Raw genomic sequence first — 281,468 nt, forward strand, 5'->3', positions numbered from 1 at the left:
AATTTCAGGAAAAAAAATTTAAAAAATTCTGCCTGCCTGCCTTAGTTTCTGGTTGTTTGGGAGCAGCTTCGGCTGAGAATAATAACTATTCGCCTCTTTTACTCAGCCGAAGCTGTTCCGATTCAACCATTAACGAAGGCAGGCAGGCAGGCAGAACGGAGCACTGCGGGCGGGCGGACGGGGTGGGGGTGGGGGAGAGGCGACAGGAAAAGCCCCCCGCTTCTTTGAAGCAGTTTCTTCCTGTGCTGGTGGAGGAGCGAGAGAGCGACTGAGAGAGCTGACCCAGAGAGAAGGACAGGCTTCGGTTGCTTCCTCCCTCCCCTTCTTTCATTTGTGTCCTTGATCCCCGATCCCAGCAGCATTCACCGAAGGCTTCTTAACATTGTATCAGCGTATAACACGCATACATCATTTGCCCCCTATTTTCAGGGGGGAAAAAGTGCGTGTTATACGCCGATAAATACGGTACATTTGGTTTTCCTGTTGCTAAATTGTCAAGAGCTGCTCTGACTTGGCAATACATAAACAGCTGAGCAGAGGACATACTCAGGATGTGAACTGCCAGTGGGGCATCAGAGTAAAAGTGCACAAGCCTTGAACTGTGTTTAGCCCCCAAAAGGCCTGTTACAAGTCTTAAGGAGCTCCAAATTATCAAATTGTAATTTTGAATATATCAGCAGGACATTTTTAAACACACTTAAGATGTATTATTGTATTTTATGTTTAATTTAAAAATAATGGAAAACAGATCCGTGAATTTGCCTTGGCTTTCCCACCCTTTTTGGGAGTGGGTAAATACATAAAGTAGAAATACAACAAGCAGCACTGAATGAAGATCTGATACGTTTAATCAACACAGAAGATAATATGTTTTGGATACAGATATCTTTGTAATCTTTGAATCCTTTTTTTCCCCTGCAGAGAAGAGATTAATATTTTGTTAAGAATTCTAGGATATTCTGATGTAAGAATTTGCAAACCCCTTCTTCTAACGTTGACGTTACCGGGTTGGGTAATGCAACGTCAACCCGGAGCTACAAATATTCTTTTTTTTTTAATTGACCGAAGAAAAGGTGCATTTCTTCTGACTTTCAACTAAAAACACTGTACTTCAGACATTTTGCAAAGGGGCGGCAAGTGCTGATGAAAGTGAGAAAGCCATAAAGTGTGACAATCCAAAATGCGTTTGCAAATGATGATTGGCATAATTTGTTTTCTGAGGCTGCACACTACACTGAACCCTAAATGTAACGGGCTTCATGTGCAAAGCCACAAAAACTAAAAAGCTAGCCGAGCTTTGCCTGCTGCATGTACACATCTTGCCTGACCTTTTAGCAGGTGTGAATGCGGCCAACCCTCCATCCTATTATTAAAACTCTCCTTCCATTGGTGAATGCCCCACCAGCGGGAACTTTAAGCAAGATTTTCCCTATTACAGATGGAACTGCAGCTGCCTGCTCTTCCAATAGTATCATAGATGATTAGCCATTATAATTCCAAATTGTATGTGTGTGTTGTGTGTGCAGGCAAAATCTTTATTAATTTATTAATCTTTATTGTTTATTGCTTTTAATTTTTGCCTTCTTTTCACATTAACATATTCCCTTAATTTAAGTCTGCTTGGGCTCTTGGGATCCTTGATCTGTCAGAAATGGTGTAGGATCTCCTGCTTTGGGGGGGGAGGGGTTGGACTAGATGACCTACAAGGTCCCTTCCAACTCTAAATTTGTAAACTCTGGCCATGGGACCAGCCAAGATGGCTCCTATGCATCCTTCCTGCTGGTTTGTTCCCCAGTTTGCAGATGATGGAAAGGTGCCCTTGGCAAGATCAAAGCCTTCTCTTCCCCTCTGGCTCCGCCCCTTGTTGGTTTAGCCACGCCCCCTCGATCTTGCGGACACCTTACCAGAGAAGGGGGGGGCAGGCACTTCTTGCCTCGGCGAGACTTCTGCTCTACCATTGGCTGCTTTTAGCCCCAGCCCACCAGCTCGTCCAATCGCAAGGCTCGAGATTCTTCTCCGCATTTCTCCCAGGCCGCTGAGAGCGAACCCTTTTTTTTTTCTTCCCCGCCCTCCTTTGTAATACTTTTGGCCTTTGCCGGCTGCCGTCCGGACCAAGCGCGAATCCTCTCCGGCGGGCGAAAGAAACGAGGGAGCGCGGCTTGGCGATCGGGAAGAACGAAGCTGCAAGGGGGGAGGGGGCCCGCCGGCTCTCTTCCTCCGCCGCCGCGATGTCCGTCCTCAGCTGGAAGCCGTTCGTCTACGGGGGATTGGCCTCGCTGGTGGCCGAATTCGGTGGGTGAGAGAGATGGAGAAGAAGGTCTGGGCCGCGCACGCATGCGCGGTTTCTCGGACGCCTCCCCTTTCGAGTTTCTGGGCTGTAGGCCACGCCCTTTCCCCCCGGCGCCTAGCAACGCCGCAACCCTGCTCCGCTGCGGCCTAGTTGTTCCGCCTCGGTCTGCGGAGACTGGGCGAAGCAAGGCAGGAAAATCGGTTGGGCGGGCAGGTTTTGGCCCAGCTCTTTTCCCCCACCCCAAGTCACTGTCTAACAGTTGACCTTAACTGTCCAGTCTTTATTTTGGAGAAAGCATCACAATGCCACAGTTGTTGCTGTGTAAACAAGTGTGACACCGCAAAGGTGCTGTTTTTTTCAAAGAGGCAACTGGACTTTCTGGTTTTTTTTCTTTGAAGACGTTTCGCTTCTCATCCGAGAAGCTTCTTCAGCTCTGGCTGGATGGTGGGGAATGGAAGGAGTCGCCACCCAATCAGAGCTGAAGAAGCTTCTCAGGTGAGAAGCGAAACGTCTTCAAAAAAACAAAGAAAAAAACCAGAAAGTCCAGTTGCCTCTTGAAAAAGCACCTTTGGGACCACCCTCACCTGGATGACTGAGACATCCAAATTTTCATCTGACAAGATTGAGTACAGGTGGTCCTCAACTTATGACCATAATTGAGCCCCCAATTTTTGTTGCTAGGCAAGCCCCACAAGAAACAACCTTGAACTATGGTAACTCATGGGTTAGTCTTTCATAATGATCCCAACAATATTGCTGTACAGGTAATCCTTGACTTAACAACCACAATGGACCCCAAAATTTAGGTTGCTAAGTCAGAAATTGGCTACGTGAGTTTTGCTCCATTTCTTGCTAGCGTTGTTAAGTGAATCGCCATAATTGTTAAGCTAGCGACACGGGCTGAGTGACTCTGTCTTCCCTGTTGACTTGGCTTGTCAGAAGATTGGAAAAGGGGCATCATGTGATCCTGGGACTCTGCAACCATCATAAATATGAATCAGTTGCCAAGTATCTGAATTTTGACCACCTAGGAAGGCTGCCATGGTCGTAAGTGTAAAAAATGGTCATAAGTCACTTTTTTCAGTGGTGGTATAATTTTGAACCGTCGCTAAATGAAGTGTTGTAAGCCGAGGACTACCTGTAGTCAGTGGAAAGACTTCCCACCAGAAATTGTGGGTGCTCCAACTTGGCTGGAGGTTTTTAAGAAGAGATTGGACAACCATTTGTCTGAGCAGGGGGTTGGACTAGAAGACCTCCAAGGTCCCTTCCAACTCTTTGTCATTTTGTTAAAATGTTAACTTACCTTTGCTAAGTAGAAACAGGAAAGCAAGGTATGTTACAGGTCTTCCCCCATGAAGGAGGTCCATCTAGTGGGATCAAGAAGAAAGGCCTGCTCTGTGATGGCTCCCTTTCTTTGCTACATCATCCCTGGAAAAATAAGATTTTTCCCACCTTGGTACTGTTTTAAAAGGCAATCCAGGAAGACATGTTTCTGCCAATGGACCTGGAGACCAGGGAAATACGGAGCCCATCAAGCGATTGATTTGATTGTTGTCTGGGGGCTGAGATTTATTAGGTTTTGTATTTGGGGATTTTATTTCTGTAAACTTCGGGGTCACTGAATTGGGCATCCATAGACATTTTCTTAATAAATTTTAATAAGAATTATACCCACTAGAGTTGTACTTCTGAGAATCAGTCAGTCTGCACAAAGCGTAAGATGGAAGACTCAAAGACCAAAATCAAGAAAGACGTGCAAAGAGACTTTGAAGCAGATTCCTTTATTGTTCTTCACCTCTAGACAGAATCTTGCCAAAGTAAAGCAATTACTTGCATCATTAAATATATACTCTGAGAAGGTCTAGGAAGAGTCTTGTCTCTCTTCTTCCCAACCAAAAACTACTTACTGTCTCTTATTCTTTTGCAATGCATTCCCTCCCTGCTGGGAATCTGGACTACATTTCACCACAAAGACCATTGCAGAATCCCCCTGTTAATTCTTTACAGCTCTTGGGGCGCTTGTACTATGAAGAATTTTATTAGATCAAGATTAATAGTTCGGCTAGCTTCAAACCCCCTTTGGCTCTAGGAAAAAAAGGCAGATCTGTGACTGTGCTTTAGTCAATTCTACAAATTGTGAAACAGGTAACATGTTTGAGCAGTTATTAGATCATTTCTGTTATGTGAGTCAGTGACTTCTTCTATCCTAGGGACCTTCCCTGTGGATCTCACCAAAACACGGCTTCAAGTCCAAGGACAAAGCATTGATTCCCGTTTCCGAGAGATCAAGTATCGGGGCATGTTCCATGCCTTGTTCCGCATCTCCAGAGAAGAAGGCATTCTAGCATTGTACTCTGGGTAAGTACAGCTTCCATTTCCTCTATGCGCAGCTTCTTTCCTACCACACAAAGGTAGTCCTCGACTTACCACAGTTCATTTAGTGACCGAATTTACAACAGCACTGAAAAAAGGGACTTATGGCCATTTTTCATGCAGAATCCCCAGGGTCACATGATTTATGTTGGGATGCTTACCAATTAATTCCCTTTTGCAACCTTCTGACAAGCAAAGTCGATGGGGAAACCAGATTGAGTTGCGGTGGCGCAGTGGTTAGATTGCAGTACTGCAGGCTACTTCTGCCGACTGCTGGCTGCCTGCAATTTGGCAGATCGAATCTCACCAGGCTCAAGGTTGACTCTCAGCCTTCTTCCCTTCCGAGGTGGATAAAATGGGGACCCAAATTGTTGGGTGCAAGAGACTGACTCTGTAAACCGCTTAGAGAGGGCTGTAAAAGCACTGTCAAGCGGTATATAAGTCTAAGTGCTATTGATATTGCTATTCGTGTAACAGTCGTGGTACTAACTTAACAACTGCAGTGATTCAGTTAACAAATGTGACAAGAAAAGTCATAAAATGGGGCAAAACTCACTTAACCAATTTCTGAACTTAGCAACCTAAATTTTGGGGTCAGTTGTGGTTGTATGTGGAGGACTTGTACTACCTGTACAGCCATATTGTTGGGTTCATGCGAAAGACTAACCCATGAGTTAGACAGTTCAGGGTTGCTAGTTTTGGGGCTCGGCAAAATGAAGTGTGGGAGTGCTGCTGTTTTCCTAGCTGGATCATTGTTGTTCTTTGTGTGTTGCAGCATCGCACCGGCATTATTAAGACAAGCATCTTACGGCACCATAAAGATTGGTATATACCAGAGTTTGAAACGACTCTTTGTGAACCGTTTAGAAGGTTAGTATGCTAAGGAAACCTTGTGGGTCCTTCTCCCCCCGCCTTCACAAAGCTATAAAATGTCAGATCTATTAATTGATAATCATTCTGGCTGTGGCTCATCTGAGCTGCTGGACTTTCAAATTCCCAAGATGGGCAAAGCGAGTGCTGGAAATTCAAACATAAAAGTAGAAAATCACCTATGTTCCATATCTTTACGTGCTTTCATTCGTTGTTTTTTTTTTTACCCTTGAAGACTGAATTAGGCTTTTCTCTCCTCAATCTATACTTCTGATTCTTCTTCCTACATCATTTTTGGGATGATTTTCTCTTGTTGCATTGAATTCAGACCCCAAATGGTGTTCATTATCAATCATAAGAGCTGCGGTGGCACAGTGGTTAGAGTGCAGTACTGCAGGCTACTTCTGCTGCCTGCCAGCTGCCTGCAGTTCGGTAGTTCGAATCTCACCAGAGTTAACAACGTTAACTCAGCCTTCCATCCTTCTAAGGTGGGTAAAATGAGGACCCAGATTGTTGGGGGTGATAGGCTGATTCTGTAAACCAGTTAGAGAGGGCTGTAAAGCACTGTAAAGTGGTATATAAGTCTGTGTGCTATTGCTATTCATCAATAGCTGTATTGAAGCAAAAGCTGTGGGGAGCACACCAGGATATGCCTGTACAGATGTTTTTATCCGAGACAACCTGGTCTCTTTTCTAGATGAAACAGAGGGGACGAAGGGGAAATGCTTGGTCATGGAGGCAGGAAGGTTGCTGCAGCAAGCAAAGTCCAGGCCTTCATTCCCCTCACTTGTTTCTACAGGTTGTCCTCGACTTACAACACTTCATTTAGTGACCATTTGAGGTTACAAAGCTGCTGAAAAGAGTGACTTGTGACCATTTTTCACCCTTACTACTGTTGCAGTATCCCCGTGGTCACTTGATCAAAATTCAACTGCTTGGCAAGTGATTCACATTTATGACGGGTGCCATGTCCCAGGATCATCCAATTGCCTTTTGTGACCCAGAGTCAACAGAGTGGCCAGATTTCACTTAAAAACCATGTTACTAACTAAACAGCCACAGTGGTTCACTTAACAAGTGTGGCAAGAAAGGTCGTAAAACGTAGGAAAAAAATCACTTAACAACGGTCTCACGTGGCAACATAAATTTTGGACATAAGTCGAGGATTACCTATACTTGATTTCCCCCCCCCCCCCTTTTTTTTTGACATTTTCATAAATCAGGATCAAGTCCCTGGATGCACAGTTCTGTTTTCCTTGATGAAGACTAGAATCCAGTCCCAAAGGTGCTTTTTTTTTCAAGAGGCACCTGGAACATCCTGCTTTTTTTCTTTGAAGACGTTTCGCTTCTCATCCCAAGAAGCTTCTAGAAGAACTGAAGAAGCTTCTTGGAAGAGAAGCAAAACATCTTCAAAGGAAAAAAAACAACAGAAAGTTCCAGGAGCCTCTTGAAAAAAAAGCACCTTTGGGACCACCATAACCTGGATGATGAGGAATCTCCATAGACCTTAGAATCCAGGGCTTTTCTTCTTAAAAAACCACACCTCTGAATGTTGTCATTTTGACACTCGTTCCAAAATTCAAAACGGGAACGTCATACTGATAAAAATCCAAGTGTTTTGCTGCCCTGCCTGCCTTTTCATCACCCACCGAATTGCCTCTGCCTTACACTTATCACGTGTGCTGTGTTGTGGTCTCTGCTTATGGGAACTATGTCTTAAATGTTTGTTTTCCTGCAGGCCCTGGGCAAAGAGTGACCCGGTCTCTTTGGAGAGTGCTGCGGTCAGTACCTGCCCTCCCCAGCCTAACTCTGCTCTAACTCTTGGCTCTTCCTTTCTGAACTAATTCTCTAATCATGTTGGCTGGGTTTTTTGTGTTTTGTTTTTTTTTTAGTTCTGGTTCTCAGATTCTACTGAATCTCTATGAAATATTGTCCCAAAGGTGCTTTTTTTCAGGAGGCAGCTGGACTTTCTGATTTGTTCTTTGGAAGACATTTTGCTTCTCCTTCAAGAAGCTTCTTCAGCTCTGAACAGGAGAGTGGGGAATGGAAAGATAATCTGTGTCTTCAGGGACAGACTTTTAGCTATACAATTTGGGACGAACACTCTTGTGGAATGGTGTGAGAGTAGGAATGGAGGAAAAATGGCAGACTATAGGAACCAGGAGCGCTACTCAGATGACCCTGAGGACACAGACAAACCTCCAAGTGGCCTCAACGACCTTCTAAAAGGATGCAAATGACCAGCTGTTTGCAAGGAATATACTGGTAAATCCTTCCATTCCCCACCATCCGGTCAGAGCTGAAGAAGCTTCTTGGATGAGAAGTGAAACGTCTTCAAAAGAAAAAACAAGAAAGTCCAATTGCCTCTTGAAAAAAGCATCTTTGGGACAACCAGGACCTGGATGACTGAGAATCTCTACAGGCTTGCTATCAAAAATTCTTTCTGCATATACACCTCCTGGGAATCTTAAAGGATTGGGTGGCATTCCTTTTTTTAGAATCTTAACAATTCTGGAAAAAAGCAAGGAAATTGGTTCATCTACTTCTTGCTTTAGACTTTAACGATCTAGAAAAAGAATGGTTTGAATGGAATCCTGAAGATTTGCAATATCTTTAGGTACAAGAAAAGAGATGGTTAGAAAATCTGAGCACCTGGTCTTTCCCTAAAAATAAATAAATTTGTGTGTGTGTATATTCTTGTTCACCTTTACTTTTCCTTCCTGAAATCTACTTCTGTTGCCTTTTCTTCTTGAGAAGAGTTTTGGGCTATACCATGTTCTTCCTAATTGCAGATGAAACGTTATTAATCAATGTCATATGTGGAGTGATTTCAGGGGTGATCTCCTCTGCTTTGGCTAACCCGACAGATGTATTAAAGGTAAGAGGAGTCTTCCTTGCTGGGTACCGGTTGCTTCTGGGCTCATCCCTGGTCTGTTTATGCTTTTTATTTTTTTACTTCCTGGCAGTTTTCAAAATTCTATAACTATGATTCTAGCAGCCCTGCTCTGTCTTTTTTTTAACAGTTTATTTATACATTTTGATTTAACATACCTAAGTGCTTTGGGAACAGTGTATTGTCTGGGTCAATTTGCTTACATAATAATGCTTTTCCAGCTCCTAATTTCTACCTCTGTTATCCAGCCATTTACAAAACAAGTCCCATGTTCGAAAACATTCTATCTTCTTTTTCTTTTATCTTTAATGTCAGTCTGTCCATTTTGGCACAATCTAATATTTTTTAAATTATATCTTCGTCTCTCGGTATTTCCTCATTTTTCCAGTGCTGTTGCAAATACAATACTTGCTGCTGTCACAACATGTAGTATTAAATACAAATTCCCCTTATCGTACTTTTCTGGCATACCTAGCAAAAATATTTCTGGCTTATAATCTATATGTAGCTTTTACATTTTTTCTAACCACGTATTTTTGTCCAACATTTCTTCGCTTTCACACATGTCCACCACATGTGATAGTATGTACCCAGTGTCTGGTTACATTTAGCAGCCTTGCTCTATCCATACAGGTAGTTCTCGACTTACAACCAGGGGTGGGATTCTACCTGGTTGGACCAGTTCTATAGAACCGGTTGTTACAATTCTGTGCAGTTCGGAGAACCAGCAAATCACATCAGTAGTGGATCCGCCCATCCCACTCACTCACGCCTTACCTGGCATGTGTGCCATCAAACTTGCCTGCGTAAGTTGCTATTTTTTTCCCCCGACCCTCAGCTGTGCTGCTATGCCGGGAGATTTAGATTAGCTAGAAATCAGGAAATAGTTGGGTTTCTTGCTTTCTAGCTAATCTAAAAGCAGCGCTGAACCTTCCTTAGGACTGAAGCTTCTATTTTTCAGTGCAGACTCAGGCAGCAGATTGCAGAAAGGTAGATCTCTGAGTGAATCTGTGATTCTGCAAGCAACTCAATCTGCCTGCCTGCTTTGCCTGCTTTTGGGTGAAAGTTGCTCTTTTTTAATAAAAAAATTCAATATTTACATAAATATTTATAGTATTTACATACAAGCCATGCCCAGCCAGACACATGACCACCAAGCCACACCCACAAATTAGACCGTGGCCACAGAACCGGTTGTTAAGAAATTTGAATTCCACCCCTGCTTACAACAGTTCATTTAGTAACCGTCCAAAGTTACAACATCCCTGAAAGAAGTGACTTATGGCCGTTTTCACACTCAATGGCCATCCCAGCATCCCCGTGGTCACGTGGTCAAAATTCACCTGTTTGGCTACGGACTTACGTATTTATGAAGGTTGCAGTGTCCAGCAGTCCCGTGATTCCCCTACTGCCACCGTCTGACAAGACAAAGTCAATTGGGAAACTGGTTTCACTTAACTCTGCTACTAATTTACTAACTGCAATGATTCACTTAACAACTGGGGCAAGAAAAGTGATAACATCGGGGCAAAATTCACTGAACAAATGTTTCGCTTAGCAATGGGCATTCTGGTGCTCAATTGTGGTCGTACGTGGAGGGCTACCTGTAGATTGCAGATAGTCCTCGACTTATGACTAAAACAGAGGACAGAATTTCCTTCGTCAGTCACGACGTCGTAAATCAAGGCACCTATGTAACTAACCCAATTTTATGACCTTTTATGCAGCAGTTGTTAAGTGAGCCAATGCACTCCTATGGATATTTTTTGCTGGTAGTTTCTGGGCAAAAATGTCATAAATCATATCACGTGACCACGCAATGCTGAAACTGGCTGTAAAAGGTGAGACGACTGCCAGACATCTGAAATGCAGCTATGTCGCCGTGGGGTTTGTGTGCTGCGTGCCATTTTGGGGGGATCTTTTCTAACTTCAAACCGTTGCTAAGTGACTAGCAAGGACTTTTGCTATATCCTGAGGAATCTGCCTAGTAAAACTTTTAGAGCCTGATTTGCAGACTTGATCCAGCTATCGAAGACTAGCAGTGGGCAACTTCACTTCTCTTCACTAGACTAGCAATGGGTATGTCTAACCTAGTGAAGAGAAGGACCAGGGGAGACATGATAGCAGTGTCCCAATATTTAGGGGCCTGCCACAGAGAGGAAGGGGGCATCAAGCTATTTTTTAAAGCACCCAAAAGCCAGAAAAGGAATAATGGATGGGAACTGAACAAGGAGAGATTCAACCGGGAAATAAGGGGAAATTTTCTGACAGTGAAAACAATCAACCAATGGAACAGAAGTTGCCTTCAGAAGTTGTGGTTGCTTCATCACTGGAAGCTTTCAAGAAGAGACTGGACTCCCATCTGTCGGAAATGGTGTAGGGTCTCCTATTTGAGCAAGGGGTTTGTATGACCTACAAATGAACCAGTGGAACAGCTTGCCACCAGAAATCGTGGGCACTGCATAACTGGAGGTTTTTAAGAGTCTAGACAGTCACTTATCTAAGATGGTCATAAGTTCTCTGCTTGAGCAGGGGCTGGACTAGAAGACCTCCAAGGTCCCTTCCAACTCCTATTCTATTCCATCCCATCCCATCCCATTCCATTCCATTCCATTCCATTCCATTCCATTCCATTCCATTCCATTCCATTCTATTCTATTCTATTCTATTCTATTCTATTCTATTCTATTCTATTCTATTCATCTAATATCTTTTCCAGATCCGTTATTTTGTATTCGATATCTGGCCTTTCCCAATCTATGCTAGCATGGGATTCTAGAACCTCTGATCTCTATCTACCTAGAGAGCACCAGATGGAGGAAGGCTGGTGTAAAGTAAATGGTTATAGAGAATGTGGGAAGGAGCTGTAAAAGTTTGAGTTACCCTGCAAGGCTGGGAATGAATATTCATGCTTAATACCTTGGACTCCAAGCAATAAAGTTGGGTCATAGGTGGCTCCCCTATTTCCACCGACTTCCCTGCTCTCTTCATTTTCAGATTCGAATGCAAGCTCAGGGCAGCCTGTTCCAGGGAGGCATGATTGGAAGCTTCATAGACATCTACCAGCAAGAAGGCACACGGGGCCTTTGGAGGGTAAGGGCTTCTTGTATCCCCTCCCACTCTCCATGTCTTTTGTTGTTGCTTCCAACGGAAAATGTGGAGAAGGCTTGTCTTAAGATGGTTTTTTATCATGTTTACATTCTGACTTTGCTCAGGTGTCAATACTCCCTGAATGTGATTGTTTTTTTTTTGCAGGCGTTTCATTACCAAACTAGATAACTCCATCAATGCTAGAAGGGGCTGGGGTTTGTGGAGTGGAGGAGGAGGAGGACTCTGGGGTCTTTGGAGGTTTCTGTGCTTAGTTGTGTTCTTGCATGGGTGTTTCATTATCTAATTAGGTAACATCATCAGTGCTCTGATTTTCCTCTGAGTACATATGACAGTGCTCAAAAGAATCACCCCTCATTTCATTGTCACTTCCATAATGCTGTGAGTTTGGTTGTTCTAAAAAAAAAAAAGTATTACTGGCTCAAAGTTATGAGCCAGGGTGGCACAGTGGTTATAGAGTGCAGCATTGCAGGCTAATTCAACTCACTGCCAGCAGTTCGGTCCTGACTGGCTCAAGGTTGACTTGGCCTCCCATCTTTCCGAGGTGGGTAAAATGAGGACCCAGATTGTTGGGGGCAAGAGGCTGACTCTGTAAACCGCTTAGAGAGGGCTGTAAAGCACTATAAAGCGGTATATAAATCTAAGGGCTATTCAGTAGACTTGAACCTGCTGTCCATCAGCTTAAACATGTTGAATGTAAGATTCGGTCCTTAGGCAGATGTGGCTGATTCTAGAATTTTTAGAATCACAGTTCTCTATGAAAGAAATTTATAAACGTGGTGGTAGCAATCACAAAAATAAAAAAATAAAAAATTGGAAGAGAGATCTCTAATAGTGGAATAATTTTAATACTTTCCCTCAATTGAAGGGTTGTCCTTCTTCATCAGGGTCCCTTATTTTTGATTTTCAGGGACCTGCCAGTAAGAGCCTAATTCTCTAGAGGAACGAGAATGGCAAAGCAAGCAAGCAAGCAAGCAAAATAACGTAACCCAGAATAATGCATAGCAAATAATAGATTTTAATTTTGGATATGAAATCAGGGTTTTGCCAAAAGAGAAGTTGATCCATCAGGTGTACAGATCTGTCTTTTTAAAGGAGTATTGTAAGTGTCTTGAGATCAGATCTAAGAGCCAGTGGACTGTTATTTTCCCTCCGAAAAATGAAGCAACCCACAAATTTTCAAAACAGTTAAGAATGGGATAAAAATGGAAGTTATATGATAGTGGGTTATTGATTGAGATGTCGTGGCTGAAGCCATTCTAACTTCTGGTCTTTTCTTTGGCTAGGGTGTGGTTCCCACTGCTCAGCGAGCTGCTATTGTGGTAGGAGTTGAGTTACCAGTCTATGACATCACTAAGAAACACTTAATACTTTCAGGACTCATGGGAGACACAATTCTGACCCATTTTATGTGAGTACCTGCCACTGTACTGGCAGTTAATCTAAATATATTTTTCTCAAGTTCTGTGGGCTGTGAAACGAAGCATGGATTATGGGCATGGAGTAAGTAGTCAAGAGCTCACATTTTGGCATTGTGGAGTTTTCCCTGTGACTTCTGGAAATCATACATCCTTCCAGTGGGTGGCTACTGGCGTTCCACTAAGCCACATTATGGACTAGTTTAGTTTTGATTCAGTATGACATGTGAACCCAGCTCTATAAACCAAGGTTTATGGTTCAGTATTATGCATAATCTAGAGCTTGTAGCATTTAAATATAGCAAGAACAAATGTGAATGCATGTTAGAAACTGTAAGGAGCAAAGAGATGTAACACCTCTGTCAAAGCCATCTTCTAGGGAAGCACTGGCATTACTGTTCTTAAAAGTTTACGTGAATTGTGGAAAACTCAGAGGACAAATCGGTCATTCTGCCACACGCAATTAAAACTTGTGGTTCCCTTCGCACATTTTCTTCCAAGAATTACCCTGAGCCTGTTCCTGAAATCAGTGCCACATTAGAAGGAAGGAATTCACAGTCTCTAGTTACTCTGTGAGATGCATCAGCTTTTAAACAGGTTTCTTCTATGCTTGTCTGTCCAGTTCCAGTTTTACCTGTGGATTAGCTGGTGCCGTAGCTTCGAATCCGGTGGACGTGGTTCGAACCCGCCTGATGAACCAGCGGGCCATAGTGGGAAGCGTGGAGCTGTATAGGGGAACAGTAGACGGCCTGCTAAAGGTAAGAACTACAGGGTAACCATCTTGAGGGAGTCAGGATTAGCGGAGTGGAGTGATTCAGGGATGCTGGACTAATAGTTGGGGCACCTGCTTCATTCCCACCCTAAGTGATGGAAATGCCTTGGTTGACTTGGTCCCTGTCTCCTTCTCTACAGCCTACTTTTCTTGCTGTGGTGGGAGCAGTATAGAGGGGTGAAATGGGAATCCCCTGATGGGGTGCTCCAAGCTCCTAAATAAAGGCAGGACGTAAAACTAAGAAATGTTGGGGCAACACAGAAGGTGTAAATCAGGATGTATTTTGAATGTGGTTTCTTATCGCCTGTACAGACTTGGAAGAGTGAGGGTTTCTTTGCACTTTACAAAGGCTTCTGGCCAAATTGGTTGAGACTTGGTCCCTGGAATATCATTGTATCCTTTTGTACGCCGGGCAAAGGCCCCATCATGCGGGGAAAGCTGGGGGAGGTTTTTGAAGCAATTATCCATCACAGCCAAGAGTTTTGTAGACGTGGCAAATTTCCTGCAAAGGCTGAAGTTACCCAAAGCTATTCTGACCTAATTCAGCATGTTGTGTGGACCTGTTTGTTATTATATACCAGAACAATGACTCATTTTTTACTGAGCTAGGTGAGCCTTGCATGTTAAACAACATTTGCTCTATGCACTTAATTTGGATTGCTGTATCAACTCACGGGTTTAGACAGCGTTTTGAGTGGTTAATCGATCGTGTTTGATTCACACCACTAGCTGAATCCCAAAAACGAAGAAAGCCGGGGCCAACTTGAGGCACCCTTGAACTCCTGTGCAAAGGGAGTTTCTGAATTTTTAACTGATATGATTAAGGAGCAATTTAGTTTTCCCAAGCGATTTGTTCTGCAGAGACATCTGAACGGTGCATTTTGTTCAAGGTGTGCTGATGTATTTGGGAATTGAATAATTCTACCATACTTCGGGGAGCAGAGAAGAGCTACTGAGTAGATTCTATCCTTATCAAATCTGGTTGCTGGATCATTAAGGCCTGAGAAAGACACCTGTTCAAGTGACAGGAGAACCCTGCCAAATTTGATATTCGTGATGCACTTGGGTTTTTAGCTCATCTTTGGGTAGCTATCCAGAGCTGTTCCTTCTACGGAAGCTATATAAAATATCCCCCCTTTTCTTACCATGGTTCTCCAGCATTAGTATCATAGATGATGATTAGCCATTATAATTCCAAATTGTGTGTGTGGGGGGGAATTTGTTTATTGCTTTTAATTTTTGCCTTCTTTTCACGCTAATGTATTCCCTTGATTTCTGCAGTTCTAACCCTTTAAGTCTGCTTGGGCTCTTAGGATTGCTGAAATGCAAATCTAGGCATGTTACTTAGCTGGAAATGAGACCCGGAGGAGGGAGGGAAAGATTAGAAATTCCTCCTTTGAAAGTTATTTCTTTAACTGAAGGGCAGTTTTTTATCACCTACGAGCAGCTGAAGAGGCTCCCCTTTTAAGATGCCGGTTTGGATTGGTCGTCCAGCTGCCCTTCCCGTTCCCCTCCATTCCTGCATCTTCATGTATTTTTATTTTTATTTTGGTCTACATGGACTTTGTTTCACCCTCCCATGTGCTGAGTGCTCAGTATTGGGAGGGTGGCTTAAGGGGGAAGGGGAGGATGGGTCCACAAATACAGTATTCAGAGCCTGGTGCACGTGCTTTGCCCCCCGCAAGGGAGACGGTGGAACATGGAGGGAGAGCACTTAGGTCTGTGTTTGTATCTTCCATGAAGAGAGCTGTGAGTTAAAAACCCTTTTCACTGCCACGTGGCTTTTGCAGTAGGCAATTCCTCTTCCCCCTTTGGCCCGTGCCAGAGGAAAGGGGGAAAGAAGGGTGCTGCTGCAGGCCTCCTTTCATTGCCATACAACCCCATTAAACTATTTATTGGAACCCAATCCTGTGGTGCGTGTGCCTTTGTATTTCTGCAAATATTAAAAGTTTTCTTCAACGACGGCCTGTTTAAATGGGTCTCTTTTTAAAAGGAGGAAATTAGAATTGCCTGTCCAGCTATGTGATTTATACACCTGCCAGGCTTAAATTAATATCCCAGAATCCTGATCCGGTACTGTTGCAAACCAGTTCAAATCCAGAGAAAGGATCACCTGGGTAACCCTCAAAATTCATCCAGGGAATTGTAAGTTTCTGGTTGACTGCAGGATAACCACGCCTGATAACAAAAAAAACCAGAAAGAGCCTGAATTTTAGCAAGCTCCTAAAAGCTTGTGCCTTTTAATAAAATCAGTTAGTGGATGCTACTGGAACCTAAGCCTGATTTTTGTGTGTGTGTATGTGGCTACAATCAACCAACGTGGCTCCTCTCCTACAAAGAACCTTACATTTCCCATCACCATTTAGCATTGGGCAGATAAAAGTAGCTTTTTAGAATCGTGGCTATGCAAGTCACGGTTACGGAAAGAGATGTCACTAGCAAAAGGCAATGAATCCCTGACCATGCAATTCAGCAACACAGGTGCAGGACAACACAGTGGGCAATAAAAATACCCATGCAGCATGTCCCTGGGGAGGTGGGGGGGATGTTACTATGATGAAAGAAAATAAGGCTTCAGCCTGATGGATTCTTCAGCCCTTCAAGCAAGCAGAAACGTGTGTGACAGTTCCGTGCATAACCCAGGATCTCCACAATACCGGTCACAACAATCTAGCAAATGTAGAGAGTTGGAATGATCCCTCTCGACTTCCTTGGTCCACCGGAAGCGGTTTGCAGAATTGGCACTGGAAGTTTTCCCAGTCACAACAGTCTCCACCCACACTGGAATTGGAGCGACATCTTTGTCACGCTTTTGGGACAACACACCAACTGCTGTCGATAAGATGATTGGCAGCTTTCCCAGATGGCATTTCAGCTCGATTCCCGCCCCCCCCCTCCCGGGCTCCGGCCCTTTCGCTAATATTCCTCCTTCTGTTTTTTTTTTTCAGCCATCGTTCACTCCTCCATAAGCTTGTTTTTGTAAGGGCAAACACAATCAAGGGACAATAAAACAGACTCAGTGGGTAATTACTCGGAGCTTATGTTTGCATACTCCAGACTTTCTTTGACATCATTGGCACAATTAAACACCATGAGTTATTAAAGTTTAGATAAAGGCTCTCCTTCCTTAGCAGCGATATCCCACAACATTTTTCATTAGCCAGTGGCTTGCTAACAGAGAATGGTTGTTTATTACCTGGAAGGAATTTTTTAAAAAGGCATTAATTTCCTCCCCTGCTCTGTGTTCCCCAATGTTATGGTCACCTAGATCTGAGAATTATTTACATGGATAACCAAATGGTAGTACTGCGAGAAAACCCTGTAAAGCAACTTGAAGACACGTGGACTTCAAATCCCAGAATTCCCCAGCCAGCAGAATTCTGGGAGTTGAAGGCCACGAGTCGTAAAGTTAGTCACGTTTTGGAGACCTCTGCTGTAAACCATTGTTGCCTTTCCTTCTAGGCTGCAATCTGCAGGGTAGAATACAACATCCCTAATTCGTGAGATTGTAAGAAAGATTTGAAGAAGATTGACATCAGTCTGTGTTCCATCCTGCGTTTGCATGCTTAATTTTGTTCCGGTTTTCTTCCCAGGGAGTTAGAACGATAATGGACCTAACTGCTTTCTCCATCACAGCAACATTGTGAAGTAGATTAGGTCAACCCAAAGATGCTTTTTCAAGAGGCAACTGGACTTTCTGGTTTTTCTTTAAAGACATTTCGCTTCTCATCCAAGAAGCTTCTTCAACTCTGACAGGATGGTGGGAATGGAATGATTTATATTCCTTGCAGACAGCTGGTCATTAGCATCCTTTTAGAGGGTCGTTGAGGCCACTTGGAGGTTTATCTGTGTCCTCAGGGTCACATGAGTAGTGTAAATAAGTGTGGAAGGACCCATTTATCTGAGGACACAGACAAACCTCCAAGTGGCCTCACTAAAAAGAATGCAAATGACCAGCTATCTGCAAAGAGTCTAAATCCTTCCATTCCCCACCATCCAGTCAGAGCTGAAGAAGCTTCTTGGAGAAGCGAAATATCTTCAAAGAAAAAACCCAGAAAGTCCAGTTGCCTCTTGAAAAAGCACCTTTGGGACAACCATGACCTAGAGGACTGAGAATCTCCATAGACATGTAGATCAGGTTACGGCCACCTGCTCAGGATCGGCCAAGACAAAAGTATAAACTAGGAACTTCTGGAGCAAACTTTAGCCCTCTACTTTGGTTGGGGTCTTGGAGTCTTCACTGACAATTGGCTGCCATGTTGGGGTGCAAATGCATTGACATTATCATGCAAATCTTCTCTAAGAATAAGAGCTTGAAACACAAGGCAACAATTGAATGCTGCCAGAGGGAAGGGAAAAAAACCTCTCAACCTCCTTCCAATATTAAACGTGGCCTTTGAACATCCCTCATCTTAATCTCACTGTCCCAGACATCAGTTTAAACATTTCCCACTTTGGCCTCTATGAATCCGGCTTGTTTGGTCCTGCTGCATCATGTGGCGTATGTTGTCACTGTTAATGCACAAAAACAAGGCTAATTCAGTTTGTGTTCAACAAGGTGCGGTTCCTGTCCTCTGTTTCCATAGAGAAGATACACAAGTGTTATATAATTGGAAGCTTTTGAAACCTTAAGATTCCACTTCTTGCTTTGCCATGGCTCATTTATCTGGATCCAAGCTATTAATGTCGGGGAGTAAATAGGGTCCATCTGCCAATCTAAACGAACAGGAAGTCATCAGGATGCAATCTCTTCGCGAATGGCGGAAAACAAGTGATTTTATCAACTTAATGGAAAGGGTCTCCATTTTGGTTTGGTTGCATTGTAAAAATAAAATGTGTTCCTTTTTCTGTCGTAAAGAAACAGAACTTCATAGTAGTACTGTATTTCCCCCATTTTTTTTATTATGATATATTTATGGGAGCCAAAGAGTAAAAACCTCAAGACTTGACCTCATCTGACCGCAATTGACCTTGTTCTTGTAAAAAGCAGCAGTTAACCCTCTATAGAAAATCAACTGTATGTTATGACTAAGCTGCCATTATTCTTTTGTCAGAACCCATGAGCCAATAAATGCATAGATAACCTCAAGAACTATCCAACATCTCTAGATGATCCAAAATGGGAGCTTCTTTGGGACCAAGGTTCTTGATTCCTTTCCAGCGTTAGGTCTAGAGTTTGAGATTCTCTTGGTCAGGGCTCTTCAAACTTGACCGCTTTAAGACTTGTGGACTTCAACTCCCAGAATTCCTCCTCCAGTCATGTTAGCTCAGTAATTCTGGGAGTTGAAGTCCACAAGTCTTAAACTTGCCAAGTTTGAAGACCCTTACTCTTGGCACTGCCATCACCGCCCTTTACAGCTTAGTGATAATGTACAATTATGAAGAAATAAACAGCTTCGTAAGTTGGAGATACACCCAGTGGTCAGTGGCCCTGAACTTCTTACTGCTATGGGGTGGAAAAAAATCAGGAAACCTGATTTCTGCTCCCATTTACCTTGGAATAATATTGGTTCTGGACAGAAGACTGGGTGAAACATAAGAGAAGAACCTTACCATGAGATAATGTCCCCAGAGTGGCATTTTTTAAAAATCTACACCAGTCCTTCAGCTAAGCTAGTGAGATGATACAGACTGGTTCCCCAGGCTGGGCGGGAGCAGCATCAGACTGACTGTCAAAGTGAAAAAGAGGAAAGATTTTGTTCTTCAGGCCCAGACACATCTGATAGATCTCCAGGCGCACTTCCTTCTGCCAATATCCATAGATGAGGGGATTTGCTAGAGAGTTGCACACGCCCAACACCCAGAGGTAGTGTTCCAGCAGGCGATGGAGGTAGCAGCGTTGGCAGGCAATCTGGACAATGCTCACCACAAAGAAAGGGGACCAGGAGAAGGCAAAACAACCCACCAGGATGGCCACAGTCCGCAATGCTTTGGTATCATTGGAAGGCTGAGAGGTTGGGCAGGCAGCTGGCAGGCCCACGGGTGCCAGTTCTCGGATGTGCTGGATGTGCAGCGAAGCAATCTGGAGCAATCGGCAGTGGAAATAGAGGAAGACGAAGAAAACGGGGAAGAAGCTGACGCAGAAGACCACCAGGGTGTACGTCGGCTGAAACACGCCGAAGAAGGTGCACAGACCTTGGTAGTTCTTCTCTTGGAAGCTGTGGACCATCACAGGGAGGAAACTGATCAGACAAGCCAGCAGCCAAGGACTCCCAAGGCAAATCACGACCACCGGGCCACACATGATTCTGAAGTAGCGGAAAGGATGCGTAATAGCCAGGTACCGGTCAAAGGTGACCAAAATCACCGTGAAGATGGAGGCAGCAGAGGGGCAGGTGATGGAAGCCATCTTCAAGACACAGTACCGCCGAGGGGTCTGGTATTCAGGACCAGAGAGTTCTTCGTTCACCAGGCCCGTGATGGTGAAGCCCACCAAGTAGTCGGAGATAGCCAGGCTTAAAACAAAGCACAGGCCAGGGCAATGGTTCTTCCAGACCAGCCGCACCAGCGCAATAACCGCCACACAATTGACTAGCATAATCAGCGAAGCCAGCAAAGCAAGGATGACGCCAAAGGCAACGCTTCCCATACTGATGATGCCTTTTCCGGAGCAAGGTAGGCGTAGAGTCCCTTAAAAGTCAGTCTAAACGCAGGCCCTTCTTGGAGCGTCTTTCAAGGGGCTTCTCCAGGTTGAGAAGCCAGCTAATAAAAGCTCAGAACTCCTCGGGAGGTGAAAAGCTGGGTGCATCCTTAGCCATCCTAGCCTGCTGCCTTCTGCAGCCTTTTCGCTGATCACACTGGATATCGCTATTGCTTTGCCTAGTCCCACCCCTGGTTTCCAGACAACGAGAAAAGAAGCCGCTTCCTGGATTTGGCTCTTCAAAAATATTTGAAAAATGGTCTTTGGCCTCTAAAGATGACCTCACAGCATGTGTGTGTGTGTGTGTGTGGTTTTTGTGTGTGTGTAGATATCTGAAGTCATAAATGATTTCATTATGTTCCTAGCTCTTTATAATGAATTCTGTGGAATTAACACAACGGACAAACTTCTTCTAAAAGAACATACTACCGTATGTGGTGGACACATATAGAAGCTAAAAGATACGGTTGGAAAAGATGACAAAACAACATATAGATTTAAAACCTGAGATTTTTTACTGGGGATTTTACCCGAAAACTACAGTAAAGAAAAAAAAACACATTTAATTCTACATATATTAACAGCAGCTAGAATTGTATTTGCACAAAACTGGAAAAATTAAAAGATTCCAATAGAGGAAGAGATGACTATGAAAATATTGGAATGTGCAGAAATGAGTAGATTAACACTGGCAATTAAAGAACAAGAAGAAGCGGAATATTATGATATGGGACTTATTTTATAAATGGTTGGATAATAAAGTTAAGAAGTTAAATAATATTGTTATAATAAGATATATAAGGTTGAGTAAGTTGTAACATGAATGTAATTTTAGTAAGAAATGTATACAAAATATAAACATTTGAACAAGATACGTACCCAGCTGACACACTGTATACCTAAAAGATGGATTTGTTTTAAAATAAAATAAAAAATAAAATAAAATAAAATAAAATAATAAAATAAAATAAAATAAATAAAATAAAATAAAATAAAATAATAAAATAAAATACACCGCAATAAAGGCACCTCCATATAAGAACCCCTCTCTCCTCCCCCTCCCCCCTCCTCCTCCTCCCCTGCTCCTCCCTCCTGCTCCTCCCTCCTCTATTCTATTCCATTCTATTCTATTCCTTATTCTATTCTATTCTATTCTCTTCTATTCTTCTATTCCATTCTCTTCTCTTCCTCTTCCTCTTCCTCTTCCTCTTCCTCTTCTATTCTAATGTATCATTTCTCCCTCTCAGAAAAAAACTTCTCTTAAACTACATTACCCAGAATTCCCGAGACAAAGCGTCTTACGGTGGCCTCTCGACTTGGCCAATCAGCGAGTGCGGAGCAGAACCTTCCGTGACGCTTCGAACCTTGGATGTCGCCCTCTCGACCACGCCCCTGGAGACCGGCTCACCAATGGGAGCGGGCGGAGGCTGCTTGGAGGCGGGGCCGAGGGAAGCGGGCGAGGCCTAGCCGGCGGGGCGGGAGCCACAGAGGAGGCGCGGGCGAAGCCCCCGATGTCTCGGGGGAGCTGCGGACGGAAGCCGGTGGGGCCGATCGTCGGAAGCGTGGGAAGGCGAGGTGAGGCGGAAGGCAAGGCCAGGCCCACCTTCCTCAGACGCCCCAGTGGCTCGAAGCAGCCGCCCGACCTTCCAAGGCGTCCATCCCCCGGGAGGGACTACAATTCCCATGGTCCCCAGCCCCTCCCGGCAGATCTGGAGGAAGGGCGTGCGGGCCTTGCCGGCTGGGAATGAAGGGCCTTCCCCTTCCCGGCGCTTCCGGGAGATGCCAGCTGTCCCCAGTTGCCTCCCTCTGCTGGCTGGGAAGCATGGGCTTTAGAGTCCTGGCGCATCCTGAAAGGCGTGTCCGCCTGGGCTTTCTATATTGCAGCCTTACCTGCTTCACTGGGGCTGCATAGTTAGCTTCCAGTGCAATGGGAGGGATGCTGCAGTTTTGGCACTTAAAAAAAAAAGCCAAAAAAAAAAAAAAGAATAATAAGATGAAGAGATCCGAATTCAGATCCTGGGAAAGTCCTTGGCTGACTTGAAACAAGATTTATATTCTCCGTTAGAGCAGCTAGCCTGTTTCCTAAAATGCTGGGAAGGTTTTAATTCAGATGTTCAGAGCGGATTTGGCATTTCTGTCCACCTAGGGAAGCCTTCCCAAAGACCTGGGATGCTTAAGAGAAAGTTGCAGTTCAGCATCCCAGCAGAGATTTTAGGGCGTTAACAGATTAACAGAGTTGGAAGGGACCTTGTAGATCATCTAGTCCTACCCCCGGCCCATGCAGGAGGCCCTACACACCATTTCTGACAGGTGGCAGTCCAGCCTCTTGAAAGCTTCCAGTGATGAAGCTCCCTCAACTTCTAAAGGCAAGTCACTCCATTGAATATAGAATAACAGAGTTGGAAAGGACCTTGGAGATCATCTAGTCCAACCCACAACCCAAGCAGGAGACCCTACACACCATTTCTGACAGAGGACAGTCCAGTCTCTTATTGAAAGTCTCAAGTAATGAAGCTCCCACAACCTCTGAAGGCAACTTCTGTTCCACAGGTTGATTGCTCTCACTGTCAGAAAGTTTCTCCTTATTTCCAGGTTGAATCTCTCCTTGTTCAATGTCCATCCATTATTCCTTGTCTGGTCTTCGGGTGCTTTGGAAAATAGCTTGACCCCTTTCCTCTCTGTGGCAGCCCCTCAAATACTGGAAGACCGCTATCCTGTCTCCCCTGGTCCTTCTCTTCCCTAGACTAGCCAAGCCCAGTTCCTGCAACCGTTCATCGTATGTTGTTTGATGTCTATGGAGATTCTCACTCATCCAGGTCATGGTTGTCCCAAAGGTGCTTTTTCAAGAGGCAACTGGACTTTCTGTTTTTTCTTTGAATACATTTCGCTTCTCATCCAAGAAGCTTCTTCAGTTTCTGGGATGAGAGAGCTAAAGAAACTTCTTGGATGAGAAGCAAAACGTCTTCAAAGAAAAACCAGAAAGTCTAGTTGCCTCTTGAAAAAGCACCTTTGGGACAGATGTGGTTTGATGATGATAAAGGTATTGTTGCAGGATGTAAGCTATTTTTGTAAAGCTGCCTTTTTGCAATTGACTGGTGGTGATTTTGTCAATAGCGATGTGTTCAAGTGATGTATCATCTTCATCTGCGAATATATTTTATCATCATCATCATCATTTGTGGATAGATCCATGGCCAGTTTGTGAAGTTCCTGCCGGAGTATTTTATTAATCTTATACAAGGATTAGGATGAAGATTATGTTGCTAAAGTCCTTTCTGTATATAGACATCCATTTCTCACTCTGGTGCCTTCAGAAGGATTTTATTTCATGTGGCAAACTACTGGTTGACTTGGTAGGATGGTGGGATCCAGAACCCAGTACACACAGAGAACATTAAATTGGGTGCTGCAATGGTAAAATTCCCAAATGGCTAGGCAAGCATGCCTAAATTTTAGTACTCAAAAAAAGCACATATATGCTGTTGTTCTCATCCTGTGCTCAAAAGTACTTGCGATATATCTCAGTTTTTAAAGATTTCTGTTGATTCAGTTCTGAATTCAGTATCACAGTTGGCAACCCTAATTTTCAAGCTGTACAATATTGTATTGGGATATCAAAACAGTATAAAATATTTTGGTATGCATCTGGTCCCAACTGAAAGGTTTTTGCTATAAGAAAGGGTGCCAATTATGCCATCCAGGGCTAAGGGTCCAAAAGTTAGACTTTATGATACTTTGATGCTTATCATACTTAAGATATTTAGATTTTAAGAATGATGAAAAGGCCTTGTCAATCAACCTGGGAACAATATTGTCAAGCAGTGCAGACCTCATATAATGCCACCCAGCGCAAGATCTAGGAATTATTCTAGTGCTACATTCTGAGCAAGTGCAATTTCCAAAAAACCCTTCATATGGAGCATGTATGTTGTGGTAATTTTATGTAGATATAATCTGATCAGAATGTCTAGTTTGATATCTTGACCCTTTTTTTATGAAGTTTAACAATGCAGGATTAAACTCTTCTAAACAGTATATCGTGTGAATGCTGAAACTTTGGCATTCTTGGCATGAGAATTGGATAGTTACATCTGTTCCTATTTTAATCTACGAAGAATGCATGACATCTCTCTGAAATCAGACTCCGAGGATGAGGAAGACTTTAAATGTGCTGGGATTAATCTTTCAACTCATTATCAGTATTAGGATATACAAACATTTATATGTAAGCCCAGAGTTACCCTATGGTATTAAATTTTACAATAAATTAAGTCTGGACAGTTGAAGAGAGTATCTTTTCCTTCCTTCCTTCCTTCCTTCCTTCCTTCCTTCCTTCCTTCCTTCCTTCCTTCCTTCCTTCCTTCCTTCCTTCCTTCCTTCCTTCCTTCCTTTTCTCTCTCTTACCCTTCCTTTCTTCCTTTTTTCTCTCTTCCCTTCCTTCCTTTTCTCTCCCTCCCTCCCTCCCTATTGATACTGTTCAACACAATGTAGTAAATGCTTCCTGTGCTTTTAATAAGCCACCTCAAATTCCCATAGATGATAGCTGCACAATGAGCAGGGTACCCAGTTTTGTACTTTGCATTGTGGACGCTAGTAGAAAAGAGAAAATAAATAGCTGCGCAGTGGGTATGTTCTGTAGCACCCAAATCCCATTTTCTAATTGATACTAAACCTTGGACACCCGTTGATCCGTGGAGTTTGATTTCTGGTGCCCGTGTATTCCACTCCCAGGGGGAGTCCATCGGGGGTGCGTGTGTGTATGTGCAGAACCCCGGTTTCGAATGCTGAATTGCGAATTTAAATTCGGCAAATTGAATATTGAATTTCACCCTGAGAAGCCGTGGGGTCCTTCAGGCTGTCAAGTTGGGGCTTAGCTTGTCTGTTAAAAATGACTGCTTTGCCAGATCATGGAGCGAGATCAGGGCTGGCCAGCTGCCGTTCCATTTTTTCAGCAATTGGAGGCCCGAAATCAAATCCTTTCCAGATTCACAGATAAGCATGCTGTTAATTGCTTCGCCACCTGCTCTCTCGACTCCCTTCTCCACAGTAGACCAGGACTCGCTCTGCGAAGTATCACGGATTGGTAACTGACAAGGACAGGTGGAGAACTGGGGGTGGTGGTCAGCTTTTTTTAAAAAAAAAACCTCTCCTCTTTAGCATCCTGGTGTTTCCAGTTGGCTGCAATCACTGTGGCTTTATTGACGTTAAGCTCTCCTCTTGTTACTCTTATTCCTGGCACTTGAATGGTTTTTTTTTTTGGAATACCTGATTTGTCACTTGAAGTGTGGTTCTCCTGGGTGATGTTTGTGAGCAGTTGAACATATTGCAAAATATTTGCTGGGACTGAAGGTTTCGCTTGGGCCCCATGTTTGTGGTGCAGTTCACAGGTAAGGGTGTGAATTGTGGAAGAGGCGAGGTTAATTCAGAAGGCCTTTTTCTCTAAAAGGTTGCTTTTCAACAATATTGATCAAGGCCTGGCGATGTTAAAGCCAGGTGAAAAAAAAAAAATAAGTATTCCATACAAGGAGCCTGTCTGCCCTGGAGTGTAATGCTTACTCTTTGATCCCCGATCCTTATTCTCAGATTACATGAATTTAAGTGGTATTTGCAAGAATGCCACTTAAAAGGTGAGATTATTAAATTAAATCTGCCCTCGATTAAATTGGTAATTACGCCATCCCGAAGGCAAAGCTCCCGTCTTTTTAACTTTCCAAATCAGTTCTGGATTTACAGAGAAGGTTTTATCTTCAAAAGAACCATTCAGTAAGAATGTTCTTAACTTCTTTTTTTTGTCATTGCCTTTTACATTTCTTGATTCTTTGTGCCTTGAGAAGTTTGTCAGCGAGGGATTTAAAAACTCTTTTTAACCTGTTTCTCAGCACGGATTGATGTTAAGGGGAAGATATTTCAAGATCGTGGCTTGAAGTGGGATATTCAAAGAAATGAGTGGTATAATGAAATTTGGAGTTTGGTAACAAATGATAAATTAACATAATTAAAACTTACAAAGGGATGATTAAAGCAAACAATTATAATGAAATATGGGGGGATTTTATAAAAACAGTGTTGGTGGAAAGCAAACATACTCAAGAATATATGTTTTTTTTTAAGGAGGTAAGGGCACAATTGGAATATATTGTATATCTTTTAATTGTTGCAGAAGAAGAAATATAAGGGGAAAAATGGTCCCCGGGGGTGGAGTTGCACTGTAATATTTGTATTTTGTCTTTTTCTCCTTTTTCTGTATTTAGATGTATATGTACTATGTTTGTATTATTTGTATTTAAAATAAAAAATATTTTAAAAAAAGATGTGGCTTGAAGTGCAGGGAACTGAAGGAAGGAAGTAATATAGGGATTTTAAAATTTGAATTTTAAACTATTGAGAAATAAATACTATAAAGAGCTTGGCTTTCTTTAAATCAATCCTGTTGAAAACTAAGCTCTATATTTTATGCAAATATAGGCCAGGGAAATGCTCTATGACAAGAGATATATCTTCTGCAAGATATATCTCTAGAAGATATAAAGTTATTTTAAAGGGATCCGTAATTTGGAAACTGATTCCATTCTCTACAAACTTGCTTTATAAATATGATTGGATTTTTTTTCTCTGTGAAAATCTTTGCTGAATGTTTTGATGGCAGGTGATAAACCCTGCAGATTTACAGATTCTGAAGTATGTAGTTAGATCTCCTAAGGGTGTGTGTGTGTGTTTTTTTTTTTTTAGTCAGCTTCTACAGATTCAATCTAAGTCATTGCTATATGTACTTCGATTAATTTAGAATGAGCATGATTTGCGATACTAGTTTTTGTGGCTGGTAAATCATGGCTTCTGGCTTAATTATGGGCTGCATCTAGTTACCATTGTTTGTTCAACAAACTATATTTTAAACTAAAAAGCGGAAGGCTGTGTTAACTGCACCTTAGTCTGTAGATTATTCATGTTCATTAAAAGATCTTCAGGCTGAAAAAATGTAGAAATCAGCAAAGTGATAATAGAAATCCAAAGAGCAGCATGAGCATAATTTTTGTTGTTAAGAACCTTTTGAAAATGGTGGAAAGTCTTGTTCTGATTCACACAATGTCTGGGGGGGGGGAAAGGAATTTTGATAAATACTAAAAGAGTAAGGTTTTTCAAATTGCAATAAGTAACGGTCTTAAAGTTCTACTTCAGAAGGTTCTGCCTGGTAAAATACAAATCTCCCTAAATTTACTGGCTTTACGCCCACTTATCACAAGTAGGTGATATCAGTCTTAGTTGTTGGCCAAGGAAGGAATATAAGAAAGCCATTTCGTAGCTGAAAATATTTTTAGAAGCACCAGTTATTCCGACTTGCCATCTATCACTGATGATATTTTTCCCTCAGGGAAAATCAAATTTAGCTGTCAAAAAATTACTGAATTAGAGGCAGATGCCCTGTTGCATTACAGTGCTGTGATTTAATGTATATTCTTGCCTGCTAATTTGTGCTAAGAATGCAATTCTTAGATGCCCGGAGAGCACAGCCACCAGCTGATCCAAGATAGGTTTCTTTTCCAGTTGGCTTTTACAGGGGGGAAAAAAATGCAATTTAGGAGAAAGAATTCTATGTTGTTTACTGACCTGGTAAATATTGTGTGAGTTTTTACTCGTTCTAAAACAGTTGCGTGACTAACAATTCAATTCAAACGTTGATATCCGCATTTAGGTAAAATGGTAGTTTCCCCAAGTATGAATTGTCTATAGCAAAATGAGGTGGCTTTTTAAGACCTTAAGACATATCTGAGGCAGAGGTGATATTCAGCCGGTTTGGACCGGTTCTACCGAACTGGTAGTAATGATTCTGCGCAGTTCGGAGAACCGGCAAATTGTACCACCGGCTGACCCCGCTCTATATATCTTGCCTTCGCCACGCGGCCCAGCTAATATCCACACCTTGCCCGCTCTGCTCACCAAAGGATAAAGTATGCTGCCTGCTCAGCCTTCGCCTCGGCCCGGACGCACGCTTACATTTTCGGCGAACTGGTGGTGGAATTATTTGAAAGCCACCACTTATCTGAAGGGTCGGTTCGATGTGATGGGTCACAGCTCCAGTTGTAGGCGACGTTGATTAGAAGTTGGTCATTCATTGTAACTGCCTCGGTTCTTCGCGAGAGAAAGGATATTTGCTTCCTCCGTTCTGAAGAGGCTCGATTATATAAATATATTTATCATTCTGAAGTGCCTAAGTCCCTCCAACCATTCCAGGAATGGCTGAGGTTCGTTGCTTGCTTCTCTCTTGTGGGCCTTCAAGGGATTAGCATGGTGTGACCTGACACCATCCTTTAAAAATTCTGTCAGCAAGAGGCAAGTTTGGTCGAGATGGGATTTGACAGCAGCATTTTCCCCACACCACAGGAGTTCATTTCCGTAGATCCCCAGGAACTGGTCAAGAATGTCCATTTATCCAGACACCTCCTCTGGCATTGGTAGGTCTGTGAGGTATGGGCTTCAGTCAAGGAAGCATTCCTGTAACTTTCAAAGCTTTGCAGGGTTGGCCAGTTCATGGCCCTTATGTTGTGCATTGGATAAAATAGAGGTGTTGAAGATACCCCAAGGTTCACGTGCAATGAAATTTCCAAAGGGTGTCATTTCAGGTGACACAGGCAAGGCTGCAAGACAAAGGTGAATTTTTTTGCCCCATTCATGGGCAAGTGCTTAAAACAAAGGTCTCCAAACTTGGCAACGTTAAGACTTGTGGACTTCAACTCCCAGAATTCCTCAGCCAGCATAGCTGGGAGTTGAAGTCCACAAGTCTTAACGTTGCCAAGTTTGCCCCCCCCCCCCAGTTTAAAACATCCAAGCCCTGGACAACAGGAACGAATCAAAGAGAATAACAGATTAATAAAGTTGGAAGGAATCTTGTAGGTCATCTAGTTCAACCACCCCGCCCAAGCAGAAGATCCTACACCATTTCTGACAGATGGCAGTCCAGTCTCTTCTTGAAAGCTTCCAGTAATAAAGCTCCCACAACTTCCAAAGGCAACTTCTGTTCCATGGGTTGATTGTTCTCACTGTCAGAAAAGTTCTCCTTATTTCCAGGTTGAATCTCTCCTTGGTCAGTTTCCATCCATTATTCCTTGTCTGGCCTTCAGGTGCCTTGGAAAATAGCTTGACTTCCCCTCCTCTCTGTGGCAGCCCCTGAAATATTGGAAGACTGCTATCCTGTCTCCCCTGGTCCTTCTCTTCCCTAGACTAGCCATGCCCAGTTCCTGTAACCGTTCTTCATATGTTTTAGTCTCCAATCCCCTAATCATCCTGGTTGCTCTTCTCTGTACTTTTTCTAGAGTCTCAACATCTTTTTTATAATGTGGTGACCAAAACTGGACGCAGTACTCTAGGTGTGGTCTTACTAAGGCTTTATAGAGTGGCATTAGTACCTCCCTTGATCTTGACTGTATCCCTCTGTTAGTGCAATTTAGGATTGCATTATCTGCAACCATGGTTGAGCTGTGGAATCCTTAGTGCTCTCTGAGCTTGGTCGCTTTTTTGCAGATGTTTCATTACCCAAGCAGGTAAACGTCCTCATCGCTAAAGAGCCCACACATCTGGAACCAGCTGGGTTGCCTGTTTCCATATTTGGGGAATGTCAGAGATGTTTCTATAGCTGCTTCTGAAAACCTGAGATCTGATGGGTATCTAATGAAGGAAGTTTGTCTCCTCAGGGACAGCAACCAGATACTTGAATGCACGTTTCCAGAGTCGGGACAGGCAACGTTTTAGAGCAGAAGGCACTCTTGAAATTCAGAGTGGGTGTGGTGGGTATGTCCAGTCACAAGATTTGCACCTTGGAGTGAGACTGATGAGGGAGCGTAGGAAATAGCTATATGGTTAAGCTGGTATTTTGCTTACAATATTTTACTCTGTGGCTTTTTATTGACTTTTTTATCCTTTTAAGAAAGGCAGGTGGACAGTGAACCTGGGGGACACCAAGAGAGAGGTGAGGGGGTAAATTACTCTCATAAAGCAACTCATGCTAAAGGTACTGACTCTGAATTCTTTGGGGCACCAAGTGAAACCTTGATGCTCCCAGATTTTTAAGCTGCCCCTCTTTTAGGAGTCGGACATTTTCTGCTTCTCAAATTATACAACCTGCTTTGATTGTATTGTTTTTATCTCAGCTGCCCTGGGTAGAATTCTTCAGATGCTTTTGCATATTTTAATGGTTCTGTGTAGGGCTACGTTGCTAAGCCCATTTTCCATCTCCCTCTTAGGGCTAAACCAGCTGCCCTCTGACCTTGGTAGCATCCAACCCCTGCCACCAAACAGCAGGGCAGGATTTGCTGAAAATGGAGGGAAGGCAAACCCGAAGCGAAAGAGAATTCATCTGCTGCCAGGTAAGCTGATCAATTGGGCTGCCTGTTCGGGGAATATAGAAAATGAACTGAACTTGTTCCTTGGAGACATTTGATAGTGAAGTGGGGATATCATCTAAGGAACCCAACCAACACCCTTCTCAGAATTGGGGGCAGGGGGAAATTTTGGTATTTCTAGTTCATTCACTGCCTGAATTCTGATATTTCTATAGCTGGTCATCCATTAGCTAGAAGTCAATAAAGTAAAACTTTGACCATGCTTGAGTCTGTATACCTGGGTTTATTTGGCTTAACCAGTTTGATCAGCTGAGTAAAATAGAAGATTATGTAAACCCAACCCTCATTTGGAAGGAGCCCCAAAGTGCCACAGAGAGTGGGTACCAGACACAGCACTTGCCTGTGGGTGCCATGAAGTAGGAAAGGAGAAATAGAAGAAGCGGTATTGTCTAATAAATTATCCTAAGCCGATATCAAGTTGGCTTATATATAGCATGTGTGTGCATATAGATGGATGATTGAGAGAGAGAGAGAGAGAGAGAGAGAGAGAGAGAGAGAGAGAGAGAGAGAGAGAGAGAGAGATAATATAGATATAGATACAGAAGAGTTGATTGGAGAAGACAGTTCCTTGGTGGTTCAGAATGGATTTGTGCAGTTCTCCAAGGAGATGTGTTCTTATGGTTGGATGTGAGCAGGAGTCCAAAAATAATCAGAAGACCACTTGACCTTCCTTTCGTACTAGCCCTTTCGGCTGTTAAACATATGGACCAGAGATCTAGAGCAAGGGTCTTCAAACTTGGCAAGTTGAAGACTTGTGGATTTCAACTCCCAGAATTCTTGAGTTAACATGACTGGAGGAGGAATTCTGAGAGTTGAAGTCCACAAGTCTTAAAGCGGTCAAGTTTGAAGACCCCTGATCTAGACGGAAAACTCTGACCTGACCAGTTTCAGGTCCCCAATTTTTTTCCCCTTCACTGTTAAACAAGATGAGAACTGTCCTAAGAATAAGGGGAAGAAACAGAAAAAATATTTTCCTGATGAAGGCAAGAAAAAGAAACTGTTGTCTTACAGTTCGAAGTCACCCCAGCAATTTTCTCTCCTATCGCATCCCTCGATGGGTTTCAATTTCTGTCACTGTGGTATGGACCGAGATGATCTTAACTCTGTTCTTAATCTGGGTTTGTTTTTCAGATCAAGAATTTGGCAGCAAGAACCCTTCTTTAAGGGCATTTTGCCAGATGGCTTCTTGGGTGCAAATAACACATGTCCGCCACTCTGGCCTGCATTTTAGGGGGTTGTGCAACTGCCAATCAGGGGATTATTAGCAGTTATGAGAGGTGCCCGTAAAGTTCTATTTTGCAAACATCTATTTTGAGCTTGAACTTTGACACCTCGAGTTCTGGTGTCTCAAGACCACGTCCTTATTCGAGGCGGGGGGTGTATATTTTCCACGGCGTAAAGGCCTTTGAATCTCTTGTTACATCCTGTTCTGTAATTGGAGTTATCTGTAAGAATGTTTTCTCTCTGGCTCCATCGCACATCCTTCCCCCAAAGAAAGATATCAGTTTTTTTTAAAAAAAAATCTCCCTTCATGATGAGTAGGTTCAAAAGCACGTGGGATCCTTTTGCAAATTATGACTTTCTCTGCAGATAATATCCAAACTGTGAGTCTTGATTCTTCCTCGATGGACTTGGGTATGTCTGACCCAACAGCCTGGACCACAGCGATGAATAATTTAGGGATGGCTCCAATGGGAATGACAGCAGATCCCCCTTTACCTAGTAAGTAGAAATCCAAAAGAGCACAAATTGGTCAAATATCATTTTTAGATAATTAATACACCCCCCCCCCCAAGTGCCTGAGATTTCTGCCCTGAAAGGTTTAACCTTCCCTTCTTCTATGAAAAATAAATACCTTTTATAATACCAGAAAAATATGACAAAAGGAACATATATTTAATTCTACATCTTAATGTAGACATGGGCATTCTACTGGAAAAATATGATAGAGGGAAAATATACTTTATGTGTATTAACTGCAGCTAGAATGCTTTTTAACACGGGATTCGTTTTATCAATGGTTAGACAATAGAGGTAGAAATTAGAAGTTAGAAGATTATTAATAAGTGAATAATATTATTATTGGTATTATTATGTAAAAGTAAATTGACCCAGACAATACACTGTTTACTAAGCACTTAAAGAAAAATATATAAATAATTTAAAAATAAAAAATAAATACCTCTGTGCTGGCATGCTACAGCATTGCTGGTGATACTCCCCATCTCCTATTAATAAAGAAAACAAGTATAAACTGAGTTATTTAGCCACGTACAAATTGTTCTCTGTTTTTTTTTTCTTACTTCATTTCACTGCAACACGTCACTTGGCTCAGTGGCTCAAGTTATGACAGGGGCTATTTATATGCCTGGGCTGTTTTTTTGTGCTTGGTTTCTTGGTGGCAGAACTATCAACATGGTCGATGGCCCATATCCCAGGGATTCTTCTTATCGTAACCCATGTTTGTAATACAGATTCTAATCGGAAGGTATTGAAAACGGTGATTTGGGCAGTGTTTTGATGTGCCAAAGGCTATTTTACTCCGCCCAGTTCGAGCCCAAGTTGGCTTTCCTCTCTTCTTTCAATTGGACTGGGGTTCTCGGTGCCTGGAAATCATCTTTTCTAAGTGTTTCTTTTTTTAAACAGCAAAAAGAGCTACCCACCCAAAAGTGAAAAAAGTAGATGGGAGAGTAACTAAGCAAGTGTACAAAAGGGTGTTAGGACAACTCACCACAGCCAACTCTCTGCAGGACAAGAGTTACACTCATATCGAAGAAACATTGGAATAGAATGATTCAATCAAGGATGCCAAAGGAGGGACAAAATGGAACGTGAATGACAAAAAAGTAAAATATTTTTTAAATTATTTCAAATAATTAAATTGCATTGTTGAGAGTGGTGCAGTGGCCTAGAGGGGGAGCTCTCGCCTGCCAATCAGGAGGCTGTGAGTTCGATCCTAGGTAGAGGCAGATATTTCTCCCTCTGGGCACACTGAGAATATATCTGCTGAACAAAAACTCTGCATTGGCGACAGGAAGGGCATCCAGCCAGTAAACTCCATTTGGTTGCCCAGGCATCCGGCCAGCTCCATTTGGTTGTCCAGACTCCACCCTGCAAGGGATTATGGGATTGTTAAAAAGATGATGATGATGATGAATTAAAACGTATTGTTGAATTGTCCCACGGCGAGTTGGCTATGGCGAATGGTCTCGTTCTGGCGTTCAGCATGTTGGCATCCTCAACCCTTCATTTTAGCCACACAGAAGGAAGAAAGGATGGCGGGCAACTTGAGAAGTGACTAGACCAGCTGGGGATGCTTCCTCTTCCAGATCTCCTACTCTTCCCAAACCAGGAGAGCCAGTTTCGGGAGATGGATTCCACGCCGATAAACGAGCTCGGCTTTTTCCAAGCTCATCGTCTTAGGAATCTCTCACAATCTGAATCTCTCACAATCTTGATTCTTAACGGGTGCGTAATCCGCTTGGAATCTTCATGGGGATTTTTGTGCACTTGCGTCTTGAAATCCTTGTGTCTTTCAGACTTCGACCCCGCCCTTGGAATGATGACTGGCATCCCGCCGCTTAATCCACTGATGCCCGGCTTGGGAATCGTGCCACCGCCCATCCTGTCCGATATGCCAATGGCCAAGGAGATTGTTCACTGCAAAAGCTGCACCCTCTTCCCACCTAATCCGAGTGAGTTAATGCTTGCGACCGCCCTGGAGGGCTGCGGGAAATGCTTGGAATTAGAAAGTCACCCACAGCTATTGCCTGGTTCTAGCGGTAGATCAAGGGAAGGTTTGCGGCGTTGCAGGGATCTGGTTTCAGAGACCTTTGAAGGAGGTGGGAGGTGACAAGGCCTGCTAGAATCAAGTTGACAGCTGCAGATACGGCTACAGATCCATTGTGTAAGGGGGAAAAATAATAATGTATACCTTTGTTTTTTAATAAAGGCCGATTTACCTGCGCTGCCATGTGTATTAAGAGCTCTAAGGGCCTGAAATAAAATCTATATATATATAAAAGTGAAATACCACTGACGCATCATCACAAAATCTCCAGAACCGTAAAGCCTACAAATTTGAAATTTGGCACTTATGTTCCTCCTGGCTTCTAGGTCCTCACTAAGAAAGGATTTTTCGAAATGACCATCAGAGCATGAGTATTTCCTATATTATTATTATTATCATGCTCTGATGCTACTCCCTCTCCCCACCTGAAAATAAATCTGTTCCAAATGCAAAACACAAGCAGAGCAGAGGAGTTTCAGTTTCACAGCACCAAGCAGCTTTAGCACAGAACAGTTGAGCTTAGCCATGCCCAGGCTCCTTGCTGTCTCCTTTTTGCTCACACAGCAAATACTGTTTCAGTTTCCAAACAGCCCTCAACTCTCTCACACACTGACAGGACGCTAGCCAGATAAATACCGATGGATGCTGGTAGGCAGAGGCAGAATTTGGTTTTCCTTATTTTCCTTCCCAAAAACTAAGCCCAACCACATAAGTTTCGTAGCGAAGCACAGGTATCGAGCTAGTCAATGTTAATCTGGGTGCTGAAATTGTGACCTTTAAGTTATGTCAAAATGGTGCTTTGCCACACTGACAGTTGTTTAGCTTGCCAAATGTTGTGGACAATAGAGGAGGTGCGCAGTTAAAGTACATGTATAAAAATAGCCATGTTGTAAGATTTAGGTTGGAGGAATGGACCTCTGACCCTGTCGCTCTGCTCAATGGCAGAATCCTGAAAGTCTAGTGGTTTTTTGTTTTTTTTAGAAAAACTTTATTAATTTTACCATTAAAAACAACACATCTACAAATTATATACAGAAGAGAAAGCAAACAGGCCTTGGCAGAGGCCAAGAGGGAAAGAGAGAAGGGCAAATGAGGGAGGAGAGGGAAGGGTAAGGGAAAGGGGGGATAGAATGGGAAAAACAGTTAAAATAAAACCATAATCACCTTCTATCCCCACTGAACAAATGATCATTCAGAAAATTTTAGAATGCGCCGAAAGTCTAGCGGTTTTAAGGTAGATAATGAAATGTTGAATAATGGGAGGTGGCCAATCGGCCTCAAGCTGTCCCTTTGGACGGCTTGTCCAATTGACCCTCAATGCGTTGGGATGTAAGTGCCTACAACAAAGCGTGTCAAACTCAATTTGAGGACCACATCAGGGTTGTGTTTGATCTGGGGGGCTGGGGGGCTGGCCATGGTGGGCATGGCCAGCCTGGCGTCACTCATCGAGGCTCCGTTTTTGGCCGCAACGGCCTCCTGCAGCCCTCTATCAGTGAAAATGGAGCCCAGGGAGGCTGCATGTCAGGATTCTAGCAATCACCCTAATTAAATCATGATTCTTGAGCCAAATTTCAAAAAACTGCAAATTAGGGATTCATTAGAGGCGACATACTGGCACTGCCCTGTATGAAGCCAACTCTGGCACATGTAATTTACAGTCCCTTGTGACCCTATTTCCCCCCCCCCGCTCCCCCCCCTGGGTGTCTTATAATCCAGATTCTCCACTTGGACCACATTCACAGGGCTGGGTGTCATCATTCACGGTCTCCAATTCAATATATTCATGGGCAAAAGCTCTGGTAGTTTAGTTATAATCTTTTAAAGATAAGAGTAGGAATGTACTTCCACTTTCAAACTGCTGCACTTCCTCTTCCAGATTTCCTTCCTCCCCCACCCCCTTCTTTTTCTATGGCGACTACTAAAACTGGCATAGGAAGGTTTTATGAGTTGACGCTGCCCATGGCCCACCAGGGCTCCGTTTTCAGCCGTGACGGCCTCCTGCAGCCCTCTGCCAACAAAAACAAAATTCGGGGAGCTCTGTTTTTGCGGCCAGGGGCACCACAAGTTAGCGCTGTTTCCAGGGTGGCCCTGCAGGCCAGATCTTGAGTTTGACACCCCTGGCCTACAGGATTGCTTGCTTTGCTTTAAATCCTAATCAATCTCTGGATTCTAAGTGAGGTGCTTTTATGGCACGTGCTGTCTGTTCAATTGTCATTTAGTGCAGCTATGCTCAATAATTAGGGTGTTGTTGTTTTTTTAACCCTCCCCCAGATGGTTGTTCATCTGTTTATAAATGACTGCCTGATTGCCTTTTTGCTCATGGAAATTTTTCCTCTCCTACTTTGAGATCTTCCTCCTCCCACGACCAGGGAAAGGCCTCCTGGGTGCAAGACGGTGTTCGTTGGGGGGCTGCCAGAAAACGGGACAGAAGAGACCATCGTGGAGATTTTCGAGAAGTGCGGAGAGATCGTAGCTCTTCGGAAGAGCAAGAAGCATTTCTGCCATATCCGTTTCGCTGAGGAATATATGGTGGATAAAGCAGTTTACCTGTCAGGTGGGTGTGGATTGTCTGCTCTTTAGGCTGTTCAGAGGAGGGACTTTCAGAGACTTTCTTTATAATTTAGGTCAGGGGCCTGCAACCTTAAACACTCAAAAAGCCCATTTGGACCCGTTTCCCACAGAATGAAAACACCGGGAGCCAATAATTTAACCACCAGTGTGACTGGGTGGGCGTGGCCAGCTCCAAGTCACTCAGTCCCACCCAGTCACATGACCTCCCAGCCATGTCGTGTCTGGGTCGGGCTGGTGTCTCGGGGTGGAGGACAGGTTGGGCATCTCCACGAGAGACCAAGGCATGCCCAGCACCAACAAGGCCGGAAGAAGCACCCGCAAGATACAGCAAGAGACGAGGCATCGGAGAGAGAATCAGCCCTGGCCGCTTCTTTCTGCAGCAGAGGGTTGAAAGGAGGGAGCCGCAGCAGAGGGATTAAAAGAGCCACATGCAGCTCCGGAGCCTGTTCTCTCATCCCAACTGTATAATTCAGATGTAGTTTCATAGTAACATTCTTTTCTAATCTGTGATGTTCGTGCAGCTAGTCCATCTTTCCTTCCCTAATATCTTGGAGGGAGGAGAGAAAGGGAGTGGGAGAGAGAGGGAGGGAGAGAATGGGAAGGGGGAGAGAGAGGGAGGGGGTGGGAGGAACGAGGGAGGAAGAGAGAGGGAAGGGGGAGAGAGGTAGCGCGCGTGGGAGGAAGGGAGGGAGAGAAATGGAAGGGGAAAGGGGAGGGAGAGAAAGGGAAGGAGGGGGAGGGAGGGAGAGAGAGAAAGGGAAGGGGGAGAGAGGGAAGAGAAGGGGAGGGGAGGGAGGAAGGAGGGGAGGGGGGAGGAGTGGGGGAGAGGGAGATGTGGCCCTTGTCTTGCCTGTATTGTGTTGTTTTTTACTCTTTATAATTTATAAGCATTTTTAGTTTAAACGGCATTTCCTCCTCCTTGTAACTGCTCGTGTGGGAGTTTTTTTTGTCTCCAGTCAAGGATATTTGGAGCTTGGAAGCAAAGTGAAGGAATAAAAGGGGCTTTACCTGTTTGTTGTGACCGTTTATTTTAAGCTGTTTGCATTTCTTCAGCTCTGCTTAGCTGGCAGCGATAACCAACTGTTGTAAGCATAGGGAGGCCGAGAGGAATCGAGCTGCGTCGCCCCGCCAGAGGCTTCATGAATTTGTCCCCACCAGGTTATCGCATCCGGCTGGGTTCCAGCACCGACAAAAAGGATACGGGACGCCTCCACGTGGATTTTGCTGAAGCCCGGGACGATCTCTACGAGTGGGAATGCAAGCAGCGGATGTTGGCCAGAGAAGAGCGCCATCGCAAGCGAAAGACGGAAGAGCGGTTCCTCCCGCCCTCCCCGCCTCCCGTGGTGAACTATTCCGATTACGAGTGCAGCCTGGTGGTTGAGAAGCTAAAAGGTATTTGGGAATATTTTTCACTCTTCGTTGCTTGTGCTTTTGAAAATATCTCCTCGCCAAGGGATGAATTGCTTTAATCCACATGCCCAGCCAACAAGGGGCGTGCTTGTAACCCAACTGGGATATTTTCCTCCCCTCTTCCCTCCAGTGGATGCCAAGTTCTTGGAAGCCATCCAGACATTGCTGGCCTGGTTGGAGAGAGGGGAAGTGAACCGGCGGACAGCCAACAGCTTCTACACTATGGTCCAATCGGTCAACAGCCACATCCGCCGGCTGATGAATGAAAAAGCGGCCCAGGATAAGGAAATGGAGGAAGCGAAGGAGAAATTCAAACTGGCTTTGTCGGGGATTCTTGCTCAGTGTAAGTGACAGAGGCTCTTTGCAACCCGGGGGGGCTTTGCTTAGCATGCAAAACGTGGGACGTTTCCCTGTTCCACGTCCTCCCGAAGGGGAGACAGAACCAGAGGGAGATGTAGATCCAAAAATATGTCGTTTATCTGCTTAGAGAAAGTGTGTGCTGACCCAGGGCGTGGCACGAAAACAACGCAGCCAGAGAACAGGTTGAACTCCCCTTTATTGCTCCAACGTTGCCCCCCGTTGTCCCCGTGTTTACTACAAGTCCTGGAGCAAAGCTCTCACACGCACCTTCAAGCAAAGTAGTCCAGTAAGCCAGGTTAGCCAAACAGTAACCAGAGCAAGGAGTTCAGCGAAGCAGGCAAACTGGGGCAAGTTCCCACAAGACAGAGCACAGTAATCTCCCAGGGTCGGCAAGTGCACACGAGGCTCCGCGGATTCAACACTTGTTCTTGACAAATGCCCCTTCCCACCGGCATCTCAGTCCCCAGGTGAGCCTTGGGAAAGGTGGGGGCACTCTTCTCCCTCATAGCCGGCTCAGTCTGCGTTGGTCTCGCCTTCTCTCTTCTGTGTTCTTGGATCAGGAGGGCATAGTCCTTGCTCTTCTGAGCTCTGTCTCTCCTGCTCCTCCCTGTCTTCAGGCCTTACTAATTCTGTAAAGCCTTGCCCGGACTGACTTCCCAGTTTCCTCCAAGGACAACAGAGACGCCCTCTCGCTCTCTCCGTTGGCTCTTGTTCCAGCTCATCTTCCCCCGCAGATTCAGACTCCAATGGGGTCATGACAAAGTGTTTAGATCCACCTGTTGCGCATGTCTTAAGAGAGTCCGCCATTCTAGGAAAGAGATAGATACAAGGAGTATGTGTTCTAACCAAGGCTTCCTGAGACCGTTATTAAGCACACACTTAGTACAAACAATTCTTATTTTATTTCAACGCTGGGAATTATGTTCATTCCCAGCCCATAATGAGTCCCAAACAGTCCCTCGAGATAAGCACCCACCTTTCTCTCCTTTGAATTGCTGCCAACAACTAAAGTGCCAAATTAACTGTAAAAAACCAACTGAGGTACAAAGTCCACACAGAGCTTCAAGGTTTAATCCGAACAGAGTGAACAACGTTGCTTCCTGCAAAGGTTCCTGTGCCTTTGCTCCTCCTTTAGATCTTACGTGAGGGGCAGTCACCTCCAAGCCTTACTCCTGAGTCTTCCCTTTTGTCTTAACTGCTCTTGCCTTCTGGCAGCTCTGCGCAAGCGCGCACTGGGAACAAGCTCCTCTTGTTCCTCTGCCTCGCTGCTGCCAGATTCTGGAGGCTCCGAAGTCAGCACATAACTCCCAGATGGCCCTGGCCCCATCTCTGTATCAGACACAGAACCCTCGTCCGAGTCCTCCCCAGACTCCTGGACTGGCCCATGTTCCTCCCCACTGTCCGATTCTGCTGCTGTCTCTGCAGGCTGACGGCGGATCACAACAGTATGTTCTTGATGCCAGTCTTTCTCCCTCCTCCCCCCCAGTCTCTGATGGGTAAGAAAAAAGAACCTCAAAGCCCAAATCCTCCAGCTTAGGCCTTTCTGAGTAGCAAATATGTAGGGTGCAGAATCTGGGCCCTTCCTTCCTTCTGGTAATGATAAGGTGACCTCACTCCTTTTCCACTGAGGCCGGAAGCGATGGCTGGTTCCAGAACTAAGGTAGGTGAAGGCCGCGTCCTGCAGGCAATCATTGGCTTTCGAAGGCCAGGTACCAAGGGTCAGCAAATGTCAAATGGACTTCACCCCATCGGAAGGCCAGCTGCAGAGAGTCCTTGACAGTACGACTCCCACCTGAGCCCAACATTTCTGTAGCTAAGCGAGGCATTCCTTAAGTGAATCTCGCCCCGTCGTACCACCTTTCTTGCCGCCGTCGTGAAGCGAATTCGCTGCGGTTGTCGAGTTAGTCGACAAATTAAGTGGAACTGGCTTCCCCATTGACTTGGCTTGTCAGAAGGCTGCAAAAGGGGATGACATGATCCATCCCCTTCCCCCCACCCCACTCCAGTGTGTCAGGCCTCCAACAAATCCACCCCCATTCAAATCGTAAGTCTCTAGCCGCATCTCTCAAGAGTAAAAAAAATGTTTTATTAGGAATGGCCATGTTGGCGTTAGCTGGGTGCAGCCGACACTAAAATACACCATTCATTTCCCCTTTGACCCTGGTCTTCCCCCCACCCCTTGGATGTATATTCTCCAATGGGAGACATCCATAGCCAAGAGTCATCAATCATGCTCTCCAGTAATATTTTTGCACGCTGACAACTTTGGGCTGCCAGGGCGATTATTTAGGCACTTGAGGAATGCACTGTTTCAGCCCACTGCCTTTCTGCTGGCAAGTAAAAAGACCAAAGGAGTATTATTATTATTATTATTATTATTTTAGTTGACACAGTGGTGGGTTTCCAATTTTTTTCCCTACTGGTTCTGAGAGTATGCCTTCCATAAAATTTTTGCTACCAGTACGTCCGAACCGGTCCAAACCGGCTGAATTATCACCTCTGGCTACAACTGTCGTAAATACGGGTCCGTCGCCGAGGCTCTGAATTTCGATCATGTGACCCTGGGAACGCCGCAGCTGTTGTAAGTGCGAAAAACGGTCCTAAGCCCCTTTTTTCCGGTGCCGTTGCAACTTTGAACAGTCACTTAAGCGAACGGTTGTATGTTGAGGACTCTCTGTGCTGTTTTCTGCAGCAGGCCATGCTTCTAGAAGGCAGCTGTTTTTCCCAGATGAACTTCTGGGTAATTCAAGGAAGAGAGTTAAGGTGAATCAGGCCTTCCACACCCCAGTCTGTCTCAGCTGTTTTCTGCCTTAGTGATGGAGCTTTCTACAAAGTTTCATAATATTTTGCTGGTTGGAAAGGGTCTTAGATAACCAAGGTAGGTGGATAGCCCAGTCCTTCTCCCCATCCAGTTTTCACTCGGAAGATCTGCAGGTCATTTTTCTATTTGGCAGGTTTGAGGCTTCCAGGTAATGTAATTCTGCTGTATCCCCCCCCCCAAATTCTCCTTTTCCATGTTCTGAACCTTATTCTGGTCCTTTAATGCTATCTCCCCTTGGCGATGCTATGCGGTTTTTCACTCCTGTTTTCCCCCGGAATACAAAGAGTGGCTACAGCCCTCCATTCAGCCGTGATGGGGCAGTGGGTAGAATGCAGTATTGCAGGATAATTCTGCCCAAGGCCAGCAGTTCGATCCTGACTGGCTGAAGGTTGACTCAGCCTTCCATCTTTCCGAGGTGGGTAAAATGAGGACCCAGATTGTTTGGGGGCATATAACTTTTCCTACCTCTTCTGTTTTCAGAGACACCCTGCCTTCCTTTTCCCATACGTTATTTTCCTTACCTTTTGCTGCCATCCTCCTCCTCTTCCCTTCTTTCTCTTCCTCCTCCTCCTCCCCATCCATTCCTTCTTCATCTCCATCTCTTCCTCCTCCTCCTCCTCCTCCTCCACCACTCCTTCTTTCATTCCTTCTTCTCTTCCTTCTCCTCCCATTCCTTCTCCATCTCTTTCTCTTCCTCCTCATCCACCTTCTCCCCCTTCCTTCTCCTTCTCTTTCTGCTCCTCCTCCTCTACCTCCTCCTTTACTCCTTCTTCCATTCCTTCTCCTTCTCTTCCTTCTTCTCCCCCTCCCCCTCGCCTTCCATTCCTTCTTCATCTCCATCTCTTCCTGCTCCTCCTTCTCCTCCTCTACCTCCTCCCTTCACCCCTTCTATTCCTTCTCTTTCTCCTCCTCCTCCTCTCCTCTTCCATTCCTCTTCCGTAATCCCTTTTTGCCATCTCCTGGATTGGACCGAATCCCCTCAAATCAAAACCCTACAGGTGCTTTTGCTGCTGCTGGCAACGCTGCTACCCCTGCAACACCGGATATATATATTTTTTCCTCTCCCGGGGACTCCACCTTCTCTAACAACGTCCTTTAAAAAAAAAAAAATTTTGCGCTTTCTTACTCCTTTACTCCTTTTTCTTGCCCCCTTCCACCCATCCCCCTTTGGATGATATTGTGGCCCGGTTTTGCCTGCTGATTTTGAAACCTGCAGTCGAGCAGATTGTGGCCGTGTACCATTCTGCCTGCAAACAAAAGGCCTGGGACCATTTCACGAAAGCGCAGCGTAAGAACATCGGCGTGTGGTGCAAGCAAGCTGAGGTGGGTACCTCCCGGGGTGTTTCTCCTTAGCTGTCCTAGCGCCTCTCGTTTGGCTTGTAAAAGAGGGACGCGCTCAACCCTACGCCTGCAAGGTAAGTGGCAGCACACAGAACCAGTAGCGCTTAGGCTTATATACCACTTTGTCATGCTTTAAAGGCCTCTCTAAGTGGGTTCCAGAGTCAGCGTATTGCCCAAGCTCTGCCATTCCTTCCCCTGTAGTTGGGGATTTTACACAATTCCGTAAGCTAATCAATACAGCTAGGGTACAAGCATCAAGCTAAGCCAGTGGTGGCTCCTATGCCAAAAATTGTGCATGCGTGCTCATGTGCCAACACCCAGAAGGCAATGCACGCCCCCTCCATGCCCCCTGTGTATGCACGCACAATTCACCCCGCCGCCGCCCCCTTACCTGCACTGCACTTCCCAGCTGATTTTTGGTTCGTTTGAGGCCTTTTTTGGCCTCCCAGAGGCTTGATGAAAGCCTCTGCAGTCTGAAAAATGGGCCCGTTTTGTCACTTCTGGTATTTCCGGAAATACAGGAAGTGTTGAAATGGGCCTATTTTTTGGCCTGCAAGGGCTTTCCTCAAGCCCCCAAGAGGCCGAAAAAGGCCTCAAACAAGCTGAAAATCAGCTGTGAGGCGCATGCATGTGCAGTGAGGTAAGTTTGCCTGAGGCTCACGTGCTAGCGCAAATGGGTCTACGTGCCATCTGCGGCATGCGTGCCATAGGTTCGCCATCACGGAGCTAAGCCATTCAACCAGGGGTGGGTGTAACAACCGGTTCGGTAAGCAAGCACACACACAGCATTTGCAGCTCACCTCCCTGTGTGTAAAATAGCTGACATGCAGTGTGTCGCGTGAAGAGCTGAGCTAGAAAACCTGGAAATAAAACAACAGCTGATCATCGGAGCAAACCGGTTGACTCCCAGCTGATCTTCGGAGCTAGTAGTTCGCCTGAACCGGTAGAATCCGACCCCTGCATTGAACAGACAGATGCCAAGCTGGACATGCCGTCATCTGAATGCAGCCCCTAGGGTTGTAAGCGACCTGGTTAAGTGGGTTGTGCAAACCCTTATTCAGTCAGTTTTGCCAAAGGAAGCATCTCTGACGGCCGGGTCGCAGTGACAGCTGTCCATCCAGCCTCAGAAGGATCCATACCTGTAGAGCTGATCGCTGGGAGGGGAAAAGATCCAAACCACTCAAATGATCACATAATAGAACAAAGACGTTGATTGCAGTCAACAGAAAGTTCAGGTAAGTTGTCCGACAGGTAACCTGTCTTCAGGGCGAGGCTTCATCCAGTAAGAATTCACTGTTTTTATTTCAGTAAAAGTTCAGTGGGAATTGAAACTAAGTGAAATATGGATCCACTCTAGAAGGGAATTTATATTCTGATACCTGAACTTTTTCATATCTCTCTTTTTTTTTCACAAAAATATTTGGGACTTACCTGTTGTTCTTCAAAACAAGTGAAACAACCAACTTTCCTTCCCCCGATCGATATTTTAATGCCATTTAAAACAAAATAAAAATGAAAAGCACAATGGAACATGGGCTGTAAGGTCCAAATCAGTGACAGTAGAGGATTAGCTGAATGTTTTGAAAAAGAGATACCTTTGGAGTGAAAAGTAGGGTGGAAAAACAGCAGATCAGAAGGTTCCTCTTGGGATAGCAGTTCCCCAGAAACGGTGCTGTTATTTATTTATTTTTAAATCAATCCTGTATGCCAAGCAACATTCTAAGGGTTTCCAGCCCCAATTTAGAATATCTGGCACCTTTTTTTGCATGAGGAATTTAAAAACAACAATAGCATTTCCCCCTCTTCCCCAATTATTTGATTCTGTGCTGAAAGAAAAGTTTTGAGTTGTGCATGGCTGTGTTTGTGTGCGTGCGTGCGTGCTGCCTTATGAAAGCTAGGAGCAAAAAAAAAAATACTTGCCTGAAACTTTGGGAAGCTGCTGCTGATCAGAAATAATTAAGCAGAGATGTTTTGGCCTACTCTCTTATAATCCTTGCGTCCTCCATCTCGCCGTTCTCCATCTCGCCATCTTCCCTGAGTAGACCGGTTGAGCAGCAGGATTCAGGACCCTGGAGAGGGGCTCCAGTTGGAGCGGAGTGAGTCAGTTTATATTGTCAGGGTTCCAAGTAATACACCCATAGCAAACAGAACTCTGAGGCAGGTAGATTCCTTAAAGAACAGTTTTATTGGAGTTATCGTATTGGCACAGACTGGTGAAAACCGACTCTAAAGGTTCCCACAGTTTTCACCTGATTCAAAGTAAAAGTTTTCCCCCCTTTTCCCAAACAATCAGTCACATGGTCCAGTCAGGGTGCTTTCCGGTTGCTTGGTGACATCGCTCCTCCTCTCTTCGGTCACCTGTGGGAATGTTCTTGGTTCCTAGAGGAAACTATTTTGTTTTGGCTACCAAAGGGCAGCTGTCTCTTATTCCCCCTCCCTAACCCACAATCTCCATTGTGGCAACACTGAAGCCTCAAAGATTCAGAGTTGATACTTTGGTTTGATTTTAAAAAACCCCGCTGTAATCCAAACCTTCTGGAGGTCTCGGGAGAGCTAAGCCTAGTAAACAAGACGGAGCCTCCGTATCTAAGCTGGATATTTATAGAATAACAGCCGTAGTGGGATTCAATTTTTTTTACTACCAGTTCTCTGGGCGTGGCTCGGGGAGATGTGCTGTGGCTTGGGGACGTGGCAGGGGAAGGATACTGCAAAATCTCCATTCCCTCCCCATTCCTGGGGGAGGATTACTGCAAAATCCCCATTCCCTCCGCACCTCACTAACCTGCTTTCCAGCTCCATTCTCCTGTGCAGGGCAACCAAAGAAGACCCAGCCGATCAGCTGGGATTCGGGAGGCAGAGGATAGACAGGGGTAGGGCTAGTCAGAGGTGGGATTTGCCAGTTCTCTGAGCCACTCAAAATTTCTGCTACCGGTTCTCCAGAACTGGCTGAATTCCATCTCTGAATCGGAGCCTATATTCCCCAAAGCCTCTGTTGATTATGGTATCTGATGCTTGTTCGAATGCAGAATAAAAAGGAACCTAGAACACCTTCCTATTGTTTTGTTGTAAGGCTGTCTGTAAAAATCTAAACAGGGTATTCACATACTGGAGTAAATATATCTTGTTCTGCAGTAATGTTTGTGAAGATACCTCTTCGTGCTACCTTCTTTAACCTGGGGCTTTCCATATGTATGGAACCACATCTTCCATCATTCCCAGCCAGCGTGGGAAGGCATTAGATTCCCAACATGTGAAAAGCCCAGTTGTGACGAGGGAGGCCTATCAAACGAAAATCAGTTTTCACCAAGGCCAGACTGCTCTGTAGCATAAACAGACAAAGCAAAGCATTCCAGTTGTTGCCGAAGTGACTTTAATTTTGGAAGATCCGGACTAAGATAGGTTTTTATTGGAATGTATGAGGAATACCTGGAATGAGTCAAACTGGTTCAGTTTATATGCTCTTTTTCATGATGGGCTAGACCCAAAGTGGCTCATAAGAAGCATTTTTTTAAAATCTTAGGAACTCCGTAACCTTCACAACGATGAATTGATGGACATTCGCCGAGAGGAGGCAATGGAGATGTCTGATGATGATGATGAAGAAGCAGAATTACCCGAGAACAAAGAAACTGATGAGTCAGGTATCCATGGAACGCTTACAGTGTAAAAAAAAAAAAAAGAGAAGATGGCCTAATTCTATTAAGCAAAATCCAGCTATGCATGTGTGATAAGTAGAATTATTCCTGTAAAAGACAAAGTTACCTTACAGAGCTAAGGTAACACCGTTTTTGGTTATTTAGCCTCCAAGTAACCTTTACTGGAATATTAGATAAGATATTGGGTTAATTGGGTTAATTTCACAGCATGTTTTCCCAAAGGTGTTTTTCAAAAGGCAACTTTTTCACCTTTCCTTTCGGAGGTTCCAAAAAGGTTCCACGTCCATTTGCACTATTCAGGTGCAAAGGGCACAGATGAACCTCCACGTGGCTTCAACGACTCTCAGGGAGAACACTGAGGACCAGAGGACTGCAAGGAATATAAATCCTTCCGTTCTCCACCGTTCAGTCAGAACCGAAGAAGCTTCTTGGATGAGGAGCAAATTGTCTTCAAGGAAAAAGAGAGAAAGTCCAGTTGCCTTTTTAAAAAAAAAGCACCTTGCGGACAACCATGAATTGGATGAATCTTCATAAACATCTGTGTGTGTTCTATAATTATTCACGATGGGCCCATCACACACACACATTACAGGGGATCTACCTGAGCAATGTATCTGAATTTTACAGATTTATACATTTTACAAATCAGGTTTAAAGTATGGAATGTTGAAATGCAGCTGGAGAATTGCACTAACGGTCATTGTGGAACGTCAAGGATGGGCCGTAGAAAAATGCTTTGTTTCTTAATGATAATGCTGTTGTTTCCAAATCTTCTTTGAGATAAATATGATAAGCTGATTTGTGCTGGCATATTAAAACAGCTCAGGCATGTATATAAAATAGGTGTAAGCCTTTGGTCACACAATCCTGTCTGCCATCTTGACTTTTATTGCCCCCTACTCCTTTCAACATTATAGCTGTCTCTGATTCAGCTGTAATGTCACAAATGCAAAGGAAAGGGAAAAAAACATTGCTTGTGGTGAGTTGGGTGGCAAACATATTTAATAAATAAAATAAATCTAAGAGAACTAATCCTACAAAGTCCAATTGGGTCAGCTACATTAACATCGCACATGCAACAAACGATAATAGAATGAAGTCTCTTACAACAGCCACACTTTATATGATGGTGTCCAGACTTTTAGCTCCCAGAATTCCCCTGCCAATAGGGCTACTGAGCATTCTGGGAATTGGTTCTCCCATTTGAAGGACCGCCCCCCTGCTTGGGATAGACTGGTTTAGCAATGTTGTGGCCTGCCAGCGGCCAGGGGAGCTGGCGGCAGACTCGAACAGTGAGGAGGTTGGGAGGAACATGGGCCAGTCCTGGAATCTGGGGAAGGCTCTGATGAGTGCTCTGCGTCGGAAGCAGAGATGGGGCCAGGGCCATCCGACAGATATCTGCTGCCTTCGGAGTCTGAGATCAGCGGGACAGAAGAACAGCTGGAGCCTGTTCCCAGTGTGCACATGCGCAGAGCTGCCAGGGGAAGGGAACAGTTAAGGAACAAGGGTCAACTCAGGAGTAAAGGCACAGGTAGACGGTGAATGGCCCTCCCATAGGGAATAAAGAGCCAAAGGGGAGTGGTGTTTGCAGGAGACAATTAGTTCATTTAATTAGTGTGAAGATTAGTTGTGACTCTCAGAGACTCCTTGCCAGGTATTTCCTTGTACAGTATTGCGCTTGGAAGCTATCAACCTGGCAGCTCTCCAAACCTGATAAGGTCTGTGGTTGTAATTCACACTCGAAAGACTGTTTGCTGGGACTTTGCTGGATGATAGGAATTCACATGAGTCAAATAAAAAGGGGTTTTGTCAGAACAAGGAGTCTGCTTTAGCAATAGCAATAGCACTTAGACTTATATACCACTTTACAGTGTTTTGCAGCCCTCTCTAAGCAGTTTACAAAGTTAGCCTATTGCCCCCAACAATCTGGGTCCTCATTTCACCGACCTCGGAAGGATGCAAAGCTGAGCCAACCTTGAGCCTGGTGAGATTTGAACTGCCAAATTGCAGGCAGACGGCAGGCAGCAGAAGTAGCCTGCAGTACTGCATTCTAACCACTGCGCCACCGTGGCTTAGAAGAAGACCACCTAAAAGATATTTGCACCGGGTGGAATTCTGAGCTGAGCTGTGTGAGAAGCCAAACTAGCTCATCTCGGATTTCTCTCTTCCTCCATCCCAGTTTTAGTTTCACAAACAGATGCGCTGAAGGAAGAAAACAACAGCTTACGGTGCCAGCTGGATGCCTACCGAAACGAAGTCGAGCTCTTGAAGCAGGAGCAGGGCAGAGCGGGGCGAGAAGATGAGTCCAGCAAGGACCAGCAGCTGAAAATCCTCCAGCAGACTTTACAAGGAATGCAGCAGGTGGGGAAGGGGAGTGGGGGTGGGGGCTCTCTTGTCATGCTTGAATGGTTCCTCTCTGTCCTGTCCTTGGAGCCCAAGCTTATCTCCTTGGGAGACATGTCCAGGTAGTCCTTGACTTACAATGATTCATTTAGTAACCGTACAAAGTTACAACGGCACTGAAAAAAAACGACATGACAATTTTTCACACAAGCATTGCAGCATCCTCACAGTCACGTGTGTCAAAGCGTTTGCCTCATGATTACTATTGTGAGACAACCTAGGAGCAAAACACAGCACACAGAAACTTAGACATTTAACAGTGGTTTATATACAAGACATATACAGAAATATACGTGGTAGGCAAATACCTGACAAGCAATCAGTCTTCTTATCTCTACACGGAGAACTCTGCAATGGATACAGGACACAAGGAGAGAAAAACATGCCCTCTAATGACTGCCTTTATATATACACCTCTTAAAAAGGTAAAGACTTCTGTGGATCCACTCTGTCTTAAAAGGGCAATGCCCACACTATGCTGATTCATCCTCATTGCATCAGCCTTACATCAACTGGTCAGCTCTTAAATTTCAATACCTTAACAACATGATCAAAATTCAGACACTTGACAACTGACTCCTATTTATGACAGTTGCAGCATCCCCGGGGGTCATTTGATCACGTTTTGTGATCTTCTGATAAGCAAAGTCAATGGGGGAGCCAGATTCACTTAGCAACTGTAGCAAGAAAGGTCATAAAATGGGAAAAAATTCATTTAACAGCTGCCTTGCTTAGCAACAGAAATGTTGGGCTCGGTTGTGATTGTAAGTCAAGGAGTTACCTGTAACCTTTCCCAAATAAAAGGCCAGAATCGGAAAATAACATTTAACACAGCACAGTACTTAAGCAAAATGGTTTGGTTGAAACCGGCATATGTGGACTGATTGAGGTAGATTGTAGGGGTGACACCGAAATATAATTTTATCGTATTTTATTTATTTATCTCTATATTAAATTATTGTATTTTATTCCAATTTCATTTTAAATCGTATTTTATTCCAATTTCATTTTAAATCACATTTTATTCCAATCCCATTTCAAATTGTTTTTATCAGATTTTAATAATAATTTGTCTCTGGAACTCTCCACTTTGATATGGCCCAAGGGTTGATCAATAAAGTAAATTGAACTGAACCAAATAAAAGGTACAGTTGGCCTGTCCCTTTTTAAAGGACCAAATCAGATGACACACTGCAGTAGGCAAACGCTTGACTTCTCCCCAAGTCTTCATCAAAAAAGAAGATAATTTAAAATAAAAGCAAGCACAGGAAAGAGGAAAAGAAGGTTGAGTCTTCCCAAGATTGAGATGTAATCACCTCTAGAGCCAAGCTTGGCCTTTGTTCTGTTTATTTGTGCATTATTTAACTTTTGCATTGCCTGGGTCGGGACTGTCTTAAATTACTACATGGAGTAGTAGTAATATAAGTAGCACATTGCTAAAGTGCATTTCCTTCCTTCCTTTCAGCATCTTCAGAAACTGCAGGAAGACTCTGAAAGGAGAGAAGCTGAACTGGAAAAAGCGAAAGAAGAAAAAATTCAGCTTGACAAATTGCTTGAGAGACTGAAGGAAAAGGTACAAATTGCTCTTAGCTATTGATGCTCTTACGGCGCTGTTTCTTGACCATGGCAATTTTAAAATATGTGGACGTCAACTGCCAGAATTCCCCAGCCAGCCATTACAATCGTACAGGCTACATTGCTTTGGACAGTGGGCTTCTCTGATTTTTTTGAAAGAGGAGGCTGTTATAGATAGGTAGTAGTGTCTGATGATGGAGGTTTAAAATAGTCCATTATACAGTTTTGCTCAAAACAAATAATTTTGCAATGTTCACTTCTGTTTCCCTGAGATTTCAAAGAGTATGGTTTTAAATATATGAGGAGTAATCAAGCATGTGGAAATTGGCAACGTATTCTGAAAAGTAGTTGTCAGAAAGAAAAGAGGAGAGAGAGAGAGAGAAGGAAGGAAGGAAGGAAGGAAGGAAGGAAGGAAAGAAAGAAAGAAAGAAAGAAAGAAAGAAAGAAAGAAAGAAAGAAAGAAAGAAGAGAGATAAAAAGAAAAAGAAAGAAAAGAAAGAGAAAGAAGAAAGAAAGAAAGAAAGAAAGAAAGAAAGAAAGAAAGAAAGAAAGAAAGAAAGAAAGAAAGAAAGAAAGAAAGAAAGAAAGAAAGAAAGAAAGAAAGAAAGAAAAAGAATTTAAAAACTGCATACCAATAGTCTAAATTCTGTGCCAAGGAAATTTTCAGTTTGGATAAATGCAGACATTCCATATGCCTGATTATTTGAGTACAGCAACACTTAGGTGCCTGTCAGTTACAATAGTTTAATTGACTTTTTGAATTTCCATTGGAGAATTTGGATGTTTTCCATATAAATAAATCTTAGTTTTGTCTCAGAGCAAGATTGCTTTTTATACCAGCTTGCCTTTTTATACAGTGCTTCTCAGCTGCCTATCTCAACAAGGAATTCTGGGTGGCAAACAGAATTCAAATAAAATGAAAACAATTACAAACATTACAAAAATGAAAATCTAAAGCAACCAAGTCATTAGCACAATTAAGAAGGTCCCTGCACACATGTACATCGAAAAAGATTAGCTGCTATGCCAGCTTTGTTTCCTTAAATTAGCAAGTTAACTTACTGGTAAACTCCTTATTAAACTTGGCAGCAAAGCTCAGGATATTAGAATCATCAAGAAGGCAGAAGGATCTTGCATGAAGAATTATACACTCCAGAGATTATAACTTTTCCTTTTTCCAATGCAGCAAGACCTGGCAGCTGGATCTGACAGAGAGAAAGACTCAATGGAAGCTAAAGATCAAGTAGGTTGCCTCCTGAACATTATGCATGATAGTACTTACCATACTCTTTGCATTGCGGTTCCATTGCACCAGATATATTTTTTGTTATTCTGTGTGAGAAAGAATGAGAATTTCAACTGGGAGTGAAATATGAAGTTGCTTCTTCCTCCAGCCTGCTTGTTAAGGGATGTCCTTTAAGTTAATTGCCTATGGCAGTATAGCTATTCCAATGTCTGCAGAGCACAATTAAAAAACCAACGTGTTGTTAAGAGACAAGTCTTGGTCAACATATTGATTACTCTTAATTCTGTGTGGTTCTTGTTGCTCTCTTGAGTTTGATGGTTTGCTTGCAGACATTTCATTACCCAACTAAGTAACATCATCAGTGCTATTGAGAATGGAGTTTGCTCCCTTTTTATATACAGTAGTTTGGCCTGCTTGTATTGCAGAATGTGTGGTTTTCTGCTTAGTAGTTCCTTCATTGGGATACTGTTTGATTGTTTGTCTGGTGTTAATCCCTGCTTATCTGGATGTTGACTGTTGATGGACTCTTTTATTGGTCCCCTTAATTTCTTTTAGGACAGTGGCTTGTCAAACATTTGCTTCAAGAGTCCAGAGAAGGAAAGACTACTTGAGAAAGGACTTCACTGCCACCCTTTAAGATTGGAGAGGGACGCTTTACTAGTGGGTAAGGACTCCTGAGCTGCTGGACACTTGGAAGTTTAGATTTAAATCAGGACCATCGGAAGATGCCTTGCTTAAGGCACTATTTAGTTAGCTCTGAGAGGTCCACACACTGATTAAGAGAAACCACCAGGGATCTGAATCCGACTGAACATATCCTGAAGGCAAAGCCTGTGGAACCACACTTAGAATAATGCATCCAGTTTTGGTTAAAAGGTAAGGGTAAAGGTTTCCCTCACACATATGTGCTAGCCGTTTCTGGCTCTAGGGGGCAGTGCTCATCTCCATTATGAAGCCGAAGAGCCAGCGCTGTCCGAAGACGTCTCTGTGGTCATGTGGCCAGCATGACTAAACGCACAAAGGCACATGAAATGCTGTTACCTTCCCATCAAAGTGGTCCCTATTTTTCTACTTGCATTTTTTTACATGCTTTCTAGGTTGGCAGAAGCTATAAAAAGATGTTGCGGCTCTAGAAAGAGTGCAGAGAAGAGCAACCAGGATGATTAGGAGACTGGAGGCTAAAACATATGATGAACAGTTGCAGGAACTGGGCCTGGCTAGTCCAGGGAAGAGAAGGACCAGGGGAGACAGGATAGCAGCCTTCCAATATTTGAGGGGCTGCCACAGAGAGGAGGAGGCGGTCAAGCTATTTTCCAAGGCACCCAAAGGCCAGACAAGGAATAATAGATGGAAATTGAACAAGGAGAGATTCAACCTGGAAATAAGGAGAAATTTTCTGACAGTGAGAACAATCAACCTATGGAACAGAAGTTGTGGGAGCTTCATCACTGGAGGCTTTCAAGAAGAGACTGGACTGCCATTTGTCAAAAATGGTGTAGGGTCTTCCGCTTGGGCAGGGGGTTGGACTAGATGACCTGGTACAAGGTCCCTTCCAACCAGATTAACAACCTGAATCCATTTTATTCCATCTATAGAGCAAGACAGGTTGAGCATGTTTCAGCCCTGGCCCAGATCATCTAAAAGCAGCTGTTCCGTGCACAGAATGGCTTGTGACCACAACCTTTCCTTCTTTTCAAAATACGGCCAGGCTCTTGTAAGAAATTAAGGTGTGTTCTGCGCTGCCATCTCCATCTCTTGGGAGTAACACCCTCCCCAATTTTTTTTTAGGGATCATCTCAACTTTTCTGCATGTTCATCCTTTTGGGGCAAGCATTGAATACATCTGTTCTTACCTCCAGCGCCTGGACAGTAAGGTAGGTACATTAAAATGTAAACCTCTAGGTGTTCTTGGCTACCTTTAGATGCATTCCAAAGAGTCTTTTTCTGCTTTTGGACTGCTTCTTTTCCATTGAGTGGGTTCATCTTGAGCCAAGGACAAGTAGTCCTCAGCTTACGACCACAGTTGACCCCAAAATCGATGTTGCTAAGCAAGACACTTGTGAAGTGAGTGTTGCCCCATTTTTACGACCTTTCTTGCCACCGTTGTTAAGCGAATCACTGCAGGGGTTGAGTTAGTAACACGGTTGTTGAGTGAATCTGGCTTCCCCATTGATTTTGCTTGTCAGAAAGTCTCAAAAGGGAATCACGTGACCTTGGGACGTCATAAATATGAAGCACTTGCCAAGCTTCTGAATTTTGATCACGTGACCTGGGGGTACTGCAACAGTCGTATGAAAATCAATTGTAAGTTACTGTTTTCAGTAACAATCACTAAACAAATTGTTGGAAATTGAGGACTACCTGTAATGCAAACTGTGTGCCTGAATCCCTATGGACTGAGTTTGCACCTCATCCTAAGATATTACTTTTAAAGAAGAAAAAATTGTGAAATCTGAACCTCTGGGATTGATAAAACCATGGTTTATCACTTCCTGTAATGTCTGGTTTCTTCAGTAGGCCCTGCTCAAAAACATAACTTGGTATGACATGCAAACCTAATCATGGTGCTCTATAAAAGCATGTGTCAGGATTCCAGCATTTACTCCAATTAAACCATGTGACGGCATTGGGCGTAGCCAACTCTGAGATACGTAATTCACTGTCATCCTTGATCCTGCTTCCCCACTCCCACCCCTCTGGGTGTATCATCCAACACAAAACGTCCATAGCTAAGAGTCATCAATCATGCTCTCCAATTAGATTTTTTTTCACAGCAGAAGCTTCAGTCATCTGATCAGTCTTTGAAGAAAATATGAATGGAATGTACTTTCGATTCCACACTGCTGCCTGCTCTTTGAAACTCCCCCCCCCCCCCATTCTTTCTGTTGTCAACTATAAAACGTGTATACAAAATGTTTTATGAATTGACAGCATGGTTTTTGGCTTAGCATAATGTGAATGCCTCTGACTGAAGTTTGTTCAGCAGTATGGTAAGACAATATGTTGTGAATTCAGACCCTGAGTAATTGAGGATGCCATGGGCCTGTTACAGAGGCCTGCATCCATCTTCCTAAGCATACAATGACAGGGGTGCCCAACCTTGGTAACTTTTTAAGACTTGTGGACTTCAGCTCCCAGAATGCTGGGTGCCTGAGGAATTCTGGGAGTTGAAGTCCAAAAGTCTTAAAAGTTACCAAGGTTGGGGATCGGTTAAACCAGGGGTCCCCAACCACCGGTCCGCGGACGTGCGGTCCGCGGAACAAGTCCTACCGGGCCGCTGGTTGCTGGGCGCCGCCATCTTTTTGATGAAAAGTGCTTCCGGTGAGCTTTTCCGGGTAGAAAGCTCACGGAAGCACTTTTCATCAAAAGATGGCGGCGCTAGCGCCGGTGAGCTTTTCCGGGTAGAAAGCTCACCGAAGCACTTTTTCATCAAAAAAGATGGTGGCCCCAGCGCTTCCAGTGAGCTTTCCGGGTAGAAAGCTCACCGGAAGCACTTTTTCATCAAAAAGATGGCGGCGCCCAGCTGATGCCGGTACCGGGTCGCGGTGCCCAGCTGATGCGGTACCAGGCCGCGGCGCCCAGCTGATGCCGGTACCGGGCCGCGGCAGCAAAAAGGTTGGGGATCGGTTAAACAATAGAGAGGGACTACTTTTCATCACCTAGTACCATTCTGTAAAGAAGATCTGAAAAAGAAATTTCGTGACAGAACAATTTATCAGCGGAACAACTTGTCTCCAGAAGTGGTAAATGCTCCAACACTGGAAGTTTTTAAAAAAGATGTTGGATAACCATTTGTCTGAAGTGGTGTAGGGTTTCCTGCCTAAGCAGGGGGTTGGACTAGAAGACCTCCAAGGTCCCATCCAACTCTGTTATTCTATATTCTAAGATGTTCTTCAAAAGACAGAAGGAAAAGTAATATATTGAGATGTCTAGCATGGCAATCAACTTAACCAGAGGATTTTGATGGCAGTTTTACCACCTCAAATTTAAGGGCTTTTATCCCAGTTTGTTAGTTTTAATGACATGCCGCTTCTCTTTTTTTTGTAGATTTGCGCCACTGAAGTGGAAAACCTCATGACAGGACTCCAGCATACTTTCAAACAAGAGATGAACGGGGTTGGCGCCAGCCTTGAGAAAAGATGGAAATTTTGTGGTTTTGAAGGATTGAAGACGATCACCTGAACTCGAAGCCAGAAATCCTTTGAACTCTTTAACACAATATGCAATATTTGCAGTACACATAGATACAATTTCCAGTCCTTGAACTGCATCAAGAAAATTGTGGGGGGGAGTTTTTAAGGACTGTAAGCTTGTGGACGTTGTTTTGTTTCTTTGTTCATTACTCAAACGAGCCTTTTTTTCCCCCAAAGGACTGTCATGCACACTCTTGGGTTGATACTGACCCTATCTTTTGGATCTTTGATACTTTTTACAACTCCCGTTGGCTAGAAACGTTTTAATAGTTTCTTTGAACATGACACACTCAGGCCTCTGTTTAATGTTTTTACCATTGAGAGCAGCTCAAAGAAAATCAATACAATAAAATATTCAATTTTATTGGAGATTTGGAGATGCTTCTGGCCTCTCACATAATGTAGAGATGCTCAATATTTAGAAGCAGAAATTTCTGCAGCATTGCGACGAAAATGTGTTTATTTTTATTTTATTTATTTTGATTTGTCAATCGCTTACAAGATAAAAAAAAAGTGTCAAAAAAGTGAAGGTTTCAAACTTGTTCAAATTTGGAGTTGAGGGTGGACGGGGAACATTTTGGGGTAATCGGAGCAAAAAAACAAAAAGCCCAAAAAGCCAAATATATATACACACACAAAAAGCAGATTTTCCATCTCAGATGCTGGGATCATTTACTTAAAAGTCTGCCTGCAGGCATCACCCAGGGCGACTGTGCCGGGGGGGAGGGGGGGGCTTGCTTGTCTCAGTCGCGTGCGATGACGTCACAGGGAAGCGACCCCCCCCGGTGCTGCAGAAAGGCAGGAAGAAGCCCGTAAAAGATGCCTCCGAAAGGGAAAGGCGGCGGCAAAGCGGCCAAAGGTGAGAGATGGGAGCGGGGCCTGCGATTTTTTCTCTTTCCCAGTTTCTGCTTCCCACTCCTACTGGGAGAGGAGGAGCCGCCGGCCCTGTTCTGCTCGGCCAGCATGATGCGGTCTCGCCTTAAGGTGGCCGGGCAAGGAATTATGGGAGCTGTAGTTCTTGCAGATGCCTGCCAAAGGGGCTCGCCCTGTTTAGAATAGAATAGATATTGGAATGAAAGAATAGAATAGAGTAATAGGAAAAGAATAGAATAAGCATAGAAATAGAATAAATAGAATAAGAGAAGATTAGATTAGAGAAGAGAATAGCTTCATTGGCCAAGTGTGATTGGACACAAGGAATTTGTCTTTTTTGCATATGCTCTCAGGGTATATAAAAAAATACATTCCTCAAGAATCATAAGATACAACACTTAGTAATAGTCATAGGTTACTAATAAGCAATCAAATCATACTAGGAAACAATAAAATCGTAAAGATAACAAGCAACAAGGTTATAGTCACAAGTGGGAGGGGATGGGTGATAAGGAGTGATGAGCAGATTAACAATAATAGTAGTGCAGACTTTGTAAGTAGTTGAACAGTGTTGAGGGAATTATTTGTTTAGTAGAGTGATGGCGTTCGGGGAAAAAACTGTCCTTGTGTCTAGTTGTTCTGGTGTGCAGGGGTCTATAGCGTCGTTTTGAGGGTAGGAGTTGAAACAATGCATGTGGTGGAAGCCCCAAAAGATGGCAAGCATGTGTATTGTGGGAAGGCCCCCCCCCCAAAGAATGAAATATTTGGAGAAATATTAAAAAGGCAGGATAAAATATTTCCCCTAAAGGAGAAATACAAAAAATTTTAAGGGAGGCAGAAACCAATCCCAGTTTCCCTCCTCCAAGCAGAAACTGAGGAGGCCGGCTTTTAGAAATGCAGATTTGGTAATCCATTCAGAAAGGCTGGGTCAAGACAGAAACTCAGATAAGCAACAAACAAAAGGTTGACAAAATGAGCTCAGACAAACACCTAGGATTTGCATTTCCCCTTTTGCCTATAGAGCCAGCCATGACCCCTACATGACCCCAAAGGAATCCAGAAGTTATAAAACCCACCCACTCTCTACTGCATTTTGTCAGCTCTCCCAGAATCACATGTGGTGGGTGGTTCTGCTTCATCAATAAACGGACCTTCTTTCCAATCGGCCTCCAGCCTCCATTTTATTTCCAGTGCCTTCCTCCCGGCTTGGAACTGAACCAGATGGATTTTCCTTCCAACACATGATTCTTCTAACATTTTCCTGCTTGAAATGTCTTTGAATGTTAGTAGCTCAGGTTGGTAGTTTAAGTTTTACGATCCAAAGCGCACTGAAGATGTTCCTCAAATGGGGATGAAATGTTTGCAACCAAGCTCGGAGCTCAAAGCAACATTTTCATGCTTGCTGTCTGATTCCACCAGGAGGTGAGGTATGATAGCCTGGAGCTCAGATGCGCCCAAAACATCCAGTCCAGCCCTGCCCATCCGATTCAGCGAATGGAGGTGCAATCAGGTGAATTCTCCAACCAGATTCACTGTTGCTTTCCCCTCTTGTGTCTTGAAAGGAGGAGCATCTTCTGGCAGTGACACAGCCGACAAGAAAGCTCAGGGGCCAAAAGGAGGAGGCAGTTCCGTGAAGGTAGGTCTTCTGGTCACCCAGTTTGAGGTGGCAGCCAAGGATGCCATGCCAGTCACGAACAGGGTGTGAGAGTAGAATGAGGTGTCATTCTCTCAACGCCAGAAATATTTCAGAGTGGGAAAAAGTTCAGAAAGAAAGTGGCAGAGATCTGGATTTGCCCCCCCCCACCCCAAATGCCCGATATCCTAAATGTGTTGATATGTTTACGTTCAGTAAATAAAATTAGAGATATTCGACTTGAGTTCTTCAAATCAGTTTTGACTCCTGGCAGTAATATGGACAACTCCCTACATGTTTTGTGGGCAGCACATTTATATGAAAATATAAGCAACAACTGAACAATGCTTTGGGATAAGAGAAAAATCACTAAATTTAAATGCTACTGCCAAATAAAGCTCTGCTAATGCAAATCTCTGGCTGTTTGCTACTCAATCTCTTTTTCTGAAGATGAAAATGTGAATCTTGGACTATCTGCCTTCAAAGGCACTCTTTGGCAATTAGAAATCAATTAGCCTGGATTAAAGTGGCTTGCTTTTTAGCCTCTCACCATCCTTAGTCAACTAGCCATAATTTGGGAACATGCATTAGAAACTGTATCAATAATTAGCCAGCAAGAGGTGAATGGAACTGTGGCTTGGCTTACCAAGAAGAAGGTAACTGTAGGAGTAAAGGTAAAGGTAAAATTCCCCTGTCAGTTGTGTCTAACTTTGGGCACAGTGCTAGAGTCGGGTCATTGGCCAGCATGGCTATAAGCCAAAGGCACATGGAACTCACCTTCCCACCGAAGTGGTACCTATTTATCTACTCACATTTGCATGCTTTTGAACTGCTAGGTGGGCAAGAGCTGAGGCAAGAAACAAAAGCTCACCCCATTGCTCAGAACTCGAGTCTCAAACCCAGGCTGTCAGTTCTCCAGTACTCTTAAACTAAATGTGGAAAGACCACCCTATATATATCTAATCTCTGTTTTGGGTTGGTTTTTATTTTTATTTTTAGGTGAGGCATATTCTGTGTGAGAAACACAGCAGAGCTCTGGAAGCCTTGGAGAAGGTCAAAGCTGGAGTGCGCTTCAGTGAGGTCGCTGCACAATATAGCGAAGACAAAGCCAGACAAGGGGTAAGTTCTTTCGTTTCTCCAAACTAGAGCAAGAACGTTTGCAGAATTCTCAAGACAAATAAAGTGTTTTCTCCAGTGGCATGACTAATCTCTTGCTTTTGTCCCAAATTAGGTTTCTAAAGTTCCTTAACTATAAGAACTGAAATGCTGAATTAATGAATATATATAGAGAGAATATTCTCTAGCAAATGGGTTTATATAGGGTGGAATAGGTCATTTTCACCATCCTTTCCATCCTTCCCTTGTGCTTGTTTTCCAGGGAGATCTGGGCTGGATGAGCAGAGGCTCCATGGTGGGGCCTTTTCAGGAAGCAGCATTTGCTTTGCCCGTCAGCAGCATGGACAAACCAGTGTACACGGATCCCCCCGTTAAAACCAAGTTTGGATATCACATAATCATGGTGGAAGGGCGGAAATAATAAATGTTAGACACTACGCCAGGAGTTTTTGACTCTTTATTTTTCTCTCCGCTTGTCAAGCGTTGCGGAAAAAAAGAAAGATCTGGCTTTTCTTTCAGTGTGTGTTGTAGCTGAAAGGTTTACTGGCTCCAATCTTCCCAGTTTTTCCTGACTCTTTTATTTGGTTACCTGCTTGTGATACAAAAATGGACATCAAGTCTGAATGATTATCTACTTTGGCTATCCAAACAAAGCAAAAGCTCAAATGTGCACATGCATTCATGTGCTTATGTATGTTTGAATTTAATAAAGGGGAATATTTGTAGCTCAAGCTTGACATGAGTCCTTGGTGCTCTCTGAGCTTGGTTGTTTTCTTGCAGACGTTTCATGACCCAACTAGGGAACATCATCAGATAGCTTTGAGTCATGAAACCTTTGCAAGAAAGCAACCAAGCTCAGAGAGCACGAGGACTCCTCATGGATGAATTTATCCTGCATTTTCCTTGTTGCAAAGTCTTGCTTGGGGATTATTTTTATCGGAGCAACAGTAATAATTGTGTTATATCGGTCAAAAATGAAGTTTATTTTACGCTAAAGGTTAATCTATAGAGATTCTCAATCATCCAGGTCATGGTTGTTCCAAAGGTGCATTTTTAAAGAAGCAACTGGACTTTCTGGTTTTTCTTCAAAGACGTTTCACTTCACATCCAAGAAACTTCAACTAACTGGATGGTGGGGAATGGAAGGTTTTATATTCTTTGCAGACAGCTGGTCATTTGCATCCTTTTTTTATCATTAAAGCACTTGGAGGTTTATCTGTGTCCTCAGAATCACCTGGCTCATGTAGTCTGCAATTTTTTTTGAAGTCAATTCCTACTCCCACACCATTCAAAGAGTGTTCATCCCAAATTGTCTTAATTGAAAAAGGCTCTGCCACTGTAGCATGTTTGGGGGGGAAGGAAAGTCCTATGACATACAAGTTAGTATGGTGCTTTGCTATAACGGTTTAAACACAGGTAGGTCTCGACTTACAACCACAATTGAGCTCAGAATTGATGTGGCTAAAGGGTGTTTCATCCCAAATTGCATAGCTAAAAAAAAAGTCTATAGAGATTCTTAGTCTTCCAGGTCACAGATAAATCTCCAGGTGGCCTCAACCACTCTCTAAAAAGGTTGCAAATAGAATAACTTTACTGTCACTTTGAATGCACGCTAATTGGCATACACTAAAAATGAAATTTCGTTGTAAATGACCAGCTCTAGTCTGCAAGGACTACAAATCCTTCCATTTCCCACCATCCAGTCAGAGCTGAAGAAGCTTCTTTGGATGAGAAGCGAAACGTCTTCAAGGGAAAAAAAAAACAAGGAAGTCCAGCTGCCTCTTGGGAAAAGAAAAAAAAGCCCCTTTGGGACTAAAAGGGAGAATCGGACTGCAGGTTCGGAAAGGGTTAACAGCTGCCATGCGTCATCACGTGATCCGAGCGTCATGTGACCTGGCTTCCATCACAAGGGGGGGGAAGTCCACAAGTTTTTTTTTTAATTTTCTCTTGCGGGGAGACGATTGGCTGAGCCCGCGGAGAGTTCCGATTGGCCGAGAGCGGGGGAGGCTGCGATCCGATTGGCTGCCGAGGAAGGAACGGAGAGCTGCGATTGGCCGTTTCGGAAAAACTCCGGCCGTGAATCGTTCGGGAGGAAAGGGAGAAGCCGGGATGATGGCCGGAGGGCGAAGCGAGCGGGGCGCAGGGCTGGCGGTGCCGCTGCTGCTGCTGGCGGCCGTGGGCTTGGCCTCCGCCTTGGACAACGGCCTGGCTCGGACGCCGCCCATGGGCTGGCTGCACTGGGAGCGCTTCCTCTGCCAGACGGACTGCGAGCGGGAGCCCCGCGACTGCATCAGGTAGCAGGCGGAGGGGAGGCTGGAGGCGGTCTGGGGAGGTCTGCCCCAGGGGGAATATGGGAGTTGACCAGAAGGTGCTGGGGCCCCTCCTCTTCCTCGTGGAAAGGAATATGGGAGTTGTAGTCCAGAAGGTGCTGCTCCCCCTTCTCTCTCCCCCCAGGGGAAGGAATATGGGAGTTGTAGTCCAGAAGATGCTGGGGCTCCCCCTCCTCTCTCTCCCCTCGTGGGAAAGGAATATGGGAGTTGTAGTCCAGAAGGTGCTGGGGCTCCCCTCCTCTCTCTCCCCCCCTCGTGGGAAAGGAATATGGGAGTTGTAGTCCAGAAGGTGCTGGGGCTCCTCCTCCTCCAGGGCTGGAATTTGGGTTTTTTTTTCCTCTTTGGAAAATCACATTGGACTCCCTGGAGGTTGCCTTGAGAAGGAGCTTTGACACCCCCAGCTCCTCTTTAAAAGCTTCCTATCTGCAAATGAACTAATAGCAATAGCAGCATTTAGACTTATTACCATTTTACGGTGCTTTACAGAGCCAGCCTCTTGACCCCCAACAATCTGGGTCCTCATTTGACCCACCTTGGAAGGATGGGAGGCTGAGTCAACCTTGAGACGGTCAGCATCGAACTGCTGGCAGTGAGCAGAGTCAGCCTGCAATGCTGCATTTAACCATGGCTCCTAATACAACATCCGATCAGCTACACTCCAGCAATCGCACTTACATACCATTTCAGTGCTTTACCACCCTCTCTTAAGCAGTTTATATAATCAGCCTATGGCCCTCACAATCTGGGTCCTCATTTTACCTCATTTGAAAGGACAGAAGGCTGATCAAACTGCCAATAGAGGTAGCCTACTAATAGCTAATAAATACTGGCAGTCTTCTTAGAGAGGAGTCTCACTTCTGCCTGCTGTTCTCTTCCAAAAGGCCCAAAACCAGACTACTAAACTCTAGTCCAGTAGTAGCTAACCTTTTTGGGCTCCTGTGCCAAAAATTGTGCATGCACTTGCACTCACACTCCAGCACCCAGAAGGCACCCCCCCTGCCCCCTACGCATGTAACACACAATCCCCACCCACCCCTGCTGTCCTGCACTGCACCTCACAGATGATTTTTTTCAGCTGGTTTGAGGCCTTTTTCGGCCTCCCAGAGGCTTGAAGAAAGCTTCTGCAGGCTTTACAGGCCAAAAACTAGGCCCGTTTCATCACTTCCAGTATTTTCAGAAAAACAGGAAGTGACAAAACAGGCCTAGTTTTTGGCCTGCAGAAGTCTTCCTCAAGCCTCTGGGAGGCCAAAAATCAGCTGTGAAGCACACATGCACAGTGAGGTAAATCCTGGCTCTCATGCCAACACAAATGGCATGCCACCTGTGGCACATGTGCCATAGGTTCACCATCACGGCCCTAGTGTCTCCCTCAGATACACCACTCTCACTCACACATCCCTTAACTGGGATGTAGTTAAATCAGATGAGGAGTCACACAAGGAAGAGTCAAGAGCAAACTTTATTTCTTCAAGTTTAGCAGGATTTGTGACATCAGCCATGCCAGGATGGGGTGAGGCATCTTGGCTGCCTCAGATCTTCTTCAGAGAAGGGTCCCAGCATGCTGTTCCCTCAGGACACTGGTCCAACTGGTTTGCAGGGTGGCTTCTCCATTAGCTCCTATGTACGTTCCTTTCCTGGGAACTTCAGTGCTTCAGCTCTTTTTTTTCCTCATAGGATCTCTCTCTTGTGCCTCAGTTGGTCCATCACCAGCCTTGTCTTCTCTCCAGCCTCTTCTCTCTTCCCCAGGCAGCCTGACCCACTCTGTCAGCGGTGGGCCCCATTTATACCATTTCCCCTCCATTCCAGCTCTCATCTGATTGGTGGTCCAGTTTCGGACTCAACCCTTTTATTGGTCCTAAGCGTGACCATTTCATTGGCCCCAAAGTCCAGAAACGGACCAATCCCCATGCAGTTCTGTTTTGGTTTTTTTTTTAAAAAACACCCTTTTCCCATTGGCTTGAAAAGGACAGGTTTTCAAGCCTCAGAATTAATGGGTAGTCTCAATATAACCCTCTCTTAGTTGATTCACACTGGAATAAAGCACTGGTTGAATTCACATTGCGCTAAGATATAAGGGGCTGGTTTGGGCCTGGCCTTTGGTTTTGTGTGAAGAGACAGCCAAGTATGACATCATAGTTTCATAAACTATGATTAAACAAACCATATTTTAATCCAGTGTATGGGGATTTATCAGAAATAGTGGTTTTACAAAAAATGCTAAGCCATAAAACGTGGTTTAGAAATCGCAAAGACTGGTTCATACATAAAACTAAGTTCCAAATAAGCAAACTTGGTCATTACCCATTATATCCTTTCTTGCCATTGTATTTGGCCTTCTTTGTAGAGCAAGAAGAAGAAAAAGTTCTTAGCACAAAACAATTATTACATACAGTACAAGAAAACTAAATAGAAACAAATTGACAACCAACCAACAAGAACCAGCATGTCCCTTTGGTGGTAACTATCAAGTTTTTCCTCTAAAGGTTGCAGAACCTGCCAGTAAGCAATTCATAAACTAGCAATATCTGTGACTCCTTTGCTATACTTTCAGTGGCTTGAGATGAGTGTCTCATGATATGTGTTTATATCGGGCTATCAATACATAGGGCCAATTACAGAATAATTTGAGTCCTTTCCTCAAACAGCATAGACTATGAATGTCTCTAGGGTTCATTGGGAGAGAAAATGTTCTGGTCCTTTTTTAGCAAAAAGAACTATGATAAGGTTTAATAGAAATGTTGGATTTTTAAATGGCTGGAATGTTATCGGTGGAATTCTGGTAGTGTTTTCATCAACAAAACAGCTCAGAGTCATGACATTTTGTCATTTCTAGCCATTTTAATTTAGGCTGTGATTTTTCTTCAGAAGTGTCTACCGTAAATCAGTAATTCCAAAAATATTTGACCCAAATTACAGCTGTCAGGATTCCGGGAGTTACTCCCATTTAAATCATAAGTCTCGAGCGAAACTTCCAAAACTTAAAAAAGGATTTATTGGGAGTTAAACTGTCTGGCACTGCCTGGGTGTAGCCGATTCTGAGACACATCATTCATTGTCACCCTTGACCCTGGTTTTCCCCCACCCCCTGGGTTTATCATAATCCATATTCTCCAATGGGACACATCCATAGACAAGAGTCATCAATCATGCTCTCCAGTTAGAATTTTGCGCGGTAGAAACTTCAGTCACCTAGTTACCACCTTTGAAAACATTTATGGAATGCACTTTCAGTTTGCAAGCTGCCACACTGCTCCCCCCACCCCCTTTTCTATTGGCAACTCTAAAAAGACAATAGAAATATTTTATGAATTGACAACAGCCTGTTGCTACTCAGAATAGAAAATCTGAATCTTTCCAGGGGATGAATGACTGTTCTCTTTTTTTTTTCTTCCCCATTTTCTACTTCCTTACTCATTTCTGGCCTTTTGCACTCCTTCTCTTCTCCCAGTGAAGAGCTCTTCATGCAGATGGCTGACCGGATGGCGTCGGATGGATGGAAAGACGTTGGGTACCGTTTCCTGTCTATCGATGATTGTTGGATGGCTCCCACTCGCGATAAACAGGGACAGCTGCAGCCAGACCCCAAACGCTTTCCCAGCGGGATAAAGAAACTTGCAGACTATGTGAGTGGGCGCTTGGGAATTTTTGCCTTGGGAGCTTCTTCCAACTTGGGGCAGCTGGAAAATTCAGGAATGCCGGATTGATGGAAAGGGCGGGTGCTGTTAATCCAATTTCTCTCTGGAGAAGGTGGAAGAGGTTTCCTATGTAAAATCTATTTATACTTTGCCTTCTGTATTAATTTCTAACTGCAAACCAAAAATTACTGTCCTTAACCCACTTGCTCTACAAATTCTATAAGAATCATTCTGCTGGGTCAAATCAAAAAGATCTGACTTGGGGTGGAAGCTGGTTCTCTGACTCCCATGATTTTCCCCCCCTCACATCTTGGGTCTTTCTCTCTCTCTCTGGGCCCTTTAAAAGCACCATATCCAAACATGGGCCAGATGTTTTAGAGCAAGGGTCTTCAAACTTGACCAGTTTAAGACTGGCAGACTTGCACTCCCAGAATTCCTGAACTAACATGATTGGAGGAGGAATTCTGGGAGTTGGAGTCCACTAGTCTTAAAGCTGTCGAATTTGAAGACCCCTGTTTTAGAGGTACAGCTTTGCATTCTATACTTGCTGGGGAATTTTGAGCGTTGTGGGACCACGCACCTGGAGAATGCCAGGTTAAGAAAGGTTAACCTTAGCATGTTTTAATTTTTTTGGAGGAATGCTTAGGAAATACAACTTGCCTGCCGCTTTCTGATCTTGCCTTTGCTTCTCCTTCTTGGCCTCTGTGATTCAGGTCCACTCCAAAGGGCTGAAGCTGGGCATTTATGCAGACATTGGGAACAGAACCTGTGCTGGCTTTCCCGGAAGCTACGGCCACTACGAACAGGATGCAGACACCTTTGCCAGCTGGGAGGTGGATCTGCTGAAATTCGACGGATGTGACTTTGAGACTCTGGATGAAATGGCTGAAGGTGTGTTTGTTAGGGTCATGCAAGAGGGCAGGATTCCAGCAATCGCTCTAATTAAATCATGATTCTCCAGCCAAACTTCAATAAACTTCAAAGGATTTATTAGGGGTGAAATATTGGCACTGCCCTGTATGAAGCCAACTCTGGCATACATAATTTACAGCCCCTTGTGACCCTGTTTCCCCCTCTCCCCCCTGGGTGTTTCATAAACCATGTTCTCCAATTGAGCACGTTCACAGGCTGGGTGTCATCATTCACGCGCTCCAATTAAATATATTCACAGGCAAAAAGTGGTATTTTAGTTACAATCTTTTAAAGATAAGAGTTGGAACGTACTTCCGCTTTCAAACTGCTGCACTTTCCCCCACTTTTTTATGGTAACTACTAAAACAGGCATAGGAATGTTTTATGAGTTTACACACAAGATGCTAAGCCATGTCTGGTGTTCCTGCAATCTGTTGAATAAGCCACAGCTAGAAGGATTCACACAACCAATATCTCACAAAGCAGGATTATCTTGACGTTGACAGCTTGTTGGCCAGGGAATTCTGGGATTTGAAGTCCACAACTTTTAACGTTGCCAAGGTTGGACACCCGTGATAAAGTAGAGCTGAGAAGCCACTGTGGGCCTCTTTATTTTGTGAATTTATATGGAAATCTATATAAATATATGCCAGTAGCAGCTAGGCTTTGGCTATTGATAATTGTGCTTTCCTGCCAGTTGTCTGGCACTAATGCGGTCTTAAATGTTCTGCCATTTTTCATGAGTGCTTCTACCACTCCTTACTGTTGGTCTGGGAAAGTCTGAGAAGTCCTGCCTTGGGGAAGAGTCTTTTCCCAATCCTATGATTCTATGTCTAAAGATAGTCCTTATCTAGCAGCTGCCTCATTTAGCAGCCATTCACAGTTACAACAATTAAAAGGGAATTTTGCAACAAAATTTCTGCATTTGTGACCTTCGCAAGTCTATAAGCAAAGGAAAGCTGAAGTAAGATTACAGCCAGAGTTGCGGTTTCACTTAGCAACTGATTCACTTAATGACAGAGTTGCCAATCTTAACTGTGGTCACTAAACGAGGACTACCTGTAGTCAAAAGAAGTCAAGCTATCTTCTGTTGAGGATGTTGGAAAAGGCTGGAATACTTTAATGCTTTTTTCCTTCCAGGTTATAAGAAAATGTCTTTAGCGTTGAATAAAACAGGAAGAAGTATTGTATATTCCTGTGAATGGCCACTTTACCAGAGACCCTTTAAAAAGGTAAGGGGGGAGGGGCATTCTTTTGATCTCATTCTAGAAGATGGTCACCAGGTTGTATGTCTGGTAAAGAATATCTGACAAGCAGGGATTTGAATTAAAGCAGGTTCCTACAATGTCTCAGTTTGTTCAATTGCAGTATTTACTTCTGAAGTTTTCCCTCTTGCAACCTGAAAAAAGTCTGTTACTTTTTTTTTTTTTTGATTCTGGAGTCTCTTCAACTTAACGTTTAGGGCTAAAGGTATGAAATTAATGTTTCTTCTTTACCTCTTTCCTGGCAGGTCAACTATACAGAAATTAAGCACTACTGCAATTACTGGAGGAATTATGCTGACATCTCTGATTCCTGGAGCAGCATCAAGAATATCTTAGACTGGACTTCTTATAACCAGGATATTCTGGTCGACATAGCAGGGCCTGGTGGCTGGAATGACCCAGACATGGTAAGAAAACCTGCCCTGAGGCCATTTATCTCAGCCAGTGTAAATGCATCTGTAAATGGCCTGCATATTCATAAAAGAAATGGTAAAATCAGGTAAAATCAAAGTAAAATCAGTAGGCTGATATATAATTATTGCTTTGGATTGTAACAATTGAAGTCTCAAAGGTGGGTTTTTTTCCACCACCAAAAGGGGGTATTTTTTTCCCTTGAGATGTTTCACTTCTCATCCAAGAAGCTTTATCAGTTCTGGCAGAATGGTGGACCTGGCCAGAACTGATGAAGCTTCTTGGATGAGAAGCGAAATGTCTTCTTCCTCCAGCAAAAAACAGTCCAGTTGCCATTTGAGGAAAAAAACAAAACACTTTTGAAATAGCTATGACCTCGACAACAGATTCTCCACAGACATTTAACAATCGGAGTGTTGAAATAATAGTTTTGTCCCATGGGCAGTAACTAATTTCAGGGGTCCACATGTAACATTTGGGGGAGATTCAATGTGTTGCAGAAGTAGGGCAGGGAGGTAAAGTGGGTGAGGCCTTTTTAAAGGTTTATTCATCTTATCAAAATTTCTACACCATTTGTCTCACCTAAGCGACTCTGTTGGGGATTCTACCCGAAAAATACAGTAAGGAAAATACATATTTAGTTATTCATATATTAACTGCTGCTAGAATTGTATTTGCACAAAATTGGAAGAGTGAAGAGATACCTACAGATGAGAATGTGATTAGGGAAATATTAGAATGTGCAGAAATGATAAACGTTGGCAATTAAGGAAAAAGAGCAAACTGAACACTATATGATATGGGATCTATTTGATCGATGGTTAACAAAAAATGGAAGTTGGAAACAGGGAAACAAAATAAAAAAGATGTGTTAAGACAGTTGACAAACAAAAACTTGTTCTACCAGGCTTACAGTCCTATTTCCTACTTCGAATGAAATTTCAGCCGAACATGTTTAGCAATAGTAGCCATCAGAACACAGTAGGCAGCAAAGGAAAAGGTCCTGGCCCATTCAGCAGCTACTGAACTGCAACGGCTGGTTTTGGGGAAGGTGTTAGACAGACCCTCTTATGTCCCCAGTGCATACTAGTTGCAAGTAAGCCTTGTTCCACTCTTCTGTGTCAAATGTAGAGGCTGCAGCTACAGAACAATTTACTATTTTAACCCAGCATCAGATAGATTTTACAGGAAAGGCGTTCCAGACATTGCACTAATCCATAACCTGGTTTCTTTGGGGTTGGGCTTAACCTGGTGTATCAGCTTAGTTTCCAAGAGATCTTCTCATCACCTGCGAATTGATTCTTTGAAGGGGATCTCCCAGGAGTTGAGCCAGGAAATCCTCTGTGATCCTTTATGTGCCCGAGGAAGGAGAGTTTCCTTGCTAGAGTCTCTTCTGTTCCTACCCTCCATGTCAGAATATTCATGAACTGACAGAGACATGGGTAACAAGGTCAGCCAATGGGAGCTGAATTGGGGGGGCTGAGTCTGGAAGGAATCTGGGCGTGGCTTAGCTCCATGCTCAGCTCTGAAGAAACAAAACTTATCTGAGCGGTTTAAAGTGAAACTAAATCTGCTCTGAGCTCTGAAGCTGCTGCTTGTATTTTTTTTTGCTTTACCACATTGGAAGAATCTACTATTAGTACTGTAAACTTTACTTCATATGTTATTGTGTATATAAAGAAGTTAATGAATCCTGCTGAATCAGTCATCTGTGTGTGCTTTCTGGATTTGATTTCTGCAATGAATTCTAGCACTCCGGCTGAATTTTGTAGCACAAAAGGCATCCATTGTGAACTTTTCTTTCCAGCTGGTGATTGGGAATTTTGGCCTGAGCTGGGACCAGCAGATAACACAAATGGCCTTCTGGGCTATTATGGCGGCCCCACTATTGATGTCCAACGACCTGCGTCAGATCAACTCCAAAGCCAAGGCTCTCCTCCAGAACAAGGAAGTGATAGCGATCAACCAGGATCCCTTGGGCAAGCAGGGTTACCGAATTGTCAAGGTAAGAGACGACTTGGCGACTTCAGCTGTAGAAAGTCTTTATCAGCGGTGTGCAAAGACAGGATTACATTACACTATAATTGTGATTTAAGATACCTCCATCCCATTTATCTGATTTTGAGCACAACCAGCATTTTCATCCTTGTCTCTTGCATCCAGTCTCAACAAAGCCCTTAAATGTGTATTCACATTTAGTTAAGTTGCATTTACATTGCTTGCATCATTTTGCCATTTGCATATGCCATTGCACAAGTGATAATCACCATGAATATTTTAGAATTAGATCCATCCATCCTCAAACGCATTCCATTAGCTTTAACATACTTGCAATTTTGTTTTTAGTATACACTGAAATACACTATGCCTATTTACAAGGAATTGATGCTAACTTAAAAAAGCATCCTTGGTGATGGTTAACTTTTAGAAGTAAGAAGGGTATGTTTCAATGCTTATTAATTTTACAGTCAGGCTATTAAATGCCCTCTGCAACAGGATCAGACAGGTAGACTTGATTCATTTATTGCAACTATTCTTGGTCTCTGTGCAGACTGGTGCGGTGGCCTAGAATCCTCATAATCAGGAGGGCTATAAAGCACTATAAAGCGGTATATAACTAAGTGCTATTGTTATATATATATATATTCTAGCTCCATTGGTTGCCCAGACTCCACCCTGCAAGAGATTATGGGGTCGTTACATGAAGATGATTCTTGGTCTCTGTGTAATCTGATTAAAGATGCATTCGTGCTTCTTCTGACTGACGTTATTTATTTTCTCTAGGACAAAACCTTTGAGGTGTGGGAACGGCCACTCTCCGAAGGAGCTTTTGCCGTAGCCATACTAAACCGGCGGGAGATGGGGGGACCACAGGCCTATGTCCTTGCTACCATGATCATTGGCAACGGCTTAGCTTGTAATCCCAGTTGTTTGATTGAGCAAATTCTTCCGACCAGGAGAGACTTGGGGCTACACAACATGGTTTCCTTTTTGAAGCTGGTGGTGAACCCAACTGGTACTGTGCTGCTGAAGATAGTGGTGAACACACACACGCTTTTTATTGACCATGGAAGAGGCTACCCTAAAGACCTCTTATAACATGGCAGCATTCTCCCCTTGCAAATTCTTTCAAGAGGATCTAACGCAAAGCCGCCCAAAGAAATCAAAGGAAAATCGCTGTAGAGTCTTTGCTTCAAGAAGTTGATTGTCAAGAAATGCAGAGATGGTCTTTTCGGGATTCTCAGATTTTAAGCCTCAAGAAGGTGACATTGTCTTGTCTTTTTGGAGGCACCGCTGAAAACAAAATTAGCTCACTTGATCATGTTTATCAAGTGGTTTTATATACAAACACAATTTGTTGTGTAACAATAGTAGCCTACTCTCTTGTGCTGTGGGCTTTGCTGGGACACAAAAAAGATGACCTACTGCAATTGTATATACTTGCAGTTGCTTCTCAACAATCACTGGATCAGAATTAAGAGATATGTAAGGATACAGTAGGTTTATGGGTAAATTGTGCAATAACTGAAGAAATTCTTAAAAGGATTTGGGTGCACTTTGCTACTCCTAAAATCCAACAGATTAAAAAGTACTACACATGTGAAGCAACTTTCAGCTTTTGGAGTTGCAAAAGTCTCTATTGATATTGGAGGCTCTGCAACATTGGAATGGCACTACCTCAGCTTTGATCTTGAGAATTCCAGCCCTTAACATCTGAACCTGAATTTTGCAGTTCATTAAAATGCTTTTTCCCCAATAAATCTTTCCTGCCTGCACTGATGCTAGCTTTGTCCAAGGCAGCCACCGATTGAGGGCCCAGATTATGATCAAGTCAGCCAAACTGTTACATTTATTCCATTTGCTGTTACTATTTCAAAGAGAATGAATATCAAAGGAATCTAATCAATTCTGTTGAGCCAGTTGGCAGAAGGGGAGGAGAAAAAAACCGCCAAAGTTTCGTGAAGGTTTCTTCAATCGGAAGATAGCTTCTATCCCATTCTTTTAATAAACATGTACTTTAAAAATTGCAATTAATGTCTTGAAAAGGAGGGATGTGGAACAGTTTTACTTCTTTGATTTTGGACATAATATATTTTGAGTAGATTTTTTAATATGCTTTCAATAATATGCTTTGGAATATAATGTGCCAAATAATAAACAATAAACGTGTAGAATTAAGAATGTGTAGAATTGGAATTATAGAAACTTACCCAAAAGGCAGGAGAACTGAAAAAGCCTCCCCTCCTACACTTATTTTCCCAAATCAGGAGCCGTTTCTTCAGCTAAATCACATTCCTTTTTTTTGGTTACCAATGTGCGCTTTGTGGTAAGAACAATCTTCACATCAGACGAACTCTTAAGGGCGTCTCCCAACAACGAGCAGCAAAGAAAGTACAACAAACCATTGTGTTCTGACAGAATTTTAATGGGTTCCATACCAAAGAGTATCTAGAACTGGATGACCTGGCCCTGTGAAAAGAAAAATAAAGATGCCGACTAAGCACATGCTACAGTGACAAATGAAAGCACATTTCGTTGGATGGATTTTTCAATTTTGGAAAGCAACCTTGTCTTAGAAAACTGAAAATATGCCTAGACTTTGATTACAAGTTTATGACCTCGGAATCTTGGGACATGGAAGGCCCTAGATCAGGGGTCTCCAAACTTGGCCACTTTAAGGCTTGTAGACTTCAAGTCCCAGAATTCTCCAGCCAGCATAGAGTTGGAAGTCCACAAGACTTAAAGTGGCCAAGTTTGGAGACCCCTGCCCTAGATCAAGAGTTGGCAACCTTAAACACTCAAAGAGCCACGAAAGTCCTAACCGGAACTCCCCCGATCAATTCTGGAGCCGACCGGAAGTCCGGTTCCCCCACCATAGTCTCCTCCTAGCACGGGGTCCTTTTTCCTCTACCTGACCTAACTGAAAGCCCTATCAATTGTGAAGTCAACTGTAAAACCCGCCCCTTGCCAGAGTCTCTCCTGGCACGCCGTGCTTCCCACCCCAACTGGAAGCTCCTCTCAAAATTGTGGCGACAGCCAGAGGGATGAAAGAGCCACATGCGGCTCCAGAGTCACGGGTTGCCGACCCTTGCCCTAGATAACATTCTCGAACTGGTTCTCCCCCATTTTTTCCAAATGTGAAAAAATAGGCTGCAATGCCTACAGATGTACCCAGGTGCTATTTCAAAAAACAAAAGGTGTAACTTCAAACATTTGTCCTAGTAAAAGAAAATCAGCCAATTTATCATTTTTCTATATATTCCTTACTCAAATGCTTTCCATTTATTCTTTGCATTCCACCCAATTCTGTGGCTAATCTGGTGCTCCACATTAAAGCTACTTTCTCCAGAACTGCTAAGCACATATTCATCCAAGTAGACCAGTTTTCGTTTCGTAACACTAAAGCAGGTGTGTCAAATTTGCGTCCTCACGGCGTCATGCAATGTAGCGTGACTTTCCCCCCTTCGCTAAACTGGGTGTGGCCAGCATGTGACACATCTGGCCCATGAGTTTGACAGCCCTGCACGAAAGTAACGGATCCACCACTGCCCAGAATATTGCTCAGACGGTACCTTTCTCTTCTTGTCTCCTCCTAACTCGAAGTGCTTGCACCTCTTAATGGCCAGCATCCTCTTCGACCTACAGTTCGGCTCCACGCACTCCAGTCTCAGCACAATCTTCTTTGTGGTCTTTGCCTGCAAGCAGGAAGGAGGTGGTGTTACACATCTTCGGCGCAGTGGTTAGCGCGCAGTATTGCAAGCTGCTTCTGCAGCCAGCTGCCTGCAATTGGGCAGTTCGAATCTCACCAGGCTCAAGGCTGACTCAGCCTTCCATCCTTTCCGAGGTGGGTAAAATGTGGACCCAGATTGTTGGGGGCAAGAGGCTGACTCTGACCTCTATAAAGCAGTATATAAGTCTTAAGTGCTATTGCTATTTCAGAAACTTTACCCTTCTCAGTTTTCTCCACATTTTCTGCAAGCTTTGAACTTTTAACGATAATAAACTTGGATCTGTGGAAAGGTTTTTTTTAAAAAAACCCTTTTTTGACTTGGGGCCTATTCAGCACTGTCACAGTCCAACAAGGTAGGCCAGATAAGACATCAGTGCCATACAGGTGAGGACTGTGTTTATTGCAATAGCTACAGTAAGAGAATCTTGCAAGTCTGAATGTACTTCTTCATATTCATCTCAACTAAGGAGGGGCTTGTCTGGGACCTGTTTTTCTTGGCCTGGGCTCAAGACCCTTTTGGACTGTTGCCTTGATAGAAACTGAGTGGTACGGTGGCCTAGAGGTGGAGCTCTCGCCTCACAATCAGAAGGCTGTGAGTTCAATCCTAGGTAGCGACAGATATTTCTCTCTGGGCACGATGAGAATATATCTGCTGAACAAAACTCCACATTGGTGATAGGAAGGGCATCCGGCCAGTAAGCACTCGGTTTCATTCAGTTGCCCAGACTCCATCCCTCAAGGGATTATGGGATTGTTAAAAGAGGACGATTGTCTTGATAGCAATTCTATCTGCTGTCCTTAATCCCTCTACAGCCCCTGCTAGCATCCTCACATAGAAAAAAGATCAATTTTTTTTTTATCTCCCATTGCTATAGAAATGGCTAGTTTCTATTATGGAAAAAAAAAAAGTTGAGGGTAGATTTTAATGCCTTATTTTACTGCATCAAAGGAGTCAGAAGTCAATGCCTTTTTTCTTTTTCCCTTGCTTTCCCCCACTATCCCCTTCCCTTTTCCCTTTCCTAATTTCCCTAATATTTGCTTTTGTATGTCATATTATAAATCAATAAAACTATTTTATTTTTTTAAGTCTATCTTCCAGTATTAATGCTTCAAATAAGATTCAACAGACTTCCAAATGAAGCTTACCTTCTTGCGAAAGATGGGCTTTGTCTGACCTCCATAGCCGCTACGCTTACGGTCGTATCTCCGCTTTCCTAAAAGAAAGTTTTCCTCAGATCAAATCACGGTCTGCTTCTTCTCGACTGCAAACCTTACAAGTGGACAAACACGACCAACTACATCAACCCAACCATCTTTATTTACTAGGGTTTTTTTTACATTATGGCTTCCGACAGTTAGAAATTTATATGGCTGCTATTCTTTATGGGGAGTTTCAGTGCTTCCATTCCCTTCTAACCCCGTGCTTTTCAGAATGTCCAATCACAGGTTTCCCCCCATTTATTTATTAAATTAATATTGCCGCCTATTCGCCCATGGCAACTCAAGGCGGCTTACAGAATATAAAATCACATTTAAAACAAACTAATAATAAAAAGAATCAGATAAATATAATAATAAAATCATGAATAAAATCACCCCCCGCCCTGGCGAAAAGCAGATCACACAAGCCATTTCATGGGCTCTATCCCACGCTGGGTTCACCCGAACCGCTCCAAACCGGGAGATTCCCACCCCTACCCCCCCCCCCAACACAACTCACCAGGAAGACAGAAAACCCCTAACCCAGTGAATCCCACTAACAAACACACAATCCTATTGCACCATGTGAAGTTACTGCACGTCGCACTGGCGCCGCAAGTCATCTGTACTATATTCATTGACTGAATTTATATTGCCGCCTATTCGCCCATGGCAATTCGAGGTGGCTCAAAGAATGTAAAACCATATTTAAAATAAATAAAAAAACAATAAAAAGGAACAAAAAGAATCAGATAAATTAATAAAGTATAATAGAAGATCTGGAAAAAAATAACTAAAAACACACACACACACCCCTAACTCCCACTCCACCCGCATCCTGTCCCGATGGCGGCAAATCACACGAGCCATTTGATGGGCTCCATCCCGCTCTGGGTTCCCCAGGCCCGCTGGCAGAACCAGGCCTTCAGCGCCTTCCGGAAAAGTGCTGGGGGGGGGGGGCATTCTAATCTCTGGGGGGATGATGTTCCAGAGAGAGGGAGCCCCCCACCAGGTGTATCTTCCTCAGGGGTGGGATCCGCAGCCTTCCACTCTGAGACTTTTTGTTCTTAACATGCACAAGCAGTTCCAACATTTTTTCTTTACAAAGACCTCTGTATCTCTGGTTCAGATGGAAATGAATTGAGGGGGCTGTCCTTTTCCCCTCTTCTTATAAAGAAGAAACAAAGGCCTTTAAAAAAAAAAAGCATATATATTTAGATATATATTGCGTATATATTTAGAAACCGATACAAACGGCAATTGTACCTAAGAATAAACTGAAGAGTGGAAAGGAAATAATCTTTCATCCTTGAAAGAAATCAGGAAGTGAGAATGCAGTGCTGTAATGCATGGAGGGCTAATTTGAGACAAGAATGCGCCAAACACAACTCACCTTGAGCATACAAAGACTCTTTGCCCTTCTTGTATTGGGTGACTTTGTGGGGCTGATGCTTGCCACATTTCTTGCAATAAGTCCTGCGGGTTTTCGGGACATTCACCTGTCAAAAAAATCAGTTTTACACCAATTAATAGAACTCTACGTTCCCCAGGTAGGGAAAAAAAAAAAACATGCAAATATTCCAGGGAGAATTCTCCAACTCTGCTCTCTTTCCCAATATTGAAATAAAAATAGAATAACGGAGTTGGAAGGGACCTTGGAGGTCTTCTAGTCCAACCCTCTGCTTAGGCAGGAAACCCTACACCACTTCAGACAAATAGGAACTTCAACTCCAGAACTACGGCCTGCTAATACGGCCACTGCTTGGAATTTTGAAGTCCCTAAACTTGGAAAGCACCCAAGCAAGGAAAAGCTTTTGGCTCATCAGAAAACAGGGTTTATTTTATTAAAAAAATTTATTCCACCTGTATTAATTTATAAATAACTCAAGGGTGTGAAGGGCTCACCAACTTACTAAGAGTCTTTCCTGCAGCAAGCAGAATCACAAATTACCAATCTCCATTTTACCCTAGCATGTTGTGCAAACTCTTATCTCTGTACCCAGGGGTGGGATTCAACTGGTGTTACTACCGGTTCGATGACGTTTTGCATGCGTGCGTAAAAAACCTTAAGTTGGGCTGGCTGAGCAGGTGCGCAGCATTTGAAAAGCCACTTTTTTTCCTGCTTTTTCAACCTCAGGCTGTACCGCGCAAAGCAGCTGAGGTTGAAAAAGCAGGAAATAAAGGACAGGTAAGAGCCCAGGTGGGCGGGTGGGCCAAACAGCAGCAAACACAGAACCGGTTTGGTGTCTGCTGCTCTTCAGAGCTATCGGTTTTATAGAGCCAGGCAGAACCAGTAGCATCCCACCCGTCTGTACCAGTTGTATGATTAGCTATTTTGTTAATTTGCAACTGTCAATCTTGATTAGTTTCCAAAGATAATCTTGGATTAGCTTCCATTGCTGCACCATTATTTTACCAGTTCAAAAGAAACAGGCGCACATTTTGCATTTTAGGAACAAGGCCAATCATCTCGGCACCTTGTAAGAATAACATTAGCCATTAAACATTCTGGGCCCAGACTAATGTTTCTGGGTTGTACCCTTCCTGACCATAATAGTTCCTGACAATGACAATAAGTGTCTGAAGGGAGAAGGGAGAAAGCTACTTTTGATCCAGTTTGTTGGCTTCTACTTAAGGAGCTATTCAAATAAGCACATCCAAGGGAATTATTTCAGACTTTCTCCTCCAGAAAGTGGAATATCTGTTTACTGGAGCGGATAGAATAGCAAATAGAATAAAATAGGAATAGGAACAGAATTCTTGATTGGCCAAGTGTGATTGGCCACACAAGGAATTTGTCTTTGGTGCAAATGCTCTCAGTGGACATAAGATAAAATACATGCATGTCTTTTGTCCAAAGCTCCATTTTTAACCCTTGCACTGCACTGCAAAAATGACCCACAACCCAGACTTCATTTCTGGATTGGATCTGGATGGGCAGATTCACTGATCCTTTCAGAAATCCGTGAGGATCTTTCGATTCCCTAACTCATAAAGAAAAGTTGGTCCATGAGAAACATTCAAAAACCCACCTAATGGGATGGTTATCATCCATTATGCATAATCAGGCTTGGGGAATCAACAAGCTAAGATTTAACCATCTAAGATGCCCAATAGAGAAAAAAAAAAAGGGACGGGAGGGAGAAGGAAAACTGAAATTCTGGGATCGGCTCTTTTTTAAGTATCACGGGGTCTTTTCGAGCGATCTGATTGGCCGCTGCACTGGGAATTAGGCCTAAACGAAGGTAGTGAAGGGAACCATGTCTTTTATTCCTTTCATATTTCGCTCCGGCTTTACCGAATATAAAATTCACGTTCCTTTTTCCCCGCGTCCCACGAGAGCCCCACGGCCACGTTATTCGGTCTCGGCCGCCACCCCGGCCCCCACTCCGGGGCCCCAATCCTCCGGCCCGGCGGCGGATGGAACCGGATTCGGTTAACTCACCATCTTGCCGACGTTAGCGGCGCCCAGAGAAAGAGCCTCTCGCCGGAAGCGGAAGTAAAGACCGTAGAGCGGGGGGGGGGAACGAAGGAAGGAAGTTTGGAGGATAGAGCGCCGTATCCAACGCACACAGTTCGGAAGAAATAAGGAGAATGCGGCTGCCCCCTGCCGGAAAAAGGCAGGAAGTGATGGTGTACAAGAGCAAATACTGTCATTATCATCATCATATTTTTTTCGGCGTTTCTTGAAAGCGCCGTCAGGGATTGAGGTTCAAATCACTCAAAGGACCAGAGGAGGAACCGGCCAGAGAAGCAAAAAAGCAGAAGAGTGGTTTCCGACTCCTGTCCTCTTTTTTTTTTGGGGGGGTAGATATTTTTCTTTGGAAGGGGAAAAAACTAAACAGGTCATCACTTCTTTGGAGCGAAATTCGCGAAAAGAGGAAGCCTCGGTGGCTTTGCAACCTTGGGGCTTTTTTCTGTGCAGATTTCATCCGAGTGGAGGCCAAGCTGGCCAGGGCTTGCATCTCTCCACATGCACAGAACAAGCCAGAAGGTCGCTGGTTTATGTTTGGCTTAGTCCAGTGATGCCTAACCTATGACACGCGTGTCACTCGTGACACGCCAAGGCACTTTGACTGACACGCCTGTTGGTGTGGGGAAAACCTGCACATTTAGAGGCTGCCTGTGCTCCGCTCCAATCCCTGCTCCCTGCTTGTTGCGTGGAGGCGTGGTGTCACCGCTGCCGCAAGATCTTTGCAGCAGAGAACCAGTTTTAACCGCCATAAACTGAGGTTTGTCAGTTTCATTACCTCAGGAACGCTACAGGAGGAAAGGAGATCCATGAGGTTCACAGCCCTGTAAGGTGGCCTTCCGATCCCCACATCCTGCACCTGCAGCCCTGAGACCAGGGAGACGAGTTTCACAGCCCTGTGTGATCACCCCAGCCCAGTCCGTCATAAACCAAATTATTGATATTTCTTGAAGTGACACACGACCCGAGGAAGGCTATACTTTTTCCCGATTTTCGACACACCAAGCTGAAAAGGTTAGCCATCACTGGCTTAGTCTGTGGTTGGAAATCAATCAGATGTTGACTTGATTGATTCGGTCGTGATTGAACAAACCGGGGCCAAGCCAGTTGTCGGAATCTAGCCTACCAAAGTCAAGTCAACAATTTCGATAAGAGACCTTGTAGAATTAGACCAGTTGGGGGGGGGGGGGACACCACATTTTAATTTTGATTATTGCAAAAAGACAAACAGGCTGTGGCTAAAATCAGTGCTAACAGATACAGTAAATACAGTAAATACTTGTGTATGTGGTCAGAGACACTTACTATGCAAGACCGTTTGCAACTAACATTAAACCCCCAGTTAAAGCTGCAAAAGGAATCTCCTCTGTGGATTACTTTGTACCACACACCAAGCCATTTATAAAACATAATATAAAGAACGGTTGCTGGAACTGGGTATGTCTAGTTTGATGAAAGGAAGGACGTGATAGCAGTGTTCTAATATTTGAGGGGCTGCCACAAAGAAGAAGGGGGCCAACCTATTCTTCAAAGCACCAAAGGCAGGAGAAGAAGCAATGGATGGAAACTATTAATCAAGGAGAGAAGCAGCCTAGAATTGATAGAATTGATTCTTAACGAATGTATCTTTTCTTTTATGTATACTGAGAGTATTTACACCAAGACAAATTCCTGTGTGTCCAATCACACTTGGCCAATAAAAGAATTCTATTCTGTTCTGTTCTGTTCTGTTCTGTTCTATTCTATTCTATTCCATTCCATTCTATTCTTGGCTTACCCCTGGTTTACTGAATAAGCTTCATTTCCCTGGGTTACAGGAGCCATATATTTTAGGGTATAGAGTGTATGAACTGGAACCACACAGTACACAGCTAAACCCAAACCAATCCCAGGGCTTGATGTGTGTGTGAATGAATCCAGTGTTTACCCAAACTAGGCAACATCATCAGTGCTAGCAGTGATGGTGTTCCCTAGTTGGGTCAGGAAACTTTGCAAGGAAACCACCAAGCTCAGAGTCATCAAGGACCCTGGATTTCAACTCTGAGTTACAAATATCTCCTTTATTAGTGGCTAGCTTGGATTTCCCCCCCTTTTTCAGCTAAACTCTTCGTGTCAACCATAACTATTTATTTGGCTGTCTTTTTGTGCTTTGCTGTGCCATCTGTTCTTCCAAAGGGCCATCAGTAAAGTATTTATTTAGTTTAGTTTGTCAAGCATGTATGAGAAAACAAGTAGAAGTATGAACATAACATATAAACATATAAGTATAAACAGGTATAAGTATATACATAATAAATGAGTATGGATAAATGGGAACGATAGGACAGGGACGGTAGGCACGCTGATGTGCTTATGCATGCCCCCTTACAGACCTCTTAGGAATGGAGTGAGGTCTACAGTACTTTAAGGTTAAAGTTTTGGGGGTTTGAAGATACAACAACAGAGTCAGGTAGTGAGTTCCAGGCGTTGGCCACTCTGTTGCCGAAGTCGTATTTTCTGCAATCGAGTTTGGAGCGGTTTTACTTTGAGTTTGTATCTATGGTTTGCCTGTGTGTTATTGTGGTTGAAGCTGAAGTAGTCATTGACAGGACGTTGTAGCAGACAATTTTGTGTACTAAGCTTAGGTCACACCACAGGCAGTATAGTTCTAAGTTGTCTAGGTCCAAAATTTCAAGTCTAGTGGCATAAGGTATTCTACTGCAAGCGGAGGAGTGGAGTGCTCTTCGTCAAAAGCAAGCTTTTGGATTCCACAGGACATTTCCAATTCAACGGTTGGAAGAAGAATACTGTGTAAAGCCCTTAGTTGGAAAGCTTTTGTGGGTCCCTTTTGGTCTCCATGGTTGGCTTCTACACCAACCAGTTTGTCCAGCTGCCTTTTCTAGTCTTTTCGCACCTGGAGATGATTTCATTGCCTTTGGAGGGGGGGGGGGACTGACAAGAAACTAGAGATCCCTCCCTCCTCCAAAAACTAACAAAAAATAAATCTTGTCTTGCACCCATGTGGCCTCTCGGTGAGAGGAAACAGAGACAGCTTGGTCAGAAACTAAGAAAAGGGGAACTGAAAGGGTGGGGTTAGTTCAGATGAGAGTTGGACTGCATGTTGTTCAATGTGGCTCTTCAAACCCATCTCCTCCGGCAACTGCCATTGCTCCGACCCTCTGCTCAAATATCAGAAAGGCAGTGGGGGTCACATCTCCCAGAATCTGGGGGCCTCTCGCTGAAAGGAAAGCCTGTAATCTACGGAAGAAAAGAAAGAGGAAATAGCCAGTAAGTGACTTCGTTTCTCTATCTCTATTTTTACTTCTACCTCTTCCTCTATCATCTCTATCCTCTCTCTCTCTCTCTCTCTCTCTTCCTCCCTCCCTCCCTCCCTTCTTTTCCCCATCTTCCCTTCCTTTTCTCTCTCCTTTCTCCTTTCTTTCCTTCTTTCTCTTTCCTTTATTTCTTTCTTTCCTTCCTTCCTTCTTTCTTTCCTTCCTTCCTTCTTTCCTTCCTCCCTCCCTCCCTCCCTCCCTCCCTTCTTTTATTCTAGCAAGGAAAGAACTTTGAAGCAATTACAATTGCTCATCTCTATATCTCTATATTCTACCACTATCTCTATTTCTACTTCTACCTCTTCCTCTATCATCTCTATCATCTCTCTCCCTTCCTTCCTTCCTTCCTTCCTTCCTTCCTTCCTTCCTTCCTCCCTCCCTCCCTTTTTTTATTCTAGCAAGGAAAGAACTTTGAAGCAATTACAATTGCTCATCTCTATATCTCTATATTCTGCCACTATCTCTATTTCTACTTCTACCTCTTCCTCTATCATCTCTATCATCTCTCTCCCTTCCTTCCTTTCCTCCGTTCCTTCCTTTTCTCCCTTCCTTCCTCCCTCTCTCCCTTTTCTCCCTTTCTTCTTTCTTTTCTCCCTTCCTTTCCTTCCTTCCTTCCTTCCTTCCTTCCTTCCTTCCTTCCTTCCTTCCTTCCTTCCTTCCTTCCTTCCTTCCTTCCTTCCTTCCTTCCTTCCTTTATTCTAACAAAGCAAGAACTTTTAAGAAATTACAACAATTGCTCTATATCAGCATTTGGTTAATTCCTGGGGAAGAAATAAATTCAGTGCCAATATTTTACATAATATTTACATCTGTCTGTTTTATGCTCCTTTAACGTGGCACTTTTCTGGGAACCTAGCCCTGCGAATCTCTGAGAATGCAGCTGTCCACTATAGGCAGACTGAAAGCTTACAGTTCATGCATTACAAGGTGATTCTTGATTTTTTTAAAAATGTACACAGAAGAGGCAGCTGTGCTATCTAACAGGTGTGTGCATTAGCTCTCTTTCTTCCTACTTTGTGTGGGCATTTTGTAGAGGCCTAGATTTACTCAGAAGCAAGTTCTGTCTAGTTGACTTTTGTAGAATTTCAGCCTTCTACAGAGATGCTCTGGCTGGGTTGACACATGCCACTCATCTGTGTAATTTGTGGTTTGCAAAGCACAATGGCCAAATTCACATGATCTGTGGAGTTAAAGCCCAACACAAATAGATGCAAAGAAGGGCAAACACAATGTCAGTACTGGATATAGTTAGCTTGAAGGAAAGACAGGCAGGGCAAGGATTAGTGGACAATTGGGCCTTTCTAGAACCTAAAGACATCTTGCGTGGACTTTTTCTTAAAAATCCCAGAAGCCAGATTCCAGTGATTATGGAAATCATCCTGTCAGGAGCAGCATTTTGACAATGGGGACAGTTATCAGGGGAGAATGTAAGGTTGGCTCAGTTGACCATCTTCAAGCAGAAGGTGGATAAGGACTATAGGCTTCCTTTCTTGATATTAGGGGTGCACAGCTTTGAATTTTTCATAAAGCACATTGGTGCACAGTAGATGCTGAATCAATGCAAAAAAAAAAAGAGGGGGAGTTGTACAGTACATCAAAAATGGCAACCATTTCCCTGACTAGAGGAAAACGTGGTTCAAGGAAATAGCACTTCCTTTTTCCCCCTTTTTAATTCAAACTGTCTTCCCAGGATATTAGAGCCTAATATTTAATGATAGTCTAACTCAACGGTCTTCAAACTTGGCAAGTTTAAGACTTGTGGACTTCAACTCCCAGAATTCCTCAGCTAACATGACTGGAGGAGGAATTCTGGGAGTTGAAGTCCACAAATCTTAAAGCTGTCAAGTTTGAAGACCCCTGGTCTAACTAAATGCCAAAATAACTAGATACAAAGGCTGTTTTGCCATCACTCGCTGAAGACCTCATTCCCACAGCACCACCTTAGGCTTAAAGATATTTAGCCATGTAGTAGGGCTGTATTGGTATTATCCTTCTCATCTTCTCATTTCTCATCCTTTCTTAACTCCTCATCTTCCTTACTACCTTCTGTTAGTAACATGACTGATCAGTAGTTGTTTCTATCTGATGATTAATGATAGTAACTATGATTTATGATTTATCACCTTGTTGTTTGCATGTACACTGAGAGCTTATGCACCGGAAACTAATTCCTTGTGTGTCCTATCACACTTAATCAATAAAGAATTCTATTCCATATGTACTACTGCCTTCCATCTATATCTGTGTGGCAGAAATGAAAAATAGATTAGCTTTCAAGAGCACTGCTTTTTTCTGGCTATCTGACCATTACTACTGAAGTAAGGTAATTAAAAGTATAGTAGTAAAATGGGCCATGAAGAATATGAATATCATATGTTTGCCCCTTCAAAATAATGTTGTTGAAACATACCCTTTTTTTTGCTGGTTGCATAAATAATGTTGTTTAAAGTTAATACAACAGGAGTGAGCCTGTATTACACAACATCACATATGCAAAGAGTAGATAATGTACATAACAATAACAATACATTATTATTACATTTTTATGCCACCTGACCTGTCAGCAATTCTACAGAATTTAATATTCCTGGCTACATACATTGTTTGTGCAACCAGCTACAATATATTATTATTATTATTATTATTAAAGCATCAGGCTAGAAAGTGGAAGACCATGAGCTCTAGTCCTGCCTTAGCTGGATGACTTTGGGACAATCACCAGGAGACAGTGAGTTCTAGTCCCACCTTAGGCATGAAAGCCAGCTGCATGACTTTGGGCCAGTCACTCTCTCTCAGCCCAACCCACCCCCCATGGTGGTTGTTCTGGGGAAAATAGGAGGAGGAAGGTATGAATGTGTTCACTAAGTTAAACATATGGTGAATAAAGACAGGGTACAAATAAATACATAAAAATGATTAAATCTACATGCCACCCAAATGCCAGCAAATCTATCTATCTATCCATCCATCCATCCATCCATCCATCTATCCATCCATATCTTTATCTATCTACCTACCTACCTACCTATCTGAGTATCTATCCATCCATCTATCCATCCATCTGTATCCACCCATCATCTATCCATCCATCCATCATCTATCTGTTTATCTATCTGTTTATCTATCCATCCATCCATCCATCCATCCATCCATCCATCCACCCACCCACCCACCCACCCACCCACCCACCCATCCATCCATCCATCCATCCATCCATCCATCCATCCATCCATCCATCTATCTATCTATCTATCTATCTATCTATCTATCTATCTATCTATCTATCTATCTATCTATCTATCTATCAATTTGTGTATCCATCCATCTATCTATATATATATATCCATCATCTATCTATGATCTATCTATCTGTCTGTCTATCTGTCTGTTGGTCTATCTATCTATTTATGAATCTGTGTATCCATCCATCTATCTATATCTATCTGTTTATATATCTGTCATCTATCTATCATCTATCTATCCATGCACACACACACATACACACACACATACACATATCTATCTATCTATCTATCTATCTATCTATCTATCTATCTATCTATCTATCTATCATCTATCTGTCTGTCTGTCTGTCTGTCTGTCTGTATGTATGTATCTATGTATCCATCCATCTATATATCTATCTATGATTGGATAGAAATAAATACCATTGTTTAAGAATTTGGTATGTATGTATGTATGTGGATAGAAATAAATGCCACTGTTCAATTTTGCTTAGCGATTTCACGGTTGTTGGCAGCGGCAGTCCAGCAAATTGATCACGGAGGAGGAAGAGGGAGAGGAAGAGGAGAGGAGCCATGTCCAATGTCATCCTAGAGAGCATCTTTCTGAAACGTTCCCAGCAGAAGAAAAAGACTTCTCCGCTGAATTTCAAGAAGCGCCTCTTTATGCTGACAGAGACCAAGCTCTCTTACTATGAGTACGACTTCGAACGTGGGGTGAGTCCTCGGAGACCCTTGAACGACAGAAAACAAGATTTGCAGAAAGTCTTCTTTAACCAGATTTATCGAAAGGGGAAAAGGGATTAGCTCTCAGACACATCAACAACCGGATACTCCCACTTTATCACCCGTTTCATCCCTAAATTTGATAGTACAGGTAGTCCTCAACTTACGACCACAATTGAGCTCCAACATTTCTAAGTGAGACATTTGTCAAGTGATGTTGTGGTTCACCGGAAGCCTCTGCAGATGGCAGCGGAATCGGACAGTGGGGAAGAACGGGGACCAGTCTGGGAGTCTGGAGAGGACTCAGACGAGGGTCCTGCGTCCGATGCAGAGATGGGGCCAGGACCATCTGGGAGGGGGTGCTGCCTCCAAAGCCTGGCAGCAGCGAGGCAGAGGAAGAAGGGGAGCCTGTTCCCAGTGTGTGTATGTGCAGAACTGCTAGAAGGCAAGAGTAGCTGAGACAAAAGGGGTCACTCAGGAGTAAGGCTGGTAGGTGATAGCCCCTCCCATAAGGGATAAAAGTCAGGCCTAAATGATGAAACCTTTGCAGGAAGCCAAGTAGTTCGATCGGTTCCGAGTCCTCCTTGAAGCTCTGTGTACTCTGGTTGGTTTTTCCTTGTACTTCGGTTGGTTTCTTTTATAGTTAATTGGATACTTCTGTTTTTGGCAGCATTCCACAGCACTGAAAGGTGTGTGCTTATCTTGGGGGACTGGTTAAGATTAGTCCTGGCTGGGAATGTTTTGTTTTTTTTAAACCCTCCAAATATTTTCACTGTCTTCCTGCAGCGCAGAGGAAGTAAGAAGGGCTCGGTGGACATTGATAAAATCACCTGTGTCGAGATTGTGGTTCCAGAAAACAACCCTCCTCCGGAACGACGGATATCAGTAAGGAGACATTTCTGCCTCTTCTAAGAATGCTGGTTTAGTCCCAGATACTGTGGCATGTTGGTGGGCCATTCTCACTGCAACTCCTCCTGCTATAGGGAGCTGTCAGTCAAGTGATGAAAAAAGCATTGTTTGCTTTTTGTTTTTTGTTTTTTACTTGCATACCCAAACTAGGATCCTTGGCTAGGAATGAAAGGCCAACCACAAAGAATGATGTCTAGTTGGCTCGGCAACAGGGAAATTTCACAGTTAGATTATGAAAATTTTGCCTATGGGAGCCAGGTGGAACGTTCCCAGCTTTTCAAATTCCCCCGAAGTGTGATGCACAAGCATAGAATTTGCTTTGGTGTACTCATTATATGCACATGTGTATGTTGTGCATGCATGCATGCATGTATCATTTATTTCAACTGTTTTGCATGCAGCGAAAAGAAGATGCAAATGAACACGAGCAGATTTCCATTATAGAAAGGTTTCCTTATCCTTTCCAAGTAAGTTTATTATTTTTTTCCCATCATCTTTTCAATCCTCACTGATGAAACAAACATTAGCCAAGAAGTTTGGGTTTCTATGTCAGGCTGGGCCAACACCCAAAGTAGCTAAGTTTAGGAGGCTGGGAAAATATAATGCCAAGCTCTTCAAATGGCCTGCTGTACATATTGTATGAGTGAAGTTAGAAAAACGTATAACCAAAGGCCTCATGATTGGAGGTGCTTTTGATATTCTGAAGATCAATCAACTTATCCTTTTAATGCAGTGTTCCTCAATATTGGCAACTTGAATGAATGAATGGATGGATGAATGAATGAATGAATGAATTCTTTATTGGCCAAGTATGATTAGATACACAAGGAATTTGTCTTGGTGCATGTGCTGTCAGGGTACATAAAAAGAAAAGATACATTCGTCAAGAATCATAAAGGACAACATAGGATACAAATCATACTAGGAAACAGTCAATATAGACAATAAAGTTACAAGCAACAAAGTTACAGTCATACAGTCAGAAATGGGAGGGGATGGGTGATAAGGAGTGATGAGAAGATTAATAGTAATGCAGACTTTGTAAATAATTGGACAGTGTTGAGGGAATTATTTGTTTAGAAGAGTGATGGCATTTGGGAAAAAACTGTCCTTGTGTCTAGTTGTTCTGGTGTGCAGTGCTCTATAGCAGGGGTCTCCAACGTTGGCAACTTTAAGACTTGTGGACTTCAACGCCCAGAGGTCCTCAGCAATGCTGAGGACCTCTGGGCGTTGAAGTCCACAAGTCTTAAAGTTGCCAACGTTGGAGACCCCTGCTCTATAGCGTGGTTTTGAGAGCAGGAGTTGAAACAGTTTAAGAAGCAGGAGCTTCGATACCCAGGATTTCCCAGCTAGGATAGCAATAGCACTTAGACTTACATATACCGCTTTGCAGTGCTTTACAGCCCACTCTAAGCGGTTTACAGAGTCAGCCTCTTGCCCCCAACAATCTGGGTCCTCATTTTACCCATCTCGAAGGATGAAAAGCTGAGTCAACCTTGAGCCTGGTGGGATTTGAACTGCCAAATTGTAGGCAGCTGGCTGCAGAAGTAGCTTGCAGTACTGCACTCTAACCACTGCGCCATAGAGGATGTTGAAGTCCAGGCATGTTAAAGTTGCCAAAATTGACAAATACTATTCTAAGCAGATAATTTCTTGTAAGACTCCTTCATCCAGATAGATGGTTGAAGTCTCCAACACCTGCTCCCTAAAACAGTCATAAAATATATCCTTCTCTTAAGAAGGTTCAGACCAACTAAACTTAGACATCTCCTGACTATTATGTAATAGTGTATAATTTCTTTCCAAAATTCTTTGTATATGACTATGGTTTGTATATAAAGTTAGAATAAGAGCAAGGCTTATCAAACATGGGGATTCACTTAAGGGAGCCAAGATACATATACATATAAAGATGTATGTATTAGGTTTGTACTAGATATATTAGGTTTGAAAAGTCAGGTTTAAGAGCTGGATTGACCACAATAATTCATTGGATGAGTTAAGACAGTCACTTTCTTCATCCTAACCTGGGTAGCACATTCCTTGGTAACAATTTTCTTGAGAAAAGTGTATAAAGAATACATTTTTAATACCCCATCTTTTCTCAAGAAAATTTACCTAGGAGCGTGCTCCAATATCACCCAGGTAAGGCTGAAGAAAGCAACTGTTTTAAATCATCCAATGAATTCTGCGGTCAATCCAGCTCGTAAACCTGACCTCCCCCCCCCCGCCCCCAGTACAAACCTAATACATCTAGTCCTTTATTTATGATCAGAATCGGAGCCAGAATTTGCTGTTGCTAAGCAAAGCAATTGTTAAGTGAGCCATGCCCAATTTATGATCTTTTTTGGCCTTGTTGTTAAATAATTTACTGCAATTGTTAATAGCAATAGCATTTAGACTTATATACCACTTAGCAGGGCTTTTACAGCCCTCTCTAAGCAGTTTACAGAATCAGCCTATTGCCCCCAACAATCTGGGTCCTCATTTTGCTGATCTCAGAAAGGATGGAAGGCTGAGTCAACCTTGAGCCGGTCAGGATTGAACTCCTGACAGTAGGCAGAATTAGCCTGCAATACTGCCTTCTAACCACTGTGCCACCTTGGCTCTCTTAAACGAATCACATGGTGATTAAGGGAATCTGGCTTCTCCCATTAACTTCACTTGCCAGAAGGTTGCAAATGGCGACCCCATAACACCGCGTTGCCGCAACCGCTATAATCTCATGCCAGTTGCCAAGCAGCCGAATTTTTGATCACGTCACCCATGGGGATGTTGCGACCGTCGGAAGTATGAGGAGCAATCATGACTCACTTTTTTTCAGGGCCACTGTAGCTTTGTACACTCACTAAACCGATGCTTGTAGGTGGAGGGCTATCTATCTTTTAACCACTGTTTATGTCTGCTTTATGTGTCCCCAAGATTGTATATGACGAAGGACCTCTCTATGTCTTCTCTCCCATGGAGGAATTACGGATCCGCTGGATTCATCAACTGAAAAGCAGTCAGTATCCATGTGTTTGAAACCAGGGGTGGAATCCCACCGGTGTAACAACCGGGTCGGTGATGGCACACTTCACACGAGCATGCATGCTTTACGTCTGTGCTGTGCATTTAAGAAAGCTCTAATGCTTACCCTCTACAGCAGTCCCTGTGAATAAAACATCTGAGGCACGGCAAAACGCACTTCTCGTCCAAGAAGCTTCTTCAGCTCTGATAATGAACTCTTGGATGAGAAGCAAAACATCTTCAAAAAACAAAACAACAACCCAGAAAGTCCAGTTGCCTCTTGAAAAAGGTTTATTATGAGATTGATGGTTGCAACCAAGCAAGGGGCCTAGGGATAAGACCAGTATAATGGCTGGGTTTGTACAAGATTTAATTAAAAAGACAATTGTAGGTCATAGACCTTTTCCAAATAGATTATTAGGCCATCAGATTAAGCTGTAATAATATGATAGATTGATTGGTTTGGGCATTGCATGATCAGCAAACATAGTCCTTGTGTTTTGTTGAGCCAGGGTTAAAATGAAGGGAGTGAATGTAGATATAATGTTGAATTGCTAAGTGAATGTTTTAACAAATAAATCATACTGCTACGGTCCGAGTTACTGCTTGGCATTCTCTTCAGAAATCTCCTCTCTTATTCCATATTTGCTGCAGTGACCTATTATAACAGCAACTTGGTGCAGAAGTATCATCCTTGTTTCTGGACAGATGGACAATATCTTTGTTGCCTCCAGACCGCCAAAATGGCCATGGGATGCAAAGTTTTGGCCGGCAGGAGTCAAAGTAAGAAACCACCTCGCCTTCTACTTGTGTCTTCACTCTCATCTCAGCTTCTTCCTTTATTTATGCAGGTAGTCCTCAACTTACAATTGTTCATTTAGTGGTTGTTCAGAGTTAGAACAGCACCGAAAAAAAGTGACTTACAACTGGTCCTTGCACTTAAGACACAGCCACATGATCAAAAATTAGGTGCTTGGTAGCTGGTGTCAGCTTTCCTCCACTCCAAACAATAACTCCGAGACAAGCATCTTCTGAAAAATTCTGTTTTATTTGGATAGTAAACTGGCACATCTGGGAAATCCCGAATCTGAAAGTTCTGGACTTCCTTGCAATAAGCAAAAAATTACAAATCCATCCCCTGCACCCATCATCACATCACATGCCCCAATCACCATCCATCCCAACTTGAGACTTTACCTCACTTATGGGCAGAATAACATGACCTTGACTTAGAGAAAGAATGTTACTGTGTCTAACCACATACACTCCAAGAAATTCCCCCCTCCCATTTTCCCAGGCTCGAGAACGTGGCAGTGTGGAAGCATCTGGTGCTAATATGGCTTCCAAAGCATCGATTTATAATGGTCGTAGCGCCCTGGAGTCATGTGATTTGCAACCTTCCCAATCAAGCAAAGTCAAGGAGGGAAGCTGAATGCACTTAATGCCCAATGATTCCTTTAATGACAAAAACGGTTGTAACGTTGGGCGGGACTCACTGAACAAGCATCTTGATTAGCAGTGGAAATTCTGATTCCAATTTGTGATCCTAAGCCAAGGACTACTGTACCTGTCATGGTTAACCACCTATACACAGAAAGGCAGGATATCAGCTCTATCAATCCATATCATATCAATCAATCAAAAAATAATAATCAATCAATTAATCACACTTGTCCTCTCCTTGAAGGTTTCAAAAGTGGCCGTTTGTTCCAGAAGCCTGAAAAGCCATTGCCTCCAACGCCAGAGGAGAATCAGGTAATTTTATGGGCTGGTGTGGCTACTATGTCTACTACAATCCTAACCCCCTATGGCTACTACATTCATGTCGGAAGCAACTTCTAAGGGGCTTCTGGGTTGAAAGGATTAGCCGGTGGCATCACAGTTGCCCAGGGGACGCCCGAGGGGGCCCTTTTCACACCCCAGTTATTTTTCCAACAAAGTAGTACCTATTTATCTACTTGCATTTGCATGCTTTCGAACTGCTAGGTGGGCGGGAGCTGGGTCAAATTGATGGGAGCTCATTCCATCTTGTGGCTCACTCTTGGGTATCGAACTGCCGAGCTGTTGACCTCTTAATCGACTTTTGACTCAGTGTCCTAACCACGTGAGCCACCAGGCCCCCCCCCTGGTGTGGGTAGATTCGACACCCCTAATGCCTGGGCAGGGTCTGAGTCTTGTGATCAGATCCCTGGAAGGCCTTATATTTTCCACCTTGCTTTCCCAATGCTTCCAAAGTTCATGAAGAAGCCTCTGCCGCCCAAGCCGACACCCAGCATTCCTTCCAAGACGAGGAAGGTGATCGCTCTCTACGATTACACCCCCATGAATGACCAGGATTTGCAGCTGCAGAAAGGGGAAGAATATCTCGTCCTGGAGGAGAGTAGTGAATCCTGGTGGAGAGCCCAAGACCAGAATGGGTATGAGATGGGAGAAAGAAGGGCAATGGCAACGGTCACATTGTCTTGGGGTAGATATCATTGTGGTTTGGCTTATGATCTAGATCAGTGTTTCTCAACTTGGCTGGAATAGAGTAGAGTAGAGTAGAGTAGAGTAGAGTAGAGTAGAGTAGAATAGAATAGAATAGAATAGAATAGAATAGAATAGAATAGAATAGAATAGAATAGAATAGCTGGAAGGGATCTTGGAGGTCTTCTAATCCAACCCCCTGCCTAGGCAGGAAACTCAATACCAATTCAGGCAAAGATCCATGGACGTCAACTCCCAGAATTCCCCAGCCAGCCATACTGGTTCAGATTGATGTTGGTTTAGCATTTCAGGAGTTAGAGTTCCCAAATGTTTATTTTGAAGGGTGTGTGGGTGTGCAAATGTCTTTGTTTACCTGCACGGCGAAAATATCTGACCCATCCCTTCTGACTTTGAGTGCTTTAATCATGGGAAATTCCCACTGGACAGGCAAACAAGGTCAGTTTTGAACAATTGTTTGTGATGTTCAGTAAGGCAATAATGCCTACATTTAACTCAGCTATGTAAGCATCAAGACTCTATAGTTTTAGATTTGCCATTCTCTTAGACTTATTAAAGGAAGCCTGAGACGTTCTGCATGAGAACTCTAGTGGTCTTATCATCCTTCTTCTTCTTCCCCTTCTGCTTCCTTCCACCCAGGAAACAAGGTTACATCCCCTCCAATTACATCACCGAAACAAGAGATTCTCTGGAGATATTTGAGTGAGTGTCCTCTGATTGGCTGGATCCTTTCATGGAGATGACAGATATACTCCAACACATCTAATGGACTCCAGATGGCAGAGGACTGATGGACTGAATTATTCAGTTCAAGTCCGGGCTCTTCTGCCTCATTGTCAGTCGGATTTCTTTCTCCAGATGTTTCATTCCTCCTCCACCATTTGAGATGATAGCTTGTCCATCTGGACTCCAGACGTAGAAGGTCAGCTAGTAATAAGATGGGTGGGACCAGATCAGTGGTGGGATACAAATTCTTTTACGACCGGTTCTGTGGGTGTGGCTTGGTGGGCATGGCAGGGGAAGGATACTGCAAAATCCCCATTCCTTCTCCACCCCACTAACCTGCTTTCCAGCTCCATTCTCCTGTGTGGGGCAACCAAAGAAGACCCAGCCAATCAACTAGGACTCAATGGGAGGCCGAGAATATATGGGGGCGGGGCCAGTCAAAGGTGGGATTTGCCGGTTCTCTGAACTACTCAAAATTTCCACTATTGGTTCTCCAGAACTGGTCAGAACCTGCTGAATACCACCTCTGGACCAGATGCTCAACATTGCTTTGTCCCATATTGGCATCAAACAGGAAGGCAGGTTTGGGAATGAACCCCTAAATCAATTCTTCTGGAGAATTTCATTTTCATTCTTTACTCCAAATAAATTCCTCCCACAAGGCTCTCTATGCTTGACTTTCATCCTAGGTGTTCTTTCTTGACAATTATCTTGTCGTGTTTTAGGTGGTATTTGAAAAACATAACCCGAAGGCAAGCGGAAGAATTGCTGAAGAAAGAGGTATTGTTTTGTGTCTGTCTCGCCCGTCCTTCCTCCTCTTCCTTTCATTGCAAGGAATTTGTGTTTTCTCAACTCTTGCAAATTAAAGTTGTGTGGACTTCAACTCCCAGAATTCCCCAGCCAGCACATGGGAGGGGGGAATTTGTTGGCTTGGGAATTCTGGGAGTTGAAGTCCACACAACTTGCCAAGTTTGAGAAAAACTGCAAGGAATTCTAAATAAAGATTTGGGGGAAATCATCTATGATTGTGAATACACTGTGTCTGTTCTGTGGGACCCCTTTTATTTCTGCTTAGTTTCTGGATCCAATCAGGAGTAGCTAATGACCAGGAACCAGTTTGTATAGCATATCATTTCATTCTAAGATCCTAAATTGTATGCCAAGAATTTGTCTTTGCTTATAATCCTTGTGAAGGATGCAATAGATGTAGACGTAGAGTTTTACTACTACTAACTACTACTTGCTACTAGGGCTAGTAAGCCAGCATTCTAGATCAGTGTACCATTATCAAAGGGTTTAGAAGCAACCTCCCAAGAGGGGCTTCCATCAAGAGATCTAGGTCTTGTCTTACACTGAAAAATTAATCATTCCTCAATCCTCACAACTGAAACATTTAGGCATTTCTATATTTCAGAGCAAAGATGGCGGTTTCATTGTTCGAGATTCTATCAGCAAGACAGGCAAATACACTGTCTCTGTGTTTGCTAAGTCCTCTGGGTGAGTTTGACCTGCTGATAAAAAAATAAATGTGAATTCCACACCAGGTTAGTCCTCAAGAAGGGCTCCACGATCTGTAGATTTTAGCAACGTATTAGGAGAAACGTCCTTATGGTTGACAATGGAAGCTTTAAAGAAGAGACTGGACTGCCATCTGTCAGAAATGGTGTAGGGTCTCCTGCTTGGGCAGGGGGTTGGACTAGATGACCTACAAGGTCCCTTCCAACTCTGTATAAACTGTAATGGGATAGGGTGCTTGAAGGTCCATAGTTTTTATATGGAAAAGTTGACCAAATAATAATAATAAAAAAATTCAACAATATCATAATCACCCGGAAGATGGCCTTTAGTTTACTTGGCTGAAGTTTATTAATTATGCAGGACAAAGGCATAATAATTTATTCTTAATCAGTTTTGGGTTCCTAGATAATGTAATTATAAAAAGTTGTGTGTGTGTGTGTGTGTGTGTGTGTGTTTTCTTAAGTTTTCACGGGTACTTACATGTAATACATATATATATTTGTTTTCTGAGGTTTATATATATATTGTTTCTTATAGATCCTAGTGTTATTAATTGTTAAAAAGTTTTAAATAAAGAGGAGTGGAGATATCCCTGCACTGAACAATGGATTAGATTAGATCAGGGGTCCCCAACCACTGGTCCGCGGACCGGGACCGGTCCATGGAACAAGTCATACTGGGCCGCTGGCTTGCTAGGCGCCGCCATCTTGTTTTGATGAAAAAGTGCTTCCGGTGAGCTTTTCCGGGTGAAAGCTCACCGGAAGCACTTTTTCATCAAAACAAGATGGCGGGCATGCCATGCTCGGTGAGCTTTTCCAGGTAGAAAGCCATTTCTACCCGGAAAAGCTCACCGAGGCATGGCGCCGCCATCTTGTTTTGATGAAAAAGTGCTTCCGCTGAGCTCACCGGAAGCACTTTTTCATCAAAACAAGATGGCGGCGCCCAGCTGATGTCGGTACCGGGCCGCGCCATATAAAAGGTTGGGGATACCGGGCCGTGGTGTAAAAAAGGTTGGGGATCACTGGATTAGATGACCTCAACATCCCATACCAACTTTCTAGCTCTTTCTTTCTAAACGGGGTGGACTTTCTCTCTCTTTTCCTACAGCAGTGGCTCCTTCTTTCTGGAGATCCAATTTCTCAGGTCACCCGTCTTTGTTTCTCTCAGAGTCCCCTTTTTAAACACCTGATTGCTTCCTTAGGGATCCTCAGGGCACCATCCGCCATTATGTGGTGTGCTCAACGCCCCAGAACAAATATTTCCTGGCCGAGAAGCACCACTTCGACACTATCCCAGAGCTCATCAACTATCACCAACACAACTCTGCAGGTGAGGACGAGCAGCTGTGTCAGGATTCCGGCAATTACCCCCATTTAAATCATGAGTCTCGAGCCAAACTTCCAAAACTTAAAAAGGATTTATTGGGAGTTAAACTGTCCGGCACTGCCTGGGTGTAGCCAACTCTAAGACACTTCGTTCATTGTCACCCTTGACCCTGGTTTTCCCTCCAGCTCCTGGGTGTATCGTAATTCATATTCTCCAATGGGACACATCCATAGCCAAGAGTCATCAATCATGCTCTCCAGTTAGAATTTTGCGTGGCTGACCCGAGACCTTAGCAGTAGCCCAGAAGTACCAAACGGTTATGCTAATATGTGCCATGTCTTCTCAGCACCCTTAAATGTTTTTTTTTTAATTTAAAAATACTTAAATGTACTTAAACGGGTGTTCAGCATCTCACCTATCTCTCGCAGGCAGCTCAGTCCTTCTCAGTTAAAGAAAAGCTGGTGTTATTTAATCCCTTATTGCAGAACGTGTTTGTGGTTGATATCTGTGTGCTTAGCAAAAAGGCAAAAGATTATTCTGAAGATAAAAAGCATACTTCGCTGCTTTTGGCATCTGTGCTACTTTTTCATGATGGGTTTGGAGCACAGAAAGGTGCCTTTGGATTGGCCTGGACTCCTGGCAATTATCTGGACAAGTCCCTGCATTCTGTTCCGTTGTAGTCTACTATTTTATTTCATTTCATTTCATTTCAATTTATTATTTATTTAGGGAATTTATATTGCTGCCTATGTGCACATGGCAACTTTTATTTTACTGTATTATTTTATTGTGTTATTGTATTATTTCATATTTTATTTTATTTTACTTTTTTAATTATTTTATTTTACTTTATTTTGTTTTTGTTTTATTTTATTTTTGATATTTTATATTGATATTTTATATTGTTTTTATTTTATTATTGTTATTGTACCTTTATTGCATTATTTATTTTATTTTATTTTTTATATTTTATTTTATTTTACTTTATTTTATTTTACTTTATTTTATTTTACTTTATTTTATTTTATTTTATTTTACTTTATTTTATTTTACTTTATTTTATTGTTTTGTTTTGTTTTATTTTTTATATTTTATTTTATTTTTATTTTATTATTTTTATTGTATTTTATTGCATTATTATTTATTTTATTTTATAAATAATATTTTATTTTATTATTATTTGGCAGCACTTTCAGAAGTCGTTTCCTCTTGCCTCCTTCCTCCTAGGACTGAGAGAGAGGGGGGGAGGGATTGGTCCCAAGGTCACCCAGTTGACTCTATGCCCAAGGCAGAACTAGAACTACCAGTCTCTGGTTTTTAGCCCAGCGCCTTCAGTTACTACACCAAATGGGCTCTTCTTAATGTTGAGTAATCTTCTAATAACATCGTTATTTTTATCCACCAGGACTTATCTCCCGATTGAAGTATCCTGTGTCAACACAACAGAAATCTGCTCCTTCCACTGCAGGGCTTGGATATGGTAATACCTAGATGTCCTTAATTGTGTGGTGCTTTTGGTTGGGTTCACCCACTAGATCCATAAACAACTTAGAAGCTTTCCTTTCTTTCTTTCTTTGGCGTTTCGTGGGCTGCGCTCTCTCAGCAGTTCATGTGGGGAAGATTGTGCAAACCCAGTTAACTCATCTTCTGTCAGATCCATTTTATTAGAGATCATTATTATTATTGGCACATCTGAAGAAAACCTGAATCTGAGATTTCTGAGTTTTCCTTAGCCCAAAGGGAATCCAAAAATCCAACCCTTGCACCCAATAGTTCATTAATCATTACTTTGTTCCAACCGGAGACTATGCCCAGTCACTCCCCTCCAGGTGCAGAGTAACATGTCCTTGACTCTCTGAGAAAGGAATGTTGTTGTGGCTAATTTTCCATCGCTCCTTCAAGTCCTCCTCCCATATTCCCAGGCACTGAATGTGGCACTGTGGTGGGATTCAACAAAATGTATTGCTGGTTCTGTGGGCATGGCTTAGTAGGTGTGCATGGCTTGGTGGGCGTGGCTTGGTGTGGCAGGGGAAGGATACTGTAAAATACCCATTCCCTCCCTCCTCCTGGGAGAAGGTTATTGCAAAATCCCATTCCCTCCTCACCCCACTAACCTGATTTCCAGCTCCATTCTCCTATGCAGGGCAACAAAAGAAGACCTAGCCAATCAGCTGGGACTTGGGAGGCAGAGAATAGATGGGGGTGGGGCCAGTCAGAGGTGGTATTTGCCGGTTCTCCGAACTACTCAAAATTTCTGCTACTGGTTCTCCAGAACTGGTCAGAACCTGCTGAATACCACTTCTGATGTGGCAGCCCAGAAGCCTCAAAGAAAAATGGCTTCCAAGCTGACAATTAAACTAGTTAATTCAATAGCACCTTCAATGAACACAGCCTGTATATTATATTTGATGTGTGGTTGTGACTCAAAGGCCATCCATTTACTTCCTACAGGACCTTCAGTGATGTTATATCAGATGCTTTGCGGGAAATTGTCCGTGGTGGTCTTCTACTCATCCAACTGGATTTTCATCCACCCCTTGCTTTGTGTCCTCCTTAGGGGCCTGGGAGATTGACCTGAAAGAACTGACATTTCTGAAAGAGCTGGGGACAGGCCAGTTTGGAGTGGTGAAGCATGGCAAGTGGCGAGGTCAATACAACGTGGCCATCAAGATGATCAAAGAAGGCTGCATGTCAGAAGATGCCTTTATTGATGAAGCCAAAGTCATGATGTGAGCCAACATCTCCTTTTCTTCTCTTCTCTATCAAGACTTTCCTTTAGATCAGGGTGAGGAACTTGTAACCTTCCAGATGTTGTTCAACTTCTACTCCCAACATCCTTCCCCTCTTGCTATGCTTGGTGGGTATCCATCCCAATTCTGAAAGCATCTCTGGACTTTCAGATTGCCCAGTGTGGTCCACCACAAATGTTGCAGGCTCAGATTTATTTCAGCTCAGTTCCTGTCATTAAAGGAAGTATATTTGGGTAGATGCTTCTCAGGTGTTCACTTGAAGACAACGTTCTTTTTTTTGTAAAAGTTTTTTTATTTTTTAAAGATAGACGCTAACAAACACAAACATAAAACATGAACATAAAACCATCTTCCAAAATACAGCATGTCGGTTGGTACATTTCTTTCGTGCGATGTCATAATATCAACAATCTTCCCCTTCCAAACATATTCACATTACATAAGTCAACTACACATATTATATTATATTACATTGTATTATTATTATATCATTATTAGACTCAACTATAAATTCACATAGTTCTTATCGAGCAAATCTGAGTTTTAACAAATCTGAGAATTCATTGCATTATGTTCAATTATATAATATCATTACATCATATTATCTTGCATATTATACTGTTCCTTTTTATAACATAATTTACTTCTCTATTTTCTTATCTAACCATTGATAAAATAAATCCCAAATTTTATAATATTCTTTATCTTCTTGCTCTCTAATTGCTAGTGTGAAGACAATTTTCTTCTGTCTGTAGTTGTAAGTAAGACCTTTCTTTGCAATAGATTTGAATGTTACTCTTGGACATTTTTCCTTCCTGCCACTTACATAAAAAGCCAGTTTGGAGTGAAGGTCTGGGTTTGCACATCACGCCAACTAAGGTTGGTTTAATCAGGATTTATTCCTTAAATAAGCCACAGTTGGTGATTAACAGAACATAATGGTTGTCTGAATGACCACAGCTGAGTTCCTGAAACATGCTAAGTCCAAGCTGAACAATTTATATGATGGCTTTGATCTGCTCCTTATTTTTGCCATTTGATGGGAAAAAACAGTGATGAAGGTCAAAGGTAAACCAATGAGGTTCTTGCTTTCCTTTTCAGGAATCTTTCTCATGCCAACCTGGTGCAACTGTTTGGGGTTTGCACGAAGGAAAGACCAATCTTGATTATCACCGAGTACTTGTCCAAAGGTTGCCTCTTGACCTACTTGCGGGATACTCGGCGGTCCTTCCAGGCCACCGAGCTTTTAGATATGTGCAAGGATGTCTGTGAAGCCATGGAGTATCTGGAATTCAAACAGTTTCTACACAGAGACCTGGTAAGTGACACACTGCTTAAAGGGAGAAAACTGAAGTCAATGCCTTTGGGTTGTGCTACCACTGGTGACCTTGTCATGGATGAGGCTTGGATGACTTGTGGCCTTCCAGATGTTGGTGAAGGACACATCTCTGTGACCTTAGCCAACATATCTACTGGTACAGGATTCTAGAGGTGTCTGAAAATACTGGAAGACCACAGCTTGCTCCTCCAACAAGGATGAAAATGCTACCAGGAACCCTCAATCTAATGATGGAGATATTGGAACTGGGGTGAAAGTGCTATCAGGTCCTCAAACTGGGAAAACAATGGAGGTTGGAGGTTTTAGAACAGAGGTGAAAGTACCATTGGGAATTGCTCAAACTGGTGTCATGATGGTGATTCTAGAATGGGGGTGAAAGTGCCATCAGGATTGGTCAAACTGGGATAATGATGGAGGTTCTAGAACAGGGGTGAAAGTGCCATCAGGATTGGTCAAACTGGGATAATGATGGAGGTTCTAGAATGGGGGTGAAAGTGCCATCAGGATTGGTCAAACTGGGATAATGATGGAAGTTCTAGAACAGAGGTGAAAGTACCATTGGGAATTGCTCAAACTGGTGTCATGATGGTGATTCTAGAATGGGGGTGAAAGTGCCATCAGGATTGGTCAAACTGGGATAATGATGGAGGTTCTAGAACAGGGGTGAAAGTGCCATCAGGATTGGTCAAACTGGGATAATGATGGAGGTTCTAGAATGGGGGTGAAAGTGCCATCAGGATTGGTCAAACTGGGATAATGATGGAGGTTCTAGAATGGGGGTGAAAGTGCCATCAGGATTGGTCAAACTGGGATAATGATGGAGGTTCTAGAATGGAGGTTGAAAGTGCTATCAGAGCCCCTAAATTCACACCATGCAGGGACAGCATAGTTGATGGTTTCAGGGAGTTTATATCTCTTCCCGGCACTGTATGAACATCTTCCTTCTGGCCAAAGGCAATTTCTTTCTTTAAAGTATTTACAGTCAATGCTCTATCCAGAGAATCTTGAAACAAGCTTTGGGCATCCTGACTCTCAGAAGATGGTTACTTTTAAGTTAATGCTGGTTCATAACTGTAACAAACATTGACATGCTTTATTTCGGTATCACACTTATTTATATTGAAGCTTCCTCTCTTGATCTGTCTACCACAGGCTGCTCGCAACTGCTTGGTCAATGAACAAGGGGTGGTCAAAGTGTCTGATTTCGGCCTTTCCAGGTGAGTTTTGGTGCCAATGGGTCTGCAGGTTGGGAAAGTTGCCCAGGCTGAGAAATCTTCTGTTTTCCTCAATGGACTGGGAGCCACTTGAGTTATTGGCTTGAGGATTACAGCGTCAAGTTGCCCAACCCAACCTTCTCCTTGTAGGTATGTCTTGGATGATGACTACATCAGCTCTGTGGGAACCAAATTTCCTGTCCGGTGGTCTCCTCCAGAAGTTCTTCTCTATAGCAAGTTCAGCAGTAAATCGGACGTCTGGGCTTTTGGTGAGCATAATATATGAATCAGAACAGAGCTGGAAGGGATCTTGGAGGTCTTCTAGTCCAGCCCCCTGCTCAAGCAGGAGATCTTATAGCATTTCAGACAAGTGACCATTCAGTCTCTTCTTTAAAACCTCCAGTGATGAAGCACCTACAACTTCCGGTGGCAAGCTGTTCCACTGATCACTTGTCCTCACTGTTAGGCAGTTTCTTCTTAATTCCAGGTTGCTTCTCTCCTTGATTAGTTTCCACCCATTGTTTCTTGTTCTTCCTTTAGGGGCTTCGGAGAATGACTTGACTTCCTCTTCTTTGTGGTAGCCCCTCAAATACTGATCATGTCACCCCAGTCCTTCTTTTCTTTAGACTAGCCATACCCAGTTTCTACAACTGTTCTTCATATGGTTTTATCTCAAGGCCTTTAATCTTCTCAGTTGATCTTCTTTGCACTTTTTCCAAAGTCTCAACGTCTTTTTTGTAACATTGTGTGACCAAAACTGGATGCAGTATTCCAGGTGTGGTCTTACCAAGGCTTTATAAAGTACTGCTTTATAAACTATGGGCACAGAAGATGATGTGTCAGAGCAGGAAACCATCACGGCTGATGAATGAAATGACAACATATTCTTGGCCACAGAGTGTGCCATTGACAAGGATCCCAGATCCCATAAGGCAGAGGTGTTCCAATGCAATTGTTTGGCACCCACTTCTAAGTGGATGGGAGATTAGAATCCAGGAACTTTGTCCATCCAGTTGTAGCTACATGAGAATAACATCTCTCAATCTCAAGTGAATGTACATAACAGCACTTAGCAGTAGCACTTAGACTTATATACTGCTTCACAGTGATTTACAGCCCACTCTAAGTGGTTTACAGAGTCGGCCTCTTGCCCCCCAACAATCTGGCTCCTCATTTTACCGACCTCGGAAGGATGGAAGGCTGAGTCAACCTTGAGCTGGTCAGGATCAAACTGCTGGCAATGGGCAGAATTATCTGCAATGCTGCATTCTAACCACTGGGAGAGAAGGAAGGGAGGGAGGGAGGGAGGTATAACACTTAAGACTTATATACCGCTTCACAGCCCTCTCTAAGCGGTTTACAGAGTCAGCCTATTGCCCCCAACAATCTGGGTCCTTATATTACTGACCTCAGAAGGACGGAAGGCTGAGTCAACCTTCAGCCTGGTGAGATTTGATCTGCCAAATTGCAAGCAGCCGGCAGTCAGCAGAAGTAGCCTGCAGTACTGCTTTCTAACCACTGCTGCCACCACCAGGCTGGACTTAACAACCACAACTGAGCCCAAAAGTCCCCCCGCTAAGAAAAAGTCAGTTGTTAAGTGAGATTTTTGCCCCATTTTACAACATTCCTCGCCACCGTTGCTTAGTCAATCACTGCAGTTGCTAAGTACGTAACATTAAGTAAATCCAGCTTCCCCGTTGACTTTGCTTGTCAGAAAATTGCAAAAGGGAATCACGTGACCCTGGCACACTGCAACCATCATAAATATGAATCAGTCGCCGAGTGTCTGAATTTTGATCAGGTGACCATGGGGATGTGGCCACGGTTGTAAATGTGAAAAATTGTCATTTTTTTCCAGTGCCGCTCTAACTTTGAAGGGACACTAAATGGGTGGTCGTAAGTTGAGTAATACCTGTATGGTTTTTGTCCCATTCACACAAGCGCCTTGTGCAGAAGGGACCCAAGACCTTGTGGTGCAGAGGCCAGGAATTGAGTGGCATTTCAGAAGAGGTTAAAATTAGCAGTGTTGCCCTGACCCCACGTTCTGTGATGTTTTCGCCATGGACAGGTGTCCTGATGTGGGAAGTCCACACTTTGGGGAAGATGCCCTACGAGAGGTTCACCAACAGTGAGACCACCGACCATGTCCTCAAAGGGCTGCGTCTCTACCGACCCCAGCTGGCCTCTGACAGGGTCTACGCCATCATGTACAGTTGTTGGCATGAGGTAAGCTTCCGTCTCGTTCATCCCAGGGATGAGGAGGAAGTGTGACTAAATATCTCTTTCCTGAAGGGGCGAAGAAGCGTTTTTCAAAGGCTCCAATGTTGGAAATGAATGATCTCTGGATGCTTCAAAAGAAATTGGTGTCAGATGTCACTTTAGGTGTGCTGTTATGTAGTGACAAACCTTTCCAAGGTCTCTTTTTTTTTTAGGCATTCCACGGAGAGGGGCCTTATCTTTTAAGCGCTTAAAAAGAAGATCCCTTGTCCATCTCTTTTAGAAACTGTTTTATATAAGCTATTTCCTCTCTCTTTTTTCTTCCAGAAAGCAGAAGAACGTCCAAGTTTCCAAGTCCTCCTTGGGCAAATTATGGATTTAGCGAATGAAGATGTTTGATCCCCATCGGTCACCCAATGTTCATTTTCCCCTGTGAATTGTTGCCACGTTCTTCAGTTTGCTGAGGAATTGCTGAATGGACACGGTGAAAAACAGAATCAGCAAGAAGGCAATCACAGCCAAAATAGTTCGATCGATTGAGAACTGTCTCCAAAACTGCCTTTTACTCACCTTTGTGTTTGTCTTCGAAGCCAGCCAAAACTAACAAGACTAGCAAGTGCTGTTTAGGTGTTTTCCTATCCAGCAAGATAAGGTGCAGTTTGATCATCCCATTTCCAAGTCAGCCGAAAAGAAAACCAGCATGAAATTGTTTGTCTTCATTTCTGATCTCTGACTCACCTCAGTCTCTGCCTTCCCATCACGATCATGCGTGCCAAACCCTCACAGATTTTGCCCACCTGGAGATTAACCTTGGATTACAAGAAAAATCCTGCTTAGTGTTCAATAGGATGAAAACCCCTGTTGGAATGGAACAGGAAAAAAAAACTATGATTACAGGCAAATGGCAGAGGCTTTTGGTAAAAGAATACCTAGGTCTTCCAAAATCACTTGAAACAAGATAATGGGATTTAATAAACGACGGAGAACACAGCTGTTTCAAAATGTCTTGTGCAGTGATGGATAAAAATGCAAAGAAGCGATAGGAAAAATGAATTGCATTTCATAAAGAGAAAATAAACTCCTTTGCTTCATCACCTTCCTGGATTCTTGTTGACTTGTTCACTGGTGCTTCGTTCAACGTGAAGGTCTCTTTTTAATTTTTGTTTACTGTAAAAGTCATCTGACTAATCTTATCATCCCAAATATTCTCTTCCCCAATAAATCACATTCAACATGCTGAAAAACGGGTAAAAATTGATACAATACAGAACGGATAGAGCAGTGCAATGCGCGAGACTTCACATCAAACTAGTGATACCTGAAGTCTGTTTCGCTCTGAAGCAGTGAGAAAATAGAACAGGGAAGTAGTAACAGGAAGAATTCGCCACAGGATGTGTTGTAGAGCAAACTGCTTTTTTTTTTTTTTTTGCAAGAGATACTAAGCAGATTTTGAAAACAAGCTCACAAAATTTAGACTTCCAGTTATTATTGGTACTTATAAGTTTTTTCCAACTCTCTCATCTATCAATTTGCTCTCTCTCTCACTTGCATGGAAATCCTGCTCATTTAGAGCTGGCCGGTGAGCTATAAAACCAAACGATACAGAGGCATCGTAGGCGTAGAGAATATGTATACAACATGCAAAGTCAAGGCTGCGTTCTTAAAATAGCTTTTGAAAAAATAGCTTTTTTAAAATGCATTTTGTTTGGTTCTGATTTAATACAGGAAATCTTTGTATTCCGGAACACAATGCTTTAGATGTGATGAAGCAAATTTGATTTGATATTAAAATGTCGTTATTATTATTTATTTGCTTGGCTTTGAAAAGAAAAGTATAAAAACAAAGCATTAAAAAAAATCGGTAGGAACCTCTTTTAGATGGGCTCCCTTTATCGGGTTTGTTCTTTTTATATATAGTGTCAAACCAATGTAATTACAGTGGCTCTACTATATTGTAATTTTATATATGTGTGTGTGTGTGTGTGTGTGTGTGTGCTGGGACTATATATGTGTGTGTGTGTGTGTAGTTTACTTCATTGTCATTGCACCTCGTACAGTGAAATTAAATACCACCTTGTTTACATTATAACTATAAAAATAAAACAAAAAATTCTATACAATTGAACTGAAAACCCCTGATATTGCATTAATATTGCACTGTACAATAGAATTCATATTCTACTGTTTAGAGATACATAGATATAGATATAAATATATAGATATATATGATACACACACAGAATACAATAGGGCCACTGTAATTACATTGGGTTGGCCCTCGTCGAGCGAGTACCGCTCCATCCCTAGAGAGGGCACCCCAACGCCTAATTTCCTCTTCCCTCTCCTACACCCCCCCTTTTTTTTCTCTCCTTCCCTGCCCGTCTTGCCGCTTCTCTCTCGGATGCTCCGCCGGAAAACGGAAGCGCGCGCCGGCCGGAAAAAGAAGGAGAGGAAGAAGCGGGGCGCCGGGCGCGCATGCGCGGAGGGGCCGGCCCCGGGGAGGCACGTGAAGGTCGCCCGTCCTGCCCGCTCCATCCATTCAGCCGCCCGCGCTCTCTCTCCTTCCCAGCCGGGCCCGGCATGGACCCGTCGTCCGTCGCGGGGACTTGGGGGCCGCCGTCAACGACCCGCAGCTGCAGCATTTCATCGAGGTGGAGACGCAGAAGCAGCGCTTCCAGCAGCTCGTGCACCAGATGACGGAGCTGTGCTGGGTAGGGAGGCAGGGCCGGCGGAACTCCCTGCCACTGGAGGAGGAGGGAGGGGAAAAAGGGACCCCGCTAGTACGGGGGTGGTGGTGGGAGTTTGGAGCCCCACGCTTACGTTGCTAAGCGAGACATTGAGGCTAAGTGGGGTTTTGTGGGGGGGTTTTGCCCCATTTTTCTTGCCACGGTCGCTAAGTGAATCACGGCGGGGGTTAAACGAGTACCGTGGCTATGAAGTGAATCTGATATTGCCCTCCTTCCCGCCTCCCCCCAATTGGCTTGGCTTGTGAGAAGGTTGCAAAAGGGGATCCGGGATGTTGCAACCGTCGTAAGTCTGAGTCAGCTGCCAGGTGTCTGAATTTGGATCAGGTGATTGTGGAGAGGCTGCAAACGGTTGGAAAAGCGGGCATGAGCCACTCTTTTCCGCGTCTTCCCTAAACTAACTGTTGGAAGTGGAGAATGACCTGTAGCCCAAAAGTGCTTCTTTCCCCTTTTTTTTTCTCAAGGAGGCAAGACTGGATTGTCTTTTTTTTTTTTAAGACATTTTGCTTCTCATCCCAGAAGCTTCTTCAGCTCTGACTGGATGGTGGGGAATGGAAGGATTTATACTCCTTGCAGACAGCTGGTCATTTGCATCCTTTTAGAGGGGCATTGAGGCCACTTGGAGCTTCATCTGTGTCCTCAACAACCCTCTAAAAGGGTGCAAATGACCAGCTGCCTGCAAGGAGTATAAATACCATCCAGTCAGAGCTGAAGAAGCTTCTTGGATGAGAAGCAAAATGTCTTCAAAGAAAAACCAAGAGAGTCCAGTTGCCTCTTGGGAAAAAAACACCTTTGGGACAACGGTGCCCTGGATGACGGAGGATCTCCTTAGTCAGAACTACCTATAGTTCTCCCCCACAAGGGACACTCTCGATTTGTCCTCCTTGGGGTAAAGGGGCGTTGGAGCCATTATTGGGCCAGCCCTTCCCTACCCCCTGAGGCTCGCCGGCGCTTCTGCAGTATCCCCCAAAATGTGGGGCGTACCAGCTTTGAGTAGGCTGGAATAGAGCCTCCAGGGTCAGGAGCAGTCTCCTAGGAGTGGAGTTCTGGCTGCTGCTGGCAATAATAGGGTGATTCTACAGGGAGAGGAGCTCTTAGCTTTGTGCCAGGCAGGCTTCTGGGTGGCATCTAGGAACCAGGAAGCTGCCCTGAGTGGCACTCTTCTACGTGTTATATTGAGAGCTCCTGGCATGCTAATACTTACAGTTTTACCAATTTGGCCTTTTAATGTGCGTTATGGTTCTATCCACGCTTTTCCTTGGAAGGCTCAAAGAGGCTTAGATGGGGGTTTCCCCTAATTGGATTCACGCAACAGCCCTGTTTAAAGACCGCTTATGGTTCAGGGTCATCCAATGAGTTGCGTGATCCAGTGGGTCTCCCCCGGAACTGTTTCTGCCGCCACATCAGACTATTACAAATACCGAGCACCACGTCAGTGTTACCGATCCGACTGTTGAAACCCACTCTTGCTTCTTTGAGCAAAACTAGGGTAACTTTCTTCTAACAATGTCACCCAATCTGCTCATCTGCTGGATTGGCAAGTGGCTGGCTGCCTCCCCCCCCTTTCTATCTATCTATCTATCTATCTATCTATCTATCTATCTATCTATCTATCTATCTATCATCTATCTATCTATCTATCTATCTATCTATCTATCTATCTATCATCTATCAATCATCTATCTGTCATCTATCTGTCATCTATCTATAATCTATAATCTATCATCTACCTACCTATCATATCTATCGTATCTACCTACCTACCGTATCTATCATCTACCTACCTACTGTATCTATATCTTCTATCATCTATCTATCTATCTATCTATCTATCTATCTATCTATCTATCATCTATATCTATTTATCGATCACCTATCATCTATCTGTCATCTATCATCATCTACCTACCATATCTACATACCCACCTATGACTATCTCTATCATCTACCTATCTATCTATCTATCTATCTATCTATCTATATCTAAATACATAAGTGTTACAAATTGTGCTTGTGGGTAGTTTTTCTTTGTGGGTAGAAACAAGTCTGGGTACAGTTGGCAGCAATATGGATAGGGAAAGAAAGAAAGAAAAGAAAAAGAAAGAAAGAAAGAATAGATTTATGTATTTTTGCTAGTCACGGGTCTGAAATGATGCGTTCCCCCTTGCTATTGATTGACTTCTCTTTTGTGACACTAAACAGGAGAAATGCATGGATAAGCCTGGCCCCAAGCTGGACAGCCGAGCCGAGACTTGCTTTGTGAACTGTGTCGAGCGTTTCATTGACACCAGCCAGTTTATTCTTAACCGGTTGGAGCAGACGCAGAAATCTAAGTCGCCGTTCTCCGAAAGCCTCTCTGACTGAGCGGAAAGCCTTTGGTGGCGCTGTTTTCTTCCGTTTGAAAAGGAGGACGCTGTTTTGAAATGGAAGGGGAGGAGAAAGAACCGAAGGAAGGATTTTTTAACAACAATAAGCTGTGAGGGAGCTTGGCCCCACGTTTGCAATGGACTTCAGAGCTCCCTGGTCACCTAGTCTAGTTCTGGTGTTAAAAAATGCCCCCGCTGGGTGAACATGAATAACCATGCAACATCGCACACCAGCTATTTAACCCGGACGTCTGCTATCCTAGATTGTAACATTTTTTTTCTTTTTCTTCACCTGGATAATAGGAGCTTCGTGCCAGAATGGTGGCTTGATTATCTTTACTCAGAAGTAAGAGGGGGGAAAAGCACACCCCTTGAAACTTGAAAAATGTTCTTTTTTGAGATAAGGGGAGAGGCCTGAGATACTAACGCAGCTGTGGGTAAACGTGCCTTTTAAAACGGTACTGTGCATAAGCATGGCTCTTTTAAACAATCCAAATGTCGCTGGCTTGAATTTGCAGCCAAATTAAACCTTTGTAAAAACACAGGTGGATCTTGCGGTTGGACAGAGGGACACGGGGATTAGGTTGCAAAAGGATGCCAGTAGAAACCTGTTGTCTTTCGTGAGGTGTTTTTCAAAACCTACCTCAGCACAGTAGAAAGAAACACCCCCCCCCTCCTCCAGACGTGTGGCTGTTAAGAAGGGTTATCGCTCATGTGGTCATGTATGTCTCTTTTGCCAAGTACAAAAAATAAATCAAATCTTGACTTTCTACATCAAATTCCTTGCCTCCTGATCAGTGGAATAAACATCAATTGGATGCATTTTAAACTCTGGAGTCGGTGGTCGTTCCTTCCAGCTCGCCGAACTTTTGATGTAGAGCAAGGGGGTCTTCAAACTTGACAGCTTAAAACTCACAGAATTCCTCCTCCGGTCATGTTAGCTCAGGAATTCTGGGAGTTGGAAGTGCACAAGTCTTAACCTTGCCAAGTTCGAAGACCCTTGACATAGAGGGAATGCTTTTTAGTAGCAACTACATGTTCCAGCCTAACCTTCCTAAAAGTGTGGCTCTCAAAGCGAGTTAGATTTAAATTCTGGATTCGGCATCAATCTGAGAATGAGTTCCTGGTCCTTTATAGAACTAGAATGTTAAGTGTTCTCATTTTGCATTCAAATCATATCTTGCAATTGACCTATTGCTGGCCAATTCATAAAGCAGGGAGCATGTAGTGTCTTAACTACTGGTTTTAATTGCTCCTTGTCTGCTGACTGGGAATGTATGGCTCCAAGAAAGTTGCAGAGCTTGCTGGCCCTGCTGATTTCATCAAGAGTGGTAAAGTCATTTGATATGTGAGGCGAAGAATTTTTGGAGATATGAATGTAAATATGAGAAGTTTTCATCAGGTTTCTGCTATAAATTAATTCACTAGCTTAGACATGTCTTAACTGTTCCAGATTCCAGAGGGATTGCTGTATTGGGCTGCAGTGACTGATAAAAATACAGGCTAAGAGAAACATTTATCTTGCAACTGAGTCTTGGTATCCTTAAACCCGACACATGCTAAAGGTTTATTCTTTGGTGATCTCTACACTTTCACAAATTACCCCACCAGGCTTGTTAATTATTATGTTTTTCTCTTTTTCACGGTTTTATCGTGCCACCCGAGTGAAAACCAGAAAATTATGGAGGGAAAAAAGTCCCACTTTCCAACAATTCATAAATGCAATCACTAAATTTACTAACCTTCAAAAACGTTTAGAAGGGAGATCTTGGTACGTGGGAACAGGAGTGGATTTATCCCCACTTTGAATGTGGTTAACTCTGGCTGATTGGTACAAAACTCATTTTTGCCTGGCTGCCATATTGTTGTTCCCAAAACTGACATTACAGTATACATGTAAAAGCTGTTTTCTAGGAACAACTAAGAAAACTTTATTTTGGGTAAATGATTGGATGGAACCGAGCTGAATAAAAAGGTAATGAGCTGGAAACTTAAGAGGCAGCCTTTGTTATCACAGATCAGGAATTTAGGACTGGTATCCTGACTTATACTGGTTTGGACTAGTAGTTTCACTTTCTAGCCTGAAGTCTTAAGGCTTGGTTTTCCTAAATCTTCAAAGGAACAACAGTCTACACAATCACTTTTCTACACTTAAATGGCCAATCACCCAGCCTACATTTTGTGCCGCTGCTAGAATGAAAAACAGCAAGGGGATTTAGGAATTCACAGATTGCCAACACAAAAATTAGATGGCGGTATAAGCCCACTCCTGGACATGAAATAAGGGACTGGTTTTTGGTTTTTTTTTGGAAGGAAAAAAAATAACAAGCCAAAGAAACATATTTGAAAAATATTCTTTAATAACGCTTTTAAAAGTCACATTTTACATTTGCAACACACCTTATAGTCATATAAAGAAAATACTTTATTTTAAATAATTCGTAAAGTTTTAAGGCAAAGCCTAGAAGGCTTTGTTACATTCAAAAGGCAGCAGAATACTTTACTGGATTCAGAAAGCAGCAGTAAGAATTTTTTTTTTAAAAATCTTCAGGGTAAAAAAGTTTGCGAACACATTTCAATAGGCCTGTTGCTTATTTTTCCATGTGTGCCTCGTTTAAAGAGCTATACACTCCCTTTATGGTTACTCTGCCTTCCAACATCCGTTCCATTTTCTTTTCCTCTGCATTCTTCCAGTTCATATCTGTCACTCAAGTGAAGGAAGGGGGGGAAAAAATGCCTTTTCCATGTTCCTCTCTGCCCTGATGTCAGTCTCTTGCTCCTATCCCTCTTCTCCGGGGTGCCTCTTCCATTCCCAGGATGGGACAAGATTACTTGCCCATTCTTGAGCTCATGGAGGTATTCGTATTTTTAAAACAATACATCCATAAGCGCATCACCGACCACTTTTTAATATATATATGCTTTCAACATATCCCCAGGTCCCATCCACATACACAAAACTTGCTGTGCTCTGTTCTGGAAGCTGGAAAGAAAGAAGCCAACCCCCAGAGCCACTACTAGCCGTATCAGCTCGAATCTAATAGGACTACCGTCAAGCATGCTCCCAGTAAAAACACTTATTTTTGTAAAGAAACGGTTCCCAAATAGTTCTGCATTGCCGGTGGGGGAAAAAAAATTTCTCCGGGGAGAAGGAAGTTTTAGAAACTTCCGAAAGAGCTTAAATGATTTTTAAGTCAACCTTTTAGCTTTCATAAGCATTGAATGTCTTGCTCCTCAGGTTTGTCTCCTTTCTCCGAGTCCTCTGAATCCAGAAGAGGCTGGTGAAGACATGACCGGTTTTTGTCTCCCTCCCTCCACGAAGCCCCGGGTAGATCTTTCTGCTTAGGTCTCAGGAAAACGGGCAGCAGATCGGCGGAGAACGGGACGTCCCTGAAAGCGTGGAGAAGGAAGATGCCCAGCACGATGGTAAGGAAGCCGCTGATGGTGCCGACAATGTTCATGAGGACCAGGTGCTGCCACTCTTTGAATAGAATGGCGGAGCAGGTCATGACGGCGGTGGTGAAGAGGACGTAGTAGATAGGGGTGACCACGGAGGTGTTGAAGATGTCCAGGGCCTTGTTCAGGTAGTTGATCTGGATGCCGATGCAGACCGCCAAGCTGAGGAAAAGCGCCCAGCCCAACGGTTCTTTCCAGACGGCCTTCCCGGCAAACAGCTCCTTCAGGGCGATGCCCAAGCCTTTGACGCAAGCGACGGAGAGCGAGCCGATGGACGAGCAGATCAGAATGTACACCAGGACGTTCCTCTGCCCGTAGCGAGGCCCGGCCACGAAGATGAGAAGCGCCGAGCTCACCAGCACGCAGGTGGCGAAGACAATGAATCCTGCGAGAGGAAGGAAAATAAGAAGGCGCTTCACGTCTCGGACTCCGCTGCTGCTGTTGTCGGAAGTTTAGAACAGCACTGGGAGAAGTGACTTATGGCCTGTGATGACCCGGAGTATAACACAAATGTAACAAAATCCAAAACATAAATAAATGTCCTTTAATGCCTCCAACTTGGCCCCACTGTTCAAATAATTCTCCGTTGGAGATAAAATGTATTCAAAAATAGTCTTCAAAAGAAAGCAATACAGTCCGAACTTAATGAGCAGATAGAGGTGTAATAAAACAAACTACAGTGAAGGAATTTCCACAACGGACCAGGATAAGTAATTATCAACTTCAAGGAGATAACAAGGCACAGTCTGTTGGAAGGATGCCAGTCAAGGTAACTTCAGCCCAGAATAAAACATGCTTTGCTTCTGGCAATGCTGTGTTTTAACCGTCTCTCTTACATACTATTCTCCCCAACTGCAACCAATGAGGGGGATCATGGCCGCTTCCTCTCTTGCAAGCCAAGTTGTTTCCTTCTCCGTTCCTCCCTGTGTGCCCTAGGATGAAGAGGGGATGGGCCTGGTTCTTCCTGACTGCCCAGCCGGCCTCTGCCCTTCCCCAGCCTCCTCCACAACCTCCGGAGCCACACCTCCACTCCCTGTCGGCTGTTCCTCCTCTCCCTCAGAATCCGACTCTAACAAGGGCATGACACAACCATTCTTCATGCTTATAACCGTTGCAGCATTCCCCCGGTCACGTGATCCAAATCCAGACTTTTGGCTACTGGAATGTATTTATTTGCAGTGTCAAGGGGTCGTGTGAACCATTTTTGCGACCTTCTGACAAGCAAAGTCAATGGGGAAGCCAGATTTACTTAACAACCATGCTACTAACTTCACAGCTGCAGTGTGTCAGGGTTCCGACGGATGCCCTAATTAATTCATGAGCCTCAAGCCAAGCTTCAAAAGAAATCCAATTATTTACTAGGAGCAACATGCCAGGCACTTTTCCCCCCCGCTCTGTCCTACATAATTTACCACCCACCTATGACCCTGTTTCCCCCCTCCTCCCAGGGTGTGTCATAAATCACATTCTCCAACCGAAGCACGCCTCTCTGGCTAGCTCTGGTAACCTGGGACACAACCTGTAGAAAAGTATGCATGGAATGTGCTTCTGGTCATAGCAACCTAACTGCTCCATCAGATCTCCCCTCTTCCTTCTTATGGCAACTCGAGAGCAGACCAGGAATGCTTTGCAAGTTGACACAGTGATTCACTTAAGAACAGTGGCAAGGAAGGTCGTAAAATGGGGCAAATCTCACTTAACAACGGTACTGGCTTTGCAACAGAAATTTTGGGCTCAATTGTGGTCATAATTTGAGGACTGCCTGCATAGGAAACAGGCTTTCCGTACCTGGATCCTTCAGTTTCTCTAACATGGAGTCCAGACTGGCAACCGTTTCCTCTTGCGGAGCATGGATCACCATGACGGTAGATCCCAAAATGCTCAGGAGGCACCCAATCTTTCCATGGATGTTCAGCTGCTCGTTCAGGAAATAGGAGGCTAAAACCGCACTTTAGGACGAAAGAAAGAACAAGATTAGTTTGCGTGAAGAGAAAAAACACCACCACAGAGATGGCCCTGAACGTTAAGGCGTCAGTCATCTCTAAGATATGTCCGACAACATGAATCTGAGCGCTAGCACTGAGGATGTTCCCTAGTTGGGTCATATAACATTTGCAAAAAAACAACCAAGCTCAGGGGGCACCAAGGACCCCACAGTCCTCCTCCTTTCCTCAAATCCCTCTTCCTTCTAAGCACTGATGATGTTCCCAAGTTGGGTTGTGAAACTGCAAGAAAACAACCAAGCTCAGAGAGCACCGACCCCTCCTGTCAACCCCAAGCTAGAAATATTCTCCTTTATGAGATGAACTTACCTGACTAAAACACTAAGGGCTCCTAGAGGAGTAACCAGCGTGGCTGGGGCGAAAGCGTAGGCCGCAAAATTCGCAGCTTCTCCAATCCCCACTGTAAAATTTAAAACAAAAACAACTCATCAGAAGTGCAAAAAACAAACTCCTAAATTATGAAATTCAGTTGTGGCTTGTACTGAGCTTGACCCAAGGTAGAGAGTCACTTACTGACTCCTTAGTTGTGATCGGAAATATTTAGAGAGGTTTTTTTCCCCCCCAGGACACAATGTGGGTTGTTACCACGGCATCCATTGGGTGGGGTAGGGAGCAAATAACCAAACTGACAACCTGAAGCACATCCATGCAGTTCCCTTTGTGTGTTTTTGAGTCTTCTAAGAGGTCGATGATGCCCCTAAAATACGATATTTAAATGGGATGGTAATTTTGTAGATTTACACAATGCACTTAAAAAACGAACAGCGGTAGATGCAAGTATTTTGTATTGATTTGTCAGCACAAAACTTACAATAACACGGTTAAAAGCAACATAGCAAGAGCATTGGTTAAACATGTGATGTATGTGGAAAACCAGCCACTGACAAACCTTATGCCCACGGAAGGCGTAGATTGGCATAAATTTATTTCTTCACACATACAAGAGGCTTCAATCAATTGATGGCAACTGCTTCGGCGAAAATATATATACATATTTGTAGATTTCTTAACAAAGTTTATGGGAAAGGAAGCTCCTTCCTCAAGAATGTCTACATACTGCCACTAGTCTTATAAATTAAAATATTTAAGGGAAGAGAGAGAAATCTCAAGATATACTTACTGGATATTAGTCCTCCCCACCAGAGCCATTCTCTCAGATATGCATGACCTCCCAGGCCTAGCAGGGGGGGAAAAGCGATCAGAAACTGAGAAAGTGGATCACATAAAATGAGAATCGAGGCTAAGAAGAGTCAACAGTTCCAGGAGATTAGGCAGCGGAACCCAGTGGGTTTAAAACAAAACCAAACAGCATGCGACTTTTATCTTAGAAAGTTTTTACTGAAGATATGCACAAAAGAGGGGGGAAAGAAAGCACATAAAAACAATAGAAAAACTGATAAAAAAGAGGAAAGAACTGTATCACAAATCCCTCAAGCAGCAAGCAATACTTAAAAGCTTCCTGATTTAAAATGAAAGAAAATGCCCATTATTACGTAACATTGTAAAAGCTATACCAAAGGAGAACATGCTGTCCCAAAAGTGCTTTTTCCAAAAGGCAACCTCATTTTTCTTGTTTTTTTTTCCTTTGAAAACATTTTATTTTAGAACGTTCCCTCAAAACGACGCTATAGAGCCCTGCACACCAGAACAACTAGACACAAGGACAGTTTTTCCCCAAACACCATCACTCTGCTAAACAAATAACTCCCTCAACCCTGTTCAAGTATTACAAAGTCTGCACTACTATTACTCTTAATCTTCTCATCACTCCTTATCACCTATCCCCTCCCACTGGTGACTGTATGACTGTAACTTTGTCACTTGTATACTTATGATTTATATTGACTGTTTCCTAGTATGATTTTATTGCTTATTATACCCTATGACTATTATTAACTGTTGTCCCTTATGATTCTTGACTCCTGACGAATGTATCTTTTCTTTTATGTATACTGAGAGTATTTACATCAAGACAAATTCCTTGTGTGTCCAATCACACTTGGCCAATAAAGTATTCCTTTCTTTCTTTCTTTCTTTCTTTCTTTCTTTCTTTTCTTTCTTTCTTTCTTTTCTTTCTTTCTTTCTTTCTTTCTTTCTTTCTTTCTTTCTTTCTTTTCTTTCTTTCTTTCTTTCTTTCTCTTTCTTTCTTTCTTTCTTTCTTTCTTTCTCTTCTTTCTTTCTTTCTTTCTTTCTTTCTTTCTTTCTTTCATCTATCTATCTATCTATCATCTATCTATCTATCTATCTATCATCTATCTATCATCTATCCAGCTTCTTCAGACGACACGCTGGATCATTTTTTTGATAAGCAGATATATCCATTTTTTTCAAAACAGATTAATTACACCTTCAATCCTGCCCCTAATGTCACAGATCACACTTTTCCAATTCTTCAGAACAATTCTCTTAGCCCAAGAGGACTACAACTCCCAACAATATTTAAATTCTGCTTTTCTCGTTCTCATGACCAGCTCCAGATCTACCCTTACCTGCTCTGATGGCCCCTCGGTCGTTTAGTCGGAGAAGTCCTTTCTTCTTGAGGATAAAACTACTTCCAATAAACAGGCTGGAGGTGATAGCCAAACCCACACCTACGTAGAATTCGTAATGTCCAGTGAAGGTCCCCATCTGTCTTGTTTGGAAGGAAAATGCCGGAGAGGAATCAGAGCTAGCCAAGAAATGCTGTCTTAGATTTTCTGCACTGGTTTCTGAAAGTGACTCATTAATTAATCATCCCATAATCATCCACCCACGTCCTCCCACATATGTCTACACGAAAGTACGCTGAGGCATGAGAACCTCTCTATTTCCTAAGAGTTCGGGGGCGTGGTAATTTTGTGAAATGTTCTGGTTTAGGTTTAACCGAGTGAAAAGTAGCCACTAGAGCTAGGGGGGGTCTTCAAACTTGACCGCTTTAAAGACTTGTGGACTTCAACTCCCAGAATTCCTCCTCCAGTCACGTTAGCTCAGGGATTCTGGGAGTTGCAAGTCCACAAGTCTTAAACTTGCCAAGTTTGAAGACCCTTGTACATAGAGAAAAAGAGATGAGAGGGAGGGAGATAGACAGAGAGGGAGAAAGAGAGATGAGAGGGAGGGAGATAATTATTTCCCATAGAAAAGAAAACACAGGGAGCTACAAAACCTAGGTAGGCATGACTGGTGTGTGTGTGTGTGTCATGTGACTGGGTGGGAGTGAGTGACGTTGAGTTGGCCACACCCACCCAGGTTTTGTTTTCTGTGGGAAACGGGCCCAAGTGGCTCTTTTGAGGATGCAGACCCTTGTACTAGAGTTTCCACGATGTAATTCAAGGCTCTCTCTCTCTCTCTCTGTGAATTTTTCAAGGCCAAGGATGCTTGGTCCCAAAGCAGCAGAAGGGTTCAGGAAAGAGGAAGTGGGCTCTCCCTTCAATATGCATAAAGATCTTCAAAAATAAATACAGCCCTTGCAAATCAACTCCAATCTCCTCTTTTAATCACCTCTCCTTTCTGTCCCATTTGAAATCAGAATCGGGTAGCAATGGCACATAGGCCTGGTCATCCTGACATTGCGAATACCCAATACAAGAGAATATCTGTCGTTCAGGACCGTGGGGTCCTCCCTGAACTTGGTTGGTTGCTTGCGGACATTTCATTACCCGACTAAGTAACATCATCAGCACTGGGGAGTGTGGGGCTTGCTCCCTATTTATGTACTTGCCGATGCTGGGTGTTTTCCCCTTCGCAGTTGCTTGGTTACGCTCTTGTTTTCTGCCTGTGGTCTGCTGTTTAATCCCCGCTTAATCTGTGTGTGTTAGTTACTGGAGAGGTGTGTCTGCTCTTTTTTTGTTTCCCTTCTTAGCTTTTTCATTCTCTCTTTTGAATAGTGGGCCATTGCGGTTTAGCTCCATGGGCCTGTTGACAGCGGATTTGTCTGAATGCCAGAGGTAGTGGGAGGAGACAGCCCTTTATGCAGACTGATGTAGGGTCTCCAGCTGGAGCAGGGGGCTGGATTAGAAGACCTCCAAGGTCCCTTCCAACCCTACTACTCTATGTTCTACATTCTAAGGACTATATTCTTAGAGTATATAAGAATATATATACATATATACGAGAGAGAGAGACGGAGACGGAGACAGAGACAGAGACAGGAAGAGAAGAGACAGAGACAGAGGAAGGGAGGAGGAAGGAAGGAAGGAAGGAAGGAAGGAAGGAAGGAAGGAAGGAAGGAAGGAAGGAAGGAAGGAAGGAAGGAAGAAAGGAAAGAAAGAAAGAAAGAAAGAAAGAAAGAAAGAAAGAAGGAAAGAAAGAAAGAAAGGAGAGGGAGGGAGGGAGGGAGGGAGGGATAGATAAAAGAATATTAATTCTATATTCTTACGAATACTTTCCCACAAACTATGGTTGAACCAGCAGAGGACATTTTAGGGTCTCAGTCAGAGGGGCTCCCCCTCAACCTGGGCATAGCTCCTTGCCTGGGCACGATGGGTATTGTAGTCCAAAGGAAGGCTCCAGGGGGGAGACCGAGGCTGCTCCGTTTCCCTTCCCAACATTTTCAACCTCGCCCCATTTCCCCCTGTCCCTCCATCACTGGATGTTTTTAAGAAGAGACTAGAAAGCCACTTATCTAAATTGCTATAGGTTCTCCTGAATGAGCAGGGGGCTGGACTAGAGGACCTCCAAGGTCCCTTCCAGCTTCTATTCTCTCAGAGTTGTTTGCCCGCCCCCCCCCCCCCGTCCAACTCCAGGCTCGTTTCCCCCTCCCCCCTCCCCAACTCACCCCAAACCCAGAGGACCCCTCCCCAAAAGAGAGGGGGAAAGCCGAGGAAAGCGAGCGACTCCGGCGATCCCGATCCGGACAGCTGGCAGTGCTGATCTCTCTGCAAGGCAAGCGGCGAGCATGCGCAGAAGATCTCCCCTCCTTTCTCTCCCTCCCTCCTTCCCTCCCCCCTTTCTGGCCGCGGCCCGCCCCTTCCGCTTCCGCATCCGCATCTTGGACAGTCCAGTCTAGGACCCCTGGCCGGCGGCAGGTGAGTCCCTCGGTCTCCTAGGCTCCCCTTCCCCGCATCTTTTTTTGGGAGGGTCCATAACTTTGGAGGGGCGGGGGGGAAGGCCGGTTTTGGGGGCTCAGGGACCCCGCTTCCTCCCCCCTCCATCTGGGGGGGGGGCGTCGAGGCTGCTTTTTTCTTAGTTTTGGCGTCGGGATTGGTTTTTCCTGCTTTTCCACCAGGGTTTCTCTCCCGCTTGGTCACTTTGGACTTCAACTCCCAGAATCCCCTCCGTTCTGAAGTGGCTGAGGATGGGAAAGAGTTCATTCCTGGGGAATTCTGGGAGTGGAAGTCCAAAGTGGCCAAACTGGACAATATTGGTAGCTCGGGGTTGGTTTGAGGGCTCCTTGGTCCCACCAATATTGAGAGGGAAAGGTATAATATAAACTGTGAGCAAATCCCATGCCTTACTAGCCCTGATGATGTTACCTAGCTGGGTAATGAAATGTCTGCAAGAAAACATCCAAGCTCAGAGAGCACCAAGGATCCCACAGTCCTTTTCCTCCTCCTCTTCCTCTCCCTACTGGCACTGATGATGCTGCCTAGTTGGGTAAGGAAAAGTCTGCAAGGTCAGAAAGCATCAAGGACCCCACAGTCTTCCTCCCCGCTTCACTCTACAAACCTTGCTACCTTCTAGCACTGATGATATTACCTAGTTTTGGTCATGAAACGTTTGCAAGAAAGCAACCAAGCTCAGAGAGCACCAAGGACCCCACAGTCCTCCTCCTCCTCTTCCTCCCTCCCTCCTCTCCCTACTAGCACTGATGATGTTACCTAGTTGGGTAATGAAACGTCTGCAAGAAAGCAACCAAGCTCAGAGAGCACCAAGGACCCCACAATCCTTCTCCTCCCCCACCTCTTCTCCTTCCCTCCCTCCTCTCCCTACTAGCACTGATGATGTTACCTAGTTGGGTAATGAAACGTCTGCAAGAAAGCAAACAAGCTCAGAGAGCACCAAGGATCCCTCAAATCCAGCTACCTTAAAACTGCCCTGAATGGGACATACTGGGTTAAATGCTGAGGTGCTTGTGGGGAGGGGGCAAAGGAGCTCTTTCGGACTCAGGAATGCACATGGCCCTGACACTGGTCCTTCTAGTTGGCGTATGTCTGTGTCCAGGCAGTCCTGGCTTACTTCTAAATCATGGTTTAACCAAACCTGGTCGATTTCAAGGTTTGATGCAGGAGAGTCCACGTAACTTCATGTTTTTGCCTCCTTTCCCCAAAGATGTTTAAAGAGTTTTGCCTGCTTTTTGGGTCTGGTTTACAAAACTGCCTTCCTGTCTCAAACTCTGGTTCTTTATAGATTGAAAACAGCATTTGGGATTGTGCTTCTTAAATTTTGCTGCGGATGGACCATATGATGTGTCTAATAAACCCCCCTTACATAGTAATTACTTTGATCGGCAGATAGTCCCTGGTTATTGTTTTTTTTTTTTAACTCTCTTTCTTTGCATTTACGTTTAGTATTTTTGAATGATACAAGTTTTTATAAACCTTTGCGTGGAGCAAGAAGAGGAGGAATGGCGTCTGCAAGTAATGTGTTTGTTTTACGTTTCTCTGGTGGTGGGTCTCTCTCTCTCTCTCCCCCTCCCCTCTCTCCTCTCTCTCTCCCTCTCTCTCTCTGATGTGCTGATTTGGGCACAAAAGCTATTCTGCTTTCCTGAAATGATGCCCAGGAGAACTGCAGTTTCCTGGGGTGTTATGTGTGTGTGATGGCTGTGCTTTACCAGCTTTTACGAACGTGGATCGAATCATTCTTGTTACAGTACTAATTTAACGGGAGCGGATCTTTCCTTCCTTTACGTGCTCCAGCAAGTGGCAGGATCTCCAATGTCTGCATTTTCATGCCTCGAACCATTGAGTTCTGCTGTGTTCTTCTTAATCTGTATTTCTGGCCTCCCGGTGGCACCTTATTTGAAAGAGCTAAGAAGGCGCTTAAGATGGGCAGGGAGAGGAAAAGACAGAAAAGCTGCCCTTTTTTTGCAGCTATGCAAACATTAATGTATTCTGGTTTTTAAGTAGAAGCAACATCATCGTCTTTAGTTAATTAATGGAAATAAGCCGTACGGATGTGATGAGCTAAGGAAAACCATTCTGCTTTCAAATTTAATGGTGTCTGTTGCATCCTTGGCCTCCAAAGCTGAAACTGGGGCTCCAGCACATGTCCCAAAGGAGTTTTTCCAAAAGCAGCTGGCCTTTGTTTTTCCTCGAAGACGTTTTGCTTCTCATCCAGGAAGCTTCTTCAGTTCTGACTTTCAACATTCCCTCTGTGGATTTGACCGTAGAGCCGGGTTTCTCAACCGTAGCAACTGGAGCGCAGGTAGATTTCAGGTGTCAGAATTGAAGAAGCTTCTTGGATGAGAAGTGAAACCTCTTCAAAGGAAAGTCCAGTTGCCTTTTGAAAAAGCATCTTTGGGACAACCGTAACCTCAATGACAGAATCTCCATGAACTCTCAAACTGAAATCTTTCTGATTTCCCCATCCAATATTTTAAGCATCCCATTACACTGATTTAATTCCATGATGATTTTCCAGTGAGAGATCTCTCCCCTTCTCCCTCCTTTTCTTGAAAATGTTTCGCTTCTCGTCCTTCTCAAGGAAAAACAACAACAAGAAAGTCCAGCTGCTTTTTGGAAAAGTCTCTTTGGTATAAAGATGACCTGGATGATCCCCATAGACATTAGCTTCAACTCATGGTGTAATGCCTTGGTTCTCTTCAATAATGTGCTTCCGGATGGAATACATTTGTATGCACCACTGTTGTGTGATTGCTAGCAGCTCAGCAAGTTGCGTAGCAGCGCTCAGGATAAGCGCTTGTTCAATGGTTGGGTAACTCTGCCTTTTTTTTTTTTTTCTTGTTTTCTCAACCTCTAAGAAGTGAAGATGACCAAGAACAAGGATAACATCCCCCATGAGTTAGAGAGCCAGTTTATTTTGCGGCTGCCTTCGGTAAGTGACCCGATGGATAGGATAGGAATAGGAATAGAAGAATAGAATTAGAATTATAATAGAATAAAATAGAAGAATAGAATAGAATAGAACAGAATAGAATAGAATAAGAAGCAGGGAATAGAATAGAATAATGCAGTAGGAATAGAATTAGAATAGAATAGAATAGAATAGAATAAGAAGCAGGGAATAGAATAGAATAGAATAATGCAGTAGGAATAGAATTAGAATAGAATAGAAGAATAGAATAAGAATAGAATAGAGTAGAAGAATAGAATAGAACAGAACAGTAGTAGAGTACAGTGAAGTGGAATGGAATGGAATAAGAATAGAATAGAACCGAATACAAGAATGCAATGGGAATAGAATTGGAATTTAGAATAGAGTAGAATAGAATTTAGAATTTGAAGAATAGAATAGAACAGAACGTTGGAAGGGACCTTGGAGGTCTTCTAGTCCAACCCAAATGGGTAAATGCTAACATCACCTACCAACTTTCCCTTTGACCCTGGTTCTTGCTGCCTCTCTGCTTAGGAATATGCTTCTACGGTGCGGAGGGCTGTTCAGTCTGGGAGCGTCAACTTGAAGGACAGGCTCACAATTGAATTGCATGGTAAAGGGACAACATCAGGTGCTTTTCATTCCTTCCCAGGTCTAAGCACCTCCGTGGGCTGGGTCCAGCCTGTGGGGCCTGGAGGTTTTTTTGACACTCCTAACATAAGCAATTCTCCCGTTTCCCTGTCCCTGCAGCGGATGGCCGTCACGGAATTGTGCGAGTAGATCAGGTCCCCTTAGCTGCTAAGTTGGTGGACTTGCCTTGCACCATGGAAAGCTTGAAAACCATCGACAAGAAGACCTTCTATAAGACGGCTGACATTTGCCAGGTAAGATGCCCCGCACCGATCAGAAAGAGAAGCCAGGATGATTTTGCTTTTCCTTTTCGTAGGCATATCTTCATTTTCAACTCTCCTCTTAAACCTGTATTATTATTATTTTCCCATGCCACAAATAGTTATGGAAAATAGTTGATCTTAACAGTTCTTTGAGGGTGCAGGACTTCTAATAAACTGCCATCCTGGAACTTAAAACCCCATTAGTTCTGGATTGATAGAAGCTTAGAAGCCTTGAAAAGATCAGACCAGTGGTCGCTAACCAGTGGGTCGGGGACCACTGGTGGTCCATGAGAAAATTTTGGTGGTCCACAGAGAAATGTCCCCCCCCCCCAAAGCAATTCATCCATGCTGCGTGGGAACACAAGGCTGCGCCGCCCACATGGCCTGCGGGAACACAAGGCTTGTGTCGCTTGCATTGTGAACAACACAAGGTAGTGAGGGGAGGGGGGAAAGGGTGGAGTGGGGGGAACTTGCCCCACTCACCCCATGCCTGGCCTGTCCACCAGGCTGCTTCTTTCCGCTTCTTTCTTCTTCTGCTTTTGGCTGCACGCAGGAAAGTAGCAAAAGTCTTTCTTTTCTCTCCCCAAACTCCGCCAGAAATGAGTCTTTGGGACCCTGCAAGGCATCCTTGCTCCAAGAGGCTGACCAGCATGACAAGACTCACAAAGACTCATTTCTGGTGGAATTGGGGGGAGAGAAAGAAAGACTTCTGCTGCTTCTGCTGCTTTCCTTGCATGAAGCCAAAAGTCTCCTCTTCTCTTCTCTTCTCTTCTCTTCTCTTTTCTTTTCTTTTCTTTTCTTTTTTTTTTCTTTTCTTTTCTTTTCTTTTCTTCTCTCTCTCTCTCTCTCTCTCTCTCCCCCTTGAGAACTGAGCTGGAGACGGTATCCTGCGATCCCAAATAAAGAATAATCTATCGGTAGGAAAACGGGGTGGAGAATTTTCCTGCAGACTTTTTTTGGGATTTTCCCAGGGTCTCTGGTCCGCGGGATTTAAAATTATGAGTTTGGTGGTCCCTGAGATCCAAAAGGTTGGCGACCCCTGGATTAGACAACTTGATGGATTTTTTTTTTTTTTTTAAAAAGGCAACTAGCTATGAAGATTCAGACTCACTCTGAAGATATTGGAGTCCATCTCCAATACTGAGCAATTTGTGCTCATATTACGAATTTAATAATATAATAATAAACTGAGCTTCATGTTTAATGAATAAAAGTATATAATAATAAGCTTTATTGTCATTGTACATATTTACAATGAAACAGATTTTTTGCTTCTGCTGGTGCTATCCAAAACGAAACTACAATACAACATGAATAATATAGAAAGTGGTCCTTATACAAGTAATTAAGGAGAAACCAGCCATGTTTCCATGTAGACATGGAGTGATTGTAGTATTTAGGAGTCTGACAGCCCATGGATAAAAGCTGTTTTTAAACCTGTTTGTCCAGCTGGCTACACTTCTGTATCTTTTCTGACAGTAAAAGTGAAAAAAGACACTGGGCAGGATGTGAATCGTCCCTAAGTATTTTCCTTCCTCTGCTGAAGCACCAAGACCTGATGATGTTGTCCAGTTGTGTTAGGGGGCAATTTATGACTGATATCTGCTTGATTGACCACTCTGACAAGACTGAACTAAGGAAGCCTCTAGTTTGATCTAACGGTACTTTCCTTGGGCTTTTACTCCTTCTGATGTCTCTCTGAGATAACAGTCAATTATTCTTTTATTCTGTCGCGGAGTTCAGATGCTTGTGTGCACTGTGGATGGAGAACTCTACCCTCCTTTGGAGGAGCCATCCGTGAGTACTGATGCTAGAGCCAACAAGAAGAAGGATAAGGACCGGGAGAAGAAATTCATCTGGAACCATGGCAGTGAGTAGTTCTTGAGTCATTCACCTACACTAGGGAGCCTTAATTTGTGCATTGTCCCCTACCTCCATGCCCTCACCATTTGTTGTGGCCCATCAATGGCCAGCAGAGCTGGCGGCAAACTCAGACAGTGAGGAGGTTGGGGAGGAACATGGGCCAGTCCTGGAGTCTGGGAAAGGCTCCGACAAGGGCTCTGCGTCAGAGGCAGAGATGGGGCCAGGGCCGTCCAACAGTTATCAGCTGCCTTTGGATTCGGAGATCAGTGGGGGCAGAAGAACAGCTGGAGCCTGTCCCCAGTGTGCGCATGCGCAGAGCTGCCAGGAGAAGGGAACAATTAAGGAACAAGGGTCAACTCGGGTGTAAAGGCACAGGTGGATGGTGAATGGCCCCTCCCATAGGGAATTAAGAACGAAATGGGAGTGGTGTTTGCAGGAGACAGTTAGTTCGTTTAATTAGTGTGAAGATTTGTTTGTGACTCTTAGAGACTCCTTGGCAAGTATTTCCTTGTACAGCGTTGCCCTTGGAAGCCATCGGCCTGGCAACTCTCCAAGCCTGATAAGGTCTGTGGTTGCAATTCACCCTCGAAAGACCGTTTGCCGGGACTTTGCTGGATGTGAATGATAGGAATTCACATTAGCCTAATAAAAAGTGGTTTTCTGAGGACGAGGAGTCGGCTTCGTGATTTTGGTGAAGCCTAGGTCAGAACACCATTCCTCACGAAGGATGATGAGACCCTTTAGGGTTCAGAACGCTAGCATCTCTTCTACGTCCCCAAAGACCTGTTGGCTGCACCCTCCTGTTCCATCTCCCCTTTGCCAATTCATTCGTTGTGTTCTTGCAGTTACGCTCCCGTTGAAGAACGTCCGAAAGAGGAGGTTCCGAAAGACAGCTAAGAAGAAGGTGAGTCACCTAGGTGAACCTTCGAGATCTGTTGCTTACGGAGGCTGGAGTCAAAACGTAAAGCACGATTGGCAATTTGAGTTGAGGATAGGCAGTTATCCTGGCTTATTCTTAACACCGTTCTAGGAAGTTTATTTGAAGTGGGACGTTTTAAAACCTCCGCTTTGAGAATGAGGGAAATGCTTGAAAGGGCGGATGGTCGCCCTTCCTTTGAGATACTTTTAAGATGAATGGTTGCTGAGCACAGCCTTCCACATCCTCTCGGGACCCGTGTGCAACTCTAAAAGATAGACAATTAAGTCCCCTGGAGCTATGACCTGAGTAGCTGCTTCTTGGTGGGAACACCTACTTGGTCCCACCTCCAAGCTCTTGAGACTTCATCCCTTCCTCTTGCAGCCAAGGTGTCATTCTGCATTGACACCCTGTTTCCCATCTTCTCCAGTTTTCCTCATCCCCCTTCCTCTCCCCTCCTCTCTCTCCCCCCAGTAAAAGGAACACAGGGTGTAGGGGTAGATCAGCAGCAAGCTATTAAATGTCTATGGAGATTATCTGTCATCCAGGTCATGGTTGTCCCAAAGGTGCTTTTTTTCAAGAGGCAACTGGACTTTCTGTTTTTTTTTTCCTTTGAAGAGGTTTTGCTTCTCATCCCAGAAGCTTCTTCAGCTCTGACTGGATGGTGGGGAATGGAAGGATTTATGCTTCTTGCAGTCAGCTGGTCATTTGCATCCTTTTAGAGGGCCGTTGAGGTTTGTCTGTGTCCTCAGGGTCAACTTGAGTAGTGCAAATGGGTGTGGAGCCTTCTTGGAATTGTTGAAATTGGGGAAATAAAACCAGACCAGCTGTCAGTATCAATCCTTCCTCAAGGATTGATCAATCCTCAAGGAGGATCAATCCTTCCAGTCAGAGCTGAAGAATCTTCTTGGATGAGAAGCGAAACGTCTTCAAAGAAAACAAATCAAGAAAGCCCAGTTGTCTCTTGGAAGAAAAAATAATAATAAAGCACCTTTTGGAGCATGCTGCTCGTTTTTGTGCCCTCTGAACCTGGGAAGGACAGAACGCTAGTATGAATCCCTGCATAATTGTGCAGAAGTGAACGTGAAAGTTGAGGTTGGTGGCTACACGGAGGTGCCCAGAGCAGAAAGTTAGGAGAGAAATAAACTCTAGAGGCAGAAACTCAGCTGGGAGTATACAGTCTCTCTCTCTCTCTTTTTCTTTTCTCTGGCGCAGTATATCGAGTCTCCGGATGTAGAGAAAGAAGTCAAGCGCCTTCTCAGCACAGATGCCGAAGCCGTCAGTGTCCGTATCCTTTCCCTCCCCTGTTAAGATTTGCTTTGAAATGAATACAGGTAGTCCTCGCATTAAGACCCCAATGGAGCCCCCGGATTTCCATTAGTTGTTCAGTGAGTTTGGCCCCACTTCCCAACCGTTTTTTTTTTGCCACCATTGTTAAGCAGATCACGGAAGTTGTTAAGTGAATCATGTGATCGTTAAGTACGGGTGTGTGTGTGTCAAACTCGATTTCGTTGAGGGCCACATCAGGGTTGTGTTTAACCTTGGGGGGGGGGGCTGTCAGCATTCCAGCAAACCTCCATTCCAGCCAATAACTCCGAGACAGACATCCTCTCAAAAGTTCCTTTTTTATTTGGATAGTAACTGGCACAACTGGGGAATCCCGAATCTGAAAGTTCCGGACTTCCTTACAATAAGTAAAAATTACAAAATCCATCCCCTGCGCCCATCATCGCATCACATGCCCCAATCTCCATCCGTCCCAAGTTAAGCTTTTAAAAGAATGATGTTATGTCTTAACTAGATATACTATTAAATGGACTTTTCCTTAATTTGACCGTGCCTGAATTCAGGCTGGGAAGTGATTGCCGAAGATGAAACAAAGGAAGCCGAGAATCATGGGGTACTTACAGGCCTGGATATTTCTTCTCCTGGCATGACCGGGCATAAGCAAGGCCATGGATCTTCAGGTACAGTCACATTTTAGGATTCTATCCCAGGGTTGCCAATTCTTGAAAAGCCACTAGATGGTGACAAAGTGTTAATCTTTCCAGCTCTCTGTCGCTAACTTGTGATCCACTGGAGTTTTGCAGCTTCTCAGGATAGTCCTAACCAAATTGTTCTTAATCTCTTTTATATAGTTGATTTATACATTTTCAATTAACATACATGAGTGTTTTGTGAACAGTATATTGTCCAGGTCAATTGCTTACATAATATTTTCCCAGCTCCTAATTTTTACTTCTATTGTCCAGCCATTTATAACACAAATCCCATATTTGAAAATATTCTGTATCTTCCTTCTCTTTTATCTTCAATGTCAGAATATCCATTTCTGTGCAATCTAATATTTTTTAAATTACATCTTCTTCTCCTGGAGTTTCCTCATTTTTCCAATACTGTGCAAATGCAATTCTTGCTGCTGTCAAGACGTGCAATATTAAATCCAAGTTCCCTTTATTATACCTTTCTGGTACTATCCCTAACAAAACATTGGTATTTCCTGCAGCTCTTTATTGCTACCTTGCTACCCTGGAGTTTTGCAGTTTGCTCAGGATAATCCTAACTAAATGGCTCTGAGTCTAAGGAGAGGGAGCATTGGGGTGTAGAGACCAGACTAGCCACCTCCTTAGCAAGACATGATGGGGTACACTGAGAATGGGGTGGCTCCTTTTTCCTTCTGTGATGACCCAAAGGGGTGTGGCACAAAGGCAACACAGTCGGCTAATCAGTAGGAGTTTCCTTATTAGCTCCAACTTTGCCCCCAATGTCCTGGTTACCTTCAAGTCCAAAACACAGTCAACAAAAACTGTAACTATAAGTCCAATCAAGGCAAGATGAGGTAATTAGTTTGGCAGGGCAGGAGCAAGAATTCCAGATGTGAAGGCACAGCAATAACTCAACACATTGGCAATAACTTGGCGTTGGGAAGACGCCAAGAACGCAGATAAGCAAAATCAACACAAGACAAACTCATGTTTGCTCCCAACAGCGTGCTGCACTCAGCATACATTTCTTTTAAACTTTCATTCCCAGGTGTGGCTAATGAAGGGAATCAGGGCCCTTTCCTCCCCCATAAGCCACGCAACCCACGTTGCTCTCTTCTCCGTTCCTCCCTGTGTGTCCTAGGATGAAGAGGGGGTGGGCCTGGGTCTTCCTCTGAACTCCCTCTCCCTTGTTCTACCTCTTCCCTGCTCTGCCCATCCGGATGTTGCCCTTCCCCAGCCTCCTCCACAACCAACGGAGACACACTCCCACTCCCTGTCAGCTGTTTGTCTTCCTCCTCGGATTCAGACTCCGACAGAGGCGTGACACCTTTTCTGTCCAACCAGCAGAACGTGACGAACTCCGGGAGTTGTTCAATGAAATTAGCAGCAGCAGCAGCGACGAAGACGAGAGGGATCATCACGACGATGAAGATCTGAACGTGATGGATACGGAGGAAGACTTGGAGAGGAGGCTGCAGGGCAAGCTGAACGAATCCAGCTCCCAGCAGCAAGAGAACGAAGGAAGCAGCCAAATCGGTGGGGAAGGAAGCTGCGCTGCGGGGGCTGAGGTGATTTGGGGCGGTCCTTGGGGGGCAGCCCTGGGTTTATTATTTCTCTCTTTGTAGCCATTGGAATCCAAAAGCAAATCGACAACCTGAAGGGCAAGCTGCAGGAGACTCAGGAGCGCAGGAAACGCCAAGAAGACCTCATCATGAAAGTGGAGAACCTGGCACTCAAGGTGACACTGGAATTGATTGATTTTTTTTTTATCCCACCTTTATTCTTGTCTAGAAACTCCAGGTAGCGAACGTCCCTAATACTTCGTCCTCTTCCTGTTTTTCCCAGAACAGCAACCCTTTGAGGGAGTGGGTTGTGCTAGGAGAGGGAGGGCTGACCCAAGACCACCCAGCCATCTTTCATGCCTAAGGCAGACTAGAACTCCCCAGCTCCTGGTGATTGGCACAAAGTTACCCAGCTGGCTTTCGTGCTTAAGACAGGCCTAGAGCTCACCGTCTCCTGGTTTCTAAGCCATCACCTTAACCCCTAGACCCATGATGGCGAACCTATGGCAGAGCCATTTGTGCCGGCATGCGAGCTGCTGGCAAACTTATCTCACTGCACATGTGTGGGCCTCACAGCTGATTTTCGGCGGGTTTGAGGCCTTTTTCAGCCTCCCAGAGTCTTGAGGAAGGCTTCTGCAGGCTTTGCAGGCCGAAAAGTAGCCCGTTTCATCACTTCCTGTTTTTCCAAAAATACCGGAAGTGACGAAACGGGCTAATTTTCGGCCAGCAAAGCCTGCAGAAGCCTTCCTCAAGCCTCTGGGAGGCTGAAAAGGCCTCAAACCCGCTGAAAATCAGCCGTGAGGCGCAGGTAAGGGGGCAGCAGGGAGGAGGATTGCGCGCACATGTGTAGGCGGGCGTGGGGGGTGCACATTGCCTTCTGGGTGCTGGCACGCTAGTGTGCAAGCGCGTGCGCAATTTTTGGCACTGGAGCCCAAAAGGTTAGTTAGCCATCACTGCCCTAGACCAAGACTGGCGTCTGTTTTCACTCTAGATGGATACCGCCTTACTATGGCTGGAATTGGAAAGAATAATTTAGATTCTCCCAGGAATTCAAGGCTGCCTGCCTAGGCCCCTCCTTCCATTTGAAACCCATATCACAGCCTTGTGAGAACAACGGGTCCTAAGTCACCCAGTCCGTTTCAGCGATGCTGGGTTTGAATCTCTACCTCCCAAATTCTAGCGGCAGTAGCTTAAATTCAGCCGCTCATGGGGTCTCTCTGCCAGAAGGCATCTACTTGAGAAAAGAAAGCTTATCTCTCCAGGATATATAATAGCAAAATAGTAAAGCAGATGTTTGAACGAATTTCTTAGGTCCCAATCTTGGCTTTTCCAGGTAAAAGGAAAAAAAATCCTTTGGTTTATCCGGGTAGTTTTTTCCCCCCACTCTGAAATCTTTTCTATGTGAAAGTTCTAAAGTTCCAGTAAGTCTACAGTAGGCCCTACTGGATGGACAAAATAACTTGGTTACAATCCAGTTTCCTCTGTCCAGAAAGTCCACATTAAGTATAAGTTCATTTTCTAGCCAGTGAAGAGGAAAGGAAGGGATTAAGCACTTTGTACGAGGGAAGAAATTGAGCACTGCTCTCTTCCTTTTGTTTTGGGGGGCCATTTAACTCTGCTTTGTAGCACATGGCATCTCTAGAGGGAGTTTGTAGATTCTTCCTCTTAGGGCTGGGGCAGACTGGGGTACACCCTGTATTAAGGTCTTGGGATTTAAGAGCCAACCAGCAGTGAGGCTGATGCAATATTGGCTGATGCAACAAGGATGAATCAGCATAGCATTAGTACTGCCCCTTTAAGACTGGGGATGAGTTCTACCCCTTTAAGACTGGGGATGAGTTCTACCCCTTTAAGTCTGGGGATGAGTTCTACCCCTTTAAGACTGGGGATGAGTTCTACCCCTTTCAACTTCCTTTGAAAGCATTTTAATGTAGAATTCTTGCAGCAATAGCACTTAGCAATAGTACTTAGACTTACATACCACTTCACAGTACTTTTATAGCCCTCTCTTAAGTGGTTTATAGAGTTAGCATCTTACCCCCCAAAAAGCTGGATCCTCATTTTACCCACCTCAGAAGGATGGAAGGCTGAATTAACCTTGAGCCTGGTGGGATTTGAACTGCCAAATTGCAGGCAGCAGAAGTAGCCTGCAGTACTGCACTGTAACCACCGCGCCACCAAGACTCATAGATAACCTATCGGTCTCATTTCTAGACGCGCCTCCAAGCTGTGTTGGATGAGTTCAAACAACAGGAAGATCGAGAGAAGCAGCAGGTAAGATTTTGGCCATTTTGATCAATTCTGAGTAGAAAGAAGGCTTTTAGAATCCACACGGTGCAGCAATTTTACCTGGGATACACGTTCAAAGTACAGAGGTGTAACATTCACCAGTAGGCTAGCCTGGGGAAATATTTGCAGGGCACTAAGCGGTTACCGAGCCTTTGACTTATAAGTTACTAGCTCTGAACTGCTTGAAACTTCCATCCATTTTGCACGTATGAGTGGCGAATCATCAGAGCAACTTTATAGTTACAAGTGAGTGTTGCTTGGCTGAGCTGGCTGGGATTTAGGGGGTCATTTGCTTGCTATATATAACCCTCTTAGAATAGATCCTTTTTAAAAAAAATTAAGATATTGCGGAGACCCTGTTTTGTGAATTAGGCAATTTACAAACGCAATTGCTCCTGAGTTGTTGTTTTTAGCAGTTCAGACTAGCTGTGACGATGGCTGAGAAGTCCATGAGGAGATTTTCCTGTGGAGATTCTCAATCATCCAGGTCATGGTTGTCTCAAAGGTGCTTTTCCAAGAGGCAACTGGACTTACTTATTCTCTGAAGACATTTCGCAAGAAGCTTCTTCAGCTCTGACAGGATGGTGGGAATGGAAGGATTTATATTCCTTGCAGACAGCTGGTCATTTGCATCCTTTTAGCGAGTCATTGAGGCCACTTGGAGGTTTATCTGTGTCCTCAGGGTCACCTGAGTGGTGCAAATGGAGCCTTCTTGGAACTGCTTGAAAGGACTGTGTTGTAGACCGTAGACAGATAATGTCCTATCCCTCCCACTTTGTTGAGGGAAGGCTGTTCAATTTTGACATCGATGCCCTCTTTGACTCCTCTTTCCAACCAGCTACTTTCTCTATATCCAGAATGTGAACTTTGCTGTCTTAAGTGCTGAATCTTGTCCTGATGGTATGTTGTGCCATGCACTGGAGGACAAACCTATCAGGACAAGATTCAGCAACCATGGGATTGTTTGCATTGTCTACACAGCCCTGAGGAAATCAAACAAAGGTCATGACTTTAGGAGAATGCCTTGACATTTCCCTTCTTCATTGCTACGTTCCCCAAATCTCTGCACAGAAAAAAACCTTCCATTCATGTCCTCCCACCCAGGCCCATTTGGGATGAAACTATGAATCTAGTGAGAACACTCTTTGTAAAACGAGAGGAAAGGATTCTCCTACAGGTTGGGAATAATAGGAAAGATTGTCTGCCTAGGGGAAACTGATCCCTGATCTCTCTATCTGTAGGCAGACAATCTTTCCTATTATTCCCAACCTGTAGGATAATCCGTTCCTCTCGTTTTATAAAGATCCTTGGGTCTTTATTTGAAGAAGGATGGGACTGATCATTTAACAATCTTTTGTCCTCCCATTTTCCCTTCTTGCCCTGCAGCTGACATCTCTTCAAGAGCAGCTAGAAGCGCTGATGGAAAAATGAACCGATAAAACTCCTGAGAAACTCAGGTGTCGACAAAGAAGTTCCTTTTTTGGTGCCGCGGCCTGCAGATTCTTCAGGGGAGACTCAACATAACTTCTGAGCCGATGAGCAAATCCCTTGCAGAAATCTGGAGAAACATCTAGCCAGGCCCCAGGAGTTGTGGCTTACAAATACCACAGGTAGAACATTGCAGAAAACGTGAATGTTTTGGAAAGAATAGAATTTCCTGGAAGATAGCCACAAAAACAGTGTTCATTGCTGAGAGCAAAATTCACTTCAGGACAATCTTTGGTTCTTTTCCAGCTCTGCATCTTGTTTGTTTTCTGATGAGCCAGTGTTGCAATGTTTTAAGTAGCATGAAATCCATTCTTTCTGGCATGAGGGATGATAAACACTCTGCATCTTTGTAAATACTGATGGTGAGAGAAAAATAGTTTGCCTCCTAACATTCCCCTTTACACATTCTTCTTTTTGTCTTCAAGAGTGTTGTGAAATAAAAACAAAGTTTTCCGCGTATGCTGTATGTTATCTCGAGTATATCTCACAGGTTATCTGATGCTCTTCAAGTATATTGGATATAATGGCCCAAACACCTTAGCAATCATTCTCACAACTGCTCCAATTTCAAAAATGGATAGTGGCAAAAAATTTCCTTAGCAAAGTTTTTACAATCGGGGGATTTTTATTCCTGAGAATTCTGTTTGTGATAAGAGTCCTTGTGTTAGGGCACCTCTTTGGTGATTGCCAATCTCTCGAAAAGGATTTGTTCACATGAGAATTAGAATGTACAAAGTTTAGGCTTAAATATAGATACAAAATATGGAAAAATCAGAATAGCCTAAAAATACAATGAAAGGGGAGGAAGAATTAGGATTAGTTTGTCTAAGATGTTCCATCATAGGAAATTTTTTGCCTTGTCTAATACAAATGCATGGCTCAACATACAGGTTAGGGTTAACGGAGCCACAATCTCCCTGTCAGCTTTTCATCTTTCTCCTTGGATTCAGACTCCGACAGGGGCATGACACACCTTTTGTTTTTAGCTCGATCTAATTTTAAAATTTTAAGAGGGCAAATCCTGCATTAACCTGACTGAAAGGAGATTAGCGAACGTTAAAACTTCTGAGCCCTTGAAGAGATGTTCTCAGCCTCTGAAAATGAGTCCTTCACGCTGTGAGGAGCTTCTGGATAGTTGTCCAGAATCAGTTGCAACCGTTCGGACATCTGTTGCGGCACGCAGGTAATAAATATTTGGAAATTAGGTAGGTTGGAGTGTCCTGTTGTGTAAAGAGAAGAATTGCCTTCGGCCAGATTTGAAGGAAAGGAGAACGCAAAAAATTACCACATAGTTATGGAAGAAACCTACCTCCTAAACGTGGAAGGAGTCAAGAAGAAGATTTTGCATGGAGGTTATGGGAAATTGCCTCATTTTCAAGATGGGAGCAAGGTAAATGTCTACCTGCACTAACTAGCAATGTTGAGTTTAAGCCATAATAGCTACAGAGCTGCAGTTTTTTTTTTTTTTTTGAGAGCAGCCCATTTGTTTGGAATGCACCGTTTGCAGTGGAATGCCTCTCTGGAAATATTCTTATTTTTTCTCAATCTAGATTGTTGTTTTTTTAAAAACCTTTAATCTTTCTACCTTTCCTATTTTTCTTCTATGTCTTTTTCCTCATTTCTCTTACATTTCTTTCTGTTTAGCTTTTAAGTTTACACAAATTATTTTAAGGAAAACAATGCTTGCATAGACTAGAGATAGCAATAGCACTTAGACTTGTATACCAATTCACAGTGCTTTACAGCCCTCTCTAAGTGGTTTACAGAGTCAGCCTATGGCCTCCAACTATTTGAGTCCTCAGATACCTAGATAGATGATAGACATATAGACACACAGCCAGGCAGGCAGACAGACATCAATTCCAGGTTCTCTTATCCGTAGACCCAGCGGTAGACCCAGAACTCAATGCTGTGACTCCTAAACTTGGAGACTGACTCCAACAAGGCAGAATCATTAAACTAAAAAAATGACACACACACATATACTATTCAGCAGGTTCCGACCAGTTCTGGAGAACCGGTAGCGGAAATTTTGAGTAGTTTGGAGAACCAGCCAATCCCACCTCTGACTGGCCCCGCCCTCATCTATTCTCTGCCTCCCAAATCCCAGCTGATTGGCTGGGTCTCCTTTGGTTGCCCTGCACAGGAGAACGGAGCTGGAAAGCAGGTTAGTGGGGTGGGGAGAAAATGGAGATTTTACAGTATCCTTCCCCCAGAAAAGGGGAGGGAATGGGGATTTTGCAGTATCCTTCCCCTGCCACAAACACCAAGCCATACCCACAGAACCAGTAATTAAAATTTTTGAATCCCATCACTGGTCAGGATGGATTAAGACTTACATGTTGTGTGTTTACGGGCCGAGGCCATCCACTCATTGCTGCAGAATGGAGAATAAGTTACGATCAAGATTCCATCTAGCAAGAAAAAGCTGCTAAACATTGGAAGCAAAGATCTATATTTAAAGCCAGGCAGATTCCCCCTTCACCAGGAGTCACTGGAATCTTCCTCCGATGCAGATTACCTTCCACTTCCAGACCCTGAAAGACGATTTTGAGCGGACAGTGATCGATGACAGCCGGAATAGTGGGGTTCCCATGGAGATCATCGTGGGGAAGATGTTCAAAATCGAAGTATGGGAGACGTTGCTGACCTCCATGAGAATCAACGAGGTGGCCGAATTCTGGTGCGACGCTATAGTGAGTGTTACTAAGATGAAGCTTAGGTTTGAATGGACAGGGCTACCTGGAGATACGGTGATCAGGAGTATCTTCAGGTAAAAAGGGGGAGGGATAAAATGGCTCAATGGCTAAAGACACTGAGCTTGTCAGCTGGCCGTCAGCCCAGTTCAAGTTTTGGGGGGTTTGAGGATGTAACAACAGAGTCAAGTAGTAAGTTCCAGGCGTTGACCAGTCTGTTGTTGAAGTCATATTTTCTGCTATCGAGTTTGGAGCGGTGTACTTTTGAGTTTGTATCTATTGTTTGCCCGTGTGTTATTATGGTTGAAGCCGAAGTAGTCATTGATGGGTAGGACATTGTAGCAGACAATTTTGTGTACTAAGCTTAAGTCAGACCGTGGGTGGTATAGTTCTAAGTTGTCTAGATCCAAAATTTCCAACCTGCACAAGGTTTTCTTTTGCGAGCTGAGGAGTGGAGTGCTCTTCTCGTGAAATACCTCTGGACTTGTTCAATTGTATTATTGTCCATTATACAGTGTGGATTCCAGGCAGATGAGCTGTATTCGAGAATTGATCTAGCACGAATCTTATCTGGGGATAATGCCCTAGAGCAGGCATATGTATACAATTCAACTTCTGTGTTCTGCATGACTCTTTCTTGCCTGCAATAAACATCTTCTGTAGCTCTGTCATATCCATAAAACTCCTGTGATGAGCTCCTGTGGAGAGTCAAGATTTATTGTGCCCCATGTATTGTCCATCTTTGACCGTCGGTTCTTATATATTTCATTTTAATTGTGATTGCTTTTTATGTGGTGACCCACCAAAGGCCTGAATGCAATTGCTGCGGGATGTAATACATATATAATATAAATAATAAATAACACCTGACACTTGAGGGATTAGACGGCGATCTTCAGAATAAGAATGAATATAGGCAAAAAGTTCCTTTGTCATCTAAGGATTGTTGGAGGTGGTAGGGTTGAAGGAAAGGGTTAGTGAATCCATGGTCCTCCCGCTTTCTTTCAAAGCTTAAACTCCCCACAAATTTAGAAGAGAGCTTTCTTTTTCTGCTGCTGTCTGAGGTCACCTCCCTTCCGATGATCCTCCTTTATTGTATCTTCTGCTTCTTTACTATCTGTGAGGAATTTGATCTAATCTGTCACCCGTCTGTGTTTTCAGCATACAGGAATGTATGCTTTGGTCTCCAAAGGCTTGAGGGAAATTGCGGAGGGCAAAGATCCTCTCCACAGACTGCATCACCACTGTGGAATGGGCAACATGTTTGACTATCACAGCACCGGCTACGAAGATCTGGACGAACTACAGAGGACACCTCAGCCCCTCATCTTCATCATGGAGCTATTCAAAGTGAGTTCACTTCCGAAAGGTATTTTGAGGTCTTCTGCATTAGTGTTTCTCCACCTGGGCAACCTTAAGGTGTGTGGACCTTCATATGTAATAATCTGTGAAACTGGGCATGGCTAGTCTAGTGAAGAGAAGGACCAAGGGAGACACGATAGCCCTGTTCCAATATTTGAGGAGCTATCATAGAGAGGAGGGGGGTCAAGCGATTTCCCCAAAGCACCTGAAGGCTAGACAAAGGATAATGGATGGAAACTGATCAAGGAGAGGTTCAATCTAAAAACAAGGAGAAATTTTCTGACAGTGAGAACATTCAACCAATGGAACAGAAGTTGCCTTCAGAAGTTGTGGAAGCTTCATCACTGGAAGCTTTCAAGAAGAGACTGGACTGCCATCTGTCAGAAATGGTGTAGGTTCTCCTACTTGGGTGGGGTGGTGGTGGTGGATCAGATGACCTACAAGGTCCCTTCCAATTGTGTTAATCTGTTAATTAATTTGTTAATTTTCCCTATGCTGTATTCCATAGCATCTCTTCTTACATCCTTACCTTGATTTTAAGCAGCTTCCCTGGTGATTTACGTTTCAAAATGGATTGGTTTGCTGTTCTATCAGGTTAGCTTGCTCTGACAGGTAGTTGAAGAACACAGTGGGTTGCAAATTGGATAAGCAGAATTTACATCTCCCTGTTGCTTTCCTGGTTTCTCAAGGTAGAGGACCCTTCTTCCTACAAAAGAGACACATGGGCCATGAGCAGCGATGAGAAGTTGGCTGCTGTGCCAAAATTACACACGGAGGGCAACCGGCTGGTTTTGTCCAGGAAATTCAAGGAAGCCGCAGAGAAGTATCAGGAAGCTGTCATCTGTTTGCGCAATCTCCAGGTTAAGGTGAGAAATGGATGGAAGAAGAGGTCCTTCTGCGTTGGATGTTAAGACCTTGGGCACAGAGCCTTTTGGTCGCTGTTCTTCTGGCTTACATTCTCAAGGGAAAGTTTCTTTAGGAGGTGCTTAGTAGCACCTCAGATATTAGATACTGTTCTGTTATGTCTCACCTGTATCCACAGGTGAGAATACAAAGTTCCAGAGTTCAAATATTCAAGCAAAACAAAACCAGACCCAAAAGAGTTAACTGCACTGTTTTCCCAGTCCTTGGCAGTCTTCCCGGAATCTGTCTGGCAATTCAGAATTGTCCATAAATCACAACGGCCCGCTTCAAATGTATTCTTTTGAATCCACAAAGCACTTTGCTCCAAGCAAAGATTGAGAGTCAGCACTCCTCCTTAAATCCCCTGGATGGGCGTGTCAGTCTTTCTAATCAATGCCTGGCTTGACGTCTCCTTTCAGATTGTGATTGACGTTTCAATCTTCTCCTAGTTCTAGCGTCAAGCCAACATCCGTCAGTCTCTTCCTCGCTCGAAGCCTCTGGCTCATTTTGTGGATCAGCTGCTGGCATGAACGAAGTCGAAGGTTCCGGAGAGGACTGTCTCTCCGACACTCTCTCATCCTCCTGGCTCACATCTGTGTCCTCTGATAATTCAGACTCCACATTCACAGCAGGCTCAAACCTTCCATCTTCAGAGGCATCAGAGTCAAAACTCCCAGCAGGGTCAATCCTTCCAGTCACAACACTGTTCTGACTTAGCTCCCCAAACATGACAAACCCTCTGAAGTGAACTCAAAGATTTCTTTCATTAGTAGTGCCGACAGTCCTGGCAAAAAGTTTCTCTCTCACCACAGGCTAACAAGTCTGGCCAAAAAATGAACAGTTGTCTGCCACACCTATTCATCTCCATCTCCCCTTTTATCCCCAGAGCTAGGATGGGGCTTTGCTAGCAGCAGTGGCTCTTCCATCCCAAGGACCGGCCCATAGATTTCCACTGCTCTCCTCTCCTCTGCCTTCTGCGCATCCATGTGTCAGGCACTGGAACCAGCTGTTCCTCCTCTTCCTCATCAGCTACCTCCAGACCTAGGGGTCTTGACTCTCTATCTGAGGGCTGATGGATGGCCCAGGCTCTGCCACTGTCTCTGCTCCATTCCCTCTTCCCCCTTGGAGGTCTCAGGTTGCCTTGATGCTGACCCGGATTCCCACGCCGCCTCCTCTTCTGATTCAGCTGCTGAAGGGGCCGGCGTCTGACAGGCCACATACTTTCTCCACCAGCATCTGTAAGAACATAGTTCTGGATAAATGGTCACAGTTTCTCTAGATCAGGGGTGTCCAACCTTGGCAACTTTAAGACTTGTGGACTTCAACTCCCAGAATTCTCCAGCCAGCATAGTTTAAAGCAGGGGTGTCCAACCTTGGCAACTTTAAGACTTGTGGACTTCAATTCCCAGAATTCTCCAGCCAGCATAGTTTAAAGCAGGGTGTCCAACCTTGGCAACTTTAAGACTTGTGGACTTCAACTCCCAGAATTCCTCAGCCAGCTTTGCTGGCTGAGGAATTCTGGGAGTTGAAGTCCACAAGTCTTAAAGTTGCCAAGGTTGGACACCCCTGGTCTAGATGGTTTAATGTGATTCTCAAGTTCCTGCAGCCCTTTTAAGTTTTTTAAAATTTCTGCTAACTCCATCAACTTTTGCAGCCATTCGTCCATTGTGAGAATCAAAGTGTCTTTCCATTTTTGGCTTAGGTGGGTTTTGTTAGGAATATAAATCACCTAACAGCTATTTGGGTTGGACAATATATTGGTCCAACCAGGTAGAATCCCACCCCTGGTAATGACCATTTTATTCTCTTCTGGAACTCTTCCTAGGAGAAGCCATGGGAGGAAGAGTGGCTGAAGTTAGAGAACCTCGTCACTCCCCTTGTCTTGAATTACTGCCAGTGCCTGCTAGAGTTAGGGGAATACTACGAAGTGTTGGAACACACCACAGAAATCCTCCAGAAGCATAATGGTATGACAGTCACTTTGATCTGCTTTCCTTGGTTTTGGCTTAAAGAACTTAACCGTTGTTGGTGTTCTGACCCAAATCTTGTTCCAAGGAAGCAAGCATGAAGCAGAGGTAACAGCAAAACCTTTTCATGATTCTTTACGAATTCCTTTCCTTCACGGTTAAAAGGCTATTAAAACTACTTGTCTCTGATAAGAACGAGCCTTGCCAAGGTTGTGCAAGGCTGCCAAGAACACTATATAAAGTTGCTAAGGAATATTTCAAACACCAAGAGTCTCCAAACACCAACCAGGATATTCTGAATGTCCACAAGGCTTGAGTACAAAAACTTCTTTGCTTCCTGCAAAGAACTCCCGTTTCTCAGCTGGCTTTTATCTCTTAAGGGAGAGGTCATTACCTTGCAGCCTTACTCCTGAGACGCCCATGCTGCTGCAGCTGCTCCTTTGTTCAAGCAGTCCTGTGCGCATGTGCACTGGGCACAGGCTCCTCGGGGGCCTCTTCATCACTGCTGCCAGCCTCCACAATCTCCAAAGGCAGCATTCCACTCCCTGATGGTCCTGGCCCCATTACATGCAGGCCCCTCATCTGAGTCTTCACTCTCCGAGATCTCAGCTATCCGTACCTGCTGCCAGCAAACCACAACAGTTGGGTGTAAACTATCATTTATGAGGGTCCGATCTGAGATGTTTTCTCAAATTACACTGCTCAAAAAAATAAAGGGAACACAAAAATAAGATCTGAATGAATGAAATATTCTTATTAAATACTTTGTTCATTACATAGTTGTGCTGACAACAAAATCGCACAAAAATTATCAATGGAAATCAAATTTAGCAACTCATGGAGGTCTGGATTTGGAGTTACATTCAAAATTAAAGTGGAAAAAAACACTACCGGCTGATCCAACTTTGATGTAATGTCCTTAAAACAAGTCAAAATGAGGCTCAGTAGTGTGTGTGGCCTCCACGTGCCTGTATGACCTCCCTACAACGCCTGGGCATGCTCCTGATGAGGTGGCGGATGGTCTCCTGAGGGATCTCCTCCCACACCTGGACTAAATCATCCCCCAACTCCTGGACAGTCTGTGGTGCAACGTGGCGTTGGTGGATGGAGCAAGACATGATGTCCCAGATGTGCTCAATTGGATTCAGGTCTGGGGAACGGGCAGGCCAGTCCATAGCATCAATGCCTTCGTCTTGCAGGAACTGCTGACACACTCCAGCCACATGAGGTCTAGCATTGTCATGCATTAGGAGGAACCCAGGGCCAATTGTACCAGCATATGGTCTCACAAGGGGTCTGAGGATCTCATCTCGGTACCTAATGGCAGTCAGGCTACCTCTGGCGAGCACATGGAAGGCTGTGCAGCCCCCTAAAGAAATGCCACCCCACACCATTACTACCAAACCAGTCATGCTGGAGGATGTTGCAGGCAGCAGAACGTTCTCCACGGCGTCTCCAGACTCTGTCACGTCTGTCACATGTGCTCAGTGTGAACCTGCTTTCATCTGTGAAGAGCACAGGGCGCCAGTGGCAAATTTGCCAATCTTGGTGTTCTCTGGCAAATGCCAAATGTCCTGCACGGTGTTGGGCTGTAAGCACAACCCCCACCTGTGGATGTCGGGCCCTCATACCACCCTTATGGAGTCTGTTTATGACCGTTTGAGCAGCCACATGCACATTTTTGGCTGCTGGGGGTCATTTTGCAGGGCTCTGGCAGTGCTCCTCCTGTCCCTCCTTGCACAAAGGTGGAGGTAGCAGTCCTGATGCTGGGTTGTTGCCCTCCTACGGCCTCCTCCATGTCTCTTGATGTACTGGCCTGTCTCCTGGTAGCGCCTCCATGCTCTGGACACTGCGCTGAGTCACAGCAAACCTTCTTGCCACAGCTCCCACTGATGTGCCATCCTGGATGAGCTGCACTACCTGAGCCACTTGTGTGGGTTGTAGACTCCGTCTCATGCTACCACTAGAGTGAAAGCACCGCCAGCATTCAAAAGTGACCAAACCATCAGCCAGAAAGCATAGGAACTGAGAAGTGGTCTGTGGTCACCACCTGCAGAACCACTCCTTTATAGGGGATGTCTTGCTAACTGCCTATGCTTTCCACCTGTTGTCTATTCCATTTGCACAACAGCATGTGACATTGATTGTCAATCAGTGTTGCAACCTAAGTGGACAGTTTGATTTCACAGAAGTGTGATTGACTTGGAGTTACATTGTGTTGTTCAAGTGTTCCCTTTATTTTTTTGAGCAGTGTACATTTCTACCTTGGACTTCTATTTCTTTTATTGGATGATTGTCTTGGTTATGTTTCTTCCTCCTGTTCCTCACGTTACTCCTTCTGCATATTATAGTTTGTAGTAGGGGCCATATTTCTGTAAGATTACGTTGTTTGTGTGACAGAATAATTTCTGTATGATTTGGCCTTCTCCTCTCAGTAACAATGGTCCTTGAACATAAAGGGCTACATTTGAGAAGTGGTTGTGAATGATCACGTTTTACAAGGATTTGTTTTGGAAAATTTAAACCCATCTTTGTTCTTTCCTAGCAAATGTCAAGGCATACTTCAAGCGGGCAAAAGCTCACGCTGCCGTATGGAATGAGAAGGAAGCCCGAGCTGATTTCTTGAAGGCTGCCCAGCTGGATCCTTCACTTGCGGCCGCAGTGAGAAAAGAGTTAAAGACCCTGGGAGAGAGGATGAGATCGAAACAGGTGGAGGATCGCAAGAGATACCAGGATCTGTTCCAGCAGCCTCTCTCAAGAGGGGCAAGCAAAGTATCTGAAGAAACTTCTGTGGAACAAGAAGATCAGGGTGGCAATGGTTTTGCAGCAGAAAAGAAGCAAAACAACCCAGAAGCTATGAAGCACGAGAGAGAATTTGGGGCAGAAAAGAATGAAACAAATGAAGGAGAAGTCGCTGAAGAAGAGAAAGGGATATTGGTAAAGGTTGAGGAAAGAGAGAGAGAAGATTTTGTCTCTCAGAAGAAAACAGAAGAAACAGGGGCTGAACAACAAAGAGGAAGACAAGATGACCAGAAAGAAAGACAATTATTTCCCGATACTGGAAACTGTACAGTAGAAAGTTCTGAGAACCAACAACAATTAGGGCCAGGACTACAGGACATGGAAGCAGGGGTTGAAGCTGCAGAGATGGCTTCTAAGGCCTGGGATGAAAATGGAGAGATTGATTTTATAACACTGACAGAAGAGCAAGACCTCCGAGCCACCCATAATAATTCTGATGGGATGGCAGTAAAGTCCATGAATGCCACAGTAGAAGAATCCAGAGAAGGACGCTATGAGACTGAAGAAGAATCCAGAGAAGGACGCTATGAGACTGAAGAAGAATCCAAAGAAGGACGCTATGAGACTGAAGAAGAATCCAGAGAAGGACGCTGTGAGACTGAAGAAGAATCCAGAGAGGGACGCTGTGAGACTGAAGAAGAATCCAAAGAAGGACGCTATGAGACTGAAGAAGAATCCAGAGAAGGACGCTATGAGACTGAAGAAGAATCCAGAGAAGGACGCTATGAGACTGAAGAAGAATCCAGAGAAGGACGCTATGAGACTGAAGAAGAATCCAGAGAAGGACGCTATGAGACTGAAGAAGAATCCAGAGAAGGACTCTATGAGACTGAAGAAGAATCCAGAGAAGGACTCTATGAGACTGAAGAAGAATCCAGAGAAGGACGCTATGAGACTGAAGAAGAATCCAGAGAGGGGCGCTATGAGACTGAAGAAGAATCCAGAGAAGGACGCTATGAGACTGAAGTGAGGATTGGGCTGGATATTTTCACTGGAAAGGGAGAATATGAAGGAAGCCATGAGAACAGAGAAACCGAAGTTCATAAACTTCCTTGGAAACAGGCCAATGTGGATCTTGGATCAGAACATGTCAAGGAAGGTACAAGGGTCAAGGGTTTTGAAGAAGAGGATCGTTCTCAAATCCAACAAGAAAAGTCCCAAAAAGGAATGGAGGCATCAAAAGATTTGGATTGGGTGGAAGAAGTAGCTTTGAGGAAGGAAAAAGGGGACATCGGTGACAAATCCATGCCAGAAAAGTTGTTTGGACATGAAGGAAGTCCAAGTTGTTATGAGGCAAGACCTGAAGCAAGAGGGTCAGCTATTGAAGAAAATGAGAAAGAAGTAATCGCTTATAGCGCAAACACAGAGACGAGCATTAGGGAAGCAAGAGATAACCACGAAGAAAAAGTTGGACATGATAAGGAAGGAATCGACATTCTGGACAGCTCTATAACACAGGAACAGGTTGAAGGGGACAAGTTAGGACTGAAATACGTTGAGGCAGAGCTCATTCCCAGCACTGAAGCTAAAAAAATCAAAGATAGGACCCCAAGGAACAACTTCTGACATGGAGCAGGTCGATTTGCAAGTTGCGTGGGAAGATCCTGGAAAAAGAGGAGGAACTGAGCAAATCTGAGGAGAAGAACCTCTTTGGGGATGGTTTCACATGTCAGGAATGGAACATGGAAGTTAGGACGAGGCATCATTTACCATGCATTGCACAGAAGACAACAGACAAGCGTTTATTCAGGAGAGATGGCTGGGTTGGAAACAGTAGGGCAGTGGCGAGCTTCTGTCCCAGGTCAGGCTGCCTTGATGCAAGAGAAAACTGGTTTCCAAGAAGGAAAATAATCTGAAAATGACAGTATGAGAGAGCCAGTTGACTAGCTTACCTTTAGGAACAGGGCCAATGTGAAGATTCCCATGAAGAAGCCACCTCGACGTCTTGAGAAATGACATCCCAATACTAAGATCTCATGGTCCCAATAAGTCATTTAGCAGTTAATCAGTCAATCAGAGTAGAGCCAGAAGGGACCTTTGGACATCTTTTAGTCCAACCCCTGCTCAAACAGGACATCCTGGAAAAAGACCAATTAAGTATCTGTCCAGTCTTGTCTTAAAAACCTCCAGTGCTGGAGCACTCGCAACTTCTGGTGGCAAGCTGTCCCACTGGTTAATGGTCCTCACTGTTAGGAAGTTTCTCCTTAATTCCAGGTTGCTTCCCTCCTTGATTAGTTTCCATCCATTGCTTCTTGTCCTGCCTTCTAGTGGTTTGTAAAACAAGTTGACCCTTCTTCTTTGTGGCAGCCCCTCAAATAGTGGGATACTGCTATCATGTCACCCCTAGTCCTTCTTTCTCTTTTTTTGAACTATTACCATCTGGCAGACGGTACAGGATAATAAAAACAAGGACAAATAGGCTGAAAACAGCTTCTATCCCAGGGCAGTAGCTCTTATTGAATTCTACTGTATTGTGCAATATTAATGCAATATCAGAGTTTTTCAATTCAATGTATAGAATGTGAAGGATGTGTGTTTGTGTTTTATTATCAGTCATAAAGTACACTGAAGATGGTATTTAATTTCGTTGTAAGAGGTGCAATCACAATAAACTAAAAACTTGCCAAACCCAATTCCTGGAACCATTCTTCATATGTTTTTGTTTCCAGGGCTTTAATCCTCTCAGTTGCTCTTCTTTGTACTTTTTCCAAAGTCTCAACAACTTTTTTGTAATGTGATGACCAAAATTGGATGTAGGATTCCAGGTGTGGTCTTACGAAGGATTTATAAAGCGGAACTAATAGTTCTTTCTTCTCTATTTCATTATATTCTAAACCCAAGAGAACGCATCATGATTCCTTGCTGGCCTTTCTTGATCTGGCAGTGTTTTTGTGAAATTAAATATTGAGTGACCTTTTACGTCGTAAATCTGCTGGTGGTTTTCCATTAGCAAAGATGAAATAGTGATTGCTAACACTCAATAAACTTTAAAATAAAAGTGAGCAATGTATGTTGGACTCAGGTCAGTTGGGCTACTCTGACCTTTGAGCAATATTACGGCCCAAAATAGTAAGTGCAAGCTACGGTAAAAAAAACACCACTAGATTGGTTTAATCACATTTTCATCAGATTAAATGAATTATTTAGACAGCTTTCAATATATTTCATGTTCTGCCCACCAAAATAACTTGCAGAGGTCTCTTGGGTTGACATCTAAAACCTTTCAGGGCCTTTGCCTTAAAATGCAATCATATCTGGATGTTTGAATTCAACCCCTAGCCTGAGAAAAAAAAATAAATTGAAGTGTTCAGGCAACAGTCAGTAAGGGAATAATTCACTGACTCTTGCCCTTGAATCTTCTTAGAAAGTTTTACAAGCGTCAAGTGGGAGAAACTTATTTTCTGACGTTAGGGGAAGAGAATGATGTACATTTGATATTCCCAGACAGAGCTGGTATTCAGCCGGTTCTGACCAGTTCTGGAGAACTGGAAGTGGAAATTTTGAATGGTTCGGAGAACCGGCAAATCCCACCTCTGACTGGCCCCGCCCTCATCTATTCTCCGCCTCCTGAGTCCCAGCGGATTGGCTGGGTCTTCTTTGGTTGCCCTGAACAGGAGAATGGAGCTGGAAAGCAGGTTAGTAGGGTGGGGAGGGAATGGGGATTTTGCCGTATCCTTCCTCTGCCACGTCCACCAAACCATGCCACGCCCACCAAGCCACGCCCACAGATCCGGTAGTAAAATGTTTTGAATCCCGCCACTATTCCCAGACCCATGTAACGTTAAGTACAAGTAGTCCTCAACTTACAACCAATTTTATTTATTTTTTGCTGACTGAGACAATTGTTAAGTGAATTTGCCCCATTTTATGACCTTTCTTGCCACAGTTTTTGAACAACTGTTAAATTAGTAACATGGTTGTTCAGTGAACCTTGCTTCACCGTTGAAGGTTGTCAGAAGGTTGCAAAAGCCCCAGGACACGGTGTGAAAAGTCTGAAAAAACAGTCACAAATCATTTTTTTCGGTGCTGTTGTAATATCGGTCACTAAATGAACCGTTGTTAAGTCAAGGAATACCTTTATTACATTTTCATGTCATGAACAGAAAATGTCACCCAGAGCTGGCCCTGTTTTCTAAGGCAAGCAATAATCCCAACCCAGTCAAGAAAGGCACCAAACGAAAGAACAGAAATACAAATTTATTGTCATTCTTTTCCAGAACAGAAGAAACGCAGAAAGCTTGAGCGAAGACATTATAAACCTGTCCAGATTAGTTTTAGCTCCTGATCTTTAGAGAAAGAAACCCTCCCATATTTCGCCCTATGGTCCCTTGCAAGAGATTCCTCCCCTCATTCCGTCGCCAAACAATCTGTCAACTCATAAAACCTTCCTATGCCTGTTTTAGTAGTTGCCATTAAAAAAAAATGGGAGGGAGGAAGGAAATCTGGAAGAGCAAGTGCAGCAGTTTGAAAGTAGAAGCACATTCCAACTCTTTATCTTTAAAAGATTGTGACTAAAATACCAGAGCTTTTGCCCACAAATATATTTAATTGGATGTGATAATAATCACAAAACACAGCCAGAGACAATGAACAGTATGGAAGAGCTTTATTATTAAGCTTTTGCAAAAGGGAATTCTGCTCATGGCAGAAGACACGGTTCCCAGGAAGGCTGGAGTTTATTTATAGGCTCAACTATACAGTCTCTGCCCCTTTCCTGGGTTCACAATCTATCCAACTATGTATCTCCCTATGCCACACCCATATTATTGTTGCGTAGCACCTGTTTCTTTATCTTTGGAAACTACCCTTGTCCTCATGGCTTCTTCCTGTTACGTCCATTGAAACACAATGGATCATTAACCAGTTCCATTCAGATCACTATGACCCAGTATCTCCCACATATATCCTAACGCCAAGAAATACAACCCCCATGTTCCAGCCAAAAACCTGGCATTTACTTCTTAAAACACAAGTTACAAAACTTGTTTGTTAGATACAGTTATATAATTGTCCAGTAATCATTGTAAAAGGTCACATAGCGAACAAACATGGTATCTCTTCTGTTCTTCATTTTCTCAGGTGTAACTTACAATATATATATTTTCCACATATAACATTGGAGAACGTGATTGATGACACCCAGCCCATGAACGTGCTCAATTGGAGAATCTGGTTTAGGAGACACCCAGGGGAGAGAGAGGGAAACAGGGTCACAGGTGATTGTAAATTACGTATGCCAGAGTTGGCTTCATACCGGGCAGTGCCAGTATGTCTCCTGTAATGAATCCTTTGAAGTTTTTTGAAGTTTGGCTCAAGAATCATGATTTAATTAGGGCAATTGCTGGAATCCTGACACCTTAAGCCCACTCTGGCATACGTACTTTACAGTCCCCTGTGACCCTGCTTCCCTCCTCTCCCATGGGTATCTCATAAACCAGATTCTCCAATTGATGAGCATGTTCACAGGCTGGGTGTCATCATTCATGTTCTCCAATTCAATATATTCGCAGGCAAAAGCTCTGGTAGTTTAGTGACAATCTTTTAAAGATAAGAGTTGGAATGTATTTCCGCTTTCAAACTGCTGCACTTGCTCTTCCATATTTCCTTCCTCCCCCCCCCCCACCCCTTTTTAATGGCAACTACTAAAACACTGAGTTTATTCTTGGCTGGTCCTCTTCTGTGGATCATGGACCACAAAAAGATGTCCTGGAAGATCAAAGGAGAGGAATTTGCTAGCCATCTCTTTTGCTGCACTTCTCAGATGTGATAGAAAGGATCAGGCAGCCTACCTATACATTAAAAAGGGGCATCACCAGCTGTTAACATCCTTCACTGTTGGGTCCTTGGTGCTCTCTGAGCTGGGTTGTTTTCTTGCAGACGTTTGATTACCCAACTAGGTAACATCATCAGTGCTAGGACAGATTGGGATTTTCTCTCCATTTATAATCTAGTAGCTTGCTCTGTCAGTGTTGGTAGGGATGGTCTTGGGGTTGTTTACTGTTTGACTGTTGTTTATTGTCTGACTGTTTGCCTGAGTTTTTTGTTGTTAGGCTGTAGTTTACCGCTTGACTGTTTGCCTGAGTTGGTAGTAACTTATTGCTTATCGCTTGATTGTCGGTGTAGTATTAATCTTGGGGTCAACCAGGAACATTCTCACCAACACGGACAGGGCAGTGCAAGCCAACTTCTGCTTCCTTATCCCAGTAACCCCAAGAAGCATCTAGAGAAGGAATCTAGCCCATTTTCAAACCTATCCAACTGAAATTCTTATCAGCCCGGTATGAAATGAGTACCAGGAAAACAAATAGCTCTTGTGGTGAATTGCATTCCTCAGGTTTCCCTGGAGAAAAACAACAACACCAAAAATAAAAAGGGCCAGCCAGCTGTAGGAGTACAACAGCGAGAACTGCAGCGGAACACAATCCAAAAGCATTAATTCCAAAAGGCTGGCTCAACATCTGTTGCTAGATCTCCCATTCAACCTGCTTTCCTGAAGAGAGTTTGCAAATCCAGACAGCAGCTCCAGATTTCCCTCCTTCTATAGCCAGCAACCATCACACAGGCAGTCTTTAAATATTTACTGCATGGAACCTACCCAAATATTCAAAATGCCGCAGTCTCTTTCCCCATTTTATAGTTTAACCTTACGTGCTACAGCATCCTTCCTGTAACATTTCAGTTTTGTCCTTGCTAACAGAGTTGAAAGGGACCTTGTAGGTCATTTTGTCCAACCCCCCCCCCAGCCCAAGCAGGAGACCCCACTGGCTGACCCTACTTTCAAACATCTGTAGCCTTCCTGACCATTTGCAATGTTGCAATGAAGAACCATTCTTGGCGTCATCATCAATTGAAAAGTAAAACCCTGAGGTGTGCCTTCTACTTCGACAACGGCAAGTTTAACAAACGAGAGCCCCAAACGGTGTAACTTTCCAAGAGAGGTCTCAAAAAGCATGCCTCCTTTTTGAACGGATATGCTCTCCAGTCCTTGGGGCTCTCTGAGATTGTTTTCCTTGCAGATGTTTCATTACCCAAACTAGGTTATGTCATCCGTGCGCTGATGGTCAGTGCACTGAGGATGTTACCCAGCTGGGTAATGAAACGTTTGCAAGAAAACAATGAGCTTCAAAGAGCATCATGGACTCCACATTTCAACCCTGAGCTACCAATAATCTCCTTTTATCGGCTTTTCAGTCCACGCTCTGCAAGGGTAAATGCCGCATACAGAGATCTTGTTCCAAACGCTACACATTAAATTTGACACTACGCAAACCTTCCAACCTACTTGACTAAAAACCCAAGTGATGTTTGCTTTAGAACAAATCATAGTTCACAATTTCCAACTAACCCACATTGAGGCCTGTGATGACCCGGGGCATGGAACAAAGGCAACACAGTCAGATAATCTGTAGAAATCCCTTTATTAGCTCCAACTTTGCCCCCAATGTCCTGGTTACCTTCTGGGCTAGAGAAAAACGCTCCCAGGAACAGCCTTTGGCTGCAGAGAATCAAGTCCAAAATGTGATCAACAAAAACTGAAACCGTAAGTCCAATCAAGGCAAAATGAGGAAATTAGTTTGACAGGGCAGGAGCAAGAATTCCAGACATGAAGGCATGGCAATAACTCAACACTGTTGGAAAGATGCCAGGAACACAGATAAGCAAAGTCAACACAAGATAAACTCATGTTTGCTCCCAGCAGCTGCCACACTCAGCATGCATCTCTTTTAAACTCTCATTCCCAGCTGTAGCTAATGAAGGGAATCAGGGCCCTTTCTTCCCCTGTAAGCCACACAATCCACATTGCTCTCTTCTCTGTTCCTGCGTGCCCTAGGATGAAGATGGGGTGGGTCTTCCTCTGAACTCTCTCTTCCTTGTTCTACCTCTTCCCTACTCTGCCCAGCCAGACTTTGCCTTCCCCCCGTTTCCTCCACAGCCAATGGAGCCACACTCCCATTCCCTGTCAGCTGTTCATCTTCCTCCTCGGATTCAGACTCCGACAGGGGCATGACAAGGCCTTTAATTCACGGTTGCAAATACACCCTTCCTAACGACTAGATATTCCAAAAGTCGTCATTGGTACCATCGGTACAGAACCAAGGAAGCTTCTTGGATGAGAAGTGAAACGTCTTCAAGAAAGGAAGTCCAGTTGCCTTTTGAAAAAAACTCCTTTGAGACAACCATGACCTGGATGGCTGAGAATCTCCTGATTAGTACACATGCATCAGTATTGTGACAAAATGCACACTGAATGCATGTGGGTGCATGTTCTTCACTCCCATTAAAACTAACACATGTTACAACCATGGGGAGCAGACTTGTCTGGACCATAATTTCTACTGCCCTTTTGAATTTTGTTTTCCATACAGACACTTCTGTCCATTTTCTTTTTTTTAGTCCCACAGATGCAATGGAACCTTATGGCCCCGTGGGAGAAATTTGGGATATTTCCGTCTTGTGTTCTTATACATCAATGTACGTTGATTACAAATCAGTGGAAATTAAAAAATATCTCAAGTGATTCCAACAAGGAGCATGTTGGCTAAAACTTACACTCCAGCAGCAATAAGCGAACATAATTTATCCGGTGTGTTCATATCTTTTCTTGCTCACGTCTCGGTTCTTTTGACCAACAGCAATTTTCTGAAATCAAATATGCAAAGGATTGTTTCCCAGAAGACAAAACTGTCTGTCCAGAGTTGTTTTAAAGCTTAGAAGAGTTCCTTTCTAGAAAATCTATTTGGAATTTCTGGAGTCCTTGGTGGTCTCGGAGCTTGGCTGTTTCATTGCAAATGTTTCCTTAACCAACTAGATAGGATCAGGACACAGAGAGACGAACCTTATTTTTCGTTCAAAAGAGACAATAACAAAGCTAAGAAGGAACCAAAAAGACCAAAGCAGTCCCCTCCAGCAACCAACATTCAGATAAGCAGGGATTACCACCGGACAAACAAGGAGGAAACAAGTAAAGAAACTACCAAGGAGAAGCCACAACTCCACCAAAACTGTAAGGGCAGTCTATTATATATAAAATCAGGGAGCAAACCCCATTCCCTTCCAGCACTGATGGTGTAATCTAGTTGGGTTATGAGACATCTGCAAGCAAACAATTACACTCAGAGAGCACCAAGGACTCCGCAGTACAAACCCAAACTATTGTCATTCTCTACTATTGGTAGCACAAAGGTAGCATTTCAATCCATCAGGCTTGAACTCAATGATCTATTCCTTACTGAAGGTGCATGAGAACAGCTCACCCTGTGCATTTTCCGTAACCTCATTCATCCACAGCCATGGGTTCACATCCTGCAATTGTTCCCCACCATCCAGTCAGTGCTGAAGAAGCTTCTAGGACAAGAAGCAAAATGTCTTCCAAGAAAAACCAGAAAGTCCAGTTGCCTCTTGGAAAAAAAAAAGCACCGTTGGGACAATCAGATGGATGGAAGAAAACCAGGCACCCGACCCTCCCTGCCCCAGAGTCATTCCAGCGGAGAGCAATCCAGTGCTAAAAGACAAATCTCACCTTTTTTTTTTTTTTTTGAAAACCCTGCTAAAGGAAACAGGAGGTGAGAGTTTTCTTCCATTATGTTAAAAAAAAACAAAACACCACCAAATCAAAACTCAGCAGCAGCAGCATCATTTGAAACAGATGGAAAGAGGCCAGCCAAAATAAACATACAACCAGGAATTAGAATTTAATGCATGATGGAGTCCATAACAGCACTTAAATACAATATAGACAACATTGTATTTACTATAAGGCTTTTTTGTTATTAAGCTTATCACTCATAAGGCTGCTGTTTGTTGCTGCTGCTAAAATGATGCCTTTCCAAAATCTGTTCTTTCTCTTTGAATTCTGTGAGATTTCTTCCGATTTCTTCCATCATTTCCACCGAGCGTGTTAGGCATGGAAATGACGCAGCCCTTTCCCAAAATCCTCATCACCGAGAAAATGCAATTTTCTTCTCGCGTTCTTACATCGTCTTTTTTTGTTTGTTTGTTTGAAATATCTGTCAATCGGTTCTTAACGAAAGTGGCTTCTGCCGCCTTAAGCCACGACTTGACCACACGGGCTTAAGCCAAATCCTCGGTGGGTCACCTCAGCTACCACAGCTGATCTCACAAAAGGCAACAATTCACGGACCGTAAAAGAGAACACACCCCTGTTTGTGTTTTGCTGGGAAAGATTTGTCCCCTTGCTTTCCATGGGCCCTTTCACAGTTCCTCAAACCCGGTCCTCTTTTGGGCACCAGATTCTGGCTTTATTTTGCTGATCCTAGATCACTCATCCTTTGGCAAGTCCCCTGAAATCTCTAAGCAGAGGTCTCCAGAGAGTCAAAGCTTGCACAGATCCTGGATAACTCTCCTTTGGGGACGTGGGTGAAACCCACCGCATGAGGGAAAGACAGAAGGGAAGAGAAAGGAGAATAGCAGTTGGCAAAGAACTGGTTAGATAAAGTCTGTAGGCTTCAGGAGGTGTTAGATTAGGGAGGTTGGACCTGGAAGAGAAAAACGAAGAGTCATATCCAATGATGTTCAGATACGATTTTAAGCCAGAACCATTTTTTGTTAAGCATAGTATCACAAAAAAATACGTAAAGGGAATGCGTATTTGATATTGCATGTTTTTAACAGCAACAAGAATTGTATTTGCACAACATTGGGAAAGCGAGGAAACACCTGCAGAAGAAGATATCATTAAAAAAATTATTGGACTGTACAGAAATGGACAGTTTAGCACGGAAGATAAAAGATAAAAGAAGACACAGAATATTTACGAACTTGGGGCTTGCTTTATCAATGGTTGGACAACAGGGGTAGAAATTAGGAACTTAAGAAGTATTACTATGTAAACGAATTGACCCACACAGTACGCTATTCATTAAGCACCCATTGTATGTAAAGAGAAAACAAATTTTATATACCTATATATACTAGCTCAATCCCCGTGCTTCTCTATGAAACTATGTGGCTTAGTTTTGGGGGAGGAAAATAAGGGGGTGGTGGAAATTCTGCCTCTGCCTACCAGCATCCATCGGTATTCATCTGGCTAGCATCCTGTCAGTGTGTGAGAGAGTTGAGGGCTGTTTGGAAAGTGAAAGAGTATTTGCTGTGTGAGCAAGAAGGAGACAGCAAGGAGCCTGGGCGTGGCTAAGCTCAAGTGTTCTGCACTAAAGCTGCTTGGAACTAAAACTGAAACTCCTCTGCTTGTGTTTTGCCTTTGGAAGAGATTTATTTTCAGGTGGGGAGTGGGAGAAGAACTCCTTAGCATCAGAGCGTGTTAATAATAATATACAAAATACTAATGCTTTGATGGTCATTTCAAAAAATCCTTTCTTAGTGAGGACCTAGAAGCCAAGAGGAACATACATGCCAAATTTTAAGCTTGTAGGCTTTACGGTTCTGGAGATTTTGTGATGATACGTGAGTGGTATTTCGCTTTTATTTTTATATATAATATATATTCAAGTCATTTTGATGAGGGTCATGTCCTTTGCCAGGAATTTATGGAATGTCTGCAACAAAATGGCATTCAACGGAATTAAAGATTTTTCACATCTTATGGGGATGGACGTATGTACACCCAACGCTGGATTTTTAGAAAGGATGAAGCAGCTCTGCAAGGAGGACAGATACACCTTGGTGTATGACATCGCTGCTGAGCAAAAGCAGGCTTAATATTAACAAGCTTGGCCAAGCAATCAGCAAATAGTTAGAAACTGAGAATTGCAGGCACCAGTCAGAAGCCCACGAGCCAGAAGCAATCGCTAAGATGGTGGCTTATACCAGCAGCTGTCAATTCCAAGTCTCTAGGAGAACTTGAGGGACTTCTTCAACAAGGCCAAGGGCTTAGATCTTTGTCCTGTTAGGAGAAAAGGGGATAGTAACTTAGGGCAAACTTAGGATGAAGTTTGATTGACTTGCTTTGGATTCCTGCGGGGAATCTAAAGCCCCTTGTTAATGGAATGGGACATATCTACCAATCTTCTGCCCCCAGCCATAAATTATTCTTCACTACCTAAAAGGTGGACATGTGAGGGTCTGGAGGAGGTCTCACCAAGGAGCCATGGGCGCGCAGTGGTTTTAGAATGCAGGATTGCAGACTAACTCTGCCCACAGCCTGGAGTTTGATCCCGGCCAGTTCAAGGTTGACTCAGTCTTCCATCCTTCTGAGGTTGGTAAAATGAGATCCCAGATGGTTGGGGGCAATAGGCTGACTCTGTAAACTGCTCAGAGAGTGTTGTAAAGCACTATGGAGCGGTATATAAATCTAAGCGCTATTGTTTTGAGGTGCTTCTGTTCAGAGCCCAGCCAATAGCTAAGCCCTTTGTTCAGGATACCTTCTTCCATTCTCCTTGTCTTGATGGATTTGTCTCAACCAAAAGCCTATCATAGCTCAGCTTTCTCGAAACCGGGGGGTCTCCAACCTTGGCAACTTTAAGACTTGGGGCCTTCAACTCCCAGAATTCCTTAGCCAGCTATGCCACGCTGGCTGAGGAATTCTGGGAGAAGTCCCCAAATCTTAAAGTTGCCAAAGATGGAAACCCCTCCTCTAAACCAATGTCATCCAACAAAATGGCACTGCAGGTCTCAAGATTTCCAGCCAGAAGTCTAATCTTTCTTAGGATAATTGACTGGAGAAAAACATCTACACAAAATATGCATGTCAAAATTATTTTGTGCCTTTCCACATGACTTGCCAGTATGATCTATTTTTTTACGATGATGCATCCTTGCTGCTGGGAGGCAGACTTCCGGGGGAAGTTCAACTGAGATAATATGGGTCCTCAGAAAACTCCTCCACCTTAACATGCTTGTTTGTGACTGTTGATTATGTTCTACCTCCAGTGTTGGGGAAAGCATTCCGTAATTTCTCCATGATATCTTCTAGACACAGGCTGACATCTTGGGACTTCGCTTCTACTTCATCTGTGAGAAAGGAGGAAAAAAATGGTCATGCCACCACGGCAGAAGAGACCAGAAAAACATCCAAGATTTCTCTATCTACCTCCCAAATACTCCTGGGGCAATATAAGGGAGACTACTCCACCTGGCCTTGCAAAGACCCCTGTCCTATCTCTAACAACATACCATCTTTTCCCGAAAATAAGACCCTGTTTTATATATATTTTGCCACCAAAAAAAGGCACCAGGTCTTATTTTCGGGGGAGGTCATCCACTGACTAACCTCACTTGCGCGTGGTGCCCCCCAGCCTCCTTTTCACTGTCAGAGGCCTTCAGGGACTTCTTCTTCTGCAGCTCGTACGGCTTTCCTGTGGCTTTGTTGTCAGCTACAGAGGCCTTCAGGAAAACCTTGCCAGGCCTTGCCAGCTGCAGAAGAAATGGGCCGGCAAGGCAGGTGTTGGGGTGTGCAAGGCCTGGCTACAACTGTCTAAAAGTAGGTAGTAGGTCAGCTTTGCTCCCCCCCCACAATCCCCAGCCTAGCTTAATTTTTACCCATGCACTCTGGAGTAGGCAGGATCATAATTAGGGCTTATTTTGGGGGATAGGGCTTATTTTGGGCACACATGTGAAAATCAAGCTAGGACTTACTTTCAGGGTAGGTCGTACTTTCAGGGAAACAAGGTAGTTGACTGTGTTGCTTTTCTTGGTTGCTACTTATTTTAAGTTTTGCATTTACTTTTGTAAATTTACCATGCAATTTTTTCCCCCCTCGCTGTTTGTTCTCTGCCCAGACACTAGCTGAGAAGGGTGGCTTTAAACATTGAGCCAGTGTTCCACAACCTTGGCAATTTGAAGAGTTGTGGACTTGAAGAGTTGTGGAACATGGGCTCCAAGAAGCCCAGTTTTAGTGGGTCACCAAGCGTCGAAACGAGGAACTCTGGGAGAAGTTACTTTACCGAGAAGAAGGGGAAGCTTCACAGCATCAATAGAACCCCACCTGCCATTTCTGTGTTTGGAGTGCTTGCATCTTTTTCCCTAGGTTGACTCTCTTCGGATGGTTGAGGAGAAGAAGCCACGGTGGAAGTGGCAGAGCCTTCTTCTTTGGAATTGGCTGGGGGCTGGGAAGATGGCAAAGAAAATTAAACAAAGGCCTGCAGCAGCTTGCGAAGTTAAGCGAAGAGCTCTCTGTGAGCCTCGGGTTGCAAATTGGGTTTGTGAATCTCAGCACAAGAAACATTCTATAAAAGAGAAATAGCGCATAGATAGAAATTGATTACCGCAATATGTCAAGACTTATTAATGCAGGAGGAAGCAGAAATTAACTTGAAGTCAACAGTGGTGGGATTCTACCAGTTTCCCTACCGGATTGGTGATCGCGCAGCATGCATGCGTGCACAGCTTTCCAAACACCAGCTGAGGCTCTGCCGCGCCAATCAACTGAGAGGACTATTAAGAAAGGGTTCTGTTCTCTTTTTTCTGCTTGGGAGTTAAATATCAGATTTCCTGGAGGAAATAGGAACAAGCAGATTGTAACAATTTGGTGAGGTTTGCTCAAGGTGGACACCATCTAACGGCATGGACGTCAAAATACTCAGCCATGCCGTTCAGCCACCTGGGCTGGAGAAGGTTGAATTGGGCCTTGATCTTATCTAGGCAGGTTCTGAATTGATGGATAAAGATGCAGGAATGCACCTTTCAGGTAAACGGTAGTCCAACTTCTCAGAAATTAAGATGGTGGATCACAGGCCGAGTGAGACGTTGTGGATTCTACTTCCCTGGCCATATATAAGCAACGACTAGAATATTTCGGCCGATGACAATAAAAGTTCTCCATATGGATCTAATGTTGGTCTCCGTGACTTTGAAGGTAACCCAGAAGAGATCATTTGGCTATTTTCCATTTCTTCCTGCCCACAAACCCGTCCCCTTTCACAGAATAAACACAGGTGTGCGGTTACCTGAAGGAGAAGCTCCCTCAGGCGCTGCAGCTGAGATTCTAACTGCTTGTTATGGTCCTCCAATATTTGCATTCGGGTCTCCAGGCGGCTCTTGTGCTGTCGAAGAATGCGGGCTTCGGCCAAGAGCTCTTCACTGGGGGGATCCTGGGCCGTTTCAGGAGCTCCTTGGGTGGACTCGGCTGCCTCTTCGTGCTTCCACTTCAGACGTCTCAGCTCTCCCTGAAGGATCCTGTGGAAAGGAAACCTGTTTAGAGCAGGGGTCTCCAACCGTGGCAACTTTAAGCCTGGAAGACTTCAACTCCCAGAATCCCCAGCCAGCAAGGAGTTGAAGTCCTCCAGGCTTAAAGTGGCCAAGGTTGGAGACCCCTGTGTTAGAGCAATCAGCTCTCGACTGCTAGACAGCAGCAGAGAATTAAGGTTTTCATAGAAGAGAACATTTATAGCTCAGGGTTGAACTGTGGGGTGGTTGGTGCTATCTGAGCTTGGTTGCTTTCTTGCAGACGTTTCATTACTCAGCTCGGTAATATCATCAGTGCACTGGTGACGTCACCAAGTTGGGTAATGAAACGTCTTCAAGAAAACAACCAAGCTCAGGGACTCCACAATTAAAAGTTTTCTCTATCTCTTTGTTGCTATCTAGTGTTTGTCTGGATTTTGGCAATCTGGATCTGGATAGCCCTAAACCCAGCTGAGCAACCAGCTGAGCAACCATCAGATCAGGGTGTCTATCCTTCCCGATCTGGTCCACATGGATTAACTTGAGTTCAAAGAAAATTCCAGCCTGGAATATTCACTGGGGACGATGAGAGCTATTTTTGGCTTATAACTCCCTGTATATTTAGAAACGCAGCTCACATGGGGTTTGTCATGTTGTGCTCTGGTGATTATATTTATCGGATGGTTGGGTTACCAGATCAGGTCTTCAAAAATTCAGATAACCAAGAAAGGAGCAGCAAAGAATACAGAAAATCAATTCTTAGGTGTTAAGAACTAAGGATTGAACAGATGGAACAACCAGAAGGGAGCAGCAAAAAATACAGAAAGCCAATTCTTAGCTGCTGTCGAGCAGTTGCCTGGATTTTAGAAGATCAGATCTGATGGATCTAAGGAAGGACTTTGCAGAAGCCACCACTCAGTGATCAACACCAGCTTACCTGTTTTCATCCTCCAGGTGGGCCAAAATTCTTTCCAGTTCTCCTTTATCATCTGTCCTGGTGCCATCCTGGGCCTCTTGGCTGGAGATAGGTTCTCCGTCGGTGACAGGGCTGGAATGGCGCAAAAGATATTGATCTTCATCCCTGTTGTGAATAGAGCTATGATGAGGTTGAGGTAGTGGAGAGAAGAGCAACCGGGTGGTGAGAAAGGGAATGTGAATTGATGGAGAAGAGATGGAGATGCGAAAGCACCAAAGCTCCCAAGAGACAAGACAGGTGGAAATGTCTGGATGCTCATGCATTTGCCAGGGTCTATCAACCCCAGAAGGACCATCTCTGCCCCCATATTTCCCTTGAAAGGGTTACCTCCTCTGATCAGCAGGAAGAAGTAGCACCGGCAGGATACATTGTCCTGGGAGCAATTTTGGGAAGTGAAAAGGGCAATCTGGTGGTCTCCATAACCAGCTGGATACCTGGCAGAGGAGATGGACCACTAGAGCAGGGGTCTCCAACCTTGGCAACTGTAAGACTTGAGGACTTCGGGTTTTTTCGATTTCCATCTGCTATCACCGTAAGGAAGGAGAGTGAGAAAAAACAAACTTTCCCTTTTTGCTTTCATTCGCCGCTTTTTCCGATCTTCTTTGGGAGCGGTGTATCTTTAATGAAATTTAAATTCCAGGGTATTTAAATGTTACTTATTATCTCAGTCAGCCAAAAACTTTCACTTCTCAGCTTCCTCCTGCACATTCTTATCCGGATGAAAGCTTCTTTGTGGCGGCCATTGCTGACCGCTGCTCCACCGCTTTTGGAAAAGGGAGTTAAGCCAGCTGAGGAGGGGGGTTGCGATTCCCCCGGACCCCTGCCGGATCTCCCCTATCTTCAGTTACCTCTACGGGGTAACTATTAGCCCCAAATCCAGCTGGATCGGGGGCACTCCAGCGGCGAGCGCAGCAGAAACGCGCACGATCGCGGATTCCCGCCGCGTCGAAGCCTTGCAAACTGGAAGCTTGCAAGGTCCACAAGTCTTAAAGTTGCCAAGGTTGGAGACCCTGGCACCAGAGGATGCTCAGCCTAAAGTCCTCTCAAACTCAGAAGAGGCCCAATGAAGAGGGATGGTTTATTAGACCACCTTAGACCAGCCAAATCAATCTAACCAGATGATTAGGAACTATCAAATTCCTTTTCACAATGTCTTCTGGTCTCCTCCTTTTCCATCATTGCAAGATAAGTTTGGCTTGGTGGGCTAGATTAGGTCTGCGGGCTGAGAAGGATGCAGGTTGCCAAAGAATTGATAGGCAAGAGAAGAGGGAAAGTGAGAAGTTGCAACTCACAAGCTATCATCTGGAGAAAGGTTGTCATTGTAGAAAGAAGAAGTCTGGCTTTCCATCTCAGCAAGCCTATAAGAGAAGAAAGCAGAGTCAATGGACGGTGATGATCTCCCTTGTCATGGAGGGTGTGCATCTTTAGTTTTTATGATATTTATTGTCACCGTTCCAACTAACCAACTTCAAACCAATAAACTCCAAGACAAACAATTCCTCAAAGTTCCAATTTATTAGAGTTGTCATATTGGCACATCTGGGAAAACCCAAATCTGAGAGTTCCAGGTATTCCCTTCCCAAAAGAGAAATCAAAGATCCATCCCCTCCGCCCATCAGTTCCTCTCATGGCCCAATCAAATCGTCATCCCAACTGGAGACATCCCTCCAGACATTCCCCTCCAGGTGCAGGGCAACCTGTCCTTGACTCTCTGAGAAAGAAGGTTGTTGTGTCTAGTCTTCCCTCTCTCTATGAAATCCCCCCTCCCAAATTCCCAGGCACTGAATGGGGCAGCCTCGAAGCTGACATTTATTAATATGGATTTTTATAGTTTGTATCTGTGTCCCCCCCATTGTGGTTGTGTGCCACCTGAAATCACTCTTGGTGAGATAAAATTGATTAAATCGTTTGATTAAAGAAAACTGTCCACCGCTTTACTACCTTGGAGTGGACCAGCTGAGTTTGCCTCTTCTTCCTCTACCCTTTCAGCCACGTGTACCATCTCCTTCCACTTAATGTTTGACCTTGGGATTGGGCCTCTCATTCAGCTGAGTAATGACCTCAGGTATACATGGTATGTCAGACCTGCCTCAGTCTGATCCCTGAGGAAAGTAAAACTATCGACTCCATTTGAAGTGAGAAGGCACTTTCACCAAGAGATGCTGATTGCAGGAGAATCAAGAGGAATTTAAAATTCCCGTGTGCTTACACAGAACTAAAACTCCAGGTTTCCCTGATCCCTCCTCCCATGGTCTGTTTGTGCTTAGCCAATTCAAGCACCGCCGAGATATTATGAGAAGTGCTGAGGTGTTTGAGCTGGTGAAATTCCACACTTAGGGCAAATGGCCTTGAAGATGCCAGTAACCGGATTCCAAAATGCTCTGTCCTTTCTCAACTATCAATTCCTCAATTCCGCCCCTCCCAATTTCCCATCCTAAAGGTACACAGGTTTATCGTCCATTTCTTCCCTCCTTCCTTCCCTAATTGATAACAGAATGCCAGCAAGGCGCCAAGCCGAAGCTAATGGATCTGACATGATTCGATCCAAGAGAATTGGTGGTTTGAATTTATCATTGTTATATTTTAGAATTAGGAAGAGAAGCAGGGATATTGTGGGACAAAAGCCTTAGAGAAGAAAAATGTGGCCAGTCTTGGGTAGAAGATGCTTTCATTTGGGCGGTGAGAGAGCTATCAGATGGATTGGGCAGCAAGGTGCCTTAGATTTTCTTGGTTTCTTCCTTGAGTGCTTCCAAATCTCACCTGCTAGCAAAGTGCTCAATCCGAGAATGGGTGTCAGCATGTGGTAACATCGGAGAAGAGGCTGGCCTGGAAAAGCACAAAAAAGAAGCGTAAAATTTTTAAAAAGGTAACTAGTATCCATGAAAACACCTGCTGCATTAGTGGGAGACTCCAGTTGGACAAGGAAAAGGTCTCCGAGAAGCTGTGCCCGACGTGCCTGTTTACATACATATTTTTTATTAAAGATTTTACACAGCGGAAAGATAAAACACAAAATGATATAGCAATAAAAATGATAAAGAAAAAAAAGAGTTGAATAGACCCTCATATCCATTCCTTTTTTTAAAAAAAATATTTTAATGACCCCGTAATCCATTGCGGGGTGGAGTTGGGGCAATTGAATGGAGCTGAGTGTTTACTGGCCGGATTCCCTTCCTGTCACCAATGCAGAGTTCACAGCGGATATTTACACATCGTGCCCAGAGAGAGAAATATCTGCTGCTGCCTAGGATTGAACTCACAGCCTTCTGATTGTGAGGTGAGAGCTCCACCAACCAGGCCACTGCACCACTCCCCTCATTCCCACCCCTTATTTTATCGATAAACCCAGAAATCGCCAGTTCATTCTTCTCCATTTTCAGCAAAAAGCCCATCAAAGGTTTCCAGTCTTTTATAAAAGAGAAGCAGTGCCCCCAAATGCCCAAACCCTGCTCTGGTTGCTCAGAAGAGCTATGAAGTAGAAGCCAAGAGGTTTTTCACAACTGTCTCCGGACTCGAACTCACGTTTCAGCGACATCTGCCTCCAGCACAGATTGGACTGGCAGGTAGCCTCTCTGGGGGTGCTTGCTGAAGTACTGCTTGGAACGGAACTTGTTTTTCAAGGTGGTAGCAAAATCCCTCATGTTCTCGCTGGAGGTGGTCTGCAAAGAATCGGGGACACCTTCGGGATTAAGGTCTGCAAAGAACCAGGATTAAGAGCCAGGAAAAACCTTCAGCCTAGCACTTGGCTGATTCCAACAGGAGCAGGATTTGATCTTTTGGAAGATTATAACCAGAAGATGGAAAGCAAGAAGTTGTTGAGCTATTCTGAATCCTGATGAATAGCACCAGCCTTGCAAGCAGTGGTGAGATTCAATTTTTTTTTTTTTTTTACTACCGGTTCTGTGGGCATGGCTTGGTGGGCATGGCAGGGGAAGGGTACTTCAAAATCCCCATTCCCTCCCCAACCCCCCTCACCTACTTTCCAGCTCCGTTCTCCTGTGCAGGGCAACCAAAGAAGACCCAGCCAATCAGCTGGGACTCGGAAGGAAGAGAATGGTTGGGGGCGGGGCCAGCCAGAGGTGGTGTTTGCCGGTTCTCCGAATGACTCAAAATTTTCGCTACCGGTTCTCCAGAACTGGCCAGAACTGGAATACCACCTCTGCTTGCAAGGTAGTCCAGACAAGAAGTACACCGGAAGTACTTGCTCTACTTTATTGTATGGTTACATTAATTGAATCTTGCAAGTTTGAAAATATATATATCCCCCCTTTCCTTTACAGCTCAAGAAACTGGGGGTGTGGATTTCTTTCTGTGATGTTTGCCATGCCCTCATTCCTTCTGTAAGCTAAGTTGACCCTTATCCAACTGTGCCCTTGGCTGCAGCTCTTCCCCCTGTCTGCCAAGGCCATTCCCATGGACCATTATTGGTTATACTGGTATAATGGTATTCAGGGGTCATCAAACTTGACAGCTTTAAGACTTGTGGACTTCAACTCCCAGAATTCCTCCTCCAGTCATGTTAGCACAGGAATTGTGGGAGTTGAAGTCCACAAGTCTTAAACTTGCCAAGTTTGAAGACCCTTAGTACTATAGACCATTATACCAGTACTGCAGGCTACTTCTGCTGCCTGCAATTTGGCAGTTCAAATCTCACCAGGTTCAAGGTGGACTCAGCCTTCCATCCATCCAAGGTCAGTAAAATGAGGACCCAGATTATTGGGGGTGATAGGCTGACTCTGTAAACCACTTAGGGAGGGCTATAAAGCACTGTGAAGCAGTATATAAGTCTAAGTGCTAGTGCTATTGCTATAATTACAAATAGCCTCTGAGAAATGAACTAGTTGTTGATTTGATTGGTCAATTTTGAAGTGCAGAGATTCACTAAGCACACTTCAATACTCAGTTTGCTGAGATCAACCTGTCTGAAATCCAGGATGCACAATCATCTGAAGTATAGAATTTTTATTTTACAAGCAAAGAAATAAAGGGTATAGATCTATTTCGAGCTATTTGGCTCTCATCAGCTAGCCATACAATGTAAAATAAAAATATAAACTCAACACACACAAAAAATAGTTTGTCGCGAAAGCAACTGCCTGAGACGGCGCCTGGATTGGGGCTGAAAGGCGAAAGTGGAAGCAGTATGCTCTGTCCCGTATTTGGGTAGACCAAGTTGCCCTGATTGACTGGTTTCACCGGAAAAACACTTCATCTGAAGTTTGATTCTCCAATCATTATTCTTGCCTTACTCTTTTTTTCATTAAAAAGAGAGAGAGAGAGAGAGAAAATCGGTAATAAGTAGCAAATTCCATGCTCAGCCCTATGCAGAACTGCACAACCTGCCCCATAAGGATGCTCAGCAGAGCATCACTTAAGCAGCACCCAACCACTGTGCATAGTTCTTTGCTGACAATGCCTTCCTTCTCTTACCATCGTATAGTATTCCATGATGGGATAATGCAGCTTGTTCCCTTTGCTGGCTCGTCCCGTCAAGAAACAAGCCTGGCAGATGTCCACATTGAACTGCTTGAGGCTGCGGTATCTGGAGCAACCGGAAAAAAATGTTCATTGTTACCAGCAAACCCAAATATTGAGGCCAACCAAAGCACAACCAAAACTCGTCTGAATTGCACCAAACCAGGATACAGACAGACTCTGCAGGGTGGGATGGTCTCCAACTTAAACAAACCTTCATCTAAAAAAATAAATAAATTCCAAACTTGTTAAATTACTATAGATTTCCTGTTGGATATATTACTTTTTATGTTTTTAAATTGCACCCCGAAATATTGGTTTTTGGAGTCAGGTTCGTTCAGCGGTTGAAATCTGTTGGTGGCACAACTAGATCTTGTCACTTTGCATGGCACTGCAAGCTTCTTTTCTTGGTCTTCTGAAAACTCCGTGCATGGCCAGAGGTACAAGAAAGATCCAACTCAGTGGAAGTTTGTGACGTGGAGAAATAAGAGGCAGGGATTGGGGTGGGTGCTGATCAAAACTGAAAAGCAGAGTTCCTGTGTGCTGACGCTTGGCGACGGGAGGAAACTGAGTACCCCCTGATGACTCATTCCTAACAGCTAAGTCTACGAAGACGCATCCAAGGATTTTGATTATGGCGATGAAAATCTTTCTCTCTTATTCAGGGCTGTCAAACTCCATTTCATGGAGGGCCACATCAGGGTTGTGTTTTAACTCGGGGAGACAAGGGTGGGCGTGGCCAGGGTGGGTGTGGCCAGCTGGATGTCACTCGTATGGGGGCATTTGTGGCAGCCCGAGAGCTCTGCCACCGAAAACAGGCTCCTAAACTCCGTTTTCGGTCACAATGGCCTCCTGCTGGTCTCTGCTAGTAAAATCGGAGCTGTGGGGGGTGCGTGGTCCTCCTGGGCTCCAGTTTTGACTGTGATGGGCCAGCAGAGCTCAGGGGGGCCGTACATTTTTGCTGGCAGAGGGTGGCAGCCCATCATGGCTGAAAATGAGCCCGTTCTTCGCCGTTTCCAAGGCAACCTTGTGGGCCAGATCTAAGCACCCAGGGGCCGGATTCAGCCCGCAGCCTTGAGTTCATACTCCTGCTCTTATTGAATGATTCATAATCTTCCTTGGTCTTCTTTCCCTTTAGCTAAAAATAACCCCAAGAGGGCTATTTATATTGTTTCACCTTGTTGTGTCTCCGATCTTAAAAAGTTCTTAAAAAGGAAGCTTTGTGTGTCTCATCATTTTTTTTTTAACTTTATCCTTTTGCTAAAAATGTCTTGAGGGTGCCATATGTCTTTTTCAAACTGTTTGTTTGTCTACTGTCAAGTCAGGCTCAAATCGAATCCCTTTTTATCTGACTACCTGAAAAGTGACATCAGAGGCACTAAATCCAGACTGGCCACTTAGGGCTATAAATTTCTTAGCCGATGATCAGTTTAGATATATCAAAAATGATTGATTCAGCCAGGGGTATTTGAATCATAAAAGAATGCACTGTTTCACACTGCATTATGATGGCTACGCTTTGGAGTGAGCTGAGATACTGTCAGCTCATCAATCAGTTGGACTCCGAGGTACAGTGAATTGTATTTGGCACGGGAGTTTCCAATCGCTTTGTGTTTGAGGTGTGCTTAAGAAAACATAGAGTTATCATGTAAACAGTGGATTAGTCCTTCTTCTGGAATTGTCATGCCCCTGTCAGAGTCTGAATCTGAGGAGGAAGACAAACAGCTCACAGGGAGTGGGAGTGTGGCTCCATTGGCTGTGGAGGAAACTGAGAAAGGGCAAAGTCTGGCTGGGCAGAGCAGGGAAGAGGTAGAACAAGGGAGAGGGAGTTCAGAGGAAGACACAGGCTTCTTCATCCTAGGGCACGCAGGGAAGAATGGAGAAGAGAGCAATGTGGGTTGCATGGCTTACGGGGGAAGAAAGGGCCCTGATTCCCTTCATTAGCCACAGCTGGGAAGAGAGTTTAAAAGAGATGCATGCTGAGTGCGGCAGCTGCTGGGAGCAAATGTGAGTTTATCTTGTGTTGACTTTGCTTATCTGTGTTCCTGGCATCTTCCCAACTGTGTTGAATTATTGCCGTGCTTTCACGTCTGGAACTCTTGTTCCTGCCCTTCCAAACTAATTACCTCATCTTGCCTTGATTAGACTTATAGTTACAGTTTTTGTTGACCACGTTTTGGACTTGAATCTGCAGCTAAAGGCTGTTCCTGGGAGAGTTTTCCTCCAGCCAGAAAGTAACCAGGACATAGGGGGCAAAGTTGGAGCTAATAAAGGAATTTCTACTGATTATCTGACTGTGTTGCCTTTGTGCCACGCCCCGGGTCATCACAGGAATTCTGCTTTTATGTATGATTGCAGTGGTGATTTTTATATGCATAAAGGTGGAAGGAACTTATAGATACCTACACTGGAAGAATGGGTGGTGACATTGATAAAATTGGCAAAATTGACAGAGTTGATTGGTTTTATTTCTATTTGGAAGCCACTTTTTATTTTATTTTATTTCTTGGGTGAGAAACTGAAAACCCCCCGAAATGCTGATTTGGGGATTTGATGATCGGAATGATGTGGGATTGTAAGAATAATGTAGATTACATGTTCACCGTTACTTTTTAACTCGCCTTCTCTCCCTTTAGCTAAAAAACACTCCCAACACTCCTATTTATATTGTTTGGCCTTGTTGCGTCTCCAATCTGAAAAAGTTCTTAAAAAGAAAGCTTTTGTGCCTCATTTCTTTCTTTCTTTTTTTTAACTTCATCCTTTTGCTAAAAATGTTGCAGTCGTCTTGATGGTGCCATATGTCTTTTTCAAAACTGTCTGTTTGTCCGTTTACTGCCAAGTCAGGCTCAAACTGAATCCTTTTTTAATCTGGCTACCTGAAACGTGACGTCAGTGGCACTAAATCCAGAAGTGCAGCCAAGTTTGGGAGCCCGTGTCTTTCATTTGCCGGGGGGGGGGGGAGAGGGGAGATTAGATGATATGCCCCTTTGTAAGACAACTAGTAGCAGTCGGAACAACCAAACCAGTGGTGGGATTCAAATTTTTTTTCTACCGGTTTTGTGCGCATGGCTTGGTGGGCATGGCTTGGTGCGCATGGCAGGGGAAGGAGACTGCAAAATCTCCATTCCCTCCCCACCCCACTAACCTACTTTTCAGCTCCGTTTTCCTGTGCAGGGCAACAAAAGAAGACCCAGCCAATCACCTGGGACTCGGGAGGCAGAGAACAGATGGAGTTGGTGGGGCCAGTCAGAGGCGGTCTTTGCCGGTTCTCCGAACTTCTCAAAATTTCCGCTACCGGTTCTCCAGAACTGGTCAGAACCTGCTGAATACCACCTCTGAACCAAACTACTACCCCAAGACAGGAGGAGGGAAGGTTTGACATGCAAGAGGGTTTTGAAGAGAGATGTCCTACAACTTATGGGCTCAGAATGTCAAACATCACAGAGAATTAAGCTGCATCCCAAATTGTGTGAGTATTACTTCTGCCTCATTGGATGTGCACAGTTAGTAAAAACAACAACAACAACAATGGGACAGAAGTTATCTTCAGAAGTTGTGGCTGCTTCATCACCGGAAGCTTTCAAGCAGAGTCTGGATAGCCACTTGTCAGAAATGGTATAGGATCACCTGCGTGAGCGGGTGGGTTGGACTAGATGACCTGCAAGGTCCCTCCCAACTCTGTTTTTTTCTGTTAAAAGGATCAGTCTGTACCCAGCAGCCTTCCAGCAGAATGACCCTCTGTTTCTTTCCATACCTGAAACCTTTGATGGGACACTGCCTGCAGATGGAGCACTTAGTCTGGTGTTTTACTTGCTCAGCAATGGCTACTCGGTGAAGGACGGCCAACCACACCATTGACTGTGGCTCTAAGTTTGCCCATTCCAGGAACTGAGCTGCCTCAATGGATGCTTTGCCATTTCCCTAGATTTAGAAGAAGGAAAGGAGACAATCAAATCCCACAACTTCCAAGGCTATCACGCTTTTTTCCTCTGAATGTGTAATATAAAACTCCCCTTTTTAGGATCCTGTAATCCCTTAACTCGAGGCATGGACTGGATGGACGACTGGATGGAACTGAGTGTTTACTGGCCGGATACCCTTCCTAACTCCTACGTGGGAGTTCACAGCAGATACGTTTTCCTCTGAATCTATGATATACATATTCAGTTCCTTGGGCTTGAGAATGTACAGGGCTAAAAGTATTGGATTTGGTGAATTTAACATGACAACAAGTTGGATTAAAGCAACCTCGGAGAGAATATAATTAGATATGCATGCTAGTCAGGATATTTAAGGTTTTCGCTTGTTTATAGTTTTACAAAGAAATGTTTTAGTCTAGTGAGTAAATTTCCAGTTTCAAGCCTCAAATATACAGTGGGGTCACCATAACTGCCTTTGCTACAACTTTGAAATAATAAGTCACAAAAGGAACTGGAATATTGCAATTATGTTCTATGGATCTCTTCCACCTCTTTCCTTGATAAGGGTTCCTTTTCAAAATATCGATGGGGATTAAAACCAAAGGTGTCCTGGGAATACATGTTTGTAAAAAAAAAAAAAAAAAAGGTCAAGATGACAGCTGCAGTGATCTGACAAACAAACAAACTGGGATGCATCTCTCCCTCCTTTTCTGCGATGTCTTCGCTTAACACGCAACCTCGCCGGGCCACCAGCTGTCTTCCTGCCCTTCCTGCCCATCCAGATTGCAGTGTTGTTGTGGTTAACCGGCAGAAGGTGTGGACGGCTGAGGAGAGCGAACACTCAGATGAGGGGCCAGGATCATTAGGGAGTGGACTGCTGCCTTCAGAGATTGTGGGGGCTGGCAGCAGCGATGAGGAGGTTCCCGAGGAGCCTGTGCCAAGTGCACTTGAGTGCAGGATTGCTTGCAGGAAAGAGCAGCTGCAGCAGCATGGGCGACTCGGGAGTAAGGCTGCAAGGTAATGGCCCCTCCTTCAAGAAGATAAAAGCCAGCTGTGAAACGAAAGTTCTTTGCAGAAGGCAAAGACATTTTGAAACTCCAGCCTCATGGACATTCCAGTATCCTGAGTTTGTATTTAAAGATTCTTAGGTTGCAAATTATTTCATGACTGTTATCTTTTGGCAAGTCTCGCACAGTTTGGCAAGGCTTGTGCTTATCACAGCTAATTATTTTGCAGAAGCATTAAAAGGTTTCTGCTCCCTTTGGATTGTATTTGATTTGTTGGAAAAGGATGTGGGTCAGAACAGGTGTTCTGGGAACAGTAACCGGGAGAGACAGCGCAGCCGGGTCGCAAGGGAATAGGCAGCTCAGTGGATGAGGTGGGCATCCGAAGCCTGCAGGATGCAAGGGCTGCCTGAGGATGTGTGAAGCAGACTACGGTGGCTCGCTGGGCCAGTTCCTATTCCCAGCGGACGGGCACTGAAGACACGAGGCGTGGATTGCTGGAGGGGGTTTTTAACTGCCGGTTTGTAGTTACTGGTGCGGTGGTTAAGGAGAAATAGAAGGGGTGGGGTTAGGGTATATAGGAACACCGGGGAGGCGGATGCCCTAGAGCTGACTTTGAATGGATCACTACTGCTTGGGCTTGCTGGTTATTGTAACATGGAGTAAAGATACTACTGGAACGCCTGTTTGGTCTGTATTGATTTCATCTGCTCTATTGCATGCCAGACTTGCTAAGAGTAGCTGAGAGGTAATAAGGCTCCAATCCCTCACCTCCACCTGCCATTTTGATTTTTCTAACCACCCCCCTGGGAAAAGCAGAAAGAGCTTCACTTACAAAGCGGAAACAGCTGCGGACACTGGGCTCCACGTTGCTCCCGCCGAAGGCCGCCACTTCCCCCAGCTGCCGCGGGACTTGGATGGCTTCGTGGAGCAAGATGCCCAGGTGCCTCTGGTCGCAGAGCCCACTGGAGTTGGCCACCTGGCTAAAGAGGTCTGAAAGCAGGAGAGGAAGGAAGGAAGGGCATGCATAGATGACAGGGAGGAGAAAGAAGAGAGGAAGAGCGGCTGAAATCACAGCCTTCCTCATGCCATCGTCCCAGTCTCGTAGGAAGAAAATAAGCTCGACCCAAACCTATGTCTGAACGGTTAAGAATGCAGAGGAGAAATTTTAGTTCCGCCAAGGCTCCGAATTCTTTATATTCTCCCTGATCTACAATCCACAGCATTCTTTGGAAAAAGACACCATGGCTGATATGTGAATGTGCACATGTCAAGCTTCGAAGGGTATTCAGGCTGCTTTCACTTTTGCTGCTTCACAGCTTGCCAAGAGGCAGGGGGATAAGGGAGGGAGATGTTGGAATGTGCATTCCAGGTGATAACAAGAAACTGTGTCATGGGACTCAAGGACACTCCAGCAGTAGTCAGCCAGAGGCGTGGCCATTTTCCCATAACAATCCTTGGACACCTAATTGGGCAGTGTGACGTGGCCTGAAGATTCTCTTCCCCAGACACTCCTCTATAAGGAGTCTCTGGCAGAGAAAACAATGGCCTTCTTTAAAACTGTGTGATGACCTGGGGTGTGGCACAAAGGCTACACAGTCACATAAGTAAGAAGAGTCCTTTTAGTACCTCCAACTTTGCCCCCAATGTCCAGGTTACCTTTGGCTGTAGAAAAAACTCTCCCAAGAACAGTCTTTAAGTGGAGGAAATTCAGCCCGAAAACAAAGTACATAAAAACTGAAAGTAAAAATCTACACAAACCACGTTGCGGTAATTAACTTTGACAGGGCAGGAGAAGGAATTGCAGACTTGAAAGGCCAGCAAAACACACACAGTTGGGAAGATGCCAGGAACCCAGATAAGCCTAGATGATACCAGATAATTCACGATTTGCTCCCAACAGTTTGCTGTGAGCAACTTCCCTTTTTTAACACTGTGTTCCCAGCTGCAGCTAATGAAGGGAATCAGGGCCCTTTCCTCCCCCATAAGCCACGGAACTCACATTGCTCCCTTCTCTGTTCCTCCCTGCGTGCCCTAAGGATGAAGAGGGGGTGAGCCTGAGTCTTCCTCCGAATTCCCTTTCCCCCTGCTCTGCCCAGCCGGACTTTGCCCTTCCCCGGTTTCTTCCCCAGTCAACAAAGCCACACCCCCACTCCATGACAGCTGCTCGGCCTCCTGCTCCGAATCAGATTCTGACAGGGGCATGACTCTGGAGCATTCCCTAAAAAGTTCTCTTTTTTTTGGAACAGAAGAAGACTCAAAATTTGGGAGAAGATCTCCCTATGGCAGAATGGCCCATTCCCCTTGTCTATTGGTGCAGCAGCTTTCCTCTCCCCTGCCAAAATTAAGAGCTGGAGAGCTGTGAAACATGGCTGCCATCCAGACCGAGGACCATTTCTTGGATGTGGTTGCCTGTGACTCTCTCTCTCCATCCTTGCTAAATCTGGAAGCCTCCCCCTCGGATTCCACCAGCCGTCTTCTGCAGGGTGACTCACACTGGAATTTCTCCTTCACCTCCGTGCCGCAGAGGCACGCAATGCCCGTCTTGAAGGAAAAGGCCCGCATCTTTCCGCTGCGCCCACTGAAAGAAAAAGGAGCGGGGTGAAACGTTTGTCCTCTGTTCCCTGATAAAAGCTCTGTCTTTTGCCAGCTTGTCAGAAGAACGGGAGCCCTTCTTCACAAAGCTTCTTTGAATAAAAAGTCGCCATCTGCTTCTTTGGCGTTTCCATGCATAGTTCTTGGCCTACCCTCTGGAGCAAGAGAGGAGAAGGCCTGGAGAAGCTAATGAATTCCACTCCGGTTCACATTCCCATGTCCCCCTACAAGTCTGAATTTTGCTGGAGATTTCCCACCCTGATGAAAGAAAATAGCAGCAGCCCAAACAATGAACAGGCCCTGAAAGAGCCCGGCTGGAATGGATGAGAATGTTGCTGCCATGAAACACACATCTTAAAGATGTCCTGTTTAAGACGAAAAACCTACTGGAATTCTTGGGCTGCGACTTTAATTGTGCTCTAATAAATAACATTGATTTAATATAAATCCTACATTCTCATGCTTTGGATTATCTCCTCCCAGTCTTGGAAGGAGGAGCACGGAGGAAGATTTGTTTTATGGGCAATGCAAAATGATTCATTATTTTTATTTATGTATTTGGGAAATGGACATGGCTGCCCACTCGCTGACAGTGACTTTCGGAGGCTTACAAGCAGTAAAACCCGATATAAAAATAATAATAACCTCCCATCTCCCTGGCAACAACACACAGCCAAATAAAGACACCTGGTGGGCTCCATCTCATTCTGGGTTCCCAGCCAGGCCCATTGGCAAAACCAAGTCTTCATGAATGAATGTCAAATTGAGGGCCAGTCTAATTTCTGCAGGGATGATATTCCAAAGGGAGGGAGACACCACTGAGAAGGCCCTTCTTCTGGATCCCACCACATATACTTCCTTAGGAGATGGGACAACATTTCTTGCCTCTAGTGAGTTGGGTGAATTTAACCAGCAAGAGACAGTCCCTCTGATAACCCAGCCCCAAGCCATGGAGATGGGACATTGGTGACAATAGCAATAGCACTTAGACTTATATACCACTTTGCAGTGCTTTACAGCCTTCTCTAAGCGGTTTTCACGGTCAGCATATTGCTCCCAACAATCTAGGTCCTCATTTTACCAACCTCAGAAGGATGGAAGGCTGAGTCAACCTTGAGCTAGTCAGGATCGGACTTCAGGCTGTGGACAGAGTTAGCCTGAAACACTACATTCTAATCACTGCGCCACCACAGTTCAGGAGGAAGATAAGGGGAAAGGAGCTCGGAAGGATGGAAGGTTGAGTCAACCTTGAGCCTGGTGAGATTCGAACTGCCAAATTGCAGTCAGCTGGCAGTCGGCAGAAGTAGCCTGCAGTACTGCATTCTAACCACTGCACCACCGCGGCTCATGCTTGAGATAGACCTACAGTAATGATCTCATTTTTGCCCCAGGGATGAAGGAGGAAAGGACTGTCTTTCTCTAAAGTAACCATCCCAGAGAAAGAGAGGCGTTCTAGCAAGCTTTTGTTCTTTGCATGGGTGTATGTCCCCAATACCTGTCAAAAACGTTCAGCAGCCAATTCAGGCTCATGTCCACACAGAGAGGGACGTTGACCAGAATGCCTCTTTCCTCCTCGAGCCGCTCATACAGAGCGGTCAAGCAATGGATCACTTCCACCACGTCCATCACGTGGTCACTGGGCTGGAGCTCATGTTCATTAAACACCTCCAAGGCTGTGGACAGCATCACCATATCCACTGTGGGGCAGAAAAAAAGGAGGATCAAAACCAGGAGATTATTGTGGGAGAAAAATGGGGGCGGGGGGGGGGGAAGCAGCTACAACACATCTCGATAGCAATAGCACTTAGACTTATATGCCGCTTTAGGGTGCTTTACAGCTCTCTCTAAGCGGTTTACAGAGTCAGCATCTTGCCTCCAATAAGCTGGGTCCTCAATTTACCAGAAGGATGGAAGGCTCAGTCAACCTTGAGCCAGGCAAGATCGAACTGTTGGCAATGGGCAGAATTAGCCTGCAACTCTGCATTCTAACCCACTGGAGAGGAAGGAAGGAAGGAAGGAAGGAAGGAAAATAGCTATAGTACTTAGACATATACCGCTTCACAGTGCTTTACAGGCCTCTCTAAGCAGCCTCCAAGTCAGCCTATCACCCCCAGTAATCTGGCTCCTCATTTTAATGACCTCAGAAGGATCTGACTTCTGTTGGAGGCAAATACAACTTGAGTGGACGGAGGAAGGATAATGCAAGGAAGGACAAGGACTTACGTCTCAAAGCCTTCTGCACCCGGCGTAGCTTCATGGCCGTACGGTAAGCAGAATACTTGATATTGTTTAAGTCGGCTAAAAAAACAAAAGGGAAAGAAAGGAAGACATCAATTTCATATCCTTTCCTTTGACATTTGGAGATCCTTGGCTCCCCAGAATAATAGCCATAGCACTTAGATTTACTTACTGCTTTACAGTGCTTTACAGCCCTTTCTAAGTGGTTTAGAGAGTCAGTCTGTTGCCCCCAACAATCTGGGTCCATTTTACCCACCTCGGAAGGATGGAAGGCTGAATTAACCTTGAGCCAGTGAGGATCGAACTGCTAGCAGTCAGCAGAATTACCCTGCAATACTTCATTCTAACCACTGTGCCACCATGGCTTAGATAGCAAGAGCATTTAGATTTGTATACTGCTTCACAGTGCTTTTACAGCCCTCTCTAAGCGGTTTACAGAGTCAGCCTATTGCCCCCAACAATCTGGGTCCTCATTTTACCCACCTCGGAAGGATGGAAGGCTGAGTCCATCTTGAGCCTGGTTGGATTTGAACTGCCAAATTGCAGGCAGCCAGCAGTCAGCAGAAGTAGCCTGCAGTACTGCGCAACTACATAATCCCTTCTCCTTTTTAGGACCAACATCCAAAACACTTTGAAACTGCAACTTTCTCAGGAGGTACACTGCCTGGGAATTGTAGCCATAACTTATTTGTGGGGAGACAGGCAGGGAAAGATCGTTCTGGAGTTTATGGATTGTTAGTTCCCCCTGTCCATGAGATGGTATTACAAGTAGCTCTCAATTAACAAAAGTTCCTTTACTGACCATTCGAAGTTACAACAGAGTTGAAAAAAAAGTGACTTGTGATACTCAAAAACACCATTACAGTATCCCTGGTCACATGATCAAAATTAAAATGCTTGGAAACTGACTCGTATATATGACAGTTGCCGTGTCCCTCTGTCACGAGTTCCCGTTTTCTGTCCTTCTGACAAGCAACGCCCGTGGGGATACCACTTTAACAACCACTTTACTAAATTAACAACTGCAGGGATTCACTTAACTAGTGGCAAGGAAGGTCGTGAAATGGAGCGAAGCTCACTTAACAAATGTTTCACTGAGCAACAGAAATGTTGGGCTCCATTGCGGTCATAACTCTAGGATTACCCGTACTGCTTTTCTTACCCAGCGTTTGGTATAATTCAGTCATCTTTGGATGGTCCCAACAGGTAGTCTGGGCTTGGTGGCTAGAAAAAAAAGGTATAATAAATTAAGTCGTCAGGCGACTTTCACCTATAATTATACCTGTCACACAATTGAAGAGACACAAACTCAGGTACCTCATGAATCTAGGATGGGAAAAACGGGGGTCCAGGAAAACCTCCCGCTTGCTCAATTTTGATAATAATAATAATAAAACTTAAATTGGACGCTTGGGTGGAGACAAATAACAATACGAGTCCAAGGCTCATATAAATAATACAAAAATACACTTGGGCTCCTGCACTGAGAACAAAATGAATTAGTACAGGGGGGAAAAAAATCAATGATATTGATTTCTACAAGGTGCAAAATGAAGGTTTAAAGAAAATGATATGGCAGGAGGGCTGAAGGTTGCTAAGAATAATGAAGGTCGGGATACGAGAGGAAGCTTCATAGGACATAGCTTGATACTCACTTGATGTAGTAAGGGACTTTATTGGGAGAAATGGCTCGTTCCCAGGGGACCTGGACTGAGGCTGCAAAAGGAAAAAGAAGAGAATATTTGTTAGCTCAGGGTTGAACTGCGGAGTCCTTGGCGCTCTCTGAGCTTGCTTGTTTTCTTGCAGATGTTTCATTACCTTACTAGGTAACATCATCAGTGCTAGGAGGGAGAGGAGGAGGGAGGGGGAAGAGGAAGGAGAAAGAGAAGGAGGAGGAAGAGGATGAGGAAGAAGAAAAAGAGAAGAGGAAGAGGAGGAAGAAGAAAGGATGAAGAGGAAGAGGAAGAAGAGGAGGAGGACGAGGAAGGAAGAAGAGGAAGAGGAGGAGGAGGAAGGAGGAGGAGGAGGAGGGAGGAAGAAGAAGAAGAAGAAGAAGAAGAAGAAGAAGAAGAAGAAGAAGAAGAAGAAGAAGAAGAAGAAGAAGAAGAAGAAGAAGAGAGGAGGAGGAGGAGGAGGAGGAGGAGGAGGAGGGAGGAGGAGGAGGAGGAGGAGGAGGAAGAAGAAGAAAGGAAGAGGAAGAGGAAGAGGAAGAGGAGGAGGAAGAAGAAAAGAAAAGAAAAAGAAAAGAAAAAGAAGAAGAAGAAGAAGAGGAGGAGGAGGAGGAGGAAGAGGAAGAGGAAGAAGAAGAAGAAGAAGAAGAAGAAGAAGAAGAAGAAGAAGAAGAAGAAGAAGAAGAAGAAGAAGAAGAAGAAGAAGAAGAAGAAGAAGAAGAAGAAAAGGACTGTAGGGTCTTTGGTGCTTTCTGAGTTTGGTTGCTTTCTTGCAGATGTTTCATTACCTTACCAGGTAACATTATCAGTGTTGGAAGGAAGTGGGGTTTACTCTCATTTTATGCCACCGTATATAAAATTCCACGAGTATATAAAAGGAGAGCAATTCCCTATTTAAAACAAAAACAAAAACCCAGTGCACCTACTCGAGAGGAAGTGTTGAGATCCTGGCCCAAAGTCCCGGTGGGCATCTTGAAGGTGCTTCAGACGATCATTGATGGAGACCTGTGTAGAAGGTGGACCCGTCAAGCCAAGTGAGGCAAAAAGTTCAGCCTTTCGGTCCGAGCAAGCAGTTCGTGGCTGAGCACATCCAGAGACTTTTGAAAAGCCCACTGTTCCACTGCTAAGCCCTCCCCAGGGTAGGGAGGATGGGCGTTGTAGTTCAGCACAACCCAAATGTGCCTAGCCACAGGGAAAGCTGGTGTACCGATAAAAACGTACGCAGCAGATAGCTAACCGAGTCCACTTGTCTATATTTGGGGAAGACGGGGTGGGAGGAGGATCTATGTCAAAAGCAGACCAGACTAGACGCCGGGTTGCTCCAAGCCTTGTCCAAGTTGTCTCACCTGCAGCTGTTTCCAGCGTGTGTTGATGTGTTCTAGAGCACGGGAGTTCTCCATGGAGAGATGGACATCAGAGATGGCCAGCTGGTGTGCAAGGTCATTCACAAGTTTCACCCCGTCCTTCATGGGGGAGAGCTCCTCTTGGAACAACTGGCGAGTCACATCAGCCCAAGAAAAAGACAGGAGAGATCAAAGGGGAAGGTGGGGGGTGGAAGGGAAGAGACAGAGACAGAAAAAAAGCAACTAATCAGTAACCGAGATCAATGTCTCATAGATACCATCTTGGTTTCTGCCAAGCTTCTGACCTCCAACTAGTAATTCTGTGATTGCAGAACATAATTTAAGAACGGATACGTTGGGTGAGTTCAGCCATTGTGATTTGTTCCACAAACCCTCACTTACCAGAGGAATGCAGAAAATATGGAACGGTGATTGTATGAAGCTCTCTGTTCTGACCCAAACCTTGTTCCAAGGAAACCAACACGAAACAGAGGTAACAGCAAAACCTTTTCATGATTCTTTACGAATTCCATTCCTTCCCGGTTAAAAGGCTCTTTCAAACTAATTGTCTCTGATAAGAATGAGCCTTGCCAAGGTTGTGCGAGGCTGCCAAGAACACTAGATAAAGTTGCCAAGAAATACTTCAAACACAAAGAGTCTCCAGACACAAATTAAGAGAATCCAAACGTCCACCAGGCTTGAGTGCAAAAACTTCTTTGCTTCCTGCAAAGATCTCCCGTTTCTCAGCTGGCTTTTATCACTTAGGGGAGGGGCCATCACCTTGCAGCCTTACTCCCAAGTCGCCCGTGCTGCTGCAGCTGCTCTTTCCTTCGAGCAGCCCTGCGTGCACGCGAACTGGGCACAGGCTCCTCGGGGACCTCTTCATCACTGCTGCCAGCCTGCACAATCTCCAAAGGCAGCACTCCACTCCCTGATGGTCCTGGCCCCATCCCTGCCTCACACACAGGCCCCTCATCTGAGTCCTCGCTCTCCGAGACCTCAGCCATCCGCACCTGCTGCCACGAACCACAACACTCACTAACAAACCTTTTCTGTCCTCAGACGTTTTTGCATTGGGCAAGAGTTGGGAGGTAAGGAATCAAATGGATGCCATAAGCCTTGCATAAGCCTCCTTAAAACTCCCATGATCTTCTCCCCAACCGATCTTTGCTCTACTGATGTTTGGAATATATCACACAAAACACTGTAGTATCTTCCAGGTGATAAATGCTCTACAGCCCTGACTCAACCCAACATTGGACCCTCAGTCACTCTGCATGCTTCTAGAGTTACAGCCCTATTGCATAATGAGATGCTGAGTCTACATCTGTCTAATCCAGGAGTCGGCAACCTTAAACACTCAAAGAGCCACAAAGGTCCTAACTGGAAGCCGGCCGTTCAATTCTGGAGCTGATCAGAACGCCGGTTCCCCTACCATAGAGTCTCCTTTTAGTGCAGTGGCGTCCTTTTTCCTCTGATGACCAGAAGTCCAGTTCCCTCACCATAGAGTTGCCTCCTAGTGCAGCATCCTTTTTCCTCTGCTGATCAGAAGTCTGGTTCCCCCACCATAGAGTCTCCTCCAAGCATGGTGTCCTTTTTCCTTTTACTGACTGTCGACAGGGAGCCGTAGCAGAGGGATGAAAGAGCCACATGCGGCTCCAGAGCCATGGGTTGCCGACCTGGTCTAATCTTCCCTCCAGATCTCTTAGACAACAAGTAAAAGATGAGTGACCAAAGATTACCTTGGTAGCCTGGATGTGCTCTGGCAAAGAATCGATGAAGAGATCTCCAATGGGTTCCCATGTCTCTTGCACACTTTCAGCTTGGTTGAGGGTGGTGCTGAGTTCCTCCATGGTCGCTTTGATCTCCAGCAGCTGCTCTAGGGTCCTCTCAATGTGACGGTGCTGGTCGACACAGCGGGCAGTCAGCTTCTCCCACAGTTCGCTGGCCACCGTTGCCTGTTTCCAGACAAAACGGCTGATATTCTGGATCCGGTGTCTTGGGGAGACATCTAAAAATGGAACATTGAGGAGGGAGAAGACCTGGTGTTGAATTTCCAGTGAGGCAATTGCTTCATCAGAAAATCCGATGGACTTTCAAATGTTAGAGTGGAGAGCAGAACATTAGAACAACTTGCAGGATCAGACCAATAGTCATCTAGTTCAGGGGTCTCCCACGTGGCAACTTTAAGACTTGTGGACTTCAACTCTCATAAGGAATTCTGGGAGTTGAAGTCCACAAGTCTTAAAGTTGCCAAGGTTGGAGACCCCAGATCTAGTTCAACATTCTGAATTACATAACTGTGGTCGGAAACTCACCAGCACGGAGTGGAGGGTGATCACTCTGTTCCACTTGTGATAATCAACAGCCAGCGTTTACTTTATGCTGCTTATGATTCAGGAGGTTGCACATATTTCGGTGATAAATAAATTAGCAGTAGATAAAAATAGAAGGCAAATAGGTTTTGGGAAGACAAGGAAGGAGGAAGAGATGGGAGGGAAGGAAGGTTGGATAGTATTGTCTACACTGTGGTTCCATGTACACAATTCCTCTGTGTGGATGGTGGGGCCTCCTGAGTTTATGAGCTTATGGGAAGTCTATATTTTGGATACAGAAGAAACTTCCTGTGGAAATAATCTCAGGTTCAAATACGAAAGTATAAAAATGTATCTAAGGGAAAGGGGGGAAAATCTGTGGACAGAGAAGAAAAAAGAACTCCTAAACATTCAATGAAGGCAGAATGAGGGATGATGGTTTGGAGAAGAGGAATGGAATGGAATGATATTGTGATGAGCCAGGGTGGGATACAAAAGCAACGAAGTCACAAAAACAGGTGAATTCCCTTTAATTCCTTCAACTTGGCTTCCACTTATGATTGACTGGAGAAAAAACTCCCCCACAAACAGTTGTGAAAAGGAAGAACTTCTGTTCAAACTCAAAATACATATAAATTATAAATAGAAAAAAAACAACACAAACCACACTGAAGCAATTAATGAGACAAGGCAGGATAAGGGCTTGAAGACGTCTACAGATATTGAAATACACAAACTGGGAAGGATGCCAAAACTCAGATAAGAACTGACAAACTAGAAATATTTTCACACTTTGCTTCCAGCACTGGCCCATGCACAGTTTGTCCTATTAAACAGTCCTCACAGCTGCAGCCCATGAAGGGGATCAAGGCCCTTTCGTCCCCCACAGACCATGCCATTCACGTTTCTCCCTTATCCGCCTCCTCCCTGCATGCCTAGGATGAAGAGGGGATGGGCCTGGGTCTTCCTCTGAATGCCCATCTGGCCTGTGCCCTTCCCCAGTTTCATCCAAAACCTCTGGAGCCACACTCCCATTACCTGTCAGCTGTTCCTCCTCTCCCTCAGAGTCAGATTCTAACAGGAGCATGACAGATATCCATGGGAAGATCATGGTTAGCTGGCTGGCATCTCAGTCAAAAGACAACACAACACCTTTTTTGATGTACCATCAGTGGAATAACTGACTATCAATTATTTGGGTCGACTAGGCTTTCTAATTCTGAATATTTGATTTTTCCAGTTCCAGGTTCTTATTCATTCTGGGAAACCTTTTACTATCAAAGGACTTTTCTTGGGCTGGGCTTTTAAACCACAGGCTATTAATAAAGTTCTCCCTAAGATACCCCTTTGAAAAGCAGGAGGGCATTACTGTGTCCACTAATACTGCTCTGGAGAGATTATTTTTTTCAACATGAGAAGTCAAGTTGAAAGACCAATCCACAAGCTGCTATGCTCCACCTGCTGCTGATCTGGCAGCCCTTTTAAGTTTTGAAGAAGTCAAGAAGAAGAGAAAATGTTTGGAAAGCGCAAGACCAGATGTATGGAGAAAACGATCAGATTTGCCAACCTTTGCTGTCAAGATTTACATCTTCCACTTCTTCAAATGGGTGCTGAGTTAGGAAAACTTGAGCCGATTCCAAAACGGAATAAATGTACGGTCCCCGAGACTTCACTTCTTCCATGAAGGCCTACATCAGGAAGGGAAGACCAGAAGAAATGAAGGGAACCCCAGAAAATAATGTGTCTGTACACAAGACAGAGCCCTTAAAAGTCACCATTGTCTTTGGTCGAACCAACTCTTTTTGGATCTTATGTACTAATTAGAAATGGCAGCTTTAGGACTCTGGAAAGGGTCAATCTTGAGACATTCTCAGTTTAGATTTGGGAAGTGGACTTGAGGACAACGTGAGCTAAAGACACATCAGAGGAACGACAATGGTTTGATTAAGCTCTACCTCAATGGGAATCTTCTTTTTTTCTATTTGAATGACTAGAAGACCAAATGGAAGAAAAACCCAATAAGAGTTATTTATAAAAAACTAGTAGAGGTGGGATAAAAATGTCCCAGAGATACTTTTCCAAAAGGCAACTGGACTTCCTTGGGTTTTTTTTCCTCTGAAAATGTTTCATTTCTCACCCAAAAAGTTTATTCGGTTTAACTCAGTTTAGAAGCTGCTTGGATGAGAAGCCAAATGTTTTCAAAGGAAAAACCAAGAAAGTCTAGTTGCCTCATGGAAAAGGGACAAGCGTGACCACGAGGGTTGAGAATCCCCCCAGACGAAGGATAAAAATCAAACAAACAAATAAATTTTCAGCATTTTCATTCACTTGGGGGAGAAATCAGACAGACAGACAGACAGACACACACACACATTATTTGTACATTTTTCTTTAACATACTTAATAAACAGTGTATTGTCTGAGTCAATTTACTTATACATAACATCAATAAGAATAATAATATTTACTTGTACATAGTGGTATTCTTCCAACTTCTAATTTGTACCTTTATTGTTTAACCATTGGTAAAACAAATCCCATGTTAAAATATATTCTGTATCTTCTTTATCCTTTATCTTTAATGTTAACCTATCCATCTCAGCACAGTCTAATTTTTTAAAAAATTATGTTTTCATATGTAGGAATTTCTTCATTTTTCCAATATTGTGCAAATACAATTCTTGCTGCTGTCAACACATGATATGAACTATACAACCCCTGTGTCATATTTTTTTCTACCTAACACAAAATATTTATGGCTTTAAATCTATATGCTGCTTTATCATAAGGATCTTCAAACTTGGCAAGTTTAAGACTTGTGGACTTCAACTCCCAGAATTCCTGAGCTAACAAGACTGGAGGGGGAATTCTGGGAGTTGAAGTCCACAAGTCTTAAAGCTGTCAAGTTTGAAGCGCCCTGTATCATTTTCTCTAACCATGTATGTGGTGTTTGGAAACTCCTTGTGGATTCTGTTGGCTTTCTCAGATATTCTGCATGATGCTAGGGTTAGTTGTGGACTGTTGGTGCCTACCGTATGCCTCTCTTTTTCCTGCTGTACCAGAAGAACGTCCCCACGGAGTGGTAGCTGGGCAGAAATCTCCTCATCCTTTTGGCTAAGCCAGTCAATGATCTCCTGCAAAGGAATCTGCAGCTTGCCGCTGTGATCTGAGAAGGCCTCTAGGCGAGCCCTGAGGAGACAAAGATGTCGAACCGTGGGAGGACAGAAAAGAGAAGATGTTGAAGCAAAGTTACACTTGGGTCTTTTGGAGCTGCTTACCGAAGGCTGTGTGATTTCTTCTTAATCTCATTCCAGCATAGATTCATTTCCAGGGTCACCTGGGGCCCAACAGCACCGTTGGGAGGCTTCTTGTTCAGACTGGTTGGTATGGTGCCATCACGAGCTATTTTAACCTAAGTGTAAAGACAGAGAACTTGATCAAAGAAGGGAAGCACAAAAGGAACCGAATCGATTTGATTCAGGCATTTCCCTCCCTAAATACGTTGCTATTTATTTATTTAGCAGATTTATGTAGCCACCTCTCTCATAGAACGGGACATTGGTTGTCGCAGAACCTCGGGGACAATTAAAACAGTATGACAGGTATTAAAACACTTAAGTACAAATTAAAATGGAAAAAATTGAAACAGCAAGGTTGCAAGAGAATACCAATCAACTCTTGTAATACACCACCTTGCAGGCTCCCCCCTGCGGTTGATGATTATTTAGATCTTTGAGTTTTAGTTACTTGTTCCTTTGGGCATCCCATGGGCAGAAAGGCAGAATAATATTAATAACCAGAATTGTGCTTGAAGGGGAGAGGAGTTGACTTCATGGAGTGATGAAGAGTCAGGAGCTCACGGCAAACGTTTGCTTGGAGTAAAGCTGGTTCACAAGAAATTTAGGAAAAAATTGCACACAGCAATAGATGGCTATGCTATCCAGATCATTGTGGTTTTCAAAATGTGGATTCCTTTCTACACAGTGAATGATATCATGCCTCAGAACAAGCTCTACTCATCATTGTCATCAACATCAACATCATCAATATCAACATTGTCAACGTCATTGTCAATCTTATTGTCAACATTGTCAATGTCAATGTTAACATCAAAGTTAACATTGACATCACCGACATCAACTTTGTCAACATCAAGGTCAATATCAACATCAACATTGTCAACGTCAACATCAACATCAATGTCAACATTGACATCAACACCAACATAAATGTAAACATCAACTTCACTACTTCTACCATCTGGCTAAGAGGTTAATCATCTATTGCTTTTCCTATTCAAGTTATGGAATCAATGTCCTTAATTATCAAGCTCCAGTTATGGAACTTGTGGGCCCTATTATGCCTGTATTTGCCTTTTGCCTTCCAGATACCTGACTTTCTTATTTTAAGTCCTTTTTATGAAAAGCAACAAGATATGGGAAGGTATTATGCAGACCATCCATCTAAGGAGCCATGTCAACTAGCTGTCTTTGACTGATGTCACATGGAGCAGGTCTGGGACTGGTTGATCATTTAACAGAAGGTCCTCCTTGGCCAAAGGCTAAAGTGGAAAGTGTTAAAAAATATCTCAGAAGAAGATACCAGAAAACTACTTCCAGGTTCCATGTCCCATTTTCCAAGAAAGCTACATAGATGTTTCCATGGAGCCATCAGCAGTTGACCTCAACTCAAGGGAGACTTTACCTTTACCCACATTTTCTGTTAAGCTTGTTGCTACTCAGTTACAGGACACACACACTTGTTTTCTCTTATTGCTGTTTTTTTTAAAATCCAAGTCATAGTTTGTATTCCGAAGCTTCGACCCAGATTGTCATAAACCAAGATGCTCTGAACTGATTTTTGCACATCTTCCATTCACTCAAAGTTTGCCATAATGTAGGCTTCAACAATTGGGGAAGGGTGCCTCAGGAGGGCATTTCACCATCTGTCTGCCACCGTGTTAGCTTCTTGCACTGCCTTTTATCAAATTCACGTTGGCTTCTTTCTCTGCAGGCTCACTTGTGCCAGATCAGCACGGAGGGAGTTTGGCAACGTAAGCACCAAACAGCACCATTTTCAGCTTGGTGCATTTTACAGCACCACATTGTTTCAGGGGCATGCATGCCCTAAAATGCCCGCTTTCGATTTCCATACGTTTGAGCAATCACAAACAGAAGTACCCCCAAATCAAATCACTGCAGTCCAAATCATTTTTTTCCTTAAGTGGGGTAGCTAATTTCTTCTCTAACCAAAGAGGTTTACAAGCAAACGGCACTGAAAAAGACACCATACATTTGTCATTTTGTCCTAAGAAGCTGCTCTTCCAAACATTTTATTTCAATTATCTTTTTTTTTGTAAATAAAAGCTACTTTCAGCCTACTGTTGGTTTTATATGTCAGCCTTTCCCAGTTCAGTTGCCTCGAACTGTGAGATGGGCAGCAAATAAATTTGTTAATAACAATAATGATAATACTATAGTAATTGGTGCCTTTGGTGCAATCCCAAAACAACTGGAGCATTACTTGAACACAATCGGCATTGACAAAACCACCAACAGTCAATTGCGAAAGGCAGCTTCACTTGGAACAGCTCACATCCTGCAACGGTACCTTGAATGCCACCAAACAATATCTGCCCACAATGTCCTTGGGAAGGACTCAATAGATGAATAAAAATGTCAACTCCAGTCTCAATTTCTGGCTGACTGCACGATAAACCATAATCATCTCGTTACCTGCTTGTATTTGTTTTAATCTGCTGGGGGGAAAAACCCCAAAGATGTCAGAGAGAAAAATGGGGCTCAAAAATGATAGATAGAAAAACCTGTATTTTTCAGATACCCTATGTTGGCTTCAAAGGAGACCCTGATTTGATTCCCAATTAGAGTTGCAATTGATCTCCCCTCCCCCTTGGCAATTAAAGAGAGATTTCAGTACAAAGACATTATTACTGCAGAGCAAATACCAGTGACACAGAAAATGGAATACTTTAGTGCTGCTTCCATCTGCAGTTCTTTTGTCCCAAGTGTTTCAGCACAGCTACATTTAAGCATCATCAACTTCTTCATGGAAGGTTTACTTTTGAGAGCAGCCTTATCTGTCTTAATATTCCACATTCTGCAGGAACTGGGCTCTTACAAAGCAAAAAAAACAGTTAGAAATCTGGTAGGTAGCTGACTGGAAGACTTCTCCAGTACAGTCTCCTACCACGGACTGATTTTTTTAAAAAAATCTTGTTCAAATTAGACCTTGTAACATTTTACATTATGCCTCTATCACAGGCCATTAAGGAATTATTTTATCAGGGAAGGAAATCTAGAGAGAAAGAGGGAGATGAACAATTGCACTCAGCAAATTAATGGTTACTAATTGGAGACCTGAAATAGTTTTATGCAAAGAGAGAGAGCGAGAGAAAGGGAGAGTGAGGGAGAGTGATATATGATAAATAGATATAACAGATTAAAGAAACAAGATTAGAGAGAGAACGAAGATAATGGTAGATAGATGATAATGATTGTAGATAGATAGATAGATACCGGGGGGAGAGAGAGAAAGAGAGAGAGAGAGAGAGAGAGAGAGAGAGAGAGAGAGAGAGAGAGAGAGAGATAGATAGATAGATAGATAGATAGATAGAATAAGAGATAGATGGTAGACAAAAAGATGATGGATACCGTATATATAGATAGAAGGATAGATGAACGAGATAGAAATAGATAGAATGAAGAGAGAGAGAGAGAGACAGACAGACAGACAGACAGACAGACTGACAGATAGAGATGGTAGAGATGGAGAGAAAGATGGCAAAAGGGCTGTTCCCAGGAGTTTCTCCACGTTCCAAAAATCTTTCTGTGCTAACAGAGCTTCTGTTTTAATTTTGGGGAGCATTGCCCCATTTGTAACAGACAAAAAGGTTCCTTCTTATTCCATGAGACAGACCCTGAATATCTACCCTGAATATAGCCAAAACAGCCTCCCCTTATCAGAGTTTGCCTGGCTGTGCCCATTTCAAGCCAGACTCTTCTCCCCACCTGACTCCATCCTAAATACACCACAACATCAAAAGCAATACAGATTTATGAAAAGAGAGAGAGAAAGAAAGAGAGATACTGCCAGCTCCAACTTAAAAAGATGCCCTTTATAAATCATTCACATCAAAGCTGTGGTGTGTCTTGCTGTGGTCACCTGGGATTTTCCACGTGCCCAAGCAGACTAACGACCTGCTCTGAAATCATTGTAGTTACCCAAAGCCCAAGAGGAGAACTGTTATCAGAAGCCAGAATATCCTATATGCCTCCAGGCGTGAAATTTTGGGCTTACATAATTTAGAACTATGCCGCCTTCCGTCTGACCTCAGCGTAATACATAAAATTATCCATTAGAATGTCCTACCCATCAATGACTACTTCAGCTTCAACCTCAACAATATACGAGCACACAATAGATACAAACTTAAGGTAAACCACACCAAACTCGATTGCAGGAAATACAGCTTCAGCCACAGAGTGGTCAATGCCTGGAATACTCTACCTGACTCTGTGGTTTCTTCCCCAAACCCCAAAAACTTTAACCTCAGACTGTCAACTGTTGACCTCACCCAAGAGGTCTGTAAGGGGTGGGCATAAGCGCACCAGCATGCCTATCATCCCTGTCCTACTGTTCCCATTTATTCATCCCCATTTATTATGTATATACTTATACCTGTTTATATTTATATATATATATTATCAAATGCATGCTTGACAAAATAAATAAATAAAATAAATAAGAAGGACAGCAGAAGCAACCTCAGAGGCCGGCTGGAAAACAGAGTGGATAGATGACCCACAAAAGATATCCACCATTCGTGCAGCAATGCCAGAGGAGATCCCAGTGCCATGGCTCAATGTGAAATGGGACAGTCCTCACTTCATCGCTTGACATCAAATATTCTTTTTTAAAATACGTTTTTATTGGGTTATAAATATATGGAGTGGCGCGGTGGCCTAGAGGTGGAGTTGTTGCCTCACAATCAGGAGGCTGTGAGTTCAATCCTAGGCAGAGGCAGCTATTTCTCTCTCTGGGCACAATGAGAATATATATCTGCTGAACGAAACTCCACACTGGCGACAGGAAAGGCATCCGGCCAGTAAACACTCTGCTAGCTCCATTCAGTGGCCCAGAGTCCACCCTGCTAGGGATTATGGGATCATTAAAAGTAGAAGATGATGATAAAGTATTATAAAATACAAAATACAAAAGCAAATAAGAAGTGAGGAAAGGTTGGGAAAGAAAAAGAAGCATTGACTTCTGACTCTCTCTGATACAGCAGAATAAGGCATTAACAACAAATCACAACTTTTTGTTATACCATAATAGTATGAACCAGTCACTTCTACAAAAGTCAATCCGTGAAACCCCAAATCAGAGTTTCATTCTTTTCCACCCGGAGCACGAAGTTCAGAAGCGGTTTCCATGGGGAAACAAAAGTACTTATGTTCTTTCCTTTAACCAGAGTAGTCAGTAAAATATCAGCCATTCCTGCTACAAGAGAAGACGATCTAGTCGATCCACTCACACACAGACCCTCTCCATAACCCCATCGCCACACCCAATTGATGCACGGTGGCTTCCTTTTGAGATCCAGGCAGGCATTCAGCCTCTGTGGACCATAGCTTACCTAGCCAGAAGTTGGGAAAAGAGCTCCATGGGGAAGCCGAACCAACACCACCCCCAAAAAAATTTGAGAAGAAAAACGAGGAAGGGAGAAGTGACAGAAAGGGCAGGGCAAGGAGAGGGGGGTGGGGGCAAAGATGTTGCTTGCTGCCTTCAGGCTGTGACCCCCCTGGAATCTGCAGGAGGTGGGGGCAGAGTGACAACCAGCCGTTCTCTCCGTGAATCGGGGCTTTGTCTAGGTGGAATTCCAGCAACTTCCAAGCCATGATGACTCTGGAAGGGCGGGGGAGGGGGAACAACAAGAGAGAGAACGTAGAACTGCTTACGGGCGAGGAAGGCTTAAATGTTATGGGTGAGGCTTTTGGACTCCCCCAAGCAAGGACGTGTGACAGTCACGCTTGGTTTTTCATTACTTTTATTTATTGATTTGATTTGATTTGATTTGTCAACCGCTTACAAGATAATAGGTATAAGTATAAACATGAGTAAGAATACAGGAAATAGGGATGAATCAATGGGAGGGTAGGCATGATGGTGCACTTATGCAGGCCCCTTACAGACCTCTTAGGAATGGGGTGAGGTCAATAGTGGATCGTCTGAGGTTAAAGGAGTGGGGGTTAGAGGATGTAACAACAGAGTCAGGTAGTGCATTCCAGGCATTGACCACTCTGTTGCTGAAGTAATACTTTCTATAATCAAGTTTGGAGTGGTTTACATTGAGTTTGTATCTGTTGTGTGCTCTTGTATTGTTGTGGTTGAAGTTGAAGTAGTCATTGACTGGTAGGACATTGTAGCGGATAATTTTGTGTATTATGCTTAAGTCCAACCGTATTACTGAGACAAAAGGAAGCTTGGTCAACCGGTGGTGTTGGGATGGAGGTCTTCCAAGCATGGGACGGAGAGAGGAGGGTGGGGAAATGTAGGTGGGGCAGGGTCTCTGCTAGAATTGGGCTTGGAATGAAGATCCCACATCACATTTTAGGTAGCCTTACAGAATCAGGAAGGGTCCTTTGGTAAGTTTGAGGTGGAAAGTAGTCTTCTTCTACAACAATGATTGAGGGTTTCTGATGGAAGAAATGTTCAGCCACATGGTCATGGGAGTCCGTGCAGTGGAAGGTTTCAATTTTCACGGTAGAAGAGCCACCATGTCAGGGTTCCAAATAATAAATCCACTGCAAGCAAGACTCCGAGGCAATTGAATTCCTCAAAGATGGAGAGTTGACACACCGTCTATTCTCAGCCTTCCTTCTAGTTCCCCAATATTCAAGGGAGCGATGGAATGAAATCAGGAACTGAAATATCGAAGGCAGTATTCATCCATCTTTAGTAGCTATAAAAATATGGGACCACTGCCATGTTTTCTTGTATTGGCTCTTGTTCTGCAAAACTACTTCTCCAGCCTGCTTTTAAAGGCATGCGACCCCCTCCCTTTGTCCTGACTGCTGTCCTAGGTCAAGACTCCCAATTCCCATGCTCTTGAAATACAGATGACAGATTAACAGAATTGGAAGGGACCTTGTAGGTCATCTAGTCCAATCCCCCATCTAAGCAGGAGACCCTACACATTTCTGACAGATGGCAGCCTAGTCACTTCTTGAAAGCCTCCAGTGATGAAGCTCCCACAACTTCTGTTCCATCGGTTAATCGTTCTCACTGTCAGAAAATTTCTCCTTTTATCCAGGTTGAATCTCTCCTTGAACAGTTGCCATCCATTATTCCTTGTCTGGCCTTTAGGTGCTTTGGAAAATAGCTTGATCCCTTCCTCCTCTCTGTGGCAGCCCCTCAAATATTGGAAGACTGCTATCCTGTGTCCCCTGGTCCTTCTCTTCACTAGACTAGCCAGGCCCAGTTCCTGCAACCATTCATCATATGTTTTAGTCTCCAGTCCCCTAATCATCTTGGTTGCTCTTCTCTGCACATTTTCTAGAGCCCCAACATCTTTTTTATAGTGTAGTGACCAAAACTGGATGCAGTACTCCATCATCATACAGGCAAGAGGGGTCCTTTGAGTGGGTCTCCATACTTTGCTAACTTACATGGATCATCCTGTCTGGGGCTACTGAAAATTGCACTTTTGTAATTCTAGGTGGGGGATTCACCGATTTCCCCCTCCCTTGGTCTCTAAGCCACACATTTGAAGGGGTGATGGCGGTATGTGGTTGAGGGAATGGAGGCGTTGCTGGGGTGAGAAGTTTTGTATCCCAATATATTTTATTCATGATACTGATCCATCTTCCCTTAAAATATTAGCAGAATCCACAATGGTCTGAGAATCATTGTCTCCACTAGATAATTGATAGTCAACTGAAACTAGGTTAATCAACTAAAATTAGCAAACTTCCTCAAACCCCAAATAAGTTACCCAACCTAATCCACATATCAAATGTGGATTTATGCCTGCAAACATAAACAGAGTTAACTAAATTAGGTCTTCCCAAGAATAAGCATACCTACACACACACACACACACACACACACACACACACACACACACACACACACGTGCCTCAAGCGTCACCCTAGAATCAGCATGTAGACACCTCACCCTGAACAAACTCCCCCTATAAAAAAATCTCCTGCTGCACCCCATTTCTCTACAGAAATTTCTCATTTCTCAAAGGCAAACTGTTTTGTTTTTAGCACTAAATATTTCTCCTTTCCTCACAGCTGTCTGGATCTCATTTTTATTTATTCTTGCGCAGTCTTGGCTCCAGTTGGAACCCCAAATTATTCTTCTGACACTGGCATCTGGAATTCTTAAGGAGTCTCTGTTTTCTCTCGGGAGAGCAGGAATTTGTGGCTCGCACCCAAACCTTAGCACCCAAGAAGGAAAACAGGCATTGTTTCCACCAAGAGGATTCCATTCCCATCAGTAAGGTTCTCCCACAGACTTTTTGCTTCAAAGGGCATTTCCTTGCTCCAACTCGCCTACAAGCACGGGATTAAAAGTCCCTTCTCACTTCTTCTCCAGTTCTGCCTCTTTCTTCTTCCATCAACCAGCCTGATGTGCTACCCAACACCTCTGTTTTATAGAATAGAATAACAGAGTTGGAAGGGACCTTGGAGGTCTTCTAGTCCAACTCCCTGCTTAGGCAGGAAACCCTACAGCATTTCAGACCAATGGTTACCCAATCTCCTCTTTAAAACTTCCAGTGTTGGATGCATTTGCAACTTCTGGAGGCAGGTTGTTCCACTGGTTAATTGTTCTGTCAGGAAATTTCTCCTTAGTTCTAAGTTGCTTCTCTCCTTGATTAGTCTCCATCCATTGCTACTTGTCCTGCCCTCAGATGCTTTGGAGAATAGCTTGACTCCCTCTTCTTTGGGGCAGCCTCTGAGATGTTGGAAGACTGCTATCATGTCTCCCCTAGTCTTTCTTTTCATCAAACCAGACATACCTAGTTCCAGCAACCTCCAGTCCCCTAATCCTCTTGGTTGCTCTTCTCTGTACTCTTTCTAGTCTCAACATCTTTTTTACATCATAGCGACCAAAACTGGATGCAGTTTTGCCTCGCGAAATTTCGCTCCATTCTGAGGGCTAAGCCTCTCTCTGTTGATGACCTTCTACAAACCATCATGGATGGTATTGAGAAACTTCTCCAAGCCTTGCATTTTTCAAATACCTCAGAAAGTATTTCCTAGCTGCTCTATGCACAGAGAGTAAGGCTGGAATAGAAAACAGAAGACCAGTTAGAGTAGGGAAAGAGCCACTTTGACTTAATGGTCAAGGCACCAAACTAGAAAGCTGAGACCCTGAGTTTAAGTCTCGCCTTAGCGATGAAAGTCAGCTGGGTGACCTCGATCAATCACCAGGATGTAGTGAGTTCTAATCCCACCTTAGGCAGGAAAAGCTGACTGGGTGACTTTGGACTAATCAACAGGTGACGGAGAGTTCTAGTCCCACCTTAGCCATGAAAGCCAGCTGGATGACTTTGGGCCTGTCCTTCTCTTTCAGCCCAACCTACCTGATGGGGTGGTGGTTGCTGTGTGGAAAAATAGGAGGAGGAAGGTGTGCTGCATGTGCTCACCGCTTTGAATTATTTGTAAAAATAAAATAAAATCACACAAAGGCAGAATACACATAAACAAACTGGGGCGTTTGTGTTTCTCAAAAAGAGATAGAGGGAAACAGAGGCAGAATCATCCTTAAAATGTTATTGTAAGGAAACGCCACCTTGAATCAGAATCCTTTTTTTCCCCTTTTCTCTCTGAAAGCGTGACTTTGATTTCGTGGAGGTGGATAAAGAAATGAGGAGAAAGGCTTAGGGGAGAAAACATTTTTTTTAAAAAAAACGAGCATATAACACTGTTTAGAAGTCGTTGCTGCGATGTGCAGGGTCTCAAAACAATGAAAAACAGAAATGCACCTTACTGCACTTAACTTACTGCACCTGTGCGTGGTTTGCCAATTGCACAGCGGCAGATAGGACAGTGCTCCAGAGGATTAATATTGCCCAGAGGATCTCTCCCCTCTTATAGCTACTGCTGCCTTAAGAAAATTCAAACCATTCTCAAAGATCCATCTCATCCTGGGCACCCTTTTTTTTTAACTATTACCATCTGGCAAGACGGTACAAGATAATAAAAACAAGGATAAATAGACTGAAAAACAGCTTCTATTCCAGGGCAGTAACTATATTGAATTCTACTGCAAAGTGCCATATTAATGCAGTATCAGGGGTTCTCAATTCAACTGTATAGAATGCGAAGGATGTGTGTTTGTGTTTTATTTTTTATAGTCATAATGTACACTGAAGAGGGCATTTAATTTCATTGGACGAGGTGCAGTGACAATAAAGCAAGCTAAACCAAATGAAATTCCAGGGTGGTGCCCATATTACAAAGATGGTTCTGTGACTTCAAATGAAGGATCATTTTCTTGATCAGATCCATGAAGGTGTGTCGGAGTAACACCTTGCACAGGTAAGGGAAAGAAGAAGACAGCCACTGGGTGGAGTTGAAAGGTCTTACCTGAGACTGAGGGTAGGAGGTGCTGTTGCGACGGGACGGCCCGGCGTTGTGCCATTCACGACATCTGGGGAGGGTGAATGAGCTTCCCTGCATGACCATGGGCTGCATTAGAACAGATGCTCATGAGGACCAACCCTGGGCTGAGCAGTGGCCGCTGGAAGGAAGGTGAAGGACAGAAGTGTTATTCCATCTTTCCACGGGACCTACAGCAGCATCTCAACCTCGGCCATGGATGGACTTCAAGTCCCAGAATTCCCCAGCCCCCAAGTCAGAGGTCCCTGGATTTATTTATTTATTTGTTAAGTTTATAGGCCGCCCACCTCACAATCAAGCTTCCAATATACAAAATAGCAGGAGTTAAAAACATTTAGGCATTAAAAAGTTAAAACGTTATCATTTACATTGGAAAGAATACAGAATAACAACGCTGGAAAGGGCCTTGGAGGTCATTTAGTCCAACCCCCTGCTCAAGCAGGAGACCCTACACCTTTCCAGACAAATGGATGTCCAGGCTCTTCTTGAAAACCTCCAGCGATGTCTATGGAGATTCTCAGTCCTCCAGGTCATGGTTGTCCCCAAGGTGCTTTTGCAAGAGGCAACTGAACTTTCTGTTTGTTTTTTTTCCTTTGAAGACGTTTCGCTTCTCATCCAAGAAGCTTCTCCAGTTCAAATGACCAGCTGTCTGCAAGGAGTATAAATCCTTCTATTCCCCACCATCCAGTCAGAGCTGAAGAAGCTTCTTGGATGAGAAGCGAAACGTCTTCGAAAGAAAAACCAGAAAGTCCAGTTGCCTCTTGAAAAAACAACAACTTTGGGACTCCACTGATGGAGCATCCACAATTTCTGGAGGCAAGACGTTCCCCTGGTTAATTTTTCTCACTGATAGGAAATTTATCCCGGAAAAGGAGAATGTGGCTACAAAGGGCCAATGAGTAGATGCGGTGGGGGGTGGGATCTTCTAATCTATTAGCCACCTCCAGAATAGAGCCCTATGGGGCCCGAAGCCAATTGGCAGAGCCAGGCTTTACTTCGAGATAGATACAGATTAACAGAGTTGGAAGAGACCTTGTAGGTCATCTAGTCCAACCCCCGGCCCAAGCAGGAGATCCTACACCATTTCTGACAGATGGCAGTCCAATCTCTTCTTGAAAGCCTCCAGCGATGAAGCTCCCACGACTTCTGAAGGCAAACTTGACTGAGCTTATTTATTTTTATATATTATTGACTTTGTTCATGAACAAAAAAAGTTTCCTCAACTTGAGCAAAGCTTGAAGCCCTCTGATCTAGACTTCCAAAGCATATGTGATGGTAGGAAAGCTATCTGGTGTGCTTGCTGTTTGGAAACTTCCCCTCAAATACTACAAAGCCCAATCGCTTGCTTGCTCTTCGGGAGGGAATTGCTTCGAATGGGCACATCCTGGAAGAAGAATCTCTCTGGGGTGCCCCTCTCTCCAACCCACTTTTTCAAACCGAATCAAACCGACGGCTCGTGGGAAAACAACCAAAAAGAAGACTACAAAACCATTGGATGAAGAAGGAGAAACGAATGAAACGTTTTGAAGTTCTGACAGATTCTAGGAAGCGACATCAAACCAAGCAGAGCAAACCTTTGAGTGCCTCTCCCTGGAGACTGGGTGTAGAGCAGCTTTGTGCATCTGTGTGTCTATGTGTGAGTGTGGTTGCATGTACACGTTTGAGTCAGTGTTGACTCGTGGCAATCGGGACTTCTTGTAGTTTTCTTGGAGAGATTTTAGAAGTCTTTTGCCACATTCTACTCCTATTTTCAGTCCTTTGTATTTTTCCCCTCTTTCTCAGTTCTTTCTCTTCTGTTTTGCTGTGTCCATCTACTGCCACTTCCACTATCCATAGTTTTTTGTTTGTTTTAATCAATAGTTCTTAAGTCTGAGGTCTTATTATCCTTATTATTAATCCAACTACGTACACTATGCCGGCTAGAGCCTCCCTTGTGATCAAGACAGCATAAAAGCTGATTAAATGAGCAAATAACAGCATCACAGAACAAAAGAATGAATTTTCTTGCATTTTGCAACTTTTATGGCTCTGCTTGCAAAACCGCGGTTCCAATTGCTAGTATTACTACTATTATTCTACTCGGGCTGCAAGCGTCTTTTTTCCGGGTACCACAGCATGATCTGAGAGGTATTTGTGTATAATAGATCTCTTTTCACATTTAGCACTGTGCTTTGCTTTTCCAATTGTTAGTGCCACAGACAAAGGTAAAGTACAAGGCATTTTCTAGGTACTGTCAGGACTTCTGTGAGTTAAATCTAAAAAGAAATCCCATTGAAACTTTGTGCAGTAAAGACTTCAATAGAATTTGTTTAGGGGGAATTGTTCAAAACGTTGTTTTTGAAACATGGCTTTTCGTACTACAATCACGAAATGTAAAGTAAAAAGTTTAGATCAAATAATGGTAACATGGGAAAGAAAAAGAACAAAATATTTAGCTTAACATGGTGATTAAATGAACTAAGCACAACAAAAACTAAAACTATGTAAGAATATTAATAGCTATGTGAAATAAATTTAATTCTTAAACATTAAATCTGGACTATACAGCTACACATGATATCATCTTTTTATTTTTTTAACCATAAAGCCTTTTTTTAAAAAAAAAACTTTAAAAAGATCTTTAAAAAAACATTTAAAACATAACACACTTAAACCTTGGACCCATTCCTTAAAATCAGAAGGCATAAAATACCTTTCCACTTAAATAAAATTATAGTCTTTGCTGTACCCCAAACTTGATAAAGTAAAAACAATCCATAAGATAATAAATCCAACATTTTATCGAACATAATTAAATGTTATAGTGAGATCCTAAACATATTTTCTCCAAGATTATCTTAATATATATATTAATGCAAAAAGTATAATAAGTTATAACAGAACAAGACCAAATCGTATGAGTTAAAGAATATCAGATTCTTTGAAGCCACATTAGTGACAGAAAGTGCTATGTGAGACCAGTCATTGTAATTTATTCCATCCTGCACCATAATTAAAACATAATTTACCCCAAAGGATAAAAGAGTATTTTAAAAAGGAATGTTTAAAGAGAGATGACAAAGCAGGTCTGACTGATTTATAAATAAGAATTCAGCTGAATTCCAAACACCTCTAGCTAACAAACCAGATGAGCAGAAAAATGGAAGGACTCCACTCTACCTATCATAGCTTAGTTCACCCAACTAGCTCACCTGTAATAACCCCAGTTTCCTCAACCCCCTTACACCATGCAACTTACTACACATATGAATAACACACCAAGTTGAAATCTGATTGGCTAATTTGTGGTTTCGTTTGTGGTGAGAATAACACCATACCATCCAGAAATTCCAACACCAATCTCTGTGGGCAGCCTTTTGTTAGCTAAAGAAATATTCTGGGCTCTTGCCCTAATACATCTACATTATTTTTATTAAGATTCTTTAAAGTAAGATAGTAAGTGCTCTTGAACTTTTACTATCCTATCTCACTAGCTAGAAAATGTTTCTACTTTCTAGCTAATGCTCCTGATCGTTTGAAGATAATTTCAGGTCCATTTGATCCCCTTAATTAAAAAGGAAGCAATCACAATATTGTAGCTATGCATTTGGAGGTTCAGTGCCGTTCTTTCTATTGTTAGTGAATGGCACCTCAGGATTCTATGGAATATTTTGAATACTAGTTGGTCGGTGAAATGGGTCAATCAATGCATTTAATTCTTTGTATGTCAACATTCCAAAATCACCGTCTCAGAAAGAAACATTCTTCTGTGTCAAAAGATTTCTCCTGCTATGAAAGGCAGGTTAAAATACTGTACGTCAGATTCAGCAACTCATCTAAATTGGTTTTGCACAATGAAGTCAAGAACGATTTATACAAGAAGCAAAGTTGAGTGCAAGACTGGGTTGGATAACATTGTTTTAGGCTGAGAATCTCTTGATTCTGGAGTGGTGTGCTAAAAGATTACACTCCAAAAATAATAATAAAATGGTGCCAGAAGAGAAAACAAGGTTCATGTTTGAATAACATTCTTCGGACATCTTTGACGTTGTTTCCCATCCTTTGAAATAATTCCCTTCTTCTGTCCTGTGAAATATTTGGATTGGGAGGAAACTTCTAGAGGGGCTTGGAAGTTGCACCCAGAACTTGGAGAGGTGTGCACAACCCCAGCAATGTGTGAACCCAGTTTCTTGGCCCAGCTTACCATTTGTATCTGCAAGGTGATGATGCCCTGTTTTGTACAAAAATTAAAAGAAGACCCTAGTTAAAAATCCAGCTGACCCAGCATTAACCTCATTGAAACGATCAGGAAGCCCCTGAAATCAACCACCAGAAATGTGTATTCACGCATCCCCTGGTTTTGCCAGACCTCCCAAAGTGGCCAGATTTCAAGCTCTAGTTGCTTTGATTCCCTCTTCATAACTCATCACTAGGACTTCAAGTATCGACTTGGGTCAAACAATCTGGTGGGGTGTGTGTGTGTGTGTGTTTGCCGGGGGTTTTCTCTTTGGATTCTTGCCAGCCTGCCCTGAAATTTGTACTGATGTCTCCTCTTCCCACATTCTCTGATCCTGTTCCTTGGCTGGATGACCACATCCGAGAACAAGGGCAACGGGAGCCTGTAAAGTCACCCAGCTCAAGAGCAGCCGAGCACAGCATTGGTTTCAGACACCTTTTCAAGGTAGCGGCTCATCTGGATCTCTTCTCCCCCCACCCCAAAAAGGTGGGTCATCCTGCTTACATGCCTCCTCCCCTTTCGTAGAGCCAGGCATTCAAGCTTTTTTAGGGTGTTGCCTCATGCTACGTTCCCATCACATCTGAGCAAAGTTCCAGCCTTTTTCTTCTTCTCTCCAGAGGGATGTCGCTGGGATCAATTTTTAGGGAGGTCTCTGGGAAGATTTGGGGAGGGGGGGCTGCGGGGAAGAGGTGGGGTGCTCTTTGGGGACGGCGTTTTGGGGAAGGGGCTCCCTCCGCCGCTGCTAAAAGGCTGGGTGCTCTGTTCCCTTGGGGTAAAAGCTCGGCGAGGCTTGCCTTGTAGAACATCTCCTTGGAAAACCAGCCATGAAATTGGGGAGAGCTCTGAAACAAGGAGAAGGGAAAAGAGACCCTTCTGGCAAGGACGCCCAGAGCGAGGAGGAGGAAGAAGAAGAGGAGGATGGCGGGGAAGCACAGAGGCTGGATGAGGATGGGTGGGGATGAAGATGAGGATGGGAGGGAAAGAGGATACTCGGCTTCTCCAATCCCAGCCGGCCTACCTGGAAGGGTTTGCCCGGCGGCGAGGGAAGACGCGGCAGCTGCTCCTCTTCAGCCTGCCCGGATCGAGGCTTCCTCCGGGGAAGCCACCACAGCAGCGTCCGGAGCCTGGCTAGGCGATCGCATCGCCCCGAAGGACGACGCGGAGATCCAGCAGATCGCTCGACGCTGCTGGCCCCTGGCGGCGATGGCTGCCTGCGAAAGCCAGCGTGCTGCACCCGGAGCCGGTTGGCGAGGAAGAGGAGGATGGGGGGGGGGGGATGGCTCTTTTGCAAAGGCAGAAAGCGAGGCGCATCCGCCCGCCGGGGCGAGGAGGAGGAGGAGGGACCGATCCGGCAAGGGTGGGGGAGTGGGGAGGCGGGGATCACCCCCTGCCGCTGCGTGACCCTCTTCTCCGGCGCGGGACCGACTGGCGACGGGGGCGCCGATCGGGCAAAATCGAGGCGTGCCCGTTCCATGCGCGCCTCCTCCGGGCGAGTCCATGCGCCGCCCGCCTTTGCTTCAAGGAAGGCTGCGCGGATGGGGTGAGGGGAAAGGAGTCTCTTCCCCCCCGCCCTCCCAACGTGGGACGGGGGTCCTGCTTGGAGCAAGGGAGGGGGATCAAAGGGACCAGGAGTTTGGCTGATGGGAGGAGAGGGGGAAAGGAGAGCTTTTTGGAGAGGTGGCAACTTTTGGGGACACCAGGATGGTTCTGGCAGCAAGGAGGAAAATCTTCCTCTCCGGGAAGATCCTCCAGGGTGGATTCCCCCACCGCCCCCGCAGGAGACTGGCCATGTTAGTGGTGGCTCCCACCGCTTTGGAACTGCTCCCGCCCCCCCCCAGGTTATGGATGGCTCTTTTGCATCTTCTAGCCAATCCGAATTCGTTGGGACGAGATTCATTTTTCCAGCTTGGGGCGTGATTTATGGGTCCGTTTTACGGATCCCCAAAAGTGGCAGATTGTAAATGTGGCAGATCAATAAAATGGACGTTTATAGCAGAAGAATTAACTGGGGGGGGACGGGGACAGCCCTGGGAATTAGATAATCGGCTTGTAAGTTAGGAGACGGCATTTAGGGACATTAAAAATGAAGGAAGGCACCAAAAAGATGCTCTTGCTTTCTAGCTCCTGCTTTTTATTCTGTGATAAGAGCAAAGATGGTGTTATTGAACACATCACTTGGCTGGAAAATTATAGGGACACTGGGAAGCACTTAAAAAAAATAGTAACTTTTTATTTAAAAAAAACCCTATTGGCAGCTGCAAACTGCAGGCGTTAAAAACTAGAACATAAACAAGGCCCCCCCAAATTTAAATCTTAAGCGCTTGGCTGGTGGAAATTTATGGGAATAGCCCCAATCAGCCACAACAGTGCCCCATTAATAGGCTGGAGGAAAAGCAGCAGCTAGAAAGGGTTGTGTGATCAATATTGTTAGGAGAATCCACTAGTTATTTAATTAAAGGTTAATTCAACCTATAACCCATTTATGATAGAATATTTAAAGATGGTTGCAAAATTAGATGCATGGAGCTCAAACAGTAGTTGAAACATATAACTTGATATTCTTGAAGAGTTTCTCCCAATTGATTGATTATGTGCCAAGTCTGTTTCAACTCTTCTCAATCCAGTAGATTTTATCTGATATTCTGTCCCTAAACAGAACATCTTCAGAACTTCTAAGGGAGCACTTGCTATTGCTGTAATGGAGTCCATTCACCTTGTCATCTTCTCTTTCTGTCCATTTTACCCAACATTAGGGCATTGTCCAGAGAGATGTTTCTGAAGTAGGATAATTTGAGCTTGGTCCTTTGTTCCTTGAGGGAGAACTCTGGCGTGACTTTCTCCCAAAATTGTCAGAAAAATCAAGAAGAAATTAAGCAGATTAAAAAAGAAATTGGACAAGTATAGAATACTAAAAAATTAGGTGAGATGTCTTCGGCGCCAATATTCTGTCATTTTTGTTCATCTCTGGTCAAGGCAAATATGAATTCAAATGTAAATCATAGTTTGCTCTTTCCTGGCTGTTAACTCTTCAAACTGTCTCATTGGGATGGAGGTAGATCATTGAAAATTTCCAATTGTATTCTGTTTGAAATCACTTTATTATAGCCCTTCAGCAAGACAGGAAGTGAAATTGGACATGTCCATGCACTTTGCTCCAAATTGGCCTGAATGGCCGTTGAATCACTCCCATCCTCTTCATTCAAACATTTTCCATGGTCTTTTGGGCACCACACTGCCCGATGTCGCCCATTCAACTTAAAAAAAAAACAAAACCTGTTTAGAAATGGCTATTGAACTTCAATTCTCTGATTCTCCTCTCCCACTTGTAAGTAATGAACAAGAAGAACCAAAGCAATCAGAGAAGCACACCTATAAACCTATATGGTGAGCACCAACAAAGGTAGGCAGAGAGCTGGAACTCCAGTCTTGTTTTCAACAGATCTCAGCTAAGGCTTCTTTCATTCAGAAATGACAACTTGAGGGAAGCTGTGCGTGAGAGCCACCGAGGCTTGACAACTACAACACATTCATTTGTACCCCATGAAGTGAGGCTTTTCTTAACTTAGAAATGCCAACTCAAGCCTTCGACGCCACCCAGAATGATGACATCTCCATGCACGTAGAAAATTCAATTTCTTGGAGAGAAGGTTGGCTTCTAGCCCATGAGTTGGCAACCTCAAGCCTGCCAGTTGTTACTGGATAGCAGCAGCTGATCCTTTCCTATTGGCCAAGAGAGGGCTTCTGGTAATTGGAGCTCCAACATTTGGATGGCTGCACATTAACTTGACATGTTATATATGCAGGATAAGTGGTGCATAGAGGAACTTCAAAGGAAGAGGCGCATCCCAGAGCCAAAGCTGCCTACCGTATCTATTTGTGAGAACTATCCACCTTTCCCTTTGAACACCAAGCTGTGGGAAAGCCAGCCTCTTACAAGAGTTGCTGCCGGAGCAGGGAGCTCAAATTGCCTAAGGATAAAAGCGAACCACAAGATATAAAAAGAAACAATATTGTAAGTCAAGGCAGACCTACAAGTCAGACTAGACTTATTATCAAAATCTTGATTTGGGGCTGGTGGGAGACGAAGTTGAGAGGAGGAAACTGTAACCAATTAGTTTTAAGCCATTTTCTTCTAACCCACCCACCCCGCCAAATAAAATAAAATTAAAAACCTTAGGAAACCACCCCACAGTCAAGCTTTGCTTTAAACTGTTCAGTTCTCCAAATGGATCCAGCTGCACCTTTCTTAAATGAGATTCCTGATTTATTCATAGCATAAGGGATGCAGAGCAGTAACACAAGTGGGCCAGAATGAGCACAGCTGGAACACTAAGCAAGCCATTTTACCATTCCGAGAGGAAGGGAGAGAAGTAATGGCTGGTCTATCAGGAGAAAAGAAGAAAATTAAAGATCCAGGAAGGTGATACTGTATTAACAGATAACGGGAGCATTCAGAAATCCTTCTGTAAATGTTTATGCAAATTTGTACGAGAGAGAGGTTTCCCTGGAAAAAAACTGATGAATGTTTGAAAAAACAACAGAATTTACCAAAGCTTTCACAATCTAGAAACAAATTTTATGAGTATGAAACAAAATATAACAACTTTCAAAATCTCAGAAGCCATAAAAATCAAAATAAAGCACTATAGAATACCAAAACAAACCCTGATAGAATACAAAGTTCACACTATAAATGTTTTGAGGATTAACCCTTGCAACCGCTGAAAAGAGCGATAAAGTTCTGTTTTGCAGGGATCTTGGAAAGAGACTAATACTGCTTTATTGCCAAAAGTATTTACATCAATATTGGCTGATAGGTTAAAGAAGATTTTACAGGATTTTACTCATGATGGTCAATGTGAGTTCTTACCAAAAGACAATTAAGAGATAATGTGAGAATTATATTGAATATACTGTAAGTAGAGTATTTGCAACAACATAAGGAGACGCAAGTGGCACTGATTTTTCTGGATTCAGAAAAACAATTTGAATTTTATATTTACAGTTTTGGAAAGACATGGATTTTGGGGAGAATTTTATTCAAAGGATTAAATCAATGTACATAACTTAGAAGGTGCATATTATTTGTTAATAGTGATTTAATGAAACCATGTGCAATACAGAAGAGGGATGTCCCTTTACTTTTTATGTTAGTTCCAGACATTAGACAGGATGAGAAAATAATTGGTTTGAAAATTTAAAGAGACTTATAATTCGAGGACTACTGCTGATGATGTAGATTTGATTTTACACAGCCTCAGAATAGTATTGAACACTTAATGAAGAAACTGAAGACTTTGTTGCATTAGCTGGTTTAAAAGTAAATAAACCAAAAACAAAGATCTTGGTTAAGAATATGACTACATCAGACCAAGAAACTTTGATTTGTACCTTTTTCAGAAAGTCTTCATACAAATGTCATTCCACAAACTGCAACAGAATTTCATCCACCACATGCAATATTCAAAAAACCAAAATCCATAAAATGGAAGCGTCATTGTAACAAACCAAAGCCAAATACTGTTTAATTTATATTACAAGCATTTTATGTATAAATAAGTTCTATACAATTATTTACAATTTATCTACAAGTCACAAGAAAAATCTGCATTAGACGACTGTTCAATCCATTGCGAGGGCTTTGTGGTTTATCAGTGAAAGAAGATGATTTAGCCGTCCAAAAGTGGTCAAAGGCTGGAAAATCCTGCTGTAATTTGCTTGAATGTTTCCAGTAATGAATTCAATCGGGTTGCTTAATTCCAAAACAAAGTAAAAAGTTAGCAATAGGAATTAGGCATGCTCTATTTCTTTCATGAGAGTAAGTTTGTACTCTCAAGGCCAAAGAGCCCTTTGCCCAAAGAGGAAAGGTTTAACGTCACAAAGATCAGCTGGGCAAAAATCTGTATGTATGCCATTATTGTTACCAAGAACCATCTGTACGGATATCAGTACTGAGGTGTTCTCTTCAGAAACAGAAGTCCATTAGAATCCAAGTGAGCTTTGACAGAAGGCGGGGAAGAAATCCAGTCACAAGAGTCAATCTTCAAAACCCATTTAGTTGCCTGGTTTTGTTTGAGAAGGTTTAAACGCACGACTGATGCTACTTTCAATGAAGACTTTCAACCCTTGTAATTCTTGGGAGTACAGATATTCCAAGTACCAGTCCCATCTCCTCCCCTGCAGGTAAAGCATTAAAGCATTTTACATCTCCAGGTACAAAAATTCTCCTTTGCCATGGCTTTGGAGATTCTCAGTCATCCAGGTCATGGTTGTCCCAAGGGTGCTTTTTTCAAGAGGCAACTGGAGTTTCTGGTTTTCCTTTGAAGACGTGTCGCTTCTCATCCAAGAAGCTTCTTCAGCTCAAATGTCCAGTGTCTGCAAGGGGTATGAATCCTTCCATTCCCAACCATCCAGTCAGAGCTGAAGAAGCTTCTTGGATGAGAAGTGAAATGTCTTCAAAGGGCAACCAAAGTTCAGTAGTTTCTTGAAAAAAAAAAAAGCACCTTTGGGTCTCCTTTGCCCTACAATTTTTCCCGACTCTATAATCCCTTGCACTGGGGTGGACTTGGGGCAACTGAACAGAGCTCGAGCGTTTACTGGGTGGATGCCCTTCCTGACACCTACATGGCGTTCACAGCAGACAAGAACTTGTTGCACCCAGAAAGAGAAAAAATCTGCCTCTATCTAGGATCAAACTCACAGCCTCCTCATTGTGAGGTGACAGCTCCAACTCTTAGGCCCCAGCGCTGCTCTCCTTTGCCATACAATATCCACTCCTTTTCTCTTAATTCCCAGATCAATTTACAAAAGCATGAGCCTAGAAGTACTAATATTTTGTAACTCACACCTAGCCATGTGGAATCATTTATCATCGTATAGTCTTATTCTTAGAAGCAATTCCCAGCTGGTTACAATATAGGGAACTTCCCAAGAAATTTAGTCATTTTCAAAATGTATAGCTTTTTACCTGAATTAGTTTGATATCTGGGATTTTGTGTTCTAATTGTATCTGAAAAGAAAAGGACAATTAAAAAAAATAAATTGTTTTGTGAGCTTTGAGCAGGTATTTAAGAAAGTTATTGGTTAATACAGCCTAGAAACTACATCAAAAATGTGCCCTTTCCAAGAATAAAATGATACTGCTGAAGGACAAAAGATACCATAAGGATGCTTTGGGGGTTCTAAAAAACAAAGTGTATCAGTATCTCTAAACCACGTCATGAAATTAGGATACATTAATGCAAACCTGGGATTTTATAATGGTCCTATATAAATTGGTTTATATTAGACTGGTTTTAGAAAATACCTGGGTCTCCTTGAATTCAACATGAGGAAGTTCAGTGAATCAAAAAATAAAAAAAAATAAAAAATCTAGGCCACTTACAGAACAGATAGCTCTTTCTGCCGCTAAGCGATTGCCATTCCAGTATAAACTGAATTGTAATTGACTTAACTGCTGGGGACATTTAACTCTCTGCAATAGCTTCTCGCTATTTCTGTCTTCAATAGTGCTCCTCACCTTATTCTTCCATCTCTTCTGTAGGATATCTCAATTTCATATTATAGTGATTTATTAAATCCCTATTGGTCATTTTCGACATAAGGCAGTTTCTATCTGTCAGAAAACTGAACATGCCTACCAGTCACTTAATTGCCAAATCAAGTGCCAAAGATTCCCCCAAAGGGCTGCTTTGTCTTTAGCAATTGAAGGGGAATGCTTATTCATGACAAATCTGCTTTTACCAAATCACTTAGAAATAAGGATCAAATTGTTAGTTTTCTGTAGCGCTCCTAAGAGATGAGATCTCACTGCAGAGCCCTGATGTATTATAGAGGCCACAGGGAGCTAGAAACATACTTCGACAGACAGAAATGAAAATAATGTTCTTCAGCAAAACAAAACAAAAATTGTTCTGAGGTCTGTACTCCCTGAACTATGTTGAACTCTTTGAAAAGAGTTGCTATGGTTTGTCTCCTGGAAATGTGAGGTTCCCCCAGTGGAGGTAAACCAACCCTGTGACATTATAGCATAGTTGCAGCTGAACCACACTGTGCCAATGAACGAAATATGAGAGAATGAAGACTAGCAAAGGACACAACAAAGGTTTAGGTGTATTCAGTAAGCAAAATCTGACAAAATAGGGAGGATGGTTCTCCAAGATAAAACCTCAACTTACCTGCTGCACAAAGAGTATAGCATAACCTGTCAAGGCCGGATGGTGCACGATGTTCAAGGCCTTTCTGTATTCCTGCACCGAGGTCTTCTCCAGCAATCCGGGCTCCATATAAATCCCCTGAGGATGGGAGTCTGTCTGGAAGATGTTTGAGTTCCACAGGCATCCAACCATGCTTGTTATATATTGGTTGTATTTGTGGCAAATCTGGCGGCTAAACTTCATCTGTAGCGATGACTGAGAGGATCAAGGAAGACAAGGTTTGCAATAGCTCTTTCATCCTTGCTAAAAGCAACCGTTTGCATTACAGAATACCAGATTGTATGAAAAGGCAAAAGACAGAAATTGCTTTCTCAGGCAAAGTCAGAAAAAAAGAATAGAATCTTTGAACAGGCACAGTAATTTTGGAAAACAAATTTGAAAGGGAAGACGGAGAAAAGCTAATTACTATATTGTGGCAATGACATAGCAGCCACTGTGCCTTGTTTTATTGTACCTTTTTGGCTTGTAGGTATTTTTTTGCAGCTATCAAATTGGTTCGATACCTAAAATAGAAAAAAGACGATTTGACTATTTTTTTAAACTCCAAACAGGACTGCTAAAATACCAACCCACAAGCAATGGCTAAGATAGCTTGACTTCTTGGCTACTTGCATTGCTGGTCCTCATTCCCAACATTTTAGGCATCAAGAAATCTTTCCTGTCCGGTTTTATGGAAAGTTGTCAAGTTAGTAACGTGGCAGTTAAGGGACTTTGCTTATCAGAAGGCCACAAAAGGTGATCAAATCACTCCAGAATGCTGCGACCTGTCAATAATATGAACCAGTTGCCAAGCGTCTGAATTTTGGGGTTATGGCAATGATCGTAAGTGTGAAAAATGATCCTAAGTCCCTTTTTTCAGTGCGGTTGCAACTTTGAACAGTCACTAAATCAATGGTTGTAAGTCGAGGACTGTATAAGACAACCATGAAACCCAACAGGCTATGCATCATATGGAGGAACAACAGTACAGCATTCAGTCACTATAGAAACTGGAAATCCCTCAACAATAAGGCCCAACTCCTCCCCCATATGATGAATGTCATTTTCAGCATAACTCCCAGAATGCCTCTTTCCAGGTAGACTATCTGCAGCTTTTGAGGGGACGAAACTAACCTAAAGAATTCTAACATAATATTCAGCAACTGGTGCAAGAAGTAGAAGTGAAACTGCTGAAAAACAACATTGTTGAGCCAGGAGCCTTGTAAAAACAAATCCAGATTCCCAGTTGACCTCAATAACTCAGTTCTTTGCTGACCACGAGCAAACAGGGCATCGTGTCCCCAATTAACATCATTATGTTGTTCTACACAATTAAAACTGGAGTTTCAAATGATTTAAGCTTCACCAAGACGATTCTTGTAATTTTATGACAGTTATCTGTCCATCAAATCACGTTGGATTTGATGGGTGTGATGTTTGTGAAAGCGCTATTTAATATTATAAAGTTGACTCTTGATTTCACAGGTTGGCTGCAGAGATCGCTTACATGCGCGTATGAAATAGCTGCCTGAGACCATTCTGTCCCTTTCAGTCACTCTTCGTGGGGAAAAAGCATGAAAGCGAGTAACCAAGGCAACAGTAGGTTTAAGAGAAATAAGTCATCAACTGGGAATTCATTTTTATAACCATCCTGTTTATCAAATCTGAGCCCGGGATTTTTGGCCAAAGAAAGCAGCTCTTGGCACAATGTTTGCATTTTAGGGAAGGAAAAGATGAGGCATTGAAAATATATTTCTTCACATCTGGGAATAAAAGAACACTGAAGTCTCTGTTGTTGAATGAAGTGGCCATTAAGTGAGATCAGTCATCAACTGTAAATCCCAGCTCTCCCACTTGTTGGTTGTTAAGCGATGTAGGGAATTGTTAAATTATTGTGCAGAGGTTCTTCAGGGGTAGAGGGAAGCATGTGGAAATCTGCCATGGGCCAGGCGGCCTTAGTGGCTACAGGGTCCAACTGTTGAGTGGAAACTTCTTGGCCTATGGGGTTGTAATATCAAATGGTCACTGAACACTCTCTCTCTGGTCTCTCTCTCTCTCTCTCGTCAGGCACTGGACCCAGCTGTTCCTCCTCTTCCTCCTCAGCCACCTCCAGACCTGGGGGCTGTTGACTCTCCATCTGAGGGCTGGCAGGACGGCCCAGGCTCTGCCTCTGCCTCTCTCTCTGCCAGATCCATTCCTTCTTCCCCTCAGACTCTCAGGTTGCCTTGATGCTGACCCTGACTCCCACGCCTCTTCCTCCTCCTCTGATTCGGCTGCTGGAGGGGCTGGTGGTCGACAGGCCACAACAAGTTAGTTGTAAGTCGAATACTACCTGTGTACCAAGACTAGATGTCTACAGTAGTCTCACAAGCCAACCATAAAGAGTGCGCGTATTCTTCCTCTATTGAAGAAAAAATCAGAATAATTCATAGCCTGCATGTTCATGAATTTAAACTAGCTAAATGATTTGCATTAATGTATGGCATTCTCTCTTTGCATAACTACATGGATTTCATCAGAACAGAACTCAGTGTGTTCCACAACCTCAGCCCAACTTAAGTCCTCAACTTAAAAGTTTGTTTAGTGACCATTCGAAGTTACAACAGCACTGAAAAAAGTGATGTATGACTGTTTTTCACACTTATGACCGTTGCAGCATCCCCATGGTCACCTAATCAAAATCTGAACGCTTGGCAACTGACTCATATTTATGACGGTTACAGTGTCTCGGGGTCATGCGTTCCCCTTTTGTGACCTCCCCACAAGCAAAGTCAATGGGGAATCAGATTCACTTAACAACCATATTACTAAATTAACAACTGCAATGATTCGCTTAACAAATGTGGCAAGAAAGGTCATGAAATGGGACCAAACTCCCTTAACAACTTAAATCCTGGGCTCAATTGTGGTCGTACGTTGAGGACTACCTGCGCTGCTTTACCCAGAACCATAGAGATTATGGCCTCCCAGATGGTTTGAAAGATAAAAATAGCGTAGGGAAGAAAAACAAGGGCCTGTCAGTACCTGAACATAATGTGGCACAGCTGGTCCACTGTGACAGAATCCATGCTGAGAAGTGCTGGATAGAAAACTCCTGCAGGAGGGATCACAAGCAAAGGGACCTTGTACTTCTGAAACATGTCACATACCTAGAATAGGGAAGGGATTTCAGTACAGTAGTTACGTACAAAAACTGAGAGAGTGTCACATCCTTGTCATCTACCTATTCACACTGGGCTCCCGTCATTACACAAAACTTAATACAGATTTACTATAGATAAAAACACAGGTAATGAGATTGGTTGCTACTACTGGACTTTCTCCTGTACAGAAATGTTTAGAAGATTTTTTTCATCTATTTATTGGAGATTGTTCCAATTGGTGTTACTCAATAGTGCAAATTTTTAAGAAACACACTAGATACCAAATGTATTAGGTTTGAGATACTTCATTTACTTGAAATTTAGTAAAGTCTTCAAATCATTGTTTGTAATAGTTTGGTTGTTATCTTAGTTGGTTTTACTGCTATCATTAAACAGATTAATTTTTTTTTAATTGAGGCTCCCTTTTGACTGCAATCTTACTGAAACTGGAGCAGCATTATCCTAAGGAAAAATAATGGGTTCTGCATAAACAAAAGGGGTTGAATCCTTTAAATTCCTTCCTTCCTTTTCATTCCATTTGCCTGCCTGCCTGCATTCTGCCTTGTATTTTTGGCTGACATCCAAGTGAACAGAATTTCCTGTATTTTTTTTTTTTTACAAATAACTCAAGGTGGTGAACACATCCAACACATCTACTAGAATCTCTTCACTAATGCTATATCAAAGTGCATTATCTTGGAACAAAGTTACAGTGAGACTAGCTTACATACTATTTCATAGAAATCCAGAATGAAATGCATTAAAAAAGCAGAGTTGTTCTCCAAGTGCAGCGCAATGGTTGAAAGCCGGCCAACATAGTCGATGAGTTCTGTTATAGAATTAACCAGGCTTGAAATGGAAGTGTTCCTGCAGCAGAATGAGACACAAGCATGAGCATTCATGTTGGAAATGACTTCTACGTATAAGAGTATTTTTCTCTCTCGCTTCCAGATGGAAATCACAGTGCAAAACAGGTGGAACCATCTTTGTAAAAGATAATACTTACCGGACGTCTGCATTTAACTCAGATGTCATGCCCTCTTGCAAAAAGTGCCAATTCAGCCAGTTCTGGAGCAGTTCCCTCAGGCTTTCAAGAACACTACACTATAGAAAAAGAATAAAGGCACAAAAAACACATATGGAAGAGCTGCAATTCAGTCTTAAGCAACTATGCTATGATAATACTAATTTTATAGATAGATATACAGAGAGCAATCAAAAGATAGTAACAGAGCAAGACATTTTTGCAAGGTCAGTAAAACGATAAAAGCAGGTATTTTCTTTAAAAGGATTTTTTCAATTAAATACTAGATTTGTATTTTTGCTGTTGTTATTGATAAAACGTTCCCATTTTTCTCTTCCCTCCTTAAACCTTGATTCTACCTCATTGCACAAATGTACGTAAGAGAAAACTGCATGCTTCTTTTGGCCTAAGTAGCCCTGCGTTAGTCAGTGAATCCAAATATTGCTTTCTGCAGCTTGGATAAAAATTGTTAACATTTTGGAAAAATGATAAGTCAGCAGAGGGCATATTTCCTTAGGATGGCACAAATCATGTGTGTTGTGTCAAAATGTCTATTCAGGGGCCCCATCATTTACCTTAAAATAAAGTGATGAGGTGAAAAACAGCTGTGTCAACGGCTTGCAGAGATAAGGCTTCATTTCTGAAAGTGAAGACGTAAAGAGGGACTTTGAAGCCAGCAGTACTCAACTTACAGAACAGGCCAAGATTAGTTGGCTCTGCATCACGTACCTGAGAAGGTGCTGAGGGGGATCCAACTGATCATCTGCAGGACTTGTGACCTACAGCAGCAGCCATCCCAGAAGGGCAGGCTTCGGTATAAAAATTCTTCACAAGACGAGAAGCCCTCCTGAAAAGCACAAACTTTTATCAGGGAAACCCAGATTTTCTTCCAAATAAGTTCTCCTACTTTCTTCTGGGCGGCAGGTTCTTAACCGTCCACTCCGGGACAAGACATCAATGGCATCACTTAGTTGGCCAGGGAAGGAGATACCTAACATGGAGAGTATTCAATGCCATGGGATAAAGTATCTTCATGATGACACCTTACCCCATGGTGATGAAGAATCTCATCCAGTGGTTTCCTGGGGATGTTCTCTTTAACACGGGGAACGGAGAGAGTACCAAATCCTGTAAAACCCCACATAATAGGGATATAGGGTGGTGCTGTGGCCCGCCCTGGCGGCAGACTCGGACAGTGAGGAGGTTGGGGAGGAACATGGGCCAGTCCTGCAATCTGGGGAAGACTCTGACGAGGGCTCTGCGCCACAGGCAGAGATGGGGCCAGGGCCATCCGACAGTTATCAGCTGCCTTTGGAGTCGGAGATCAGCGGGGCAGAAGGACAGCTAGAGCCTGTTCCCAGTGTGCACATGCACAGAGCTGCCAGGAGAAGGGAACAGTTAAGGAACAAGGGTCGACTTGGGAGTAAAGGCACAGATGGACAGTGAGTGACCCCTCCCATGGGGAACAAAGAGGAGTCTGCTTCATGATCAGAACAGGTGGGACCTTTCTCTCTCAATCAACATTGACTGGAATTATGAAGTCTTAGCTGATGCCACATCCAAAACCTAGCTGGACATATTTCCAAGAGGGGAACCCTCTCCTCCCAACCCAGCCTCTCTTCTATGATTAGATCTCAGATAAAGGAGGCTTTATTACGGACAGAAGGACGGCCAGATCAGGAAAAAGGACTGGGAGGGCTAGAATGCAGAACTGGTATAAGACATTTGCTACAAGTGGCCCACCCCCAGTTTCCCATCCTATCTTCCTATATCCATCATAATCTTTGCAACTGCCCCCAATTGTGCTGAGCTCTCTGCATGCCCCATCCTATGCCTTGAGGAATGGGATGCTGCCATTCCAATACACACCCTGGTAGTGCCAAGCACAAAAATATTCTTTTGATAATGATGGTAGGGAAAGGCATAAAACTAACCTGCAAGAAGCATTCAGCTTCCAAAACTGTGTTCAAGAATTCTTTGAATTCCTGTTCATATTTCCTGTTTTCAATGTTAGTCCAAGGGCATTCTGTATTATAAATAAGAAACAGAGACAAAAATTTGTTTGGATATAATCCTTTCTTCTTCACTGCCTTTCCGAGAAATAATAAGCCATTATTTGTGCAAGCAACAGTATGTCTTTTAGCATACAGGTAGTCCTCAACTTACAACCACAATTGGGCGCAACATTTCCATTGCTAAGCAAAACACTTGTTAAGTGAGTTTTGTCCTGTTTTACTTTTCTTTCCACAGTTAAGTGAATCATGACAGTTAAGTTAGTAACATGGTTAATTGCCTTCCCCATTGACTTTGCTTGTCATGAGGTCGACAAAAGGGATCACACGACTCTGGGACACTGAAACTGTCATAAATATGAGTCAATTGCCAAGCATCTGAATGCCAGTCACATAACCACAAGGATGCTGCAATGGTTATAAGGGTAAAAAAAGATCATACGTCACTTTTTCTCATTGCTGTTGTAATTTTGAACAGTCACAAAATGAATGGTTGTAAGTTGAGGGCCACTTGTAATTTATCTCCACTTAGATGGCACCAATCCCAAGAATGAGTTCTCCTACCTTCTCTGAAGGTTTGGCCAAGCCAATAGTACATCCTCTGGTAAACGATATCATCTGTGACACAATTAATGTAGTGGAGCAGCAGGTGATTTCCTAACACTGAGCCTATTTGGGAAGGAAGCTATGAAAGCAATCAGGAGAAGACACTGTCAACTGACACATATTAAGTAGTCATTATTGAGCTAAGGCTACTTTGTTTCTTGATCATTTTTCAACAAACACTCAGAAGCTGCTTCAATTGCTACAGTAACTTAATGGTATTTACTTTTTCAGTTTAGAAAACATCCCCCTCCTGGCTTGAATTAAAAAGAAAAGTCACCTAAGACAAGACACCACAGAATAAGCATAGAAATGATCAGGAATGTAAAAAAAAACCTTCCTCAATGGAAGTTCATGTTTTTACAATACATTGTAACCAGCACAGACTTTCAGGTCTTTTAAAAACTGGGATCCCTTTTAAAATTATTTGATTTGTATTAGATTAGACAGGCATTTATTATTGCAGTATATAAAGAAGCTTCTGGGGGCTAAGCCAAGCACTTGCACTCCTATTCCTTGTAGTTTCTGTTCACTTGGATATCAGTCACTTACTTCTAAACAATGGATGTTCTCCAAAAGCTGGGAGAAAGTCTGAAGATGCTGCACTGGGAAGAATTTAGGACGACTGTTCAAATCGATAAAATTGGCTGTTGAATTCTGAGCCGAGTAATCAGAGTTGCTGCTACTCGCAGGAATCGTCAATTTTGAATTCAATTTCTACAAAAAACAGAAAATAAATATATTTCCATAATGTGAGTGAGTGTGTGTGTGTACACGTACACACACAAAAGATGAAGCATCAAGAAATCAGTTACTATTGTAATGGAACATGGTTTGGCAAATAATAAAGAAACTGATCAAATAGGAGCAATATAAGGAATAGCCTAGAGGTAAATGACTGTCAAACAACCAAAAACATGAAAAATTGACACACAATCACAGACTAGGAACCGCATTTAAAGCAGGGGTTGCCAACCTTTTGGACCCCAGGGACCACCAAACTCATAATTTTAAAGCCCAAGGACCACTAACGGGTTCTGTGGGCATGGCCTAATTTGTGGGTGTGGCTTGGTGGTCATGTGACTGGCTGGGCATGGCTTGTATGTAAATATTATAAGTATTTATATAAATATTGAATTTTTTCTAAAAAAAGAGCAACTTTTACCCAAAATCAGGAACAGCAGGCAGGCAGATTGAGTTGCTCACAGAATCATAGATTCATTCAGAGATCTATCTGCCATCGGCTAGCTCAGTCTGTCACATAAAATTTGCTTGCAAGCAAACTCACAAAATTAACTCACAACACACCATGTATTTAAATATTGAAAAAGAGCAACTTTTACACAAAATCAGGCAAAGCAGGCAGGCAGATTGAGTTGCTCACAGAATCATTCAGTGATCTATCTATCTATCTGCTATCGGCTATCTCAGTCTGTCACATAAAATTTACTTGCCTTGAGTTTGCATTGAATAATAGAACCTTCAGTCCTAAGGGAGGTTGGCTGTGCTTAAAAGCAGAGCCGAAGATCTAAAAACTAGCTAGAAAGCAAGAAATCCAACCATTTCCTGTTTTCTAGCTAATCTAAATCTCCCTGCACAGCAGAACAGCTGATGGCCGGAAAAAGGAAAAATAGCAATTTAGCAGGCAAGTTTGCTGGGTAAGGAGTGGGCGGGAAGGGTTCCCGGGGGCCATGTGGGTGGCGCAGCCTTGTATTTCTGCGCAGGCTGGATTAATTACTTTGGGAGGGGGGTGCTCTGGGGATGAGATTTCTCTGTGGCTCACCAAAATTTTCTCACGGCTCACCAGTGGGCCATGGCCCAACAGTTGGCAACCTCTGATCTAAAGTAACTTACTTTCTTTGGGTGCTGGAATGCTAAAACTGGTTGCGATGTGGGTGAAATGCCATACATCCGTTGCTTTATGTTACCAATTGCAGTTTTCCACAGGTTTTCTGTATTCTTAAATCGCATCTGAGAAGAAGTGAAAATTGTCGTTATCCAAGATGAAAAAGTGCATTAAACCGTGTGTGTCAAACTTTCCTCTACGAAATGTTTAGATGGGTAAAACTTAAGAGTTCAGTGGGGAGAAGACAATTCAATGCAGCAGTATGAATTAGACTCCAATTCAACAATTTCTATTTTCAATGAAGTTATTTATATATACAGTTTTAACGGTAATCAATTTATGAATTCTTTGGTATTAGGACATGAGATTATTTCAGAAAGGATTGTACAGGGAGAGTCTTCATCTTCTGCTTCAAAGTTTGCTCACTCTTCTCTGGTCTACAGGCTCTAACTACACACAAAGGCACACCACTTCATACGTCTTTTCTTGTAACCATCAAGAACTTAAGAACTTGGGAGTAGTCCTCTCACAGAGAAATCAAAGGATAGCCCTTTCATTCAGTCATCCTTTCTCTCACCTTTGTGCTCTGGAACAAATCTGAAGACAGCATGCTTGGAGCAAAGCTTTTATACATTAAGAGAAGAGCCTGCAATGGAGCTTCTGATCCCTGAGTAAACGTATGAACAAAAACAAAGTCCAAAGTTAATTGCTGGAAAAGGGTGAAAGTAAAGTCCTCTTATTGTAACTTACAAGTACAGGAAGCTGAGGATTATTCTAAATCCTGATCTGTGAGAGCAGTTGTGAAAAGAGAAGTAAAATCTAAAAAGGTAGCCTCTACTGACATAAACGCTTGGTGGGCACTTTCTTTTTATGGACAGTACACTATCACTTGCAAAGCAAAGATTGCATTACTTCTCAAGCAAAGTCTCAATCAGCAGTTAAAATAGTAGATCCTTTTATATTGTTATATTATTCTTAAAATGTAACTTACTAGTCATGAAATGATAAATAATGGATGCCAGTGATTTTAAAAGATCAATTGAACGGTTTATAAATATCTATACGTAGTTAGTATTGGTGTGTGTGTGTGTGTGTGTATATATAATTTTAAGAACTGAGCACTGAGATAAAAATGGAAATAAACAAATGGTGGATATTGATTAGCTTTCACCCTGTGCAAAAGCTATCCCATCACAGATGTGAACTTAAAATTTTATAAATTGTACTTCACATGACTTTAGTTTCAAATGACTCACCATCTTGGCTCTTAAATCTAAGAGTCGTCGCACACGGAAAGGTTTCACTAGGAAGAAAGATAAACAGTGTCTAATTATTTGGTGTCTTAAGATTTTATATTCTGGCCTTGATGAGACTATATATAAAAAGTGACTTTTATTCTAAGACACTCGCGGCGTCACATAGCCGTCACGAGACGTTTCGCAATGTTTTTTCCCTTTGTGGAGCTGGGGTGGGCGTGGCCTGCATGTGACGCATCTGGCCTGTGGACTGCCAGTTTGACACCCCTGTTCTAAGAGATGAACATACTAGACTCAGGCTAGAATAGCATATACAAGCAAAATTGACTACCTTCCCTTATTCTGTGTTAAATCTTATAATCTGGAACATTAAAGATTTGAACCCTGTTTCTTCTAAAAAAAAACAACAACAACCCCTTTGCGGGTAATTCAAGTCAACAGAATAGGCTAGCAATGAAAATTTAAAAAGTAGCTTTATTATCTCAAAGGAAGAAAACAAGGAAAAATACTTTCTTTTGAAAGCACATTACACATTTTGATTCCAATTATCATCTCACCATTTTCTCTTCTGGTCAGCAAATATAGCACATGGCAGATGAAGGGGCACTATAAGAAAAAAAGTATCAAAGAAATACATAATTGGGCACACTCTATGCTTTACACTTCTCCAAAATAACATAAGGAGTTAGCATTTCTTTTAAAACTTAGGATACATTAGAGGCATTATATTGGACAATTTGCCCTTTAGTACCTTACAAACATCAGTTTATGGGGTTGCAGCAAGCACTAAATCACATGACAGGGCTAGTTCTCTAAAAGCAGACAGGGCTGGCCCAATCTGGGAGCAATTTTAGGAGTTTCAGGGATGAAATGGGATCCTTAAAAATTTGCAGTGCTTTAAATGCCTATTCACTCCTTGTTGAGCCTCCCAATGGGAAAAGAATGCATGTCTTTAGCTCTTTTCTCTCACTCTGGGAGACACAAGCAGCATGGCTTCATGTAGTATGTGGCCCCAGGTGGTATTTTTGTGCCTGTTTTTTTTTTAAACTTTCTAATCTACCATTACAGTAGCAAAAATATACCTAATTGTGTTCCTTTTTTGAACAACTAAGGACCGTATCTTTGATTACAACCCAAGTAAGGAGTTAGGCATTGCATAGTAGTTCTTTGGATCCCAAGGCAAAAAAGTTCATTTGCCTATCAACATAGACACTGTCTAAAGCTGAAATGCTGCATATCCCTATTACACAAGGAAATCTTTTTTTAAAAAACACATTAATTTTCATATTACCAATTTTTCATCCTGTAAGAAGTTGAAGAAGAACCCATAGAGTGCATTAACCTTTTCTTTATGATCAATCAAATCATACATTGCAATTAGCCATTTTAAGAAAAGAACCTAATGGGAAGAAAACAGGAATTGATTAGTTGATATGAATGTGGATCGTAGTATTAGTGTTCAAAGCAGACACATATAAAAGAACTGTAGACGTCAACAGGACACGCCATACTAGCAAAAATATTATAAGGTCCAAGATATCAGGATATGCTTGCCAAGTTACCTGAGTATTGCGAGAACATTTGCCAACACAAAGCCATGAAACAGCTGAAACAATTGAATCCTCTGTTATTGCTGAAATGGGAATCAGGTTCTTCAACAATCGAATGTTTACCACTTCAGCTGGAAGAGATTAATTTTTCATAAGGCTTAAGTACTGAAATGCCCAAGTAAAATGTAGAAACACAAGATAATATAATTTTCTTTTTACCAAACTTGCCGCTGAGTGCTATATTCAGCAAGGCATCAATTTCTTCTGGAGTCAAACCTCTTTCTTGGGCAATCTTTTCCACACTTAATAAGTGTTTCTGCAAAGCCTCATTCTTCAGGGAAGTACGATCTTTAACTAGAAAAAAAATCAAGACTTGAGATGAACGTAGATACAATCCTCGTGAGCACCAAGCATCTCATAGAAAAATCTGCCCACTTGCTTACTTCACCATCAAGTTTCATGCTCCAAACAAACATATGTATTCATTTCATTCAATTTTGAGGCCACCCAAGTGTTTACTGACACTGGGCACTTTACAAGAGAAAAATAACACATATAGAAAAGGTCACAAGAAAAGGACCGGAAGTTTAACTCAATATCACTTTAAAAAAAACACCACCAACGAAATATTTCCTACAAAATGAACACCCTTTGGAAAATTAACTTTTTTTAATCACTTGTAAAAATGTGTTGTTTATCTGGAAAAGTGTTAATATATGCTAAGACCAATATGATCAATAAAAAAGTCTCACAATGATTTCAACTATTGACCATTTTTGCAAGGCATTCATTGAATGAACATTAAAACTTACACTATCCATCTATTCTAATTAAGAGTATAAATAGTTATGCTAAAGTAAGGGTTTGTGCTGTCAAATCAAGTATTTGAAAACAGCCACATTTTAGGCATAAACATATTGCTAATCCAAGATTAGATATTTTATCATTTTTACAGTATTTGAATAAAGCATCCAATTAACATTAATTAAAACAGATGACCATTACACTAAGACGCGCACAGTAAAATTGTGTTCTGTTGAAAACAATGCCCTGCTGAAAGGCAATAATGACACTCAGATACATTATCAGATTCATAGTTGCCTTTTTTGATCCAGGCAGGCACCTGGTAGATCTAATTTAGACACTTGGATTTTCTTTGTTTGAGGGCATTAAATGCTTAGCCCTGCTTTTATCCTTACTTTTTGTCAAAAAAATCAGTGCTTCTTCAAGAGGATCTTGGGTGCAGTCTGTCTCTTCACTGGAAGGTATTTTATGGTCTTTATGTCCCTGGGTATTTTGGTGGCCATTTGCTATCCATGTGGATATATCAGTTTGTTTACTTGAAGTCACTGGTAAATTCTGCTTTTGCTTTTTAGCAGCTACTCCTCTCTTCATCCTTTTCAATTCCAAACATAGAAATGCCAACAGGGCCTATTATTTTCATTTGCCAGAAATAACGCTGTGTCCAACCATGTTAAGCTGTAGCATCTGCATTGAAAGAACTACCTGGAAAAGACAGAATGCCATCTTAAGCAGATTACAAACACACAACAATGCTATGATGAAATCAAACTATGGGAATGCATTCCTGAGCAAACTAAAAAACAATCAAAACTGGAAAAATGTTTTATTTTTCTTTGTAGAGGCAGTCAGAAACTATGTATATATATTAATACTATTGTTATAAAATAAAGCATCCATGTTTATAAACAATTCTATTCTAGTATCAGACTTAGTAGTCCAGCTTTCTAACAAGGATTCCCAGGAGAGGCATTATGGCAACTCTATCCCAGTATATCATCTATTTGTATAATTTATATACAACTCCATTTTTCAGAGGCTCTGAGGAGTTAACAGTATTATTATAAAAAGATTTAAAAACAATGATCAATTAATACAAGTGCATCTAAAACACCAAACTGGAGCTGTAATGGGAGCATACTATATAAGATTTGTTTTTCTCGCCATGTACATGTATACATCCGAACTAGACTGTGTTGTTTCTCTGTCATATATGTGGGTACATGCATACTTTTTTTTAATTTTGTCATGTAGTGTATATTGAAGGTGCTGACCCTGAGAGCTGTATGCAACAAAATTTCATTTTAATGTGTGCCAATTTGTGTACAAAGTGACAATAAAGTTTCTAAGTTAAGTAAGTTAAGCTATACATACATTTCCCCTAGTCCAGTCTTTCCTGAGTGTTGGGGTGCAAAATTCTTTCACTTCCTCCTGATTAGCAGGTTGCCTAGAAATTCAGGCCCCTGACTCTGTGCACAGCTAAAGACCTATTCCCTGAATTTGGAAGAGAAAAACACTTTTTAAGCTTTGCAAAAGCGGCTGTTTTTGCCTATCTGAAAATACTAATCACCAAATCATACAGGCAAAGCAAGAAGCACTTTTTGAAGAGAATTGAGTATTTTTATAGGTACAGACACCAATGATCCATATATGCAATATATGACAACATTAACAACCACAGGTTCATTGTCAAACATAGCTAAATACACCCATTAGCCAGAGGTGGGCAACTATTATTATCAGGGAAATAGGTTATAATAAATAAAATAAATAAAAAGGATCCCACCAAGGACTTCTTATTACCTGTTGCTAATGCTGATTCCCAGCTCCTTCCATCTTTAGGGGCAGGTTACTTATCCTCCTAGCACACAAGCCAACCAAAGCCCTTCAAAAACATCCTCAGCAAACCAAAAGACCCAACAACCCCAGAAGGGGGGAAAAACAAACAAACACAGGAATCATCTATACACAACATACAATGTAAAAAACTGTAAGGAAAGAACTGGCTGATGGAAGTTGTGGTACACACTCTGCCTAGAGAGGCACCACTTATTGGAGGGGAGACAGTATTTTTATAGGTACAGAGTCCAGACACAAGCGATCCATATATTCAATATACAACAGCATTCACCACCTCAAATTCATTGCCAAACCCAATTAAATACACCCAAAGGTAGACTTTATTAGCCAGAAGGTGGGCAACTGTTATTATAAGGGAAACATGATATAATAAGTAAAATAAATACAAATTATCCCACCAAGGACATTTTTATTTCCTGTTGCTATTGCTAGGGCTGGAAAGCACTATAAAGTGGCATATAAGTCTAAGTGCTATTGCTATTGACACAGCAACCCCAGAAGAAGAGGGAAAAAAAGCAGGTGTCACCTACGTACAGCATACAATCTTAAAAAAAACTGCACCAAGGTGAGAACTGGATGATGGGAGTTGTAGTACACACTCTGCCTTAGAGAGGCACCAGGTTGGGAAAGGTTGCAAGCGTGAGATGGAATTAAAAAAATGTGTGTGTGTGTGTGTGTATGTATGTGTATATATGTAGGAAGTTAGCTCCCACCCCTCTCCTAGAAAAATGAAAATATTAAAAAAGGCAGAATATTTTCCCTATACACATACATGCACATATACATACACACACATATATATACATACACACACACACATATATATATACACACACACACGTGTGTGTGTGTGTGTGTGTGTGTATGTATGTATGTATGTATATAAACATATATATATGTTGGAAGAAATATTCTTCTGGGTTCAGTTCCAAGTATATATATCAGTTCCAAGCTGTGTGTGTGTGTGTGTGTGTGTGTGTATATAATTTATATGTGTGTGTGTGTGTGTGTGTGTGTATGTAATATATATTTGAGGGGATTTTAACAGTCTGGTGTGGCCGAGTTTAAAGGGAACCCCCCACCCAAAAAAACAACAACCCAGAAACAAACCAGTCAGCCGGTTTTCGACACTGGGGTTGACCCCAGCCCCAAAGCCGGCTCAGGCCTTGAATCTGCCCCGGGGAAAGTGTCAGGCCAACGTTAGTTACCTGGGCTCCGACTCTCGTCTGAACGGTGGGAACCGGCCTGACAGAAGACGCGTCGCTTCAGACAACCCACCGGGGGGGCGTGTCGCGGGTGCAAAAGGCCTCAGGGGCGCCTCTTCGGATTCCAACCAGTCTTCCCGCCTTTCTCTTTCTTCCTACTAGGCCTCGGACCCTCCTTCGACCGTCTCCTGCTGTCCCTCCGTTCCCCCTCCGGCTTCTGCCGCCTCAGGCCCTACCTAGGCCGCTCCGCTGTCACAGCAACCGCCGCGAACCAATTTTTCTAACCGCCGTCCGGTTCAAATTTTTTCCCCGCCTCCCATGCGCAGGCGTACCTCGCCGTCCGGACGCCAGAAGGGGTGGGGCTGCGCGCCCAGAGCCGTTTCCCATTGGTTAAGCCGGCTCCTACCGTCGGCCCGGAGCGTCGCTGATTCGCCGTGAGCATGCGCAGGCGCGCTTTCTCTCGCTTCTTTTTCTCTCGCTTCAATTTCAGATGCCGGAGTAAGAAGGATGACATCATCCGAGTCTTCGGAGCGAAAAGAGCCCGGCGGAACCTTGGAAGGAAAGTGCGCATGCGCGACACTGGACTATTTACTAACTGGGAATAGTGGTTTTTGGCTCTGGGTGAAATTCATTTTGCTACGAATTTGCTGCTTTGAATTCTTCTGCAAGCTTCGGTAGTGATGGCGTCTAAAGAGTTTTTTTTCTTTCTCAAGTACAGATATATATTTCGACTTGCACCCATTCGTTTAATGGGGTTAAAGTTACAAAGGCACTGATATATATATATATATATATTTTGACAGTTTTTCATACTTACAACCATTGCAGCATCCTCAAGAAGATCATGCCATCAAAATTCAGAGGCTCAGCAACTGGCATGTATTGACGTTGGTCTAAATACCTTATTTTTTAAAAAAATTTCACAAGCACAGAGATACACCTCGACTTGCACGCCTTTATTTAATAGGGGTGAAAACCACTGTGCAGTGGTTCACTTAACGGCGGTGGCAAGGAAGGTCGTAAAATGGGGCAAAACTCACTTCACAACTGTCTCGCTCAGTAACGGAAATGTTGGCCTCAGATGTAGTTGTAATTTGAGGACTCCCTGTATCAAGGTCTTATTAGTGCTTCAGTGCGCAGCTTGGTGTTACTCATCTATTCTAAATGCTTTTTTAAAAAAAAATAGCATTTGGGCTGTATAAAGTGTTCTCATCAATTTTTTGCAGTATCGCCTTTCAAAAGCCTAGTTTTTCCTTTGTTTCAGCCTTTCTGATGGTCTACAGATTTCACAGCCATGTTACAAGTGGGAAAATAACGATAGGCCCATATTCACCTTTCTACTCAGTGTGATGTCTCTTTCTTATTTTTGTCTAGATCTGTCATTTGTCACCCAACTAGATATATTTTTATTTCGTGACTAAGAGTCACCGTTATGTTTGCTATGGTGAAGAGATAAAATTTGAAACCTTTTCAACTTCTTTCCTGACCGTTTGTACATCCGTTATCTGTGGATGTATTGAAATGGTAATGCAGGATATTGATTTTTTTTTTCCATTCCTTTTTCTCCTTCAAAAAGCTAGATCTTGGAAGCTCTGAGGCAAAGGGGGAATAAAAGTTGAAAAATCAAGCTGGAAGGGACACTCTTTTGTAAGCAGCTTTTCCCAACCAGATGCTCCACAGATATGTATTAATCTCTGGCATATGGATCGAGATTAGGGTCATTGCAATCCAGCAGATCTTCATCATCGCCAACACTTGATACTCTCCAAATACGATGGATAACAGCTCCTCCTCCTCCTCCTCCTGTCCAGCCAACACAACTAGATTATTGGAGGAGAAAGAGACTTTTAGTTCAAAATAACTGGACAACTGTAAGGCCAAGTCAAACTCTTTTCTAAGCACTCCTTATCTCTCCCATTACAGACAGAAAACCTAATTTCTCACCCATTCTGCTTGCTGTTATTTCTGAATTACAGGCAGGCACTGAAAAAAGTGAGTTATGCAGGGGTTCAGGAGATCCCCTAGCTAAGATTCTGTGCAGTTTGGAGAACCCCCAAATCCCACTCCTGGATGGCCCCACCCACCCCACTCCGCCCCTCCCAGGAGTCTCCACGTGGCCTGTTTCGAATGCAGGTAAGTGCAGGGGGCGCGCGGAGGGTCGGAGAGGGTGAAAAATGGGCCTCCCAGAAGTTTGGGAAGGCCAGAAATGGGCCTGTTTCCAGCTTCCAGAGAGCCTCCAGAGCCCAGGGAGGCTGTTTTCGCCCCCTGGAGGCTTGAGGAAAGCCTCCGGAGTCTGGGAGGGCAAAAACACCACCTCCCCCACTGTGGTGCAGGAGGTCGACTAGGCCACGCCCACCATGGCCACGCCCACCCAGCCACTGGGCAGAGAACGCCTTGCTAAAATTTTTGAAGCCTACCCCTGGCAGTATCCTTATCATCATGTGATCAAAATTCAGATGCTTGGCAAGAGGTTCATATTTATGACAGTTGGAGTGTCGTGCGATCCACTTTTGTGACCTTCTGCCAAGCAAAGTCAACGGGGAAGCCAGATTCACTGAACAACTATATTACTAATTTAAGAATTGCGGTGATTCACTTAACAACCGTGGCAAGAAAAGTCACAAAATGGGGCAAAACTCACTTAACAAATGTCTCACTTAGCAACAAAATTTTTGAGCTCAATTGTCATAAGTCAAGGACTATCTGTACTGAGATTTCATAATTAATAAGCATGATTACCAAGCTGGGCTTTCTTGCACAGATCCACAGAGAATGTCCTAAAGACCAATTTGCTTTAATTTAATTCTCTAATCCCAAATTCAAATGTGATTTAAACTATAAATCTTTGGTTACACTCAAAAAGTATGTTTTTGGACACTGAAGGTTGTCTTAACAGATCTTAACAGATAATCAGAGTTGGAAGGGACCTTATAGGTCATCTAGTCCAACCCCCCGCCCAAGCGGGAGACCCTACACCCTTTCTGACAGATGGGAGTCCAAACTCTTCTTGAAGGTCTCAAGTGATGAAGCTTCCACAACTTCCGAAGGCAATTTCTGTTCCATTGGTTGATTGTTCTCACTGTCAGATAGTTGTTCCTTATTTCCAGGTTGAATCTCTCCTTATTCAGTTTCCATCCATTATTCCTTGTCTGGCCTTCAGGTGATTTGGAAAATAGCTTGATCCCTTCCTCTCTGTGGCAGCTCCTCAAATATTGGAAGACTGCTATCATGTCTCCCCTAGTCCCTCTCTTCACTAGACTAGCCAAGCCCAGTTCCTGTAACCGTTCTTCATATGCTTTGGTCTCCAGTCCCCTAATCACCCTGGTTGCTCTCCTCTGTACTTTTTCTAGAGTCACAACATCTTTTTATAATGCGGTGACCAAAACTGGATGTAGTATTCTAGGTACTGCATCCAGCAAGAAGGAGTAAAGCAGGACTGCAGAAACAAACCTCATTAGATCCAATGAGGTTTACTTATGAGAAAATGTATACAGGATTGCAATGCATGAGTTCTTTCTACAAAATTACACTAAAACATCCTTTCCCCTCCCCCCAATTTGCAGAAAATATTCTATACACTGAATGTTTAAAATTGTATTACTCTGTTTTTCAAATGGCCACATATTCATTAAAAACTGGCTAGTACTTCATGAATGAAATTCTGTTCTATATTTTATAACCAGTATGTTAGGTTCAATTTGAGTTAATACTGAAATTATGCAATGCAATGGCTTTTAGACTCAAACTATAGCAAATGGCATATTTGCTTAGAAGGGCAAACTTTTCAGTACATTGGACAGCAATCTTGTTCAGCATTTCTCAAAATCTTTGCGAATGGCATACAGCACATAAAAGCCATTGTAACTTTTTGCCTAATACTGTTCTCTACATTTCGGTGGTAGTGTCAAACCTTTGCTATCCCAAATGAACTGAACTCATCACAGAAAACTGATTATGTTTGTCATGACTGAGCCTCAGACATTCAAACTGGAGTTTAAAATGGCCCCCGAGACAATACTTGAATTTATTTAATGATTGACTTCTGCAGATGGAGTTAGAATCCCTTGACATATTGGCCAATATTCTATGGAATAAGATGGTATGGAAAAATTCAGACTTACTTTTCCCTCTTAATCTTGATATGAATCAGTATTTTCTCTATGCAGTAGTAGAAAGAAGTGGTGGCCATGTTAGGTATAACATTGATACCAAATATGGTTTGGGTGAATAAATATATAAAACTTAGATATCATGGTTTAAGTGCTTATCACTTTAAGCACAATGCAGCAGGCAATTAGCCAATTAAGGGTGCGGTTAGAAGTTACAATATAAGGAAGCATTAGAAGCTGGAAAGCTTACTGCTGGCTGTAACTGTGTGCTGCTGCGACTAACTGTGTCTTGCTATGACTAACTGTGATTACTGACTGTGAGTGCCTGTGACTGAACTGTTATTTGTTTGCTACTGTTTGCTGAATATCCAGCGTTTGTTTCTCTGGAGAGTGAAACCGAGGAGGAGAAGATATCTTTATCGGCTGATAAAGATATTGCAAGGACTCTTAACTTGGACTATACTAGTGAGTCTTACTGGATGGAAATACTGTGAATGACTTAATGGACTGAATGACAATGCTTAAACTCTAACTGGATTAAAAACTATTTAAACTACAAACAGTGTTTGTGTTCAGTGTGTGTATACTCTGGGGCCCTTCCGCTCTCCTTTGGCTTCCTGGCTTGACTACTGCTGCAATACTCTTCTAGGGGTTAATCCCCAAACCCTAACAGCCATGTTTCACAGATCATCCACAGAGGATATTTGTTCAGTCTTAAATGTAGAAAAATACCGACTGCTTGTAGAGAATCTTATATTTTTGATGCACGGCAATTTGACTGAGGATCATTCAGTCATTTTAATAGTGATTTCTTGGAAGGAATATTTGCCAACCTCATTCATTGGAATAACAGGCAATCTAGCCCCATATGTTTACATATCTCTATGGTGACAGGCCTCCAGTGACATCATGTGATGTCATGAGAACATGTTACAAATGATGTACCATGCATGATGGATATTTCATATTCTCGCAAACACTTTTGGCTATGCTGCCTGTAGGGCTTATTTTGACCACTTCTCTGATCTCATTTCAACACATTTCAATATGTTCAAACAGAATTGAGAGCAGCTACCTGTCAGGGCTCTTGATTCTGCTTCCTGTCATTCAGAAACCAATACATGACACAATAAAAGCTAATGGGTGGTGCAAATATGTGTGTGTGTGTGTGTGTAAAAGAATTGCAACGTCCCATAATTTAACAAGCAGATTTCCTCCAAATTTCAAAAAGTTTATTTGTTTATAAATTGGGCAAGGGCCGGGGGAAGGGAAGAGCGGGAGGAGAATGCAAAGCAGACAATACGAAGAAAGCAACACCCATATTTATATATAGCTTTTAAAAATGTATTTCTCTTGACAGTCGAGACTCGCCTTTCATGTTCATCCCAAGCTGAACAATGAAAACCTCTCATTAAAACAGAGTGCTCACAATGTCTTGGCTTAAGAAGAGAGACCTATGCAGAAGAGAAAATGGATGGCACTGTTAGCCTCACCCAAAAGCAGTGTAGCTCATCCTGGACTGGCTGGGGAATTCTGGGAATCGAAGTCCACTCATCTTAAAAGCCACCGTGGTTGAAAAACACGGCCTTCATCCGTGACTCTTGTGAGTACGAGTGGATGGCCAAAGAAGCAAATTTACATTGGGGACCAGGTAATGAATAGTCCTTGATCTTTTGCCAGCAGCCAACAGACAGACTTGGGAGAGGAGAGGTCTGATGAATCGGCTATCATCTCTGCAAGATCCTTTATTATCTGCTGAGAAAGGGGTAGAGGCATGCATTGCTTGGCGCAGTAGGTGAACCAGGAAAGTGAGTGAGGAAATACTGCATTGGGAATTTCGTTTTGTTTCCCCTCCCTCCGCAGGCTTTCGGCCTCCGAACGACTTCTTTTTTTTTTTGGCACACAGGCAATTCAGGCAGAGCAATTCAGCTGTCCCCCTCTTTCCACACACACACACAGAGACACAGAGGCACATGGACACTTACACACTCGATACAAAGAGACACTTTTGTTTTACAGATCCGATGCAGGATGACGACACACTGGTGTGCGGGAGGTGGAGGGCTATATAGCGGAGGGCAGCTCTTGAGGTTCAGAGTGCTATAAGCCAGGTTGGAATTTAACTGGCCCCTGGAAGGATTTCCCCATGCTCCAAAACGGAACCCTTTGCCGAAATCGATCAACCAATCAAGGACAAAAAAAGAAACAGGTTAGCTCTGTCGTAGATCTTCCGCACAGAGAGCTGTAAAGAGGGTCCATAGGTCCCGCGTAGAGGGTCACCCACTAGGAGATCTTGATTTTGCCCTTCTCTGGGGCTGCGTCTGCCAGTGACGGCTGCTCGTCCCCGTTCACTGACAGGGTCCTCTTCTCCGGAGGCTGGTCCTCAGGTTGGCGTGCAATCAGCAGGCGGCAGGTGAGCAGGATCCCAAAGACCAAGGCGTGGGCGTAGCGCTTGAGTGGGTCCCCCACCAGTTGGTGAAAGAAGAGCACGGCCAACACCAGCAGCAGCAGCACAAAGTTGGCCACGTCCTTGGGGCGGCCCGGAACCAGGGTCATGACAATCCCGCAGGCCACCTCCAGGGCTCCGATGCTCTTGCGAAGAACGATGGAGCTGACCCCCAACCTCTTCAGCATGGGCAGCGCCCTCACGTAGGTCTTGTAGGCCCGCTTCTGTAAGCAAAAAGAACACGAGCACAGCATTCGTGACCGGTTTGGACCCGAGCTATAGTTTATGGTGTCAGCCTTGGGAAGCGGACGGGGGCAGAGTTTGGATCGGCTCTGGATCCAGTCCAACAGGAAACACCAATCATATCACGCGGGAAAAGGAGAAAACAGACAGTCATGAAGAAAGTGATTGTTCTGACCCACGCCCTTCTCAAAAAGAACAGAAACCTTGTAATGCTTTTACAAAATAACTAGCTGTGATAAGCACAAGCCTTGCCAAACTGTGCGAGACTTGCCAAAAGATAACAGACAAGAAATAATTTGCAAAATAAAAATCTTCAAATGCAAACTCAGGATACTGGAATGTCCATGAGGCTGGAGTTTCAAAACGTCTTTGCCTTCTGCAAAGAATGGCTTTTCTTGAAGGAGGGGCCATTACCTTGCAGCCTTACTCCCGAGTTGCCCATGCAGTAGCAACGGCTTTTTCCTGCAAGCAACCCTAAACGCATGTGCACTTGGCACAGGCTCCTCGGGAACCTCCTCATCGCTGCTACCAGCCCTCACAATCTCTGAAGGCAGCAGTCCACTCCCTAATGGTCCTGGCCCCTCATCTGAGTCCTCGTTCTCCTCAGCCGTCCGCACCTGCTGCCGGCTAACCACAGCAGTGATCTTTTTCCATTGGTATTTTGTAGGATAAGGTTGGAGAAGAGGACCATAGCTCAGTGGTAGAATACCTAGTCTAGATGAAGAAGGTCTTAGATTCTAGCTTCTCTGGATGAAGAATGTCCTACTGAACTCTTGCATTGTATATTCAGTAAACAGCCTTTGGATGGATGAAGGGATGGACAGATGGACAGATGGACTTGTGCATTGGTATAAATAGACAATCTTGGAATGACTGAATGGAGGGATAGAATGATGGATGGATTGATGTATGGTTGGATGAATGTTTGCATTGGTAGTATACAATCTTGGAATGGATGGATAGATGGATGGATAGAATGATGGATGGATTGATGGATGGTTGGATGGTTAACCCTAACCCTAGCATTGGTATAGTCAGTAGATAATCTTGGAATGGATGGATGAATGGATGGATGAGCTAACAATAAAATAATCTTTGTCAAATATATGAGCTACTGAACATCACTTTGACTATTTATGTGGAGCATGCAGATCAGGTTGTCCAACCCACAGACCATGGCTGCATGTGGCCCAGGACTGCTAGTAATTGGCTCCACAAGATAACAAATATACAAAAAAAAATAAAGTACATGTAAGTTTGTTAACGATATTTTATATGCAGCCCAAATGATTTCTCTTCACTCAATGCAGCCCAGGCAAACCAAAAGGCTGGACAGCTGTGCTACTATCAATTCATTTATGTGAAAGAAAGATCCCTTTTGAATCTAGCTGAGCTTCTGACTTCATTGGCAGGCAGCTGTCCTGAGAACTGCATGGAAATGATTCATCTCTGCCTTCACGCATGATTTTTTTTCTTTCCTGACTTCCCGCTCCAGCTTTCCACATCAGCTTTCCCTGGAAGCTTCCCATCCGGCATGGCTCCCCAAGATCAGACAAAGCCAGAGGGTGCTACCAGATGAAGCAACTGCAGCAAGAAAGGTCCCATATTCTGAGAGGCCACCAGCGTCCAATATAAAAAATATATAAGGCTGTGAACAAACCCTTGTTATTACAGTCCCCGAATAAGCAGTGTACAGTTTAAAGAATGGAAATGGTATAAAAACAAAACATAAATCATCAGCTCCTGGGAAAACAAATTGGATTGGGTGGGCAAATCAACAGAATGTATTTATATGTGTATGTGTGTGTGTGTGTGGATAAAGTAGCTGCAGAGAGGAAATCTTGTAACCATTGAAAAAAAAATATGATGCACAGCTATAAATATGGAAAAGCAATTCAGGCTTCCTAAAGCTGTAAAACTCTTTTTCAGATAAGGAAGTGGAAAATAAACAGAGCCATTAAGTTTCATCTGAAAACCTGCAGTGTTATACATCATCCTTTCATCGCAATGCACTGAAAAACACTGTGTCATTGGGCTGTTGTTCGTACAACATGTTAAGCTATGATATGCTTAACTATGGTTTAATGAGTACTGTAGCACACAACTGACTGGTTCATGCAATAAATCAAAGCATAATCTGTGCCTTTCAAATCACTGGCAGATAATACACTAAATCACAGATAAACACTAGTATCTCAGTTGAAATGAGATATGTATCTTTCCTTCCCAAAAGGCATTCATTCATTCATTATGAGAAATCAGTTTATTTCGTTGTTCCGTTGGTCCTCAAGGACTAGATTTATCATTTGTGAGCTTAGCCACAACTGAATCCTTACATCACACTATGCCATCAAATACGTTTTGCAAATCATGGAGAAATTATGTCATATAACTCAAAACCAAACCATACTACATCCTATGAACCAGATGAGTACAACAATTAGTGAAAGGAATATTTGTTACAACACCAGGGCAAATATAACTAATTAAAAAGGAAAAGCAGTTCAGTTGACCAGTGGTATCAAGCTCTTGGAAATACAAATAAAGATATCATTTTATCAGGATAAGAAAAAAAAAGAGGAGGACCTGAAGCTGACAACCCTTGGCACAGAGAGAGTCATTCATGTAATATTTAGGACTGTAGTGAGAGGAGGGGAGAGAAGGAAGAAGGGGAGGGGAGAGGAGAGGAGAGGAGGGAAGGGAAGAGAGGAGAGAGGAGAAGAGGGAAAGGAAGGAAAGAGGAGAGGAGAAGGGAAGGAAAGAGGAGAGGAAGGAGAGGAGAGGATAGAAGAGAAGAGAAGAGAAGAGAAGAGAAGAGAAGAGAAGAGAAGAGAAGAGAAGAGAAGAGAAGAGATCACCATACTAGAAAGTTCCACTATTGTTTATTCCCAGAAATTACAAGTCTGACCATTTTGGTAATGTTCTATGAGTGAGCATTACTGCATTATGAGTGACCTCCTGGAGGAGACAAGAAAAAGAAAGAAAGAAAGAAAGAAAGAAAGAAAGAAGAGAAGAAAGAAAGAAAGAAAGAAAGAAAGAAAGAAGAAAGAAAGAAAGAAAGAAAGAAAGAAAGAAAGAAAGAAGAAAGAAAGAAAGAAAGAAAGAAAGAAAAAGAAAGAAAGAAAGAAAGAAAGAAAGAAAGAAAGAAAGAAAGAAAGAAAGAAAGAGAAAGAAACCCCTTCACGATTTGACTGTCTGCATCGTCACACAACTGGATCTCACCACCAGATTCCTTCGTTTAAAAAAAAAATTATATAGAAAAGAGCTGGAAATAGACTTGCTTTCTGAGGGAAAAGTAAAGCCCCCCCTCCTTTCAGCTCCCTAGTCCAGGCTGATGGAAGACCCCGCCGTGTCATTTTTCTAGAAGCTTCTCTGAGGGAAGAACATCACTGTTGCATTGGGCTGCAGGCAACCCGAGCCATGTGGGTGCCTGTAACAAGTTATCCGGAATACGGAAGCCAAATAATGGGACTCTTTGTGAGTCAGTCACAACAACGCTGGAGGTGGAGGTGAGTTGTCTTCTAGATTTATGTGGGCCACCTTCTCCTCGCCCTAATAAGCAACTACTTAGGGGTGGAAGAAGTTCCCCTTCCGTATCTGTCGAAGACGAACCGCCGGGAGCCCTGAGCTGTCTCCCCGCCTTCCAACACCAAAAACCTTTTAAAATCATCTCGCCCTGCCTTCTATCTTCTGGAAATAATAAAGAGATCCTTTCTGCTCTGGAGTGTCTTCCTAGGCTTCTGCTTCCTTCCTTCCCTTCTTTTATCACGACCAGTTTGGTCCCCTTCTTCATCGGATGCCTTGGGAAGAAGGGAACGCCAAAGAAACCTTGCAAACACAAGATGGGAAGGAAGCAATGGAAGCCACGAGAAGGTTGGGTGGGCCTTCGGTCCCCCTTTTTTTTGCACCTCTCCAAGCGTCACTGTCCTCCATCTCCAAGCTCCTACCATAACACAGGTGCAGCCAGCTGGCAAGATGTCTCCCCTCCCCACCCAACCCAACTCTTTATTTTGCTCACCATCTCGTTGTAGGCATCCTTGCTGAGCCTGGGGGTCAGTTTGATGGTCCCCATGAAGACGAAGAAGAGCCCCAGGGCCACCGAGAGGGCCACGATGGTGATGGTCCGCGGGGAGGCCATTCAGACCAGGATGCTTCCGTTTGCTCCGATCCCTTGGCTATGTCAAGGGATGGTCAGTCACCATGGAGGGAGATGGATGGGGAGGGGGAGGGGGAGCGGAAGGCTGCAGAAATCCGGGAGGATGACACAAAGCAAGAGAGGGGATGCCTCTTTGGCTCAGCCGCCTCTGGGTCCTAACGTCCCACTTTTTCCACTGCGTTGGCAAGGTGACACCTGCCAAACAAGAGGCAGGAAAGGCGGTGGAAGAGACGGTGGGAGCTGGTCATGGCATTCACCCGCTGACATTTCGGGCAAAAGGCTTGCCCATGACAGCTCTCTGGGCCATGCAAGGAAGCTGCAGAACAGTTGGATGCCCATTGATGTAAATGCTAAGAACGTGTCAGAGCAGCTGCCCTCTGGACAATTGTCACATGATTAAGGAGGCTGGGAAAAATAGCTCTAAAACAATTCCAAACTACTTCTACTGCTACTATTACTACCACTTTGGTCAGATATTTTGGAAAAGGCCATGATTCCTTTTTATAATCTTAGTCCAGAATCAACCACCAACTTATTGTATGTATTTATTTTGCTCTAGTTTTGTTGCTTCTGATTTTTAAAAACTTGCTGGTTATTGAATGAATAAATATTGATTGACTGACCTTTGTCCAGAAAGAATTGTAAAAAGGATTTAATATGATCTTTTCCTTCTCTCTAATTTAACCATCAAGCCAATCCTCAAATCCACCAAGTGGAAAGAAAAAGATCTTTGTACATCAAACGCCTTCTTCTTCTTCTTCTTCTTCTTCTTCTTCTTCTTCTTCTTCTTCTTCTTCTTCTTCTTCTTCTTCTTCTTCTTCTTCTTCTTCTTCTTCTTCTTCTTCTTCTTCTTCTTCTTCTTCTTCTTCTTCTTCTTCTCCTCCTCCTCCTCCTCCTCCTCCTCCTCCTCCTCCTCCTCCTCCTCCTCCTCCTCCTCCTCCTCCTCCTCCTCCTCCTCCTCCTCCTCCTCCTCCTCCTCCTCCTCCTCTCTTCTCAGCAGCTAACCTCTTCAACTATTTCATTTTCATATATTATGTAGTAGCCGTCTTTAGGATGCCACAAGAATCTTTATTTGCCTATAAAACACTTGCAATTGTAAAGTCCTACTCTGTAGTCCACAGAAACTGACCACTTATTTCCCTTCTCATCTGTATCAGCCAGTCTGCTGCCCATTTCCCAATCCCCCTGTGAAACCAAAGACATTAAAATTGGAGGAAGGAAACTTCAAATTGACTCAATAAATTGGTGGGGTTTATTGCAATCCACACTGTGCCCTGTTTGTGGGCAATATTGAGTGACTGGAGTTCACCAGAGATGTGCCACAACTGTATCATTACAAAGATAATGAACATTTTCTGCTGCTAGAAACACACAAATCCTTATTATTGAGTTAGAATAAAGTGCAGGTGGTCACCAAAATGTATTGGCTTCTGAGAAGTGGGCGTTCCATCACTGCAAGTTTTTAAGAAGAAGACTAGACAGCTACTTGTCTGAAATGGTATAGGATTTCCTGCTTGAGCAGGGGGCTGGACTAGAAGACCTCCAAGGTCCCTTCCAGCTCTATTCTGTTTTGTTCTCTCCTACCCTACCCTACCCTACCCTATTCCATTCCATTCCATTCCATATTTTCTATTCTATTCTATTCTATTCTATTCTATTCTATTCTATTCTATTCATTCCATTCCATTCCATATTTTCTATTCCATTCCATTCCATATTTTCTATTCTATTCTATTCTATTCTGTTCTGTTCTATTCTATTCTATTCTATTCTATTCTATTCTATTCTATTCCATTCCATTCCATTCCATTCCATTTTCTATTCTATTCTATTCTATTCTATTCTATTCTATTCTATTCTATTCTATTCTATTCTATTCTATTCTATTCCATTCCATTCCATTCCATTCCATTCCATTCCATTCCATATTTTCTATTCTATTCTGTTCTGTTCCATTCCGTTCTAATCCCTTATAGCACTCAGTTTTGAGCAGTAAATCACAGGAGATATGAATGGAAGTATCAAACAATGGGTGGCTTGGAGTCTGGGCAATTTTATTGTCCTGGGTTCAAACTCCTCCATTTTTCTTCCTAGTAAGCTGGCCAACTCTTTAGAAGTTCAACCATGAAAGCAGCCTGAAAAGACACGCAGGTAATGGACGCTCATGACCCTCAATGGGATTTTTGATTTTGTTTCCAGAGTTCAAAAACAGTTGTTAATTTTTTTAAAAGCTATTTTTAAGCCCATCCAAAGTTTAATGCTACCCTTTTTTGTGCATTTGTGCCTCAAAATGGAAAGAAAGCACTGTTCAATGTTCAGTGGCAATTATCATAAGGAGCTCCAAGAGAGAATTTTGGGAGTATTTATGGATCTGGGTGACAAAATGATTATCCTGTAGTGAAGAGAGCTATACAGGTCAACCTTGACTCATGACCACAATTGAGCCCAATAGGTCTGTTGTTAAGTGAGACATTTGTTAAGTGAGTTTTGCCTCATTTTACGACCTTCCTTGCCATGGTTTTTAAGTGAATCATTGCAGTTGATAAATTAGTAATCTGGTTGTTAAGTGAATCTGGCTTTTCCCATTGCTTGTCACAAGGTTGCAAAAACTGACCACGTGACCTTGGAACACAGCAACGGTCATGTGATGACTCGGGGCATGGCACAAAAATAACAAAGTCACCAAAGTAGATAAATTCCCTTTAATTCCTCCAACTTGGCCCCCAATGTCCAGTTATCCTCCGCTGGAGATCAAACTCTTCCAAAAACTGTCTACAAAGGGAAGAAATGCAGTCCAAGGTAAAGATAATTAGAAATGAAAAAAAAACAACACAAACCATGCTGAAGTAAATTAACACGATAGGCCAGGATAATAAATTGCAGACTTCCAAAAGATAACAACGCACACACAGTTGTGAGAACGCCAAAATCCAGATAAACCTCGACAAAGATAATGCACTTTGCTTCCAGCAAGGTGCTTTGTGCAAACGCCCTTCTTATATCCTGTTCTCCCAGCTGCAACTAATGAAAGGGATCAGGGCCCTTTTCTTTCCCGTAAGCCATGTTGCTCTCTTCTCCATTCCGCCCTGTGTGCCCTAGGATGAAGGGGTGGCCCTGGGTCTTCCTCTGAAGGCCCAGCCAGACTGACCTTCCCCAGTTTCTTCCACAGCCACCGGAGCCACACTCCCTGTCAGCTGCTCAGCCTCCCCCTCAGAATCAGACTCCAACAAGGGCATGACAGGTCATAAGTGTGAACCAGTTGCCAAACATCTGAATTTTGACCATCACATGATCATGGGGATGCTTCAAAGCTCGTAACTGGGAAAAACGGTCATAAGTCTCATTTTTCAGAGCCATTGCAACTTTGGTGGCTAAATGAACTGTTGTAAGTAGAGGATTATCTCTAATTGAAGAAGAAAAATCCAGGAGTAAGATAAAGAATATTAGGCTTCCTAAACACTTCCTGATTTTGGAGAAAGGAAATCGCTTGAGGTCTGTTAAAATTAAGTTTGCAACGCTGCATAAATCACTTACAACTGGTTTTGATTTACTAACAATGGCATTCAACTGGCAATTGAATTCTTATTATTTAAAAGTTATTAATATACCATAAGCACTGAAGTGAACAGCAGGTGGCAGACATATTCTTAGCAATAAATAAATAAATAAATTCTGAGTCCTTTTCAAAAGATCTGGGGAAAAAACCTGAGGCATCTAACCGTTATCAAATACACCCATTTTCACTGCTGGCTTGTTTTGCATAAGGAGTATGTTTTGCATAAGAACTGACAGTAAGCTAAGCAGATATTGAAATTTTACTCACTGGATATTCCCATTTCTTTTTTTATAAGTTTTATTGATACATTTTCCTATAATATACGTAAATGTTCAATAAGCAGTGTAATATTTGGGTCAATTTATCTATGCATAATGTCAATAATAATAACAATATTTACTTGTATGTAATAGTATTCTTCCAACTTCTAATTTCTACCTCTGCTGTCTAACCATCTGAAGAACAAATCCCATGTTAAATACTATTCTGTATCCTCTTTATTCTTTATCTTTACAATTAACCTATCCATTTCCACACAATCTAATATTTTTTTAATTATGCTTCCATCCGCAGGAGTTCCCTTGTTTTTTCCAATATTGTGCAAATACAATTCTTGCTGCTGTCAATGCATATAATATGAAATATACAACCCCTTTGTCATATTTTTTCTGACACTTATACCTAACAAAAATATTTCTGGCTTTAAATCTATATGTTGCTTTATCATTGTTTTCTAACCAATAGCTCATCCAATATTATTTTTGCTTTTTGCTACTGTGGATATTCCCATTTCTGGATAGATTCCCTTAGGCGTGGCCTGTCTCCTTTTCAACTTATCTTCATGGGCCTTCAGAGGTAGAAAATGGAATGATTATTCACAAGATTTCCAATTTTAGATCTGGTAGGTTTCTCCAGGTGTCCAGTGATCCTGCAGTATAGCATCCATTTAGATCCTTCTGTAGAATAGACCCCAGAACAAAGTTAGCTGTAACTTTGATTGTAAATTTGACTATTGCATCTCTTTCGGCTGTCCAATTTAACTGGCATTGTCCCAATCATTAAGCTATTTGTGAACCTCCGGAAATGAAATAAAATGCTTTTAAAAGAATGTTTTTGGTTTTTTTTTTTTTTTACAAAACACTTATGCACTTAATGCAGACTTCCTGTATAATATTCTGAGGACGTTCCAGGAATTCGCTTTCCTTCATCATGTCATTATCTTTTTAGCAATTTTATCTTCTGGCTGGTGGCTCCCCAAAGGCATATCTGGAGATATTATCTTCTCTATTACAAAAGACAGAACAGTTCATTCTTTTCTTTTTCTTCAGCTATGAGTCTCCTCATTTGTCAATAAAAACAGCGCTAATGACAGTTCTGTCGTGTTCCAAGTGGCCTTACAAGGAAGCCAATCAATATTTTCCAGCAGATATCATGCTCCAATAACTTGATCTCAACTCGCTCCTCAGCTATGCCTCCAGTTATAGTTTTGCAGAGAAAATAACCTCTTTTTTTTCCTGTAGACTTAGGTTTGCTCCCTTTTCCTGCAAGATTATAAATAAGTTATGAACGATACAGTAAATCACGTGGCACAACTGTGACAGTGTCAAGCACAGGTGAGAGGTTGGTTTTCAGAATAACAGAGTTGGAAGGGAGCTTGGAGGTCTTCTAGTCCACCCCCCTGCTCAAACAGGAGACCCTATACCATTTCAGACGAATAGCTATCCAGTCTCTTCTTCAAAACTTTCAGTGATGGAGCACCCACAACTTCTGAAGGCAAGATACTCCGCTGGTTAATTGTTCTCGCTGTCAGGAATTTCTACTTATTTCTGGATTGATTCTCTCCTTGATTGGTTTCCATCCATGTTAGGGACAATAGACTGAGTCTGTAAACTGCTGGAGGGGGGTTGGGAGCACTGTGGAGTGCTATATAAGTGCTATTGTTATGGGAAATGAATTTGCAGAAAGAAATCATTTTTTTTGTACCATCCAATCAATAGGATGCTGTTCCCAGGCACAGATGAGAAATTACATTATTTGTCATGGATTCTAAAGATGATAGGCTAGCAAAATCCCAAGCAAGTCTTGCTTCCTTTACAGAAATCGGCAGTGAGAACACAATTAGGATGGGGGAATGAATGAGATAGCGGCTTCCGCCTCTCCTCCCCGCAATTTTCTTCCCAAAATAGCTCCCTTTTTGTTTCATTGGGCCCTCTTTATAGTCAACAGAGTTTGCATTTTGCTGTGCTCAGAATGAGTTCAGGGTGTGTCGCTGCAAGTAACACCATTGAGATGTCTTTGCTGCATTATCCCTTTCCCTATACATCTAAGTAACTTATACACCTGTAAATCAAAATAAGTGTCATGCTCCTGTCAGAGTCTGAATCCAAGGAGGAAGACAAACAGCTGACAGGGAGTGGGAGTGTGGCTCCGTTGGCTGTGGAGGAGGCTGGGAAAGGGCAAAGTCCGGCTGGGCAGAGCAGGGAAGAGGAAGAACAAGGGAGAGGGGATTCAGAGGAAGATCCAGGCCCACTCCCTCTTCATTCTAGGGCACGCAGGGAGGAACAGAGAACAACATGGGTTGCATGGCTTATGGGGAAGGAAAGGGCCCTGATTCCCTTCATTAGCCACACCTGGGAATGAAAGTTTAAACTTTAAAAGAACTGAATACTGACTGCGGTAGCTGTTGGGAGCAAATGTGACTTTATCCTGTGTTGTCTTTGCTTATCTGCATTCCTGGTGTCTTCCCAACTGTGAGTTATTGCCATGCCTTCATGTCTGGAATTCTTGCTCCTGCCGTGCCGGACTAATTACCTCATTTTGCCTTGATTGGACTTATAGTTAAAGTTTTTGTTGACCACGTTTGGACTTGATTCTCTGTTCCTGAGAGAGTTTTTCTCCAGCCAGAAGGTAACCAGGACATTGGGGCAAAGTTGGAACTAATAAAGGGGCTCCTCCTGATTATCTGACTGTGTTGCCTTTGTGCCACGCCCCTTTGGGTCATCAAAACAAGCATTTTTACAGCATCCTTGCTATGTTCTCAGCACTACTGTGACTTGAAGAACGCGGAACCCTGTCTCTGTGTCTTTCTGCATTACACGCCACATCTTCATTCTAGCGGAAAGCAACATGTGACAGACAAATTTTTCACATTAAAGATGGCCCAGAATGGGATTTGGGGTTTCTATAGTGATTCTCCTGGGATTCAGGCCTGGCTGAGAGCTAATTTGACTTGAAAAAGAGGACGGGTTGAGGATGGCAGAGGAGCAAACCAGAGCAGATTAACTGTAAACAGCCAAGGTTTTGTTTTGATCGTCTTGGCAACCATTGTTCTGTCCATGTAGATAAACTAGAATGCCATTCTCAGATCAAGATGGGGAAGATATACAGAGAGATCTTCTCAAAATTAGGAACGGTCCAGTTAGCAAAGCCGATTGTAATAATAGCAATCATTTTAACACTTAAAAAAAAAACCCTCAAACGAAGCCTAACTTTTTGGCTGAAAATACCACCCTTTACCTTGTAAAAGATAATTCTGCATTTTTCCCGCTCTTTAGCCAAACCAACATATTCTTTTAAATGTTTGAGAGCTGTGCTTTTACAGTGGTGCATGACATTTTTATCCGTGGTGGGATTCACATTTTTTTAATACCAGTTCTTGGGCGTGGTGTGGCTTGGTGGGCGTGGCAGGGGAAGGTTACTGCAAAATCACCATTCCCTCCCCACCCCACTAACCTGCTTTCCAGCTCTGTTCTCCTGTGCAGGGCAACCAAAGAAGACCCAGCCGATCAGCTGGGACTCAATGGGAGGCAGAGAATAGATGGGGGCGGGGCCAGCCAGAGGTGGTATTGGCCGGTTCTCCGAACTACTCACAATTTCTGCTATCGGTGCTCCAGAACTGGTCAGAACCTGCTGAAGACCACCTCTGATTTTTATCCCATCCAATAATGGTTTTCTGCAATCAGCATTGCAGTTAGTTAAAAATGTACTTCAACCAGTGAAAACAGAACACAACTACAGTATATAAAAATAACATAACAACTGACAGGGTGAGAATCACGCAACAGATGGGATATACATTTAGAGTGACAATTGTAAGGGTAATAAAGAAAGCGTAACACCTCAAAAATGGAGCAATCAGACAAAGTGGCGATCACAGATATTTTCATTTGTAGGTTTAAAGAGACGGGAAAAGGATTCCTTCCTCAAGAGAAAAATAAAACAGAAAGTCTTCAAAATGAGATGATTTCTTAGAGTCTCCAAAATGGCATTGTTTATTGTTAATTGCATATAGCGATGCAGTATATGCATAGTTTCACTTTCTACCTCACAGACTTTCTACTGCAACTTAAAATTTGACGATAATAGAACAAGGAAGGAAGAGCAAAGTTAAGCAACATTTGAATATAGTTTACCAAAATGTACTTGGGTTAACTTATTTCAAACACACTCTAAAAATGGCCATCTCTGGTGTTTATTTCTCATCTACTTATCCCTGAAGGAAAACAGACAGTTTCTATCTAAATAAATCTTGCGAAACAAGGCTAATCTTTTCTGTTGTGTGGTTCAGAAGCTCATTTTACCGTGTAACTAAATTCTGCTGTTTTGCAATTTGCAGCCATTTATTATAGATCTGTTCTTCCAAGGATATTTCTGCCACAATACACAATAGTTACTGTTGGGGTGAGGAGGAAGATAGGAAAGGAAAGAGCATAGCCGTTGCATAGATGTGCTTTTTAGGGCCATATACAGGGAAATGAGTCCCCCTTTGAGGAAGGTGGGTGACTTAAAAATGTAAAAAAATAAATAACAAAATAAAGTAAAATAATAAAATAAAAACCGAAATGAAATAAAAAATAAAATAAAAATAAATAAAATAAAAATAAATAAAATAAAATAAAATTTAAATCAAATCAAAGTATGAGAAACTGGCTTAAATCAGGCTAAGGCTTGGGCCTAGAATAAGAGCAGCTTCAAGCATGGTGCAGATATGCCCTGAGATAGAAAGCATGTTCTCTGTTTCACTTCAGGTCTGCATTTTTGGTTTTCCTTCTTTCTGGTGTTCTCCAAATGAGCTTTACATTGGTGGTCAACATCAGAGGTGACTTTACTTAGCAGCTTTAGAAGACAATCTATTGAGAAAGGCTCTGCAAGATCGTTTTCCTAGTCTGGGTTTACTTTAGAGCCAGAATTTGTTGTCTGATCTGAAACCCGAATACTAATATTTCCTCTGAGTTAAAAGGGGGATAGAAAAAATAAATACAGTACTCTCCACAGGTTTTTGCTTCCAAATTCTCAGTCCTGTTGGTTAATTTGCTGCAATCCCTCCTCATTCTAATCTGGATTGAATATCTGCCTCACCTTCCTTAAGACCGCAGTAAATTCAAGCCTGTAAAATTGTCATGAGAGAGAGAGAGAGAGAGAGAGAGAGGTCTAATTTCCTAACAGATTGTAGTTCGGGGTTCTGGAGGAAGCAACAATCAGATCTGTCATAGGTTTTAAATGGGTTGAGGAAACAGTAATGGGTGATTGGTAGGACAAGCATATATTACTGAATAAATCATTTTGTTCGCAGGCTAGATTAATCCTGAGGGAACAGGGCTGGCAGAAAAGAATGCTCATCCCCTAAGCATTGTGAAATAACTATGTGTCTTGGGGAAAGAGCTTGAAATTCAGGCTTGGCTTCCATTCCTGTTCGGCTGCCAGCAGAGCTAGTATCAGAGTCGGGTGAGTAGGAGGTTGAGAGTGAGCCTGGGCCGGTTTCGGAGCCTTTGGCAGGCTCTGATGAGGAAGCAGAATCAGAGGCAGAGCTGGGGCCTTCCGTCCTCCCCCAGGTGGAGAGGCAGCTGTCTTTGGAGCCTGAACTGAGTGAGGGGGAGGAACAGATGGGGCCCATTCCAGATGCACGTATGTGTAGAGAGGAGAGGAGAACAAAGGAAATCAATATGCCGGATCTCAGGGAACTATACATATATAATATTCTGCCTTCTTTAAATACTCCTCAAAATATTTTATTCTTCTGAGGGAGGGGGGCTTCCCACTATATGGTTATCTGTCCACAGTTTTTGAAATCTATATTAAGCCAAAAAAAAAAAAAATCCAGGTGGAAATAAATTTCATGGAGTTCTAGTCAGGGCTGGCTCAAGGCCCCTTGGCAGCACCATAACTCTACTTCAGAATGTTGGAAGAAATATCCTTCTGGGTTCAGTTCCAAATGGGGAAGACAGACACTGGAAACATGGTGACTGCTTGGAAAGATGGTTGAATGGTGGACAGGATCACATGCCTTGGGTGAAGAAAGAAGGGCTAATATGCTGAGAGTGCAATTGTTTTATATCCTCTGTTGGGATTTGAATTTGAGCTTGTACTCTGATTGGTTGTCAGACTCCCATGGGACCATGCAGGGGCAACTCTGTAGGCTGCCCTGAGTCCCAGGCTTGGTTGAGCCTTGCTGGATGATGATGTAATGAAAGGGCTTTGGGCAATTCCTATTATAGCTCTACCTGGAGTAGATCTTTGTTATGTAAAATAGACCGGCCTAGGCCAGAGTAATGGCCCATTAGCAAAGGTGGGGGGGGGCTGAGTTTCTGCTTCTGAGGTGAGTTTCTGCTTCTGAGTTTCTACTCTTTTTAGGGGAAATATTCTGCCTTTTTAATATTTCCTAGGATATTTCATTTTTCTAGGAGAGTGGTAGGTACTAACTTCCTACAAGAATTATTCAAAAAAAAAATGGGGGAAACCACCAATATTTTATTTAGAAACAGGAAAACCAGCCGGAATGCGTCTTTTTTGCAAGATGGACTCTACCCTTAAAACATGCATTGCTCAAGATTTATCTTGTTTCTTTTAAAAGTTAACAGGTTAAGGAGTGGCAGGTGAGGGTCTGCCTTTAATTCCAAAACTAAAGAGCTCTGAACCACTGGTAAAAATTGTGAGAATGGCAAAGCATCTTGCTTTCATGCCAGAGACTGGGCTGCCTTTCCTTCCATCAGGCATCAAGGCCCTACATGGATATTATTCCACTTGGCTGAACTCAAGTCTGTCCGTAAATTTAAGATGCTCTTAAGATGCTTAATAAAACCGGGGCCTCTTTTTTGCTTGCAGCCCTTATTTAGGCCTACAGGCTAGGTTTGCATCAGGCTCAGCAGCTAAGTTTCTTCCAGAGGAGAATGCTAGGATGTTAGCACAGTTCTGGTTTCCAAAAGTACCCAGTTGTAATCCCCTCCAGGAGCAATAAACTTTGGGGAAAATCCCACAAATGCTGCCACTCTCACTTCCAATTTAAATGCAGTTAGAATCCAGCAACATTAGACCCTGAGAGGATGTGTCATATTTCAACTGGGGAGTATAGGGATACCAAATTCCAGCTGCAAAAAATTCAACCCTGTTGTCTGTATTGCTGGGCTGCCATCTGGTGGCCATCTGGGTTTTTGTAAGCCAAGCTGGTAACCCCTCTGTTGTTTATTGTTTATTGTGTATTGCATTGCATTGCATTGCATTGCATTGCATTGCATTGCATTGCATTGCATTGCATTGCATTGCATTGCATTGCATTGCATTGCATTGTGCATATTTCCTTCAGAAAGAGATTCTGGCTGGTGTACAATACAATGTTAAAATATAAAACAGTATACTAAAAAATTTAGAAGGACACAAATGGCAACACTGCTTCCTCTTCCCCTCCTCCTTAATAGTTTACAATGCTTCAATTTTGTGTATTAAAGGAGGGAGACAGAGAGAAAAGAAAAAGAGAGAGAGAGAAAGAGAAAAAAAGAGAGAGAAAAGAGAAAAGAGAGAAAAGAGAGAAAAGAGAAAAGAGAGAAAAGAAAGAGAAGAGAGAGAGAAAAGAGAAAGAGGAGAGAAAAAAGAGATAAGAGAGAGAGAGAGAGAGAGAGAAAGAGAAAATAGAGAGAGAGGACAGAGAGAGAGGGAGGGAGGGAGAGAGGAAGGGAGAGAAAGAAGAAATATATATTCTTAACCATGACTTATTTTTAAAAACAAGTTTCATATTGGAATCAGATGGAATTCACAGCTTCTCTGATGTTTAGCAAAATTAACTTGGGGATCAGGAAAGTGTTATGGCAATAGGCACAACACAGACAGACGTACCAAAAAGAATGACAAGGCAGGGACCATCTTGAGAAGGATGGTTGATGGGCTTTGACCTGGTTCTACTAGCCCAGATTCTGTTTCCGCGCCTGCCTTTTTCATCGCAGACTCTGTACTCTGTACTCCATGGTCAAATGTTTTGTGAATCCCTTCAGTGACAGATTTGGTCCAAGGCCTTTTGAGACCTTCTCTTCGGGTTTTCTCCCTGCATTTTTGGTGATGCAGGACTGAGTTCCGGGTTTCCATAGAAACCGTTGCCTGGAGAGACTCTTTGTAGTAGAATTTATTCCACTGCTTGACGATAGAGGCTGCCTGTTCACAAACCCAGATGGGAAATTCTACAGCTTCTCTTTGGGAAGGAAAAGCCATTTGGGGGAAGGTGTGGGTGGAGAGTTCTAAAGGATCCCCTTGCAACCGGCATGCAACAATCCCTACTTCAAAAACTTCGCCTCTCCCTCCAACGTTAGTTGGCGGGTTTTCCTCCTAACTTCCGATGGGAAAGAAGAGAGGTGGATGGTGACAATAAGGTTCCCACCACCAGCTCCTGTCTCGGGTCCTCAGGAGGTTCAAAAAATGAAAGAGAAGGCTTCTACTAGATCACTTGAAAGGTACATCTCTTCCCAAGAGACAAAGTGGGCTGGAGAAGGGGGGAAAAAACTGAAGTTTCACTGATTTATCATAGGACTAAGATGAGTAGCTGAGGTTATTTCCCAGTTACTTATTTATTTTTATTTATTTCAGTTATTTAGTTTGTCAAACATGTATGAGAAAACAAGTATAAGTGCCATGCACCTGGTGGAGACTGACTCTGAGGGAGAGGAGGAACAGCTGACAGGGAGTGAAAGTGGGGCTCCAGAGGTTATGGAGGAGGCTGGGGAAGGGCAGAGGCCGGCTGGGCAGTCAGAGGAGGACCCAAGCCCATCGCCTCTCCATCCTAGGGCACGCAGGGAGGAGAGGATATGGGAGAGACATGGTCTACTGGGGAGGAGAGGGCCTTGATCTTCTTCATGGGCTGCAGCTGTGACAGTGATAAAAGGACGGACATGCGTATGGGCCAGTGCTGGACACAAAGCATTGAAATATCTCTAGTTTATTGTTCCTCTTTGACTGCAATCAAGTTTGGAGCAGTTTACTTTGAGTTTGTATCTATGGTTTGCCATGTGTTATTGTGGTTGAAGCTGAAATAGTCGTTGACAGGATGTTGTAAGAGACAATTTTGTGTACTAAGCTTAGGTCAGACCGTAGGCGGTGTAGTTCTAGGTTGTCTAGGTCTAATATTTCAAGCCTGGTGGCATCAGCTATTCTATTGCGAGCAATAGTACTTTACTGATTTATTTATTCATTTATTTACTTTACTGATTGGGTTCTGTAAAATCCAGTGGTGACAATCTCTTCTTTCTTGAGTTTCTTTATAGTGGTTTCTAGGAGTTGTCCTTGCCATAAATGGGAGTGCTGCTTTTTGCCATTTTGAGGCAAGGAAATACGTGAAAAGTGGAGCATATGCTCTAATGCTTAAGCAGGGGGCTGAACTAGAAGACCTCCAAAGTCCCTTCCAGCTCTATTCTATTCTAATTCTAATCTGAATTTAAACTAGCTTTAAAAGGAGGCCCCCAGACCTCCTGCCCACCACCAGGAATACAGGAGAAAAAGCTATGAATTGCCTACTTGCATAATCATTTAGGACCCTAAGAAAGGGGACCTCAACTTCTGGGCCGTGGCCTAGTCAGAATTGGGCCACACAAGTGTCTGGCTGGAGCACACATGTAGGCACACACACACAGCTCAATGGGTGTGAGCGGAAGGCCGGCAGGCACTCACATGTGTGCGTGCTGGCCCACTGCTCACACAAGTAAAGCTGTACATAGGCCACCAGCTCACAAAGGCTGTGTGTGTGTGTACTTCCAAGGCCTGGTTCCCCTTTTTGCCACCTCAGCCAGGCCGCCTGTTAGTAGTTTGGATTCTTCTGTGTAGTTGCATGAGATAAACCTGTAATGCTTTTGAACTCTATTCTGGTTCCTGACTTCTTGCATTTGATAGGACATGTGCAACTTCCTGAATGTATAGATATAGTAGAGAGTCAGTTAATGTGGTTAAAGCATCCGGCTAGAAAGCAAGAGACTGTGAATGAATGAATGAATGAATGAACGAACGAACGAACGAATGAACGAACGAATTCTTTATTGGCCAAGTGTGATTAGACACACAAGGAATTTGTCTTGGTGCAGATGCTCTCAGTGTACATAAAAAGAAAAGGTACATTTGCCAAGAATCATAAGGTACAACACTTAATAATAGTCATAGGGTACAAATAAGCAATCAAATCATACCAGGAAACAGTCAATGTGAATTCTATGTCCCACCCAAAGCCGGTCGGGCCAGCCCTTCTCTTTCAGCCCTAGTAAAAAGGCAATGGCCAATCACTTCTGAAAGTCTTGCCAAGAAAATTGCAGATTTTCATCCAGGCAGCTGCCAGGAGTAAAAAACTGACTTGAAGGAACCTTCTAAAAATTTGTTGTTGTTCATTGCAAAGTCATATCCGACCCACTGTGACTCCATGGACAACATTCCTCCAGGCCTTCCTGTCCTCTACCATCCCCTGGAGTCCATTTAAGCTCACGGCAACTGCTTCAGGGACTCCATCCAGCCACCTCCTTCTCTGCCGTCCCCTTCTTCTTCTCTTGCCCTCCATCTTCCCCAGCATTAGGCTCTTCTCCATCGAGTCCTTCCTTCTCATGAGGTGGCCAAAGTCTTTGAGTTTCATCTTCAGGATCTGGCCTTCTAAAGAGCAGTCAGGGTGGATCTCCTCTAGGACTGACCGGTTGGATGGCCTTGCAGCCCAAGGGACTCGCAGGAGTCTCCTCCAGCACCAGAGTTCAAAGGCCTCCATTCTTTGACGCTTAGCCTTCCTTGTGGTACAACTTTCACAGCCGTACATTGCAACTGGGAAAACCACAGCCTTGACTATACTTCTAAAGATGCACATGTTAAATAAAAGGAAATATCTGTAGATCAGGGTTCGGCCATGAAGTCCTGGGGGCTTTCTGTGTTGGTTGTTTTCTTGCACACATCTCGTTTATCTGACATTTCATAACTATTAATGACCACTGAAGTGTGTTAGTTACTGAAACATCTGCAGGCAAACAAGCCAAGCTCGGAGATTACTGCACGTCAGAGTTGCACATTTTTAAAACTCCCACTGAAAACAGCAGCATAAGAAATAGATGTTTCACAAGGGAAGGTTTTCCATCATGCTGAATGTCATGGCTAGTTCTGCATTTGTTCAAGGATGAAGTGTTATCTCTGAAAGTGTTTGTCATCTTAGAGGCTTGCTTTCCACTGTTCAAACTGCCCAGATCTGGCCATTCAAGATAACCAGCTGCTTCAGTCGAGGAAATGTACTGCGCTTGAGATCAAAAGCCACTGCAGGCGAAGAACTTTCTGTTCCTTAGGAGAGATTAAAAAAAAATCTAGGAAGCATCTGGGAATACTTTTTTTTCCCCAGAAGAATTCATGTTATTCCAGGGCCTAAGCTTCTCCTTCATCCCAGTTAAAATCCAGCATCTCTTTTGCATCGGATAAGGTGAGCTGCAACTCATGGTGGCTTATGCCTTTGTTTATTTATTTAGTTTATTTAGTTTAGTTTGTCAAGCATGTATGAGAAAACAAGTAAAAGTTTCTGAACATAACATATAAACATATAAGCATAAACGGGTATAAGTATTATACATAATACATGCATACGAATAGATGGGAAGATTAGGACAGGGATGGTAGGCACGCTGGTGCGCTTATGCACGCCCCCTTACAGACCTCTTAGGAATGGAGGGAGGTCCATGGTAGACATTTTAAGGTTAAAGTTTTGGGTGTTTGTGGATGGAACAATAGAGTCAGGTAGAGAGTTCCAGGCATTGACCACTCTGTTGCTGAAGTCGTATTTTCTGCAATCGAGTTTAGATCGGTTTACTTTGAGTTTGTGTCTGTTGTTTGCCCATGTGTTATTATGGTTGAAGCTGAAGTAGCCATTGACAGGTATGCATTTATCAAAATGCGTTTGATTGAAGAGGAATGGCTGGTTTTCTTTTCATTGCAAACCCAACAGGGAAACACTTCCTGTTGCCGAAGAAGGAAAAGCAACTAGTTGGGAAAACTGGTCCTGAAAGGAGAAATGTGCAGGCAGGATCTTCTGGTTGAGTTAATCATTAGCTTGGCCTTTTCAATAATCAGGATATCTTGGTTTCTTGTCAGCACGGGGCAATTGAGAGAGAGGAAATGCAATGCCCCATCACTTTATTGGCTGGGATCTTTTCTGTAAAGTTATTTCAGTGCTTTGAAATCATATATTTTTTTCTCTCCCAAGGAAGAGGTTTCATTTTTGATCCCCCCCCCCCCGCCCACTGCCCCCATCCTGCCTGCCGAGTCATGGGGTTGCTATTTTGAAAACGCAACAGCCTGGCTCCCTGAGCTGTTTGATCAACAGTAGCCAGCTGAATTTTCTTGGCCCAACAACATGTCTGTTTGCAGATCAAACAGGGCTGCTGCTTAGGAAAAAAAAGGTTCAAAAGAGATTGTAACCGTGGAAGGAAAAAAAATGAAAGAGCTCAAATGCAGGGAAAATATGAAGTGTGAGCTGCATCGCAAAAGTTTGAGGGGGCACATTTTAGGTGAAGTTTAAGCTTTTGGGAAGGTATTAATTGAAATGTGCAGCATTAGGTAAATTGGCATTCCTGATTTGAATTAGATGAACTTTCCCCCTTTAATTTACCTTTAAAATTACAAATTTGGGACAAGTCAAGGAACCCATGGAAAGTTTCTAAATCATTACTTCGCAACTTTGAGAACTTTAAGACATTTGGATTTCAACATTCAGAATTCCCCAGCCAGCTTTTGTAGCACTCAACAGCTCAAACTATAATTAAAAAGTAGCTTAAGAGATGCAATCTTTAATTATGGTTTCTCTTTTGAATTGTTTTAATAAGCAGCAACTCCATTTGTCACCCAGCCAGCTTTCATGCCTACGGTAGACTGGAACTTACCAACACCTGGTGATTGGCCCAAAGTCACCCAGTCAGCTTCCATGCCTAAGGCAGGACTAGAACTCGCAGTCTCCTGGTGATTGGGCCAAAGTCAGCCAGTCGACTTTCATGTCTAAGGCAGGACTAGAACTCACAGTCTCCTGGTGATTGGCCCAAAGTCAGCCAGTCGGCTTTCATGCCTAAGGCAGGACTAGAACTAATAGTTTCTGAGTGATTGACCCAAAGTCACCCAATTGACTTTTACAGCTAAGGTGGGACTAAAATTCAGTCTCCTACTTTCTAGCCTGATGCTTCTATCACTAAACCAAAGTGGCTCTACTTTTTTTATTTATTCACTTATTTACTTCAGTCCAACTGTTGCAAGTCAAGCTTGAAACCGATTGCAACCGACTCCCCCACTGCTCAGCTGGCTCCAGGGCACCCAGCTGTCTTTAGACTCAGTTCATGGCTATATTTGGAATGGAGAATTGTGTCTCTCTGCATGTTTCATGGGCAGCCTTTCCTCCAGAGCACAGCTTCCTTCATGGTCCTAGTGAAACTCCAACCGGGCACCAAAGAAAGAGTAGCACCCACACATTATTATGTTCAGGGCACACCTTTCTGGGTCAAAATGCTGGCCCAAAATGCTAGAGGTCAACCCAGAAGGCTGGTTTGGGATCAAGAATCTTGCTGGTTGTCCAGCCTTTGCTCTCTACTATCCATTCTACCCCATCTAGAGGGACGCGGTGGCTCAGGGGCTAAGATGCTGAGCTTGTCGATCAGAAAGGTCGGCAGTTCGGCGGTTCCAATCCCTAGCGCCATGGAACAGAGTGAGCTCCCATTACTTATCCCAGCTTCTGCCAACCTAGCCGTTCAAAAGCACGTTAAAAAATGCAAGTAGAAAAATAGGGACCACTTTGGTCGGAAGGTTACAGCGTTCCATGCGCCTTTGGTGTTTAGTCATGCCAGCCACATGACCACGGAGATGTCTTCGGACAGCGCTGGCTCTTCGGCTTTGTAACGGAGATGAGCACCACCCTCTAGAGCTGGAAACGACTAGTATGGATGTACAAGGGGAACATTTACCTTTACTTTTACTACCCCGTATATCTTCATCCTTCTCTTTTTCCTAGGCACATAAACCCTCGTTCTGCCTTTCCAGAAGGAAGTTCTCAAATTCTCTTGTGGCCTTATCTCTTAATTGGCCTGATTCCAAATCACCTGGATTGTCGGTTTCCCTATTTCATTTGTACAGAGTCCATTCTAATTTCTTGAGTTTGCAGGCCCAGCCCAACCTATCCTAAATACATACGTGTGTGTGCACGGACACACACATGCACACACACACAGAAACACATCCCATCTATTTCAGAATTTCAGGGTAATCTTATTCTTCGTCTGTGTTTTTCAGACAGGCACTGCATGTGAATATTTCAAAATTATTTGTTTTACCTCCTTCTCTTGAGATGGTGCAGTAAGGTGCTATAAGTAAACACAGGGATGCTGAATGTTTAATTTTCACAGCTGACACAATACAGTGACTCAGTTATTTTGTCTAATGTGCATAATTTGTCTAAGTTATTTTGTCTAATATATATTAACTCACAGGGTGTGGCTGCGGCGTTATTTATCTCTTTTATTATTTTTTACTTCACCCCTTTATTGGCTGTAAACATTATTATTATTATTTTATCTCTTTTATTCATTAAATATGAAACTCGGTCAACTGAACATTTAAATGTATCACAAATATTATTGACTGGCACTGATGGTTGATACGGGTTGCTGCCAGCATCCTAGGTATTGTTATTGTTGTTGTTATTATTATTATATCACAGCCAGATGTTCAGACTGGGTTTGGCATTTTTGTCTACCTATCGAGTCCTTACCAAGGACCTGGGATAGGCAGATGTGGATGTTTGATGGTGTTAAGATATCGTCAACGCAGGATGGAAGCTGTTCCACGTAAAGCTGCCTTCTGCAATTGACTAATGGCAAATTTGTCAATGCCTATGGTGTTGAAGTGATGCTCCAGTTGTTTTGGGATTATACTCAAGGTGCCTATTACTACTGGTACTACCCTTGCTTGCCTTCGCTATAGTCGTTCTCTTTCTATTTGTAGGTCTTCGTATTTTGTTATCTTCTCCAATTCTTTCTCTTTTATTCTGCTGTCTCCAGGCACTGCCAGGGCCATCTTAGCAGCATTATGGGCCCCGGGCAAAGCAGTGAACTGGGCCCCCTACAACTATTCACAGGAATAAAAATATAAATGGTCGATAAGATTAAACATATATTTGCATGTTAGTATTAATTAAGAAATGCATAAAATGTAATAAATATGTTGCTGTATTTATATGATAAGGTGCATTGAAGGGTTAACATACACAGATTAGCATGGGGCCCCTATGCTCGAGGGGCCCACGGGCAAGTGCCCATCAGGCCCATGCGTCGACAGCCCTGGCCACTGCCACATCCACTATCTAGATTTTTTTTTCTTATCGACAACTGTTAAGTCCATGGTGTTATGTGGCAGGTATCTGTCTGTCAGAATTCTGAAGTCCCATTATTATTATTTATTATTATTTTATTCATTAAACATGAAACTCGGGCAACTGAACATTTAAAAATGTATCACAAATAGCACTGATGGTTGATACGGGTTGCTGCCAGCATCCTACTGTAGGTATCAACCAGTGGTGGGATTCAATTTTTTTTTTTACTACCGGTTCTGTGGGCATGGCTTGGTGGGTGTGGCAGGGGAAAGATACTGTAAAATCTCCAGTCAGAGGTGGTATTTTCTGGTTCTCCGAACTACTCAAAATTTCTGCTACCGGTTCTCCAGAACAGGTCAGAACCTGCTGAATACCACCTCTGGTATCAACCATTTATTTTCTTAACATGTATGATGTTCCAAATAGCAGTTTTTTGCAGCTCTGCTGCAATTTCCTGATGTATTTTGTAAAATTCTTGTACATGGTACCAATATTATTGCACATGGTACAAATACCATTAATAATAATAATAATAATAATAATAATAATAGTATTTTTAGTATTATTTTCTGTTGTTTTGCAAGTACACTGAGTGCTTCTAAGACAAATTCCCTTTTGCATCTAACCACACTTGGCCAAATAAATAAGGTATTATAAGGTGTAAGCAGAAGAATTTCACCTTAGCACAACATTATAGGTGCATGCAACTTTAGAGAATGAGATATTTAATAGGGCTTCATTTGCACTCGACTGTATGGTGCATTTAAAAGCCCTCCATACTTGTCATAATCTGGACAAGCTTCTTCATTAGATTTTCTGGAACAGGTTGATTCACTCTGGAAAACCCGGGCTGTGAACGAAGAGCTAGAAAGATTTTGATTAGGCGGTTTAATCTTCCCAGCCTGTCACAAGGAAGTGGATTTGCTAGCGTGTGACGAGATGCAGGCTGCTTCTGTTGAACCCTCTTTGGCTGGCAGAGAATAAACAAATGATCTGATAGAGTTTCAGTTTCATAACCTTAGGGAGGGTGGAAAAAATATTATGGCAATCCTGACCCTCTGGTTTTGAATTTGCTCCCCTCCCACCCGCCTCGGGCTTTTGCTGCCACTCTTCGATTTGTGTGAGAGCTTTTGTCGCACAATTATCGAGATGCGTGTCCGAGATTCAAAGCTAGGAAATATTGGGTAAGTGCCAACGGCTTGCATGGAGCTCCTGCACCGCTTATCCCAAATACTTCTGGGAATCTGGACTCCAGAGGATACTTAAAAGATTAACTGCTTAACTGCCCCCATGCCCTGGGATAAATGTGATGTTTGTCAACAAATCTGTTGTCAATCTCTTCTGTTACGTATGTATGCTCTTGTTGAATTGTCTTGTGCATTTCCATGCTAGCAGGCTCCGGGTTGCTGTTGTATCAATGCACGCAAGGAAAACATAAGCCAAGCCTTTAAAACATTCTTGATTTTAATGCAAGCCCAAAGCATCTCACCCCACTCTACTCTCATCTAAGAGTTTTAGCCTGGAGGATGGCCTCTGTCTAACAATACTAATATTGACCCAGATTGTTGGGGGAAATAGGCTGACTCTGTAAACCATTTAGAGCATCAACCTTTCAGACCTCAGGGACCCCTAAATTCATAATTTTAAATCCCACAGACCACTAATATGATTTTTTTTTTTAAAAAAAAGATAAGTAGTATTCAGTGCAATATAAAAAAAAGCAAATACTTTTTCTGCGGGACCACCCAAATTTTCTCGCACAGATCACTGGTTGGTGACAGCTGGTTTTAGAGAGGGCTGGAAAGCATTTATATAAGTCTAAGTGCTATTGCCATTAATTAATAGTAGAGGGATTTGTGGGGCAAAGATCTTTCAAATCTCTTTCTGAAATCACTTTTAGAATAGAATGGAATGGAATGGAATGGAATAGAGTAGAATAGAATAGAATAGAATAGAATAGAATAGAATATATGGAATGGAATGGAATGGAATAGAATAGAATGGAATGGAATAGAATGGAATAGAAGGAATGGAATAGAATAGAATAGAATAGGAATATTGGAATGAAGAATAGAACACAGTAGAATAGAGTAGAATACAGTGTAGTACTGAACAATACAATAAGGAATAGAATAGAATTAGGAATATAATAGAGTATGGAATGGAATGGAATAGAATAGTTTTAGAATATATTTAGAACAGAATATAATTCTTTTATTGACCAAGTGTGATTGGACACACAAGGAATTTGTCTTTGGTGCATCAGCTCTCAGTGTACATAAAGAAAAAATAAAATACATTCATCAAGAATCATAAGATACAACATTTAGTGATAGCCATAGCTTACTATAAGCAATCAAATCATGCACGTGTTTACACTCTCTCTCTCTCTCTCTTTAGCAGACTCGCGTCCAGCCCTCTATAAGCGTCGCCAAGCAGTCCGACGTCCAACCCGTGAAACCCAGCCTCAGCCCCACTAGGCAAGCCCCGAAGACCTCATCAAAACCGGGTTCCGGGCGGCGCCCGAGGGACTCCCCGCCACTGGAGGCAGGGAGGCTGACGCTCCAAGCAGGGCGTGCGCTAGGACCCGGGGGCCCGCCTCTCAGAGCCGGAGCAGGCACACCTGTTTTCCCGGCTCCGGCTGAACCGAGCGGGCGGGCGGCGGAGCGTGTGTGTGGCCGGCCGGGCTCCGCTGGCAGCAGCAGCAGCAGCAGCAGCGACAGCGGCGGGACCCTCCTTTGCAAGGAGGCGCCCGCGGGCCCCGAAGAGGCGCCCGCCTGCTTGGAAGAGGCGAGAGAGACGGCCGCGGGCTTCCCACGGGGTGGGTGGGGCTGGCGAGAAGCCGGCTTCCGAGCGGGGCGGCGGGGCTAGGTGGGTGGGATCAAACCCACCGAGAGCCGGAGCCGCAAATCTCGCTCCCCACCTGGGAACCGGGCGCTCCGGTGGAGCCGAGTTGACCGGCCGCCGCCCTGCCCGGCCAGCCCGGCCGGCCGGGCGCTGGGACTCAGTCTTGCTTTCCCACCTTCTGTGAAATGGGCGCATTTGGAAAGGGCGGGGTCGCCGGCGCCTCCGCCGGGCTGGGGCGCTTCGTTGGCCCTCCTGCCGGCCGTTGCCGAACCAGCTGCCTGGACTCGCCTTGGAAAAGTGGCTGAAGAAGAAGAAGAAGGAAGGGGGGGAGGGAGGGGGCTTGCATTGGCAAGGCAAGGCGGGTCCAGAAGAGCGTAGGAGGGAGGGGGGGGGAAAGTGGGCTCCCGGTTCCAGCCGGAGGGTCTTTTTTTTGGCGGGGGTGGAACCGGCCCGGGCTGGGCCAGCTGCGAGAGGAAGGAATGGGCCCCGGGCGAGTCGCGGCGACGGCGGACTCCTCGGTGGAAGAATGCTCCGACGCCTCGGGGGGAAGGAGGACCCAACGCCGCCCCCGCCAGATTTTGCGCCGGGTGGCTTCGCAGGCGGTGACCAGGACCAACCCGCCGCTGGGCATCCTCTTCACCACGCTCCTGTACTGCGGGGAGCTGGCCTCGGCCTGCGTGGTGACCGCCTCCTACAGCCGCTCCGACGACCAGTTCTGGATGGTCCTAACGCTGCTCTTGATGCTCGTCTCCTCCGTCATGGTGCAGCTCACCCTCATCTTCGTCAACCGGGACCTGACCAGCGACAAGCCCTTCATCCTTTTCATGCACCTGGTGCTCCTGGGGCCTCTCATCAGGTGAGTTGGGGCCAGCTCTTCCCTTCCCATCCCAAAACTTGGCTCCTCAACTTGCCTGGTCAGCAGAGTCTCAAGAGGGGTTCAAGGACCACCATGTCCAGAATCCACAAGTGGGGTTCAAGGGGGCCTGTCCCCCCCCCCCAGTTGTGCAAGGACTACCATGCCCAGAATCCACAAGCGGGGTTCAATTAGGCCTATCTTCCCCCAGCTGTGCAGGGACTACCATGCCCAGAATCCACAAGCGGGGTTCAATTAGGCCTATCTTCCCCCAGCTGTGCAGGGACTACCATGCCCAGAATCCACAAGCGGGTTCAATTAGGCCTATCTTTCCCCAGCTGTGCAGGGACTACCACGCCCAAAATCCACATTCAGCTTCAAGCTGTCTCAAAATACCTTGGGAAGCTTGCGGCTTATGAGGAAAACTAGAAAAGTGGTGTTTGGTTAGGTTGTCTTTTGGTAAAGGAGGGTTTGTAATTGTCAAAATGAATTGTCAGAATGAACAAAACCAGATGTTTGGGCATTGCAGCTGCCAGGCATGCTTGCAAGGTGGGGTTCGTGCATTATTAACACTCATCTGTGGTTCATTGAAACATGGTTTGTGGGATAAACCATAATGGGTCAGAGTCACACATGGCTCCGAATACTTAAATTGGGGTTTTTCCTCTCATATAAGTGGCTAGCCGGATGCTAAACTGAGGACCCCAGCTGCATCCCAACCAGAAGAGGCCAAAATGGAGGGAACACGTATGCTTTGTGCTTCTTAAGATGAGTGATGGGCAGGGTGAAAATGGCAGCTCAGTTAATTTGAATGTGTACCTTCTCAAAACCAAGATTTCTTGGTTTCAACTCCCAGAATTTCCCAGTCAGCCACGGAAGTTGAATTGAACGCCAGACTATTGGGCAATTTTGTGTTCTCTTGCAGGTGTTTCATTACCAAACGAGTTTGATATTCTCACTGGGAGTGAGGTTTCCTCTTATTTTATGCCCTCAATTATACAAAATGCCACAATTAAAATATAACATGCTATTACAATATAAAACGAGAGCAAACCCCACTCCCTACTAGCCCTGGGGAATGTTACCTAGTTTGGTAATAAAACATCTGCAAGAAAACAGGCTTTTAAATAGCACCACACTTCAACCCTGAGCTATTCTCTTCCATTGGAACTCCAGCCATCTTAAAATTTGCCCAAAGTTGAGAAATGCAGTCGTAAAAAAATATCGGACTATGCTTGCTTTAAAAATTAGTTCCCAGATTAGCCTTGCATCTTCCTCACTCCCCTCCCACACGCCATGCTCATTTTGCTAAGTGTGGTTCTGGCTATTTGTCCTTGATTTTTTTTTTTTTTTTTGGTGTGCTAGAAGCCAAGAGGCAAGTCCAGTTTGGAAGCCAATGTTCTCCGTGGAGGAATGTTGATCAGAATGGAAGGTTGAGCTTCTGCCCTTTCACCAGGAAATGTGATCTTCTCAGAATGTATAGTATGCTCAAATGCCCTTGGGAGCTGTGAGAACTGAAGATACTTGTAGTGCCTGAAGTTAGGAAGGCGTGGGATGTTTTTGCTGAGCTACTAACATTGAGAGTGATGGCCCCATGTGTGGAAGATGAGAGCTCCAGGAAACAGAATAACCGAGTTGGAAGGGAACCTTGGAGGTCTTCTAGTCCAACCCCCCCCTGCTCCAACCCCCCATCTAATCTAGGAACTGAAAAGTAGGGCACCGTGCTGGAGGTGTGAGGTTATTTTTGCATATATTTATTTTATTTTATTCAAGACAAAGTTCAAATACAAAATACAAAACTCCCCAAAAATCCAAATAAAAAGAAAATAAAATGAAAAAAAAAACCCCCACCACAAAACAATAAAAACATTAAAAAAGAAAAAGATCCATCAAAAAAGGGCATTTATCCCCCCTAATTGAATACTGATTAATACATAATACATAATATACATTAATACTGATTAATACACATTAGTTCCCACCCCATGCAAAATAGGCCCGCCCAAGAATTTTAAGCTACTAAATCAATTTGCAAATTTATTGACCCGCCTTCTATATATGATACTAGTGACAAAGTAGTCAACAAGAAAAAAAAATGCTGATATTAAAACAAAACAAAATTAAATTTTTGTACCTCTCTGTTGGAGGCATGAGATTATTAAGCTCTGCCTGTTCACCTAATTATTTTGGGGTTGTTGTTGCTCTTCCATTCGTCCTTTAAGAGAGGGAATTCCCCCTTTAGATAGGTGTTCCTAAGTTCCTGTCTTCTTGACAGTGATGGGATACAATTTTTTTTACTACCAGTTCTGTGGGCGTGGCTTGGTGGGCGTGGCAGGGGAAGGATATATTGCAAAATCCCCATTCCCTCCCCACCCCACTAACCTGCTTTCCAGCTCCGTTCTCCTGTGTAGGGCAACTAAAGAAGACTCAGCCAATCAGCTGGGACTCGGGAGGCAGAGAATAGATATGGTTGGCGGAGCCAGTCAGAGGCCGGATTGGCCGGTTCTCCAAACTACTCAAAATTTCCACTACCAGTTCTTCAGAACTGGTCAGAACCGGCTGAATACCACCTCTGCTTCTTGGTGATGTCAAAGATTCCCCTGTCAACTTTCTTTGCTTTTTTTTTTTTTAAATTCAAGGTGATAGATTGCTTGTTGACTCCATTTTTTTTCCCTCCGACGATATTAACAGAGTGAACTTGAAATCTAAGTTGACAAAAACAAAATTGCAACATTGCCTTGGTGACATCATGGCATTTGAGGTGTTATTTTGAGAGAATTGGAGCATCTGCCACACTCAGTGAGTTCTTCACCACACTTCTCCTTTCTTCTTCCTGGGGTCCGGTTTCCACACCTTCTTTACCCAGCTCAGCTACCAAGAAATCCAGTTAAATCTCCTTGTGGTGGTACAGTGGTTAGAATACAGAATTGCAGGCAAACTCTGCCCGCATCCTGGAGTTCGATTCTCACTGGCTCAAGGTTGACTCAGCCTTCCTTCCTTCCAAGGTGGGTAAAATGAGGACCCAGACTGTTGGGGGCAAGAGGCTGACTCTGTAAACTGCTTAGAGAGGGCTGTAAAGCACTATAAAGTGGCATATAAGTCTAAGTGCTATTGCTATTACCATCCTTTCTTCCTTCCCCTCTCCCCTCCCTTCCCCATCCATCCATCCCAGCTCAAGGTTGACTCAGCCTTCCATCCGTCTGATGTAAAATGAGGACCCAGATTGTTGGGCGCAATAGGCTGACTGTAAATCGGTTACAGAAGGGCTGTAAAAGCACTGTGAAGCGGTATAGAAATCTAAGTGTATTGCTATCAGGAACCCTGGTGGCACTGTGGTTAGAATGCAGTATTGCAGGCAAACTCTGCCCACTGCCAGCAGTCCGATCCTGACCGGCTCAAGGTAGACTCAAGCCTTCCATCCTTCCGAGGTCAGTAAAATGAGGACCCGGATCGTTGTGGGGGGGGCAATGTGCTGACATGTGTTAACTGCCCAGAGAGTGCTGTCAAGCACTATGAGTGACATATAAATCTAGGTCCTATTGCTATTCTTATTATTGAGAAGCCCGTAACTACTTTAGCTGGATGAAAAGCTTCCACCTGGAACATGGAGTTCCTGTCCACATGAAAGTATTATGTCAATCTTTAAACCAGAAGAAGATTGACCAGGACACTTTGTCTTTTCCAGATCACTTGAAATGGCACCTAGAAGGATACAAAGATTTTTAATATAAGGGCCTATTTATGTACTTGTTATCAGGCGTGATCAGTTTGATAATACCCATTCCACTTTAAGATAAAAGTAAGGTAAACATTATACTGGAACACAAAAGGCCCTGTAACTCGAATGAAAAGCAGGCTGGGCTTCTTCAGTTTATTTCAAGTGTCCAACCCTTCAAACCAGACCAGGTCAGGTGCCGTAGAGATTCCAGGAATAATCTATAATAATACAGTAGGGCGTAAAAAGACAATCTGGAAACTCTACCCGAGCTTTTTTCTGTCTTTTCTTATAGCAAACAAAGTCAAGGCAGGATTATCCTGAGTTTCTTTCTCACAGTTTCTTCAACCTCTGGAGGGGACTGGAGGCTAAAACATATGAACGTTTGCAGGAACCAGGCATGGCTAGTGTAGTGAAGAGAAGGACCAGGGGAGATAGGAGAGCAGTCTTCCAATATTTGAGGGGCTGCCACAGAGAGGAGAGGAAGTCAAGCTATTTTCCAAAGCACCTGAAGGCCAGACAATGAATAATGGATGGAAACTGAACAAGGAGAGATTCAACCTGGAAATAAGGAGAAACTTTCTGACAGTGAGAACAATCAACCCATGGAACAGAAGTTGCCTTCAGAAGTTGTGGGAGCTTCATCCTTGGAAGCTTTCAAGAAGAGACTGAACTACCATCTGTCAGATAATGGTGTAGGGTCTCTTGCTGGGGTGGGAGGTTGGACTAGATGATCCATAAGGTCCCTTCTAACTCTGTTAATCTGTTAATCTTCCCCAAGTTGCTTCTTGGAACACGGTCATCTCTAAATTGCCTTTTTTTAAAATTGAGGTTGGAAATTGAGGTTCTCCAGATTTGGTTGCAGCATTGCTGAGCTTCGGTTTTCAGATGTCAAGAGTCATAGTTTTCCACACCAGTCTGTTCCTTGATCCTTTCTAAGAGGCAACCCTACTACGGTGAGGCCTTCTACGTTGATCTTGTGCTACATGGCCATTTGGAGCATGATACAGATACACATTGTCGTGGGGCAAAGAGAAGTATTTTGGCCCGCTGTTCTAATTCTGGAAGATGCCATTAGATCACTATTTGATTGGTTGCAGATTCAAGATGTACGCCAGAAGGAACATCTCCACTTGGTAGGTTCAAGAGAGATAAAAGGAAGGAATTTAGCTTTTTACAAAGCTCAAGGCTAACTGCTAGCGATCCGCTATTAGATCAAACGATTTTAACTATTTATCACTAAGCAAACTCTTTCCCAATCCCAGAAGTCTTGGTAGACAACAGCACCCCCCCCACCACCACACACCAGCCAATTGCATTAGGTTTAGCTGGGATAGGAAATTCCAGGAGCTTCAAGCTACACTGGGCAGTTTGAAATGAAATCACAACAACTCAAATCGACAGAAGGCAAAGCAAACTGTTGCCTTATTATAGCCAAGAAAAACAGCACGGATACGTCCATTAGGACTCTATATGAAGAAAAAAATTTCCCTTAAATGGAGGAGTTTCCTGAAAAATCTTGCATGCATCCCTCCCCGCTGCAAACTTGGCTAGAAAAAAATGGTTATATATCTCAGATGAGGAAAGGAGGTGGTTAAAATTATGGGGAATAATAAGAGTTGCTGTATTTTTTGAAACTTGAACGGAGTCCAAGGTTTTGTTCTAGCTTCTTCCATTTGCCTGCTCTGGCCTGGCTTATTTGGGAAATGTGGCTTGCAGCCCTTGACCCAAAGACCACCCAGCCTACAACAATTTTTAAAACTGGTTTTTTTTTTTTTTTAGGTATCCTGGTTTGCAGAGACAGAGCAATGCTGGAAATGGGAGGGCTGAATTCGGTTAATTCCCCCATGGCAGTGGTGGGATTCAAATTTTTTTACTACCGGTTCCGTGGGCGTGGCTTGGTGGGTGTGGCAGGGGAAGGATACTGCAAAATCCCCATTCTCTCCCCCCCCTACCCACTAACTTGCTTTCCAGCTCCGTTCTCCTGTGCAGGGCAACCCATGAAGACCCAGCCAACCAGCTGGGACTCAATGGGAGGCAAAGAATAGATGGGGGCAGGGCCAGTCAGAGGTGGTATTTGCCGGTTCTCTGAACTACTCAAAATTTCCGCTTCCAGTTCTTCAGAACCGGTCAGAACCTACTGAACACCACCTCTGCTCCATGGGAGGGTTGGAGTTCAGCTGGGTTGGAGTTCAGCTCCCATAATTCCTGGGCCGGCGCCAAATTGAATGTGAGAACAGATGGAGAGCACCATGGAAGGACTCTAGTTGTGTTTGCGTGATACAAACTAAGCATCCCAGCCTTGGTGCCGAGTGTAGAGTCCAGCGGTTCATACCAACCCGGAAAAACGATTTCAATCTATAAACTAGGTTTACACTTACCATGATTAAATATGAATGTATTAATTCGCTAACAGCCAGTAAGTTAAATTTTGGATAGTTGATTCTGTAAGTCTTTGACTTAACAACCACAGCTGGAGCCAAATTAAAAACAAAACAAAAGGAGAAATGCTCTCCCCCTTTTGCATTTGAGCGTGCCTAAGAAGGGGACAGGAAAGGAGAAAGGGAAAGAGGAAAGGAGGAGAAGGAAAGATGGGGAGAGAGGAAGGAAGGAAAAATAAAGAAAGAAGAAAGAGAGAATGAAGAGTGAACGAAAAAGAAGAAAAGGAAGGAAGAAGAAAGAAGGAAGAGAGAAGGAAAAAGAAGGGAAGGAAAGAAGGAAGGAGATTATAATGAGAGGGAGGGAGGGTGTGAGGCAAGTCCTGCCTTAGCACTTGGACCCCACAGGTGTCCTCAAACAGGATTGATGTCGAGCTGGCCACACACACCCAGCCCCCCCCAGCCCCCCCCCTCCCCAGGTCAAACACAACGGCCCTCCATGAAATCGCATTTGACACCCCTGTGCTAAAGAAATCATTGTCGGTTGGTCGATCTGTACTTGCAGCTTTGATAGGGTGCCAAAATATCTTAGTTCTCCTGCATAGGTGGGTTGCTTTTTACCCCCTTTCTTCTGCAGGCTCCTTCAGAAAATGCAACTGTGGGGTCCCCTCACTCCCTCACCATTTGCTAGCTCGTAGCAGCATCCGATGTGTCAGCCAGCAAACCAGCATCCCTCCGATCGGAGCCAGGAGACGAGACGAGGTCCAAGTGCCCCTCCCTCCCTTGTTCTTTCTTTGGCCCTCTTCTGCGCCCTGTTCCACCCTTGGGTTTGTAGCTCCCTGGCCTGCCTTCATCAATGAGAACAGAGCCAGCTTGTCTATGGCTCTATTTTCAGCATGGGGAGGTCAACAAAGAACCCTTTTCTACGCTGACTTGTTTGCACGCCGCACCTCCCTTTCCTTCCAAGCCGATGAGAAGGTTTTTTTGTGTGTGAAAGCCTTTAAGGTAGTTCACCCTGGTAGGGGCTCTGGCTTGGGTTGGGTTGAAGGTGAAACCACCTAAAAATAATAATTTTGGTGGTAACGCTCGCCCTGGAAATAGGCTGAGCTCTTTCATAAGGTATGGCTCTTACAGCTGTGGCCCTCGCACATGCAGAATTCAATAGTTCAATAGAACTTTGGAAGGATTTTGAGATCTGTTTCTGTTTAGAAATTAAAAACATTGCCTTTTCTGGAAAGTAGATTTCGAGGGGAAAGGTGTTGCAGAAAGAAATCCCTTTCAGAGGGGAAAGGAAATATGTTTAGAGGAAGAGTTTAAACTTACAAGTTTAGCACAGAAAGAGGAATCTTTATTCTCTGTGCAAAAAATAAAAAAATAAAAATAGACTAACCTAAAAAAACAGTTCAGTGTTTTAAGCCATACAAAAAACACCCCTCTTCTGTGTGAGCCAGCTCATGTGGATGCCAAGCCATGATTTATGGTCTGGCATGCCAATCTAGCACAGCACAGTATGAAAGGCTAGCCTGTTGCGACTTATCACAGTTAAGCCACCATATGGCTTATGAACTTTATTTTTAAGATTGCACGGCATTTATTTTTGGAGGTAGATTAACCTGAATCTTTCAAGAAATATTTATCCAGAGCAGGTAATTGCGTTATCCTTTTCTATCCAAGACAACAACTTGTCTTGTGGCTTCTCAAACCAATTTATCACTGCCTAAACCTGGCTTGCTTCTTCAGATGCATCAGAATGAAGTGATAACGTGGCTCACCAGAGCAGAAAGCTTAATATGTTTGCAGCTCCTTAAGGTGCCCCAAGACATTTCCTTCTGGAATGTGCCATGGACGTGCCTTTTGAGTCAGTTCCCAAGACATGGCATCATGGTTTCATTTGGACATTGGCCAACTCTTGCGTGCTGCCTTTCTTAACAAACCTATCTGTCTCACAGCTCACTGGAATCTGTTGACGAGGTTTGCAAAATCTAGGAATTTCAAGGTCCGTCTGAGTCAGTTGGAGGGAAAGCACAGTCTTGCCTCTCGTGTCGTGCTGCTGGCGGAAGGCGTGTAGTCTCAGGCTCAGCCTGGGCAGGTCTCTCTGGGACTGTGGGAAAATCTTGAGCCCAGCTGCTGTAGAAAGTGGGATGTCTAAGGCCCAGGCTTCTGCAGGAAGAAATAAATTCTAGATTGTAGGTTAGGGCTTGACATCCGGTGCTCCGTTACAATAAGCCACAAATAACAGTAGATTCAGTGTATGCCTATCTTGAATAGAGGCTTTCTGATTTCTTCCTTGCATCACCGTGGCAGGAGAACAGCTCCCCGCGATTTGTTTTCATTTTTTGGAATGAGCTGTTGAGTGGTCCCAGTTGCAGCTTTGTTGTGTGGTTTCGGGGTTGCTTGGGGTTTGCTCGTAGTCAGGCAGGCATTGCTGCTCAAGTGAGGACCAACACATTTGTCAGGTTCTAGACAGCATACTAAAAAGCAGAGACATCACCCTGCCAACAAAAGTGCGTATAGTCAAGGCTGTGGTTTTCCCAGCTGCAATGTATGGCTGTGAAAGTTGGACTATAAGGAAGGCTAAGCGTCAAAGAATGGAGACCTTTGAGCTGTGGTGCTGGAGAAGACTCCTGCGAGTCCCTTGGGCTGCAAGGCCATCCAACCGGTCAGTCCCAGAGGAGATCCACCCTGACTGCTCCTTAGAAGGCCAGATCCTGAAGATGAAACTCCAATACTTTGGCCACCTCATGAGAAGGAAGGACTCGCTGGAGAAGATCCTAATGCTGGGAACGACTGAGGGCAAGAGAAGAAGAAGGGGACGGCAGAGAAGGAGGGGGCTGGATGGAGTCACTGAAGCAGTTGGTGTGAGCTTTAAAGGACTCCAGAAGATGGTAGAGAACAGGAAGGTCTGGAGGAATGTTGTCCATGGGGTCGCGATGGGTCGGACACGACTTCGCAACTAACAACAAAAGGACAGAGAAGGTTGTCCTTTGTGAAGATTCCTGGAATTGTAGCTGCAAACTGTTGAGGGTCTCAAGTTATCTAGCACAGGCCTTTTCAAACTTTTGTTCTGAACCCTAGGACTTGATGGGATTCCATCAAGAAGAAGACCACAAAAAATGACATATGTGGTTCTTGACTTAACAACCATTCGTTTTGTGACAAAGGTATAACGGCACTGAAAAAAAGGGACTACGACCTAGTTTTTTTGCACTTACAGCCAGCGTAACACACACACACTCACACACACAAATCATGTGATCAGAATTTGGACATTGGTGTTTTGTTTTTGTTTTATTATTTCCTGAGTTTGCCAGCCTCTGAAGGGAAAAGTAAGTAAGAAAGTTAAGATTGGCATTCGTATTGTTAAGCAAATAAAATAGCCAGGCAACATGATGTTTATTAAGGGCTAAGAAATGTAATTGATAGAAAATTAATAAAATTTATTTTAAAAAAAGGCTAAGTATTGATCCGCGCCCAGAAGGCTGAATGTTTTTTTTACGATGCGGATTGGCAAACCTGTCTGCTTCCCTCCCTCCCTCCACCAACAAGGATGGAAGTAGAGTGGAATATTTTATTTCCTCCCTCTTTCCTTTCCTGCAGATGTTTGGAGTCCCTAGTGATGTTCTACCGCCAAGGCCGGGAGGAGGAGCCATACGTCACCATCACCCGCAAGAAGCATCTCCACAGCGACTGCGAGATCGAGATCGAGCAGGAAGTGGGACACTTGGTGCGCCGGCTGGCCACGCACCGCAATGCTTTCAAGCGCATGGCGGTCATTCAGGCCTTCCTGGGTTCCACCCCACAGCTCACCCTACAGCTTTACGTCACTATAGTAGAGGAGCAGGTTCCCCCCAGCAGAGGTGAGGACAGAACAGGGCCAAAGGATGGGAGGGGAAAGGAAACTGAAGGGATGGTGGGTAGAGGAGGTCCTGTCAGTGTGTGAGAGTTGAGGGCTGTTTGGAAACTGAAACAGTATTTGCTGTGTGAGGGGGAAAAAGGAAACAGCAAGGAGCCTGGGTATGGCTTAGCTCAACTGTTGCTTGGTGCTGTGAAACTGAAACTGCAACTCCTCTCCTCTGCTTGTGTTTTGCATTTGGAACAGATTTATTTTCAGGTGGGAAGGGGGAGTATCAGAGCGTGTTAATAATAAATATACAAAATATTAATGCTCTGATGGTCATTTCGAAAAATCCTTTCTTAGTGAGCACCTAGAAGCCAAGAGGAACATATGTGCCAAATTTCAAGTTTGTAGCCTTTACGGTTCTGGAGATTTTGTGATCATGCGTGAGTGGTATTTCGCATATATATATATGTTTTCTTAAGTTTCGCGGGTATTTATATGTATGGTATTCAGCTTTGTTAGAGTATTTTCTCACGTCATTATAGTTGTGCTTTTAAACATTGTTACAACTTTAAAAGCACAACTATAATGACGTGGGAAAATACCCGAACAAAGCTGAATACCATATATATATTTATATTTATTATAGTTTTTCCTTTAACATCCATAAGTGCTTAGTGAACAATGTATTGTCTGGATCGAATCTACTTTATACACAATACTAATAACAATGATACAATTTAGATATACACAGTCATAATCTTTCCACTTCTAACATTTGCGTATACGTTGTAATTATAATACATTCTGTTATACTGTATATCAGTATATATAATACTATTTACCCAATTTTTACTACCTCTTTTTTTCTACCTCTTAATAAAATACCCCCCATCTATCCATCATCTCTTGCTTTTTTTTAAGATTTCAACTCTTATTGACTTTTTGGTAAATCTTTCATGCTTCTCCCTTGGGATCTTGCAGCGCCTTCCATCGCACTTATTTAATCTAAGTATTTCATCTGCCTCAATACCTCTCCCTTTGCTGTTGCTGCTCTTGCTTTTGCAAAAAAAAAAAAAAGGATTCTTTTATGGCCGCTGCCAGTGAGTTTTTAAAGACTTGCAAAAGAGATTTTCAGCCAGAGCCTTGGCTCGGTTGCCAACGATCTCAAAAGGGATCAATCTAGACTCTTCCAGAGGATTCTATAATCCCTTTTAAGACTAGAGAGCAGAGTCCATGTTTTTAAAGCTTAGAAATGCTGCAACTCCCCACGGCTGGAAAACAAAAGATTGCCTAAAAGGCTCAGAAAAACGCCTGGTCGGTGAATTTTTGACAATCAAGCCTCAGGAAGATGGGCTCTGCTAGGTGTATACGTTCAAGTAGTGCAGGAAGTTAGCACCCACCCCTCTCCTAGAAAAATGAAATATCCTGGGAGACATTAAAAAGGGAGAATATTTCCCCTAAAAAGGGTAGAAACTCAGAAGCAGAAACTCACCCCCACCTTTGTTAATGGGTGGGCCATTAAGGCCTGGGCCAGAATACTTTACATAACAAAGATCTCCAGGTAAAGCTATAGCAATTGCTCAAAAGCCCTTTCAGTGCATCATTATCTAGCAAGGCTCAACCAAGCCTGGAACTCAGGACAGCCACAGAGTTGCCCCTGCATGGCCCCAAATTAGAAACAAGCTTCAATTCAAATCCCAACAAAGGTTATAAAACCCAGGCACTCTCCGCATATCATCCCTTCTCTTTTCCTTCACCTTGGAGCATGTGATCATCCTTCTTTGGAGCTTCAAGCCATGTGTTCCTGCTGCCCACTATTAAACCACCTTCCAAACAGCCTCCATGTTTCCAGTGTCTTTTTCCCTACTTGGAACTGAACCCAGAAGGAGAATTCTTCCAACAGTAGGTGTGGCTTTCTGTGATTCTGGTTTCATAGGAGCTTCTGTGCAATTCCCAGAGGTGTGGTTCAATAATTAGGTAGTATTTATAAAATCGACTGCAGGTATTTTAATTGCCAAGCACGAAGGCATTTCACCATCTGCCTTCCGAGAGGGATGTCACCTTGGAAACACGCAAGTCAGGTAACACACACCCATCCAACCAATCCAGTGTGAGTCAGTGCTTTAAACAGCCTACCTCGTCCTGATGTTTTCCAGATGTGCAGGGTGATGTCAAGTTTAATCCCCTTCCAGCAATTCCTCTTCCTTTCCTCTTCCTGAATGAACGAATGGCTCCTTTCTTGCAATCTTAGATAGACCTTATATGCAGGTAGTCCTCAAGTTTACAACAGGTCAGTTCTATTCAGAGTTTTGCAGCGTTAATTCAGTGCCAGAAAAATAAACCCAGATAGCTGATGCTTCATTTAACATTTTTATAAACATAATAAGTGGATTTTACAAGCCCGTTGTAGATTTCTCCAACATGGAGCAAACTCGGACAGAAACATGTTGCAAGTTCAGAGCAGAGCTCCAGTCTTCAGCAAGCAAGCAAGTTAGTTTCTCTTTTACTTTAGTTCAGCAGGCAAGCAAGAGGAGAGAAGCGGTTTTCTTTTCTTTTCAATGGACTCAGAGCTCCACATAGCTGCAGAGTTGCAGAGTGTAATATAGAGCCACACCTAGGCTACATCTAGTTTCAGTTTCCAAACTGTCCTTGTTGGCTGATTTAGTTTAATGCCTATTCATTGGCTGACCTTGTTACCATGCTCTATTCCAATTCATGAATATATTCTTTGACAAATTCATGACTCTTCGAAGTTACAATGATCCTGGAAAAAAAGGACTGACAGCCATTTTTCCACACTTATGACCGTTTCAGCATCCCCACAGTCACGCGATTTGCATTTGGATGCTTGACATCTGACTCACAGTTATGAGGGTTGCAGTGTCCCACTTTACAGTGATCCCCTTTTTGCAAACCTTCTGACAAACCAAGTCAATGGGGACGCCAGATTCATTTAATGACTGTGTTACTAATTTAAGAATGGCCGTGATTCACTGAACAGACGTGGCGAGGAAGATCGTAACGTGAGACAAAACTCCACAAAATGTCTCAGCCACATCAATTTTAGGCTGAATTGCGCCCTTAAATTGAGGGCTTACCTGTATTAACTGAAACGATCGATGTAAAAGTCAGGTCAAAGGTTTAGTCGTAAAATGAGCACATATAAATCTTTTTTTAAAAAAACAAACAAACTGGACTCAAAATTTACATGACTAATTCAGCTCACAATAGCGGGTTCCAGGTGTGGGGTGAAAATCAGGAATCTGATAGCTTAAGCTCACAAAGGTTTTTTTTAATAAAGTGTATTAGTCAGAAAAGACTCTACAATACTAACATCCTTGTCCAAAGCAATGTCTGAAATGGTATAGGCCAGGGTTTCCTGCCTGAGCAGGGGGTTGGACTAGAAGACCTCCAAGGTCCCTTCCAACTCTTGTTTATTTTATATTCCTATTCCATTCCATTCCATTCCATATTTTCTATTCTATTCTATTCCATTCCAAATTTTCTATTCTATTCTATTCCATTCCATTTCATTCCATTCCATTCCATTCCATATTTTCTATTCCATTCCATTCTATTCTACAGTAGATGTTCCATATGGAAATTCCTCACATAGGAGACATATATGACTTTCATATCCCCTTCCAGGAGTTGGAAGCCAGGAGAAATTTTTGTGTTTATAGAGCATTTACCCTGGGTGTTTTTCCCCCCGTATATTCATCAGTCCCTGTAAATGTAAAACAGGGTTTCACAACTAATGTTTGAGATTCTGTTAACAGACATTGAATGTATATTTGTGTGGATGGCTTGGGAATTTTTTAAAGTCAATTCCGCATCAGCCTTTGCCAAGGAGTCACTGACAAAATGTGCTGTTTCCTCATATTGTATATCCTCCATATTTATCCGCAAGGATTTACTAAACCAGGGGTTGCCAACCTTTTGGGCCTCAAGGACCACCAAACTCATAATTTTAAATCCCATGGACCAGAAACCCTGGGAAAATCCCCCAAAAAACTCTGCAGGAAAATTCCCCACCCCATTTTCCTACCAATCGAACGTTCTTTATTTGGAATCACAGGATACCGTCTCCAGCTCCGTTCTCGGGGGAGAGAGGGAGAGACTTTTGGCTTCATGCAAGAAAAGCAGCAGAAGCAGCAGAAGTCTTTCTTTCTCTCCCCCAAACTCTTCCAGAAATGAGTCTTTATGAGACTTATCACGTCGGCGCAGCCTCTTGGAGCAGGATGCCTTGCAGGGTCCCAAAGACTCATTTCTGGCAGAGTTTGGGGGAGAGAAAGAAAGACTTTTGCTGCTTTCCTTGCGTGCAGCCAAAAGCAGAAGAAGAAAGAAGCAGAAAGAAGCAGCCTGGTGGCCAGGCAAGTCGCGTGGGGCAAGTGGGGCAAGTTCCCCTCCTCCACCCTTTCCCCCCTCCCCTCACTACCTTGTGTTGTTCACAATGCAAGCGACGCAAGCCTTGTGTTCCCGCGGGCCATGTGGGCGGCGCAGCCTTGTGTTCACATGCAGCCTGGATTAATTGCTTTGGGGGGGGGACATTTCTCTGCGGACCACCAAAATTTTCTCGTGGACCGCCAGTGGTCCCCAGCCCACTGGTTGGAGACCACTGCTCTTAACCCCTCCTGAGCAGATTTAACCCAACCAAGAATTGGATGAAGGAAACAGAAGTTAAAATGTCTCAGGCTTTCCCATCCAAACTCTCCGAGCTTGGCTAAGTTGCGGTCAAAGAAATGAACTAGCCCCTAAATCCACAAAAATTCCATCTTCGTATAGAAGATAATACATGGAATCCTCTCCTACAAAACTCGGTGTAGATTAAAGTGAAAAGCTATTTTGGATTTTACCAGGGCCTCCTTCTGCTTGACTAACCAGTCTCACTGGTTTCTTTTAGCTTGGCTCAGCACACGGTTTTTCCTCTAACTCCTTCTGAACGTTCAATATAGATTCTGGAAAAAGAAAGGAGACACACCCCAGGGCAGCAAATGTCATTCTCTCTTCCTCACCTCTCCAGTTGCAAACAACTTCCACCCCACTCCCAATTGCAGGCCCCTTTCCTTTGCCGGGGACTGATATCCACCGCTCCAGCATTCGTTTGGATCTGGGATTTCTACCCTCTGTGCAGTAGTAGGCTGCAAATTTTTTAACAACCGGTTCTCTGGCTGGGTAGGCATGGCCGGTTGGTCAGGTGACTGGGTGGGTGATGTCACTCATCACACCCAGCCCTGCCTCCCGGCCACTCGCCCCAAAGACAGAGGTAGGATTCAGCCGGTTGGGTCTAATCCCACCACTGGCTGGCCCCGCCCCACCTGTTTTTCAGGCTGTTTTTTGGCTGTTTTGGGACTGTTTTGGGCCCAAAAAACAAGCGGGGGTGGGGCCAGCCAGTGGTGGGATTTTCTGGTTCGCTGAACTACGCAGAATCTTAACCACCGGCTCGCATAAACCGGTGCAAACCAGCAGCAGCCCACCTCTGCCAATATTAGTGATGGCTAACCTTTTCGTCGTCACGTTCTGAAAGGGCGCATGCATGCATGGCTGCACCCATAATGCAATGCGTGCACGACCTCTCCGCCCCCTGCGCATGCGTGCGTGAAACCCCCCAGGCGCTGCATGCCTCTGTACATGCACGTACGACCCCCCTGTGCATCCCACACCTGTGCATGCACACGTGTCTCCCACGCATGCACCTGACAATCAGCTGGCTGCTGGAAGGCACGCACGCATGTGCAGTGGATCTGTTCCACGCGACAGCTTGCGTGCCAGCAGAAATGGCTCTGCACTTCCGGCCCACGTGCCATGGGTTCGCCATCACGGGCCTATATAGTCTTTGACTTACAGCCATTTGTTTAGTGACCATTTGAGGTTACAGCGGACCTTAAAAAAATGACTCGTGACCGTTGCAGCCTAGCCATGGTCACCTGATCAAAATTTGAATGCTTGGCAACTGGCATGTTTATATGACTGGTGCCTCTCTCCGGGGGTCACCTTTTGCGAACACCTGACGAGCAAAGTCAATGGGGAAGCCAAATTCACTTAACAACCATGTTACAGGTAGTCCTTGAGTTACAACCATTCATTTAGTGGCCGTTCGACGTTACAACAGCATTGAAAAAAGTGACTTATGGCCATTTTTCACACTTGACGACCGTTGCAGCATCCCCATGGTCACGTGATCAAAATTCAGATGCTTGGCATGAGGTTCATATTTACGATGGTTGGGGTCATGTGATCCGCTTTTGCGGCCCTCTGACAAGCATAGTCCACAGAGGAGCCTCTGTCGCACAGTGGTTAGAGTGCAGTACTGCAAGCTACTTCTGCTGCAGCCAGCTGCCTACAATTTGGCAGTTCAAATCCCACCAGGCCCAAGGTTGACTCAGCCTTCCATCCTTCGGAGGTGGGTCAAATGAGGGCCCAGATTATTTGAGGCCAATATGCTGACTCTGTAAAACTGCTCAGAGACGGCTGTAAAGCACTATAAAGCGGTATATAAGTGCTATTGCTATAGTCAATGGGGAAGCCAGATTCACTTAACAACTCTATTACTAATTTAAGAGTCGCAGTGATTCGCTTAACAACCATGGGAAGAAAAGTCGTAAAGTGGGGCAAAACTCACTTAAGAAATTTCTCACTTAGCAACGAAATTGTGGGTTCAATTGTGGTCATAATTTGAGGACTATCTGTATTGCGATTTCATAATTTATAAGCATGATTACCAAGCTGGGCTTTCTTACACAGATCCACAGAGAATTTCCTAAAGACCAATTTGCTTTAATTAAATTCTTTAATCCCAAATTCAAATTTGATCTAACCTACAGATCTTTGGTTTACACCCAAAAGGCACATTTTGGGGCACCGAAGGAGTAAAACAGGCGTATAGAAACAAAAAGAAACCCATTAGATCCAGTGAGTTTTACTTATGAGAAAATGTATACAGGATTGCAGTGACTTTACAGAGGCAATGAATGATTCACTTAACAATGGTGGCAAAATTCACTTAATTATATTACTAATTTAAGAATTGCAGTGATTTGCTTAACAACGGTGGCAAGAAAAGTCATAAAATGGGGCAAACTCACTTAGCAGAAGTTTGGCTTGAATTGGCATCCTTCAGTCTCAAGAGACGATGGTATCGTGCTATGAAACAGGTCACTGCCACTTCCCGTGTTGTTTCAATGCTATGTGCAAAGTTGGAGGAAGTCCTCTCTGGAGCACGAGGCCTGGTGTTGTGGTTAGCCGGCAGCAGGTGTGGATGGCTGAGGAGAGCGAGGACTCAGACGAGGGGCCGGGATCATTAGGGAGTGGACTGCTGCCTTCAGAGATTGTGGGGGCTGGAAGCAGCAATGAGGTTCCCGAGGAGCCTGTGCCAAGTGCACATGCGCGCAGGGCTGCTCGGAGGAAAGAGCAGTTACAACAGCACGGGCGACTCGGGAGTAAGGCCCCTCCCTCAAGAGGATAAAAGCCAGGTTTGCAGAAAGCAAAGACGCTCTGAAACTCAGCCTCGTGGACATTATAGTTAGTATTTGAAAACTCTTGTAACTATTTTCTTATCTGTGGGTTTTTGGCAGCCTTGAACAACAACTCTTTCTTGTCAGAGCTAATTAGTTGGAAGCAGCCTTTTAGCTGTGAAGAAACAGAATTTGTAGATTAAACTTTAAAAGGTTTAAAAAAGGTTTTAAAAACTGCTGCCTTTTGTCTTATGTTTGCTCTCTTGGAACCAGGTTGGGTCAGAACACCTGGGTAGTTTAATAGGGAGGACAAACTGTTACCCAAACGGCAGATCCCCTTGCCCCCTCCAAGTCACTGAAATAGTCTAATGGAACGGCAGAGCCCATACAATTAGTTCCAGGTACGTTGCAGGAGTTACCAGAACGTGATTGTACATGGTCACAAACTGCTTCCGCGACTCCGGCTCTGGATTTTGCCTCGAGGTTGAACTCCTGAAGCCTTCCCCAAGAATAGATACAGCCACAAGGCAGCGGAGGTTTGGAATCAAGAGTTTCCCTTCTCCTAGAAGATAGTTCTACCATTTTATCTGCTGTTGGGGCATAAAGACCTCTTCCGCCTTCAAAACTGTTGACCACCTTCTCTTGGAACCCTGGAAAGGGGCCCTTACGAGGTGCTACCAGCCGGGACAGCCGAACCAAGGTTTTCTTTTAAGGAGGTATTACTCCTCCAGCACTCCTCCTCACTCCAGGACGCCCGGCTCGGCTCCATTTGCTGTGTCTATTTTCTTCCAACTGCCACTTTCTGAAAGTTTGGCTTATCAACATAAATTTTGGTCTCAATTCAAAAGTGGGTATTCAGCCGGTTCCGACCAGTTCTGGAGAACCGGTAGCGGAAATTTTGAGTAGTTCAGAGAACCAGCCAATACCACCTCTGACTGGCCCCACCCCCATCTCTTCTCTGCCTCCCATTGAGTTCCAGCTGATTGGCTGGGTCTTCTTTGGTTGCCCTGCACAGGAGAACGGAGCTGGAAAGCAGGTTAAGTAGGGTGGGGAGGGAATGGGGATTTTACAGTAACCTTCCCCCAGGAGTGGGGAGGGAATGGAGGTTTTGCAGTATCTTTCCCCTGCCACGCCCACAGAAGTGGTAGTAAAAAAATTTGAATCCCACCACTGTCTCAATTTTGGTCGTAACTCAAGAACTATCTGTAGTAATTGTACAACGGCAGTGATTCCCAGCACCTCTAATTTTTTTCAAGTTGATAATGGTTGCTCTTCATTGCTCACCTTTCATCTTTACTTCCTTTCTAGCTGTCCTAATGACCGTGTGCTTACTCTCCGTCACGTACGGGGCGTTGGTCTGCAACACCCTGGCCATCCAGATCAAGTACGACGACTATAAGATCCACCTCCACCCGCTGGCCTTTATCTGCATCATTTTATGGAGGAGTTTGGAGATCTCCACTCGCATCACCATCTTGGTCCTCTTTGGCACCGTCTTCAAATATTACGGCTTGGCGGTCGGGGCGGCCAACTTCTTGGTCTTCTTCTTCTTACCGTGGGTCGAGTTTTGGAGAAGCGGGGCCAAGCTGCCCGAGAACGTGGAGAAAAACTTCAGCCGGGTGGGAACTTTGACTGTCCTGATTTCCATCACTCTGCTCTACGGGGGCATCAACGTCTTCTGTTGGTCGGCTGTCCAGCTCAGGTTGTCCAGGCGAGACTTGATTGTCAGATCCCAAAACTGGGGCTGTTTAGCTTTATTCTACGTGTTCCGGGGACTGGAGAACAGCCTGCTGCTCCTGGTCTGGTACTTCTTCAAGACGGACTTCTACGAGTACCTCTGCACGCCCATGCTTGTGTTGCAGCTGCTTGTGGCCTACTGTCTGGCCATTGTCTTCATGCTTTCTTTCATGCAGTACTTGCATCCCTGCCGCCGCCTCTTCACGCACAACGTCGCGGACTTCTTGCATTGCGTCTGTTGCCGGAAGGAAGACCTGGCCATCTCCGTCGATTTAGAACCACCTCGTGAACCCGGGGTGAGGCATAGTGTGGTATGACAATCAGCACCCTGATGGTGAACCCCATCTGGTTTCAAGTTTCAGCAGTGGTACCTGTTTACTCCACCGTAAGCCTTAATTTCACGGTGCTATGCTATAATTTATCAATAGGGACGCAGGCCATCGTGGCGGTGATGGCTTCTGGAGCATCAGTGGACTTATGGTGGGCTGTAAGAATATACCCTTTGCCGTTGTTGGTGCAGGACTAGGGCAATCCGCAGTAGAAGACTTGACACATAGTGTGAAAGAGGAACTCTAGTTGATGGGGCAAACCATCAGTGAAGAATGGACTTGCTCTTCTAGGAGCCAGCAGTTTGGCTTTGGAACTGTCTTTGATTATGCTCATTTCCAGAAATGGAGCTGAAGGACACTCAGCTGGCTCAGAACGATTGTAAGAAGAGGGTTTGCAGAAGAGAGGCCAACGGAGACTGTCTCATATCTGTTGGATCTCGCACGGTTGGGTGGGACTTCAGAATCACTTCTCCAGCCGTTCCTTCTATTTATTTGAAAACTTGTGATGACTTTATTTTTTTTGTAATTTGAAGTGCTGGAAAAGATGTTGCAGTTCATAGCAACTTGGTCTCAGCATTTGTTTGGGTTCCTACAGTTCCATCTATGGTCAGGGGGTCCGTGCTCACGCTGAAAGCTCAGGATGATGAGTGTCCTAAGGGAGCCCCATTGATGGAGGATGAGCTTTGGATTTCTTGCCTCCAGACCGTCAGAGGTGCCACAGCAGATCGGCCTTCCCAACTGCCCTGGAAGGACCAAGCTAGCAGCCGACTACTACATTAGGGGCTTTCTTCAAGGGAGAAAGGGCTGAAGTTGAACGTGTTCAGCTTGTGATGGGAAACTAGACCATTCCACATCCAAATTCTGGTTCTAGGAGGTGATCGGCTCATGATAGTTTGGGCTTTCACCTGGGGAGGTAAGCATTTCCCAACCACTTGGCTGGACCCCATGCAAAGATATACAGTAGAACCTCTGGTCACAACCATAATTTGTTCCATAACTTTGGTGATTTCTTCATCTTCTGTTTCATCTTCAGGAATTTCTGGGTCAGGGGTCATGTTTGATCACCACCTGAGAATGTGTTTGTGACCAGATTCAAACATTTTATGAATTTTTGGGTCGGAACCTGATTTGGCCACGGTCAGAAGTGTTCGGGACCAGAGGTTCTACTGTACTTAAAGAACCCATTATGTTGAAATGCTCAGGTCTACCAACCCAATTTGGCCAAGCTTCTTGGCCTCCCCAAACACTTCCCACTTTATGCAGTGCAAGGATGTTTCTGAACACAAGCTCATCCAGTAGGTGAGTCTTCAGTCCAAATGCTTGGGAGGAATACGGGTTTTCATGCCAAGTTGCATCTTTGACCTGCAGCAATTTCCTTGTATGTACTAACTTCTTCTTGTAATTCTCCTCTATTGAGCTAATACAGGGTTGTCCGAACTTGGCAACGTTAGGGCCTGGGGACTTCAACTCCCAAAATTCCTCAGCAGCATGGCCGGCTGAGGAAATCTGGAAGTCCACAAGTCTTAAAAAGTTGCCAAGTTTGGAGACCCCCCTTAGCTAACAGATAGGCCAGACTCTGAGTTAAAGGACCTGAGTTATGTGGGATTTTGGTGCCCTTGCATGGAGAGTTTGATCTGTGACCATCCTTCTTCTTCATGGTTATTTCTGTCCCAAGGAGCAGGGTGAACAAGATGTTTGGTAGTGCAGTGGTTAGAGTGCAGTACTGCAGGCTACTTCTGCCAACTGCAATTTAGCAGTTCAAATCCCACCAGGCTCATGGTTGACTCAGCCTTCCATCCTTCCGAGGTCGGTAAAATGAGGACCCAGATTGTTGGGGGCAATAGGCTGACTCTGTAAACGGCTTAGAGAGGGCTGTAAAACTAAGGCTATTGCTATTCAGTAGTAATAATTCAGAAAGAAAGAAAAAACCAGAGGAGGAGGATGAAGGTGAGGCAACAGAGAATAGAAGCAGCACTCTAATTGGATGATAGCCACTGTCCTCATAACTACCCATAATGCATTGCCGTATGGCCTATGACCACCCAGTGTTGGTTGGCGTCGGGACAAAACCAGATCCAAAGCCCCGAATCCCCTAATAACCAGAAGAAGATACCCAATTGATGCTAAGCCCAAGAGTAGAGGAAACACAATATCATCCAACTGATGGCCTCTCCGGAGCACTTTGGATGGTCTCACTTGTATAGTGATTTTCGGGTCAGCCTTTTCCAACCTTCCAGATATTATGCTTTGTGATTCTTACCATCAACAGCTAATAGGTAAAGGCTAGAGAAGGCTGCCTTTGATTGACAAGGATTCTCAGACCCTGTCCATCTTGTTACCCCCTCCCCCCCATTCTTGACTGCAAATAGGAAGGGGAAAAAAGGGAGTATCTTTAGAAACAAAATAGTCCATTCTGGATTGGCCTTTAAATAGCCTGGTTTGAATCTGTAACATTCGTTAAAATTATCATTTGTGTCTTTGCTTCAACCAAGGCAAAGGCATTTATTCGTTCCTGAGAGCGAGACACCTCCAACCTGAAACAGACCCGACTTCAGGGCAACATTCAGACCCCTCTGCCTTCCTCCACTTCATGTTGAACAGGAGTGTGTCTGTCAGCAATGCAGCAGAAGCCAACGTAGCAGATACTAGCCTGAGCCAACCCTTGGGTAGAGTTTCACCCGCTCCAGTTGGCTTTCTGAGGACAGCTGAACCCAGCTGAGAGCTGAGCCAGCAAGCCAGGACCACCTACCTCAAGGAGAGATTTCGCCACGGCCTTTTCGACCGCCGTTCTCGGGGATTAAACCAGGCATCCAAATCAGGTTTTGGGACCAGGCAATCATAAGACTAGAGGCACAAATTTATTTTCCCTGGTTCTCCCTTTCTTTTTAATGCATAATTTCCTGCATTGTGGCCAGGAATATATGTGGTTTTTCATGATTGATGGTTTTCTTTTCTTCTCCCTCTCCCTCTTTCCCTTCTCCTCTCTTCTTCTCTTCTCTTCTCTTCTCTTCTCTTCTCTTCTCTTCTCTTCTCTTCTCTTCTCCCCTCCCCTCCCCTTAAGCGAAGGAGCCTACATTTAGGAATTTGGGAAGCAGACAAGTGCAGCAATTAAAAAATGGTCCTGAACTCTACCTCTTTAAAGTGACAGATTTCCCCCCCTTTTTTGCTGCCTTTTCTTTGGGTAGAACGTAGAAGAGATGTTTGGAGGAATGTGAGGGCTCTGCAAATAAAGTATGTCTTAGATAAATCTATTTCTTTCTTTTTTTTAAAGGAAACTATTCTGAAGGTTTGTCGAGGAGTTAAGCAAAATTGCAAAATAAAGGGTTCCCCCCCCTCCCTTTAGATGGGAGACTTGAAGATTATATGATGGATTGGTTCCTGTTATTTATGAAAAAAAAATCTTCCCCACATATAGAAAACTAGCCTGTTTGGGGAAAGAGTTCCCTATACAATTATCCTAGTCCAGCGTATCTCAACCCTCCAGCCTCCAAGCACACTAAATTACCACGGTTAGAATTTGCAGCCAAATTTAGGATTTAAATCAAATTGTTTGGGTCTAGCCAAAACATCATTCAGAAGAGACCACAAATTTACTATTCCTAATTAAAGCATCTGTTTTTATGTGCACGAACCTCCTGTTTTTTATATTCAGGTAGCGTTTAGGACACTTATTTAGGGATAAGATAGCATTTATACAAAAGGTATGGAATTTGAAGTGTTTGGAAACCTTAACGTTTACAGATAATCTCCTTCTGCAAAAAAACAAAAAACAAAAAAAACTTCATTAAAAGGAAGGACCTCTTATTAAACTAGCCAAGGAAGATTAATCATAATCAGGGGGCCATGAAAAACTTACTCTTGAAATAAAACACTTGTCCAGCTAAATGTGTGTGCGATGTTCTTTGTACCCTACACACCACTCAATGCAATTACGTACTACCATCTCATACTATACTTTCTCACACTATATTTTTTTTAGCTTGATGGAACATAAGGTCTTGCAGCGCAGCTGGAGCAGCAAAAGACATAAGCCCACCTGTTGACAAAAGTATTTTAAACTGCTTAGCTCATGCTTTTAAATATAGAATCTCAGCTCAGGGTGGCTTTGGTTAGTATCTGATTATATCAGGGGTCTGTGACCTGTGGCTCTAGAGCCACATGCGGCTCTTTTGGCCCTCTGCTGCAGCTCCCTGTCGGCTGATCCTGTCTGGCCCCTCCTCTCCCCTCCTGGCCTGAGAAGGTAAGGGGGATGGTGGGAGATGAAGACTCGCTCCCCATATTCCAGAACAGGAAGTGACTGGGTGGGAGTGAGTGACGTCGAGTTGGCCACACCCACCCAGTCACACCGGTGGTTAAATTATTGGCTCCCGGGGTTTTCGTTTCTGTGGGAAACGGGTCCAAACGGGCTCTTTTGAGTGTTTAAGGTTGCCGATCCCTGGATTATATCCTCGAACAGAAGTTTGGTGACGGACAAAACACTGGCCACAGAGTGGCAGAATTGATAACACGATGTGATATTAAGGAAGGTCAACTGCGAAGCAGAACCCCCAAAAGAGATACCCTTCATTCGAAATGGAAACTTGCATTTGAAATCTATATAACGTGTTGGGCAAGTGTGAGTTGTGATGTTGCCATGTTACGTGCTGTTTTATCCAATGCCGTCCTTCGGATTCGCGGATGCTGTCGGGTGGCAAATATTATTCCACACCATCTGTAATAAGAGTCGAGAGATTGCAAACCCTAGTACTGCATGCATTGTCATCTTTTGTAAACTGTGGACTACGATTACATGTCACCTTACGAAATAACTATGAAATATCAACTACTGTACCGAAATAAACCTTTAATAAAATGTGAAATGCAAATACCTTTTGGAGGAAAAAATAATAAAAAAAAACCTTCGATTGTTTGGATCAAATTGTGTTTCACCTCAAATACAGATAAACTTTTAAGCTTTGATTTAGCTGCTCTGGATATCAAAATTTCATACAGGTTCTCGAATTATGACTACAATTGAGCTCCAAATTTTATGTTGCTTAACTGAGAAATGTCTTAAGGGAGCTTTGCCCCATTTTACGACTTTTCTGGCCACTTTTTGTTAAGGGAATCGCTGCAGTTCTTAAATTAGTAACATGGTTGTTAAAGTGAATTTGCTTGTCAGAAAGTCGCAAAAGGGGATCCCATGATTTTGGGACACTGCGACCGTCACAACTGTGAATCAGTTGTTGAATCTCCGAATGTAAATCACGTGACCATAGGGGATGCTACAATGGTCATAAGTGAGAAAAATGGTCATAAGTCACCTTTTTTTCAGTGCCATTAACAGATAACAGATAATCAGAGTTGGAAGGGACCTTGTAGGTCATCTAGTCCAACCCCCAACCAAGCGGGAGACCCGACACTATTTCTGACAGATGGGAGTCCAATCTCTTCTTGAATATTTCAAGTCCAAAGTACAGGGACTTACAACAGTTCATTTGAGACTTTCAAGAAGAGATTGGACTGCCATTTGTCAAAAATGGTGTAGGATCTCCTGCTTAGGCAGGGGGTTGGACTAGATGACCTATAAGGTCCCTTCCAGCTCTGACTATCTGTATCTAAGTGATGGCGCTCTGTATCTAAGTGATGGCGCTCCCACAACTTCCAAGGCAACTTCTGTTCCATTGATTGATTGTTCTCACTGTCAGAAAGTTTCTCCTTATTTCCAGGTTGAATTTATCCTTGGTCAGTTTCCATCCATTATTCCTTGTCTCGCTTTTGGGTGCTTTGGAAAATAACTTGACCCCTTCCACTCTGTGGCAGCCCCTCAAATATTGGAAGACTGCTCTCCTGTCTCCCCTGGTCCTTCTCTTCCCTAGACTAGCCATGCCCAGTTCCTGTAACCGTTCTTCATATGTTTTAGTCTCCAATCCCCTAATCATCCTGGTTGCTCTTTTCTGTACTTTTTCTAGAGTCTCAACATCTTTTTTATAATGTGGTGACCAAAACTGGATGCAGTACTCTTGGTGTGGTCTTACTAAGGCTTTATAGAGTGGTATTAGTACCTCCCTTGATCTTGATTGTATCCCTCTGTTAACACAATTTAGGATTGCATTAGCTTTTTTGGCTGCTGCTGCACACTGCTGGCTCCTATTTAGCTAGTTGTCCACTAAGACTCTCGCAGTTACTGCTGTTGTAACTTCAGTCACTAAATGAACTGTTGTAAGTCGAGGACTCCCTGTACTTTGGACTCCAAACACGTTTCTGGTGTTTTCATCTGGGCAAGGAATGGAAATGCCTAAATGTCCCCCTCTTTTTAAGGCTTGCAGATGTTGGAAATAACTCAAAGCCAACACACACACACAAAAACTTGGATAGTTGTGTTGAGGTAATTCCCCATTAGGAGAATGAGTGCATACAGGGAGACGTATAGAGAGTAGTGTTGGAATAATACACACACAGCACACAGATACACTGCACAGTAAATGTAAGTTTTTACTTCCAGAAAGGTTTAAGCAAAGTCCAAAATAAGCAATCCAAAGTCATTCACAAGTTAAATCAGTCAGTTTTCAATCCAGGGATAATCCAAATATCAAAGTCCAGTGTCAAAAAACAGTTCAGTAACAGACTTACATTAAATCCAGTAATATCAGTCAATTAGAAGAAATGGAGCAACGGCAATACTTTCCAACAGAAGGAAACAGAGAGACTTACTCACACTCTCTTCTGAGACTCAGACTAAAACAAACCAGGTTTCTGGCTCCATCTTATGGCCGTTTGAGAAACCACACCTAATTACAGTTTTGCATTTTCTTAAAGTTACAGTTTTAAAATGTTTATCCTGGTTTATATATTTCTAACCCAAATAGCTCTTAGGTGACTCATATTCCTAACAAGTTGAAAACAAAGAGGATTTATTAAAAAGAAATAACAGACAGTTTGCAAAGCGCTGGTAGTCTTTAGAACCTCAAACAAGTTCAAATAAAAAGCCACACCTCTGAATTCCAAAACATACTTTAGAATAGAATTCTTTATTGGTCAAGGGTGTTTGGACACACAAGGAATTTGTTTTGGTGCAGATACTCTCAGTATACATAAAAGAAAAGATACATTTGTCAAGAATCATCAGGTACAACACTTAATAATAGTCATAGGGTATAATAAGCAATTGAATCATACCAGGAAATAGTCAATATACATTATTAGGATACAAGCGACAAAGTTACAGTCATACAGTCACAAGTGGGAGGGGATGGGTGATAAGGAGTGATGAGAAGATTAATAGTAATAGTAGTGCAGACTTTGTAAATAGTTGGACAGTGTTGAGGGAATTATTTGTTTAGCAGAATGATGGCATTCAGGAAAAAACTGTCCTTGTGTCTAGTTTTTCTGGTGTGCAGGGCTCTACAGCGTCGTTTTGAGGGTAGGAGTTGAAAGAGTTTATGTCCAGGATGTGAGGGGTCTGTAAGATTGCAGACCCAAAGCTCTGGGATGA

The 281,468-nt window shown here is 43.6% G+C and overlaps 15 protein-coding genes across 40 annotated transcripts; 9 read left to right on the top strand and 6 right to left on the bottom strand.

The window, feature by feature from the left end:
* Positions 1-1,893: 1,893 nt before the first annotated feature.
* SLC25A14 (solute carrier family 25 member 14) lies at positions 1,894-15,630 on the top strand. 2 transcript variants are annotated; one of them, XM_087972389.1, is made up of 10 exons: positions 1,898-2,292; positions 4,501-4,648; positions 5,439-5,533; positions 7,272-7,314; positions 8,291-8,411; positions 11,424-11,519; positions 12,821-12,945; positions 13,575-13,710; positions 14,037-14,117; positions 15,151-15,624. In XM_087972389.1, exons 1-10 carry the CDS (start codon positions 2,229-2,231, stop codon positions 15,190-15,192), a joined length of 951 nt encoding a protein of 316 aa, XP_087828515.1. In that variant the 5' UTR covers positions 1,898-2,228; the 3' UTR covers positions 15,193-15,624. The 2 variants fall into 2 exon arrangements, with proteins under 2 accessions (XP_026530523.2, XP_087828515.1); XM_026674738.2 differs by lacking the exon at positions 7,272-7,314 and having other exon boundaries at positions 1,894-2,292; positions 8,326-8,411; positions 15,151-15,630.
* Positions 15,631-16,323: 693 nt separating this feature from the next.
* GPR119 (G protein-coupled receptor 119) lies at positions 16,324-20,313 on the bottom strand. The gene is given in 2 exon segments (XM_026674715.2): positions 16,324-16,505; positions 19,278-20,313. Coding segments are annotated over 2 exon segments (1,218 nt in total).
* Positions 20,314-21,803: 1,490 nt separating this feature from the next.
* Positions 21,804-56,488, top strand: ENOX2 (ecto-NOX disulfide-thiol exchanger 2). Of its 3 annotated transcripts, none has more exons than XM_026674739.2 (15): positions 21,804-21,939; positions 30,600-30,722; positions 32,349-32,480; positions 34,298-34,453; positions 36,896-37,102; positions 38,278-38,511; positions 38,660-38,872; positions 42,927-43,033; positions 46,572-46,692; positions 48,887-49,068; positions 50,576-50,683; positions 51,872-51,928; positions 52,487-52,595; positions 53,720-53,805; positions 55,979-56,488. In XM_026674739.2, the coding sequence occupies exons 1-15, from the start codon at positions 21,876-21,878 to the stop codon at positions 56,111-56,113; spliced, it is 2,034 nt and encodes a 677-aa protein (XP_026530524.2). In that variant the 5' UTR covers positions 21,804-21,875; the 3' UTR covers positions 56,114-56,488. The 3 variants fall into 3 exon arrangements, with proteins under 3 accessions (XP_026530524.2, XP_087828499.1, XP_026530525.2); XM_026674740.2 differs by lacking the exon at positions 21,804-21,939 and adding an exon at positions 25,535-25,751; XM_087972373.1 differs by lacking the exons at positions 53,720-53,805; positions 55,979-56,488 and adding an exon at positions 53,527-53,695.
* A 372-nt stretch (positions 56,489-56,860) lies between these two features.
* Positions 56,861-60,183, top strand: PIN4 (peptidylprolyl cis/trans isomerase, NIMA-interacting 4). Its single transcript, XM_026674743.1, has 4 exons — positions 56,861-56,983; positions 58,560-58,633; positions 59,630-59,749; positions 60,009-60,183. Exons 1-4 carry the CDS (start codon positions 56,944-56,946, stop codon positions 60,165-60,167), a joined length of 393 nt encoding a protein of 130 aa, XP_026530528.1. The 5' UTR covers positions 56,861-56,943; the 3' UTR covers positions 60,168-60,183.
* A 1,582-nt stretch (positions 60,184-61,765) lies between these two features.
* On the top strand, positions 61,766-72,478 carry GLA (galactosidase alpha). The gene is made up of 7 exons (XM_026674741.2): positions 61,766-62,040; positions 65,525-65,699; positions 66,425-66,602; positions 67,764-67,855; positions 68,134-68,295; positions 70,107-70,304; positions 71,084-72,478. The coding sequence occupies exons 1-7, from the start codon at positions 61,856-61,858 to the stop codon at positions 71,396-71,398; spliced, it is 1,305 nt and encodes a 434-aa protein (XP_026530526.2). The 5' UTR covers positions 61,766-61,855; the 3' UTR covers positions 71,399-72,478.
* A 226-nt stretch (positions 72,479-72,704) lies between these two features.
* On the bottom strand, positions 72,705-78,796 carry RPL36A (ribosomal protein L36a). Its single transcript, XM_026674744.2, has 5 exons — positions 78,676-78,796; positions 76,624-76,729; positions 75,177-75,244; positions 73,873-73,995; positions 72,705-72,769 (listed from the first exon to the last, which is right to left on the bottom strand). The coding sequence occupies exons 1-5, from the start codon at positions 78,676-78,678 to the stop codon at positions 72,749-72,751; spliced, it is 321 nt and encodes a 106-aa protein (XP_026530529.1). The 5' UTR covers positions 78,679-78,796; the 3' UTR covers positions 72,705-72,748.
* Positions 78,797-81,743: 2,947 nt separating this feature from the next.
* On the top strand, positions 81,744-105,283 carry BTK (Bruton tyrosine kinase). Of its 2 annotated transcripts, XM_087972131.1 has the most exons (19): positions 81,744-81,969; positions 85,756-85,975; positions 86,771-86,869; positions 87,295-87,360; positions 89,816-89,897; positions 90,557-90,685; positions 91,590-91,657; positions 92,138-92,319; positions 93,026-93,088; positions 93,838-93,892; positions 94,527-94,609; positions 95,832-95,959; positions 97,362-97,436; positions 98,514-98,685; positions 99,808-100,024; positions 101,198-101,262; positions 101,410-101,528; positions 103,328-103,485; positions 103,804-105,283. In XM_087972131.1, exons 2-19 carry the CDS (start codon positions 85,835-85,837, stop codon positions 103,873-103,875), a joined length of 1,974 nt encoding a protein of 657 aa, XP_087828257.1. In that variant the 5' UTR covers positions 81,744-81,969; positions 85,756-85,834; the 3' UTR covers positions 103,876-105,283. The 2 variants fall into 2 exon arrangements, with proteins under 2 accessions (XP_087828257.1, XP_087828258.1); XM_087972132.1 differs by lacking the exon at positions 81,744-81,969 and having other exon boundaries at positions 85,822-85,975; positions 86,776-86,869.
* A 652-nt stretch (positions 105,284-105,935) lies between these two features.
* TIMM8A (translocase of inner mitochondrial membrane 8A) lies at positions 105,936-109,415 on the top strand. Its single transcript, XM_026674746.2, is given in 3 exon segments — positions 105,936-106,072; positions 106,075-106,187; positions 108,423-109,415. Coding segments are annotated over 3 exon segments (396 nt in total). The 5' UTR covers positions 105,936-105,951; the 3' UTR covers positions 108,585-109,415.
* A 1,572-nt stretch (positions 109,416-110,987) lies between these two features.
* LOC113416718 (magnesium transporter NIPA2-like) lies at positions 110,988-118,952 on the bottom strand. Of its 2 annotated transcripts, none has more exons than XM_087972379.1 (6): positions 118,799-118,952; positions 116,535-116,673; positions 115,166-115,222; positions 114,355-114,445; positions 113,831-113,991; positions 110,988-112,427 (listed from the first exon to the last, which is right to left on the bottom strand). In XM_087972379.1, the coding sequence occupies exons 2-6, from the start codon at positions 116,671-116,673 to the stop codon at positions 111,796-111,798; spliced, it is 1,080 nt and encodes a 359-aa protein (XP_087828505.1). In that variant the 5' UTR covers positions 118,799-118,952; the 3' UTR covers positions 110,988-111,795. The 2 variants fall into 2 exon arrangements, with proteins under 2 accessions (XP_087828505.1, XP_087828504.1); XM_087972378.1 differs by having other exon boundaries at positions 116,535-116,677; positions 118,799-118,927.
* A 27-nt stretch (positions 118,953-118,979) lies between these two features.
* TAF7L (TATA-box binding protein associated factor 7 like) lies at positions 118,980-133,468 on the top strand. 5 transcript variants are annotated; one of them, XM_087972385.1, is made up of 13 exons: positions 118,988-119,048; positions 120,531-120,599; positions 121,943-122,016; positions 122,551-122,629; positions 122,767-122,900; positions 124,653-124,779; positions 125,618-125,676; positions 126,904-126,976; positions 127,539-127,655; positions 129,021-129,209; positions 129,299-129,411; positions 131,450-131,509; positions 132,911-133,468. In XM_087972385.1, exons 2-13 carry the CDS (start codon positions 120,587-120,589, stop codon positions 132,953-132,955), a joined length of 1,083 nt encoding a protein of 360 aa, XP_087828511.1. In that variant the 5' UTR covers positions 118,988-119,048; positions 120,531-120,586; the 3' UTR covers positions 132,956-133,468. The 5 variants fall into 5 exon arrangements, with proteins under 5 accessions (XP_087828514.1, XP_087828511.1, XP_087828510.1 ...); XM_087972384.1 differs by having other exon boundaries at positions 118,989-119,048; positions 129,018-129,209; XM_087972386.1 differs by having other exon boundaries at positions 118,993-119,048; positions 121,946-122,016; positions 129,018-129,209.
* On the top strand, positions 133,242-145,051 carry LOC113416695 (uncharacterized). Of its 7 annotated transcripts, XM_087972368.1 has the most exons (7): positions 134,176-134,402; positions 135,529-135,708; positions 136,870-137,058; positions 137,760-137,936; positions 139,799-139,940; positions 142,486-144,027; positions 144,873-145,051. In XM_087972368.1, exons 1-7 carry the CDS (start codon positions 134,307-134,309, stop codon positions 144,917-144,919), a joined length of 2,373 nt encoding a protein of 790 aa, XP_087828494.1. In that variant the 5' UTR covers positions 134,176-134,306; the 3' UTR covers positions 144,920-145,051. The 7 variants fall into 7 exon arrangements, with proteins under 7 accessions (XP_087828489.1, XP_087828494.1, XP_087828487.1 ...); XM_087972363.1 differs by lacking the exons at positions 134,176-134,402; positions 144,873-145,051 and adding an exon at positions 133,242-133,374 and having other exon boundaries at positions 142,486-144,439; XM_087972361.1 differs by lacking the exon at positions 144,873-145,051 and having other exon boundaries at positions 142,486-144,439.
* A 7,358-nt stretch (positions 145,052-152,409) lies between these two features.
* DRP2 (dystrophin related protein 2) lies at positions 152,410-198,703 on the bottom strand. Of its 4 annotated transcripts, none has more exons than XM_087972391.1 (25): positions 198,244-198,703; positions 192,977-193,130; positions 182,635-182,768; positions 182,389-182,545; positions 180,924-181,044; positions 178,784-179,052; positions 177,045-177,191; positions 176,625-176,703; positions 175,684-175,744; positions 175,191-175,252; positions 174,014-174,088; positions 173,286-173,487; positions 171,691-171,776; positions 170,031-170,188; positions 168,026-168,192; positions 164,227-164,338; positions 162,319-162,455; positions 161,557-161,622; positions 160,089-160,154; positions 158,758-158,901; positions 157,604-157,832; positions 156,643-156,763; positions 155,583-155,669; positions 154,527-154,602; positions 152,410-153,238 (listed from the first exon to the last, which is right to left on the bottom strand). In XM_087972391.1, the coding sequence occupies exons 2-24, from the start codon at positions 193,082-193,084 to the stop codon at positions 154,550-154,552; spliced, it is 2,841 nt and encodes a 946-aa protein (XP_087828517.1). In that variant the 5' UTR covers positions 193,085-193,130; positions 198,244-198,703; the 3' UTR covers positions 152,410-153,238; positions 154,527-154,549. The 4 variants fall into 4 exon arrangements, with proteins under 4 accessions (XP_087828517.1, XP_087828519.1, XP_087828518.1 ...); XM_087972393.1 differs by having other exon boundaries at positions 158,758-158,868; positions 198,244-198,346; XM_087972392.1 differs by lacking the exon at positions 154,527-154,602 and having other exon boundaries at positions 198,244-198,346.
* A 4,030-nt stretch (positions 198,704-202,733) lies between these two features.
* On the bottom strand, positions 202,734-221,115 carry CENPI (centromere protein I). 4 transcript variants are annotated; one of them, XM_087972133.1, is made up of 22 exons: positions 220,724-221,108; positions 219,030-219,149; positions 218,054-218,360; positions 217,074-217,208; positions 216,867-216,985; positions 216,596-216,703; positions 215,862-215,910; positions 215,305-215,351; positions 214,626-214,715; positions 214,057-214,173; positions 212,755-212,919; positions 212,164-212,284; positions 211,522-211,613; positions 210,317-210,434; positions 210,163-210,227; positions 209,570-209,667; positions 209,295-209,430; positions 208,445-208,569; positions 205,896-205,944; positions 205,403-205,636; positions 204,193-204,234; positions 202,734-203,402 (listed from the first exon to the last, which is right to left on the bottom strand). In XM_087972133.1, exons 3-22 carry the CDS (start codon positions 218,247-218,249, stop codon positions 203,280-203,282), a joined length of 2,229 nt encoding a protein of 742 aa, XP_087828259.1. In that variant the 5' UTR covers positions 218,250-218,360; positions 219,030-219,149; positions 220,724-221,108; the 3' UTR covers positions 202,734-203,279. The 4 variants fall into 4 exon arrangements, with proteins under 4 accessions (XP_087828259.1, XP_087828260.1, XP_026530532.1 ...); XM_087972134.1 differs by having other exon boundaries at positions 220,880-221,007; XM_026674747.2 differs by lacking the exon at positions 219,030-219,149 and having other exon boundaries at positions 220,724-221,115.
* A 5,974-nt stretch (positions 221,116-227,089) lies between these two features.
* Positions 227,090-231,777, bottom strand: TMEM35A (transmembrane protein 35A). The gene is made up of 2 exons (XM_026674706.2): positions 231,537-231,777; positions 227,090-227,499 (listed from the first exon to the last, which is right to left on the bottom strand). The coding sequence occupies exons 1-2, from the start codon at positions 231,654-231,656 to the stop codon at positions 227,113-227,115; spliced, it is 507 nt and encodes a 168-aa protein (XP_026530491.1). The 5' UTR covers positions 231,657-231,777; the 3' UTR covers positions 227,090-227,112.
* Positions 231,778-246,797: 15,020 nt separating this feature from the next.
* Positions 246,798-278,953, top strand: XKRX (XK related X-linked). Of its 5 annotated transcripts, none has more exons than XM_087972399.1 (4): positions 246,798-246,916; positions 253,241-254,543; positions 264,231-264,490; positions 273,237-278,953. In XM_087972399.1, the coding sequence occupies exons 2-4, from the start codon at positions 254,167-254,169 to the stop codon at positions 273,980-273,982; spliced, it is 1,383 nt and encodes a 460-aa protein (XP_087828525.1). In that variant the 5' UTR covers positions 246,798-246,916; positions 253,241-254,166; the 3' UTR covers positions 273,983-278,953. The 5 variants fall into 5 exon arrangements, with proteins under 5 accessions (XP_087828525.1, XP_087828523.1, XP_087828524.1 ...); XM_087972397.1 differs by lacking the exon at positions 246,798-246,916 and adding an exon at positions 251,839-252,024; XM_087972398.1 differs by lacking the exon at positions 246,798-246,916 and adding an exon at positions 251,844-252,188.
* Positions 278,954-281,468: the final 2,515 nt, after the last annotated feature.

Source organism: Notechis scutatus, chromosome 10 (assembly GCF_049901735.1).
Source record: "Notechis scutatus isolate UNSWTSFEM ecotype Mainland chromosome 10, rNotScu1.2, whole genome shotgun sequence".
NCBI classification, from domain to species: Eukaryota; Metazoa; Chordata; class Lepidosauria; order Squamata; family Elapidae; genus Notechis; species Notechis scutatus.

What these genes read in the sequence shown, in the direction of transcription:
- SLC25A14 (XM_087972389.1), top strand. Translation starts at nt 2,229, where the DNA reads ATGTCCGTCCTCAGCTGGAAGCCGTTCGTCTACGGGGGATTGGCCTCG. An exon ending in CTCGCTGGTGGCCGAATTCG is followed by an intron (nt 2,293 to 4,500) that starts GTGGGTGAGAGA and finishes CTTCTATCCTAG; the next exon opens with GGACCTTCCCTGTGGATCTC. An exon ending in TTGGTCCCTGGAATATCATT is followed by an intron (nt 14,118 to 15,150) that starts GTATCCTTTTGT and finishes ACTGAAGGGCAG; the next exon opens with TTTTTTATCACCTACGAGCA.
- BTK (XM_087972131.1), top strand. Translation starts at nt 85,835, where the DNA reads ATGTCCAATGTCATCCTAGAGAGCATCTTTCTGAAACGTTCCCAGCAG. An exon ending in TCACCAACACAACTCTGCAG is followed by an intron (nt 95,960 to 97,361) that starts GTGAGGACGAGC and finishes TTTATCCACCAG; the next exon opens with GACTTATCTCCCGATTGAAG. An exon ending in TGTACAGTTGTTGGCATGAG is followed by an intron (nt 103,486 to 103,803) that starts GTAAGCTTCCGT and finishes TTTTTCTTCCAG; the next exon opens with AAAGCAGAAGAACGTCCAAG.
- RPL36A (XM_026674744.2), bottom strand. An exon ending in AGAGTCTTTGTATGCTCAAG is followed by an intron (nt 75,245 to 76,623) that starts GTGAGTTGTGTT and finishes ACTTTCTTTTAG; the next exon opens with GAAAGCGGAGATACGACCGT. An exon ending in AGCCCATCTTTCGCAAGAAG is followed by an intron (nt 73,996 to 75,176) that starts GTAAGCTTCATT and finishes TCCTGCTTGCAG; the next exon opens with GCAAAGACCACAAAGAAGAT.
- ENOX2 (XM_026674739.2), top strand. Translation starts at nt 21,876, where the DNA reads ATGTCTCGGGGGAGCTGCGGACGGAAGCCGGTGGGGCCGATCGTCGGA. An exon ending in CAAAGAAACTGATGAGTCAG is followed by an intron (nt 46,693 to 48,886) that starts GTATCCATGGAA and finishes CCTCCATCCCAG; the next exon opens with TTTTAGTTTCACAAACAGAT. An exon ending in CAATGGAAGCTAAAGATCAA is followed by an intron (nt 51,929 to 52,486) that starts GTAGGTTGCCTC and finishes AATTTCTTTTAG; the next exon opens with GACAGTGGCTTGTCAAACAT.
- TAF7L (XM_087972384.1), top strand. An exon ending in TGCCGAAGCCGTCAGTGTCC is followed by an intron (nt 126,977 to 127,538) that starts GTATCCTTTCCC and finishes GCCTGAATTCAG; the next exon opens with GCTGGGAAGTGATTGCCGAA. An exon ending in CGAAGGAAGCAGCCAAATCG is followed by an intron (nt 129,210 to 129,298) that starts GTGGGGAAGGAA and finishes CTCTCTTTGTAG; the next exon opens with CCATTGGAATCCAAAAGCAA.
- XKRX (XM_087972399.1), top strand. Translation starts at nt 254,167, where the DNA reads ATGGGCCCCGGGCGAGTCGCGGCGACGGCGGACTCCTCGGTGGAAGAA. An exon ending in CTCCTGGGGCCTCTCATCAG is followed by an intron (nt 254,544 to 264,230) that starts GTGAGTTGGGGC and finishes CCTTTCCTGCAG; the next exon opens with ATGTTTGGAGTCCCTAGTGA. An exon ending in GCAGGTTCCCCCCAGCAGAG is followed by an intron (nt 264,491 to 273,236) that starts GTGAGGACAGAA and finishes CTTCCTTTCTAG; the next exon opens with CTGTCCTAATGACCGTGTGC.
- DRP2 (XM_087972391.1), bottom strand. Translation starts at nt 193,084, where the DNA reads ATGCAGCCCATGGTCATGCAGGGAAGCTCATTCACCCTCCCCAGATGT. An exon ending in GGTGCAGAAGGCTTTGAGAC is followed by an intron (nt 173,488 to 174,013) that starts GTAAGTCCTTGT and finishes TCTGCCCCACAG; the next exon opens with TGGATATGGTGATGCTGTCC. An exon ending in TGTCCCATCAAAGGTTTCAG is followed by an intron (nt 164,339 to 168,025) that starts GTATGGAAAGAA and finishes CGGTTGCTCCAG; the next exon opens with ATACCGCAGCCTCAAGCAGT.
- PIN4 (XM_026674743.1), top strand. Translation starts at nt 56,944, where the DNA reads ATGCCTCCGAAAGGGAAAGGCGGCGGCAAAGCGGCCAAAG. An exon ending in GAGGAGGCAGTTCCGTGAAG is followed by an intron (nt 58,634 to 59,629) that starts GTAGGTCTTCTG and finishes TTTTATTTTTAG; the next exon opens with GTGAGGCATATTCTGTGTGA. An exon ending in AAGACAAAGCCAGACAAGGG is followed by an intron (nt 59,750 to 60,008) that starts GTAAGTTCTTTC and finishes CTTGTTTTCCAG; the next exon opens with GGAGATCTGGGCTGGATGAG.
- TMEM35A (XM_026674706.2), bottom strand. Translation starts at nt 231,656, where the DNA reads ATGGCCTCCCCGCGGACCATCACCATCGTGGCCCTCTCGGTGGCCCTG. An exon ending in AGGATGCCTACAACGAGATG is followed by an intron (nt 227,500 to 231,536) that starts GTGAGCAAAATA and finishes TTTTGCTTACAG; the next exon opens with AAGCGGGCCTACAAGACCTA.
- CENPI (XM_026674747.2), bottom strand. Translation starts at nt 218,249, where the DNA reads ATGAAGAGAGGAGTAGCTGCTAAAAAGCAAAAGCAGAATTTACCAGTG. An exon ending in TGGCCAAACCTTCAGAGAAG is followed by an intron (nt 211,614 to 212,163) that starts GTAGGAGAACTC and finishes TTTATAATACAG; the next exon opens with AATGCCCTTGGACTAACATT. An exon ending in AAGCTGAATGCTTCTTGCAG is followed by an intron (nt 210,435 to 211,521) that starts GTTAGTTTTATG and finishes TGTGCTTTTCAG; the next exon opens with GAGGGCTTCTCGTCTTGTGA.
- GLA (XM_026674741.2), top strand. Translation starts at nt 61,856, where the DNA reads ATGATGGCCGGAGGGCGAAGCGAGCGGGGCGCAGGGCTGGCGGTGCCG. An exon ending in GAGCCCCGCGACTGCATCAG is followed by an intron (nt 62,041 to 65,524) that starts GTAGCAGGCGGA and finishes CTCTTCTCCCAG; the next exon opens with TGAAGAGCTCTTCATGCAGA. An exon ending in TAAAGAAACTTGCAGACTAT is followed by an intron (nt 65,700 to 66,424) that starts GTGAGTGGGCGC and finishes TCTGTGATTCAG; the next exon opens with GTCCACTCCAAAGGGCTGAA.
- LOC113416718 (XM_087972378.1), bottom strand. Translation starts at nt 118,920, where the DNA reads ATGCTCGCCGCTTGCCTTGCAGAGAGATCAGCACTGCCAGCTGTCCGG. An exon ending in CCGAGGGGCCATCAGAGCAG is followed by an intron (nt 115,223 to 116,534) that starts GTAAGGGTAGAT and finishes CCCCCCTGCTAG; the next exon opens with GCCTGGGAGGTCATGCATAT. An exon ending in GTGGGGAGGACTAATATCCA is followed by an intron (nt 114,446 to 115,165) that starts GTAAGTATATCT and finishes TAAATTTTACAG; the next exon opens with TGGGGATTGGAGAAGCTGCG.
- LOC113416695 (XM_087972361.1), top strand. Translation starts at nt 134,307, where the DNA reads ATGGAAGAAACCTACCTCCTAAACGTGGAAGGAGTCAAGAAGAAGATT. An exon ending in AATTCTGGTGCGACGCTATA is followed by an intron (nt 135,709 to 136,869) that starts GTGAGTGTTACT and finishes CTGTGTTTTCAG; the next exon opens with CATACAGGAATGTATGCTTT. An exon ending in AATCCTCCAGAAGCATAATG is followed by an intron (nt 139,941 to 142,485) that starts GTATGACAGTCA and finishes GTTCTTTCCTAG; the next exon opens with CAAATGTCAAGGCATACTTC.